Source organism: Drosophila albomicans, chromosome X (assembly GCF_009650485.2).
Source record: "Drosophila albomicans strain 15112-1751.03 chromosome X, ASM965048v2, whole genome shotgun sequence".
Taxonomy (NCBI): Eukaryota; Metazoa; Arthropoda; class Insecta; order Diptera; family Drosophilidae; genus Drosophila; species Drosophila albomicans.
The window spans coordinates 23,889,473-24,108,808 of NC_047627.2; the positions used below are offsets into that span (position 1 = coordinate 23,889,473).

The 219,336-nt window shown below is 37.9% G+C and overlaps 20 protein-coding genes across 36 annotated transcripts; 9 read left to right on the top strand and 11 right to left on the bottom strand.

The window, feature by feature from the left end:
* Nucleotides 1–968: 968 nt before the first annotated feature.
* LOC117578256 (pneumococcal serine-rich repeat protein) lies at nucleotides 969–86,177 on the bottom strand. Of its 3 annotated transcripts, XM_034263675.2 has the most exons (9): nucleotides 85,289–86,177; nucleotides 83,551–83,901; nucleotides 80,976–81,132; nucleotides 21,554–21,688; nucleotides 10,253–10,874; nucleotides 5,073–8,309; nucleotides 4,819–5,008; nucleotides 4,633–4,752; nucleotides 969–3,703 (listed from the first exon to the last, which is right to left on the bottom strand). In XM_034263675.2, exons 1-9 carry the CDS (start codon nucleotides 85,789–85,791, stop codon nucleotides 3,517–3,519), a joined length of 5,502 nt encoding a protein of 1,833 aa, XP_034119566.2. In that variant the 5' UTR covers nucleotides 85,792–86,177; the 3' UTR covers nucleotides 969–3,516. The 3 variants fall into 3 exon arrangements, with proteins under 3 accessions (XP_034119566.2, XP_051860896.1, XP_034119567.2); XM_052004936.1 differs by lacking the exons at nucleotides 80,976–81,132; nucleotides 83,551–83,901; nucleotides 85,289–86,177 and adding an exon at nucleotides 52,001–52,060 and having other exon boundaries at nucleotides 970–3,703; XM_034263676.2 differs by lacking the exons at nucleotides 80,976–81,132; nucleotides 83,551–83,901; nucleotides 85,289–86,177 and adding an exon at nucleotides 26,015–26,314 and having other exon boundaries at nucleotides 970–3,703.
* LOC117564538 (pupal cuticle protein 20) lies at nucleotides 64,022–66,431 on the top strand. Its single transcript, XM_034243364.2, has 3 exons — nucleotides 64,022–64,452; nucleotides 65,883–66,083; nucleotides 66,158–66,431. Exons 1-3 carry the CDS (start codon nucleotides 64,145–64,147, stop codon nucleotides 66,285–66,287), a joined length of 639 nt encoding a protein of 212 aa, XP_034099255.1. The 5' UTR covers nucleotides 64,022–64,144; the 3' UTR covers nucleotides 66,288–66,431.
* Nucleotides 86,178–88,873: 2,696 nt separating the features above from the next.
* Nucleotides 88,874–104,961, bottom strand: LOC117570711 (probable E3 ubiquitin-protein ligase IRF2BPL). 3 transcript variants are annotated; one of them, XM_052004955.1, is made up of 4 exons: nucleotides 102,974–104,961; nucleotides 93,658–93,747; nucleotides 92,863–93,590; nucleotides 88,874–91,826 (listed from the first exon to the last, which is right to left on the bottom strand). In XM_052004955.1, exons 1-4 carry the CDS (start codon nucleotides 103,965–103,967, stop codon nucleotides 91,686–91,688), a joined length of 1,953 nt encoding a protein of 650 aa, XP_051860915.1. In that variant the 5' UTR covers nucleotides 103,968–104,961; the 3' UTR covers nucleotides 88,874–91,685. The 3 variants fall into 3 exon arrangements, with proteins under 3 accessions (XP_051860915.1, XP_051860913.1, XP_051860918.1); XM_052004953.1 differs by having other exon boundaries at nucleotides 93,658–93,771; XM_052004958.1 differs by lacking the exon at nucleotides 102,974–104,961 and adding an exon at nucleotides 95,288–95,359.
* Nucleotides 104,962–108,094: 3,133 nt separating this feature from the next.
* Nucleotides 108,095–117,925, bottom strand: LOC117563623 (LIM domain kinase 1). 3 transcript variants are annotated; one of them, XM_034242065.2, is made up of 6 exons: nucleotides 117,684–117,925; nucleotides 116,050–116,698; nucleotides 114,634–114,720; nucleotides 113,304–114,537; nucleotides 110,939–112,481; nucleotides 108,095–109,709 (listed from the first exon to the last, which is right to left on the bottom strand). In XM_034242065.2, exons 2-6 carry the CDS (start codon nucleotides 116,655–116,657, stop codon nucleotides 109,435–109,437), a joined length of 3,747 nt encoding a protein of 1,248 aa, XP_034097956.1. In that variant the 5' UTR covers nucleotides 116,658–116,698; nucleotides 117,684–117,925; the 3' UTR covers nucleotides 108,095–109,434. The 3 variants fall into 3 exon arrangements, with proteins under 3 accessions (XP_034097956.1, XP_034098125.1, XP_034098215.1); XM_034242234.2 differs by lacking the exon at nucleotides 114,634–114,720 and having other exon boundaries at nucleotides 117,684–117,924; XM_034242324.2 differs by lacking the exons at nucleotides 114,634–114,720; nucleotides 116,050–116,698 and having other exon boundaries at nucleotides 117,684–117,923.
* A 170-nt stretch (nucleotides 117,926–118,095) lies between these two features.
* Nucleotides 118,096–123,771, bottom strand: LOC117563859 (mitochondrial potassium channel ATP-binding subunit). Its single transcript, XM_034242436.2, has 6 exons — nucleotides 123,593–123,771; nucleotides 123,014–123,350; nucleotides 120,999–121,532; nucleotides 120,460–120,942; nucleotides 118,628–119,233; nucleotides 118,096–118,516 (listed from the first exon to the last, which is right to left on the bottom strand). Exons 1-6 carry the CDS (start codon nucleotides 123,637–123,639, stop codon nucleotides 118,295–118,297), a joined length of 2,229 nt encoding a protein of 742 aa, XP_034098327.1. The 5' UTR covers nucleotides 123,640–123,771; the 3' UTR covers nucleotides 118,096–118,294.
* A 253-nt stretch (nucleotides 123,772–124,024) lies between these two features.
* LOC117577982 (kelch domain-containing protein 4) lies at nucleotides 124,025–126,568 on the bottom strand. Its single transcript, XM_034263078.2, has 4 exons — nucleotides 126,358–126,568; nucleotides 125,991–126,296; nucleotides 125,012–125,432; nucleotides 124,025–124,951 (listed from the first exon to the last, which is right to left on the bottom strand). The coding sequence occupies exons 1-4, from the start codon at nucleotides 126,469–126,471 to the stop codon at nucleotides 124,251–124,253; spliced, it is 1,542 nt and encodes a 513-aa protein (XP_034118969.1). The 5' UTR covers nucleotides 126,472–126,568; the 3' UTR covers nucleotides 124,025–124,250.
* Nucleotides 126,569–126,676: 108 nt separating this feature from the next.
* LOC117577981 (uncharacterized) lies at nucleotides 126,677–145,094 on the top strand. 11 transcript variants are annotated; one of them, XM_052007832.1, is made up of 13 exons: nucleotides 127,812–127,912; nucleotides 128,079–131,416; nucleotides 133,413–133,730; nucleotides 135,361–135,799; nucleotides 135,861–136,558; nucleotides 137,839–138,103; nucleotides 138,161–138,319; nucleotides 138,384–138,917; nucleotides 139,371–139,751; nucleotides 141,984–142,171; nucleotides 142,237–142,790; nucleotides 143,520–143,690; nucleotides 143,761–145,094. In XM_052007832.1, exons 1-12 carry the CDS (start codon nucleotides 127,844–127,846, stop codon nucleotides 143,669–143,671), a joined length of 7,095 nt encoding a protein of 2,364 aa, XP_051863792.1. In that variant the 5' UTR covers nucleotides 127,812–127,843; the 3' UTR covers nucleotides 143,672–143,690; nucleotides 143,761–145,094. The 11 variants fall into 11 exon arrangements, with proteins under 11 accessions (XP_034118961.2, XP_034118963.2, XP_034118960.2 ...); XM_034263070.2 differs by lacking the exon at nucleotides 127,812–127,912 and adding an exon at nucleotides 126,677–126,846 and having other exon boundaries at nucleotides 143,520–145,094; XM_034263072.2 differs by lacking the exon at nucleotides 127,812–127,912 and adding an exon at nucleotides 127,451–127,621 and having other exon boundaries at nucleotides 143,520–145,094.
* Nucleotides 145,095–145,424: 330 nt separating this feature from the next.
* On the bottom strand, nucleotides 145,425–146,942 carry LOC117564329 (box C/D snoRNA protein 1). The gene is made up of 3 exons (XM_034243038.2): nucleotides 146,826–146,942; nucleotides 145,963–146,732; nucleotides 145,425–145,903 (listed from the first exon to the last, which is right to left on the bottom strand). Exons 1-3 carry the CDS (start codon nucleotides 146,852–146,854, stop codon nucleotides 145,650–145,652), a joined length of 1,053 nt encoding a protein of 350 aa, XP_034098929.1. The 5' UTR covers nucleotides 146,855–146,942; the 3' UTR covers nucleotides 145,425–145,649.
* LOC117564312 (folylpolyglutamate synthase, mitochondrial) lies at nucleotides 146,882–153,554 on the top strand. The gene is made up of 5 exons (XM_034243014.2): nucleotides 146,882–147,221; nucleotides 147,715–148,387; nucleotides 148,452–148,628; nucleotides 150,706–151,544; nucleotides 152,679–153,554. Exons 2-5 carry the CDS (start codon nucleotides 147,962–147,964, stop codon nucleotides 153,190–153,192), a joined length of 1,956 nt encoding a protein of 651 aa, XP_034098905.1. The 5' UTR covers nucleotides 146,882–147,221; nucleotides 147,715–147,961; the 3' UTR covers nucleotides 153,193–153,554.
* Nucleotides 153,555–155,022: 1,468 nt separating this feature from the next.
* Nucleotides 155,023–168,153, top strand: LOC117564321 (homeobox even-skipped homolog protein 2). The gene is made up of 3 exons (XM_034243025.2): nucleotides 155,023–156,186; nucleotides 165,451–166,003; nucleotides 167,562–168,153. Exons 1-3 carry the CDS (start codon nucleotides 156,114–156,116, stop codon nucleotides 167,818–167,820), a joined length of 885 nt encoding a protein of 294 aa, XP_034098916.1. The 5' UTR covers nucleotides 155,023–156,113; the 3' UTR covers nucleotides 167,821–168,153.
* Nucleotides 168,154–176,404: 8,251 nt separating this feature from the next.
* LOC117570771 (uncharacterized) lies at nucleotides 176,405–182,079 on the top strand. The gene is made up of 3 exons (XM_034252620.2): nucleotides 176,405–176,461; nucleotides 181,028–181,334; nucleotides 181,398–182,079. Exons 1-3 carry the CDS (start codon nucleotides 176,412–176,414, stop codon nucleotides 182,028–182,030), a joined length of 990 nt encoding a protein of 329 aa, XP_034108511.1. The 5' UTR covers nucleotides 176,405–176,411; the 3' UTR covers nucleotides 182,031–182,079.
* A 1,246-nt stretch (nucleotides 182,080–183,325) lies between these two features.
* Nucleotides 183,326–184,930, bottom strand: LOC117574550 (uncharacterized). Its single transcript, XM_034258425.2, has 2 exons — nucleotides 184,718–184,930; nucleotides 183,326–184,664 (listed from the first exon to the last, which is right to left on the bottom strand). The coding sequence occupies exons 1-2, from the start codon at nucleotides 184,744–184,746 to the stop codon at nucleotides 183,806–183,808; spliced, it is 888 nt and encodes a 295-aa protein (XP_034114316.1). The 5' UTR covers nucleotides 184,747–184,930; the 3' UTR covers nucleotides 183,326–183,805.
* LOC117574541 (putative glutathione-specific gamma-glutamylcyclotransferase 2) lies at nucleotides 184,928–186,047 on the top strand. Its single transcript, XM_034258412.2, has one exon. It carries the CDS (start codon nucleotides 185,001–185,003, stop codon nucleotides 185,928–185,930), a length of 930 nt encoding a protein of 309 aa, XP_034114303.1. The 5' UTR covers nucleotides 184,928–185,000; the 3' UTR covers nucleotides 185,931–186,047.
* Nucleotides 186,048–186,348: 301 nt separating this feature from the next.
* Nucleotides 186,349–187,134, top strand: LOC117574561 (NTF2-related export protein-like). The gene is made up of 3 exons (XM_034258436.2): nucleotides 186,349–186,486; nucleotides 186,553–186,639; nucleotides 186,712–187,134. Exons 1-3 carry the CDS (start codon nucleotides 186,478–186,480, stop codon nucleotides 187,018–187,020), a joined length of 405 nt encoding a protein of 134 aa, XP_034114327.1. The 5' UTR covers nucleotides 186,349–186,477; the 3' UTR covers nucleotides 187,021–187,134.
* Nucleotides 187,135–188,023: 889 nt separating this feature from the next.
* Nucleotides 188,024–189,963, top strand: LOC117578306 (uncharacterized). Its single transcript, XM_034263760.2, has one exon. The coding sequence runs from the start codon at nucleotides 188,455–188,457 to the stop codon at nucleotides 189,241–189,243; it is 789 nt and encodes a 262-aa protein (XP_034119651.1). The 5' UTR covers nucleotides 188,024–188,454; the 3' UTR covers nucleotides 189,244–189,963.
* A 527-nt stretch (nucleotides 189,964–190,490) lies between these two features.
* On the bottom strand, nucleotides 190,491–191,447 carry LOC117578321 (protein lin-52 homolog). Its single transcript, XM_034263781.2, has 4 exons — nucleotides 191,293–191,447; nucleotides 191,060–191,230; nucleotides 190,893–190,997; nucleotides 190,491–190,829 (listed from the first exon to the last, which is right to left on the bottom strand). The coding sequence occupies exons 1-4, from the start codon at nucleotides 191,330–191,332 to the stop codon at nucleotides 190,672–190,674; spliced, it is 474 nt and encodes a 157-aa protein (XP_034119672.1). The 5' UTR covers nucleotides 191,333–191,447; the 3' UTR covers nucleotides 190,491–190,671.
* Nucleotides 191,448–192,118: 671 nt separating this feature from the next.
* On the top strand, nucleotides 192,119–197,979 carry LOC117578293 (N-acylneuraminate-9-phosphatase). Its single transcript, XM_034263737.2, has 3 exons — nucleotides 192,119–192,642; nucleotides 195,110–195,595; nucleotides 196,528–197,979. Exons 1-3 carry the CDS (start codon nucleotides 192,472–192,474, stop codon nucleotides 196,981–196,983), a joined length of 1,113 nt encoding a protein of 370 aa, XP_034119628.1. The 5' UTR covers nucleotides 192,119–192,471; the 3' UTR covers nucleotides 196,984–197,979.
* Nucleotides 197,980–199,554: 1,575 nt separating this feature from the next.
* LOC117578301 (MAP kinase-activated protein kinase 2) lies at nucleotides 199,555–207,101 on the bottom strand. Its single transcript, XM_034263750.2, has 5 exons — nucleotides 206,938–207,101; nucleotides 205,198–205,503; nucleotides 201,837–202,108; nucleotides 201,312–201,727; nucleotides 199,555–200,272 (listed from the first exon to the last, which is right to left on the bottom strand). Exons 2-5 carry the CDS (start codon nucleotides 205,482–205,484, stop codon nucleotides 200,171–200,173), a joined length of 1,077 nt encoding a protein of 358 aa, XP_034119641.1. The 5' UTR covers nucleotides 205,485–205,503; nucleotides 206,938–207,101; the 3' UTR covers nucleotides 199,555–200,170.
* Nucleotides 207,102–207,795: 694 nt separating this feature from the next.
* LOC117577573 (ubiquitin-conjugating enzyme E2 G2) lies at nucleotides 207,796–212,121 on the bottom strand. Its single transcript, XM_034262410.2, has 4 exons — nucleotides 211,721–212,121; nucleotides 211,112–211,193; nucleotides 210,714–210,973; nucleotides 207,796–208,563 (listed from the first exon to the last, which is right to left on the bottom strand). Exons 1-4 carry the CDS (start codon nucleotides 211,761–211,763, stop codon nucleotides 208,445–208,447), a joined length of 504 nt encoding a protein of 167 aa, XP_034118301.1. The 5' UTR covers nucleotides 211,764–212,121; the 3' UTR covers nucleotides 207,796–208,444.
* Nucleotides 212,122–213,654: 1,533 nt separating this feature from the next.
* LOC117577857 (venom carboxylesterase-6) lies at nucleotides 213,655–215,746 on the bottom strand. Its single transcript, XM_034262805.2, has 4 exons — nucleotides 214,806–215,746; nucleotides 214,391–214,741; nucleotides 214,021–214,319; nucleotides 213,655–213,965 (listed from the first exon to the last, which is right to left on the bottom strand). Exons 1-4 carry the CDS (start codon nucleotides 215,706–215,708, stop codon nucleotides 213,725–213,727), a joined length of 1,794 nt encoding a protein of 597 aa, XP_034118696.1. The 5' UTR covers nucleotides 215,709–215,746; the 3' UTR covers nucleotides 213,655–213,724.
* Nucleotides 215,747–219,336: the final 3,590 nt, after the last annotated feature.

A 219,336-nucleotide genomic window follows, 5' to 3' on the forward strand; every position in this document is an offset into this window, starting at 1 on the left:
TCTCCGCTCCTGTAAGGACTTTCGTCCTTTTTCCAATTGATTCGCTAATTTCGTGTCAAGAGCTACCCGCATGCCAAGGGACATCATCCTGGTCCTTCAAATGGCTGAGTTATAGCGGATTTTCGGACTCTTAGTCAATTTTTCTATGCCTCCCCCTTGAAAAATTTGAGATGCCTTTTTTGCGAAAATTTCTGTTGCATACTTTTAGGTTCGTCATTTCATATGAGCATAAATATAGAAAAATGCTCATAACTCCGTCGTATCCTGCCGCAGAATGTCGGGACATGTCTCGTTCGCATCGCAAGGACGAACTCTATCGATCGGCATCAACAAAATATGGGGTCATCTAGGAATCCAACACTTGTAAAATTTCGCTGCGAAGGCCGAAGGAAACAAGCGAAAAACACAAAATCCAGGATAACTCGGACACGGTAAGAACGATTCGAATGTCCTTTGGTCAGCTAATAGGTCTACACATTAGCCATCGTTTGACACAGGACTCGCCAGGATACGCAAGGGTACGGCCGAGTTATAGCCAATTTTAGCTGAAGAAAATTTTCACATTATCTCCGCCCCTGTAAGGACATTCGTCCTTTTTGTTTTGCATTTCGACTGATCTCGATTAGCAGTGTCTATGTGCCAAAGGACATCCTTGTCGTCCTTCAAATGACCGAGATAAGATCGATTTTGTGAATTTTAAGCAATTTTTGCATGCCCCCTTAGAAAAATGTTGAAAAATCTGGCGAATAATTTTTGATGGAATCCTGAAAATCCTTGGATGGCATTCGATAGTCCTGTGGCCTGTGAGTACAAAAAAGCATGTCCTTTTAAAATCGGACAGGATATGGCGGAAATATAGCATAAAAAAAGTATATCCTTGTTACAACATGTGTCATATTTTTGTCGTATCCTGGCGTAGGATTATATCGATCGGTATTCATATACATACATAATAAAACACAAAATACAATTTTATTTATATTTTTTTTTGCAAGTTTTTATTTGTTTGTTTTATATTTTTATTAAATACATTTCGTTCATTTGTTGTTGTTTTTTTTTGGTTTCATATTAAATTTGTATGCATTTGTTGCTGTTCATTGTTTTCATCTCTCATTAATATAATTTATAATTATTTTGTCTGGTTTTGTTGGTGTTGTTGTTGTTGTTCTTCGGTTTGTTTAGTTAAGATACGTAGATACACAAACACATGTGATGTTTATCTATGCGTGTGTGTGTGTCTGTGTTTGCATAAAAAAATAAGAATGTCTCAAAGAGTGTTCTCTAAATCGAAGAAATCTCGAATATAGATTGTAAGAATTACGGAAGCGAGCGATTGCCCGACTCTACACACTAATCGACTATATAGTAGATATATAGATACCGAGTAGATAGTATTTCGTGAGTAATGCATGTGTGTGAGTGTTTTTCAACTATTGTTCTCCTTCTTAGGTTCTTTTTCTTTATTGCTACTGATGGAAGCCTCAAAAATTGTTGCTATACTTCTTCTGGTTGGGAGCGGAGGAGGAGGGATGTCAACTTTCAATTTTCGTTCTTTTCTATGTTGCTCCCTTCTTCTTTTCATGACTGTTCTGTTCTGTTCTTTCTGTTATTATGTATTATGGAAATCTTATGCTTAGAATTGTATTGCAAATCGAAATCATATTTGTTATTACATTTTAAATATATATAATATAATTCAAGTATGTACAAAAGCATTCTCTCCTTTAGTTAATTTCTGTCTCATTCTTCTCTGCTCTTTTCTATTGTTATCGTATCATGTGGCTAGACAAATGTTGCACAACTTAAAGCTACAAAATTGTTGGAGAAATCAACTCGCAAAAAAGGTCAACTCATGCTATTGCACAAAGATTAGAAATTAGGCAACAATGTAAATGTGAAATTAGGCAACAATGTATGTACGTAAATGTAAGAATGTAAAAATCATGCAAAAAACTGCTAATTACATCAACTAATCAACTAATAAACATAGTAATCATAATAATACTTAAGTACTTTGGCACAGATAAAACATAACCTCATTTAAATAAGAATGAAAATATATATATGTATAGTAATTGTATATTGCACATAATATCATCCGATCAACTGAACAAAAATACTTTATCTTCTCTTGCAATTCTTTCTTGTTTCTCTTTTGTCTCTCGTTTGTTTTCACTTTTGTTTTTTACTGGAACCAAAAAACCATTGACTGCTCTTTAATATTGTGTCTGTATATATATATATATTTAAATAGTAAGAATATATATATGTGAGTGTATATATCATACTAAATATGTTTAGCTTTACCATATATACTCTGCAATCTCATTCGAATTCGATTTTTTTTTTTTAGATTTTTATGTTTTTTTTTTGTTTTTTTGTAATATTAGAAACTAACACTTAAAACCGAGCTTTCATATGCGTTGCTATATCCTTTGCCGTACGTTATCGTTATCGTTATCGAAAAACTACATATCGATTAACCGAAACTACTCATATCCAATAATCAAAAGCGCTTTGAGCGTTCTACTTTTGCATGCCTGGCCTAAAACTAGGAAAAAAAAAGATATTATTCCACATCTCGCCTGCTCCTACAACTTATGCCTCATATATGTCTATATATATATATATAAATATGTGTGTGTATATGTATATAAGATAGATGTATCTATATATATATATATTCATATATATATATATATGTATTTAGTTTGGAACATAAAATTAATCAACAAATTTGCTTAGAGTTGCATCCGCTAAAAACATTCCGACAAAAGCGCAAATCTAAACATTATTACTATTAATCGTTTTGTAATATCGTGTAAACGTGCCTTAGATGCCCGAAAGTGTAAACGGGGCTTTAAGTGAGTGTGTGTAAGTTTGTGATTGATGTATGAGTATGTGTGTGTGTGTGCTACGTAGTATTCTTAGACTTTGTAAGTACATATTTATGTGATATTGCTAGATTCGAGATGATCGTTAAGTGTTAGTTTTTCGTGTCATTTATCGTGTACTACGTTATCGTTATAGTGTAAACATGTCAAATCATATATCATATCAACTGATTCAAGTGCTCTTCCTATATGTTTATGGATCTCGTATAGCTTAATAACGTGTTATCGTATCGTATGCATGTATATCAATCATTATGTATCATGTATTCTATGTATGCGTTCTTCTCTGTGGTATTGTCTGCAAGTGCTACGTACTTCTTTAACTCTAAACTACATAGTTCGTTTCTCTGTGTCTGTGTGTGTGTGTTTGTGTTTGTTTGATGTCTGTGCTGCAAACAGAAATTAGTTCGAGTTTTGAGTTCGAGTTGAAACAGTTTAGTTAAGACTAAGAGCATATAACTAGTGCATAGACGTACTAAATATATATTGTATTATACGAGTATAATTAGTATAAGTACTCTTCTTCATCCCCACTTCTTCTTTCCTTGACTTTGTTTATATGCTATTCAATATGTATTGTGGAATTCTGTTCTTACTCTTCATCGACTGTTAAAGCCGCTGCCTACAGCAGCTGCGCTATAACCGGCTCTATCAGACACATGTGCTCCGCTCCACGCACCGGCAATCGATTCAGACAAAAGTGTCTTATCATATCGGGAACTGTCTCGAATGGTCGACTGAACTGTCCCAGGATATATTGACCCGATTCGTTGCGCTGGATCCGCATGTGCATAAAACCCTTGGCACCCCTGGAAGAGAGAAAGGTTTATTAGATTGACAGTAAAAATGCTGTCTGTGCGGTATTATTCTTAAAATATACTAAACTTACCTACAAAACTATTCTAAACTATACCAAAAATATTAGTTGGTATTTTGGTATTAAGTTATTAGTATAGCAAAATTAATCAATAACAAATACTTAAATATACTTAAGCTTACATTAGCTTATGGTGTATTTGAGTATTTTTAATATACCAAAATCTTTAGTTAGTATATTAATAAACGATTAGGTTATTAATATAACAAATATACTAAATATACTAAAGCCTATATTTGGTTATCAATATAGGAAATATAGAAGTTGGCATATTTTAGTATATCTAGCATACCGAATATTAATTTGTGTATATTAAGGATAATGCTATTACATTCTAAATATTCTTAACTACCAAACAAATAGATTAGGATCCGACAGCTGCAAAATTGTGGCCCTATCTTTTATAGACTCTAAGATCATACGGACAGCCTGTAAATAACTCTTTAGCCTATAAAGAGTAGAGGATATACAAATTGTAATTCCTTAATTGCTAAAATAAGACATATGATATGTTTTCAGCCAACTTATTGACAGCTTAACCAATTAGAAATTTGGAATTGCAAATTAACAAATTATAAATTTGGAATTGTAAATTAACAAAATAGAAATTGTAAATGAACAAATTATAAATTTGGAAATGCAAATTTGTAAAGGTGTTAATAAGTTCACAGAGATCATATATTGTAGTAACATATGTCTTATTGTTTAGTCACTTAAATTAGATTCAATCTACTCAGTTCTGGTTCAGCTCTAAAGCTTTCTTAAGACTAACTACTTAGGTACAGCTGTGGCTTTTGCTATTGGAATATTCTTAGCTGTTAGCTCATATCAAACTCGATACTCTTGTTGTCGGTGACATACTTGAGTGAAAGGGAATAGTCCTGCTTGGTGGATTCACAGTTGCGCACTAGAAACGATCCCTCTGCCAGCGGACGCAGCGTTGTCTCCGCCTCGATGCGTGTGATGGCGCCATGATACCAGCTAAGAATAAGGAAACAAGTAACAAAGTTTAGTTGTGTACACAATGGTAAAAAATTGAGGACTTACCCCTGACGTTCGAGTGGAATGGTCACATCGATGAGATCGACAGCGGTGACGTAACCCTGGCACAGATTCATGTTCATGTTGAGCTCCTTGTGGCTGCTCAGACCCCGTAGATCGAGGCTGCCAAACTGTTTGCTCGCCTGTCGCGGTTCATTCAGATTCAGTGTGAGATTCTGTCGGAATAGCGCAGTATCTAAACAGAGGGAGAGGGAGACTTAGTATGGAATGGAATAACTTGCAATTTCCTCTCTACTCACCCAGCTTGCTGGCCAACTTCTGTTCGTCGCGCATTGAATGGCTGGAGGAGGCTTGCGAGATGCCACTCGACTCGGTGCTGTGCATCAGCAGATTGTTGATCTCCGCCTGATTGGCGCGCAGTCGTCGTCGCAACTTTGGCATATCGAAGGGTAAATCTCCGAGGTCCACCGAAGTGGCGCTACCCGAGGTGCAGGCCGCCTCCTGTTGCAGCGTCTTGCGGCGTCGCAACTTCGGCATATCGAAAGGCAAATCACGCAACTCCTGCGGCAATGCTGTGGCACCTCCGCCAACCACTGTGCCACCCGTTGCAGCAGCAGCAACGCCAGCACTTGCCTCCGACTGTGGCAGACTGCTGTTGCCTTGTAGCTGCAGCTTGGGGAGCGTCAGACGCTGCAGTCCCTGCAGCTGCGGAGGTTTCCCATCCTCCCGCGAATGCAGCGAGATGCCGCTGTCTGAACCGAGTAGCTCATCTGCCAACTGAAGCAGCGCCTTGTTGGGCGCTGTCGTCGACGTCTGTTTTCCGCTACGCTGCTTACTCAGCAGCGGCACAGCGAGCGAGACTTCGGTGCTTGGCTTAATCCCTGACTCCTCAGCTGATGCTCCAGATGCTGTTGCCGGTGGCGGCTGCTGCGATTGTTCCGAGACACTGGCCGAGGCCGGTTCCTGCGAGGACTTGTCCGAGATGGGGCTGAGAATGTGCAGCTTCGAGTGAAGCAGCACGGGAGGTGCACGCAACGGATAAGCGACACTTGAGCTGGCGCTTCCGCTGCCGCTCTCCGAACTATGCGAGCTAAGGGAGCTAGAGTGTCGGGACTCGGAGCTGGAGGTGCTGCGATTACCCTCGCTGGTGCTGGACCGCAGGGACTCCATGCTCCCGCCGCTGCTCGAGGTGGCGATGCTCTCCGTTGAGCTGTAGTTGTGTCCGCTCGCATGTCGGGACGTTCTTCGTGCCACGCCGTGTGGCAGCTGTTGCTGCTGCGATTGCTGATGTTGCTGCTGGTGATGCGAGTGATGATGCTGATGACGCTGCGGTTGTGCGCTGCGTCGCAGCTCCAAGACACGTCCCGACTCCAGCACAAAGCTGCGCGGACGTCGCGCGGCAGCTGCGACCGCGGAGGCTGAAGCCGAAGCCGAGGCTGAGGCCGAGGCCGAGGCCGAGGCCGAGACGGAGGCGGAGTTCGAGTTGGTTGAGGGCGGATTCACATAGGCGCTGTCGGTGAGACTGTTGTCGTTGCTGCTGGCGCAGTGCAGCTGCAACTGTTGCTGCTGTCGCAGCGATTGCAGCGGCAGCCGGAGGTCCCGCAATCGCGGATGCGCTGGCTGCGCCGCTGGCAAATTGGGCGCACTCTTGATGCTGTTCATGTAGCGTTCGTGTTTTCCGGGGAACTTGATCGGCAGCGGTGCCGTCGAGGGGGGCGACGGCGTGTAGCCACGTGCCGGCAATTGTTGCGTCGACACCGCAGCAACACTAGTCGATTGCTGTTGCTGTTGTTGCTGCTGTTGATTCTGATTCTGCTGATCCACTTGGCTGAGCTGCAGTTGACTGAGTTCCGCTTGAACCTGGAGCACCTGTTGACCTCCGTCGGGAGATTCCTGCGTTTGGGTTTGCTGCTGTTGCTCCTGCAGCGCCTGGTTCTTGCTGTTCTTGGCCCGCTTGCACTCAAGTCGCGACTTTGACTTGCTCAAGCTGCTGCTCGAGAGCTGCTCGTTGTTGCCATTGCTCAGCTGCAGCAGCACCGAGTGATTGGTGATGCGATCCACCTCATCGAGATCGTCATCGGACTTGGCAATCTTGCAATCGAATGCCGTCTCATAGATTTGTCGTCGGCGACTTGCCATATTGTCCGAATCGTGCTCCTCGTCTCCTTCTCCTTCGCCTTCCTCTTCTTCCTCCTCGTTGTCGTCTTCCTCCTCGAGACTCTGCTTCGTCTGCTCCTCCTTCGCTCTCTCCTCCTCTCGTTGTGCGTTTACAACACCTACTTTGGGGTGCTTTGGCTTTGTTTTTGGCTTTGAATGCGATTTAGAATTGGAATTGTGAGTTGATTTCGTTGTCGTTGTTGCTGTTGCTGTTGGCGGCGCACACTCGTCGCACTCGTGCACGCCATGCGGATGCACGTAGAAGATGCTGCGCGGCCGAAAGTACTCCTCGAGCTCGTCGAGCTCATCGCCCAGTCCGCCGCCGCCAACGGAGCTGCTGTTGTTGCCTGGCGTCGGGATGCAGGCTCCGCACACGGCTGCTGGGCCCAGCAGGCGGTGCGGCGGCATCGACCCCGCCTGCTCCCGCTCCCGATCTCTATTCCGATCTCCTCCTACTCCTACTCCTATTCCTATTCCCGGGTCGCTTCCTATGCCCGGTGGTGGACAGCACTTGAGCAATTCGCCCTCTCCGGCGTCGCAATGCTGCAACTGAAGTTGCAACTCTCCGCTGCTAATGGGCAACTGCTGATGTCGCGGTTGAACGTTGCACGTCTTGCGCACTAAGGCCAAGGCACGGGCATGCCACTCGCGTCGCTTGAGGCACTCGCTGCAGTCCGATTCCTCCGAGGTGCTGGTGCTCGGTGTCTCGCAGCGTATGATCCTCACGCCCTCCTCGGTGAAGCTGTAACGCTTCGGTGTCGATTGCTCCTGATCGTGTTCGTGATCGAGATCCTGATCCGGTTGTTGTTCGTGAGGATTTTCGTCCTCTTCGTCGTCGTCGTCGTCTTCGTCCTCCTCCTCGTCGTCGTCGTCGTTGTCGTCGTGCTCCTCTTCGCGCTGCTGTGGCGCATCCAAGCTGCTGCTCTTCCTGTAACCTCCGAGCAGTGTCTGCGTCTGATGCGGCGGCTCACTTGCTGTCGACTGACGGCACTTTTGTTTAGCCTCACGCTCGAGCGTCTGTTGCTGTTGTTGCAACTGCTGTTGTTGCTTTTCCTGCTTGTCTTTGTCCTCGTCCTTGTCACGACTCTTCAACAGATCCGAGTAGTAGTAGGGCGATGGCTGACGCTTGCTGTGCTCCGCCTGGGCAACGGTTAATTTGCGTGGACTGCGCTGTAATTGTGGCGGCAGCGGACGCACCAAATCATCCGAGATGCTGTCCGGCGAATTGAGCAAAGCAGCTGCCCCTGAACCGCTTGCTCCGGCTCCGGTTCCGGCTCCTGTTGCGGTTGCCGGTGGCGGTGGCAGCGGCGGTGGCGGTATGCGCTCGACTTCCTCGTCGATGTCCGCCTCCTCGTCGGAGGATTTGGGTGCCGAGGAATCTGTAAGAGGCCAAAGTAAATTAGCAAGCGAATCAAAGGAAGTCTAACGTTGCGACGTAGTCAAATGAGGCAACCCAAGTGGCATCTTCTCGGAGCTCCCTCTCTCTTCCTCTCCCTATCAGTCTCTTCCTATCTCCCTTTCTCTGTCCGCGTCTTTATGTTGCAGTCTATTAGGCGCTTGGCTGCCCGGCAATGCGTCGCTTTTTCGTCTCAGTCGAATGGGCTGCCAGTTGCTATTTAACGCCTCGCTGATCTTTGCAGCCGCAACAGCGATGGCAACGTCGCCACAGTGACGCCAACATTCAACGTCCCAGAGAATGCGGCGGCAAGTGCGTCTAATTGCCACTAGCTGCTGCTGCTGCTTTCAGCAATGCAGCACGTTGCCACACAGCGTCTGACCCCCCCAAAAAAAGAACCTCGTTAAAATACTTTGTGTAATTTAAGGATTTTCTAAGCAGCAAACCTCGTTACAATGCTTTGTGTAATTTAAGGATTACGCAGAGCGCTTATTTCAAATTGCTTAAGCTTTTTAAGCAAGCTCTTTAAAGTTTACCAACATATTTCTATTAATAATGTAAATGGTAATTTCAGTTCAGTGCTGCTTAATAAAATGATGAGCCGTTGTTAACTCCTTGCTTAACTTTGGCTTGGCTAATTGGTTATGTGGGTGGTTTTTTGTCTTCCACAAGCTGGCTGCTATGATACTCAACTAGCAAAGAGAGACAGTTTTCGTGTGTTACAAAATTATCTTCAATGTTGAGGTTAAGCTGCATAAAGTTGTTGCTACAAAAAACAATTTCATAAACTACAAAATTTAAAAATGATATTCTTATTTAACTTCATTTCTAATTGAATATTATGTGTGGCTTTTTGTCAAGCACAAACTCTTTGCTGTAACACCCAAATTGATTAGCTTTCAGAAGTATCCAAAAAGTATGCAATGTTTTTTTTTATAGGCAGCACATTAAATGACTACGTCTTTGTTATATGAGTATGATGTTGGGTCTAAATGAGTTTCTTTACAAAGTGTTAATATGGTATTATAAATAATTGCTTATACTGTTTCAATTACTTAATAAACATAAACACCTCGATCGACTAATTAATCAAATGTTAGAGCAATAGTTGATATAGATTTGTCTTTTATCTTGCAGTCAATCAACAACTATGCAACATTCTATGTCTAATTGCGTTGCTCTAAAAAAAGAAGGCTTCAAAGAGAGCGAGATAGAGATTGAGAGAGAGAAAGAAATAGAGAGTTCTTCTGTCCTACAATATATTCAATTTATTTTGTCTGCAATAACCATTTTGCTACTACAAAAAGGCATGTTAATAATGACAGATTTGACTGCATTTCTAATTGAATATTTGGGTGGCTCGTTGGCTTGCATTAGCTAACTACTATGGCACTTAAATTAACCAGCAGATAGAGAGAAAGTTTTCATGTGTTATAATATTATCTTCACTTTCCCCGCAATAACAATTTGTTTTGCAAAAAAAAAAAACAATTTTAACAAACTAAACAATTAAAATGAGCAAATTTGGCTACTTTTATAATTGGATAATTTGTGTGACTCGTTGCCTTGCATTAGCTAACTGCTATGACACTCAAATTAACTAGCTTTCAGAAGCACCCCCAAAGTATGCAATGTTTTCTAGACAACTACAACTCTTAGGTGATTGAGGTTTGCCTTTACAACGCTTTAAAGTATCAACGTCTGAGTTTCTCTACAAAAACAAGTTTACAAAGAGCAAGTTTTTGTATCGTACAATATTATCTTCAATGTATATTGCCAGCAATAACCATTTGTACTTGAGCTAAAACTGAATTAAGTTGCTACCACAAGAATAAACTTTAAAATATACTAAAATGTATATATAGTATTTCGCATTTGGACAACATGTTGCCACAGTGTTTGTTGTCTGCTGTCTGCTGAACTTACCTGAATTGTAATGGCTGCTGCGCTTGTCCTTTTTGTGGTTGCCGTTGTTGTTGTTGTACGTTGAATGGCGATGCTGCAGATGTTGCTGTTGTTGCTGCTGCTGCTGTTGCAACTGCTGTTGCTGATGTCCGCGTGGCGTTGGCAACGTTTGCAACTGCTGCTGCTGCTGCTGTTGATGATGTTGCTGTCGCTTGTGGGGCGGCGCTGAGCGACGTTTGGCCTTCTTGTGATAGACTTTCTTGTGCTGTCGCGTATCCTTTGGGTCAGAGTAGCCCTCGATGAGCTTAACGGACGCCTGCTTGATGTTGCTGTTGGGCAGCGGCGGATGCTGCAGCGTTGCACGTTGCTGTTGCTGCTGATGTTGCTGCGGTGCAGCTGGCAACGTGTTGTTGTTGTGCACGTGCTGCAATTGCTGCTGCTGCTGTTGCTGTTGTTGTTGGTTGCTGTTGTTGCAGTTGCTGGGATTGTTGTTGTTGTTGCTGCTGGTGCTAGCCGCTGCTGCACTCGCCGCTTGGCTCGGCAATGTCGACAAAGGGGCAGGCGGCGGTGGCACAGCTGCTGCTGCTGCTGCTGTCGATTGCTGTTGTTGCAATGTCGCTTGTTGGGCTTCGTTAAATGGCAGCTGGAAATGAGGAAACAAGAAAAAACGTTGAGGGAGGAGATAAAAAAAGAACGCGTTAACATTTTCGCGCTGTTTGTTGTGTTGTTTTTTTTGCTGCAATTGCGGTTGCAAACTAATTTGATTTGCGTTTCAATTACAATTCGCTGGCATTTAATTGAAAAATGTGCGTGTTTCATGTCGATGCAACCATCCACCTACAACCACCAACCTACAACCAGCAACCACCAATCATATGCCACCACTCTCGACAGCGGTCTCAACTCGTTAAGCGCTTTTAGGTTTTCAGTTCCTTCCTTCGATTCGCGCTGGCCGCAAAGTCAATTTCAATTAAACGAAAAACAAATGTGCTGCATTCCCCATTCGATTTGTGGTCAATTCGGATATTCAGCTGAGATAAATTTCAGCAGCGTAGCTTCAGCATTTCCAGAGATCTAATGCCGAACCCGTGTGGAAACTCGTGAAATGTTGTGCAGTAATTTGCAATCAAAACTCGGACATTTAGCTGAGATGAAAGTTAAATCGGAGCAAATATGCGAAATTTCAGAAGTGTAGCTTCAACATTTCCAGAGATCTGATACTGAAGCCGCATGTAAGCTTGTTTGTATATACAACTAAACAGCACAAATTCTTATTAAGTGTCTTACAATCCAAACTAGGATATTCAGTTCAAATAATAGCTCAATCTGAGCAAATGAACAAAGTTTCAACAGCGTAGCTTCAACATTTCCAGAGATCTAAAGCCGAACCCGTGTGGAAACTCGTGAAAAGTTGTGCAGAGGATCAACAACAATGTAAAGATTAATTGCTCTCTGGGTTGTTCAAGTTTGAAGTAAAAGTAAAGTTTGTATATATTATATAACTAAAATGCTTAAATTCAGCTTAAAAGTCTTACAAGCTTAAGTCAAATATTCAGTTCACATAAGAAGTAAGGCTGAGTAAACATACAAAGTTTCTGCATTGTAACTTTAATATTTGCAGAGATCTGATGCAGAATCCACATAGAAACATGTGCAAAATAATCTAACAACAACTATTTCCTTACTTGGTTCTCTTGGTTAAAAGCTGCTGGAAATAAACTAATATGCAGCTAGTATTTTTCAACCAAATTTCATAAATTCTGCTTAAAAGTCTAGCAACGGATATTCAGCTCAGATATAAGTTAAATTTGAGCATATAAACAAAGTTTCAGCACTGTGGCTTTAATATTTGCAGAGATCTGCAACCGAACCCACGTAGAAACGTGTAAAAAATAATCTAATGGACCTAACACAGTTTAAACAAGTCCTAGCTTGAAAGCTGCTGGAAATAAACTAATCTGCTGTTCAAATATTCAACTGCAAACTGCACAAACTCTGCTCAAATGTCAGGCAGTGAGGTTGCACGTCTTGCACTGACAGATTATGAGTTCGTGATGTTGCTTTCATCAATTCCTCTATCTGTCTATCCAGCTGTCTATCCATCAATCCGTGTTCAACTATCTATCACACAAACTTGTCTCGCTTCCTTTGCCATTTTCATTTCCCTTTCCCGTTCCCGTTGCTATTTCCATTCCCATTCCCTTTCCCTCTTCCCCTTTTCCCTTTGATGTCGGACGCTCTTAGCACTCAGCCGCTGTCCAGCGTGAGTCCGGCTTGGCATGACAAATAGCTGAACATTACAAAACTGCAACATCAGGTCGCACAACGACATTAACGTGTCCCTAATGTGCACACATTATAAGCAGCAACAGCAGCCACAGACTGTGCCCCTTCCACTCTCTCTCCTCTCTCTCCTCGCTATAGTTCTCTCCCTTCGTTGTGGCCGTAAATATGCGCATTATTGTTAAACATAAATTTCCGTTACATGTAGCAAACCATGTGACGAGAGCCTCGCCTCGCCTCGCCTCGGTTTGGGTTTGGGGTCCATGTTGCAAGCGAAGCAAGGAAATTGATGCCACTCTCTGCGGCTGTTGTTGGCCATGACAACAGCAGGGAAGAAGAGCGAGGAGACGAAGAGGGGGCTAAGCAATGGTCGCTATTGTTGCTCGGACTTTGAAATTGAAAGGAATTTTTAATTGAAACACATAAATTAAGCAGCAACTGCGTCGTCAGCAACCGTTCTCGTTGTTGCTGCTGCTGTTGCTGTTGCTCCTCATCGATGCAAACGAAATACAAAAAACACTTTTAATGACTTTGAACTTGAGGGGGGAAAAAGGAAACCAATGCAATGCAAATCTACACTTTATATAGACTCTGCTTCTGCTTCCCTTCTCCAACTCTCTCTCTCTCTCTTTTAAGTTGCCCCTAACAGCCGCATTGTTTGTGGTTCGGTGGCAGGTTGCCAGGTTGCTGATAATTCGACTCGCAACTCTCAACTCAACTCGACTCGACTCGACACTCATAAATGAGACAGAGACAATGCAGTTGGCATATTGCTGATGGGGTTCACATTCCAAGGGATGTGTTCTAGGTGTTTCTATTCTATGTTGACTGAGAGATGAATTCAACTTTCAGCTTAAGTTTGCCTTAAAGCTAACTGATGCATTTGCTGGTGAAATAGCAGCTAAAGTGTTAGTTCTAATGTTAATTATTATTATGTAAAATTCCTTAATTTTGTGTATTCGAGCTTAAACTATTGTAAATAAGGTATACCGATAGTTAAGCACTCATTCGATAGTTCGTTTGAGTTAGAAACACTGCGCAATAAGAGGTTGGCAGCTCGGTAGTTCGATTGAGTTGGCAGCACTATTGGCAAAATATCGAAAAACAAGGAATAAAAGTTAGTCTAAGCCTACTTCAATAAAATTGTATTTTCGGAATCTATTTTAAGAATCAGAATAAACTGACAATCATCTATAGATATTAAACAGTTTCACATGGAAAGCTCTTAAAATAATTATATACTTTACTTAATTATTTTTCGCTCACTTCTTTTATAATCAAACTATGTTGCATACATTTAAGGAAAGTAGTAACTTCTTTTTCATTAATACATAATCAACATTATTTTCTTTACTAAATTATTTTCCAACAAACTATGTTGCATACATATAAGATAAAAAGCGAATTATTTTTTAATAAGATATATCGATAGTTAACAACCCATTCTGTAGTTGGCATAACTGTTCAAAAAGAGGTTAGCAGCTCGATAGTTCGTTTGAGTTGGCAGCGCTGTTTAAAAACAAGTTGGCAGCTCGTCGTTAGCGAACGAATGATAAGCAATGAATAAAATTGACTTTTCGTTATCCATTTCTATTTGAAGGAGTATTTTAAATTAAATTGTATTAAGAGCTATTAGATAGTTTTAAATAGAAAGCTTTAATCATGATTATTTACTTTACCAAACTATTCTCGCCTGTTCTCTCATAAACAAACTGAGTTGGAGAGACTTAAGATGAGTAGCAAGCTATTTTTTCAATAAGATATATCGAAAGTTAAACCCTCGTTCGATAGTTTGTATGAGTTGGCAGCGCTGTTAAAGAAAAGGTTGGCAGCTCAATAGTTTGTTTGAGTTGGCAGCGATGTTTAATGAGAAGTTAGAAATAACGAACGTTCAAGAAACTAATCTTACTTCATTCTTCCATTCTAAAATGATTCATATTATAAACAATTTACTAAGCTATGGATAGTAAATATTACATAGATCATCATCAATTACTTTACTAAACTATTCTCGACTGTTCTGGCAACTTCTTTTTTAATTGTCAGCTTAAGAATACACTTGTTGTTAGCTATAACAATTAATTTGCGTGTCAATTAAATTGACAGTTAAATAGATATCTAACACATTTAGTGTGCTTGTCAGAGAGATAATGCCATAATCATTAACAACAACAACAACAACAACAACTACGATATGCTTTTCACGCAATCCAATAATCCTCATGAAATGCAAAGTATCCAAAAGTGAAATGCGAGCTCATATTTCATGTTCGCTTTGCTTCGATATTTTCTTTTGGTGGCGTGTGTTGTCATCGCTGCTTAAATATTTCACAAGGGGGGTTGAATGCCAAGTTGAATGGTGAATTGGAAATCTTATTCACATATTGTGCACACACATATTGCTCTTTAAATATTTGCCCTTGATTATCGGGAAACGTGAATTCAGTTCGATTGGCTGCTACCAAATGTGAAATGTGTCTCTCAATCAATGTGAGAGGGCTGAGCAAACTGTGAGTGTGTGTTGCAAGTGGCATGTAGCATGTGGCATGTGGCATGTGGCATGAGAGGAGAATGGCTGTCAGGCTAGACAAACTACAATCAAAATGGTTAGACGGACTCTCTCTCAATGTCTAACGGTCGTTGTTCCCATTGTTATCATCGCAGTCTTTGTTGTTGTTGCTGCAGCAACGTGATTTTTATGCGAACGTTAATGAAAACGTTGCCGAATGATGATAATGATAATGCTGATGTTGATGATGATGATGATGTGGCAGCAGCCGTAAGAAGCGTGCAAACTAACGAGCTGAAAGTTTTCTACCTTCGAAAGGAACTAAAATGCGAAGCAGACAAAAACTCTCTCTCTCTCTCTCTCTCTCTTTCACTCTCTCTATCTCCTTCTCACTTTCTCGCTGTCTAGCTGTCTATCTGTTAATGCTTATGACGAGTGCTTTTAATACGCTCGCTCCGTCGGGTCCCATAACTGTGTGACCAACTAGCAAACGGAATCCCCAAAAGAGTCGTAATAAGTCTCCTACGAAAATAAATAGATATAGAAATAGAAAATGAAGCCAAAAGGGTTGCAGCCAATGGGAGATTATGCAAATTTATGCTAAGGTTATGATTGAAGCTGTCTTTTGGCTGCTTATGAACATAATACGATTTGTTAGCCAACAGCAACATTATGCAGATGTCTATCACAAAGTGTTCAACACACATAACATATATTTTCTTCTTATATTCTTTTTAATGCTCAGCTTAAGAGCTTGACTAACTTTTTTTTGCCATCTCTTTCGGCTGAGGAAGCTGCTCAATAATTGCCAACTTATTGAAATTAGTATCGATTATTTTTTGGTTAAAATTCTAAGAATTCTATTTTAAATTGAGTTGCGAGCAGCGAAGCTTTAGTCAATGGGAAGGGGATTAAAAAGGAAATATAAAAATCGAACAAAAGTATTAAAATCTGTGCACAACAAAGTGAGAAATGTTTTACTTCAGTAAATGATTTATTTGCTAAGTATTTTACATTAAAAAATGTGAAAATTTGTTGTTAAAATACTATATATCTCCTTGAATATACTAAATTTTTTTAAATTTCGTTCAATACTACATTATGTGCATTTTGTGTATCTTATTGCTACATTGTTTGGTATATTAAAATACTATATCTTCTAAAAATATATTATTACATTTTAAGTATTTTGCTTTTAGAGCATAGTCAATTTGTTGTTGCGCTTGCTTGCTATATTATTTAGTATATTAACATACTGAATATCTCCACAAAATAAATTAGAATTTTTGGTATTTTGTTTTTGAGCATACTTAATTCGATACTTGATAGCTACACTATTTGGTATATTAATATACTATATTTCTTCGAAAAATATACCTCATTGTAAGTATTTTTTGTATATTGTTTTTAAAGAATGCTGAATGCATTGTTGAGCCCGCTTGCTACACTATGTGGTATATTAATATACTATATATCTTCTAAAAATATACTAAATTTATAGCATTTTGTGTTTATTGGATTTAGAGCAATTCGTTGTTGCGCTTGCTTTCTGCACTATTTGGTATATTAATATACTAAATATCTCCCTAAATATACGAAATGTGTAATATTTGTATCTTGTGTTAAATAGAAGTTCTGTTTGTTTGCTACAGTATTTGGTATATTAATATACCTCCTCAAAATATACTAAATTTGAACTATTTTGAATCTCTCGTTTTTAGAGCATTCCCAATTCGTTGTTGCGCCTGCTTACTGCGGCGTTATTGTTTGCATTTTTACTGTTTGATTCCGTTTTTTCTAGTTTCTAGCTAGACAAAGCGGCGTATGAGTAATACGGCAAACGCAGGCAGCGAAACACACAAAAGCCGCCGTCGCCAAGTTATTGAAATAAACAAAAAGACCGCAACGCACACACACACACACACACACACACACACACACACACACACACACACCTAGAAATAAAACGTGTTGTGTTGAAGCTGCTGAGTTATCGCTGATATTACTCCATGGAGAGTAATACAAGAGCTCAGAGCTCGGAGCTCCCACCAACTGCACTTCACAATGCAGAGCAGACTTGGCAAACGGAAGCGGAAGAGCGAGGGGGAGGAGAGAGTGGGGGGAGGGGACAGAGGCAGCCTGTTGGAAAAGGTTTTCATATCGAAAAATGTCGCGCGCGTCGCCATTAAAACGTGAGTTGCCGCCGCCAACCAAAAACAACAACTAAAAAAAAGAAAGAGCAACACATGCAGCGCATAAATGTGGCACACACACACGCATACACACACACACACGTACACGCACACATAGCCGAGGGCTTTTTATATATGGACACGCGTCGCGGCTGTTTACGCAAAACAAAAGTCATAAGATAAAATTACATTAATAACTGTGGCAGCGACTGAGCAAGAGGGAGACAACTGAGTGCAGAGATAGAGAAAGAGAGAAGGAGCAAGATATAGAGATAGAGAGAGAGAGGGGGACAGACAATAGAGGCCGCTAAATGCTGTTGCGCTGGAGGCAGGAAGCGCACAAGTGGCAGCTAAGTGAGGCGAGAAGGGAGAAGAAGAGTAAAAAAGAGAAGTAGAGAGGGAAGAGAATTGAGAGTGAGAGGTCAGAGGTCGTGTGCCACACACACATACTGAACAGTTTTTATTGCAAAACACTCAGAAGTGCATTTGAATGTGCACAACGGACGAGCACTCATTGAAGCACTCAAATATTCATGAGTCTCGTAACTCGGTAACTCTCGTAAAACTCTCTCCCTCTCTCTTTCTCTCTTCCTCTCTCTCTCTTTCTTATATTGACAATGACCAATCAATACAATAGTCCAGTTAATGCAACTGCAACTGGCAATCAATTGTTTGCGGAATTATGAATGCATTTGCAAACTGCACAACTCAATTTAGAAAAGGGGCGTAATGCAAACATTGAGGAGAATACAATGGGTGAGGCAACAATCATTCGGATATAATTCGATAATTGAGCTAAGAGGATAATAAACCCGACATCAAGTGAGCGACCAAAAGAATGAGCCACAAAAAGGTTAACCAACAAGAAATTAACTTTGACATCTGAAACTTAGCAAATGCTTAACAAGAAATCGATTTAAAAGTAAGGTTCTAAGGTTGAATTAATGATTAAAATTCTCTAAACAAACTCTAAAGATATTTCTAAAATTTATCTACATTGATTAAATAATTTGAATATGGAAAAGTAAGAGATATACTTATTAATATACTAATTAATTTGAATAACAATTTGAATTTGGTGCACACAAAAATAAACCTACACTAAACTTTTTGATTCCTGGAAATTCGGTTGCGATCAAATAAAAGTCTTAAAAAAATGTTCAGTAGGTAAAAGAGCCAAGTTGCTTTGATTTGACAATTTTTGGTATATTTTGTGTGTAATATGTCAATATATACTAAAAGTATACATTTCAGTATATTTAAATATGGCTTAATATCTGGTATATTTTGTTCTCTATAGTATATTTTTGTATATATTAAGTATATCGATATACTAAATATACATTTCGGTATATTTATGTATATTAATTTCCGCACTCAACTGTTGTTCTGGTATATTTTGTACTCTTTAGTATATTTTTTAACGAATATCGACATACTAAAAATATACATTGCAATATATTTCTGTATTTCAGGGTATATTAATGTCTGCACTCAACTTCAGATTTCTTACTTGGTTAGATGAGATAGCAGACTATGGTATATTTTGAATGTAATATAGTAGAATATCGATATACCAAAACTGTACATTTAAAATAGTTTTTGGTATATTAATTCGTTCACTCGAATGCAGTTTTCTAACTTGTTTAGATAAGGTAGCCTCTAGATGTATTTTGAATGTATTATTTTTAAATTTGAATTTCCTCACTATACTGCAGTTGATTAGATGACAATCACTTATTAGAAATATACAAAAATGTTCAACTAAGAAATCACGTTGCTGATTAAAGAGACACAGCATATAGGAAATGTGAGGGCAGCAAGGCGTTTACGTGTGCAAATAAAAAGCATAAATTATGAGCACGAATCGCAGTCAGTGAAACGTTTACGGCACAGCAAATGGGCAAATGGTGAATGGCAAATGGATGCCAACTACGTGATGTGCTCTCTCTCTCTCTTTCTGTGTTCTGTGCTCTGTGCTGTAACTAACTATTAGTAAATATTGGCAATTGTTCTGCCCCCATCGAGTTGCGCCACAAACTGCGCCACATTCCTCCTCAACACACACACACACACATACGCTTTTGGCTGGCGGCTAAACAAATTTCAATAAAAAGAAATTCAAGTGGCAGGCAGGCAACAACATTTTTTATGCGCCTCATGCGGCGCACACAGCTTTCGCTTTTCGCTTTCTTCTTCTCTCGTGTTGCTTTTGCTTTCACTTTACGACCAATATGCAAAAGGACAAAGCAACAGCAACAACAAAACAATACAACGAAATATATATTTTTCGCATGTGGCCATAAAAAACTGAATTCCGCTTCAGCTTCTTCGCCTCTCTCTCTCTCTCTCGCAGATAACGCGCTGAGATTTTTTTTGGTTGGGTGGGAAGCATAAAATTCACATTCGCCATTTTATTTGTGGGCAGCCCTCTTAATACTTTGCATCTCTCTTCCTTCTGTCTCTCTCTTTCTCTCTGTTTTTATGGCTGACCACCCGTCGAGCAACTCTCTCTCTCTCTCTTTCTGTTTTCCCTTTGCCATTTTTCCGCCTGTTTTCCTATCATTTTTATGCGCCCTGTTTTTTGTATTCTGCTTTCTTTTTTTTTTCGTTTTGCAAATATTTAGCCAATAGACTTTTGCATTGTTGCAGCGACGCTTTGTTCGCCTACGCTTAAATAATCAAAAGGCGAGCTCTGGACTCAAGGTGGGAGGTGGGAGAAGAGGCAGGAAATGCTTTTCATTAGCGCATTCCCGATGCGTCGTCGTCGTCTGTCGACTGCTGTTGTCCTCGTCATCATCCTTCTCTCATCGTTGACGGTGCGTGCAGTTTATCAATTAGCTGCCCGAGGCCAGTTAATTGCTTTTTACCAATAGCAACCCCTCCTCCGCCCTCGAGCTCTTCAATTCTCTTCACTCCACTCTTTAAGTTTGCTGGCAACTTTTGCAAAAGCTTTCAATTTGCAGTTCATTTAATGCAGCTCGCAATTAGCTTTGAACGAACGAAAAGCAAACTTTTCGTACAAAGCGACTTTAATTGCAGTTTGCTGTTAATCTCTATGCTGAATTCTAGCTCAAGTTTAGAAGCGTGTTTAACTGTTAATGCACAGCAAAGTAAAAAGTCTATGCTATATTAAGTATACGCCGCATATTCATATTTGCATTAACAACCATATTAACCATCTAAAGAGTTTCTAACTGTCACTGCATTGCTTCTACTTTGTTCACAAATTGCTAGCTTACTCGCTACTCATCTTGAACAAAAGCAAAATAGTGCGGTATTTAAAATATACCAAATTAATACCGAAGAAATTCTAAAAACTAAGCCAAAATCTATATTTGGTTTATTGATATAGTGCTGTACTAAAAATATACCTCATAGTGAAAAAATACTATGGAATCTTTTGAAAAATACCAAATTAATATGTATACCGAAAAATACTAAAATATACCAATGGTTATTTTAGTTGCAAAATATACCGTATTGCATTTTAAAATATATCAAAAATAATATACCGCAAAAGCAAAATACTGAAAATATACCAAAATCCATTTTGATACTACATTCAAAACATACCTTAGAGTGCAAAATATACCAGATTATCAGTCAAATTAACTAAGACCGGCAGTAAGAAAGCGTTTTTCCCATACAAAATTGTTTCTATAAAACTTTAAAGTTCTAGTATAAAAAAGCTTCGCACAAATTTTACTATTTGTTCCTCACTATAAAAATCTGATATACAATTTATATGTAAATTGCAAAAATTATGTTCATTTAATTTGCGCTTTGACCAATTTCGTTTTATCAATTTTAAATGCAAATTAAATAAACTTGGCAGCAGTTTATGTTTTTTTTACCCTCTTTGTCTACAAAAATATGGTTTGAAATTCGTCTGTACATTTGTGAATTTGAATATTGCAGCTGTATAGAATCAATTACAAATATGTAATTTATTCTAAGTTCAAGTTTTTTCCCTTAATTCAATTTACCTTGATAACATAAAATTGACTGAAAGAAGCAATTTTATGTTATGAATTGTGAATTCAATTTAAAATAACTACCGGTGTTGATACTTTTTTCCTATTCTAGAAGCTTTGTTTATGAACCTAATTTATTTTGACAGCCAACAAACTTTCCACAAAAACAATGCAAATCAGATTTTTGCAATTTGTGTATCAATAAATTACGATCAGATATGAAAAGGCAATTGCAGTGGCATGTTTCATATTCAATTGTGAATGCAGTTGTAAATAATTAAACATGGATGCCAAATAATTGAAGGCGCAACACAATTGAAATAGAAATGGAAATAAAAGAGTTTTGAGTTGTTGTACTTACAAATTCAGTTTGTGGACTCGGTGCTATCCAATGCTCGGGATTCGTTGGTATTGCCTCGGCCAGGCAGGGATCGAAACTGGACGGTCGTTTCTTAACAAAGTCTACAGGCAGGCTGTAATCATCACAGATGGCAATCTGCAACAGAGAGAGAGAGATAGAAAGAGAGAGCATGAGTGAGTGGCAAATCAAAAAAATGAGAGAGATAGAGAGAGAGAGAGAGAGAGAGAGAAGAGCATACAATTTGTAAGCTAAAAATAACATTTTCAACAACGACAAACATACAAAGATACGTAAGCCAAGTGGCCACAGCTGTACACCTTACACACACACACTCACACAGTTGCACACACATACACATTCTGCTTCTTCTTGGTATTTTGGGCGCACATACAAAAAGCGTTGCATACTCTCAGGTGCTCGTTGTTCGTTGCTGCGTCATCAAAAGCGTTCAACACAATGGCTAAATTACAGTTACAATTAAAAATGGCGACGACGACGCCTCGAGATTCTTTTGTCAAGCTTCAAGAAGAGACGTTCATCTCCTGCATATATGCAAAGCAAAAATGTCACGAGTTTTGCAATTAACGTTAAGTGGCGCAGACGACGATGAAAACATAATTTCGATTGAGCACAAACTTGATATGTGCTCGCATTATATTACTATATACAATATACATATAAAATACTATGATTCTTATACTTACTTAAAGTATAGTATAGTATATACCCTATTCTGTACTTATAGTATATTGAATATAATATAGTATATAGTAGTATATTATTGTAAAGAGAGATGACGATGAAAACATAATTTCGATTGAGCACAAACTTGATATGTACTCATATAATATGTACTAAATACTATACTATATTATACAGTCAGCGCCACAAAAAAAGCCGCACTTTTAAGGGTTACGAATTTGTAACTTTCAGGGCCTGTGGTTTCATTATATGATTGCGGATTCGCCCAATTTTTTTTTTTAATAAGTTAATTGACGGTATGTTAATAAAAGTGCATACCAATTTTTATTTTAAATTTATTTTTAATATTAAAAAAAATGTTGTTTTTGGTTTCACCCTAGTTTTAGCGACTTTTCACTATTATGGCAAACTTAATGAAAAAAATCATAAAAGTTATAATAATGAAAAAAATCAACAAAAACTATTTTTTTCCAATTGAACACCTTAGTAACTATAAAAAAATTTAAATCTAGGCAATTTAACATTAGACATATTTTTTTAATTTAACTTAATACTTAGAAATGCCGCCTTTGGCCTTAATTACAGACTTTACCCTATGGAGCATAAAATCGTAAATGGAACACAATTATTTCTTTGTTATATCGTATATCCATATTTTTTCTATACTTTGTTTTAGCTCATCCATAGTTTTGGGCTTTCGCTTTCTTTTTTTGGCCCCCATATAGGCCCCAACATTCTCGTTTGGACTAAGGTCTGGGCTGTTTCCTGGCCAATCTAAGGACTTAATGCCCAATTCTTTCTTCAAATTGGACTGATTCTGATTGGTCAAGAGTGCTATTTTCAGATGAGTCCAAATTTAATCTCATTGGATCTGATGGAATTCTCAAGGTGCGCCGTAGACGTGGGTAACGGTTTTCTGAAAATTGCTGCATAGCCACAGTAAAGCATTCACCGTATGTTATGGTATGGGGATGCATATCCAAATATAAAACGGAATCAATTTTAATGGTTCAGGGTATGATCAATGCAGAAAAATACAAAGAAATAATTTTAAGTGGAGTTGTGCCTAGCATTGAGTCCATAAGTGAAGAAGAAGAAGAACCCATTTTTCAGGATGATTCTGCACCTTGCAATCGAGCGCGATTTGTGAGTTACTCAGTGTCCGATTGTTACCAAAACAACTTATTCAGATAAATCGAACATTTTTCTATCTAAAAATAATAAATTTGAAGAAAGAATTGGGCATTAAGTCCTTAGATTGGCCAGGAAACAGCCCAGACCTTAGTCCAAACGAGAATGTTGGGGCCTATATGGGGGCCAAAAAAAGAAAGCGAAAGCCCAAAACTATGGATGAGCTAAAACAAAGTATAGAAAAAATATGGATATACGATATAACAAAGAAATAATTGTGTTCCATTTACGATTTTATGCTCCATAGGGTAAAGTCTGTAATTAAGGCCAAAGGCGGCATTTCTAAGTATTAAGTTAAATTAAAAAAATATGTCTAATGTTAAATTGCCTAGATTTAAATTTTTTTTATAGTTAGTAAGGTGTTCAATTGGAAAAAAATAGTTTTTGTTGAATTTTTTCATTATTATAACTTTTATGATTTTTTTCATTAAGTTTGCCATAATAGTGAAAAGTCGCTAAAACTAGGGTGAAACCAAAAACAACATTTTTTTTAATATTAAAAACAAATTTAAAATAAAAATTGGTATGCACTTTTATTAACATACCATCAGTTAACTTGTTAAAAAAAAAAATTGAGCGAATCCGCAATCATATAATGAAACCACAGGCCCTGAAAGTTTAAAATTCGTAACCCTTAAAAGTGCGGCTTTTTTTGTGGCGCTGACTGTATACTGTATTATACACAATATACTGTATACTACAGAAATTTGATATGTGCTCGTATAACATTTTTCTTTACTTATAGTATATAATATAGTATAGTATACTATTATACCACAAACAAAATACTGTACTTATACTTGAATAAAATATAGTATATAGTTGTGAAAAGAGACGATGATGTTAACATATGATATGTGCTTGCAAAATATCTCTCTCCTTACAATATACCAAATACTATACTGTAAACAATATACTGCAGTATACAGTACTGTATACTAATACTATATACTATTTATTCACATCTGCATCTATTATATATTTGAGCCTTGTATCTTGCATCTGCAGCTTAGGAAATTTTCAAATTCCACTTGCATATGCAAATTTTGTGGCTGCATCTCACTATCTGAATACTTGTGCTTGCATCTGCATTTTTAGGCTCAGCTCATGCTCATGCCTCTCACACACACGAAGCAGATATACTAAATGTACGTTATAGTATGTATGTGTGTGCATTCCAAATATTATGTGCAACTCAATTTGAAGCTGCAACAATCACATTTGCATAGCTACATTTATTATACCTGCTACCCTGAAAAGTATTTATATAAAGTATATATATTCTTGATCAGCGTCAACAGGGAAGACGAGGTTGACATGTGCGACAGTTCGTATACGAATAGAGAAAATAGAGCCATAAGTTTGTTCAGAGAGAGCTATATACCAAATATAGATTTTAGTATTTTTTTCGGTATATTGATTTAGTATATTTCAAGTTGTACACTACCTCACTGTGGGAGCACAGATATAGAGCCATCAATTTGTTTTAACAGCATTACTCCAAATATACATACCAATACATATCAGTATTTTTTGGTATATTTCAATGATATTACTTTAGGCGGTATCACACAATCGAGCGCACCCGACTGTTTTCTTGTTACATGTTTCGTTTTTGTTGATGTCTAAGTTTATCTGCATAATTCGAGCTTTCACATGTATCTATGTCTATTTTGGGTTTTCATTTGCATTTGTTGTGTTCGCACCTGCAGTTTCTTTTCAATACATATGCATCTGCTTCTACTTCTGTGGACTCTATTTCCTATATTTTATTATTTTGATTACTTAAACCAATTGAAAATTCAATATTTATCACCAATGCAGAATATCGTTCATGCTTTTATTCTATTTGTTCTTCAAATATTTGCAGCGTTTTATTACTTTGATAATCTTTCAATTTCAGTATTTAATTATACTATTTACTATTTTATGCAATATTATATGCAATAATATTTTTTTAACTTCTGTATCTCTATCTTTTTTGCCACTTCAGTATTCAAGTATTCCGTATTTTAAGTATTTAGTATTTTCGACTTCAGTATTTAATTATACTATTTACTATTCCATGCTATACTACATACATATCTATACTTTTTATTTCCTTATCTATATTTCGTTTGTCACTTAAGTTTTTTCAGTATTCAGTATTTTTAATTTCGGTATTTAATTATGCTATTTACTATTCTAGGTATTCAGTATTTTTAATTTCAGTATTTAATTATACTATTTACTATTCTATGCTATACTACATACAATCACATCCTTTTACTTTGCATTTTTGTGTGCCTATTTAACATGTATTCAATCGATTTCTATCTCTAGCTTCGTTCCAAATATTTACTTAGTTTTCTTGTCATAATATTTGCAGCAATCTCTGCTGTGTATCAAACTTTATGTGTTTAGTTTTCCATTTTTCCATTTAGACTGTCTACGTCTATCTTTCAATCACTTGCTCTGCATTACTTTTTAGCTGCTTCTTAATGTATCTCATGGCTACATTAGTATCCATTCCGAGCGCAAACTTTGGCTGAACATCTGTTCAATGGGGAGAGCACAACTTATAGCTACCTCGAAGTACAATTGCAGGCGATAAAGCTGACGACAATTGCGGCAATACCATTCCACACCAGAGGCAGAGGCAGCAGCTGAAGAAGAGCTGGCAAAGTTGCCAGCCAACAGCAACTGAGATGGGATGCTTTCTTTTTCTTCTTGGCTGTGGCATCGTTGTAACTCACGCGCCAGCTCCCGTGGGAGATTGGCGCAGGTGGCGTGATAGGGCCAAGCACAGGGACCAGAGCACACCACGTAATCCTCGCCGGCGGTAAAATCAATCCAGCAGCGACGACAGAACATGTTGCTAATAATTTTTCGTGTCGACGACGACGACGACGACGACGACAAACACTTAAGAAAATTACAAAAATTTGCACAGCCAGCGAAAGGAGTAAAGCAGCAGCAGCCAGCAGCAAACAAAGTTGCGCAAGTGGCAGGTGGCAAGTAGCAAGCAGCGAAAGCGATGCTCAGGTGTTGACAGGCGAACGGGCAGCGCGGCACTGTGGCAGCATCGAGCATAAGAACAAACTTTATATACTACAAGACAGAGAGAGCGAAGGAGAAGTAAAGAAGCATCTCTTCTCTTCTCTTTTCTGTTGCTGTTGCCATTGCCTTGGGGGCATTCGCTTTAGAAATTGAAAGGCCAATCTAAGTGAATGCAAGGCAGTTGGTTAGTGTGCATAATGCACTGCACTACTTGTGGCTGGCATGCTTGCAACGTATCGTCGCAGCAGCTGCCAGTTGCCACTTAAGAGCACACAAGTTGGGAGGATATTTGTGGAAGATTGATTAAAAGATCGATGAACATATTAGATGATATGGAAAAACATTCATTATTGGACTTTAGGTGGACAACAAATAGCAGCAAATCAACAAAAATACAATTCTCAAAATATACCAAAATACTAAGCGAAGAATTATAAGAACAAGAATACTAATAGATAACATTAATATTCAAAATATACTAAAAATATACCGAATGCTACATTTGGACTATTGAAATTATTGCGAAGCATGAAATAGCAGCAAATCAACAAAAATAATGTTCTCAAAATATACCGAAAAATACTCAAATATACCAAAGTATAGTAATAGTAGCAAGCCAAAAAAAAAATGTATTCCTAAAATATACCGAATGCTCCATTTGGTTTGTTGGTATACTATCACATATTAATGCAACGTAATATAACGTCAGGAAAAATATTCGTTAAATATACCAAAATCACATACCAAAAATACTACAAATATACCAATAGTTACATATGGTATATTGATATGTGAAGCAATATAATAGCAGCAAACCAACAAAAATATTAATTTTAAAATATACCGAAGACTATGTGTGGTATATTGCGAAGCAACGAAACAACAAAAATATGCAACAGTAGATCTTAAACAAAGAATTATAAGAATAATAATAATAATAATAGAGAATATTGAATGAGAATTGTGAAAAAGAAACTAAACTAAACTAGCATTGATAAATAGAAGACATTGAATGTGAATTGTGAAAGACAATCCAACAACTAAAAGCAAGAAGATTAAAAGGTAAATAGTTCAATTCAATGAAAAAGTTAACAGACGAATAGAAATTTTAGAAAATTGAATTCATTATTACAATAAAATAAATAAATAAAAAAAGAATGCTGAAAGAACAAAATCATTGTAATGAGAATTTGTATTCGATATGACAATAAAATAAATAAGAAACCCAATGTTGAAAGAACGTACAAAGCCAACAATCTTCAAAAGAGATTACAAGTAAATTCCTTCACAACTAAAGCAAGCAATAAATAATAATTCAGCTCATCTAAAATTGCTTTTTTACGTACTGTAATCTGAATGAGATAAATCAAACTATGCCGCGTTTCAACAGCGAATAAATCAAGAGAAGCAGTTATCTAACAGAATGTAAAGAGTATTTTGTTCGAGTTATTAAGATGAGAGGTGGAGAGAGAATTGCGCAAGCGACGTCGATGAGTCAGAGGCACACACTTAAAAGGCTACTCATTGGCCTGGTCCGAAGAATGGCAGTGATTGCCAAGTTGCAAGTTGTTGGCGTCTCTTTAGTTTGCCTTTGATGTGCAGCCATAAAAAATGCATAACCCAAAGGTGGAAGTGGAGAGTGAAGAGGAGAGAGAGGAGGCGGGCAGCCTTGGTTGGCACGTGTCCATGTCCATTGGCATCACCTGGATGCCTGCCCCCAACGTTGTGGCCTCTGTGCTTGCTGCTGTCTGCTCGAGTAAATATCATAAATTTTAAAGGCGGCGTTAATGCGGCTCGTTTCACTAGCAAGTTGCAAGTTGCAAGCCAGCCTTGGTGGCAGCAAACACTGGCGCATAACCGCAGGCACTTTGGCAACGCGCCCGGTTCGTGCAACTGCCACAAACACGAGCACGAGCACAAACACAAACACACAGAGACAGTTGCAACTCAGCAGCATTTGCCACATGTTGCCACATCGCATTGCCGCCACTTTGACACAGATTGTTGGCCAGGTTTGCCAGGAAATAAAGTTGCCTGATTCTCGCATTTTCTGCTTGGCTTTTTTCCTTTCTTTCTCTTTTCGCACGTTGACAACATTTTGTGCTCCTTCTCTTTACGACGCATTTCACAGATCTAATTACTCGTAATTGAGTAGGGATTGACAGCTGCTGCTGATGCTGCTGTCTAGGCTTCGCTTACTACTGTTTTCATTAACCCAATCTTGACTCGTTAGTCTTAATCAATGGCAAACCCAACTCAGCTATAAAAAGAACAACATGAAGTAGCTAGAAAGCGGAAAAGTTCAATTCCTAAAGTAAATGTATAATAAATTAGTGAGATTTTTAAAGCATGAAGTTCGTTATCAATGCGCTTTTTAAACACAATGAAAATTACAAAATAAAGTGCAAAGATTAAAACACTCTGGTCAATGCGCTTTTGCCTATAAAATTAACAATAAAGTTAAAGAGTTTTTGCAGCGCTTTAATGAGCTTTGAGCTGATTAAAGCTCTTTAAAACTCAATGATATACAAATCACAGTGGAAATTGGTACAACGAGTAAAATCCTTTCACTAATAATCTTAAAAGCTCTATTTTGTTTAACAGCTTTCACAGCGCTTTTCTAAGCTTTAGCTTAAATAGCGTAAATCGATTCGCTTTTTATACGTCACATAATTGAAAAATAGTAAGTAGAAAAGAGTAAAACGCTTTAGCAATGCACTTTCGCGTATAAACTTAAAACCTAAATTTAGTTAAACAGCCTACATGGAGCTTTAATGGAGCTTTGTAAGCATCAATTTGAGCTAAATGTACTTCAATTTAATATTAAGTGACCTTAAAACTGACTCATCCATAGCTACAATCAAGCGTAAATTCATTTAATGAGTTTAAACGCATTTTTAAGCGAGTTTTAATGAGCTTGGGCTAATCAACTAGGCGGCAATTTCAGCAGAGTTTCCCTTATCAGGCAGTTGCCGCTTTAATGGGATTGTCAGCAATGTTTTGCCTGAAGAAATGCCAGCACTCTATTTCGCTGTTGTATCAAATAACCCCTTGACTAGTTAAATAACCCCTTAACCCTGGCGAGCTATCCTCGACCTCGCCCCCGCCCCCTTGACGCTTGACCTCGCTGTGTAGAGTAACTAGCATTGTTGTGGCTCCCATTGTTGTCGCTCGTTGTCGTCCTGCTGTTGCGATTGTTGTTGTTGTTGTTGTTTCTGTCAAAGTCGCGCGCACTAATTGCAATTAGCAGCAATCTCGAACACACCTCCGAAAAGCCCTTTGCGATGTTGATGTTGATGTTGATGTCGCACACCCCGTTGACCTTTTTAGTTAGGCATTTGACTGAATGATTGATTGATTGATTGCTTGATCGATCGACTGTTTAGCTGATTGATTAACTACCGAACGTGCTCCGTCGCACAAGGCAGACGCTTTCAATTACCAATAAAGTGCCGACGCGTTTCACACACACTTCCGCGCTCCAAGCTGTTGTAACAACACTTTCGCTGGATAGGAAAGGGAGATGGGGAGCGGGGCACTGGGCGTGGGGCGTGGGGCGAGGGGAAGGTGCTACTTGCGTGGCCTTTAACGCTCAATTGATTTGTTTGCGCTGCGGTGCGATTACAGGTAAATTTCCGCCCTGCCAGCGTCAATTGCTTTATGAAATGTTTACTCGACTTATCCAGTCGGAAGAGCACCACCAGTGAACACTCCCCCCTTCCCCTTTTCACCACCCACCGCAGTACTCCCTCGCTTACTGCTGCTGGTTGCAACTTTTTAATGGCTCGCATGTGCATTGTGTGCGAGCCCGAAAGCAAGCAGCACTTTTCTGTCCAATGTATTCACATCTCCACATGCCCTGGAACTCAGTGAGAGCAGCGGGTATATTGGCTTATCAGGAGAAGCTTAGACATTATTAAGTTCATCACTATACATTTTAAACTGTAATGTTTAAGGAACTAACTTCTTTGCTTGTAGGGATTCTTCTCTTATCATTTTCTTCCCTTTTTCTCCCGTTCCCTATCAATCTCTATAGGATATATACTCTTAGAATTCATTAGGTTCGTGAGTCCACATTTTAAACTATGATGTTACAGAACTAACTTCTTTGCTTGTAGGGATTCTTCTCTTATCATTTTCTTCCCTTTTTCTGCCGTTCCCTATCATTCACTACAGGGTATCTACTCGTCTTATGCCAAGCTTAGGCCGCACTTTATGTTTGTTTTTGTTTATATTTTGTAATTTTTGTTGTTGTGCCTCAAGTGCAGGCCATTAAAAATGGCCGTCAATGAGACATTTGGGAGCACAAACTTTCAAGTAGGCTGCGCCGATGGGGAGCGAACGAAACAGAACGGAAAAGGGAAAGGGCGGGGAGTGGAACGGATGATGCAAAGCAAAAGTCAACGTTGCCATTTGAAGTGCAGACAAGAGAGAGAGAGACGAAATGAAACGTTTTTGTTGAAGGGTGTCATCGTTTGGCATTTCGCTGACTGAAAATTCCTGATGCGGGCTTTCGTCCTCTCATTCTCTCTCTCTGTTTGGGTCGTCAGGTGGTCCTCCGCTTGGGTGGCTGCACCCTGTGGGGTTGCGCCATAAATTTTAATTAAATATTTTTTGGCATTGTGTTGTTGTTGTTGATTCATTTTTTTAAAGCATTCACTGCAGACGACGCAGGCAGTGAAATGTGGCGTATATCCTGACAGAGTCAGAGATCAAGAGCAGATCCTCCCCATAACACTTGAAATTCTGTGTGCACCACCTGACTCAACCGGAGAGTCTATAAATTTCAATGTCGCAACCACCCGAAAGCGTTATGTGAAGCGACTCCTTCGGGGGTTGCTGCAGACGCATCTCATAGACACATTCGAGAGCGAGTGACAACCCTGTCCCTGTCCCTCTCCTTGTCCCTGTCTCTGTTCCCGCCATATAAATCGTTGGCCGTGTCGTGTTCAGGCAAATGAAAATTGCAAAAATAAAAAGCCGAGCCCGAGTGTGGGAGCGTGAAGGGGGCGTGGCTCTGAGGTGGGTCACAAAACCGTAAAATAAATAAATTCATTTGTGGCCGCTGGCCAAGGACGATTTCAGTTTTAAATACTCGCAATCGTAAATGCTACACATGTTGCCAAATGCTGACTCTGCCTGACTTCCTCGCTCCTTCCCCTTCCCCCTCTCTCTTTCACTCTGTGTGCTGTGTGGCACTTCCTGTTTGGACTACACGACACTCAACGTTATTCAGAGGCAGCTAGCTCTGCTCTGTACAACCCGTTGCTGCCACTACAGTTGAGCGCACATTCGAAATTGTTCTGCTTGTGGGAGCAGAAGTTGTGGCAGCAGGCAGAAGGCAGGAGGCAGGAGGCTGAGGGGAGGTCGAGAACGTGAGTGCAGTTGTAGTTTTGTGAACTTTGCAGAAATGCAGTGACCGGAAAGTTGTAATATCCAATCGCCACTTTATTTGCGGCCTTTCGTTCCCCAGTTGCCGTCACTGATTGGAGCACAGCGAACAGCAGACTGCGGACGGTGGGCGGTGAGCGGTGGGCGGTAAAGCTGGGGAGGTCTTTTGTGTGTAGTCACTTAAATGGGCATTACGTGGCAAACCAAAAACCGAGCCGAGTTCCAAATGTATTGCCAGCTGCCAATGGGCAATAATTGCACAGAACGAGAGAGAGTGGCGGAAAACCGACCCAAAAAACAAGAGCAGATGAACCATAGAAAAGGGGAAAGGGACAGAAGAGGAGTAGGAGGAATCACATAACAGTAAATCGCCATTTGCCATGTTAGTTGTGGCTATTCACATGAATATGATTCACTTGTGTGTTGCTCGCTTATGCATATCGAACGCGCTTCCTAAACCGATTTTATATGTTCACTCCCCCAAAATTTAAGCCTCAATTGTGCAACATAACCTCACTTTATAGTGACGGCATTTTGGCACGTCAATTAACTAAAACTTGAGCAGCATTTCACAGTCATTGTTAATTAAGCAGCTTTTGGCAGTTGAATGCAGTTAAATGATAATCAAATAATACTTTTGACTTTCATAATTGACTGTGAAACATAACCTCAATTTGGCAATCAGTAAATTTAAGACAAAACTTTTCAATTTAACTGTCTTCATATTTAATTTGATTGGAAGTCAAAGTGGCTAGAGCTTAATTTCATTAGTTTTAAGCCTAACCTCACTTTTGTGGGTACCTGAAACTATAACCGCACTTTTGGTTAGAGAGAGAAGGAGAGAGAAAGGGAAACAGGTATTCTCTGTCTTTCTATCTGTTTACGTTTTCTGTTGCAAATTTCCTACATTAGACAGTTGTAAGCCAGACCTAATTCATAACTAACCTCACTTTTTGCTCACACATAACCTCACTTTTTACATTGCATTTTGCTGTTTAGCTCATTTCGAGCAGCTCATGTGGCTAGCTTAACCCAATTGTGGCTCAACGGAACCTAATCTAAACTACACCACGCAACTAAAATATATGTATATATATATGAAGCCACAAGCCACACACAGCAAGCAGCCAAAACTATGCTACACTCCCCTCCACCTACTCCTCCTCCTCCCCCTTAACTCAACTTGTTGGCCACACAGTTTTTCGTACGTCAGTTCGAAGCATATGGGTCCAATTACGCAGCACATCCGGCTTTTCCTTAGCCTTTGCTCCCCACTCCCCACTCTTCGTTCCCCACTTCCCCTCTTAAGACAACCCTCAACCCCCCTCTGTGTGTGTGTGTGTGTCACTCGTTTGTGACCCGTCTTCCGCCTCATCATCGCACGAAGCAAACGCGGCGCATCAACAAACACTTCACGCCTGACATTTGACAAGACGTTCGCTTGCGGGGGGGAAAGGACAACAATGCTAAAGCAGGGGGGAAAGTGTAGAGGAGGGGGAAATGACGCCTACAAAAATCCAAATGCGAAAAAATGGCAATAATATTTTTATGGGCATTAATAATACAGCAGCAGAAGCAGAAGCAGAAGCAAAAGGAGAAGCCGAACCAGCTGAGCTTCCGACGGGGAAAGCGACTTTTCTTTCCAGCTATTTTTCACGCCATTTTCATGCGGGGAGAGTTTTCAATGGGGCAGCGCGAAAGGGGAAAGGGAAGCACAGGCTAACCACACGCATTTAATGTTGGCAAAGTCGATTAAGCGTCGTCCGTCGTTCCGTCTGTCCATGGCGGTTTTCTTGGCTCGCAGACAAAACGCGCAAAGCAGCTGCTAACTAAAGAGTGAGGGAGGAGTAAATGCTCGAAATGGGGAGGTACGAGTCGAAAAACTACGACTACGACCGCAACTTAATGTTGTCCATGACTCAGCCAGATTCACAAGAAGCAAAGGAACGGAGAGGACGACCCTTATTTCTATCCCCCTCGCTTATGCTTATCCTTGTCGACGTTCTCATTATTAGTTGTGAGTGCAAAACAATTTAAGAAATTGCTTGCCAAGAAATTGAGCGGTTTCTCAATGCAACATATTTCCGGCCAACGAAGAAGATCCCAAAATGATGTAAACTATTTTGGGAAGAAATTAAAGAGCTACCGGGAGATAATTAAAAGGCAAAAGTCAAGGATATGCCTAGTCTTTAATCGGGGAAAAATATAAAGCACAACAACTATAAAAATCTATGCCTAGTCTTTAATTCGGAAAGAACAAACGGAAAAGGATAAAAACACAAACTGGACAACATCTGAACCTTTGTGAAAACAAACACGAACAGGAATTTATGGGATTACAAAGGGGGAAACCAAGGACTAGATGAATAGCCAAGGCAAAACAAAACGTGAATAGAAACAAGAGAACAAAAAGTTTGCAGAAGAATGAATATATGTAAATAATATTTATTTATTTACTAAACATATTTCATTACTTCAAATTTAAGGAAATTTCAACGAAGGATTTACTTATTTACAAATTTAGGCAAATTCCCAAAGAAATTGAAATTGCAAAGCTGACTAGACTTTTGGTCAGATTTCGATTGAAACTGCTGTAAGAATCCATTAACTAAAGGCAAAGACAGAGAGAGAGAGAGAGAGAGGGAGAGAGAAGGAGGAAGCAAGCATCATTTGCAGTCTGGAAATCAACCAACGAAAATATTTGCGGAATTTCATTTATGAATTTTCACTCGAGGGGTTAAAACGAGAGCTTGCCTTTGAGGCCAGACACATTTCGGGCGAAGTGAAGAAGTGAAAAGGGGGAAAGGAAAAACCAAACACATAATGCTAAACAAATAAAAAATGTGAGAGGCCCGAGGATAGAAAGCGGCAGCGAAGCATTACATTAAGGCAAATAATCGCGTCGCATGTTGTCGATGTCGATGTCGATGTTGATGGCAATGCTAATAGGGGAAGGGGAAAGGGAAGCGGAGGAAAGCTGACTGACTGACAGGTGGTTTGTGGCAAATGATTTTGATGCCTATTCAAACTGACGAGCAACGACAGAATCGCTGTGATAAACCCCAAAGAGATAGAGAGAGAGAGAGCTGAGCGTTGAGACAGACCCCCAAATCGAAAACCCAACGAGTCGACACTTGAGCAGCCCCAAAGCTCTCAGCTTCCCCAAAAACATCATCGAGTCACAGTCACCCTTAGAAAATGTAAATGTTTTCTTTTCGCCGTGTGTGTGTGCAACGCATATACAGCTCATTAAATACAAATCAGCTTAGCAACAACTTGAGCAACAGCATCAAACGAACAAAAACCATCTTCATCATCGCTCTCAAATGCTGACAAATTTACAGTCAACACGAATAGCGAATAGTCGAAGTAAAATCCAAATAACTTTCTTACAGATGACAGCTCAATATAATGTTTATATTTATAATATTGGGTTGATAGTAAATCATTCAATATAATTGAAATATAAACAGCATAGAAAGCTACAATTAAGTTTGTTTGCTTCCAATTTTCCATAAAACTAAAACAATGCGGTATTATTCTTAAAATTTATATACGGAACAAAATGCTGAATGCTATTTGGTATATTTATATATTACTACTACAAAATACTGGCATATAGTGAAGACAACATTTAGTATATTGATTCGTTCAAAATATACCAAAAAAAAGGAATGCGGTACTATTCTTAAAACATAACAGATTTATATATTAAACAAAATACTGAATGCTATTTAGTATATTTATATACTACTTCATTCAAAATATATGATAGAGTACCAATAAATAGTAAATCGATGTTTAATTGACCCCAAAAAATATACTGAAATGTACTGAAGGCAATATTTGGTATTATTACATACCATTAAATTAAAAAATGGTATATAATGGAGTACCAATAAATAGAAATTTAAAGTTTAATTAAAAATTATTTGGTATTTTTATATGCCGCCGCATTCAAAATATACCATAGAGTACTAATAATCAGTAACTTTAAGTTGTATTGAAAAAATACTGAGCGCTATATTTGGTATATTTACATACTACTATCGATAAATTGTAGCTCAATTGAACCCAACGAATTATTGCTAGCTACTTTTCGAATTACACATATTATTCAATCATTATGGCAGCAAAGCCAATCCCTTCTTTGCTTAATAAGCTCTTTCTCTCTCTCTCTCTCTCTCTCTCTCAATAGTCATCAATTGTCAGGCATGAGTTGCCCATAAAAAAGCAAACTTAGTCAGCACACCCACAGCCACAACAGTCGTAACTATGAATCACTTCTAATAGCATCAATAAATGTGAACACAATCATTTGACAATGTGTTTTATTTCCACTCATTCAAATTTAAGTGTTTTGTATGTCAGTTTTCTACGCTCTTTCTTATAGATTTCCCCTTTAAATTTGGTTTTAAACTATGCGCAATTCCCTTGAAATTTGCGTTGGCTTATCAAACACTTTTAAGTGTAATTTAAGGTCTCTAAATTATAAGCTGTCGAGCACTAATCAAAGCTGTCTTGAGTGCATGTTGTGCTCCCAAAGGAATAGAGTCATAATCTGGCCAACTGATGCTGCAATTAAACGGACACGCCTCCTGCAACGCCCCCCATAACACACATGAGACCGAAACTCACACAGAAAAAGAAGAGAAATAAATGGAGATGGAAAAACATCAACGAAAATTTCACTTAAGCCTCAGGTAAGCAAAGACATGGACGCTTATCAGACAGCTCGACAGACAGACGACGAAATGATGGGTGTGGTGGAGGGGGGCGGGGAGAAGCACTGCAGAGGGGAGGCTGGGGAGGGACGGACAACTCAATTTGTGGGCGGCAAAGTCAATTTAAAAAGCAAATATCTTGCCTCTTGATGCGAATGTGAGTGTCGCCCTCTCCCTTTCTCTTTCCTCTTCTCACCCCCTCTCTCTCTCTCTTCTGTTATCTCGGGCTTAAGTGCACACACACACACACAGCCATAAAAAGCAACAACAACGAGCATGAAGCGTATCATCAGCATCCATTGCGTTTGGTCGTCAACGTCCAGACACTAATTAGTAATCCTTGACACGAGCTTCATTGTCATTAAATATGCTACATGTGGCATCACCCCTCCCCCCTCTGCTGTCACCCGCTCTCCCTCTCACCCTTACTTGGCTGTGTTTGTTGCTGTAATTATTTGTCTACAGGTATTAAGCTTGGCATTACTTTAGCCGCATATCAAATTATGACATTCCCCACTCAGCTTCCCACTCTCTCTTCCTCTCTATCTATTTCTCTCTTTCTCTCTCTCTCTCTTTTATGGCTGTGGCATGCATGAGTCATAACATAAGCCATCGAAGTCTACAACTACAATCACAACTTCAACTGAGGCTTATGTATCACCATCATCATCATCAGTGTCCAGCTATTTGAGTGTATGTGTATGTGTGTGTGTGCGGCTGATCAATAAACTTGCTTGCAACATCCAGCTGTGGCACTGTGGCAATTTCCATAATCTGCCAATTCGTAATTCGGCTCTGAGGATGAAAATTTGATGCGATTTGTTTGCCGCCAAGTCGATATCTAACTTCCAAGTCATGTCGTCTCCCTTCCTCTCTCTTTCTCTTTCTCTCTCACTCTCTCTCTCTCTCTCTATCTATCTTGCATTCTTTGCTTTTGTTTGCCATCTCTTTTGTACTCTCACGTGGCGTCGCGTCGCGCACCAAACACATAAATCAGATTTACAGATTTATTTTTTTACTCTCTGCTTTTCTTCTTTTTTTGCGTTGCATACTTTTGGGCTGCATGCGAAACCGCAGCGAGCTGCGAATCAGTGTTGGGTAACGCGCAAGCACAGTGTGTCGAAATTCAACATCAGGAATCAGCTCTACTCTGAATAGTATTCATTGTTTAAGTATTAATATGTGACAAAAGCAAACAAAATGAGCAATGTTTAAACCAACTAATCAACAGAATGTCAGCCAAAGCATTTAAAACGCTACTGCAATGGGCGTTTTGCCTATTATCTGATCCCAACCAACCAGGAATCATAAAAAACTATAGTTATCACGACTCTAGTTTCTGCGTGCAAACATAACAATTGCGATAGAAAAATAATTATATATATTTTTTTTATAATCTCTGAGATCTAGGTGTTTATACAGATGGACAGACGGACGGACATATGATACATGGCTATATCGTCTCCTCTGTGACGCTGTGAACACAGTAAGTAATTATTTAGAACTTTTATTACAGAATCTATATTATTTGGAAAACCTAGGCATCATAATTTGACCTTCATCTGCAAAGTTATGAATCGATTCAAATAGTTTTTACATAAATAATTTACTGCACACCACAAAAATGAAAATTCTATTGAACGTTGAACACAATGAAGAATTATTTGGAAAACTTGCTCTCACAACTATATATAATATGATGTTTATTATTCGAAAACCTAAGCATCATCTATTTATTTTTAAATGCAAACTTAAGAATTGAAAAAAGTTAATATAAATTCTATTTAACTTTCAAACAGCAATTATTTATTATTTTAAATAAATAGAAATTCTATTCGACGTTCAAAATCAATAACTATTATTTATAGTCTGTATGCAACTGAACTCTTCAAATTTTATAGCAAATTAGCAAATATTTTCTACGTCAATCAAATATGCTTTAGCCCAGTGTGCGCCTGCTTGGATCTACTGGGATTTTTACTGTGTGTGTGTGTGTGTGTGTGTGTGTGTGTGTGTGTAAGAGTGTGTGTTTGAGTGTGTGTGAGTGTTTGTCTGTCTGCGCCTTAGACAGGTTGTGCTCTTATTATTTTGCACGCCTTTGGCTTTTGCGTTTGCTATTTGAAATGCTGTCAACGTTGTTGCTGCTTCCCCCTCCTCTACCCCTCCCTCCTCTTCACACCCTCTCCTCTACCCAACCGCCAAGTGCTTGAGTTCTGCTTGAATGAGAATATCGATGCCGGTGGCAAACGTTGCAACGGAAATGTAACCGCAAAATTCAAAACCGGCAGACGCAATTTGTTGCGCACATGTGACGACATTGCGACGCATTTGTCTGTCTGTCTGTCTGTCTGTCTGTGTGTGTCCCAGACGATGACGCATAGCAAAGCGTATAAGTGTGCGTGTGTGTGAGTGTGTGTGTGCCGTGGGGACTGTCAACTGATGCACCCAACAAATTGTGAAACACAACACGGAGCAAAGCAAAAAGCGGAATGAGTTCTTTCTACTACAAACTACATTTTTAGACATGTCACATATGGGTGCGACAGAGATGGGAAAGAGTGGGAGAGAGTGAGAGTGAGAAATTAACATAATTCACAAATTTAACACGCTGGCGCCGACCAGCGGTCAATTTAGTGGGGAGCTGCCAGCAGCGCCATCTGTTGTCCAAATGGCCTTATTAGTGCGAAACATTTTTAGGCTGCGTACGTGCCAAATCAGCGAAAATGTAACTGTAACCCCGCTCTGCCCCCTCCCCCATCCCCCTTTCACCACCATTGCTGTTCATGCTCTGTGTTTAGGGACAAATGCTGCAAAACCGCAGAGCAGGAAAAAGAGACAGAGAGAGAGAGAGAAAGAGAGACGGGACAACAGCAAAGCGCACTTTACATAACTAATCAAGTTCTTTGGCACTTTTCGGTTGTAATTGTCGCGTGTTTGCGGCATTTGCCAACACTGGCTGCATTCCAGCATAAATAAGCAATTTGCACAAACTGTTGCCAAACACTTTCCTGGCCTTTACATTAATGACCTTTGGATGCAACATGCAAGCAAGCAAAGCTCATAAACCAAATCAAAAAACTTGCAACAACACATGTTACTCTGCTTCAATAACGAAGTAACGAACGAATATTAAAGTTCATAAATCAACTGGGAGACAAGAGAAAATAACTTATAAAATATTACCCACCCTAGGTTTAAATATGTTAATAAGTAAATATATCTTGTACTTTCTGTTTTTCTCTCTCTATAAAAATAGTTGTTATAAGATATTATTTGTTCTGAAGTATAGAAGAGAACTAGAAAAAGGAATCTTAATAGATAAATGAATGCGATTTGAAGAACTGCTAAACTAAGCTCAAATATTAATAACATTACTTCATATCTGCAGACTAAGTTAACGGATTTATTCTGCTACGTTGTAAACGAACTTTTAAGTAGTTAAATGAACACATAAATTTGAAGTAATCAGTAATAATTTCCATTAGTTATAGTATAAAATAATCTGCTAAAAGCTTCAGCTTCAATAGTACGATAAAAAGAGAATATACCAAATTTGTATACCGAAAAAAAAACTTAATTACACCGAAATGTAAGTTTGGTATTATGCCAAAGCTTGAGTTTCAATAGATTACACCAAATTTATATACTGAAATATACCAAAATTTATGTTTGGTATTATACTAAAAGCTTGGTCTTCAATAGCATGATCAAAAAATTGAGAGTATACCGAATTAATATACCGAAAAATACTGGAATATACCGAGATGTATATTTTGCGGCTAAAGAATATATCCCAAATTGATATACAAAAAAATACTGAAATAAAGCTTGTACTTCTATAGTAAGATAAAATATACCAAATTGGTATACCAAACCGTATTTAAATATATTGAAATGTATATTTGGTACCTGTTTTTGGCTGTAGTAATACATTACGAGTACAATAAGCAATAATTAGATTTCTACTACCAAGACTTTTTCTTTCCATATTCAAAGATAGATATTTAAAAGTACCATAGAAAAGTGAATATACACCAAACTAATATAACACAAAAATACTGAAATATACAGAATATACAAGAGATGTAATTACCTATTGCATTTTAATTAGCCTGAAGATCGTAGTCGATCTGGATCATCTCATTGCAATAAGGTTTATATCCGTTATTTTAATAAAATAACTATTCAAATACTTTGCAAATTTGCGTGGTTTTCATATTCCCACTGAAAATACAATTCTACTTTAGCAGTGGAAAACATATTTGAAATATTTACAATAAACTAGCAATTTGTTTTGCAATTGAAAACAAAGTTGACTTCATCGATTCACCTTGAACAATTCGAAGCCCAAAAGAGTTGTAAGCAATTGTTGTCAGCGATTTCTGGAACATGAGTCAATTGAGCAGCCCGAACCTTTGGGGAAATCAAAGTTACGCAATAAACAGAAGCCCAGTTATGAGACATGAGAGAGAGAGAGAGAGAGAGAAGAAGGCGTCTCGCACGTTTGGTTTGCGACGATTTCAAGGGCAGCAAACCACTTGAGCAGATTCTTGTAGATTGTAGATTGTTGTTGTTGTTGTACTTGTTGTTGTTGCTGTTACTGTTTCGGCAGCGTAAACATGTTGTTTACTACTTTGGCACTTGACACATGACAACGAGACGGAACAAAAAAAAAGAGAAGCCAACAACATCTACAAAAATAAAAACAAAAACAAAGGCAACCCGATTGTGTTTTATTCGTAGACAATATACAAGTTTTCTTCCAGTCCCGTCATGTGTAGACACAAGATGCGAAAAGACTTACTCACTTCGTTTTGCCGTATATGCGGAACTGATTATCTACAAGACTCGTCGAGTATAAATTCTTGCCAAAGGGAAATTTAAATTTCCCTCGGCTGCGCTGGCGGAATTTGTACTCGACGTTTCTTGTAGAAAATATGCGGTGCAGCTCTTGCCGAAAATCTGTGCTTAGATTCTAGTGCGTAGTTCGGAATATGCAAAATAAAAATACGCTCAAAAATATATGCAGTAAATAAAATGTTTATTATACTTGAAATTAAATTTATTAAAACTAATACAATGAGTACTTAAATTTATATATAATATTATCTAAACAGTTTTACTTATAACTAAATAATATAATAGCTAAAAGAAAAAATTAATTTATTTCGCCGTTTTCAATATTCTTCGCCCTGAACAATGCCTTGTAGTTTCTATTTTTATCATCCAACGTAGCTCTTTCGTGGTCCTCAAAACTGTAAATATAAATACAAATACAAATATATTTTTTAATTTAAATCAGATTAGAATAGTAGTTTAATAATATTAACAACTTACCTCTGATTGTTTTATAAAAGACGCGTAGGAAAAAATCAACTTTCTCGTACAGCACTCACAAAACAAATGACAAATGATACACAAAATTGCACATGTTCGAGAAAAGTAGGCGTTAGGGAAATTACGCGTTGCGCTAAGAGGGCGCGTACACCAGACTCAATGCAAGAAGCATTCTACAAGACGATTCATCTAACGATCTGCATAAAATTCTTGCACATGTTCGAGAAAAGTAGGCGTTAGGGAAATTACGCGTTGCGCTAAGAGGGCGCGTACACCAGACTCAATGCAAGAAGCATTCTACAAGACGATTCATCTAACGATCTGCATAAAATTCTTGCAGTCTCGGTCTTGGCATGACACGAAACACAATTGGGAAAACATACTCACAACCTTCTTCCCCGGAGATGTTGCACAAACCACACACACAACACATGAGAGAGCGAAAGAGACAGAGAGAGAGGGAAGGCAACTCGAACTTCATTTTTACTGCTGACTTGCGAACGACAACGACAAGCACCGACAACAACAAAAAACTTTTTTCATTTTGGCGTGAAAATTTGTAAACATCAGCGAATAAACGAAACTTGCATGTTCAACTTCTTCCTCTTCTTGCCACAGAGGGCGGTACAAGGGGGCGTTTTGTCAGTGTACTCCCCCCAAAAAAAAGGGTGAATATTTAATAGAACAACAACAGGAAAATGTAACTTCACCTGTCCGAAAACGAAAAATACCCGAAACACATTTTGACTTCACGCTCTCATTTTTCTCCTCACGTTGCTTTCATTTGCCAAATGACAACCCAATTGTGTTTCGTGTCATGCCAAGACGGAGACTGCAAGAATTTTATGCAGATCGTTAGATGAATCGTCTTGTAGAATGCTTCTTGCATTGAGTCTGGTGTACGCGCCCTCTTAGCGCAACGCGTAATTTCCCTAACGCCTACTTTTCTCGAACATGTGCAATTTTGTGTATCATTTGTCATTTGTTTTGTGAGTGCTGTACGAGAAAGTTGATTTTTTCCTACGCGTCTTTTATAAAACAATCAGAGGTAAGTTGTTAATATTATTAAACTACTATTCTAATCTGATTTAAATTAAAAAATATATTTGTATTTGTATTTATATTTACAGTTTTGAGGACCACGAAAGAGCTACGTTGGATGATAAAAATAGAAACTACAAGGCATTGTTCAGGGCGAAGAATATTGAAAACGGCGAAATAAATTAATTTTTTCTTTTAGCTATTATATTATTTAGTTATAAGTAAAACTGTTTAGATAATATTATATATAAATTTAAGTACTCATTGTATTAGTTTTAATAAATTTAATTTCAAGTATAATAAACATTTTATTTACTGCATATATTTTTGAGCGTATTTTTATTTTGCATATTCCGAACTACGCACTAGAATCTAAGCACAGATTTTCGGCAAGAGCTGCACCGCATATTTTCTACAAGAAACGTCGAGTACAAATTCCGCCAGCGCAGCCGAGGGAAATTTAAATTTCCCTTTGGCAAGAATTTATACTCGACGAGTCTTGTAGATAATCAGTTCCGCATATACGGCAAAACGAAGTGAGTAAGTCTTTTCGCATCTTGTGTCTACACATGACGGGACTGGAAGAAAACTTGTATATTGTCTACGAATAAAACACAATCGGGAAATTGTGCTGCTGGCCAGCTGACAGACTAGAGGGGGGAAGGGGGTGTACAACATATGAGGGGTGTGTTTCGCTTTAACACTTGTTGTTACACGTGTTGTAGCCAACTCCAACTTCACATATGAAGAAAGTTCAATGCTTCGACTTCGACTTCGACCTTTCAACGCAATTTACATGCAGATTTCACATGGGAGACATCATCCAATACGGATCGCTTGCTACACAAGTAATATTCAGGTAGAAAGGGAGGGAGAAAAAAAAAGGGGGAGGAACTTTTGCTTGACATTTGAGCGATCTAATTGAAAAAACTTTTATTTATTTTGTTGACTTACAACAGAGCAAGGGAATAATTCAAAGTATAAGCTTAAAAACTCCCTTCTATTATTCGGATCGTATTTCGAAAATTACACAAGTAGAGAAAATACTAAAGAATGCAAATATATTGAATAATATACCAAATATATTATTACAACCGAATAAATTTAGGTTTTGAAGAAATACAATAAATTTCTATTAATTATTCATCATATTTCCAAAAACCTTCATTAGTGAAATGGCTTAATGAAAAACACAAAACTTTATTTATGTTGTTGGTTTACAACAGTAATAAACGAATAGGGAAAAATGACAAGTGAAAGCTTATTAAATTTATAAACTTATTTTGTGTATCAAGCAAGTGGAGAAATAATTGCAAAGTTTGAATAAATAACATTACAAATAATTTAATAATATGGAATAAACTTGATATAGAACTACTATATTAACAAGTAAGAAAGCTCGACTGTGAGATACTCGCTAACCATTTTCAATCAAAGCAAGATATTGCGGCATATACCGCAAAATAATACTGTGGGCAAAAAGTAGTAAGACTTTGTTCATAATTTTAAAATTCTTTATTTTTTCGGCCAAATCTATTTCGTCCCCCTCAAATTAATCTCCCCCGGCCACAAAACACTTTCGCAAACGTTTTTTCCAATCCTCGAAATAGTTTTTGAAGTAGATTTCCGGAATAGCCTTCAATGCGCGTAGCGATTCTCGTTTAATGTCTTCAATTGAATCAAAACGATTTTCCCGGAGCGATCGTTTGAGTTTTCTGAACAGCCAGAAGTCACACGGAGCTAAATCAGGCGAATACGGTGGTTGTGGAACGATATTGGTTGAATTTTTGGCAAAAAAATTACTAAGAATCAATGCAGTATGGGACGGTGCATTATCGTGATGCAAAAACCAACAGTTGTTAATCCATAATTTTGGTCTTTTTAGACGAATTGCCTCACGCAAACGACGCATAACGTTCAAATAATAGTCATTATTAACAGTTTGGCCGGATGGAAGGAATTCATAGAGCGCAACACCACGAAAATCGAAAAAAACTGTCATCATGACCTTGATTTTTGAACGACTTTGACAAGCTCTTTCTTTTCCCTCCTTGAAGTCTTTGTACCACTTATAAACATTTTTTTGTGACATGGTAGAGTCACCGAAGGCCTTTTGCAACATTTTGAAACATTTCGGCACCCGAAATTTGATTCCGCACACAAAATTTAATGGAACTTCTTTATTGAAAAATTTCACTCATTGTAAAAATCGCCAAATGCACTTTTTGTACTTCAGAAAAACAGGCATATATTAAACACTAATGATTATTTTGATATGATATTTGGCATAGAAGTTACTGACAGTCTTGCCAACCTAGAAACAAAATATTTCGACGAATGGATTTCTACACGAAATATAAATTAAAAAGTCTTACTACTTTTTGCCCACAGTAGTATGTAAAAATATACTAACTAATGTACCATTTTGAGTAAAAGCAAAACAATGTGGCAAACCAATTTAAATTACACCAAACTAAAAATATACTAAGTGCTATATTTGGTATATTATGTATTATAAAGTAACATATAGAGTTTGGTATATTTTTAGTATTTTTGTTCATGTTTATACATTCTTCATTAATTCAAACAATAAAGATGCAGTAGGAAATATAGCATCAGAAATTCACGTAATGAATGCAATTTAAATAGAGTGGTAAAAAAGTATATAAACTTTTTGCCAAATTATATTTAAGCCGTTTGCGCAAAGAAGCTTGAAATGCCGCAAAGAATTTAGTTGCAGTTGGCAAGAGCAAGCACACCCGGCGTATGCGTAACGCGTGCAGTGCAAATGCCACAAAAGGCGGCTTAAAAGCCCTGCAAACTTTGCGGACTTTTAAATACTTTTGTAAAAAGGCTTGAAAAGCAAGCCACAACTCTTCAACACTAAGTAGAGAGTGAGCTGCTTTAGCTCTAAACGGCATTTCACTCTCACACTTCTAATCAATCTATTGACTACCGCAAAAAAGAAAAACCTGCTTCGCTTAAATAAAAAATGCAGAATGTAAAGTAAACATTTTAAAATTCCGTAAACGTTTTACGCCAAAGAATTCTCACTTGCTTGCTATTCTGTCTTTCTCTTCCTCTTCCTCTTTCTCTTCCATTCCCATTCCCCCATTCAATTTTTGTTTCGTTTCGTTTCGTTTCGCATTCTCAGGCCACAGAATTTCCCACACCAATTGGATGTTGGCCCGGCCCTGTTTCGGTTCGGTTTCGTGTTGGCCTTTTGCGTTTTGGCTTTTGTCACCGTCGTGTGCCTATTTATAGTGTAGTGTATACTACATATACTATATATGAGACTGTATTATATACGTTACAATTATATATAAGAAGAGGCGTGTGCCACCAAGTTGAGCTTGTCAATTTTAATTTGTACAAGTGGGAAAACTGCAGACGAGTGTACTCGACTGTGAAATACCCGCTATACTTTTTCGATAAAACATATTTTAAAAATATACCGAAAGTATACCACAAAATACTAAAATATACCGGAAATGTATCGAAATATACGAAAAATATACCAAAAATTTACCAAAATATATCAAATGTGCAATTACATATATATTTCAAAATATGCCTAAAATGTGCATATTTATATATATTTATATACCGAAAAATATGTCAAACGTTAAAATATACCAAAATATGTATTTATTTAAGTATATCGTTTTTATCCAACAGTTAGCACCATAGAGGACAAAATATACTAGACCGGACTGAAGTGAGAGTTTATCCACAAAAATACTATTATATAAAAATATAAATATATTAAGGACTGCATTTGGTATATCGAGTTTATACTACAATCAATAGCATAGAGAACAAAATATACCAACCCGGACTGAAAAAGATGTTAAACCACAAAAATACTAAAATATACCGAACACAATATTTCGTATATCGTTAGTATACTGCAGGATACCACGAAGGATAAAATATATCAGAACGGACTGAAGCGCTTTACCACAAGAATAATAAAATATACCAAAGGTTATACCATCAAAATCATAGAGAACAAACTATACCATACCGAACTTATGTTTGCGTTTAACCAGAAAGATACAAAAATATACAGAATGCCATATTTGTTATACCGATATTATGCTGCGATTGAGACCATAGAGAACAAAATATACTAGATTCAACTGAAGTAGTCAAAAATACTAGAATATACCGAAGCCCATATTTGGTATATCGATATTATACTACAGTCAATACCATAGAGAACAAAATATACTAGATCAAACTGAAGTAGTCAAAAATACTAGAATATACCGAAGCCCATATTTGGTATATCGATATTATACTACAGTCAATACCATAAGACTAAATATAATAGATCGGAATGCAGTATTTCTAAATAAATTTCAATCTATGAGTTCGGAGATGCCTCCTTCCGCCTCTTACATACATACATTTCCTGCAGACACAAAATGATAATACCCTTCTACCCTCTGAGTAGCGGGTATAAACATGGCTTTGAGAGCCGTCAGTTGTCAGTTGTCGGTCGTCAGTTAGCAAATCCTTGCCTAATGAATGTAATGAATGAGTGAGCTCTGAGTGCTTTGCATATTGAATCCGTTATTCAATCTTCAGTGTATTAAGTGCATTTATCAACACTGGAGTCTGGAGTCTGAGATTTGCAACAGCTGCAGTGGACAAAGTTGTACAACATTTCTGGCGGCTTTGCGCCCAAGGCGCTTAGAACTTATGGCACACAGGACAAACGGACAAGAGGACAACGGAAGAACGGGACAGGAGCACACAAGGGATACAGGAGGACATCAGGACAACAGGACGAAAGGACGACAGCCATTAATCATTAGCGCAAAAATGCGACTGCGAAGCAACCACCAGATGACGACGACAACGATAAGAGCAAGAAAATAAGTATGTGAGAGGAGTGATGAAGAGAGGAGCCAAGGGGGGAGACAACCAGTGTTGGGCAGCGGGCGCTAAGCGGCTTCTGAGTTGTTGCCTTTTTTTTTGTTGTGTTGTTGTGTTGTTTGTTGCCTTCTTCTCGAGGCATTTCACACACAGCATGACGATGACAATGCCATTGTGAGGCCTAAATGTTTTTTATCTCATTTCGCAGACGTCTGCCGGAAAAGTGGAAGCTTTCCCTGCCCCCTGCCCCTCCCACACTCACGGCATTTCCCAACCCCTCAGCAGCAACCAGTAAACAGTAAAAAGGTACTGAAAAATTGTGGAAAATCACTTCACAACACAGACTTCAGACTCAGACTCGTGCCACGCCCCCATTGCTAACGCCCACTCGCACACGCACGCACACACACGGAGCGCCTCCCATCCGCTTGCTTGCTATTTTACTTTCTTTCTGTTTGGTATTTCTTTTTTTTGCTTTTTTTGACTCTATCATAATTTATTATTCATGCATTTGTATATAGCATGTATATTTTGCCTAGCATTGTGATTATTTAAATACCCTGTAATCAAATAAAGTGCAAAAGTATTGTCTGATTTTAAAATTGAGCTAATTTACGATTTAAGTAAATTAGATTACTTATTTTGCATTTTCAGTCATAAGATTTAAGTAAAAAATTTAATTTTATAACTTGGGAATCATTTTCAATTATTTTCAGTTTGCATTTTCAGTCAGAAAATTTTAGTAAATTAAATTATATAAATTAGTTTGCTTATTCAGTCATAAGATTTTAGTAAATTCAATGAAATAAATTAAGTTTCAGTCATCAAATTTTAATAAATTAAATTATACGAATTCGGACTTATATTGAATTACATTTAGTTAGTTTTTAGTTTGCATTTTCTTTGAATAAAATTAATTGTTATTTTAAAGTGATTTGCTTCTACAGGGTATTTGCAAGTCGGGTTTGCTTGTCAATTGCTTGACAGCTCCCTTTTTGCTGTTGTTGTGTGTTTCTGTGCACGCGTGTCGTGTGTTATTTTTCATTGTTGAAAGGACGCTTTTTGGAAAGTGTCGCTTACTTATGTAATTTGACAGTGCTGGCAAAAAGTAAAGTGACTCCCGACTGCTGTCGACTTCTGCTGCTGCCCCTTGACAATCGTTGCAACATTAAATAAGCTTCAAATTGATGGGCAGTCATTTGTTAATATTACGTCTGCCCTTTGATTACATCTTACTTTCTCACATCTCAGCTCTATTATTGGCTCGAAGTCAAAGTTCGAGTTGAAGTTGGATGGATGGGGACGGGGGAGGGGGGAGAGAACGGACTTTAGATGTAAGTCACTTGATATACGTAGTTATTACGTTGCTCACAACTCGCAACGCGGGTTGTGAAAAGTTTCGCCGGCTTTTCATTTGCATTTTTCATTTGGCCTTTCATTAACTTTTTCCTCGATACTCTCGCCCTCTCTCTCTCTCTCTCTCTCTCTCTCTATGCGGGCAGCCAAAACACTCTCGCCTCTCATTAGAAGCGCTTCATTAAAAGGGCTTAAAAACTTGCGAATAATACGTATTTCTCATGCTAAATGCAATTTCAGCAGCCACAAAAATATCCACCCCACCTCAATTTTTAATTAAAGTTGGCAAAATAAAAATAACGAGGCAAAAAAAAGGCAAGTAAAAAGAAATTGCTTTGTTACGAGAAAAAATACATTTAAATTAGAATTATTATAAAAATAGTATTTAGTATATACTATAACATAAAAATGGTATTTAGTTTAGTAAACGAGCAAAGCGCATTAGGTTTAATCTCTTTTGGACGCAGCAGCAAAAAGAAAATGCTGATTGCAGGCATTTTTCAGGCTTAAACTAGACTGAATGAAGAAGCTCAATAAACTGCCAATGAAAATGCTTGTGCAAAAAAAATGTTCTTTCAACTTGAGCGCAGATTTTACTTCATTCCATTTTATGTTCGCAATTTAGCTTAAAACGTTTAACTGCCACAAAAGTTATATGGCGAATATATTTTTAGATTGCTATTTTCGGACATCGGACATTCGAATCTATTCTTTAAATTTAATAATTTAATTCAACAATAAAAATAACTATAATAATAATATTAATAATTCAGCTTTCTATACTTATCCAAAAATTTGCAATCCTAAAAAAGATTAAGCTTTGGAATAAATCAAATTCTTTTTATAAACATACCATAAAAATTTTCATAAAAACATAGAAATATTTTAAGGCTTAAGGATTGCAAAATATATATAAATGTACTTTAGATTGCTGTTTTCGGACATTTCGAATTTGTACTTTTAAATTTAATAAATAATAGAATTATTATTAGGATTGCAAAATGTTTTTCACATGAATTTTAGTTTTATATTTTTAAAGATTTCGATTTTGTTTATTGAATTTCATAAATTATGCTTATAAAAAATGTATTTATTTCAAAGTTGAATATTTTTTAGGATTGCAAATTTTTTGGTAAATGTAGAGAGTCCAATTATAAACATTATTATTATTAGAGTATTAATGCTTACTCAATTTAATATCTATTAGTTAAAATTTCGAAACTAAACTTTTTCTATAACTGCAATATGTTATGTGTCCTATTTCATATTTTTATTTTCCCAAATATTTAATCTAATTGGAAATTGATTCATTAGCTGAAGCTCAGAGTTGTGCGCTAAAAAGTATGCTATGCAAAACAATATCAGATAATAGTGAAAATTGGATTACGTAGAATCATCTATCGGACTTCTCACGCCACTTGACTTGGAATTGTGGACTTGGCACTCCCAGTTATGCGTGTTTATATGCTAAATAGCTGCGATTAAATTACATTTCAATGTCTGTTTTGCTGCTGGCCAGCTAACCTAACAACTAACCTCAGATAACATGACCAATAGGCGGCGGAAAGCGAACGGAAAAAAAGAAAAACAGGTGCGGTCTGTTTTGTCAAACAATGAGCAAGAAAAACAACACCAACAACAACAACAACTCGAATTAAATGTGACCGAAATTAATGAACAAAATGGCCAACTATAAATTAGACGCGGTCCAATTTATGCAACAACAACAACAACGACACGGAAAAGCACATTAACAATGGCTGCGGCTAAATGTAAGGACAATTTATTTAATTAAATGCGCAGGCGAAAAAAATAAACACAAAGGGCAAAAACAAAAACACCAAACAGAAAACAGAAAAAAACAACGGGAAAGCAAAACCAATGCTGAAGCAATGGCAAAATAGACATAGCCATAGGCATGGGCAGAGAAGAAGGAGGGGGGGAAGGAGTATGCTCAAAAAGGCGGGCCATGCGGCGGCACGTAGTCACCATGCTAAGGAAGAAGCAGCAGCACAGAGGCAGCAGGCTGGCAGTCCTGTCTCTCTCTCTTACTCTTCTCTTCTCCCTTGGCCAGCGCCATGCAAAGGCAAACGATGAGTCATGAAGGTCATGACGAAAGCAAAGCAGCTGGCAGCGACGTCGACGTCGATGTTAACGTCAACGCCGAGCCGAGCCGACAGCAGCAGCAGCAAAAGTCGCTTTGATTAGTTATCGTAACAACAACAACAATGGCGCAAAAGCTACATTTCTGCTTCTTCTCCTTCACCATCACATCTTGCTGTTGTAATTGCTGCTGTTGTGACAGGTTGACGACGCGCCTGGCAGACATTTTGGCAGCGCGCTCTCACAAAAACACAAACACGACAGCGAGAGAGAGAGCTACAACGAAAAAGCGGCAAAGAGAGGCGCGCTTGGAGAGCAGCAGCGGCGGCCGCTATGAAAAATCAATTTCGCAATGTTACGACGTCGATGTTGACGCTGACAGCGACAGCGACGCAGCCACCTGGTACTGCGATGTTGTGTTTGTTTGTTTGTGTTTTTGTTTTTTTTTTTTTTGTGTTTGTTTTCGAATTGCTGCTGCCTGTGTGTTAATGTTGCTCATTAGTCGCAAATGTTGCACTCTTACTTTGCTTACTGCATTCTTGATTAAGCGAACACAAATTGCGCTGCCTATGGTCAGTCTAATTAAAACTAAACGTAACTCGTAATTTGTCATTTACAGTTACGGCAGAGATGAGTCAATGTGCATTTGTTTTGTTCTTCTTCTTCTTCTTTCACTCACCTCTTGTTCTTCGTGTTCTGCTTTAGCCCACTTTTTCTTGTTGATATGTGTATGTGTGTGTTTGTGAAATCACTATGTATGTGTGTGCGTGTTACTTTTTAGCAACGTAAAAAAAAAACATCAACACTTTTCTTGATTTGTCCGCAAATAACAACAAAAAAAATATTTAACAAAATGCACGACGAAACAACAACAACAATTGTCACTTTTCTTCTCGATTTTGTAGCTTCGTTTTCGGCTTTGCACTTTTACGTTTTACTTTTCGCGCGCTGTGCTGTGCTTTCATTCATTTGCAGTTTGCATTTGCAGTTTCTCAATTTCCGTTATCGCTGTCACACTTGCGATGCTGCTATTGTTGTTGTTATTACTATTATACACTGCGTGTTCGTCAGTATGTGAGTGTGTGTTTTGTTCTGTTCTGCCGTCGTTGTCGTTCTTCTGTGTGTTTTTATGTGGCCGGCGACGACGACGACCACGAAACGCGCTCTGCGTTGGCGTTGCGTACACTGCAAAGGCTGCTGCTGAACTGAAAGCAGACCTGACACGCGGTTGCCAAGTTAGCTCAGCTCAGCTGCAGCCTGCTCTCCACACTCTCCCACACTCTTGCACACACTCGCTCTCTCTCCAGAGCTCTCTCACATTTCTACTCTCCTGCTCTAGCTAAAGCTGGCGTTTACAACAACCCCCAAAAGCTACGGCACGTGTGCACGACCACCATACGGCACCCACAACAACAACAACAACGACAACAGCAACAACTACAAAACAGCGACGACAACTTCAACTACAAAACAAGCTACGATGTGTCGGCGAGAATAACAGCGAAAGCAGCAGCACAGCAGCAGCAACAATAACAACAACAGCAGCTCAACCCTGCATTGCTATGCCGGTGTGACGTTGACGCTGACGCATACGTTGGCGTCTGCGCAGTGTGCACAGCTCGACAGCATCGCGGCTTCTCAGCCGCAAAACATGCACTGCTAGCAGTTATGCAACCAAAATTATTATTACACAGAAACAATTATATAAAATGCATTTAAAATGCAGTAAATAAATGAAATTAAAATTTTATACTGGTTTTTCATAATAATTATGTAACTCAATACCAAATGGAAAACAAAAAATTTAAATTATGTTTATAGAAATTGAATAATAGAAATTTTTTCGTAAATTTTCCTAACAGGAATGAAATATGTTATGTATATGAAAACAACATTAATATTTTAAATAACTTCATACACTTTCATAATACGAATAAAATATGTATATCAAAACAAATTGAAAATAAAAGTAATTTGCAAAAATATTTTAAATATTCTTTCTCTATTCAAAAAATGTTTGTTTAAAAAGACAACAGATGTATCGATCTATATAGATCAATGATTCTTCAGTTCGTCCATAAACTTTCCACAACTATGGAAAGTTGTGCGTTTACTTCGCACACGCACTATGCTCAATGAAAACAGAGATGAAGCGAGAATGAGAGAGTAAAAAAGCACAAATAGTGAGAGCATCTTGCACAGAAATAGAGAAGAGAGAGAAGCTGGTGGCTGTTGGAGAGAGCGAAGAGCGGAGAGCGTAGCATGCTTTTATGCGCTTTGGCTTGCCACTTGTGTAATATTGGCAATTAACTAACACAAAATGGGGTTGATTTTTGAATGGATGCGAATGCGAATGCGACTTTCACAACGAATGCGATGATGACGATGTTGACGATGACGCTGATGATTATGACGATGTTGATGCTGATGTTGATGCCGATTTTGATGAGGATGCTGATGTTGGGAATGGGTCGGTAATGTTGTTGAGTGCGTTGAGTCCGTTGCTTATTTGCGAACGCTACGCGAAAATGCTTGATGGCCACAAAAACAGCAGCTTGTTGGCTATTTGGCGAACCGGAAGCGCATTCAACCGGAACATTTTTGGTGAATTTGCAAAGCAATTGGTTTTTCGTCCGCCCCGCAACGGAAAAGTCAGATGCCAGGTAACGGAAAAGTGGACAGAATGGGGAAAGGTGAATTGTCGCAGACATTTGGATAACTCAATTATGTGGCAAAGTCTTAATCATGCCACTCGCAACAACAACACGCACTACGTGTGTCAATTAGCAGCTGGAAAAAGTTGTAAAGAAATTTCATGGCTTAACACCAGGTGAGCTCCCTTTCTCCCTCTCCCTCTCCCTCACCCTCACCCTCACCCACTTCGCTTGTACGTTTCAATTATTTTTAGCATGCTCCAATTTTGTACTGACCAAAGCGAAGAGCGAGCACAATAAATCATTTGATTTGTACACTCTGAACCTGCAACTTGAAGCGTTCCCCCGACGACGACGTTCGGTCTGTCTTTTATCCCGCTGGGGTCGTGGATCTTGGACCCCGCCCCCCAAGTCCAAGCCCGGACACGTGATGTGCGTGCCTTCCGGTGCTAAATCAAGGCAAACGTTTTCAAATTGTCTTACCTGCCTTGCCATAGTCCATAGTTTGTTCTTACCCGGACTTCTCTCGGGTCTTCTCTTCTCTTCTGTTCTCCCCAGTGCCCACTCCAATGTGCAATGTGCGCATACAAACGGAAGCAACTGTAGTTAATATTTATGGCGATTTAATCTTCTCACTTGAGCGCTGCTCAGTTAAGTTTGATAGACACCCTGGCCTCAGACTCCACACAGACTCCTGGCTTCCAGCTACCAGCTGACCCTTTTTTTTGCCCCCCCTGCTTCTCTATCCCTTCTCCTGCCACCAGAACAGAAGCAGTTGCTTCTAAAGCTCCTCAGTTTGTTTGCGTGTCCATTTAATTTCCGCCTGGAATTGCTTAATCAAACAGAGCAGAGCGTTTGCTATTGGGGATCTGAGCAAATCGCCTCGAATTTCGCATCTCTATCCCCCTCTCTGTCTCTCTCTCTCTCTCTCCTCGCTTAATGAGTAGTTGTACTTTTTTTTAAGGGGGGTTTCGACATTGACTTTGGCCGGGTTAAGCCTCCAGGGCGACCAAAAAAGCAAACAGAAAGTGCATTAGCAACAAATTGTTATTGTTGCCCAGGCGGCTGACTTTTGTCAGCCACTGTGTGCAAACACTGAGAGAGAGAGCGCTATGTGTAACTAAGGGGGATTCGGGATTCACCACGCACTGGGAATTTGTCAGATCGCTTATCTGACAGCTTCAACGAAATCACAGGCGTAAAACCCGGTAAAAACTACAAAATCACATTTATTTGTTTTGGATTAATCCAACTGCAAATATCGAGAAAACTAACAAGTTGTAAGCGTATATCAGTGATTTTCACTTTCTGGAGAAATAAAGTTATTAAACAGAATCATAAATTCAATATTTGTTAGAATTCTGGAGTTAAAAAGCTAAGAATCATAATTATAAATGGAATACTTGTTAGAGTTCTGGGTGTTTACAAAAGATAAGCTGATTAAATTTAAGAAAACAATCCAAGGAACAATATCACATTCAATGCATTTTTTATGCAGTTCATTAAAGATTCGCTGCGAAACTACATACATATTTAAATAATCAATGAGATATTTGTTAATACTATACCACAAAAATACTTAAAATATACCAAAAATATACCGTTTTGAATAAAAGCAAAACAGCGGGGTATTCATTAAAAAAAAAAACCAAATAACCACAATAATACTAAAAATATACCATATACATATATGTGGTAGTAATACATTTAAAATATACCATAGAGTGCAAAATATACCAGAATCTCAGCCAAAGCATCTAAGACCCGTATTAATTACGCGTTTTTACGCATACAAAAGTATTTTTTAAATTATTACATTTTTTATTCGCTTTCAACGCAATTTGCGGGAATCATAAAAACTATAGTTATTGTCTGAACCAAAAATAGCTTAAAAACTAGGCTAGTTATTAGAATTTTGTCGATTTAAAACATATAACATATATCTATCTCTAATAGTCTATGAGAACTAGGTTTTCATACAGACGGACGGACAGACAGACCGGCATGGCTATATCGTCTTGCCTGTTGACGTTGATCTTCATGAGGTGATGCTTTCTTCTGCCTATTACATACATTTCATAATACCCTTCTGCCCTATGGGTAGCGGATATAAGAACTGATGAACTTATTATAAATCACAAAAAAAGGATTTTGTGTTTTAGTGCTCAAGAATTGTCAATAAGCTTCGACTATATTGGTGAATTTGCAGTTGATTGAACTAATGAACCTTTCGACTCCACTTTCAAAGCTTCCCCTTCGATTGTGTAGTGGAGATTGAGAGCTTATGAGGGATCATATCAAGAGCTGAAGAGTGTAAGAAGTGCATATGGAACAAATTTGCATAGAGGGCGATTACGAGACAAAGCAACTGAGTGTGAATGGGGAAGAGTGAGTACTTTTATTCGAAGCGAGGTCATATTGGTCTACCTCTCTCTTTCTCTCTCTCCCCCCTCTCTCTTCCTCTCTTTCTCTTATTTAAATTAATGGCACATAACAATTTGATGCGCTTGACACAAGTGGCAGGAAGCAAGAAGACGTTAAACGCTGCGTGCTTTCCTTTCGCTTTCGCTTTTTTACTTCTGCTTTTGCTTTTGCTTTGAATTTTTGCTTTTTTCAATTAAACAAATAGCTGAATTTGACATTTTCTGAGCTCGAAAAGAAAGTTCAAAGGCAAATCGTAGGCTAAAAAGGAAATGACGACGCAACGTGGCGATAACAACGACAACGAAGCAGCTGAACTTCGACCTCACTTTCCATTCCCCTCCCCACTCCTTCTACTTCCTCTGCTTCCTCCCCTTCCTCCTCTTCCCCTTCCTCACCCTCTGCCATCGACAGCGCTTATCGAGTGTTGTAGCAACTTTCAACATTTTCTTTCACTGCTCCCCCTTGTCTGCTTCCTCTGCCCCTCCCTTCTCCTTTCCCCTCACCTCTTCTCCTTTCTTTTTGCTTGCTTCGTGTTTGTTTCTTATCAGTGCATTGCCATCGACAATAACAGCTGCAATCGTCCTGCTGCCTAGGCAAATGTTTGTTTCCCTTCCTTTCCTCCTCCCCCGCGCTCTCACCCGCATTTTCAGCACTCCCCCCTCCCCCGCTTAAGCGATTACACACATTTATGGGTATAAACATTTCTGCAATTTCTTCAGAGCCATCTCATGATTCAATTAGCAACAGCCCAATGCGCTTAGCTGGGCGTGTCTCTTGAGTTTTCAATTGAAAAATAACAACAACAAAGAACACAATATCAAAAAAACCCAACAAAAATTGATCAACAAATCATGAAAGATGAATAGACTAAGAAGATACCCTGTAAACTAAATAAAAATTGATCAACAAATCATGCAAAATGATTGCACTAAGAAACTCAATAAAAATATTGACAAACTTCGTTCAACAATTCAAATTGGAAAATTTAAATAACTATTGAAATTTTAAAATCTGTCTAGGCAACTATTTCGACATCTCATTACATTTTTCATTATTTTAGATATTTTTCTAAGAAACTTTTCATATTTAAATGCTGAGTGTAGAAACTAAGAAGAAAGATTCAGATATAGAAACTATTTCAGCTGCTTAGAAATATTATACTTTTAAGATTCCAAATACACTCTAAACTTTAAAGATATCGCAGAACAACTATTCCCATATCTCATTAAGAGCACACTTAAAACACCCCACTAAGCAAGATCTTGCGATTACAGGGTATGCAAAGCAAGCAAAGCAATTATCTATCATAGCCAGTGCCTTGCCCCCGTTTTTGCCGTTCGTGGCTTGAGTTATAGCCAAGAGGAACAAGTTAAGCAACTGCTTGTTCCCCTCTCTCTTCACCACTCCACTCCCACCTTGCTATCGCTATCTCTTTCGCCCTTTTTGCATCGTCAGTTTGTTAAGCTTTCGACTAATCTGATTTAATACAATTTTAATGGCTAAGAAGCATCTAAAAATAACTTAGTTACCACACAGCGCACACCAAAAACGAAAAAGAAAAAAAACAAAAAATAAAGAAAAAGAAAAGGTGTTGCAATGGAAGATAAACAAAATCCTGGACACTCGCTTCAGTTACCCTATGAATATTGCAACAAGGATTAGGATAACAAAAATGTAGCATATGTCAAGTAGAGAAAAACATTTTTAATCTGTTCAAAGAAATGATGAAAAGGCAACTAAAATAAACGTAGATAACAATGCTTGATGTTCCTAAAAATTCATATAGATGTAATTCATAAAAGTGTATAAAATATAAAGAAATTTCAATAAACTTTTATGAATTTGTATTTCAATTCAAAAAAAACCTAATTGTAGTCAAAATTTCTGAAATTTCAATAAACTTTTGAATATTTGTATTTAAACTAAAAAAAACAAGTGAGACAGCTATAATCGAGTATGATCGACTTTAAGACATCAATTTTCAATAAAACCATATTCTAAAAATATACCGAAAAGGTACTAAAATATACTGAATGTTATATTCGGTAAATATACCATAGAGAAAAAAATATACCAGATTGCCAGCAGAAATCTACAGTCAAGTGTGCCCGACTGTGAGATATCCGCTATACATTTTCAATACAAAAAGTATACTAAAAATATACCGAATTAATATACCGAAAAATAGGAATATGTCATATTTGGTATACTGATATAGAACTACACATTTTTAGTAAAACCATATTCCAAAAATATACTGAAAATACTAAAACATTCCGAAAGCTACATTTGCTACATTGAAAAAAGTGAGTGTAATCGACTGCGAGATACTCGCTACCCATTTTCAATAAAATTATATACCGAATATGTATACCTAAAAAATACTAAAATATACCTAAGGCAATATTTGGTATATCGGTTTAGTACTACATTAAAAATATACTAAAGAGTACAAAATATACCAGATTCCAGAAGGTATTCTTTTTGCCATACTTCAAATATTTTGTATCTATTTGCAAAGCGTAGAAATTTAAGAAAAGAAACTCTCAAGTAAAGTTCAACTAATATACCTTAAGAGCGAAATGGCGATTCTAAAGCAAATGATTATGAGAATAGAATCTATTTGCGGACTGTTGCATAATGAGCAGCTACAAAACTCGGAACCCAAATCGAGGCATAATCCAAAAGTGTTGCTCAAGTGGCTTAAAAAAGAGTTGCACAAGACAACTTTGTACAGTCATTGCCAAAAGTATGCATACACAGACAGTTGCCAGCTGTCAGTGTCAAATTCATTGTAAATTACAAGTTCATTTGCGGCTACTTTGGCAATACAGTCCATCCACATCCGGTCTTAAGGTCTTAAGACTTTGCTTGAGCTGCATAAATTATATATAGAGGAGCAGGTCGAAGAACCGATTTTGGATGCTGCTGCTGGCTGCAGTTCAGTTAGCTCGTAATGAAACTTAATGATGCCCCATTAGCGATGAGACGCTGTCCAGCTAACTGTACAATATGCATTTTGAGGCGCCACCGATGCGCGAAGTTCACAAAAAAAAAAAAACAAAAAACAACAACGGAACAGCGAAACATGAAAGAAGATTGCACTTGTCTTTCTTGTGTGTGAGGGAGTCGCAAAAAAAAAAGAAAAAAAGCGCCATTGTCAGAGTCAAAAAGACAATGAGATGGAAAGATAGCTGATGGATGGATAAAAGACCAAGGTTAAAGCAAGAGCAAAGAATGCAGCGTTAAGCTGATTGAATAGACGGATTTGAGTCAAGTGTTAATACTATTAAAAGAATTTTATGAAAAATATAATACAAAAATATTTAAAATTGATTAATTTAACAAAGTTTGCACATAAAAGAAATTCTTAAATAACTTTTACAATTTCAACAACAAAATGAAAAGGAAGCCTCAAGTTAAGTCAATAAATATAAATATATAAATATTCCATAAAGCTCAAAATAAATGTTGTAAAAAAGTAGAGTATATGAAAATTATAAAAACAAAATGGTACAACTTACATGAAGTACATAAAAAGTATACAAGTAATCTGAAAAATAATATAAAATATTGGATATATTAATTAAGAGTAGAGTAAATAAAAAAATAATATGAATAAACAACAGTATAGTATAAATAAATAATAAGTATTACGAATCATATAAAAACCAACAAAATTAATACAATCCGTTTTAATAAAATATACCAAAATAACGTACCAAAAAAAATTCTAAAATATGCCGATGTCTATATTAGAAGTTCGAATGTGTTCGACCATAAAATAATAAGAGCAAAAATATGTGAATATAACTACATAATATACCAAAAGCTATATTTGGTATATTGACATACATTCCATTTCCATTCCATTCTTGCTTTTTTTTAAATACCATAATTAAATTAAAATATACCAAAATTTACACTTGGTATACTGCATTTGAAGTATTCACGCATGTTATAAATAAAACATAATCATAATTCAAACTGAAATATACTAAAAGTTACATTTGGTATATTGATATACTAGTACATTCTGATAACGCGCGTGTTATGCGTTATTATTAAAATACCAGACATAATTATAGTTCAAACTAAAATATACCAAAAGCTTTGTTTGGTATATCGGTATACTATAACATTTAAAATATACCAAAATATACCTAATTCTCAATCAAATCACTTATCCTATTGAAATATACCAAAAGTAATATTTCGTATATAAATATACTACATTCAAAATATACAAAGCGCTTGCTATTTTTAAAATACCAAACATAGTTATAATATATACTGAAATATACTAAAGGGTATCGTTGGTATACCGATATTTTGAAACATAAAATATGCTAAATATACCAAATTATCAATCGAAATATACTAAATGCGATATTTGGTATATTAATTTAATACTAGTTTTAAAATATATTGCTCGCTTGCTATTCAATTAAAATAAATATTTTAAGACTTCTTCGACCTCAAAATGAATCTCATAAATACATATTTCCCAAAGTGCGTAGAACTCAAAATGCCAATTTGGAAGAGTTCGATGAGGCAAACCTACGATTAATATACTTCGATATGAACTCAAAGCGCAACAGTTGATGATTTGAATATACCAATGCTATAATGGAATGGAAACGTAGCGATAATTGCAAAGAAGAAGACAACGGCACTGAGAATTGTGTGAGTTAATCAAAGAGGGGCGCCAAAAGAACAAAGCGAACAAAGCTGAACTGAGTTGAGTTGAGTTGGGTTGAGTTGGGCACGCGTTCTCAATGTAATTCCCTTTGGGGCGATTGAAATCACCATTCACCATCGAAAAAAAGAACAACAAATAATGATGATCAAACAAATAATGAGAACGACGATCATGAACTCGAATGTATGTTGATGATGAGCATGATTATGATTTATTGTTGAGCTTCACTTTTCACGCTTTTATTTGATTAGTTCATCATCATCATTAATTATTATTAATTAATGAAGTTGCGTTTCGTTTATCGACGGCTATTTTTAATAACTACAACAAACAACAAACAGCAAAACAGCAACATCAAAATCTGTTGTCATTATATTAATAATTGCGGATATAAGCCGAGTTTATACCTAACTACACAACTATTCATTGTTCTTGTACAAGTTTATTTCTTTTTCTTTTTTGCCACCTCGAAAAAGTTAGTTCTCAATCTCGTTTCAGATTCTGTTCTTTTCTCTTTTTTTGGTTCCGTTTCTATTTTTATGCCAGCGGGAAAATCCAAACACTACACTTACAGCAAAGTCATCCTCATTCACATCGTCATGCATTCCATATCAAATGATTTGACAGAAATCTTCTCTTCGGGTATGCGAGACTATTCGATGAGCTTGCCAAAAATGAACTAAAGATTGGATTTCAAAGATACGACGCAAACTTCCAATCGATAAGAGTTCACAAAATCAACCAAAATGAATGTGGATTTAATAGTGTTTTAGCACTAAGCTGAAATCTGTTATATAGAAAATATATTTCTATTGCAATCATGGCATATTCAAGCTGAGAACTTTGAAATAGTAGTGCGGCAGAAAAAAAACCGAACAAAATTTAGTTATAACAGTTGATACATTTTTTTTTTTTTAATTTTAAAAGCGCTGCTATTTCAAAGTTCATAACTGCAAGAATTGAAAGAGGATAACTTTTTAAACTTGAATTAATTTTAAAGAAATGTTCGATCGGAATTATAAAACTTCGACGACGTCTAATTTAAATAGTTTGTACAAATATCTCACGAAGTTTAATTAGAATTTTAATGAATACTTTATACCACAAACTTATTGAAGACCTTTTAAGGAATATAACACAAATTTCTAAATAAATCCAATTGCTAAGCATTCGCCTGTTGACATTGAGCTTAGTTGGCGATTAAGACACTTTAATAAAGATTTATAAATACAAAAATACCATAAAATATCAACAACAAAAATACCAAAAATAAAACAACTCAGTATTAAATAAGATGTTCGAATAAAAGTTGTATATAATACTTTCAACCGAAGAAAAACTTTTATACATTTTATAAGAATTATTTAAGAGCAAACGTAAAAACGAGTAAATGTAAAGCATTCAACCAAAATCCAAGTAAAGTTCATTCAGAATGAAGAAGAAACTCAGTATTAATTACGAAGTAAAGTATTCTATACAAAAAACTTCTAAAAGAGCTTTTTAAGAATACAATAAAATTTCGAAACAAACCCAATTGCAATGCATTTATCAGTTGGCTTTAAGTTTAGCTGCGTCAGTTGGCGATGAAAACATTCCTAATAAAGATTTATAAATAAAGAAAATACCAGCAAAATACCTAAAATGGTGGAACTCAGTATTAAATACAATGTGCTAATAGAAGTTGTATAGAATACTTTCAACCGTAGAAAATATTTATAAAAATTTGAAAGAACTTAGGTATAAACAACTGTAAAGCATTCGACAGTTGGCTTAGAGCTTAGATGAGGTAATTGGAAATAAAATATCGTCATTAAAATACCATAAAATAACAAAGAAATATACCTAAAATGAAGAAACTCAGTATTACGATGTTCGAATACAAATATTCAATTCAACTTTCAAACGAAGGAAAAATTATTTTCAATTTTATAGAGCTATATAGAGCCGAGTTAACTGGCGATAAAATACCGTCCACAAAATACCAACAAATATACCAAAAATTAAGAAACTCAGTATTATATACGAGGATTAAAGTTGTATAGAATACTTTCAAGCGAATAGAAATTATATACATTGTAAAGAACTAAGGTATAAGCAAAGATTTTAGGAAATGTAAAGCATTCACCAGTTGGCTTAAAGCTTAGCCAAGTTAGCTGGCGATGGAAACATTTCTTTGACGCAATCAAAAGCAGAAGTTCTCTAAGACAAAAGGGCAAAGAAAAAAACGAATCTGAAGAGGGAAATGTTATGGCTACCGTTTACGGATTTGCTTCACGCGCAGAACATCGTCAAGTTGTTTGTTGTGGCCAAGCCATGTTTGAAGCGGCACTTTTAAGCCCGATTGTAATGATGGCCCTCAAGTGAGTCAAAAAAAACAGAAACAGAAACGAAACGAAAACAAAAACACTCGAGCTGTGAGAAGCGAGGCGAGCCGGAACTCCAAAGCGCTCTAAAAACATGGCGAGTGTTAATGATGGAATGCGATGCTATAATTAGTTAAAGCCGCTAAAATGTGCTCCCCCTCCCCTTCCCTTCTCACCCCTCCCTCCCATCTTGCCACACACTCCCTTTTGCACACCCTTTGAAGAAGTTGAAGAGTCTTTGCATTAATTACGTACAAAATGAAATTCGAAAAATTTGAAAATTGCAAAAAGCGTTTTGGTGCATGTCAGCATTTGGCTAATTAAACGGCCAAAAATGAACAGCAGCAAAACGAGTTGAAAACACACACACACACACACACACACACACACATAAAAAAGAATAAGAAGCAATGCGAAACTAGCTGAAGAGAAGAAGAGGTAGACAGCAGACAAGACTTGAACAGAAAACAATTAAAATTGAGCATGACTCCCAAACTCTGAGCTCTGAGCTGAGACTATAAAACCAAAGCGTCGCCTTCCAACCACAAACAGTCGAGTCTTGCCTCTTCGTTCTCGTTGTTGTCGCCTTTTTTTGTTGCCTTTTTTTTTTTGGTTGTGAGTTGTCAAGTGAACTAAAGTGAAGTGTTTCTGCCGCAAAAGTGCAAAAGAAGAAGAAGAAGATGTTGCATCAACGTGTTGTCCTTGCCTCCTGCCTGCTGCTTGCCAGCTTTTTGGTCGCCGTCTCCGGCGGACGCCTGCCCCAACGCTATCTGCCCTCCAATCAGTATCTGGCTCCCCAGGCTAGCCACAATCAGCTGCACTATCATGGCGTTAGCGGTGGCCAGGCAGCGCACAGCCGCATCGGTGGCATAGGAGGTGGCGTTGCTGGTGGCGCCTCAGCCTATGCTGGACAACATCGCCAGACGCCGCAGATTCCCATTGTGCGCAGCGACTACCAGAGCGATGCCAGTGGCAACTACAACTTTGGGTGAGAATGACACGCGATAGTTCCAAGGATAGCAGCGATGGTGTTACTATCGCTGCAACTATCGCAATTACTTTCAAGGCAGTTTCGAAAATCTATAGAAATAATATTGCTTAATGGCAAAACGATAGTTCCAAGGATAGCAGCGATGGTGTTACTATCGCTACAACTATCGTCATTATTTTTAAGGCAGTTTCGAAACCCTATTGAAATAATATTGTTTAATAGCAAACGATAGTTCAAAGGATAGTAGCGATGGTGTTACTATCGCAATAGAAATACTACAACAACTCAGACACAATTCCGCAAATTTAATTCTATTTCTAAGCTTTACTATCACTAGTACTAGCTCTTAGTTACTATCGCTACAACTATCGTCATTATTTTCAAGGCAGTTTCGAAACTCTATAGAAATAATATTGTATAACTTTCGTATTTCCACAACTTGAATTCTATTCAAACTCCTTGCGATTGTAAAATGCTTTACTATCGCTAGAACTAGTTCAAAGTTACTATCGCTACAACTATCGCAATTATTTAAAAGGCAGTTTCGAAGCTCTATATAAATAATACAGCGTAATCGAATTATATTTTGTATTGGTAACTTGCGTAATTAAATTCCATTTATTAATGTTTAATTTTGTAATTCCGCAAATTCGATTCTTTTCTTCACTTCCTCGCATTTGTAAAATGCTATCGCTACAACTATCGTACACTTTTAAAACACTTTAGCAAACAAATTTTCAGTCAATAAACTTCGAAGAAATATTGAACGCTTTTTGAAATAATCTGCCAGTTGCTATTAGCATCAATGTATTTTAATTTTATTATAAGGATAGGCTTGCTATTTTACTATGCGATATTATGGCTATCTACGCATAAAATTGTAAGGAGAGAGAGTGAGAGTCAATGGATGTCTTTGAAGGCAACTATATAGCAACCGCTAAACTCTAAAAGCATGCTGCTTATTAACTTCAAATTGTTTTTAAATCTTTATTTACTTTAAAAATGTCTTCCCAATGGTTCACAGAACACATACCAGCTATTTTCCTTGGAAGCATCACACAGATCTTTAAATTTCAAATTAATTCTCTAACACATCTATAAAGGAAGCAAATCCTCTCGAGAAACTGTTATGAAAGCTTTTACTTAAAATATGAATTAATCTTTAATAATTGAAATCTAAATCTGTTGAGCTTTCATAAAGAATTCGTTAGAGAAGTTTCGCTTTGAAAAGTTTCCAATTTAAAAATGATCTCATTTTTTTATAAATCTATTAGGTAAAAAATACTATAAAAATACCATAAGAGTACTATAGCATATTGTAGGGACATTTAAGAATTTTTCTTTTTAACATTTTACATTCTAAATTTTTATAAATATTACCAACGACTTCTCTAATTTAATTTGAACTCTTTGTGCACTTTTTGCAGCTTCGATACTGGCAATGGCATCCATCGCGATGAGACCGGCGAGTTCAAGGGAGGCTGGCCACATGGTTCTCTGGGCGTGCGTGGATCTTACTCCTATACTGGGGACGATGGCCAGCAGTATACCGTTAACTACAAGGCCGATAAGAACGGTTTCCATGCCGAGGGTGCACACTTGCCCACCTCCCCCTCGCTGCCCGCCGAGTAAGTTTGCTCCCCTTCGCTCCCTCTTTTTACTCTTAAATTACTAAATAAATCTCATCCTATGTTCTTTCCAGTCCTCATCAGCATCGCAGTGCTGCAGCTGCTGGCGGTTATCATGGCAATGCCTATCATGGTGCAGCCAGTTCTCCGGCGTCTTCTTCACGTTATCTGCCTCCCGGTTATCGCCAGCGCAGACATTACTAAGCAAAACAAAACAACAACAGATCTCCCCCGCCCTCAATTGCGATCGAATCGACCACAGCGCTCAATTTATACATAGTTCTATTCATTAAGAAATATACATACATATATTTTCTACCGAATGTGAATAAAGTTTAGTTGAATATTCCCCCGAAATATTGCATAAGAGAATTTTTTAAATTACTATTTACAGCTTGTAGTATATTTCGAATGTTGTAGTATATTCATATACCAAATATACGCTTGGTATATTTCAACACATTACTCTCTTTAACAAAATATTCTATTCTATGAAAAATATATATACATTTTAAAAGCATTTGCCGATATTTCTCAAAATATTCCGATTCATATAATAACACATTATTAATATCAAATATTCCAAATATACCTTATATTTTAGTATATTTTGAATGTTATAGTATATCGACATACTTTTCGATAGACTTTGCGGTATATTTTAACACATTACGCAAGCAAAATATTCCAAAACTGATTAGAAAAAATAGTAGATATTTCAAGAAAAGACGAAACAATTAGCAAATTGCATATGAAACTGAGGTAAGAATGCAATTTTCTAAATAAAAGATATAATTCCCCATTTTATTTATTATGAGCCACTTCTAAACATTTCCCATTATTCAAAAGAATAATACTTATAGATCTCAGAATTTAAATTTATATCATATGCCCAATATCTTCCAAAATGTTTCCATATTTGAAATACAATTTTTGCTTTTTCCGACCACATTAATTTAAATTTCGTATTATCCTCGCATTTTATAGCAATTCCCATTTTCTTTCTTCATCTAACTCCCTGCATATTTAGCGTATGCTCGCATTTTTCTGCCACAAAGTTAGCCAAGCATCTGCTGCTTCAAAAAAAAAAAACACTCATACGCCCTGTTGACTGTCGTCGTCATTGCGTCGTCGTCGTCTCCTGGCACGCCTCTTTGCTGTTCGATGTTTAAATGCTGCATGTTCTCGACTTTTTGGCAAAGTTTCATCGTCAGGCAAAAGTAAAACTGATTAATATGCAGTTAAGCAGCAGTTAAAACAACAACAAAAACACCAAAAGCCACAATTGGCCTCCCTTCTTCTTCTTCGAATTTGCCAACTTCTAAAATCAAAACAAGCTAAAAAGTTGTCGCACTCAACTTTTATTCTTTCAGCTGTTTTTTGTTTTGTTTTGTGTGCTTGGCAACTTTTTGGCCATTGTCGAGAACATTAATCATATATACGCATCCATATATAACTGAGAGAGAGAGAGAGCGAAAGAACAAGACCATAAAACCATCTAGATAGCATTTGCCATTTTCCATATACTAAGTGTAGTATGCATTCTTAAGTAGTCTGCATGCAAAAAGTGCAAAAAACGTGAAAAAGAGAAGTCTTAAAGATGCTGTCGACAATTGCTGCAAAATGCGAAATGAGCTAAACAATAATAGCAAACTTTTAGTAAAGTTATAATATTCTGACTAGAAGATACTCTGCAAACGATTAGAGGAAATTTCATTCCGTGAACTACCAAAACGTATCAAAACATTTCCTGGCATTGCATATTTATATATTAATTGACTAAAATATAAAGTAAAATTAGGGTTCTATGCCAAAATGTCACAATGTTATATCTTCTAGATCCAGAGATTGCCACGTAAACAATGTAAATTGATTTAGAATTCGTCAAATTTTAGAATAATCTATATTTTGAATGTATTAGTATATCAATATACCAACTAAACATTTCGGTATATTTCAGTTTTTAATCGGTATATTAATTTGATATAATTTAACTATAATATGAAGTAAAACGATATGCGAAATATAAATTTCAGTATACTTTAGTATGTTCAGTATGCTAATTCAGTATATTTTCAATATAGTATATTGATATATCAAATATGCATTTGGTATATTTTACCTATAGCATATAGTTTAGCGATATACCAAATATAAATTTAAGCATATTTCTGTATTTTTTTGGTGTTTGATTTTTACAGTAGTATATAATATATACCTAATATACATTTATGGTAGATATACTTCAGTATTTTTTGGAATATTAGTTTAGTATATTTTGAATATTGTATATAAATACAGTATATCGATATACCAAATATACATTTCGGTATACTCCAGTATTTTTGTGTTATTTAATTTAGTATATTTCAACTATAGTATTTAATATATAGTATATCTATATACCAAATATACGGCATACTTCAGTATTTGCTTGATGTATTAATTTAGTATATTTCAACTATAGTATGCAGTATATCGATATACCGAATATAAATTTCAGTATACTTCTGTATTTTTTGGTATATTTTAACGACAATACCGCAGTCTATAAACACCCTTTGACAGCATTCGCATTTCTCACAGAGTATTTTCGTTGAATAGAAAGACAAAAAAAAGTGCAAGAAATTGTCAAGTTTTGAGCATTGTCTCACCTAAAAAAAAACTTTTTTGTTCATAGAATTTTCCCTTAGCATCTTTAGCTGTCAGTTTCTCCCTCCATTCCTTACTACGATGATATTCTCCATTCAATTTTTTTTTTTTGGATTTTGTGCATTCTCTGCTCATTTATCGTTTCGTATTCGCATTTCGTTGATGTTAAACGACGGTCGCATTAATTAAAATTACACAGCATCGCATCGCCTGGGGGGCGTCGAATACTTTGTGGGGGGAAGGGGGGGAGAGGGGGGAAATCTTCATAAATTAAAAGGGCGCTTATGAATTTTATGAATTATATTTCCCCATTAGAAGCAGACATTGGCTCAGGCTCGAGGCGACAAAGGGAAGGCGAGAGAAAAAAGAGAGGAGAGGAGAGCCCGAAAGTAGGCAACATTCTTATTGAATTTCATTGGACGTCGCCTTCTGCAATCATTTGCATGCATGTCTGTGCATGTTTAACCACACAAGTTACACATGTACACCCTGCCCTGCCCTTTCCCTCCCCACACCCCACTCCCACATTCCCTTTCCCTTGCTGTCGAGCACTGCACTCACTTAATTTTATGCCAAAACAATGACACGCCATAAATTTAAACGGATTTGCGTTGCGCCTCGAGCAAAGCGTCGCTCACCCTCGCAACGCCTTCGTCGGGGGAAAGGGGAGGGGAGGGGAGGAGGAAGGGTGTGAGTGTTGTGCAACGCGCTTGTTGCCTCCAGGGTTGCCACCCACACACACACACACACACAGACAGCTTTGAACTTATTTTGCCAAACGAATTTAAAGTTCACATTTATTTTAATGTTTACTTCTTTTGGTGTCAAGTGTTGGACAGCCCTTAAAAGCGGTCTGCAAGAGCTTTTCCAACACTACTTTTCGTGACAGACGGCTTTAAACTTATTTTCTCCAACGAATTTAAAGTTCACATTTATTTTAATGTTTACTTGTTTTGGTGTCAAGTGTTGGACAGCCCTCAAAAGCGATCTTCAAGAGGTTTTCCAACACTACTTTTGCGTGTGTGTGGCAAATTAAGCAATTTTTTAAACGAGCGGGGTATTAAAAGTGTAGCGCAAAAAGTGAGAAATTTACCCGAGCACAGAGTTGTAATCACTTTGAATTTACATTTTCCTCCCCTGCAAAAAGTTTTTCTTGTGTTTTTATTAAGTGCTTTTTCTGCATTGGGCTTAAACTGCACTCTAACACTGACAATATACTGCGGAGCTTGCAACTGCCACAGGCTCAATTGCAAGCCCCAAAGACTTAAATAGTTGCAAAATTATGAGTTTCTCTGACATTTATGAACTGCACTTAAAGCCACGACGAGAGAAACAGAAAGAGAAATTTTAAAAGCGCAGACTGTAAACGTTAATTAGCTTATAAAAACCACTGAATTATAATTTAAATGTATTACTTCACTACACCACAAATATACCAAAATCCATATTTGGTATATTTATATAGAATAGCATTCATAATATACCATGAGAGATGCCTGTGTGACATTATTCTTAATATATACTGAATAATATCCAACAAAAATACTAAAATATACCAACATCTATATGTGGTATATTTAAAATATTACATTCAGGGTTATACCATAAAGTGTATCAAATAATAATACCACAAAAATACTTAAAAATATACCAAGTACTGAATTAGGTATTTTTTATAGTAATACATTTAAAATATACCATAGAGTGCAAAATATACTAGATTTATATATGCTTATAACATGTACTATAACGGTATACCAACTAAACATATCTGTTTTTTTTTCGGTACACTAATTTGGTATATATAATTGATAATACTGCAGTCTATAAACACCTTTTGACCACATTCGCATTTCTCACAAAGTATTTCCGTTGAATAGCAAAGTGCAAGAAATTATCAAGTTTTGAGCAAAAAAAAAGGTTTTTTGTTCATAGATTTTTCCCTTAGCACCTTTAGTCGATAGTTTCTTCCTCTTAACTGTGATGATATTCTAAAATCATAATAAATAAATAGTAATTTGTTTATATAAGCTTTGCTTCTTCCATTACTCTTCTCTTCTCTCCCTTCAGCTTATTATTCCTATCGATGCCATATATTTTGGCATTTTATTGCATTAGCTCATTGCTTAAAGCAGCCATCGTGACAGCATCTTTCATCTTTGACCAACTAACTATTCCAATAGGTTTACAAAGTTGCTTTCTTCCCCTCCCTCCCTCAATCAGCGTGACTCCAGCGGAAGAAGGCAAGTAACAAGTAGTAAGTAGTTAACTTGTGAAAGCTATGCGAAAACTTAAAGCCAAAAGACGTGCAAATAATTTGCCAAACTGGAGCAAAACTTGTACTTGGAATTGGCAGGGGGCGGAGAAGGGGTAGAGGGAGAGGGAGAGGGATTGCGTGCCTGTCAGCTAAGGGCGCCATCTAGCGGCGTGTCAGTCAGACTTGAAATTTACACACACACAAACACACATACACTTTATTTTGATATTGATATGGCAGTTGCACGCACAACGCTGCGCTCCACGCACTTGCCTAAAAGCTTCCCCTTCCCCCTTTCCCCTTTCCCCTCCTCCTCCCCACACTCTGCTGCGAGTGTGTGTGTGTCTGAGTCATTGTCCCTCCAGCTCACTTCTCACTTCTCGCTTCTCTCGTTACCCGTTACTCGTTACTCGTTACTTCGTCCCAACGGGCATCATTTTCATTAAAATTTTAATAGCCAGCCAGTCAGTATATATGTGTGTGTGTGTCTCAGTCCTTCCCTCCTCTCCCACTCCTTCTCATTCTCCACCCCTTTGCAACTGCCTGCCAACTAACAACAAGTCAAGTCATATCCATAACTTGTCTAAAACAATGTCCTTCTCAGTCCAATCTCAAGAGTCACTCAACACTGAAACTTCCCTCGTGCCATCGAAATTACTTCACTCTGTTTATTTTGCCACATTTTCAAAGCTAAGCAAATACAATGTCAGCGCAAAACGTTTGCGAAGAGTGCAGTAAAAGGGAAATAAAAAACAAGTGAATGCAAGAAAATAGAAGAGTATTTATCAAGTTCATTTTAACGTTCATATGACACAAGAGTTTGATAATTATCAAAGCTAAGCCACAGTTTAAAGCTAAGTAAGTAATGCAAAGTCAGTTGCGAATAGCACAGCAAAAGGAAAATAAAAAATCAAGTGAATCGAAAAAAATTGGTTATCAATATGGATTATTAAGTTCTCAAGTTGATTTTTAATTTGAGTTTCATAAATGTTAAAGCTAAGCCATATTTTTCAACGCCAAGCAAATGAAACCAGCTCAAAACGTTTACGAATAGCGCAGTAAAAGTCAAATAAAAAATAGATTTGACGAAACTAGCACAGTTTTAAATTATATTAAGTTGATTTTAAATTTGACACAAATGTTTCCTCAATATCAAAGCTAATTCACACTTCACAGCTAAGCAAATGCAAAGTCAATTCAAAACGTTTACGAACAACGCAGCAAAAGAGAAATAAAAAACAAGAGATTGGAAGAAAATAGAAGTCAGAAATAAGTTTATTTTAAATTTGACACAAAAGTTTCAAACGCAACACTTGAAAGCTAAGCAAACACAAAGTCAACTCAAAACGTTTACGAACAACGCAGCAAAAGAGAAATAAAAAACAAGAGATTGGAAGAAAATAGAAGAGTTTGTTTAAAATGAAAGAACATTGAAATTGTATTCTGCAGTTTTAATCAGCTAATGCGATCAACTAAACTTACTTTGAGGAGATCTTCTAAAGCAAGTTTTTGTTGACAAGGAATGTCTATAAATCAAGTTATAGAGACAAAAGCGAGCTTAAAGCTTTAAACGCGAATGAACCCTAAGAGAAACTTGTGGTTGCTGTTGCTGTTGCTGTGGTCGGAAAGAAGTGTCTGTCTGTCCGTCTGTCTGTTTGGTTGAACCGCAGCAATGAGTGGACACATATGTATGCAATAAAACCAAAGTGTAACCAAGTGATGAACGCATCGAAGGCGAATAAGAGCGAAAGGGGGTGAAAGGGGGAAGCGTGAAGAGGGCAAGGGGGGACAGTAAGAGATTGTGTAAAACGCAAACAAGAAATTCCAATAAACTAATTTGCACACGAAAGCGAGTCACAGCGAGAGAAACATGCGAAGGAAATGGAAATAAAACTCAGGGGGAGGGAAGCTGTTTAGAGGAGGGGAAGAGGGAGCCAGAAAGAGAGAGAGAGAGAGAGAGAGCGAAAGGGAGAGCTGTCGGGCAATGTCGGAATATTTGTGTATGAATTTTAAGCAGTTGTAAAAAATGCAAAGCCAATAAAAGGGATAAAATTGAAAAGCGCCACGACACATGGAGCAAGAAGGAAGGGGGAGGAGAAGAGGGGGAAGGGAAGGGGAGCGGGATCGGGGGATAACTGTAATTGTAACTGCTCTCGTGAAATATTTACAAAGTGTGTTCGGCATGGCGATAATAAATTAGCGTCGCGTTTCGTATTATTGACTGGATTTTGAATAATAACACACAAAGGAGCCAAAAGGAGCCGCAACAACCGACGAGGGGACTACCGAAGGAGGTGGTGAAAAAGTCGGGGGTGCAAGGTGCCTGAATCGAAATGCGAAGAAATGCGAGCTGGAAACCCAAGAGTTGCCATAAGGCAAGAAAAGCGTCTCAGCAGACAAGGGAACACACTCTAAGAGAGAGTGTGTGTGTGAGTATATGTGTGAATGTGTGTGTATCAATGTGTGTCTGTGTCTGTATTTCACACAACTCAGCACAATTGCGCACATAAATTTAATGCGCCAAATAATATGCAAGACAAGTGAAACGCATATTTAAGTTGACTACGACAACGACGGCGAATGTGAATGTGAATGCGAATGTATTCACATTCATACACTCACACTCGTATTCATACCATTCACTAGCAACTTCTTTTCGGCAGCAAGCTCAAAAAACTGAAGGGGAAACAGCAGAGCGTGCAAAAGTTTGCACAGTGTCAAAATACAGCACAATAATAACCACAAAAATAAAGCTTTAATGAGCTTTATCTTACGCAAAAGTATCAGTTTATGCTATGAACAAATACGAAATGAACTTGATTGTAAGCTAAACAATAATAGGCACAAAAAGCTTTAATGAGCTTTATCTTACGCAAAAATTTCAATTGAATTTGAGAGGAAGCTAAACATAATTCATATCACACTGTGTGTAGTAAGCTAAAGTTTCAAGATTATACATTTTACAGTGAATTTTTTAATTGTAGCTATTTAAGAGCTTTAGGATTAATAGAGCTTTAAAATTATTGATTTCACACCTAGGTATAAATATATAAACATTAAGATCTTCATTAGCTTTAGAGAGATATGTATTTAATATCTAAGTATTTCAAATGAACTTTCAGATTAGCCATTTTATTTTCAATTTTACAAATGTAGCTTTGCTTTCAGATTAATAGAGCTTAAATAATATTGGTTTCATAGTTATATATATGTAAAAATTATTCAAATATTTTCGGCTTTTTTTTAAGGCTTTTGTCCATATACTAAAATGATTTTAATGAACTTTAACATCGCCAACTTAAAAATATGCTAAAAACATTGCACTTGTCAAGCTCACTTCAAAGAGCTTTTGCAAAATAATAAAATCTAGTCACAAGTGAAGTGTTTTTAAGGTAATGCTCGGCGCTTATGTACCACTGTGGAGCTGCACAGTGCAGCTGGAAAAAAACTTGAAAAACTTTCTACTTTTTGCAACGTTGTTGTATGTACACATTTTTTTTGTGAACAACTTGAGATTTACACAAAATACATCGTCGCACACAAGTAGAGAGGAGGCAAAAGCGAGGGGATGAGGGGGAGAGGGGGTACATACATACAGCTGTGGACTCATTTGAATGTATTACAACAAGTTTTAGACGTACAAAATGCCAGAGCACAAAGGACACACACAGAACGATGTTGCCGACATGAATTATTTAGAACACCCAAGCGAAATGAGCGAGGGGTGTGAATGAGAAACAGCCAAAGAGCAGGCGAATGAGGGGGATGGGTAAGGGGGAGAGAGAAGCCCCTTCCACCTCTTCTACACATACAGTGGATACGTGTGTAATGTTTGATTAAATTTGTTGCCACTTGTTGTAGGTCGCTTTTTTGCGCCTGCAACGCGAGGCGTCGGAAATTAACTCGTTTTATTGCGCATTTCATTTAACGAGCCAAACGAGAACTACGCGAGGGGGTGACACCATGAAAAGCAGAGGGTGGGCCACTAACTAATTTCTCAATTGCAGTTTTGGGTCAAATATCATAACATATCTCTCTCTTGCAAGCTACCACAAATAATTCACAAGCATGGCGAAAATGAACTAGTAAGAAAGCTACAAACGAGTGTGCTCGACTGTGTGATATCCATTGAGAGTAAAAACGAAGCAGTGCGGTATTAATTTGAAAATATACCAAATTAATATACCGCAAAAATACTGAAATGTGACAAAGACTATTTTTTGGTATATTAAAATAGTATTACATTAAAAATATACCATAGAGTGCAAAATATACCGGATATACCAAAAAATATACCGAAAAGGTATTTTCCTAAAATATAAATAATTACTAATTACAACGAACAAATACTTAGAATACAAAATATACCAAAATACACCGTTTTGGATGCAAAATATTGTGGTATTATTTCTAAATTATACCGAATTTGTATACCTAAAAAAATACTGGATATACTAAATATAGTGGAAAATATACCATTTCGAATAAATACAAAACAGTGTGGTATTCTTCCTCAAAAATACTAAATTATTGCACCGCAAGAATACTAAAATATGTCAAAGTCGGCGTTTTTGGTATATAAATACATATACTTATGAATGGTACTCATTCAAAGTATAACATAGAGTGCAAAATGTACCAGATATACCAAATAATATACTAACTAACAAGTAAAAACTGTACCAAAATTTGCAACTATAGCTTTAAATATAACGCTTATTTTTCGATTTTGTCAATTTTGCGGGATCGAAAATGGGTGTGGCACAAAATTAAAACTAACTTGATCTGCCTGCAAACAGAACACAAATATATGTCTATCTCCTATATGTCTGCTTATTCAGACATGGCTAGATCGTGTCGGCTGTTGACGCTGATCAAGAATACTTTATAGGATCGGATATGCCTCCTTCTGTCAGTTACATAGAGGCACAATATTGTAATACCCTTCTACCCTAAGAGTAGCGGGTATAAAAAAGGCGCAAAATATATGGGGGCAGTGGTGGGTTAAGCCACGCAAGGCAATCAACAATTGTTGCATGAATAAACAGGCAGTGGTTGCTGCTGATTGTTTGAGGCTAATGATTGCCAGCACACAGATCACTGCGCAATTTTTCCTCCTCTCCAAAAGATGAGGAGGAGGAGGAGTGCGAGGGCGAAGGCGAAGGGGTGGGGGAGGAGAGGGGAAAGTTGGAGGTGGCTCCAAATTGTGCCATCAAAAGTAATGCGTAGGAGGGAGAAATTATAAGGGACAATGCCTGCCTGCCTGCCTGGATGTTTGTCGACAGTTGGGAGATGAAAATAGATGGACACGCTATGGAAAAGCCTATGGAAAGTGGGTAGGAGGAATTCAGTTACGACTGAAACAAATTGCAGCTCAAGCAAGGAGAATGGGAAGCAGATGGAAAGAGTTTCTTAGATAAGCGGCAAGAATGGACTTCATAACATTTCAAGACTTCAAGTTAAGGGAAGTCACTAAAGTGTAGTTGAATTGTAAAAGATGAATTTGAAATGACAATGAATAAAACAAGAAATAAAATCTTTATGACTTACTACTAATCTTAAATGAATAACTAAATAAATAAATGAATTCTCAACTTGAAAAAATGCCAAAAATAACTATTTTCACTAATAGCAAGATAATAAAAAAAGGTTTCAAAGTTTTGCAGGTGGCAGCCGCAAATGAAATTTGCCATAAATTTGCTTCACACAAATGGAATTTTGTAAATATTTATTGAACAGTTGCATTGACCCCTCTGGCCAAAAATTTCATTTAAAATAATTGCATTTGACCCCAAGGGCGTTGGGCCGCAAAAGAAAAGCACAAAAATAAGAAATCCCCAATCCCCCAAAAACCAAACCGGAAACCGAAGCTCTAACTCGCATATCTAATAATTTTAAGTCCACATAATTCAATAGCATCGGGAGAGAACAAGCCCCAAAGGCAAAAGTTTTGCTCTTCTTTTTTTTTTTGTTTACAATAATAAACAATTTACGAAGGAGCAATAACAAACTATACGATTGTGTAGGCCGCTTTCTCCCCAATTCCCAACTCCAACTCTTTTGCGCATAACTTTTCCTCTTGTTTGTTTGTTTGTTGTGAAACTTTTGGGATAGTTGGTTAAGTGAATGTGTATCTAATTTCCCAATAATTATGCGAGTTATATCATTTCAAATTCAATATATATGTGGTCAGAGTTATAAATCAAAGCGCTATATTACACATATGTAACTTGTTTACGAACTTCAGCACAACAAAGTTGATAAAGCTCTTTATTAGATTAAAGCTATACGAAAAATGATTTACGCATAAAAATATGCTTAGACTTGGCAACTCATTTAATGTAATTATTTTACTGCTTGAAAATAATGTATGGAATATGATTCTAAGATGATTTCAAATTTATGCTGATAGATTTTTTACTACTGAAATTGATTCTGAGATGATTCAAGATTTATAAGGATAGGTTTATCTAGTTCTAAACAACTAAAGCACATTTTCTGCGTATCTTAAAAAGCAAGCACTGTAGCAAATTTCAAGTCGATAGCTCAAAAACTGCGTCTTTAGTTAGCTAAACAACACGCGGACAGACAGAAAGCCGGATATCAAACACATTGGTAATAGTGAGCAGAGCTCATCGCATTTCACACATAATTACAGGATAGATAAGACAATATGTTTGGAATATGGTTTTTACTAAACAGATTGATTCTAATATGATTTATAAGAATATATTTATCTAGACATAAACAATTAAAGCACATCTTCAGCAGAGCATAAAAAGCAAACTCTGTAACAAATTTCATGTTGATAGCTCAAAAACTGCGACTCTAGTTAGCCAAACAATTCATGGACAGACAGACAGCAGGATGTCAAAAACAACACATCAAATTGCTGTGAAATTGGAACACAAAATAGATGTGGATGGAGGGCAGACCTCATCTCATTTCACACATAATTACAGGGTAGATAAGACAATATGTTTGGAATATGGTTTTTACTAATGATATTGATTTTAAGATGATTCCAAATCCATTAGGATATAATTATCTAGTTGTAAACAATTTAAGCACATCTTCACCATTCAGCATTAAAGGCAAGCTGTGTAGCAAATTTCATGTCAATAGCTCCAAAACTGGGACTCTAGTTGGCCAAACAATTCATGGACAGACAGACAGCAGTATGACAGAAACTACACTTAAAATTTCTGTGAAATTTGAACACAAAATGGATGTGGATGGAGGATGGACCTCATCTCATTTCACACATAATTACAGGGTAGAGACAAGAAGAGACAATGGCTGTTTGAGCCAGCACTCAACGAGGGATTCGGTGCTCGGTGCTGACGTAAGCAGCCAGAAACAAATTCAAATAGAATATTTACATAAGTATAAATATTTTGTGGCATACTTTTAGGCAGCTCAAATTTACGGGCGGAGAAGTTTTGCGGTTTTTTTTTTTTTGTTGGGTGGGGGGCTTTGTGGCAACTACTTAAGCTGCCAAAGGGAATTTCGTTGCCATTTGTCTTCGGCGTCGCATTTTTCTCGCTCGGCTGGAAATCAAATTGACAGCGACAGCCACAAGTGGGTGGCAGAAGAAAAACAGCAGACGTGTCTGCTGCAGAGGCACTCCAGCATGATTAGTAAGAGGACATACAGACAGACGGACGGAGAGACAGGTGGAAGATTCACGTGAGCCGTCATGTCACAATGCGGCGTCGAGCACATAAATCTAAGCTGAAATTCGAACTGGACGAAGACGAAATGGAGTCGAGGCGGTTTGATAAAGCCATCAAAATCTGAGAACTTTTAGCCAGACAACGACGACGGTGGCAAGTACAATTTTTTATTTATTTATCACCTTGCAGAACTCCGTTCCCAGGAGTTCTTATGCTGGCGCTTATCGAGTTGGACAGCTGACAGACATGGAGACAGAAGAAGAAGTCTGGCTGAGACGACAACATTTTCAAGTGGCAAACCGCACAGCGCACTTGCAACTTCTCTCTCGCTTCTCTTTCTCTGATAAATGGTCTGCCTGTCAAACAAATTCCCATTCTCCCCCTTTCTCTCCGAGTTTGTAGCAAACACGCAACGACAAGCTAAAGCTTTAAAAATTGAATTACATTAGCGCAGGACATGGCCCACGCTTAATGCTCAACACTTCAGTGTTCACTCTTTATTTTGGTGGAAGGGAAGGAAGCCTAAGGGCGTATACTTAATTGGGGGCTGCCAACTTGTTGTTCTTGTCGATGACTCATTCGAAAATTCAATCCAATTGCTGTCGAACAACTTTATTAGCTGTCCAATGTGATTTGAAAGCCAAATTTTTATTAAGGACTGCCCACTTGTTGTTTGCTCTTAACATTTAAACCAAATTTCAAACGATAATTTACACAAAAAACATATCTTAACTAAATTCTATTACGATTTTAAACCTTTCTTTACCTAAGGGCGAAAACTTAATTGGGGGCTGCCAACTTGTTGTTCTCGTCGATGACTCATTCGAAAATTTAATCAAATTGCAGCTGAACAGCTCTATAGCTGAACATTGTTGTTGGACAATGTTTTTGCGCTGTCACATAAGCCAAGTTTATATTTAAGCTCAATATTTTTACGACTTAAACCCTGATTGCGCTTAGTAAAAAATTGGAACTATCAACTCGTTACCACAAATTTATTTTAGGATTGTTAACTTGCTGCGTACACTACAAGTTACCATTAGAAAACAATTATAGTGGTAATTTCAATTCCTAACTATTATGCAACGTCTAATAAGCAGGGTTTTCTTTGAGACTGCCAACTTGTTGGTCAATTACGCCAACTATATTGCAGGATATATCTTTTCATTTAAAATACGTGTATTTTTGAAACATATAAAATATTTGAACTGCAAAGTTTTTACCTCTAAATGATTATAAGAGCTGCCAACTTGCTAAATTTCATTGCAAACCTGGAAAAGCGTATTCTATTCCCATGACTATACAATAAACTGCCAACTTGTCAGCAAAAATAATGTAGTAATGGAAAAAATGACAAAGTAGCTCTCAAAACTAAATTCTAACGACATATAAGGCCTGAATTAAACTGGAACTGCCAACTCGTTATAGAAAACTATATGAACTTTGCATTCTTGCCGCATTGTTCACAAATTCCACATTTTATTAATTTGTTTTCTCAATAAGTGGAACCTTTTGATAAAGGTTTCAAAAAAAGGACTGCCAACTTGCTAAACAGCAGAAAATTAAAATGCAAAAATGACTTTTGAGTCGCGCTTTGTGCTTAACTTTGCCAACTTTGCTAGCTCTATCAAATTGAATGTGTAATTGAAATTGAAATTGAGAAACGATGCATAATGTGAGTTGCATTAATTTCGCGTCCAGTTGGCAGTCTTTTGATAATTACCAACTCTCCTGCCAAGCCCCCCACAATCAATGGCATCAAATTCAGTTAACTTTGTTAACGCGCGTTGCTCGTCGCTGTTTTCTTGTAGACACCTCACACAAAATGGGATCCCTGGACCACTTCGAAAGAGCCAAATCAAATTCGACGCTCAATTAAAATTCAATTTGTTGCGCGCCATTAATTAGATTCCCTCCTCCCCCTCTCCCCCCAATCCCGGCAAGCTGGCAAATGAACTTTCGACAAACAAGTTTCAGACAGACACCTGTGACCAAAGACCGCAGACCTCGCCTCCATCTCCCTCGTCTCCTTCGCCCTTTGCAGTGCAATTTTTGTGCAGCGGAGAACATTTCTAATTAGGGGGTAGAAAATAGAATTTTATGTTGTCGTTTTTTTCTCTTTTTCGATGCTTCAATTAGATGTAATCTATGCGCATAAATTGCCCGGACTAAGAGTAGATGGATGAGCTGGGTGGGTGGGGCATGCAACATGTGGTGGCACGCATAAATTACGCTCGCTTTAATTGTGTTTTTTGTTTTTTTTTTCTAATTTTTCGACAGCGGTCAATGGACCGAGGTTTCACTCACCTGCTTCTGCAAAGTGTTGGAGAGCTCCTCGAGGCACTCCTTGCGCTCAAAACGCTCGAACTTGAAGCTATTGGAGCGATAGAGCTCATTGTCCTCACGTCGACGATTGCGGCACAGTCGACGGGTGATGATGTTGCCGCTGCCACTCAAGCGAGGACTGTGTTCAGAAAATGATAGAGGAAGAAGAGAAAAACAGGAAAGAGTTCAAGTTGCAGTTCTTATCAATTGTTATTCAAGATAGTAAGCAAAATCAACTTGAGCCACTCGGCAAATCAAATGACGCAGTGCCACTTGATGGTGCAACGACCCAACACTGCACTCTGAAGTGCCAGCCAAAAATTCAATTCAACCCGAGATGTGTTTAGCCTTGCTTAATACACATGCCAATTTTTAAGTCTTTAGCTACGTTTATCGCCAAGATACACAGAGCGAAGTTAACGGACAGACGGACGTCAGGATTTTTTGACTGTATATTTTATGCTACGTTTAGTACAACTTTTTAAAACTTACAGTTGGGATTGTAGTATTTTTTAGCATGTTTCTTCTAACAAGAGTTATTTACAGTCAGTTCAGGATTATTGTAATAAGCTGTAACTAAAATATACTAAGATCCACACTTAGTATCTTTTTTCTAAGAAAATAGCTATTTCGTTACAAAAATATGAACTATTTCATTAGAAAAAAAAAACAATTAAAGTATAAAGAGTCAGTTTAATATTATATTATTGTAGTAAAATGATACTAAAATCCTCGCTTTGAACGATTTGGTAACACTTTTGAATTTTTACTCTTTAATTCCTTCGTCTAGTTAAGTTGCTAGTTGTTAGCTAGTTGAGTGCTAATTACGATTATTAAACTATGAATAATATTTATAAAGGGGCGACTCTTCAACATCCTAATATCTGAAACATTGAGTTGCTTATTAAAATTTGGAATCATTTGAAATAATGTATTCTGAACGCGTTTGAAACAAAGTTGACACCTTGAAACTCTTGAAAGGCGTTCCTAAGGTGTCTTAAGCACTTCGTGACAATCGTTTTCCTGCTCAAATTTCCCTAATATGCCCCAAGCAATAGCTTCGAGTATTGCCTAATTGCATGCGATCTCTAACCTTAGACTAGAAAAACATAATTTCTAGCTTCCCCAACCGTCACACAAAAAGTTTTCTAAGCAGCCCCCCACCCCAAAAAAAAAGAGAAAAAGGTAAAAGGTAAAAGAAGGCGTTGATGAGGTTTTGGTGGCAAATAAAAAACAAGTAAGAAAGTTACAGTCGAGTGTGCTCGACTGTGAGATACCCGCTACCCATTTTTAATAAAGGCAAAATATTGCGGTATCATTTTGAAAATATACCGAAAATACTTAAAAAATACTAAAAATATACCAAATGGTATGTTTGGTATATCAATATAGTACCGCATTCAAAATATACCATAGACGGTTCAATATACCAGATTGTCAGCCAAAGTAACTAAGACCCTTATAAGTAGGCGTTTTTGCCCATACAAAAGTATTTCTTTAATAACTTCGACAATTTTTATCTGATCGCAACCAAATTTTCAGGAATCATAACTACTATAGTTGTTATTATATGTACCAACTCTAGCTTTAAAATTACGCTTGTTATTCGATTTTTTTGATTTGCGGGGGCGGAAGTGGGCGTGGCAAAAATTTGAAACAAACTTGATCTGCGTGCAAACATAACAAATGCTGTCGAAAAAAAATTATAGCTCTATCTCTCGTAGTCTCTGAGATCTAGGTGTTCATACGGACAGACGGACGGACACACAGACACACAGACACACAGACGGACAGACGGACATGGCTAGATCGTCTCGGCTGTTGACGCTGATCAAGAATATATATACTTTATAGGGTCGGAGATGCCTCCTTTTACCTGTTACATACATTTCCTGTCGGCACAAAGTTATAATACCCTTCTACCCTATGGGTAGCGGGTATAATGAGGTGGCTAAATATGTGAGTGTGTGTGTGTTGGCCCCCAAATGGCCTCCCACATCATTAACTTTGGCGCTTGTGGCTTGTGTGTGTGTGTGTTTGTGTGTTTGTCAACAGAGCCGAGTCTCAACCTGGCTCGTTAGCTGCAGCTTCATTAAAATTTGACACATTTGGGACTGAAAGAGTTGAGCTGCTGTTGATGTTGTGATGCTGTGATGTTGTGTTATTAAAGCCGCAAGAATTTAAGAAGGAAAATGGTTGAAAAAAAGTTCGCAGGATGTCGACGACCCACATTTGCATTTTACATTTTTGCATTTGGGTTTTTCCCCCCGTTTTTTTATGCCACTTCTGCCGCACTTGAATGAAGCCAACTAACCGACTCAGTTTGCACCGAAGCCACCGAACCTTGCCACAAAACAAAATAGGGGGCAGCAACAACAAAAAAAAAAATCAGGAAAAGAAGGAACAAAACTCGTTGGGCCAACAAAAGCACAAAACACTCAAGTGGTTGCCACTTGCGACTTGCAACTCCAAAAGTCCTTCCCCCCCACTAACTTGCCACACGGAGCTGCCACAGGTGCAGTTGCAGCTGCAAGTTGGAGTTGGAGTTTCCACTCACCCGCATGGCTTGCAGTGCGTCATATGCAGATCCCAGTTGAGATGGAAGTTGAACATTCGCAGCTTTGCCACCGCTCGTTGCCTCAGCGAAATGTCCGGTGTCGTTGTTGCCGCAGCCCCGCCTCCACCTCCGCCTCCTCCGCCGCCGCCTGCTGCTCCACTAGTTGAAGCTGTTGTGGCACGATGCGAATTTGGATACATCATTACGGTGCCGCTGGGCGCCGATGTGGCAAACAATCGATGAGAACTCGAGCCGCCTCCAACGCCGCCGCCTCCTCCGCCATGATGACCATGATGGCCATGACGATAGTGCTGATGGTGCTCCTTCAGTGTGTAGAAGCCTCCGGAGGAACTGCAAAGCGAGATAAATACAAATTCATTCAGTTATGAATTTACTTTTTGAAGGAATTCAATTTGAAAGCAAGTAAGAAAGCTATAGTCTAGAGTGCTTGTATAAAAGCAAAAGAGTGCGAGATTCATTTCAAAATATATCAAAAAAATACTAAAAATATATCAAATAATACTGTTTCCAATAAAAGTAAAATAAATTCGGTATTAATTTTCATATATGCCGACTTATTATACCACAAAAATACTAAACATATATAATTTTGTATAAAAGCAAAACAGTGCGAGATTAATTTTAAAATATATCAAATTAATATATCGCAAAAATACTGAACATATGCCAGAAATGTACCAATTTGTATAAAAGTAAAACATTGCGGTATTAATTTAATGTCCTACTAAAACTGCAAACATACTGAGAATATACAATTTTCCACAAAAAAAAAGGAAGCAGTAATATATACCAAATTAATAAACCGCAAAAATACTAAAAATATACCACAAAATATACCATTATGTATAAAAGTCAAACAGTCCGATATTAATTTTTATATATGCCGCATTAATATACCTCAAAAATACTTAAAAATATACCAAATACTAGTTTGGGAATATTTATACAGTACTACATTCAAACTATGTCATAGACTAAAAAATACCAGATATACCAATTAATATACCGCATAGGTAAGTAAGCTACAGTCGAGTGTGATCGACTGTGAGATACTCGCTACTCATTTATGAGTGCGCTATTAATTTTAAAATATACCGAATTACTATACCACTATACCACACTAAATATTCATCAAAGGGTATACTTGGTATATTGATATAGTACCACATTCAAAGTACCATTGATATAAATATTCAAAATGTATATGTGGTATATTGATATACAACAATATTGAAAATATACCATTGACATAATTAATCGAAGTGTATATCTGGTATATTGATAATGTTTTGATCATAATGAAAATGGGTAGTGGGTATCTCGTAGTCGAGCATACTAAACTGTAGCTTTCTTTATTGGTTTTTGCAACGTTTGTTTTACAATTATTAAGGTAACAATTTCGTGTATTTTTGGCGTCCTTAAAAAACTTAGCTATTCAGTATACTTAATAAAAAAGTGTGACCATAAAGCGAATGAACTATTAATATTTAAAGCTACCTCAATAACTGTAGTTGGATAGTTTATTCAAATATCACAAAGTAAAAAAATAGCCAACAACTATTATTGTGTAAAAAATGGATAGTAAGCTGTCTCTTATTCGTTGCTTAATTAATCAAAAGCTTGCAAGACAAATGAGACTGCTGACAAGACAAATAACTTAATTGGTAAAAGAAGCACTGAAGAGTTTTGTCTAATTAGAAGAAGAAGAAATACTTACGACATATTATCGCCACCGCCATCGCCCACACAGCTGGTCACACCGACCATGCCGATGCCGCCGCTGCGTCGCGGTCGACTCTTGCGCCGACGTCGACGTCGACGCTCCGAGGAGGCGGTGCGTGTTTGCAGCACATGCTGACTGAGCGATTTGTGGCAGTTGCCAGCGTTGGATTGTTGGATGCTGACACCTCCGCTGCTGGCCAAGCGACGACCGGTCGCATTGCAGCCACCGGCTGCCGCTGCTGAGGCAGAGATGGCGACAGTTGAAACTGTGGAGGTGGCGCCACCTGGCGGCTGTAAGCCTTGCACGGCCACAACAAGCTGAGCATCGCCAAAGCCGCCCGCTGAGCTGATGGTGTCCGTCGATTGTGGCGTTGCAGCGTTCCCCAGTTGTTGTTGTTGTAGTTGCTGTTGTTGTTGTTGTTGTTGCTGGGCGTGGGACTGTGACTGCGATTTGCTGTTGCGCAGGCTGTGATTCACTTTGCGCCACATGCGCTCCATGTTTGCGGATTTTAGTTCTCTTCCTTTTCTGTTTTTCTAGCTTCCAGCGATGCGAGGCGATGTGTAGAGGGGGGAAGGGGAGGGGAGTTTTGTAGTTACAGTTGTTGTTGTCGTTGTCTTATTGTTTCGAGGTGGCAGTGTTTAGTTGTTTTGTTGTCAGCTGGCGGCGTCAGCGACATGGCTACACACACTCACTCACACTCACACACACACGCACTCCCACTCACACACACACACAATAACAAAAACAAAAAAAAAGCTACTCAGCAGGAACTATGCATTGTTGTTTTTTTTGTTGCGATTGCGACGGCGATTGCTTTAGTTGTAGTTGTCTCTTTTACACTCGTTGCTCGTTGTTGTTGTTGTTATCTGTGGATTTGCGGAAGCAGAAAACAAAAAGCAATGAATTGAGTTTAATCAAACACACACCCACACACACACATACACAGATAAGCTGACTCCAACGCATGTGTGTGTGTGTGCAAAACTTTTGTCATGCACTTTTAGGTTAAGCACGCGCTGCTGTTTCTTCTTCTTCACTCATTTCGTTAAGCCGCGCCATTGTTATACTCGGCACCTTTGTTGTTGTTGTTGTTCTTGCTATTTGCCTTTGCACTTGTGAATGAAAATTGTGAATTGTGAGAGCAACTGAGCGAAGCGCACACGACGAAGAAAAAAAAAGAAACTATCGACTACATCTATGTGTGTGTGTAACTTGATTTTGCATATTTTTTAAACTGATTTTCAATATTTGTTTCGTTTTGTTTTTCGTGCACTTATTCACAAATAAATAGCAGCAATCAACAGCAGCAAAAAGCAACAGCGACAACTGAAACTGCGACAACGACGACGACGGCGACACACATTTCACGTTTTGTCTAATTTTTGCCTTAGTAATGAGAGAAGAGCGCAAAAAAAATACACACACACAGACACAGTCGCAAAACAGGAGAGTTTAACAGGCGCGATGGCAACGAAAGCGACGCCGTCGTATTTGTTGTCGTTGTCAAGTTGCTGTTGTTGTTGTTGTTTTTGGCTCTTTTTTGGGTTTCTTCTTCACTTCGCTCACAGTGGGACCGCAGCAACAACAACAGCGCTGCTAAATAGGCAACACTGACAATGATCAGCTGCTGGACATGGGCAGCACTGATCGGCGTAGCCATTTTGTTGTAGTTGTTGTTGTTGGGCATTTTGTATTTTCTCTCCAGCTGGGCTGGGCAATGGATTAGTCATCCCAGTTGACTGACAATTCGCAACCACTGTGCCTGCTCTCTCTCTCTCTCTCTGGCTGCGTGGGCGCCGTCGTCGTTGTCTGTGTATAACACAAACAATTTGCGCTTGACGCTGCAAGGGAATTCCTGCTGCTGCTGCTGCTGCTGCTGCTACGAGAGCGAGAGAGCAAAGGAACCACAAGCAACTACAACAACAACAACAGCTTTGCGATTGCGGAAAATACTCTCGTATCACATCAGTTAAGTCATCCACAAATTTGTTGCCTACTTTTGGGCTTTCACTAAAATTCACACACAGACACACACATGCAAATGTATATAGCAAACAGAAATTACGCTAAAATATTTACTTTTTTTTTTAATTTTTTTTATCACAAACAACAAATTCGCTGCGCCACTTTTTTTTTGGCCAGGAGCAGAAGCCTCTGCCCGTTTATTGGCAACGCGCACGCACAAATAAAGCTGCCAGCGACCGCAGCAAAACTCAAAAGCAGCGACGCCGCGTCAGCGACAATTGAGAGCCGCACACATTCCGTTACGCTAACACTTGCGCTCTCTCACTGTCGCTGTTTCCCACTTGCCGCTCTCTTTGAAAATGTAAACATTGCATTCACAACCGGACGGGAAATTCAGCTTGGTTCGCTCTCTCAAATGGAGAGCAAGGGATTTTATCAATGTAACATTGTCAATTTGAATGCAAACATTTATGCTTTTCATAATGTTGAAAATTATAATTATAATATTTGTTCTTTCTGTTTGCAGGCAAATTTTAAATATTCTAAATTCATTCTGCACAAATTCAAACTTGAGCTTTCCTTAAAAGCTGATTCATTTATCGCTGTGTGACCACAAGCAAATATTTCTAAGCTATGTTTGCATGCCAAAAGAAATCTAAAAAAAAAATACGAGAGCACACCGAAATGTGTTCCTCTGGTAACACTTACACACAGCTTGCACAAAATTCTGCAAATTGCGCCTCATTTTCAAAAACTTGTTTAATACCGTGTTTTAAATACAAATCTGAACGACGCGGGTTTAAAAAAAAAAAACAACTTTACGCATCATTCGCGTAATTTTTAAGCCATTTACACACTTTTTAATTAATTTTCTCTCACTTTTTACGCGCTTGCTTACCGAGCATTGTAACGGCAAGTTCACAAACTGACTGCAGATGGAAGCTTGCAAAATACCATAAAAAAAACGTTTGCCACTTTTCAGTATTTTATACCAATAAGTATGCCTTAAGCTGCATAAGGACTTTTTCGGCTTTGCAGAAAACGCCACCTGTCGACTAAAGGAGAAACATAGTACAAATGTGGTATGATAGATGGCGCTTTCAAAGCGACAATTGTTTGAATAGTTTCTGTAAAAATCCAAATGATGACAAATAAAAACTAATTGAATCCCAAAACAATAATTAAGTAACTAAATTGATAAAAGTCCTCCCGCATTGAAACTGCAGTTTAATTTTGTATTTAAGTTTCATTTTGTTATAGTATTTTTAATTGGGTTGTTGCCAGTTGGCAGTTCCATCATCATTATCATGATCGTTTATCATTATCGTTATCGTTTATCGGTATCATTATCGTTATCATCCCCCAAAAATTTGCCTTAGTTGTTATCATGTGATAATATTACATAAGAAGTATGTAAACGTTTGTTTTTGCTTTTACTTTTTGTTTTGTTTTTGTTTTTTTTTTTTTAATATACTTGGTATATACGCCTTCGACAGTGATTACGATTGCGATTGCATTTATCGATAACTCGATTAGCATACATAAAATGTATTTGACTGTTTTGCATTTATAGTTTAAACATTTAGTTGACATTGAACATACACAAAATGCACACAAAAAATGCTCTTTACGATTTTCTTTTTTTCTTGTATTTATTTTTTTTGTTTTGCTTTGTGTTAGATAACTTTTGTGATAACTGTACCAATAGTACTACGTTGGACACGCACACTCACTCACACACACACACACACACTCCCATTCAAACACAAGCATACACTCAAAACTTTTACAAAGGACAATTTCGTTTAGTTTCTTCTTTGATTTTGCTTTTTTAGTTAATGTTTTTTTTTTTTGCTTTTTTTGGTTTTATCTTTTTGCTTTACTTAGCTTACTTAAACGTTGGTATTATTGGCCTATTGCGCAGTTTTACAATTACAAATTTCGACACTATGAGATCTCAAAATTCATCTTAGTCGATTTTCCCCCATCAAAGTTTTCCTGCCAACTCTTCTTCTTCTTCACCATGAAAATGAAATTTTGAAAAATGTGCGTTAATTCTTTGTTGTTTGTGGTTTTTGCCCGCTGCCAGAGTTGCCACCTGGACAGAAACTTCTTTGAGAGAGCGAGAAAGAGAGCGCGAATGCATCGCAGTAACTTCTGCGAGCAAGAGCGAGACAGGTATAGCAATGGAGAGAGTGGGAGAAAGAGAGCGCGAATGCATCGCTGCTTTTATCACAAAAAGTTTGTTGTTCGTTTTCGAAGAACGTAAAGCGGAAGAAAGTGAGAAATAAGCATAGAAAAAGGAGGAACAGAGAGAGAGAGAAAGAGAGTGGGAGAGAGAGAGAGAGGAAGAGCTGTGGCGTCTGCTTTACACTTCTTTAGAGTAACAATATAAATGTTATATATTGATATATTCATAATGTATATCGACTTGACTTTTTTTTATTCTTTTTTTTGTTTTTGTTTTGATTTGATATTCTTGTATTTGATGTTATAATTCGTAGTTGTTAATCTAGTAAAAACCGTTTTGCTTGTAATCTACTGCAAAAAGTACAGTTCCATCTGCGCCTATCGCCACCAAAACTATCGCACGCACTATCGATAGTATTGTGCGGCAGACAATTCATCGATAACTGGCTGTGTATTTTCTCCTGTATGTAAATTGATGTATTTGCTCTCTATGTGGTGCAGCTATGTGGCAACTATAGATCTGTATAATATTCTCATTCTCATTCTGGTTTTTATTTTTTTTTCGTTTTTTTTTTTTTTTTTTTTTTGGTATGTTACAAATGTGTGTGTTTGTTTTTCTCATACTGTGTTGGTCCAGTTTTTTTTCTCATTTATTTAGTTCAATTGTTTTTTTTTTAGTTTTCTGCAAAATTTGCTGGCAAAATTCGCTGCACAAGCACAAAAGACGTGTGTTTTTATCGTAATCGTTACGTTATCGATACAAATACAAAAAAATGTTCTTGTTGCGTTGTTGCCGCTCTTCACAATGTGCGTGCAACGTTGCATGTTTCAATTTTCTTTTTGTTTTCCGTTTTTTTTTCTGCGTATTTAGTTTTAAAAACTACCGACAACAAAATATATAAAACTACGCTGCAAAAATGTCCCCCAAAAAATGTTCATTTCCCATCATTTTGCTGCTTGTGGCGGCGGCTTAGTTAAAAATCGTTTTAAAAATGTTTGTTACGTATTACGCCAAAATCTTTTTCCATTTTGCTGTTACTTTAATTTTACGTCATCTTCGAGCTGTTGCTGCTTCTTCTCCTTCTTCTTCTTCATCATCTGCTTTTGCTGCTGTATCAACATCAAATATATAATTGCTATTTTATTTATAATATACACATATATATTTTTGTATATGTATATGTATATATATATATATATGTAGATATATATTTTTAATCCGATTATGTGGTATGCATATGTACAGATCTTTAGCATAAAAACTGGGTTTTAAATTAAGTAAAGTTACGAAAAAAAAAAATTATATCTTGTTTTACATACATGCATTTGTAGTTATGTGTGTGTGTGGGTGTTGGTGTGTGTATCGAATAAAATATATATAGATATATAGTATATGTTTAAAGACTGAATACAAATAAATTAATTCATTAGTACAAACTAAATAAGCTTAAGTTGATAAATTGTTTAAATCATCAATCGTGAAGATGATTCTCATGCGTTAACAACAAAAATTCTCTTATACAAATATAGTTGGTAAAAAAAAAATAGTTAGAATCATATTTATATATATATATCTAAATATATATATATTAAGTATACGTTAAGTGTACATTTTCTCTTTCACGCTAGTTTCTGTGTTTTTCTTCTGGTATTACGTTAAAGTTACATTACGTTACGTTACGTTTTTACTGTTACGTTTTCTGCGCACTTTTGCAGATGATCGTTCCACACAAAAAAAAAAAACAAAAAACCGAATCAAAAATATAATTAGATTTTGTTTTTCTTGCTGCGACGCTGATAAATATGCTACACAACTTTTGTTGCTTTCATTTCGTTCATTATCCATCAATTTTCTCTTTCTTTAAAAGTTACAAATTTGTTGTGTTTGCTTATGACTACAAATGTTTTGTTGTTGTTGTTGTTGGTCGTCATGGACAAAGAGCGCCCTCTGCTGCTGCTGCTGTTGCTGCTGACTGCGACGCCGGCGTCGCGGCTGTCACAAAGAAAAAAAGTGTCAAAGTTGTCGCTCTCCATTTTCGAACTCGTGTCAGAGCGAGACAGAGCGTCGTCTGTGTGAGTGCAGCGCAAGCAAAGCAGAGACACACAGAGAGAGCGAAAAAGCTTCGATCGCTGCTCTCTCTCTCTCTCACAGTTGAATTATCAGTTACAGCGTCGCTGCTGCTGGCTCTCAAAAGTGCTCCAAAGCTCGGCGCAGCTTCTTACAATAAAATGGACATTAAGACTCGCGCTCCTTCTTCACCTTGACCTCCTCGCCCAATATGGTGGTGATTTCGCCCTGCATAAATGCCCACGGTATGGTCGAATTAGCCAGCGGGCATCGTTCACCACTCGGGCAGTAAACTTCGTTGCCCAGTCCCTAAAAACAACCACCGAAAAATAAAAAGAGAGAGAAACGTATTAGTGTGAGTGAGTAAAACAAAGAGCATGATGCAATTATACAAAGTAGTCTCGTTGGCAAAAGCTGGTATCCTAGTAGTCAAAAGCAGTGTAGCCATATTAGCTATTTTATTGCTAGATCTAGCTATTTTGAAAATGCAAAAGCTATAAAATTTTGTGCAATGCTATTAGCTAGAATTATAGAATTTTTGTAATAAATTTGGCAAATTTTGACACTTTTTAAATAGTTCTGATAGCTCTTTCAATTTTTTTTATCAGTTTTATATATATATACATATATATTTTAAGCTATTTCTAGCATATTTTTTCTATCAATTTAGCTATTTCCGCCCTTGAAATCCTGGCAACACTGGCCATGACACTGAGCGAAAAGCGAGTGAAAGAGGCTTAGCGTAGTAGACAATGAATTTGTGCATTAACTCTTAGGCGATGCAATGAATTGTTTACATATTTAGAAGCTAGTGTTAATGTCTACTTGAGATTTTGTTAACCCTTCCGGGACGGCAAGCTATCTATAGAAAATTTAAAAAACTAAAATACTTTTTACCCTTTATTGCATTTGGATATTTCGTCATCAACGAAGATCCTTAATTTAAGCACTGCATTTAAAAAGATTTGACCAACTTGCATAGAGCTGAAAAATTATATTTTGAGTGTGACGTTCCAAATAAGTTCCTTACACAGATTGGTATAATGGGAAAGTACTTAAGTTTCGATGAGGTTGGTCAAATTTAAAGCAAAGAAATACTGTTCAATTGATGAAGAAAAATATAATAATTTGTTATTAAAAACTAACTCCTATTTTAAATTCCTATTTTTTAAGAAATATAGCTATATTGGGCTATTTTTCTTGGCCTTTTCTGCTATAAATGACCACCAAGAGTTTGCAACACTAACGAATACACACTGACGAAAGCTTTTGCCAACGAGACTACCTTCTACATATGTTGAAATTCTACCATGAACGAAAGAGAGCGAGAGAGAGCTGAACTTACGTTTTGACGCTTGATGCTCTCGCGACTGCAGGGAAAGCAGAACTTGTGAATGTTCACCGAGGGACATTGCACGAAATGCGTGTCCTCCAAACGCTCTTGGCACAACGTGCACTTTAGTGTCGCATTCTGCGCTGCTGCCGCGGCCGCCGCTGCTGCTGCGTTGGGCGCCGAACCGCTGCCGCTGCCGACGCCGCCGCTGCTGCTACTGCCAGCTGCGCCGCCGCCGCCGCTCATGCCGGCTGCACTGCCAACGCTGCTAGCGCCGCTGTTGCTGCCGCCGCCGCTGCCCAAGCCTTGAGGTGCGCCGCTGCCGCTGCCGACGCCGCCGCTGCTGCTGCTGCCGGGACCGATGTTGACTGCGCTGCCATTGCTGCCGACGCCGCCGCCGCCGGGTACACCGACAGCGTTGCCAGAGTTGCCACCTCCGCCGATCACATCGCCACTGACCGCATTCGGATTCGGTGGCAACGACGACGGACCAACGCCAACCACTGAGGCGCCTCCGCTGGCGCTGCTGCAACTGCTCAGCGAATTGCTTCCACCTGCTCCGCCTCCTCCTCCTCCACCACCACCCAAGGAGCCTCCTCCGGCTGCGCTGCCTCCGCCGCCTGCACCTCCGGCGGCCACAGCAGCCGCTTGCACCGAATTCGAGCCTCCCACCTCGCTGCTTGTGACGGTTGTGCTGGAAACATGGCGCGATCCCGACGATCGGCGACCAGATGACGATCCTATCGAGATATAAATATATATATATTACATTTCTTATTTGATCACATATCGCAACTCGTTACTTACCCGAACTATTCGGCGAGTGGACGCTACGCGGGGGCAATGGACCCGAGGGGGGACTGGAGCCATTGCGTCGACTGACTGGCGACAAGTGCTCTGCAAGGTAGAAAGACGTGGACACTGTATTTAGTTTAGTTCCCGAGCGCATTAACCATGAATAAATGCCATTAAAACTAGCTTTTAATACTACGATTAATCCTAAGTAACAAGAGCTTAAATGTAAGTAAAGCTTTTCACGTAGCTTAAGAGCTTTAATGCCATTAAAGCTTCATAAATAGGTACTTAAATTTAAGTAATTATTAAGTATTGAATGCTTTTGCTTAGATGCAATATGCTTAAAGCTTTTTACAAAACTTAAGAGCTTTAATGTGATTAAAGATCAATGAAAAACATTTGCAGATTCAGTTAAATTGCAATGTAAGTTTTGGAAATAACTTAAGTTCCAATATGTGCACAGCTTTTCACATAGGTCAAGACCTTTAATGTGATTGAAACTCGTTAAAAAAGTACATCAAATTAAGTTCGACAATAATTAAATTAATGGAATAATTTTAGTTTCAATACGCATAAAACTTTCCACGTAACTAACGAGCTTAATGTGAATAATGTACTTTAAATGAATTACTTAATAATGAAGTTCAAAGAATACCTTTAGTGGTAATATTCTTTTACATTGCGCAAAGAGCTTTAATGTGCTTTAAACTTAATAAAAAAGTACCTTAGCATTTCTTTAGTTTAAGAAATAACTTGTTGTAATATGCTTCATGTTATGCACCTATGTATGTATATTAAAAGCCTTCAAGTTGATGAAAGTTGTTCATGGGCTAACAAAAAGAGCTTTACCATTAAGATATAATAAATACCTAAAGCTCAAAACCTTAAGTGGAAGAGTTAAGTTTACGAGTGTATTAAGCTCGCTTAAGCACAGGAAATAAGTCGATTAAGAAATGGTGGCTACAATCACAGTTATTCAGAATTAGAAATAATTATTATGTAAGTATTATTAATGAAGTCAGTATGGAATATTAAATTTTTATCTCAAATACATTAGCATTGTTGCTTAAAGAAATCGATTCATTTTATGAAATGAGACAGAATACAAATCAATTAATCGAATTAAATGATTGCACATAAAATTGTGTTAATAGCTAATCTTAAAAAAAAAAAACCCTGGTAAAACCCTAGATATCATAGAAATTCCCAGCGAAAATATTCCCAGTTAAATAGCAGGAAATTTGATTGGTTAATTATTAGCATAATTCTCGACTTGAACAAAAACAAAAATAGGAGAACAGATCGAGAAATTTATGAAATGAAAACAAATGCCAATTGCGATGTTTCATACATAAACAATAAGCAGAATAAACAAAAAAAGATAGAGAAGAGGAGAGAACAACTATTTTTGGAAATTGTTTACCACAGAAAACAAAAGTTGTTGCTATTCAACCATATCGAAAGAGCACTGTATGTGAAAATCAAGAAGAAGAATGAACTTAGTTTATATGTATATACATATGCATGTGTGTGTGCTTGTAGTTGTATTTATGTTTACAGTATTCCAATTGAATGGGAGGCCTGCTTTCAATTTTTTCGTTGGGAATGAAAAAAAAATAAAGAGAAATAAATAAATACATACTAAGTATAAATGAAATCATTTTCATTGCAATCGTTGTTTTTGTCTTCATTTTGCTTGGCGCAATTTCTGTAATTTTAGAACTTGGCACGAACACGCTTCACACACACACACACACACACACACATACATACTACTAGTGTTGTGTGGTTGGCAAGCAACGCCAACATTTTCATTCACCAACAGCAACGAATGTGACGTCACAGACAAAAACACAACACAGTGCAGGTTGCTGGCCCCACTGTGCCGACGCCGCAACAACAACAACGACAAGAGGAGCAACAACAACAACGACGCCGACAATAGAATCCTCAACCAGCTGGTTTTTTGCACAAGCGACGTCAAAAAACAACGTCAGTTGGCAAAGTGCCCGAAAAGCAAAGGCGGCGGCGGCGGCGGCGACGACACGAAACGAGACGAGACGAAACAAGTTTTTGTTGCTGCTGCGCATACGTCACAAGGCAGCGACGCATGCAGAGCGGGCGCAAGAGTGAGACGAGACGACGACGACAAAAGCAGAAGTAGTCAAAGTAGAAGAAGAAGCAGACGAAGCAAACAGCAAAACGTGCAGAATGCAGTTGGCAGGGCCGGTTTTTTTTTTTTTACTTTTTATTTCTTCCTTTTCATTTTCTGTAAGCATGCAAGTCGGTTTGTGTATGTATACCAGACACGCACTCACACACACATGCGCACCAAGCATACCAAGTTTTGTTTTGACTATTTGCTTTTGGTTTTATTCGTCACGCAGCCGGCACGGTCGCCGCGTGACTTGCCGACGACGAGCGGCGGTCACGCCAATTAACATACATACATACAAATATACTTATGCATGTATGTATGTATGCATGCTTTTCGTTATGTACTGTACATGAACATGCGCAAAGCACTGCGACACACACACACACACACATGCATGCAAATGTATGTACTGTTGCGTCGCTGCTTCGTGCGCTGTTAACTTTGCTGTTAAGGTTGCCAAAAAGAAAAAGAAAAAAAAACTGTATGTATGCGAAGCACGCGCACGCGTAGCCACAATTTACTTGCTGTTGCTGCTTCTTACCGCTGATGATATTGAAAAAACAAAAACAGATAAAAAAAAAAGAGAGAAAAAAACTGTGAGCTGGGCTTTCATTTGTATGCCTGGCGGCGTCGAGCACATTGCTCAAATGTCGACGACGCTGTCAGCGAACAGCGCACAGTGGGCTGCATACGAAATGACCGCTGCTGCTGCGTCTAGAGTGCTGTTATGTTTATTTATTGCGACTGCGACTGTGACTGTTGCTGCCCGCCAAGCATACAGCTATCCCCCCTCCACTCCAACCCCTTTCCCCAACCACTGATGCTGCTTCTTCTAAATTGGCAAGTCAAAAAACGCGCATAGGCATCGCAGTGTGTGTGTGGCCTCCGTCGCAGTAACAAAACGTGGATATTTATAGCATTTGTTTATATTTTGCACGCAAATGTGTAAAAATAATAACAAAAGGCACAACCAAAATAAATAAATATCATAATAATAATGACAACAGAGCAGAGGAGAGACAGAGACAGAGAAGCGAAAACAAAGTTGTAGACGATGAAAAAGAAGAAGAAGCAGTCGCAGCATCAAGCGAGAACGAGAGAGCAACAAAATATGCAAGCAACGTTGCGAGCACAGTGGTTGCATTGCAATTTGTTGCGTATTCTCAATTTTCGGCACTGACTAATACAACTCTTCCCAAAAGTATTAATAGCAGAAAATAAACAATTTTACACATTTTTCGCACTCGTTCATTTTTGTGTATATATTTTCATTCATATAAAAAAGAATCATAAATACATCTCTCTCTCCCCAATGTGAGAAATGCAGGCACACGCAATCTTGTTGTGTGTGTTGTTGTGGGGCGAAATCTATTTTTGGTTTGATTTCTTTTTAGAATTTTTCCGTCTGCTTTTGGAATCGTTTTGTTTTATTTATTGTTTTTTGCACAAGCAAAAGCGTGAATCATTTGGTTTGTCAATTCTATTACAAAAAGACTGTCTAATTTTTGCCTGAGCTCAGGAATTCGCTCTCTTCAAATGAATGAAAACGGAACCACACCCTAAGAAAACAAAGATCCATTACACACACACATGTGTGCATATCTAAGTTTAAAACTGTTGTGCGTAATTGGAAATTATTATATTATGATTCTTTTTTTTTTTTTTTTTTGACTGTGCAGCAATTAATAGCCGTCTGATTATTTCAAGTGGCCCACTCATAATTCGGATCTCTCAATTGATTTCCGTTGATAAAACCTCTCCATAAATCATAAAAAAGGGGAACACTTTCGAAAATAGATGGTACTGAGAGCAGATGAAAGAAAGAACAAAAAAAATCCCAATTCACATGGCATAATCAAAAATAAACAAACCATATAGACAACGAACGGACGAAGCGTGTGATCTGCCTCCAATGCAACCATATATAGTAGCATTCTAAGTACAACCACATATATACACACACACACACATACCTTGCACTATCAGTCATAGTTGGCCATGGCGATAAGATAGAGGGAGCGAGAGACTCAATGAGGCACCTCACGATAAGATAAACAAAACAGCTGTGTGTATAAAACGCTGCCAAAGCAAACGAAAGTGGAGTCTACATACGTACATCATGTGTATACTGACTGTATCAAGAAAAAGAAAAATAATAATAATAATACTACACACACATATAGTATATACTCTCCATATCGCTGCCTTGCATTGTTTATGGACCAATGTCGGGGGAATGCGGCGAATATAAAACACATGACGTCGTTCTAAATGGGGCGACCGACCAAACAATCGCCCTGGAATATATGGATGAAAAATACTTATCGCAAAGTCAGTTTTAGAGCTTGAGTGTATTGCGCACGCATAACTTATCAACTTGGGTGGTTAAAAAGTTTTTTTTTGTTTCTTGGAGCTGCGCATGAGAATCATATTGAAATAAAGCTACAAAACATCGAAAGATTCCTTTTTGGAAATTTACTCATTATATAGGGATATAAATTTATGCGGAATAGAAAAGAAATATCTAAAAATAAAAAGCTCATCTGTTGGCTAGAGTTCATGAGTTCATTGGCCGGTTTTTCCCAACAAGAAACTAAATACAAACTGGTTTTAGGTTATTTCCTACCTATTTATGTATTGGAATCGATATATCACTGATAATATACATATATATATGTTTATTATAATCGGTATTATCGAAAGCGAACACCACACTTACTGATAACATTCAATTCAACATTATCGCATCAAAAACAAAAAAAAAGAAGAAAAAACTGTTTCACAACCCACTGTCCTTTGTCGTATAGTTGTCTTATCGAGCAGTTACCTGCTTATCAACCCACAACTGATAACTCTGATAACGAACCAAAAATATTGTGATAAGATAGTGTCAAGCACATGATACGCATTTAATAGTCGCTGCTCCAACCGCTTATCATTCAGGCCACAAACGACAAAAAAAAAAACACTGATTTGTGCACCGAAAACGAAGCATTGTCGCTTTCATTCATATTCATATTGCTTGCTTGCGTGTATTTGTCACACTGTGCTTGCCTGATGCATCTAATCAGCAAAGTACACACACACTCATGTAGAGAGGCGTCGCTCTCTTTCTGCATGCCGCTGTTCACGTGTTAACGGTACTGCATGCTGCTGTTGCTGCTGCTGTTGCTGCTGCTGATTGACGAGAGAGCGTGCCTAATTATCGCCTAGGACAATGTCTGCGAGAGAGCGAGAGCGAAAATTCTTTGCAAACGCAAATCTAGAAAAACTGCACTGCAGCAGCAACAACAAGAACGACAACAACAACTCTTCGTGTCGTGTCTTCGTGCATGGACGAAGTGCGCTCAATGAAGTCGAAGATAACGAGACAAGCAGGCGTTTTACACAAGGGGGCGGCACACGTCCTATACTAACTTACATGCATATATACATATGTATGTATATTATATACGCATGCATTATGTACTTGTAAACGACGCTAGCGTATCACCGTACTCACATAGTAAGTATGTATGTATGTGTGTATGTATGTTGTTGTGTATGTATACCAAAAAAGCGTTTGTTATATTTTTAGTATACACATGAACAGTCGCGCGGTTTTTGATTTTGGTAATGAAATACACACATATGTATGTATGTATGTATGTACACACACTTGCATAGAGGGCAACGTAACGTAAATACACGTAATAAGCAATAAGCGGTCGCCGCAGGCAGAGCAGCGTAAAACGTAAAAGCACACATACACACACACACATACAAACAAACAAGCACCGTGATGCCAGCTTGATTTGCAAATGCCAAACGTGATAAAAGAAACAGCAATGAGAAACACAATACTATACTATAAAGTCGATTTTATCGCATTATATCAATGAATGATTTAATTGCCATTATCAGCAATTAAAAAAGGTAAATTGCAGCCATCGGTCGAATCATCAATGAAAATCAAGTTGGCCCCACAGTGCACAACACAACAGCACAAACAAGATGACGGCATCGGCATGCGCGAAAAATGTTCATTACTATTTGCTTATGTTGCTGTTGTTTTCTATTCGTTTTTTTTTTTTTTATTGTACTTTTGTGAGTATTCAACTGAAATACATACACATACACACACACTTAGAAATGTGCAAGTTTTGTGTGAGCTGCAGTTCGTTCCGTATACTAAAATTTTATCTACACTTTTTGCTCTTCTGCGTATGCGCGCATATTTGTGTGTGTGTGTGTATGTGTGCAACTTGTTATCGCATAGCGTAAAACAGCCAAAGAAGAAGCAGAAATAAAAACCAAAACAAGTTTAATGACGTTTTGCGCGCGCACACAAAAAAATACAACAGCAACAGCAACGTCGTAAGCAACAAGAATAAGAAAAAACATACAAAAAACAACAAAACAACACAGTCAAAACTCGTTTAGCCCAGGCAAAAGTAGCAATAACAACGACAGCCTGTTGTGTGGAGAATGGGAGAGCCACAGTTACAGCATAGCTTCAAAGCGAGACAGAGAGAGCGCATCAACCAAATTGGAGACTCCAAATGCCGAAGTCGATTTTTGCACGTCTGTTTTTATTACATTTGCAGTCCTTTCGTTGCAAAGGGGAGAGGGGTTGAGTTACGTGCTTTGCTTATGTCCGAGTGTGTGTGTGTGGCTTGTTATGTATTTCGAGCTTTTTAGTTGTGCGCATGACAGGCAAAATGCCTTTTTATAGCAAGGGTTGGCGACAGAAGAAACGAGGGTTGCAGCGGCTTGCAAAATGCGTTGACTTTTCTAGCTGCTGTGTGTATGGTAGGTGTGTGTGTTATGAAAAACAAATGCAACTGCAGAAGACGCGGCGACGTCGACGTCAGTGTTCCATACTCATCCTCCCTCTTTCACTCTTGTTCCCTTTGCTGTCACTTGCAGGTGAAATTTTTGCATGGCTGCCCTCGCATACGTTTTGTGCTACACACACACACGCACAACGGATACACATTTGCTGGGACCTAGAGTCGAGAGCCTGGAAGCAGCGCTGCTTGCGTTCTCTTTCCATAGAAAAAGCTGCATCAAGGGAAACGCATCAACTGCAGCAAAACACAGAGACAGAGAGAGAGAGAGGGAGCGTGAGAGCAAGCACTGCAGCTGCTACTCTGTGTGTGTGTTGTGTTAATGCGTGTGCCCGATAAGCAATACTAGGCACTGTCGCTGCTGCTGATAAGAAAACGTTCGTTCGTTCGTTCGTCTGTCGTATTATCTAATCGCTGTGTTGCGCTTTGCTCGCGTTCGCTTATCACCCAAAATAGTCGAGTCTTTTCTTCTTCTTCTGTGGAGAGTGATAAGAGCGCGTACACAACTCATGTCTTCCTTATCTGCCATCTCTTCCTGTGCCTCTCCCCCATCCCCTCTCCTAGCCGTCCTCTCTCTCTCTGTCTCGCTTGCACTGCTGATAGATAAGCTGCAATCACGCTCACTCACTCTGCTTGGGATTTGTGCCAGTTTGCAGTGTTCGCTTATCTGCCCAACACACACACACATACACACACACACATACACACACACACTGGCTGTGTATGTGAGCTTTGCGGAACTTGAGCTTTGCCGCTTGGAACTAGTTCACAGTCCCCTGAACTGAATTGCTTAGCACTGAATTAATCTTTATTTCATGAGTTTCGTATTTATTAGCGAATTATGATAGAATATTTGTGATTTTGTAAATTTTATCAAAACAACCTTCCTTTGCTTTTATAACATGTTCAGATTGATTCATTGAACTAGTTCATACATATCTTGGATCATTTTTGCCTAACTTAAAGTCAAAGTAAAATATATTTCACAATTCCCTCTGGCTCTCTCTATTTTTTTTTCGTCAAATTGACTTTTTTAATTGAACAGCATTCATATAAAGGTAATATAGTCCCTCTATAATATAGTATAGGGAGTACATCAGTATATAGAGTCGGCTAGGGAATTCTTACTTCATAAGATTTTCGCATTGAAACTAGTTCTTCATTTAATATTTCCTTTCCCCTAATATATATTCAAGAAGCTTGTTTTTTTTTTGTTTTTTTAACTAGTTCATTGACTAATCTCTAATATAGTTTTTTTCCTTTAGTTCATATTTTACTTGAAACTTGTTTTTGCTTTCTGTCTTCTTACTTTTTTTTGTCTAGTTCAGTAATATTGTCACACTTTGGAAATTTTCGCTTTTGGTACTTTTTAGTTTATCCATTATCTAAATATTGTTCACAAGTTTTGTGTAACTCTCTTTGTGAAGTTTCGTTAAGTTATCTGAACTATTTATTTTACATATATTTTCCTTTTCCTTCTTCTTGCTAACTGTATGATCTATCTCTCTATGTTTCTATAACTTCTCATTTCTTGAAGGATCTTTGTCTCAATAAAGTATTTTTAACCAGTTCTTTGATTGTTGATTTTGTTTGTCTCTGTAAAGTATTTTCTACTAGTTATAACAGCTTTTCGAAATCTTGTTGTATTTTACTAGCTTATCTTATTCACTTTTGGAGTTTCGTTAAGTTCTAATTCCTCATTTTCGCAACAGTAAGTTGTTAAGTTCTAATCCCTGATTTTCGTTTAACTTTCACTAAGTTCTAGTTCCTTATTTGAGCTTATTCACTTTTAAAGTTGCATCATGTTATAATACCTGATTTTCTAAGCCCTCACTTAGGTTTACTCACAATTGCAGTTTCATTAAGTTCTTATTCCTGATATTTAAGTTCGAATCCCTCATTTTGGCTTATTCACTTTGCAATTTCGTTAAGTTCTAATCCCTAATTTTTTCTTAACATTCGTTAAGTTATAGTCCCTCACTTTAGCAGTTTCGTTAAGTTCCAGCTCCCTCATTTACGCATATTCACTCTCGATTTTCGCTTAAGTTTCATTAAGTTATAATCCCTCTTGTATGCATATTTACTGATAAAGTTTGGTTAAGTTTTAATCTCTTATTTTCGCTTATTCATTTTTGCAGTTTCGTTAAGTTCTAGTTCATGATTTTCGCTTAAGTTTCGTTAAGTTTCAGCTCCCTCACTTATACTCATTCACTTTTGAAGTTTCATTAAGTTATAATCCCTGATTTTTCACTTCAGTTTCGTTAGGTTTTAATCCCTCACTCTTGCAGTTTCGTTAAGTTGCAAACAAAAATAAAGAAAGAAAAGGGTTTGCCACACTTACCGCCCGCCTTGAAGGTGGATGCATCGAAGCTGGGCGCTCTCACGGGCTGCTGCTTGTCGCGCAAGTTGAGCTGCCGCTCTGTGGGAACATAGCTAACGGGAGCCGGCAGCGATTCGCCTCGGGTCAACGGCGGTCGGACTCCGGTTGGATCGTCGAGGACGCTCCGCTTGGCGCTCGTGGGACCGACCCCGACGCCAACACCGCTGCTGCTGCCAGCGGTGAGTTCGGCGACGCTGACGCCAACGCCGACGCCAAGATGAGCAGCGGGACCGTGTTGTGATTGTTGTTGTTGCTGTTGGGGATCGACATCGACATCATCGCTGGGCGGACGCTTCAAGTTCACCGACAGAGCTGGCAACAAAGTGGAGCCACCTCCCCCTCCACCCCCGCTGCCCGGCGGCTGTTGTGTGACGCTTCGTTGGCCGCCCGTCGGTGGCATGTGATGGGGTTGCATGTGGGAAATGCGAACGGGACGCACATCGGGTGCTGCCTCAAGTTTAACGGGGAAATCCAATTGCTGTGGCTGCTGCTGTTGTTGTTGCTGCTGCTGTTGAGGCGGCGGTGGCGGGGGGCCGATGCGTGGCATTTGATAAGCGGCTGCCACAGCGGCAACATGTTGATGATGGGCCAACGAAAGGGGTGCAACACCCCCTCCACCCCCGCTCGCTGAGGAAGGTGCACCGCCGCTTGTGCTTGGTGCACCGCGATGCTGTGGCGCCGCCAATTGTTGCAAAGACGTTTGTTGCTGTTGCTGTGGCGGCTGCTGCTGCTGGAGGACGACAACTTCACCATTCTCATGGGCTCGTTTGCTGCATACGGATGGATGCAGGCGTTTCATCTGCCGTGTGGCATACAAAATATCCTCGATGTGATCGGCGCCCTCGTAATTGACGCAACCGCGACACACTGCCTCCGAAAAGTCATTGATCATCGCCCATGGCATGCGAGGCAGATCGCATAGATAACAGTGCTGTCGTTTCGTTTGCAGCGACATTTTCAAATGTTGAACAATTTAACAGTTTAACAGTCGACTGGAATGCACTCTACACACGCTCTGTTAACAGTTGAAACAGTTTAACAGAGTTCAAGCTGCGAGGTGCGCTGCTGCGGCGACCCAAATTTACGCGCGCAAGTCGACCCACTTTTTGGCGTCGACTGCGCTTCGCTCTGCTGCTGCGGATGCTTGCAGAAAATACTACTGCACACACGTACGTACGTACGTACACACAAAATACACACACACACGGCAAAAAAATGTAAAATACACACGCACTCACGCACGACGGAGTTAAGCGATATTTATCGCTGCTTGTTTAATTAGCGCCGATAACAAGTATCGATACAATTGTTTAATAATGGCGCCGTCAATTGCTGATGTTGTTGTTGTTGGTACCGGCAGCTGCTTGTTGTTGTTGTGGTTGCTTTTATCATTGCTCTTTGGCTGCTGCTGCTGCGGCGGCTTGTTGTACATTTTTTTTTGTGTTGCCTTTTGCGCTTTGTTATTGATTTTCGCTGCTGCTGCTGCTGCTATTGCGGCACACGCACACACACATGGCCAGGCTTACAAATTTTTGTATTTGTTTTTTTGCTTTACGAAAATTATGCTTGTTTTTACTGCCCAACAAAAAAAAATGTAGTTGTAATTTATATTGTTTTTTTTTTCTTTCGTATTATTATATTTGCGCACAAACACTAATACAATTGCAATTGCGTGCACACTTATGTACATACGCGGCGTTACGTTTTTCGTCGTACGTCTTTGTCGCGCACACACAAATACAAATGCACTCTCGCGCGCACACACGAAGAGCGGGAAAGAGCGAGAAACACGTACACGACGAGCGACGCTAAAAATGTGTGGACTACACACAAACACACAAATACACACAACAAAACCGAAGAATGCTGTGTGCAGTGCTGTGTTGTGCTGTATGCTGTGTGTTTAGCGTAAGCGTAACTTGACGCGGCAACGTTCGGCTACAGAATGATGAAAATGAGCGGTGCGCAAAGCAAAAGCAGCGACACAAAACGAAAAACAAAAAAGCAGCAGCAAAAAAAAAAGAAGAAAAAAAAATATATATAGGCAGGCACGTCAACGAACAAACGACCCAGTGGTGAATACACTACATACATACTTCACATGTATATGAATGTATGCATGTGTGTGTGTGCATAGGTCATGTAATGTATGGGGGATGTTGATAATCAAATTACAAATGCAAACACTAGCAGATAACAAATGCTGATTACTTACAACCACTTCGTATATAGAATATATGTACATATGTTGTACTATAATTAAATTGGATTTTATGTGATTAATATTATTATCACATTTAATAATATTTATCAAATAAAATCCAATTTAATTATAGTACAATATATGGTATAATATAATGTTTGATGTGTAAGCCAGATTGGAAATCATTGACAATCAGCAAATTACGTGTTTCTCATATGTTGAAAAAATGCGCACTCAATTGGCAATTGGCCTCAATGCCGTTGTCATGTTGTACACACATTTTTCGGTTCATGCGCGCACGCTCTCTTCACACACACACACGCACGTACAGTGCATGCTCTGCAATGGAGAGCACACGCCAATTGGATGAACGTGCTTGTTACAGCGAATGCTCACTGTACACAAGCATACCTATGTGTATGTATGTATATACATATGTATGTCGCTCTGTGTGTGCGCGCATGTATGACGACGCGATACACACACACACACATACACGCACACGGGCAGAACAGTTGTGAGTGTCGTGTACGTGCGAGCACGTCATAAGCAAAAGCAAAACGCAAGGCAAGGCTGTGACGACGACGACGTCGACGACGATGGGATGTCGTGCAAAAGGGGCGCGTTTTGTGTGTTGGGGGTTGAAACGGAGCACAACAACAGCGACCATTGCTCCAGTACAAGCATTTTGTGTATGTATACCCATGTGCATACATATGCAAATCTATATGTAAGCACGTGTGCATGTGTATGTGTGTGTATGTACGACTTGCTGGCAGGCAGGCAGGCGTATACATACCGAAACGGTTCGTGTATCGATACACAAATGTAGACCTTGAATACGTAACGGCGCTGCAGCCGGCGTCACTGCTACGTCACTGCAGCGCAGCGCAGCAGAAGCAGAAGCAGCGACTGCAACAGAACAAAAAATGTTTGCAGTTTTTGCATTTGTGCTTTGCAGCTGCTTTAATGACGTTTTGTTTTTTTTTTTTTTGTTTATTATTTTTTGGGTATTACGCATTACAGTTATTTCATATACATAAGTACGTATGTATGTACATATATGAAATATGTGCAAGCGGGAAAATGAAACTAATTAGCGGCAAACAGCTGATTGCAAGCGCACAACCATTGAGTAAAATCAGCTGTGCTAACAGCTGTTAAAACGTCGCTGGCAGCGCTGTTAGCGCGCTGTTATTGTTATACTATGTATGTGTACATAGTTTGTACGTGTGTGTGCTATATACTTTGCATTCCAGGAAACGTTTGAACTGCGCATGTTGCCAAAAGTTGTATGTACCATCATGCATTTGCCACGCCTCCACCTATTGTGTAGGTATAACAATTGTCCTGGGCTGTTGGCCTGCCTATATACACACTATATGTACATATGTATATACTATATCGATCGATTTGGCCCGACCATGGTCTGGGACAAATTCCACGTCGTGTCGTGCTTGCCCTTTATTTTGTGTGTATTCATCGGCCAGAATTGTTGAGAGCTTCCTGGAAGCAACAATGCGGAAAAACCAGATACAGAAACTACGGACCCCGATTTTCCTCGAACTCCACTCCAAATGGGCGGCTGGGCTGGAGGGGTAGGAGAGGGGGGCGTGGGGACGTCAATCTATTACCGATTGCTGATAACGAGTCTCGACTGTACATTATTATTATTATAATTACTCACTGCGGGGTTTATCAACACAATTTATATGTATACTATATATATGCTATATACCTATGTATGTATGTATGTACAATCGGGGACCGTAATCATTACAAGTGTATTATACAAATTGCATGCTAATGATTACTTTTTAATTTCTTAAAGTAATTTGCTCAATATTAGTTTAATCATAATGAATTTCTATAATACACAAAGTTGCCTTATAAGGATATAATAATGCAGTATAAAACTTATATCAGTTTTGTATTGAGTAAACTCATATTAATCACATTAATCGCTTTAACTTTGTCACTCTGAAATAATCTTTTTTTGTCTGTAGTATTAAAACTGTTTTAAGCAAGTAAGAAAGCTAAAGTCAAGTGTGCTCAACTGTGAGATACCTCTGATAAGTTTAAAATATACCGCAATAATACTAATAATATACCAATCTGAATAAAAGCAAAATAGTATTGATTATATACCAAACTAATATTACCATTATTATCAAATTGCTTAAACTTCATCATTATCATAAAAAAAAAAAATTTTTTGGATAGATTATTATGATATTCATTAACTTCTCCCGACGCCTATAAATTATTTTGAATCCCGACATCTATTATAGTTTCAAGATTGTTTTTCTATTTTGATGGAATCTTTTTTTCACTTTAGTATTGAAACCATATTAAAATATAGAAATTCTATTAATTATAAAAAATTAAATACTGCTAAAATAAAAAACTTATGTCGATGATTTGGATATTCATTAATTTCTCCTGAAGTCATTTCGGTTCCTAGCATCTATTATTTTGCTATATAGTTTGAAGATTTCACTTTAGTATTGAAATATACAAAATTGTATTATTTATAAAACAAAAAATGATATTATAATGCTAAAATTGATCAAATTCTGTGAAAGTAAAGTTTTGACATTGTTTTTGTTTGTTTTTTTTTTTATGGAATCAAATGTATTTTTAAACATCGTAATAATAATCATCGTAATTATCAACTGCATACAAAAATATACGCATTGTATATATATATATATGGTACATGTATATATAGTATTACTAAATCTATAATATATATATATGTGTGTGTGGGTGTGTAAAGTTAGTTTAAAGTTTAAACATTGAGAGGCGCGCATATTGACGATAGTATGACAACTGCTGTTATACAGTATAACAGTCAAGCTAAGCAAGTGTCATTTCAGTTTTTTTCTTAATAATTTCTTTACTACGTGTAAATCAGTTGATTAGTCGAGTGGGCGTGGCGGGGGCGGTGTAAGCGTTTACAGTTAAGTATAACAGATTTTTAACATAAGTGTGCTAGTGTATAACAGGTAGCATTTGCCAGCTGTATAACACTTTTTCATTTAATTGCATCGTTTTTTTTTTTATGCGTAGTACAGTTATAAGCTGTTATACGCATTGAAGTTAGACTTGCGTTTCTCAATACCATTTGAGCTATATATAAACACATATATATATATATACATATAATTATATCTATATCGAAGTAGATTGCGCAACATTTTTGTTTTTTTGTTATACATTATTAGGAGGGCGTGTTATACTGTTATACATTGTTTTTTTTGTTTTGTTCTTCGTATAATAAATTAGATTTAAGCACTAACATGGAATATAGAATGTATATAAAAAAATAATTGTTATATTTTGTTGCTGTTCGTCGTCGTCGTCTCGTTTTTCTTCCTCTTCTTCTTCTTTCCCCCACCTAACACAGACAGTTCGCATACTGTCTCTTTCGCTCGCATTGGTGGGCATGGCACAAGGTTTAACTATATTCTTCTTTTCCTTTCTCCTGTTTCGTATTCGCATTTATTTTGTTTCTTTTTTGTCAGTTTCTTAAGTGTTAGTTGAGCTGTGGCTTTTGTTCGGCAAACTGTTATACCCTGTAAACTTACGATGCTATCGAATCTATCGTTCTTTATACAATCTTTTCTTCTTTTTTTTTGTAAATATTGCAACTTCATATTACAGGCACTTAACCTTCGTGTATCTCGACTACAAGTAATATTAATTAAGAGTGTGTTTGTGTGTATAAAAAAAGTGTGTGTGTGCTGTATAACAGTGGATAAAATTGAGCATTACTGTTATATGGACGCTGCGCTGTGACCAACTTTTCTTCTCTTTGTTATTAAAGCTTCGATTTCGGTTTTGTTTTGTGTAATTTATATTATTATTATATTTTTTTTAGTTTAGGGCAAGTTTCGTAACAACTTTTGCTGCGCTGGCCACAGCGTCGCTTCCCTCTCTGTCTCCTCTCTCTCTATCTCTTTCTCTTCTACTTCTACTTTCGAACAGTTATTGTCTACAACTGTCGTCGCTTTTCGCTTCGTTTTCTGTTCGTTGAGTTTTGTTTTTCTTTTTTCGTTTGGCTTTTTTTTGTTGTTCGCGGAATGTATTGGAATGCGGTTGGTGTGTGTGTGTGTGTGTATGTGTGTGTGTATAACAGTGGTGGAATATGAGTTTCTACTCGGGTTTTTTATTGCTGCCGTTTCAAACGTTTCTCTCTCTATCTCGCGTATAACAGTTAACAACGCGTATTAAAATGCGTTCGCACTGGCGGCGGCGGTGGCGCTCTTCTTCTTCTCTCTCCACCTCCCGTACTCCCCGCCGTCGTCGTCGCTGATGCGCCTCCGGCCCTTCCATTGAGCGCTGCTGCCGCAGCCGCTGCCTGCTGCTTCTGGTCGCTGAGACGCGCGCCCAGTCGATGCACCTTCTCCGGACTGAGGATGCTCAGTCTGCTGCTCTTGCCGCCTTGCGACGCTGCCTGTTGATGTTGCTGTTGCTGGTATGCAGCGGACACTGTGGAAGACCAGAAAGAGAGTGTTATAACTGTTATACAGTAGTATGTTTAAGGAGGTCCGAATATTTGAACAATTTTACTAGTGATATAGTAGGGAAACATTGTGGAAGCGCAGTGCTATAACTGTTATACTGTGGTATCTTCAAGATCGGTTAAATATGAGACGAATTGGATTGTTGTTACTTTTATATAGTGTTATTAATGTTAAGATCCTATAATTATCAAATGCATTTTTGATACACTGGAAGCATTATAACTGTTATACACATGTTTAAGGAGGTCGGAGAAACATGAGACGAATTTGTTATAACTGTTATACAGTTTATAGAGGCTATGAACAGTTATACACAGCATATTAGTTAGCTTGTGAAATAAATTTGGGTTACATAAATTGAAAAAAAAGCTACAAATTGCTGGTAAACTGTTACACAATTTGTTCAACAACGAATTCTGCAAGTTCTTCTAACGACAAAGATTGTTATACATATTATATTGTAATTTGGTACAACTGTTATACAGTTTGAATTGCATAGAGAACAAATTGCGCTGGCCAACTGTTATACAGTTTGCTCAACAATGAATACTGTTAGCTCTAACGACAAAAGAAACTTTTGTATACATACTATAATTTTGAATGGTTTTTGCAGATTGAGTTGTATAAATAGGTAGTAAATTGAAGAAAGCAATAAAACAGTTTGATTAACAACGAATTCTGTAACTTGTTTAAGCTGTACACTAACACAACAGTATAACAGTTGCCGAGTAATTGATTTTGTTCAATGTTACACTAAGTTGTCCGATATTCTTAGAAATGAAATGCTCTTCCTAATATCAAGCATGAAAACTAAAAACTAAATTGAAATTGAGGGAATCAGTCGCTCATCACTCTCTTCAGTTAAGCTACCTTACATATAGTTCATTAAATCTATTCTCCGATTTTACAGAGATAGAGATAAATAGGGATAAAATTGAAGAAAGCAACATACATTCAGTTTGTTAAGCAATAAATTCTGCAACTTGTTTAAGCTGTAAAATTACAGAACAGTATAACCGTTGCCTATAAGTTGATTTTGTTAAATGTTATACAAAGTTCCCTTTAAAATATTCTTAATTAAAATAATCTTGCTTATATCAAGCATAAAAACTAAAAAACTAAATTTAAATTGAGGGAATCCTTCAATCATTACTAAGCTAGCTTAAATATAGTTCTATAAATCTATTCTTTTACCATTGTTGTGCTGACGCTGCGCTGTGGCGGCCGTGTGCCTTTGAGCCAGATGCTTGCTGGGCGATCCAGGTCTGGCGCGTGTTGGCGAGAGGCCAACGACGTTGTGGCTGTGATTGTTGCTGCCGGAGTTGTTGCTGTTGCCCATTGGTGGCTTCAGAGGCTTCGCTTTGCCAGCCCCCGATTGCAGTCGACTGTTGGCTGTGGATCGCTGGACGCCGCTGCTGCTGCAGTTGGACAAAGGCAGCGTTAGCTTGTGCTTTTTGGGCAGGTACTCGGAGCAGGTGGAAGGAGCAGCAGCTGGAGTTGGAGCAACTGACGCTGGGGCATGCAACTCGGCGGTGCAAGTGACAAGCGTTGCTTTGCTGCGTTTCGGAGCCGTCGTCGACGTCGACGTTGTTGTTGTCGTTGTTGATTGCTTTGCGGTTGCCGCCAGATGTTCGAGGGATTCGGACTGAGGCAGCTGTGGCAAAGCAGCCGGCAACTGGCGACGTCCAAAGATGGGCGTCTGATTGATGCGACGCAGCGGAGGCGGCGTTGAAGTGTTGTTGTTGTTGCCGTTGCCATTTAGGGACGCTTCGTGCTCGAGACGTTGAAACATTTTGAGGGCCACCGGCGGCGTTTTGAAAAAGTTGCGCATCGAGTGCTGCGCTTGACTGAAATTCCGACGATTCGCCTCCTCGAGATGCTCGAATTTGCTGCGACACTGATGTAACCTCGTGCGCATATCCTCAAAGGCCAAACGATGCTCGAGGGGAGGCGGCGGCGGCGTTGGAGGAGGAGGAGGCGTCTCCATCGTCGTCGTCGTGGCGTTCACTTCGTGATAGTTTAAGCTCGTATCACAACTCGAGTCCACATCCGAATAGTTGTTCAAATCACGCACATCGTTCAGCTGCAACTCACCACCGGGTCGCAAATCAACCAGATAACCCTTCTCCCCAAAGGGTCGACATTTCTTTAGCGCCTGCTTCAGCGCCCGCTCCGTTGACGTTGTCTCCGGGGTCAAGCCTCGCAGTTGCTGCTGGGCGCCCAGAAATCGCTGACGACGACGCGCTCTCATGCTGTCTCTCAGTCGCTCGCCGCTCGGCGAGAAATCCTTGCCCAAATGCGGCGACTTTGGAATGTCCTGGGCCCGCATCACAACCTGTTGCTCCGCTGGTTGCTGCTCCACGTTCTCTTTTTCTTCAGCTGCCGCCTCCGTTGTCGTTGTCGCCTCTGCGGTTAGATTGTCAAGACTCCTTTGGGAGGTGGGCGACAATGCGTCCTCCGAACTGATGTAACTATCCTGAAAGTTCTCAATCTCGTGCAGAAGTCGCGCTGGCGGCGTTTGCTGTGCATCCAACAGACTGCGCAGCTGCTCCAGCCATATGTAGAGCGTCTCGAAGCAGGGTCGCATATCCGGATTCAGATCGCAGCACACGAACGCCACCTTGACGAACGCCTCGGGGCAATGGGCGCAGAACTTCTCCCGAAACTCCTGCTGATTGAGACTGAAGTCCGAGTTGCGCGGCATGTAATCCGGATCCGCTTCGACGCGACCAATGATCTAAAATGGGGAAAGCAAATTGATTAGTAAGAGATTTATAAGCCCTTTAAAGGAAGAAGGAAGTATTTGCTGGCAGGGAAATGTTTGCGAAAGAGGAAGTAAAAGAACAAGTAAAGAATTAGCCAGTGAAACGCTTGCGAAAGAGAGAGCAAAAGAATAAGATAAGAATTAACAGTGAAACAACAAAGCGAAAGAAGGAACAAAAAAATTATGAATATCGAAGAAGAACCAAGTAAAGATTTAGACAGTGAAACAATTGCGAAAGAGGCAGTAAAAGAGATTGTAAATATTGAAGGAGTAAGTGAAGAACTAGACAGTGGAACGTTGCGAAAGAGGGAGCAAAAGAGAGTAAAGAATTCTACAGTGAAACTTTTGCAAATGTGGCACTAACAAAAAGAGGAAGCAAAAGAAAGAAAGCGCAAAAGAGATTGCGAATATTGAAACAGCAATTGAAGAAAAATACAGTGAAAAGTTTGCGAAAGACGAAGCAAAAGAAAATGTGAATATCGAAGGAGTAAGTCAAGAAATAGACAGTAAAACATTTGCATAATGGCAAAAACAAAAAGAGGGAGTAAATCAGTCAATCGGAACTTAATGCCAGTAAAACGTTTATAAAAGCGTCACAAATCGAAACCTTCGTATGATTTCGCTGCTTTCATTGAATTATGAAGAAATAGGTCAACCAGTAAAACGTTTACGAAAGTGGCAATGTGAAGTAAGGAATTCGAGAAATTGATACAATAGAATATGATGGGCAATGTTGAAGTGAAGTATAAAGAAAATAGGCCAGCAAGTGAAACGTTCACGAAAGTGATAACTCACCTCGCAGAGCATGATGCCGAAGGAGAATACGTCCACCTTCTCGTCGTACTTGAGGCCCTTCATCATCTCGGGCGCCATCCAATAGGGATTCCCTACAACCGTGTATCTCTGCCTGCGCTGTCGACTCTTGCTGCGTCTCATCGTGCCGCTGGGCGACAAAGCGGCACTCGAATCGAATCCCGAACTGGCGGCTGGACTGTTACTGTTACTGGCATTGGCATTTGCCGTGGAAAGACGTGGCGCATCAACACTTCTCGCAAGACCAAAATCGGCGACGATTACCGAACGATCCTCGCGCACAAGACAATTCATCGAATTGAGATCACGATGGATGATGTTCATGGAATGCAAATAGCTCATGCCACAGGCGATGTCCCGAGCCAAACAGACGCGCTGTGGCCAACTCAACGACTGGGCGGGATCATGAATTAATTCCTTAAGGCAACCGCCAGCGACGTATTCGGTGACCATGTGAAGTTTCTTATCCTTGTAGAGGACCCCAATAAATTTGAGCACATGCCGATGATCGAGCAACCGCAACACGGCGACCTCTTTGATGAAATTCTTCTGCGCCTCTTCGTCGGCGCGATGCAGCTCCTTGAGGACCATCAGCTCGCCGGTCAAGCGATGCGTCACCTTGTACACTTTGCCAAAGAATCCTTCGCCCAGTTTCTCGCCCATCACGAGATCCGAGGCGCGAAAAATGCGCTGCGGCTTCTGGACAACGCGACAGCTTTGCGTCCGCGATAAATCATAAAGTTGCGGATGCGCCGAATGCTGTTGTGCCGTATGCTGTTCATCCAACAGCTTCGACAAACTCGAGCAGCGTTCTTTCTCTTTGAGGAGTTGTGGTTGCTGCTGCTGATGTTGTTGATGTTGTGATTGCTGCTGCTGCTGTTGTTGCAACGTTTGTTGCCGCATCTTGCGTGCCTTTGTGCCATTCGATTCAGCTGCCTTGTAAAGTCTCTCCCTACCACGTCCACCGACCTCAACACTTGATGCCGATGTGCTCAGCGGGAGAATCAAAGTGGAGGCGGAACTCGCGCGTTGAATGTCCGCCTGGCTGCAACTGCGACAAACTTGAACCGGATCGTGTTCGACAGTCAACTGGAGCATCTTCTCATTGCTCCGTATCAGTTTATCGATTTGTTCCACCGACGAGTTGCTCACCGGAGTTCCGTTCACCTCGAGTATCCGATCCCCAATGTGTAAATTTGTCAGATTCACATCGATCCTGTAAGCAAAAAAGAAGTGATTAATTCAACTGTTTACTTGGGAAATGGGGAGTTGAATTATTAACAGGATCGACTTGATGAGGATTAGTTTTTACCTATATGAAGCACAACAACGATCCGCCACCGAGGTTAGCAAGGAGAACGCGTATTTGCCCATGCGACCGTAAAATTTACATATTAAACTTCGATTTCGACAAAGAGAGCGAGACAGCGCGATTGCGTTTGCGAGTGAGTGAATGGGAGAAGCAGATAAAGAAAGAGAGAGAGAAAGAGGGTGAAGACACATGAAACCAGCACCAAAGTTAAATTGAATGCTTAAAACAAACTTAATACAATTATTAAGCAAAACTTATAAGCAAAAATATAAATTCTTCTTATATTTTATGTACACAAAGTTTAATAAGAATTATTCGTTGTTATTTTTATTCAAGAAAATTGCGAGAAAATATGATATCTATCATATATTTGAATTTCGCAATTTTGTTAAAGTAAATATAAATTACTTATAATTACTATGAATATTTCTTATTTAACTTTACATACATATTACAACAAATTAGTTAGTTTATAAATACTGTCAATTGGTTCAACTTCAGCAGATAAATACTGAATTTGTGAGGTGTTTGTATTTAGTGATAGTTATATATACCTATTAGTTAGTATATAGTATATATAGTTAGTATATAATTAATAAAATACTAAAGCAAATTAGTCAATCGTTTAAACTTCAGCCTCAGAATAATGAATTTTTATGGTGTTAGTATTTAGTGATAGTCGTATATGTATACTTATTTGATAGTATATATATTAAGTATATACCTATTAGTTAGTATATAAATACTGAATCAAACAAATTAGTCAATCGTTTAAGCTTTAACATTTGAATACAGAATTTGTATAGGTGTTGGTATTTAGTGGAAAGTCTAAGTAAATGAAAATGTTGATAAATACGATCCACTGTTGAACTCAAGATATCAATTATATACTTCTTAGTTAGTATATATAGTTGACATGTACCATTCAGTTAGTATATAAATGGTAAATCAGAATCAAATTAGTCAATTTGATAAACTTTATGATGCGAGCTATTTAGTATTAGATAGGAAAGGTTTTTGTACACGAAAATACTGATAAGTTTAAGGTAATTAATACCACTTAGTATTTAGTTTTAGTACACGAAAATACTGACAAGTTCGGAAATACGATCCACAGTGGAATTTAAGATACCTCTTAGTATTAAACAATAAGTTATTATATAAATACTGAATCAGAATCAAATAAGTCAATTGTTTAAACTGAATTTGTATGGTAATTAGTACCACTTAGTATTTAGTTTTAGTACACGATAATACTGACAAGGAAATACGATCCACAGTGGAGGCGTAAAATACCAATTAAGTTTTAGTAGTGAATCAGTGGGACAAATTAATTGCAATTAGTCAATTAGTGGGTCGCATTCTTGAAGCGTGGAGTGAGCAAAGAACAAGAGGGGATCTATGTGGAAGACTTACTCGGTTATCCGGACCGTGGGACAACCGTCATCGAGGGCGCCGCCATCCACACGCAGACCGGGCGTGGCATCCTTGGGAATCTCGACGAGCCGAATGGAATGCATCGGCTTGCCGGCTTTTGTGATCCGTGGCCTCGCATCGATGGGGAGACGACTCTTTTTGCCATAGCATTGGCCGCAATACAATTTGGAGCGTTCGACCAGCGCATAGGATTCGCCCTCGCCGATGAATGAACCGCAGGCGGCGCAACAGAAGCATTCCGGATGGAATTTATGCTCGCCGGCAACCATCACGGGTCCCGTTATGACGGCCATGCACTGCTGACAGGCATCGCCGAAGCGTGCATAATAATCGTCACGGCAATAGAGCAAATTCTCACGCTCAAAATACCAATTGTGGAGATGGGAATCGCAGACGGAGCAGCGAAAACAATCGCAATGCCATTGTTGGCCAAGTGCCATCACTATCGGTTCATCGTTGTGTTTTTTCGACGACGTCGACGGCGACGTCAGCAGCGGGCAGAGGCAGCTGGCGCAGGTTGGCAGCACGCTGCCACTGACGACGCTGCCGCCTCGCTGCTGCTGTTTCAATTCTTTTTGTTGCTGCATCTATATGTGTGTGTGTTTGTGTTTCTGTCGCTTTCGGTTGGCTAAGAGAGCAGATCGAAAAGAGAGCGAGAGAGAGAACGCTTAGTCGTTGTTGTTGCTGCTGCATCTGAGAGAGTTGCTGACGATCTGGCAAGCCTTTGTTTGGTGAACCGGTTTTCAAATCGAAATGGAACTACTACAAAATACAACAAAAAAAAAATACAACAAATCGCAAGTCAAACTACTTTATTGCCAATGTCTAATTGAAGAATGATGTCAGAGCCGGCATTACATGCACTTTAAATATATACAAGTATGTATATATATTTTTTTTAGTAATTTGCATTCTTCGATCATTTTGCGAACTAGTTCGGCTTGTTGAACTGCACTGCTCAGCACTGCGGGAATTTGTGAAGATGATGGTGTTGGAGCGAAAGAGAGAAGGATGGTTGGATGGATGGAGGGGGTAGTGGAGACTATTGTTATTGGCAGCATTGACCCTGAGAAATGGAGTGACGACAACTTGACTTAACTCCTGCTGCATAAAAACAAATGACTCGCCAATGCTGTCGTTGTTGTTGTTGTTATTACTGTTGTTAATAACGTTTAATATTAACCAGCTGACGCAGCGCCGTTCATTTTCCTTACGTCGTACCTACTATGTGCACATTGTCACCTTAACACTAGTTACAGCAATAACAAAAAAATGTACACACACACACACACAGACACGCGCGCGTGAAATGACGAATGCACACACAGACAGACAAACAAACAGACACAAGCACATAACACAAAAAAAAAAAAAGTTGCTGTTGATTAAAATTCGTGTGTGGGGGAACGGGAACAACAACGAAACGGCAAAACGGCAACGACATCAGCATTAACAAATAGCAAGCTTGTGCTATTATTATTATTATTGTTGTTTTTATTGGTGTTGTTGTTGCATTCTTACTAATAGTTGTTGCTGTCCAAAACCGTACTCACACACACACACACGCAGGTACACGAACGCGCTCAAACTCAAACTTACACACACACACTTACATAATTTATCTCGTATTTTGATGCTGTTTTCGTTGTTGTTGTTGTTGCTGTTGCTGGTGTTGATGATGTTTAACGCACATTGCGAATTTTCGTCGCGTTTACGTTTTCGTTTTCGTCCTCAAACCATTTTACCACAGCCGGTCGCACGTTTGCTGGTCACTTCAATTACACTACTGCACACACAAGTCGAACACAAAAAAAAAACAAATGCATTTGTTTAAAAAAAAAACCAAAATGAGACTAGCGTTGTAGCGAACAGTGTGACCGTTGCGCCTAAAACGTTAAAATGCTCCAAGCGCCACACAGCTCCAAATATCGGCATATCGATAAACACCAAGTGCAAAGGGAAGACCAAAGTTATCGCTGCAAAGTGAGCGCGCGAATTTTGAATTACAAAAGAAACGCAAACAAATTGTGTACATAAATCAACACAAGTATTCTCATTTATTAAACATCAACTAATTCGCTTCCATTTGCCTAATTTGCATTACAATTTCCACTTAGCAATCAAAAAAATAAAATAAAAATAGTTTGTAAAAATAAATAAAAAATTATGTACAGGGAATTCATATGTATTTTCGTCACATTGCTCTAAACTCTGTTGTTTTTTTTTAACCTTGCGGCAGCGTAGTTGTTGTTGTTGTTGTCGTCGTCGTTGCTGGCGGCGTTGTTGTTGTTTTTGTCGACGGCGTTGCAGTCGCAGTCACCGTCGTGGCAGTTGACAACACCTCTTCGGCCGCCTGCACTTGATCCTGGATCTCGCGTCGCTCCTGCTGACGCACTAGCTCAAAGTACAGGCCACGCTTGGCCATAAGCTCGTCATGCTTGCCGGTCTAAGAGGGAAAGAAATCAGAAATTAGTTAAGGGAGTCATATGAGACAGAAATTTGATAGCTATAGATTTCATTGTCTCGGATATCGAGGCGGATAAATTTGAATCCTTACCTCGACGACGCGTCCTTGATCGAGGACGACAATCAGATCGGCATTGCGGATGGTGGACAGTCGATGGGCAATCACCAATGTGGTGCGATTCTGCACGGCAGTGTCGAGGGCCTTTTGCACCTCCGCCTCGCTGGTGGCGTCCAACGCACTCGTCGCCTCATCGAGGATCAGCACACGCGGATTCTTCACCAGCGCCCGAGCGATCGCAATGCGCTGTCGCTGCCCCCCGCTCAGCTGTGTGCCCCGCTCACCCACATTGGTGTCATAGCCATCGGGCAGGGCGGTCACAAAGTCATGCGATTGCGCCAACTTCGAGGCGGCGTAAACATCGTCGGGACTCGCCGTCGGTTTGCCATAGCGCACATTCTCCAGTATGCTGGTGCCAAACAGCACCGGCTGCTGTTCAATGAAACCGAGCACGTTGGCGCGCAGCCAATACGGCGAGATGTCGGCGAGCTTGTAGCCATCGATCTTGATGTTGCCCGCGGTGGGTTCGTAAAAGCGTTCCAGCAGCGCAGCTATCGTTGATTTCCCTGATCCGCTGGCGCCGACCAAAGCCACCGTTTGTCCCGGTCGCAGCGTCAAGCTGAAGTCCTTCAGCACGAGCTAAAAGAAATAGGGGAGAGGGAATCAGTATTAATGATTAATATTCAAGAAGGCAGAAGGGTATTATAATTTAGCGCATCGAGTAGCTTTAACTGACAATTTGGTATATTTTCCGCTATCAATAGGATAGATAGTATAGTATATATAGTACTATATCATTATACCAAATATAGCCATTGGTATATTTCTTAAAATTTTGTTTGGTATGTTAATGAAGTATATTTTAAAACTAATACATCATTCAGTATTTTGGTGGTATAATAATTCAGTATATTTTAAAAATTATTATCTCACTGTTTTTCTATGATTCAAAATGGATAGCGGGTATCTTACAGTCGAGCATAGCTTTCTTACTTGTTAATAGGTGATAAAAGAAACTTTTAGAAGAAATATCCGCTACCCATTTCCAATGAAAGCAAAATAGTGCGGTATTATTCTTAAAATATAGTAGATTGCTATATATACCAAATAAATACCAAAATATACAAAAGGCTTTGAAAGTCATTGAAGACATATAAAATGAGAATTCGAATTGAAATTTAAGCAGAATACATCTTTAAAGCCAAAATCTATGTGCGAATTCCCTAATTCACTTTTGTTGGGAAGTTTACTTTATATGAAAGGTTTACAAACTTATCCATGTCGTTGAAAAGAGAATTCGAATTTACATTTTAGATGAATACTTCTTTAAAAAACTCCTTTCTGATAATTTTTTCCTTCCCTTTTTTTAAGGGAGTTTACTTTCAATGAAAGGTTTACAAATTTATCCCTGTCCTATAAAGCTATTCAATACATAAAAAGAGAATTCAAATTTAAAGCAATTCAACATAAAAAAATAATTCGAATTTACATTTTAGAAGAATACTTCTTTAAAACAAAAATCTACGTAAGAATTTCTTTCCCTTCCATTTTTAGGGGGTTTACTTTATATGAAAGGTTTACAAACTTATCCATGTCGTTGAAAAGAGAATTCGAATTTACATTTTAGATGAATACTTCTTTAAAAAACTCCTTTGTGATAATTCCTTTCCCTTCCCTTATTTTAAGGGGGTTTATTTTCAATGAAAGGTTTACAAACTTATCCCTGTCGCTGTTACTTCAAGTGGGCTTATATGGAGCCGCAACCCAACTGATTAGATAAACGCAATCGCGATCAAACTACGCAGACTTGTCGATAGTGAAGGACACAGAGAATCGTTAATCAGAGTGGAAGAAGGAAAACTCACCTGCTCTGGTCGCATCGGGTAGGCAAACGAGACGTTCTCGAAGCGTATTTCGCCATGGAGTCGCTCCGGGGGTATGACATAGCCACGGAGTAGCTCCACCTTCGGTTGCATGGCGAGGAACTCAAAGACGCGACTCCCGGCGCTCATGCCACGAATCATGGTGCCCAACAACACCGATCCCTGGGCCAAGGAGCGTTGAACGCCCTGCGAGGCGACGAGGAATGCCATTAGGGCGCCCGGCGTGAGGCTCTCGGTGGACATGAGGTGGCCGCCCATGAAGAGCGTGGAGAGCACCAGTGTGTTGAGGAAAAAGTTGGTCAGACCCTGAAAGATGGCAATGCCATGGCCCAGCTCCTGGGCCAATCGTGCCGCCTCGTTCGTCTCCTGCTCGAACAGCTGCAGCTCCCGATATTCGCAGGCGCTGCTGCGCACGGTGCGAATGTTGGACAGCGCCTCCTCGCAAACTCCCGTGGCGCGTTCCGCCTAGAAGTGAAGAAGTTTAGCGGACAGTTGGTATCCATATCTAAGGCTTGACTCACCTGCGCTTGGGAGTTTTTGCTTAGGGTTCGCAGCTTTTTGCCCAGGTACGTCATGAACATGACGACGCAAGGAACGCCGGCCAACGCAATCGCCGCCATGTGGGGCGAGATCATGAAGAGCGAGATGCTGCCACCGATCAGTTGTGCTGCGCTGCGCAATCCGTGCGCCACGAATTGCTTGAATGAGGTCTTGAAGTCCTGCACATCCGCTGTGAGGCGATTCACGAGTTCACCGGTGCGATTCTCGTCGAAGAACGAAATGTCCTGGAGCACGATCTGCTTGAAGAGATCCTGTCGCATCTTCGCCGCCATCTGTTCGCCAATGCGACTCAGCAGATAGATGTACACAAAGGTGAAGCCCGATTGCAGCATGTATAAACTGAGCAGATTGCTTGCCGGCTTGCTCACGTCCTTCACAAACGAGTTGTGAATGGGGTCCATCACATAGGTGTTGGCATACCGGGCCAGCGTGTTGACCAGATCCCCCAGCAGATTGGGTATGCGTATGTTGATGAACGCCACGATCAGCGCCGCCTGCAAGTGGAAAAACGCAAATTAGAAAAGCTGTGCAGTATATAGAACGATTTTAGTTTGAGGTGGATAACTATCGATAACATTATCAGTACTATCACTGAGACGCAATCGATAGTTACTCGATGACAGAGTATGAAAGTGCTTAGCTTTCTTTCTATGGATAACATTTGAGGTGGAGAACTATCGATGGCGAGTCAAAGAAGTACCGATAGTGCAATCGATAGTACGTACTATCGACGTGCGAAGTAGCTTGCTTCTTATACAATCTATGGCTAACATTTAATTCTTGCCACTAACTGAGAGTACCCTGAAAGTTATATTTTAGCTTTCCCAATAAATAAGGTTACCCCACTTCAGCCCAAAAAGTGTTGGGTATCAAAGTGAACTAACTGCCTAAACTAACTCATGTCTTTCGCATACATTTCCTCTTTTGACACTAACACAGTCAACCCCATTCTACCTTGAAATGTACCGGGTAGATTAGTTATTCCCTTCTTTTTTTTATTATTGAAAACTGAGAAAAGACCACTGGTTGGAGGGTATCAAATTAGGCTAACTATTCATTGAAATACTTGAATATAGTTCTCCTTTTCCACTAACCAATAATACTCCCAACTACCCCAAAAAGTACCGGGTATTTAGTACAATAACTACTTCGATCTTTGACGCTTTATCTTACTCCACCTTAATGCATCTCTTTTCAAAGAGAACCTCATACTTTTCCCTTCTTCTGCTGCCTACTAAACTTTTCCTTTATTACTAGCCGTGTATACCCTACTCGCAAGTCCTCAGATCACCCAGGTATACACTCCAAAAGAGTATCCAGTATTTAGTACACTAACTACTCCGATCTTCTTATACCTTAAGATCTACTTCTTTTCAAAGAGAACCTCACACTCTTTCTTTATTGTGCTTCCTGCTGCACTTCTCTTTTCCCACTAGTCTGGTATACCCCACTCGCATCTCCTTAAACCTCCCGGGTATACACTTCCAAAGAGTGCCGGGTATCTAACACACAAACTTCGCCTAACTTCGATCCTATTGTATTCTACCTTAAGATCTATCTCTTATCAAAGATAACCTCATGCCCTTCCTCTTTTCTGCTGCCTACTAAACTTCTCCTCTATCACTAGACGTGTATACCCCACTCGCATCTCTTTAAACCACCCGGGTATCCACTTCCAAAGAGTGCCGGGTATCTAATAATCACTAACAACTTCCATCTTCCTGCTACACTTCTCTTTTCTTACTAGCTGGAATAGCCCACACGTATATTCTCAAGCCTCCCGGGTATCCACTTCCAAAGAGTGTACACTAACAACTTCCATCTCCGTCCCTTTCACATTCTACCTTAAGATCTATCTCTTATCAAAGAGGACCTCACGCTCTTCCTTTCTTCTGCTGCCTACTAAACTTCTCCTTTCCGACAAGCCTGGTATACCCCTCTAGCATCTCCTCAAACCTCCCGGGTATCCACTCACACAGATGGCACCAATCAGCTCCCAGGTGTGTGGCTCCAAATAGGACCAGAAGCGTCGCCAGTCGAAGTGCTGTTCCTCCTGCTGCAGCGTATGCTGAATGACGCCCGCGAGGCGATTTCCCCCCGAGCCCGCTGCTGCCTCGCAGTGTGCTGTCGCCCACCAGCTGCGCACGGCCACGCCCCCGGCGAGAGTGGCGCCTCCTAGGAGCAGGGCGCGCGTCGTTTGCAATGCGCGCGCTGCACTCGACGGCGGCGTCGCAGTCGACGGCGCTGCCTTGGGTCGCAGCAGCGTGTGTTGATGCTGTCGCAAGAGGCGATTGGCGTTCTGCAGGCGGCGGCTAAAAACAAAGAGAAATAAAAACAATTCAATGAAAACCTTAAGTGAAAACCGTTTGATGACATAATCGTTTACTACAATTTAAAAGTTTAGAAGTGCGATGGACGGATTGAGGGGGCGAGGGGAAAACCTTTATCGCTTTGGTCGGCGACGCCGACGCGACGCTCTTCGAGGCCATGTGTAGATTTGGGAGAGATTGCTAATGGTAAGAAGGTGGATGGAGGGAGGGGGTCTGCTAGTTACCTGAGCAAGTCGCTGCGACTGCAGTTGGCGAGTAGTAGGCGCAGCATCTTCTGGCTTCCGTTATGTGTGTGTCGCTGTGTCGCACACACTTGACTTACAACAAAAAATATTAACAAAAAAAAGATACGCGAGCGCTAAAGCATTAAACTAAGTTGTTGGGTTAACCTTAACAATAATAATAACACACACTAACTTACACACTAACGCACACACACGCGCGCTCTCGCGCTCACACACACACACGCACGCACACACAACACACGTACGTTCACACACGTTCAGCCGCCTGGCGATGCGCACGTGCCGATAGTTTCACTGCCAAACAAATATACCAACTAATAGTGTGCAGTGTGGCCAGCACACAGGTGTTATGTGTTGTTGTTTGTGTGTTTGTAGGCAAGTGTATTTTTTTTTGTTTTTTTTTTTGGAAAATGTTTAACGTTGTTTTGTGCTGACATTTTTGAATAGTAATAAAATTTTACTAATATTAGCTGTTACACAAAATGTTTACAACTTGTGTGAATTGCTCTCATCGTTCTTAGTTGTTATCGATAAATTGTTCGTTATCGACGTTTCAGCATTCAAAATAAATATGTATGCAATAAAATGTTTACGCACAATTTCGTATTTATTGAAATAAAAAATAGCAAATTCAACTTTAATCAGTGTCCATGCCCGAGCTGTCATCATCGTCATCGTCATCATCATCATCGGAGCAGTCTTCATCGGAGCTGCTGCTTTCGCTGTCATCGATCCAATCGTGCGCCTTCTGCTTGCTGCTGATGATCACCTTCCATTGCTCCAATTTGTGCAGATCCAGCGAGTAGAAATCATTAAGCGTATGCTGCTTCTCATCCTCCTCGTACAGACCGCCAAACAAATACAAATTGCCCTTGCACACACAGAGTCCAGGATTCATACGAGGTGCTGGAGCATCTGTGCGTCTCGCATTGGGAAACAGACTCGGTATGCTTGAGACATAGGGCGTCGATGCTTGACTGGCTCCAGGTCCGCCAACTGTCACCGTAAATATGCCATCTGTTGTGGTCGTAACGCTCTTTGCCGGCTCCGCCGCATTGTCATTGTCCATTTCCACATCATTCAACTGCTTCTTGGAACTTGGTTTTGCCTTCGGAGTGACGTCGAGCAGTCGCCAGGACTGTGAGCTTAAATCGAAGGCCAGCAGCTCCTCGCCAAACTGGCCCAGCACATTCTCATCGTCCTCGTTGACGTCCATGACACCGCCAAAGCAATAAGCTTTGCCATTGGGCGCCACAGTGCATCCGACGCTATTTCTGGGCTTGGGTCGATATCCGCCAGCCTTCACCGTGTTCCACTTGTACTTATCCCCGCCAGATTCTGCAAAAGTAACATAAATTAAAGTTATTAACTAAACAAGCATACAACTATCTGTCTTACTGTCCAGCTCCAGGGAGAACATATCGGTATGTGTTATGCCACGATCCAGATCCTTTTTCATCGATGTGCGCGCATATCCGCCCCACACATAGATCTTCCCATCAGAGGATGCTGCCATGCAGCAGCCGGAACGCACAGCTGGAGCCACAGCGCCAACAATTTGTATTGGGAGCCATTGATACGTCTCCAGGGAGAAGCAATGCACATCGTTGTAGTAGTGATATGATTGATTGTTGTCATGAAAGCCACCAAAGATGAACAGACGCTTCTTGGCAGCCACCATGCGATGTCCACTTCGGGCACTTGGTCCATTTGGTGCTGCGATTTTGGTCCATTGACGCGACTTCAGGCTGAGTGTCCACAGATCCTTGTAGTGATAGAACTGCAACTGTGAGGGACTCGCGTGTTCACCGCCAAACAACTGCAAAAATAAACATTGATTTGTTTTATTTATCGATATTATCGATAATTTGAAGTCCTGGGCACTAAACAAACTATCGAAAGACTGCAAATCTATCGCACAATATTCTAATTGGACAATCCAAGCAACGCAACAAACAATAGAGTGCTTTAATGTTTAATATTTGTTATTATTCAACCTACTAGTTATAACAGATGAAGAAGCATCGCTGAATTAAAATGTGTGAAGCTGTTTAAAGTGAAGCGTATTATTTATACGCGTTTTAAAACTATGCAAAATACCAAAATACCGTATGAAGTGTAACCATGTGGCATAGAAATTTCTGTAATTTGGTATATTTTGAAAATGGTCGCAATGGTCGCGACACAGGTGTTAAAACAGCTTTCATCATTTTTGTTAAAATAAAAAGTAGGAAGTCATATAAACATTAATTCATTAGTGGAAATGGGTGCAAAAAGCATCAATACTTTCATTGTGTTATTAAAGTTTCTCAGCACTGTCACTACCTAGAAACTATATAAATCGCAAATTGTTCTTAAGAGCAATTATCTTTCTTACCCACAATTGACCGCCATCGGTGGCAACAGCAACCATTTGATGGCCACTGCGTGGCGTAGGTCCTGATGGTGATTTCAGCTGTTTCCACTCGTTACGTGCTATATTATAGATGTAGAGATCGTTGAACACGCTGACTTTAGCGCCATTGTAAAGTTCGCCACCAAACATAATCAGTTCCTCTTTTTCGGGATGCGCCACAAGTGAGAAATTGGCACGTGGCGTTGGGGGAGCGCATATTTCCTCGGTTATAGCCTTAATGCGTCCCTCTTCAGCCTCCAGAGTCTTTACAATATCCGCTATATCAGACTGTAATTTGTCAAAAACCATATTGTTTACATTTCCATGCATTACAATTTCATTGTCTTACTTCACCAAGCTTTTCCAGCATTTTCTTTTGTTTGGCCGCCAGTTTTTTGTCGGTTTTCATTGCTGTCTTCTCGGCGCCTTTGCCTTTTTTCTTATTTTTATCCTTTTTGCCCATTTTCAATTAGGTAAATACAAAGCAAGTTGAGTTTATTTACAATTGTTTTCAAAGGCCGAAAGCACGTTTTAGTGTGACCATTAACTTTGTGGTATACCGATAACAGTTGAGAGCGCTGTTAATTTTAACAGCTGTTGTCAGTGCTGTTAACTTAGCAGCTGTTGGTTGGCAGGCTGTCGTTTTGGGCATTTTTTAGTACGTTTGGAGACACAACTTGCGGTCACGCTCTTGCAAAAAGTCGAGTTGGCATTTATTTTGCACTCGAAAAATTCCATTTAATTAAAGTAATAAATCCCAATTGTATTCAAATTATTGAACAAGTAAATGGTTTACGAACGTCTTTGCAAGTACGCGTAATTGAACAACAGTTTGTGTGTAAGTCCTCCTCCCTATAATAAATTCATAATTAGGCCAAATCAAATTGAAATAAAAAAGAAAAATGAAAGGCACAAACAGGAGGAACAGTGACACCTTGTGTTTTGTGTTGATGTGCGTGAGCGAGAGAGAGAGCGAAAGACTTAATACGACACGGAGTATGTGAAAATGTAAATGTATGCGTAAAGCTGCGGCTGCTGTTGATGTGTTTTCTTCATCACACATTTGATCGGCTAATCAGCTGCTTGCCTACTAATTATGCGAAAATAGTTGTCTGCAAGTGCCTCTCCTCCCTCCCTACCCGGGCACTTGCAGCAATTACATTTCAGCGGTTACAACCCTATGTGTTCGTGTGCGTGCTAGCGTATGTGTAGGTGTGTGCGTGTGTGTGTACTATTTGTATTTGCTCTCTGACAACCCGCACACAGTGTTGCTCTCTCGCTCTTTCTCTCGCCAGCTCGTTGCTCCAATTTGGCTGTTTTCACTTTTGACTTTACGTCCAAATGTCGAAAAAATATTCAGCATATAAACAAGTATTTTAGTTTGTGCATTAATCCAAGCCAAAGGCAAACAAAAATAAGCAAACGCTGCAAGTGCAACACAAAAACAAGAAAAAAAAACGCCGCAACGTAGCTATTAAAATAAAAAACCTGCTGTGTCAAACATCGCAATAACAACAACAACATTCAGAGCGAAACGGTGGTAGAAAAAAGCGACGAATGAGTGGGAAGTGAAGTGAAGAGCAAGAGGGGGGAAACACACAGCAAACGTCCACGTAAACTTTTAGCTCAGCGTGATTATTGTCGTTATAGTTGTTGTTGTTGTTGTTGGATTATACAAAAAGCGAACACAACAAATAAAAAAGAAAAGAGAATCGGCAAGTATAATACAGCGATACTTGTGTATTTTTTTTGGTTTACTTTTTTAGTGTTATTCATTCGTTTGTTGTCAAAAAAAATACTCGGAAACTAACTTTGTAAAACTGACCACTAAAAACATGTTTTGGCTGGATGTAACATCATCAAAATCCAACAATTGCCAACAATGTAATTTAGACAGTGTGCAGGTAGCGACAACAACAACAGCAACAACAAGCGTTAACAGTTATTTATTTTGCACAGCAGCTGGCTGCAAACTGTCCGGCAACGCTGCATGTCAATCGATAAGCAGCTTGCCGATAAATTTGCGATAATTCATAATTAATTTGATTTTCTTTTTATGTTACTTTGCAGTTTGCCCACTGTGACAACATGTTGCACAATAATGCCAACTGGCTGCCACCGCAGCAGCAACAGCCGCAGCAGCAGCCAACACCGCAGCAACTACAACAACAACAATTACAGCAGCAGCAGGCAACTTTACATCACTCTTTACCCGCTAATCAACAGCAATTGCCGCCGCCGTTGCAACAACAACAACAACAACAACAACAGCAGCAGCAGCCACAGCAGCAGCAACTTTATGCGAGTCAAATGTTTCAGCAACCTCAGCAACCACCGCCACAGACAACTCAGCGATATTGGCCGCCAGAGGATTATCAGCAGGTCGACTACAATGACTATTACATACAGCAACAACAGCAGCAGCAGCAACCACAACAGCAGCCACTGCAACAACCTTTGCTGTATGCATCGCCTGAGCAGCAATATTATCAACCTGTGCAGCAAGTGGAGCAGCAGCAGCCACAGCAATTGCCGCCGGATGTGTTTGATAACAACAACAGCAGCAACGTGAAGAACGATGGCTGGGATGATTGGGGCGATTGGAATGACAACGCCAACAACAACAACAGCAACATTAGCAACAATATCAGCAGCAGCAACATTAACACTACCAACAACAACATCAACAACAACAGCGCTGTGGAGGATGCATTTAGTGTGCAGGCTGCGCCAAGCAGTTGGCATGCTTTTGGTCAAAATCAGCAAACGACAAACACCAACAACAACAACAGTGCCAACACTGAAGCACTAGAGTTGCCGCCGTTGCTGTCGCCAGCCACAGAAGCAGAGCCGGAGCTGTTAAATGCCATTGTGCCGCCGCGCGCCTTTCAAAATCAACCGCCAGCAGCAGCAGTGGCAACTGTGACGCCACCAACAGTGCCAATTGCTGCAGCAACACCTGCTCCATATGCTGTACCACCAGCTGCATCGACTGCTTTACCTCCAGCTGCATTGGACAACTCAGCAGCTGGCAATCCCTTCAAGCGTGCTGGCGGATTGAGCAAACGTGTGAACATACTCGAAGCCGCACCACCAGCAACAGTTGCAGCTGTTCCTCCACTGCCAGCTCCAGCAGCAACACCAGTGGCAGCGCCTGCTCCAATCGCAGCATCAGCTTCAATTCTGGCACCAGCTTCAGTTGCAGCTCCAGCCTCAATTCTAGCGCCAGCTCCAATCGCAGTTGCAGCTCCAGCTTCAGCTCCATTTGCAGCTCCAGCTTCAATTGCAGCTCCAACGCCACTTGCAGCTCCGGTTCCAGCTCCAATCGCAGCTCCAGTCTCAGCTGCTCCACTTGCAACACCTGCTGCCTTTGCTGCACCACTTGCAGCCACAAGTCAAGCAGCTCCACTTTCAGCAGCTGCTGCGTTTGCAGCCCCACTTCAAGCACCAATTCCTGCTCCAATTGCAGCTCCACTTCAAGCACCAATTCCTGCTCCAATTCCTGTTTCAATTCCTGCTCCAATTGCAGCTGCAATTCCTGCTCCAACTCCTCTGCCGGATCACAATCAGGAGCTGCCGCCGTATGAGAACCAGGAAGTGCTTTTATCGGCACCCAACGATGAGCGTGCTCAGTACTTGCAAACAAGTCATTTGTCCGAGCAGCCCGAGGATCTCAACGAGGCCAACTGGGAGGCAGATGGTTTGTTGCCACCGCCGGGATTATCGCGTTTGGTGCTTGGCCAGCCGGAGCTGGTGGAGCGACAACGGTTGGTCACTGGCACCGAGCAGCCAAATGCATTGCAACTGATGCGTCAAGCGGATGGCGAAGATACCTCCGAGGGCGAGCAGCAGCCAACGACGCAGCAACAGTTGCAACAGCAGCAGCAGCAACAGTTGCCGCCAGCTCGACGTGTTGTTACCGGCGTGGAGACAACACTAAACAGCAGCAGCAGCAACAACAACAGTGTTGTTCCAGAACAGCGTGAAGTGGTGCTCGATGGCGAGAATCTGGAGGATCAGCCAGTGTTGCTGCCAGTTGCAGTGCAGCCAACAGCAGCCGATGCTGTTGTGGAACAGCAAACGGAGCTGCAACATGAGCAGCCAGAAATAACGTTGCAGCAACAACATCAGCAGCAGCAGCAACATCAGCAGCAGCAACAACAGTTGTCCACGTCGATGACGCAACAATTGGGGCGTGGCAAACCACGTCCAGGCGCCTCGCTTGATCTGGAGTCGGAGGATGAGTCCGATGATTGGATGTTCAACGATCGCATTGAGCAATCGCTGCCGTCGCGTCGTCAACCAGATGAACGCAGCTTGCGCAACATGCGCAGCGGACGACGTCACAACAACAGCAACAATGGAGGTGGCAACAACTATGAGGGGGAAACGGAGGATTCGGTGCGTGCGGCCAATGCAAATGTTCACAACGATGGCGGTAATAAATCGCTGCGTGATTCAAAGCGTCGCAGTCGCGATGCTGAGCAACAACAACGTCAACAGCAACGTCACGAGCCCAGCGAACGAAGCGCACGCAGCGAGAGGGAAAGGGAGCGTGAAAGAGAGAGGGAACGTGAAAGGGAGCGTGAAAGGGAGAGGGAACGCAATCTGTGGCGTCGCGAGGAGAAACACGAGCGACGTCCACGCTACAGCAACAACAGCAACAGCAACTATGACGGCGACTCGGATGCAGCCGATGTTCAAGCTCAGTCCGCAGCAGCTGCGGCCAGTGATGGAGGAGGCGGTGGCGGTGGCGGTGATCGTGGCGGACGCAACAGCAAAGCGAGTCGCCCCAGACGCAGTGCAGCCCCCGATGATGACTACGATGATTATGCAGAGCAACAACCACGAGGTGGAAGCCATTATCAATCATTATCGCGTCGCGAAAAGTCGTCGCAGCATGAAAAGCTGCGCAGTCGACGCAGCCACGAAGGCGGCAGCGATGCGGGGCGTGGTCGCGAAGGCGGACGACGTCATCATCACGGACACGGAGCGTGGGATGCTCGAGATTACGAAGAATATCGTGGCAAGAGTTCACGCAACAGCGACTTGGAGAAAGAGCGCATCAATGGCGGAGGAGGAGGAGGAAGCAGCAGTGGAAAGCGGGGGCAGCGGGGCAACTACAACGATCAGTATGGGAATGCGGCGTCTGCTTATGATCCCTACATGATGTACGATCAATTGTCACGCAATCCTCAAGTCTATGTCGATATGTATGCCAAGATCTACGGTCAGATGATCAACTCCATGGCTGCTCTCTCGAATGCAGCTGTCACAAAAACCTCGCCACATCAGTTGGTCGCAGCTCCAGGCGCAGCTCCTGCCTCCTCGCTGCCTCTTGGCGTTGATGCTGTGCTGGCTCAAGGCAACGCTGGCAATGAGGCCGCCTTGCTCAGGGAGCGTGAACGGTGAGTGCAAACTGAAATCCGTATATTCAAAGCTATCTGAATTGCCTCGAGTCCTTGCAGACGGAAGAGTTACTTTGTAGTAGAGTATTATGTCCGTCATGAAATCAACTCCAACTAGGCCATTAGAAAAGTATTTCATTTCAAAAAGTATTCTATACAACTTAGTTATCTTATAAAATGAATTTTATTGAAAGCATTTTGAAGTAGGAAAAGAATTTTTAAATCCATGACAGCTTCTTAAGAATTATCTTGTTTTATAGAAGCATTCAAAATTGGAATTGGCATCAGACAATATCTTAAAAATTTGCATCAATAAAATTATTTTAAAATGCATGATACCTTCTAAAGTCTCTTGTTTTATAAAAAATAATCATATTTACTTTCTACAGAACTTTGTTGTATAATAAAATGAATTTTATTGAAAGCTTTTGAAGTAGGAAAAGGATTTTTAAATCCATGACAGCTTCTTAAGAATTATCTTGTTTTATAAAAGCATTTAAATTTGTATTCCACAGAACTTTGTTGCATTAAGCTTTTTGAAGTAGGAAAATGATTTTGAAATCTTAAGATTTCTTATGTTTTATAAAAGTATTCAAATTTGGAATTGTCATCAGACAATATCTTGAAATTTGCATCAAGAAAATTATTTTAAAATTCATGAAACCTTCTAAAGATGTCTCTTCTTTTATAAAAAATAATCACATTTGATTTTTACAGAACTTTGTTGTATAATAAAATGAATGTTATTGAAAGCTTTTTAAGTAGGAAAAGAATTTTTAAATCCATGACAGCTTCTTAAGAATTATCTTGTTTTATAGAAGCATTCAAAATTGGAATTGGCATCAGACAATATCTTAAATATTTTCATCAAGAAAATTATTTTAAAATGCATGAAACCTTCTAAAGAAGTCTCTTGTTTTATAAAAAATAATCATATTTGCTTTCTATAGAACTTTGTTGTATAATAAAATGAATGTTATTGAAAGCTTTTTAAGTAGGAAAAGGATTTTTAAGTCTTAAGAACTAGATTTTTCAAAAACAGTTTTGAATTTTGCGAAATTTTAGATATAATTGAAGTATTTAGAAAAATGTGTTGAATTTTCAACTGTTTGCAAAGCTCTTAAATAGAAATGAAATACTCCAAAAAATAGAAAGTGGAGGGAGTGGTAGTATTAACTATACTTTATAGATATTTAGAAAAGTGTGTTGAATTTTGCAAGTTTTAAGATACAATAGATGTATTTAGAAAAGTGTGTTGAATTTTCGTACTTTCAACCGTCTGCAAAGTCTCGAACTGAAATTGTTGAACTTCGGCTGAGATCGAAGTTATTATTACTATTATTATTGCTCTCTCTGTTATTTGTTACTAGTTTTTTGTTTTAGTTATTTCTTTTACTGTTTTTTTTGTTTTTGTTATTGCTAAATCGAACACTCTGAATTTTGTTGTGGGGCATGTTGTAGTCACACTTACTCACCACACCTTAACTCACCACGTTTGCTGCTGAACGCGGTGCTGTAGAGTTGTCTCTTTCACTCCTGCGTTAACATTCGAGCTAACCGAGATCGATCGATCGATGCGATGCGATCGAATGCGCTAACTTTGACGATAACAATTTATCCCACTGGGCTGTTAATCCCTTTTTAATTACATGTTGCATTACCCTTCTTCTTTTCACCATATTCCAAACCCAACTCAATCTTAATCCTTACTCCTTTCTTTGTCTTAATCACCACAAACCCAACTCTAAACTTTTCTCCCACTCGCTATGACTGTATATCGCTCTCTCTCACACACAGTCACTCTCTCATTCGCTCGCTGCGCTTTTTGTGTAATTCCCCCAATTTGATCGAGATCAAGTACAATTGTGTTTTGTGCGTGTCTTCTTCTACTACTAACAGCAATAACACTGCAAATAAATAATATTTCGTTTCTAACAAACAACAAACATTCGACACCCGAAAAACAAAACATATGTGCCATGTGCTTACTCTTTAGGTACACACACGCATACATAACACAAGCCAATGAGTTCCATCGTCGTCGCCAAGAGCAGCTCAAGCTCTATCAGCAACAACAACAGCAACATCAAGGGAACAATAACTACACGGATCTCTTGAACGCAACTTTGGGCGAAGACTCGGCCAGTCTTTATGATGGCAGCGATACGCACAGCAATCGTCGCTTGTTGTTGGGCATCGCAAGTGCTCGCTCCCTCAGCAATTTGAACAGCGAGGCAGATGCTGCTGGAGGTTCAGGAGCTCCTGCTGGATACACACGATACTATGCTGGCTCGGAATGCGGCGTTGATATCAGGTGGTCACTCCCAACAAAAAAACAAAACCAAAACCCAAACAAAAAACCACAAATTACTCTTCATACTCTTCTCCAACCTCAATCTCTCAAATTTAAATACTAAAAGCTCTTCGCTTCGATATTCGAAATTCATTCCTCCAAGTAGGTTCATCTTGTTCTATACTCTATACTCTATACATATTTATCTACTCTGTCTGTTCTCCACACACTCTCTTTGGTCATTTGTGTTCCATTGTTTTTGGCTTACACACATCACACTTTACACTCATTTGCATCCACATACAAATTGAACATATTCCATTTCTGCCCCTTAAATTTCCCTATCGCTGCGCTTCTTCTCTTTGGCTGGCTTTTTGGCTGCAACTTTCGCTTTCGCTTCGTCACTATCGGAAAAGGGAAGTGGTAGGGAAGGGAGGGATTTAGCGGTCGCTCATTACTCTCGCTGTTAAGAGAAGTGATAATTTAACTGTCATATTCAGGAATTCTAAAATTTTTAGCTTAGTTTATTTGACTTAAAATTTAAATTTTGTTGGCGGCAACTTTTACTTTTGCTTCAGTACTAGAAATAGGAAGTAATACGGAAAGGAAAGATTCAGCGGTTGCTCATTACTCTTGTTAAGAGAAGTGATAGTTTAACAGATATATTCAACATTTCTATAGCTTTAAAATTTAAACTTTTTTGGCTGCAACTTTTCCTTCGTCACTGGAAAATGGAAGTGATAGGGAAAGGAAAGGTTCAGTAGTAGTTCACTTTTAAGTGAGGTATTAATTTAATGGATATATTCAGCACTTTTAAAGCTTTTAGTTCAGTTTATTTGATTTTATTTTCGAAATTTAAACTTTTTTGTCTGCAACTTTGGCTTTCACATCGTCACTGGAAAAGGGAAGTGGTAGGGAAGGGAAAGATTCAGCAGTTGTTCACCACTCTTGCTGTTAAGGCTTACTCTTTTAACAGAAGTGACAATTTAATAGCTATTTTACAGATTATTTTACTTTTATTTTCAATTAAAATTTGTATGGAAGTGTATTCAATTTATTAGCAAAACTTATTGAACAGTATTCCAAGAATTTGCAATATTAAGCTTCTAATTAATATTGACTTTTATTAAATTTATTAGGAAATCTTATTAAGCAACTAATGTGCTTAAGACTTGCGCATTGCATTCAGTTTTTCAAGAATTTTCATTAATTCTTCTTCTTCTAATTAATATTGACTTGAAGAAGCAGTTTTACAATTAAAGAAATGCAAATTTTTGTTGATTATATAATTTAGTGAATTAAGCTAAGGGAGATAATAATAAGCTAAGGAGATAAGCATAAATTTATTGTTATCTTCTGTTTTCATTACTCTTCTGGAAGATTTTTGGACTTGTTTTTAGCTATATCTTATCGAAAGACTGAATTTTTATGGTGTGGCTGCTTATGATTTACAAAGAGGAAAAAAAAAGCCCCCTTTCTCCTCTCCTATATTCAATTTGCATGCAAAATTTGGCTGTTTATTTATACTATTATTATTTTTTTTATGATTTTGATTTATTGATGAATTGATATTTGGGAATGCCTGCTGTTGAGTTATGCTGAAATAGTAAAGAATAGAAAGAGATTAATTCAAATTTTGTACAACTCGCAGAGCTGCTGTTGGCGCCACCGGCGGAGAGACGACAACAACGATACAAACGACGGCTGTGGCACGTCCGCCACGACGACGCACGCCTTTGCTGTACAATCGACCGCATCTGGTGGCCTCCTATTCGATGAGTCTGCTGCTCCGAGTGCGTCCCAAGTACGCGGGACGTGGTCGCTTGCGAAACGACGTCGAGGTGTCGGCGCCGAGGATTAAGGATGCCACGAGCAGTTTGTTGCGTGCGTATCCGGGTCCGTTGCAGGGTCGCAAGCTGCACAAGGACAAGATCATTAGCTTCTGCAAGGAGCAGATACGTTTGGGACCGGCGCGTGCTTGCACCGTGTTGTATGCCACACAGAAGAAACCGCTCGGCAGCGTGGAAAAGTATCGTGCCTCGCATGCGCTCATGTGGCATTTGCTTATACTTTTGCTGCGACAGAATGGCGTAAGTTTCTCTTGAATTTAAAGACTCTTTCAATTACTAATTTATGCTGCTTCCTTTCCAGGTAATTGCGGACACCGATGTGGGTGACTTGTTGTTGGAGAATCAACGGGAATATCCTTATGCTCCCGACGCGGAAACCGAAACGGATTCAAACGAAACACGCGCCGATGCCAATGAGCTGCTCAACGATTCCGATGGCGAGCCAACGGCTGCGAATTTGCCTGCAGCAACTCCGGCTGCTGTTGATGCCGAACCGGATGCCGAAGATGCTGCTGGGAATAGCATCTCAGAGCAGGCGGCAACGGAACAATTTCGCAGCTATGTTCTCCGCGGCAATGTGGAGGAAGCATTGCAGTGGGCCACCGATCACAATCTGTGGACGCATGCCTTCTTCTTGGCGTTGTACGAGGATCGCTATGCGTTGACCGATGTGGCGCAAAAGTTCCTCAATCGCGCCATCAAGGCAAATGATCCGCTGCAAACGCTTTATCAAATGAAGAGCTGTCACACTCCTGCCTGTGTCACTCAGTTGCGTGACGAGCATTGGGGCGATTGGCGTTCGCATCTCTCCATCCTGGTGACGAACAAGTCCAGACAGCCGGAATACGATCGCAGTTCCGTGATTGCCCTCGGTGATACGCTCTTCCAGCGTGGCGACATCTATGCCGCACACTTTTGCTATCTCGTCGCCCAGGAGGAGTTCGGACGCTACGACAGCGCTGCCACCGAGCTGACCACGCTCACCGGCAATGTGCCAAGGTAAGCTATGGTATTCCTGGCTTACCGGCTATGGAAAACAGAGGCAACATTTTTAAACAACTAACTATAAGAGAGCTAGACAGATACAGATTGTATATATTTTAAATTAATTTAAGCAATATGTTTGTGAGGTTTATAATTTCACATTTTGATTAGCTCAGCATACGTATTTCTTTGTTTGATTACCAAGCATATCTCTATACCAAAGTAATCACTGAATTTCCTGGCTTACCGGCTATGGAAATTTACAGAGGCAACAAGCTTGTTATAAAAACAACTTCTTATTTTATATAACTAGAGGAATTAGTTTATGCATTTGCCACATTATTATAAGCTTTTTGATTTCCTATTTTGATTAGCTTGGCATAGTTATTTCTTTTTTTGTTTACCAAGCATATCTATACCAAGCTAAGCAATGGAATTAATGGCTTACCGGCTGTAGAAATTTGCTGAGGCAACAATTAATTGTATTATAAAGCAATTTTAATTATTTTATATAATTAGAGTAATTAGTTTATACATTTCCAAACTATTATCAGCTTTACAATCTCCCATTTTGACTAGCTCAAAATATCCATATCAAGGTAAGCACTGAATTCATTGCTTACCGGCTATGGAATTTTGCAGAGGCAATACCTAACTCATTATATTAAGTAACTATAAGATAGCGAGACAGATGCGATTGCTTATATTTTAAATAAGTTTACACACGATTAGAAGCTTTATGATACAATAGGAATGATATATTAATAGGTATTTATTTGTTTAAAGATTTAGAACAAATTCTCTAAAATTCTAAAGTAGGTTAATGTAAATAATATACATGAAATTGATAAATTCATAAAACTAGCTAGTTTTAGTCAAGCTGAAAGCCTTTGCAGTTAGAGCTTTAGAAATATGTACGTTAGTGTTTATTTCAATGATAACTAATCTTTTTAAATAAATTGCTAGTTTAGTATATCATATTTAATGCACATGCTAATGTAATAGAAGTGGCGATGGCCAAAATAAATGATAATATATATATATATATATCATAATATTTCTTTTTTGTATAGCCATGAATTATTTCAGTGAATTTCATGTGAATAGTAAAGAATAATATTAAGATTAGAATGAATAATAATTCATAATTTCTTTTAAGAGCAGAATGAATAATAATTTAAGAGTAGAATGATAGATAACTATTTATTTATTTTGAAGAGTAGAATGAATAATTAATATGTACTTTTTAGAGTAAAATGAATAACAATTAATAATTCTTTTAATACTTGTTTCAGGCTCATTTTGCTTGGCGCCTCGCACTACAAGCCCTTCAATGAGTTTGCCAGCAACGAGGCGATCATCATGACGGAGATCTACGAGTATGCGCGTTCGCTGTACGATCAGAAGTTCAGCATTGCCAACTTCCAGCACTACAAGTTCCTGCTGGCCACACGCATTCTCGATTATGGTCAGCACTTCCGATGCACCAACTACTTGGAGCAGATAGCCAAGCACATTGAGCTGAAGCCGGAGAGCTACGATAGCGATTTCATACAGAGAGTAAGTGATGATTGATTCATATCATTCTGTATTATTATATTTATGTTTTCTTTGTAGGTTTGTGGCTTGGCGGAACGTTTGCGTTATCATGATCCGATATTGATCAATCGCGTTTCTTTTGCCAGTCCGCCAAATGCAACAGGACAAGCGACGCCGCAAACAACGGCGCCCGAGGAGAAGGAATGGCTGCGTCAACTGCGCTCGTTGGCCGATCAGGTGAGTGAAGTGACAAGTAACAAGTGACAACATCAAACTAGAAACTCACAACTCCCAATTGCAGCAGCAGCCACAACAAGTGCAACATCACGAGACGCTGCATGAGCAGCAGCAACAGCAGCAAAATGATATTGATCAGCAGTTTGTGGATTTGAATAAGCAAATGCGTGAGCTGAACATGCAATACGAGGAGCAACAGCAACAGTTGCAGCCATCGTATGAGCAGCAGCAACCACCACAACAGCAACAACAATTGCCGCCGCAACCAGATTATTATGAGACGCAAAGTCAAGAGCCAACAGCGCTGCACAACGATGCTTATGCGCCGCCACCAACCATGTACTACAATGCCGATGCAGCAGCAGCACCACCACCACAACAGCAACCACAACCAATACAGCCAGCAACACAACAGCAACAACCACAGCAACCACTGTACGATCCCACACAGCAACCAGCGGCTGTTTATGGTCACGTTGAGCCAGCGAGCGAAGCTTATGGCGAGCAGCAAGCAAGCTCAGCTTATGGCGGAGCTGGCTACGATTATTGGCCCAGCAATGTGCAGCAGCAGCAACAGCAGCCATATGGCGGCGACGAGGTAAGAGCAACCACAACTACATAAAAGTGCAGCAGCTTCAACATAAACACACACACACATTATTCTCGATGGCCTCTTTTTGATTATCCCCCCAAAAGAAATATTGTAAAACTTTGTTAATTATTTGCTAGTGTTTTTTTTGTATTTTTTTTTGTTTTTTGGTTTTGTTGGTTACTTAATTTACTTAGTTGTAGTTGTAGTTTTTAGTTGTCATGATTTGTTTTTGTTCATTTTGTTGTTTTTTTTGTTGTTTTTGGCTAAAGAGAAAAAAGGCAACACGACACACACAAATTGATTGCAAAGTGCTGCATGCAAAACAAAACAAAAAAGAAAAAAACAAAACAAAAACAAAAAATGATGTTGCTAACGTTTCTAATCAAACACACACACACATTGTCACACACACACACACACATACACACGCACACACTCGTAAACAACATTGGAATGCAGCAGCTGGCGGAGAGCAATGAGCTGATTAGCGACAACATTAACAACAGCAGCAACAATCATGATAGCAACGATGCTGAGAACAATGCTGAAATTGAACAGCAGCAGCAGCACACGAACTTGAGCAACCACAACAGCAACCACAACAACAGCAACAACAACAACATTGACAACAATCGCTTTAAACACAATGCGTTGACGCTGCCCGCTGCTGGCAACAAGGAGAAAAGCAAATTAGTGGCACGTAAATTGCAATTTGCGGCAACAAACGAAAGCACAACAGCAACAACAACCACAACAACAGCAGTAGCAGCAGCAGCAGTAGCAGCAGCAACACCACCAACAACAACAACAACTCCACAAAAGGCATTCAATTTGAATGATGTAAGTAGCATTATAGCCATAAATAAACGTCATAATGCTACCAGCAACAGCAGCAGCAGCAACAGCTACAATAACAGCGGCAACACCAACAGCAGCAGCAGCAGCAACAACAATGCACTGACAGCTGTTGCTGCTGGTCGCGTGAATAGTTTTAATAATAAAAAGTGCAACAATGCAACGTCAAATGCTGTGCCCAAAACCTTAACCACGCCCACACGCTTCATACCAGCCAAGCCGGTGTTAGCCAAGTCCATTGCCACAACAACAGTAACAGCTGCAACCACAACAACAACTGTTGCAACTCCAACACCGACAACAACGGCAGCAGCAGCAGCGGGCGGTGTAAAGCGCGTCAATTTTGATTTGCCCTCGACAATCGATGAGGCGGCTGAGCAGGAGCCAGATATCGATAACGATAACGATAACAACTACAGCTTAGCACTGGCCAGACCAGCTCACAGTAACAGCAACCACAGCAACTACAGTCTGTTCAAGCAGCAGCAACCGCACCACAGCAATCACAGCAACCATAAACCTCACATTGTCTTTAACGGCACTTTTCCCATCGATATGCCATTGAATACAAACAACAACTACGATGCCGAGGCGAATGCCGATCGCAGCGAACTGCAGCGTTATCGATACATGATGCAAGAGTATGTTATCGATGAGGATGCCGAAGGCGAAGAACTGGCCGAGGACGATGACGAACTGTACGACGATGAGGACGAAGACGATGTGGATGACGATGATGATGAAAATGCTGCCTATGTCGATGATTACTATATGCTGCAACGCAATAACGATTTTCTCAGCAAACTGGGCATCATCAAGCAGCAGCAGCAGCGTCCAACGACATCACAGAAGCATCAGCAGCAGCAACAACAGCAGCAGCAGCGACTGCTTTCCTCAACAACTGTCGATGCAGAGGCAGCAACACCGCAAAATGTCTGGTCGATGGAGGAGTTGATCGCCAATCCTGCAATACCGCTCAACTATAAGAAAATGTGCAGCGAGGTCGAGCAGAGTTTGAGCAAATTCGAGGCGTATTTGGATGCCAAAAAGCAACAGCCTTCCACGCCCACACGAATGGCTGGCAAATCGGTGGTGCGCACCTTTGACATTGATGCGCCCATGACGAGCAGCGAGAGAAAAGGGAATGGAAACGGAAACGGAAGTGGAAACAACAGAAATGGCAGTAACAGTGGCAATGGCAACGGCGCTGCCGGCTTGGCTCTTAGATCTAAGAAGCAGCTTTAGATACTACCATATGATAAAAAAAAAAACAAAACAACAACAACTTTACTATTTGCAATATACAATTTTTGTTTCCTTTAGTTTTGTGCGTAATGTGAAAAAGTGCAAAGTGCGCAGCGTTGCCAAACTTCTTGGCGAGTTTAAGTAGCATGTGCAGCGTTGCCAAACTTCAGTGCAATATAATGAGTTTTAACAGCATGTTAAGAGTTTGCGCATTGCCAAACTTCAGTGCAATGTAATGAATGTAAACGGCAGCGCTCCGCACAGCGCTTTGTAGCAATGTAAAAGTGCAACGTTGCCAAACTTCAGTGCAATGTAATGAATGTTAACAACAGCGCTGTGCATTTGCATTTTCTTTGATAGCTTCAAATTTGTACCTGTGCACTTACACACCAACAAAAAACACGCAATGCTCACTGTAAACAAGATAAAACGCAGTAAATGTAAATGTAAAAGTAAAAGAAATCTGGCATACACAAAAAGAACAAAAATTATACTAATAATATAAGCTAAAGCTATGTACATACAAAATACATATATAATATATATATAACTATAGAGCGCCTGCAGCAATATTTTTGACTGCGCCAGTTAAATTTAATATCGTTCGTTTACGTTTTTTTTTTTTTGGTTCAACTAACAACTAACTACATCAACTTGAATATATTATACTCTTCTCTTATGTGTGTCTCTCTTTCTATATATATATATATTTATAAATCTATATATATTATGCACTATAACAATTTCTTTATGTGTTTCGTTTTGCCAATAACCAACAACTAATCAACTGCCATTTCTCAAATCCCCTTCCCCCCACCGTCCAACAACAACAACTACAACAACAATCATCATCAACAACTTGCAACTCTCTCATGCCACACACAAAAACAAACAAACAAAAAAATGCACCAACAACTATTACGAAACAACAACAACAACAAACGACATCATCGACAACAACATGATCAACAGCAGCAACAAATGCGACCCACAATTTCGATGCCAAAATCAAAGAGTTACGATGACGACGATGGTGCTGGTGCATCGAACCAAGGTGCAACTGGCCCTGGTGGCGCCACCAAAGGTGCCTCAGCTGCTGGCAATGCAACCAACAAGCAGCAGCAACAACAAGAACAGTCCGGCGCCGCAGGTTTGCCTGGGTAAGCGAGCAACATCCTTGAATAGTCTTTAACAAATAATTCTTATTCATCTCTCTCTCGCTTAGGGGTCAGGGCAATCAGAATGCCGGGTGGTTTGGTGGCTTGTGGAACAAGTTCTCGCTGAAGCCGAAGAACCAAATGATCTTGCCGGACGACAAGAACCCGACGATTGTTTGGGACAAGGAACGCAAGTGCTGGACGAACACCGCCGAGGGCAATACCGAGGAGGCTGAATCGTTTAAGCCGCCACCAAAGATGAGCGACATGGGCATGGGAATGGGAATGGGAATGCCGAATACATTGGGCACGATCCCGACGCCATTGGCGACGCCTCAACTGCTGCCACAGCAATCACAACCACAACAGCAGCAGCCACAAGAGATGCCCAATGCCAATCTCTATGACAACAGCCAGGTCGACTACGATTACAACAACTATACGGAGCAAGTGTATGCCACATCAACGCCAGCACCAACTTCAGCTCCAGTTTCAGCTCCAGCTCCAGTTCCAACTGTGCCCATGTCAGCTCCAACGCCAGCAGCCGCTGCTGCTGCTGCTGCAGCTGGCGGACCGCAGCCAAAACTGCAATCAAACATGTTCAAAATCCAACGCAATCGCAGTAAGTTTTGCCAGTTGAGCGCATAAGCTTCTAAAGTCATTGGATTCAAATTGAAAACAATTCCTTTTTTTATAAACTTTGTATTCAACCCGCGTTGATGAAAATGATTCTTCATTTCCATTCCATAATGAAAGCTAATGCTTTCAAAATTATTACAAATCTAACTTGCAAAACTTAAGCTAAAGTTATGAAGAAACTTTGTCTGAATATATTTAGAATTGTTAGTGAAATGTGAATTTTGTGTTCATTCAACTTATCGGGCATTGAGTTCGATACTTTAAAGTGCACTTCAAATTTTAAAGCATAATTATAAATTATATAATTTGCTAACTAAAGCTATAATTGTGATACAAATTCTTCTTCAATTCCTATGGAATGGAACGCATAATTGTTATAAATATAATTTGCAAACTAAAGCTAGAGTTGTGATCAAGAAACTTTGTCAGAATATATTTAGAATTGTTACTTAGATGTGAATTTTGTATCCAATTAACTTATCGGGCATTGAGTTCGTTACTTTAAAGTGCACTTCAAATTTTAAAGAATAATTATTATTATTAAAATGTCACTAAGACTAGAACTGTGATGGAACTTTGTTAACAAAGTTTTTTTATTTAGAATTGTTAATAAAATGTTAATTTTTGTATGCAATCGACTTATGAGGCAATGTGTTCATTAATTTAAAAGTGTACTTCAAATTTTAATCTCTTTCTACCTGTCTCTTTGCAGCGTTGAAGAACTCGTATGTGGACGTGTTCAATCCATCGGGTGCTCCGATGACAGCGGCGCCGCAGACGGTGTTGGCGCCTTTGATGGCCCCGGTTGCTGTGCCCCAAGGCGGTTTCTTTGTGCCCGGCGCTGTGCCCCAGCAGCCGCAATAAAACGGGGAGAGTAGCGAATGTAGGTGACGAAAGAGCTGATGAAAGGTGTAGGAAAATTCCCCAAAAAACCAAACTATACATATTTGCAGCGATTCGGAGCAATACGTAAAAATAGCAAGCGCGCAACCAACACAAACAACAACAACAACACGAAAAACATTACAAAATTGACAACATAAAAAACAAAACATCACTTGGAACAACAACAACGATGACAAACAACAATAAGCAAAGAAGAAGTCGATGTGTTTAAGTGTTGTTTAACCATATTATTATTATATAATTCTATATGCATATGCGTTGTTCGTTTTCTCTTTTTGTGCGCGTTTAGCGATGAATTAGTGTTTAACAAATTTATGTACGATTAGCAAAAAGAAATACACACATTTATGTACATTTTCATAATATCCCGATCCGAAAACCGCCCCGCCCCGCCCCCCAAAATTCTTCCGTTATTCGATATTGTTTTTTGTTCCTCCCCACACACACGAGTATAATTATTATAATCATAATTATTTTTTCTTCTGTATGTTGCATCGTTTTTTAGTTTGTAAATTGAAGTGAAGTGAAGACAGGCAAAATTTGCATATACTTATATTTTTTTTGTCATTATATAAATATAAATTAAATAAATCTTAGAGCTGTTTCGGGAGTCGAGAGAAAGCGAGAGAAGATATTGAGAATTGGTCGCAAGAAACAAAAAATTGACCTTTAAAATATATTTATACGAGAAACTAGTTTAATTTATATGAAAAAAATATGAAAAATGTTTGTTCGCTTCGATGTATTTTCTCTATGTATCTTGTTGTGCACACACACACACCGACACACACATATATATACATCTATATAACTATTCCAATTAATTTATAGCGCAAATATTTCAATGTTCGTTTTCTTTTTCTTCGCTATCTCTCTCTCAGTCTTTGTAATGCATTTGAAAAATGTTAATTTGTTAAAGCGTTGTGTTTAATTCTTATGTATACATATATAATTTTTTTTAAATTAATTTTTATTTAGTTTAATGCAAAAAAAAGAAACAACAACTGGTGCAGGCAAAAATAAAAAACAAAATTATATATATAGATATAGATATATATCGAGATGTATTACAGATAAAGTAACCTTCAATTGGTATTTCAAAAATTGATCTAACTACACTCAACAAGAAATGCATTAATGAATTGAATTGTACACAAAAATTTAGTAACTACACCAATTATCAATTACCAATTACCATTTAAAAACAATGCCTATATATACAGGAACAGGAACAGGATGCATATGCGGGCTGTAAACTGACGTGTGTGTGTTTCATTTTTTTTTCAAACTATATACGATCGAAAGCGTGGTATAATACTTATCATTTAATTAGCCTAAACAAAAAAAACTTAAATAAATAAATCAATGGTAAACAATTTAATGCTTCTCCCAGTGCTGTTTAATTTGCGAGAAACGCGCAAACGAGCGAGAGAGTGATATGTGTGAAAAAGAGATAAAAAAAAAGTGTGCATGGTGGCATTTTCCAAGGAAGTCATCGCTGAATTCCACAGTAATCGATGCTACAAAAGTGTGTGGTGCCATTTTTCCTATTGAAATCATTCCACATTAATAGATGGTTGGTAAGGCAGCATTTTTCAATGTAATATGTGTGAAAGGGAATTTTCTATGTGAAATCATCGCTGAATTGGCTGCAAGTCTTTCCACAACGATGCTAGGTAAGACAGCATTTTTAATACAAAGCAAATGCACACATTCTTTTGCTTAAATTAGTTATTTATTACAAGGTGAATGGGCTTTAGTGTGCTGTTAAATCCGTTTCACAGTTTTTAGCACTTTTAATTACAACTCTAAACTTAAGACTACGCAATGCTTATTTACTATTTGAAGGGTCGTCGCGTGCCTGTCTGTTCAGCATCTTCTTCAGGACACTTTGGACTATATAACTACAGCTTGTTAAAACTAATTTAAAGCAAGTCTAGAATGCACTAGTGTATTCAATGGGCAGCTCATCGCTGCTCGCTGCCGATTCCGCAGATTCATTCTCGCTCTCCTCATGCCGTTCCTGATCCTGATCCTCCTCATCATCATCGTCATCGGTGTGCTGCTCGTCTGCAGCTAAGCCGTAAACGTTGTTTGACACTTTGCACTTCTTGGCAGCTGATGCTTCGTCTTGGGGGCGCTTCGAGGCGGCTACTGGCGGTGCTGCTACAGACTCCTCCTCCTCCTCATCTGTAAAAGGGAAAAGCAATTAATTTCAAGCGAACAATAAGCTTGAAGTTAAGGCCTACCACTGTCTACAATTTCGTAGCCGTTGGGCGGACGCTGCTCGTAGCTGACATAGATGCTGGGAAACTCGACAATCGTCTTGCCCACCAGATTCTCGGCCAACGTTTTGTGGGCTGCCAACGCATAGCAACGGGAGCTACTTCGTCGCACGCCCTCGGCTCGCAGCCAAAGCGTTAGCTGGCCAATGCCAGCGATCTGATGTTGTTGCAAATGTTTGCGCTGCTCTCGTGCCACTTCCTGATCCTCGAGATTCAGATACTTGTCCAGCAGTTGGCTCAGTGTTTGCTGCTCGTCGCAACGTGCGTCCGAAAAGCACGTGACGCCCGCTTCGGTGCCGCAAAACATCCATTCAATGTGCCAATAGAAACGCTGCTGCTTCCAGTTGAGGAACGTCGTGTTCTGTTTGCGACGTGTGAAGTGCGGTAAAAGGAACTGAAGACGGATGCGACGCTTGGCCGCCTCGGAGCGCATGCGATGCAAGGGAACCGGGAGCTGGCACTGTTGATGCGTATAGCGTTTGCTCTTGTCCTGCTTCCTGGTGTCCGCATAGCGTGTGCACTCCTCCAGGAAGCAATAGTCGCTCATGAAGTCGCGTTCCGTCATCGCGCTGAGCGGCAAATATTTGGTGCGATCCCTGATGCCATCGCAGTCGAGTTCACGCTTGTGGATTTGCACGCAGGTTAGTGAACACGTTTTTACCTCACATTTGGGGCAAGCATAACGTGCCGCATTCTTAGCACAAACTTCACAATTGCCCAAACGCGATGTCAAGCTGTAAACAAAAAAAAAACATGTGCGTGTTAAACATTCTGGCAACACTCTGTTGAAATGTGAAAAATGAGAAAAACAAAAAAAATTTAATCACCTCTCAGTTTCAGTTTTGATTTCGGACATGGTTGTAAAATTATAAAATTGTATTCAGTTGGAACTCATATTTTGAATAGCACACAGCAGCAGCTGTCTCAAAATTGTAACATTTTTTTCTTCTTTTATTTTCACCTCTTCCTCTTGCTTGTTTTGTGGTGCACTTTGCCATTCGCACTGACCAACCGACACCGACACATTCGCGTACCGTGTCAACAACAACCATTCACCCACCGCGCACACACATCGTGCAGTGCCCCCCAAAAGCACAATTGGCGCATACGGCCAACAAATCTATTAATACCATCTTAATTCAAAGTTTCTACGGTTTATTCATGCGTTGAGCATACATTGAGCTGTCCAGCAGACGGTGTTACGTCGTGTATTACAGGCCCAAGTGAGTATCATTAATTTGTTCTTATTGTTTCATCAATTGCGCTATTTGTGTTGTGTTATGCATTCGCTGTGAATTCGGTTGTGTGTGGACAACAATAATAACATTGAGCGCGCGCGTGCGTGAGTTTTTTTTTTGTTTTTCAAGCATACACACGTGTGCGCAGCGTTGCCACCTTTTCGTCAGCGGCTTAGTTTATCGTAATCGCGAGAGAGCGATTAACCGGCCAATCGACGGGCAAAACAATGTTATCTAATGACCGTTAGTTATCTTTTCGACTATTATCGAAATGGCACAGAATTGTTTGGGACAACATTTCCGCAATATCATCGTGATACGTACGCGTTTCATTAAAACTCTTATCAAGCACAGCTATGCTCATTACCTGCGGGCCAAGGGGGAGGTGCGCTACGCATACAATGTTGTGTTGATATTATAAATATTGTTGTCGATTAACTTTATCTATATATTTGTTGTGATTTTCGTATATTTTCAGCAACGGTTTCCGCTCTTCCCCACTTCCCCCGTTCCCCCTCCGCTGAACGAAAACAATTCACTCACCGCTGCTTCAATCGAACAAGTTTAAAAGAGCGAGAGAGAGAGAGAGAGGAACGCAGAAAGAGAAAAGACAGAGAGAGAGAGAGAGAGCGAGAGCGATAGAACGCGCGTTCGTTAAACCAGAATCTAGAGCCGATCGACTGCGGTTGAAATTCGTATATATAGGAAAGCAAAAACAAAACAAAATGCTATGCCGCAAGGTATTGCGTTCAGTGATTAAACCTAGCCAGCTGCGTCTAGGTGTGCGTATCGTAACCCAATTCGGAGCCATGGACGATCTACAGACTCGCACAGCCCACAACAGCAACACCAACAGCAGCAGCAGTGGTGTTGGTGTTGGTTCGCCGGTATTGCCAAGGACACAGAATCTAGGAACAGCAGCCACATCCATGGTCGAGCTGCAGCATTCAAATGGTGCCCCATTAGAAGCACCAAGAACACCAACAGCACCATCAACAACAGCGACAGCAACAGCAGCAGCTCCGGCAGCAACGTCTGTCACAGTGAACGATGGCGTGCTCTTCGAGGATCTCGTCTTCTATCCCAAAGGACGCGAGCGTTCCGACAGTCGGGATAAAGAGACTCTGGCCCGTGAGTTGGCCGAATTTCATGTGAGTATTTGTGCGTTTGCTGCTGTGAACAGCGGTCTTCAGTGTCCGTCTTGGCCTCCATTAGGAAGCCGTCGAGATGTTCACACAAATCAAGCCAAACGCGCAAAGCATACGGGATTCCATATCGAATCTGAAGCTCAATTCGTTAAGGGATACGATCAAGTATCTAGAACGCAGCGGTCTCACACTGTCCGCCGTGGAGAAGTTGTCCGTTATTCATGTGGCCGGCACCAAGGGCAAGGTGAGTACCAGTTTTTTAGTTTTTTAGTTCTCTGTTTTCCATTGTTTACACACACGCACAAACATTTCAATATACAACAATAACAACAAGAATCCAAACAACACCGAATTAATCAACAACGAAAATTAATGCTAACAACTGGAGCAACAACAAAAAAAAAAAAAAACACAAATTCAAATCGCAGCAGCCCATCTGTCGTGATTGAAACGCGTGTTAGGCCTGAGAAGAGAGCCGAGCTCAGCTCTCGACACACTCAGCAAAAAAATCTATTTGAAAATTTTAATCAACTTTGATGAAGATGCTATTTCAATGTGTGCTTAGTTTGCCTATCAAATATCTTATTATATTTTTAGCTATATAGAGTATATTTTGTATCTGATTATATATTTAACTATATGCTAGTATATTTGGTATATTGGTATACTAACACATTCATAATATACCATAGACTAGTACTATAAATATTCAATACTATGTAATATATACTACACTATACACTACATACTATAAATATACTATATACTATGTATAGTATAATTATTCTATAAATTTAACCAATTTCTTCATCAATCAATTACGTAAAAGTAAAGTTCACTTTTGCATTATGCAATGCATTATCAATTGATAAAGAAAATATTGGAAATAACTAAAGAAATGCCTCAGTAGATTAGCTAAGCGTTAACATAGGTATTTCACTGGACGTTATTCATAATCTCATATTTATTTTTAATCCATTTACCATAGATATGGACATAAAGCGCAATCCAAATTTTAAGTTTTGCACTGACATTTTTATTGCTTTGTGAATCTGATTTAGCATTGCAATTTCAGTATATTAATATAGTTGTAGTATATTAATAGTAGTCAAAACTGTGTGCTCAAAACTGTTTGATTGCAATTTTAATAACATTTTCATTATCATTAGCATTACGATTGTCATTATTTGCATTTTTTATGCTAATGAAATTTTAGAGTTTGTATTATATTTACTCAAGCAATCTTATTATCATCTTAATCATTACCATTTTCATTAGCCTTTAAGGTGTATAATTAATCTGCATTATATTTAATGTAATTATTTCATCTTAATCATTAGGATTTTCATTAGTTATAATAAGTGACTCGGTTTAGTCGTAATTCCGCATAATTTTTTGCGGTGTAGCGCTAACGTTCGTATATAAGCATTGTCATTATAATAATCATTACATTAATAATCATAACATGTGTCGCGCTTCCCCCGAATTGTGTCTGGCAAACCTAAAAAAAACTACTGTGGTAATATTAGTTGAGGCCTCTAATCGAGGCGCAGATCGAAAAGAGAAACTAAAGCTTTAATTTCGTTGGATATGTCACAACAATTACTCAGAAAATTGTCGCTAGTGAAACTTTAAGCAAGTTCTAATGAAAATTGTAATTGTTAAGTCTGAAAAGTATTTAAAATTTCTAATTATCATGATCATTAGAATTTGTATTATATTTGATCATGTAGTCGAATTATCATTAGCTTAATCATTACGAATTTCATTAGAATTTGCAAATTTGAGTCAAAAAAGGTTCTATTATATTAACTCAAGTAATTAAGTTATTATGATCATTAGAATTTGTATTATATTTGCTCAAGTAATCTAATTATCATTATCTTAATCATTAGAATTAGAATTTGCATAATATATACTAAAGTCAAAAAACCCTTTGTGTTATATTTACTCAAATAATCAAATTACCATTAATCATTACACTTTTCATTAGAATTAGCATTAGTTGGAAGTAACTCGTTTAAGTTGTATTTCCGCTTAAATTTCTTGCTGTGCATTGCTATCGATTGTGACGTTGATGTCGCTCATCACGCCTGATAAGCGTATTTTTTTTTTGCGTGTTGCATTAGAGTTGTTATTGTTGGGAAATTGATATGTGCTTGTGTGTGTTGGTCAATGACCAACAATCATGTTGTGTCTCGCCTCCGATCGAGAACCATTTGTGTTTACTTTGACACACTTTGTAACATATCTTTGGATCATGATTTTGTTTTATTTTTTTATTTAACATATTTTTCAAATTTGATTTTGATTTTATTCAGGGTTCCACCTGTGCTTTGACTGAATCGATCTTGCGGCAATATGGAGTACGCACCGGATTCTTCAGTTCGCCGCATTTGGTGTCGATCACCGAACGCTTTCGCATCAACGGCGTTCCGCTGGCGAGGAACAAGTTCACGCGTCACTTTTGGCATGTGTACAACAACCTGATGTCGAAGCGTGAATACGATAAGGATATGCCACCATTTTTCATGTTCCTAACCATACTCGGCTTTCACGCCTTCCTCGAGGAGCGCGTCGATGTTGTGGTCCTCGAAGTGGGCATCGGAGGAGAATGCGATTGCACAAACGTGTTGCGCAATGTGAAGACTGTGGGCATCACATCGCTGGCATTGGAGCACACCGATCTCTTGGGCACAACCATCAAGCAGATTGCGTGGCAAAAGGGCGGTATCATCAAGCCCGGATCGAATGTCTATACCCATGTGACGGATCCCGTTTGTCTTGAGGTGATCCGCGAACGCGTCGCCGAGAAGAAGGCAACGCTGCATCAGGTCCTCGAGACTGAGGCCTACTTCAAATACAATCTCTATGCGCACTATTTCGATACGTTCAACGATTATGTCCGGCTCAATGGAGCCTTGGCCATTCAGTTGGCCTACGATTGGCTGCGACAGGCCAAGGGACGATTCCACGAGGACAATCCCATCAATGACCTGCACATGACCACCGAGGTGCTGCGCGGCCTCGTCACTGCCCACTGGCCCGGTCGCTGTCAGCTGGTCGAGTATAATCACATGCGGGTCCATCTCGATGGCGCCCACACCATTGAGAGCATGCGCATCTGCTTGGATTGGTACATCAAGAGCACCAAGCGAACGTAAGTACTTAGACATCCACGTTTAGACGGTGATAATCCGACTGTCTGTCTGTTTGTACAACTCAGTCTTACAGAGTATAAGAGTTGGCGTAGTCATAAATATTGTATCAAATCTGTCTGTCTGACTATTTGCACAGCTAAATCTTACAGAGTATAAGAGACTTGATCTCATCGGGTATAAGATTTAGTCACATTTAAGCAACTGGGAAAGTTCTTATATTAAATTACTAATAGTATAGCTAATCCGTTTTCCTTATTATTTAAATGTCTAGATCTCATAGAGTATTAGAGTTGACTGAGAACGTATTGATTCTGTCTGTCCGTCTGTTTGAACAACTAAATCTCATCTCGGGTATAAGATTTAGTTACATTTAAACGATTGACAAAGTTCTTTATTATTGTCAAGTCAGTAATATTGTCGTTAATTCATCCGTATGCTTTTTTAAATGTCTACATCTACATCGAGTTGACTCAGAAAGTAGTATTCAATCTGTCTGTCCGTCTGTTTGCACAACTAAATTTCATCAAGTATAAGACTAAGAAAGTTCACAATAATAAACTTATTAATATTTAGCGAATCCGTTGGAATTTTTGTTTAAGCGTATAGATCTCATAAAGTTAAATAGTTGACTGACAAAGTAGTATATTCTAAATATCGAATCGAATCCGTCTGTCCATCTGTTTGCACAACTAGATCTCAACTTTAAACTACTGACACAGTTCTTTATTATTATTGCTTAGTCAGTATTAGTGTAGCTGTCTGTTACTATCCCCTGCTTTTTCAGTTATCCGTCTGTCCGTCTGTTTGAACACACAAATCTCAGCTAATATAAGAGTTATAAATATCAAAGTTAGTCACGACATTGTAGGCTTGTTTAGCAAAGACACGCTACCTAAATTAGATCAAGTTTTTGTGTCCTGCTTTCTGTCTGTCCGTCTGTTTAAGCAGCTAGATCTCAGTGACTGGCAGAGCTAGAGGCTCGAAATTTGGTGAACACATTAGTCTAGTTTATAGGTAGCTTAGACCTGTTTTTAGTATACGACCACGCCCCTTTACGCCCACTTTTGGAGCGTAAGCTTCTTTCGATAACACTTGACATATTTTTAATATACGTTTTCTTCTTTTTTTTGCAGTCCTTCAAACCCCAAAATATTGATATTTAATCGCACCGGCGGCTCGGATCCCTCCGGCATAGTTAACTTGGTCCACAACACGATCAACTTTGACATGGTGTGCTTTACGCCCAACATTGCGCATCCGCAGAAGCGTGATCCCAGCCAGTCGACAAAATATACGAGTGCGCGACAACAGCGTCATCGTGCCCAGATCATTGCCAAAGTGTGGGAGTCGATGTCCGAGGCGAAGCAACAGATCAACAAGGGGCAATTGTACAACACATGCTGGGAGGCTCTCACTGCGGTCCGAGCCCGTTATCCCGCTCCCATTGAGCTCGACTTGCTCGTAACGGGTTCGATTCATCTGCTCGGTGCCGTCATCACGGCGATCGATCAGTTTCAATCGCCAGTTCAGGCAACAGCAACATCAACAGCAGCATCTCCATCATCATCCATACAATCCGCAACAATTCCGGTTGTTGATCGGTCGCCGGTCAGTGAATTTAAGTGTGAAAACCTCTCAAAATTTTAACGTAATCACAAAAAAACAGTAACAAAATTGTTTGTTGATAAGTTTTTCCTAGTTTATTATCACCCCATCATCATCAATAACTTTCATGTGTTTTGTCTCAACAAAAACAAAAATAACAAAAAACATGTGTCGCGCTTCCCCCGAATTGTGTCTGGCAAACCTAAAAAAAAACTACTGTGGTAATATGAGTTGAGGTCTCTAATCGAGGCGCAGCTCGAAAAGAGAAACAAAAGCTTTAATTTCGTTGGATGTGTCACAACAACTACTCAGAAAATTGTCGCTAGTGAAACTTAACGGGAAAATAAAAAGCAAATGCTGAAAGTTTTGAGCTAAGATGGAACAAAAATCACCTGTGTTTTTATTTATTTTCTTTTCTTTTTTTTCTGTGTGTGTTTTTCTGCAGCTATGCAAATAGTTTAAAGTGCGTAAAACTTGTAAACTTTGGATTGCATTTCATGCTTTTGGATCGGTTAAGCTGAATTTAGTGAAAGAGAGAGAAGGTAAGACAATAGCAAATAGAGAGATAAAAAAAAACAGATCAATGTAGTTCATCCTATAACATCCTAGAATGACTGATATAATAATACTAATAATGAAATATACTTGTATTATCTAATAAGAGAGGCTTTTGTTCTCAGTTGGTAATAATCAAATACTAAGTAAGATTGAAATAATCTTGATTTGAGATCGAAAAAAATCAATCTTAAATTACAATTTTTAGGTTAAAACAATTTTACATCAAAATTTGCATGCTAAATTTAAATTTTAAATTGAAAAACATCTTATTTTAAGATTAAAAAAAAAATCAATCTTGAAATAAAGTTTTTAGGTTAAAACAATTTTAAATCAAAATTTGCATGCTAAATTTAAATTTTAAAATGAAAAACATCTTATTTTAAGATTAAAATATTGATTCATTTGATTTTTATTTCTGAGTATTAAAATACTCTGATCATTTTATATTTATTTTGCTTGCCATCGCTTAACTTAGGAAATTTTATTAAAAAATTGCTGAAATTCTCAGCTAAAGCATTAATTTCAATTTTTTCAGAAATTGAAATTTTAAATTTCAGAATGCACAAAACTAACAACTAAAATTAAGTGCTGTTAGTAAAATCTTAATTGAACAATTCTAGTATATTTATATTTTAATATTAATATTACTTATTTTAAAATCATGGTATTAATATTCTAGAATATTAAAAACGAATGATTTTAAAATTCCAGAATATTAATACTGCGTTAAATCAACTATAAATCAATTATAAATTCAAAACAATAAAATCTATTTTATTAAAATCATTTAAAAGGATTTTAAAATAAGGAATTTTATGGATTTAAAAATTCTGCAATGTAAATATTGGTTTAAGTCAACTACAAATACATTTTAAATTAAAAATAATAGCATTTCTTATTTTAAAATCATTTAAAAGAATTTTAATATTAATCAACTATAAATCAATTATAAATTGAAAATAATAAAAATTGCTTATTTAAAAATTGTATGAAAGAATTTCACAATTTTATAATATTCGTTTTAATCAAAAAGGATTTTAAAATTGTATAATATTAATATTGAGTTAAATCAACTATAAATTAAAAATAATTAAATCAATTTTAAATTTTAGAACTTTAATATTGAGTTAAATCACAAAGGATTTTAAAATTTTATAATATTAATATTGAGTTAAATCAACAATAAGCTTTATAAATCAAATGTTTGTTTAATACTATCATTTGATTGCAAACTGTAAAAAGAAGTTATGATAGGAATTACAAATATAATTTAAGAACGCAAAGCACACACAAATTTTTTGAAGTATTACCTATTGTTATTTCTTACAGAAGCTGCTGCACTTGAAAGGAAAAGAAGTCGAATGCATGTACAGTGAATGTTTGTTCTATTAAATGTGCATAAACATTGTTCAAGCTCAACTTTAATTATGCGTTAAACAGTTTGCAAAGCAAAGCCGTATCTAACCTCACAAAAACCGTCGGCAAAAAAAAAGAGAAACACAAGCGTAAAACGCGACGGCAAAAAAACGTAACAAAATACGTATGTAGAGATGCTCGACTAGCGATTGCGATGACTGCGAACTGCGCTGGCGACTGGCGACAACACTGGCAGCAATAAGTAATAAGCAACAAGCTAAACTTGACAGCAGCAGCTGATGAGGGATGTTTTCTTCGCACACACTCACACACAAAGGGTGGCTGCTGCATTGGACCAATCAGCGAGTAGCTGGCGAGTGAGATAGCTAGTTGAGAGAGAAGAAACAAAATGGCTAACGCCAAACGGAAGTTGCACTTGTCGATGTGTGCGAGCGAGACGGCAGCTGAGTGACTGATTTAATCACAGTTAAATGAGATGTTAGCGGAGCGGGAGTGAGAGAGAGCGAGAAAGAGAGAGAGAGAGAGAGTGGGAGGCAAGGTGGAAGAGGTGGAAGAAGTGGAAGCTGTGTGGACTGCCGGCTGTGCACGCTAAACTCTAACGTTTACAGCAACAAATCGCGTAATTCACTTGTGCAGCCACGAGTGTGTGCGTGTGTGTGTGTGCATGTGTGTGTGCGTTATCCTGACGCTGTCGCAGTCAGCGCTGCGCTAAAAGGATTAATAAACGTTCGCATTTCAGTTGTTCATTTGACTTTGCGCTTAACGGTTCAGCTGCCAGCGTCATCAGCGACAAATTCAATTAACAATAAATTCCAACAAAATTCAACAACATTTTTTTTCGTTGCCTTCGCGTTCGTTCTACATTTATTTTTTTTTCATAGTGTTTTGTGCTTTATTAAATAGCATATAAATCATAATTAATAAACTCAAGTGCAATATGTTCACGATCCTGTTTTAAATCTACCTTCAAAGTTTAAAAGTTTTCGACGTTCAACACAAAAAACGACAAATTCAATTTGGACGATAAAATGCAAAGCTCGAAATCGTTTTTAATACGTGATCTACTGGGAGACCTCATCAACCGACGACAAACGGACTCGGGTGAGTTTTCAAAAGTCATGTAAAAGTATTTTTAACAATTTTCAAGATTGCATTCATTTTATTATTATTTTATTATTATCTAATTAGTAAAGCGCAGTAAAATCACACAATTTATTATTTATTGTGCTTTTGTTCCGATAGAATTTCATATCAAAACTTGTTTAGCATTAATTAAGTATATATTTGCCATATATTTGGTATATATTTATTACATATTAAGTATTCATTTGGTATATATTCAGTACACATATGGTATATCTCTTTTTTGGCATATATTTGGTATATATTCAGTACATACACGGTATAAATTTAGAATATTTTTGGTGGACATCAAGTATATATTTGGTATATATTTAATATATATTCAGTATATACGTGGTATATGTTAAGTACATATTCGGTATATAAGGTTGGTCAAAAAGTCTTGCGGTATTTCCGATAGGTGTCTTTGCAAGCGCGTAGTTCTAGTTCTATTTATCGAATCGGTTCATGCGATACCTTTTTGGAAAGCTCTTTTTCCGCGCTAACACGTGTTTGATTTATTGTTGTTTGTCTTGAGTCGTTCGTGAGTTATAGCGTCACAAACATGGAGCAAAATAAAGAGAAAATACGGCATATTTTACAGTTCTACTACGATAAAGGCAAAAATGCAACTCATGCTGCCAATAAAATTTGTGCAGTTTATGGACCCGATACAGTTTCCATTTCCACCGCACAACGATGGTTTCAACGTTTTCGTTCTGGAGCGGAGGTGGTCGAAGATGCGCCACGGTCCGGAAGGCCTGTCGTCGAAAATTGCGATAAAATCGCCGAATTGATCGAAAGAGATCGGCATAGTAGCACCCGTAGCATCGGCCAAGAGCTGGGCATGAGTCATCAAACCGTTTTAAACCATTTGAAGAAGCTTGGATTAAAAAAAAGCTAGATGTATGGGTGCCACACGACTTGACGCAAAAAAACATTTTTGGCCGTATGGATGCATGCGAATCGCTTCTGAATCGCAACAAAATCGACCCGTTTTTGAAGCGGATGGTGACTGGTGATGAAAAGTGGATCACTTACGACAACGTGAAGCGCAAACGGTCGTGGTCGAAAAGCGGTGAAGCTGCCCAGACGGTGGCCAAGCTTGGATTGACGGCCAGGAAGGTTCTTCTGTGTGTTTGGTGGGATTGGCAGGGAATCATCCACTATGAGCTGCTCTCCTATGGCCAAACGCTCAATTCGGACCTGTACTGCCAACAACTGGACCGCTTGAATGCAGCACTCAAGCAGAAGAGGCCATCTTTGATCAACAGAGGCCGAATTGACTTCCATCAGGACAACGCCAGGCCACACACATCTTTGGTGACGCGCCAGAAGCTCCGGGAGCTCGGATGGGAGGTTCTTTTGCATCCGTCGTATAGTCCGGATCTCGCACCAAGTGATTACCACCTATTTCTGTCCATGGCGAACGAGCTTGGTAGTCGGAAATTGGCCACAAGAGTCCTGTGAAAATTGGCTCTCCGAGTTTTTTGCCAATAGAAAAGCGAGCTTCTATAAGAGGGGCATTATGAAGTTGGCATCTCGTTGGGAACTCGTCATCGAACAAAACGGCGCATATTTGACTTAAATCGCATTATTATAACCAATTTTATGAACAATTGAAAATTCAATAAAAATACCGCAAGACTTTTTGGCCAACCTTATATATTAAGTATATGCTTGGTATATATTTAGTATATATTTGGTGTATATCTGGAATATACTTGGTATATACATATTTTTATTATGAAATCTAATGGATCAAGCTTTAACAAAACAATTGCAATTTTTGTACTTATTTTTGTACATCTTTAAGAATCGTGTTACTGCCATATTATTAGGCAATCGAATGTTCATATCAAAATCAGTTTTTATTTAGTATATTTTTAGTATATGTTCAGTATAAGATCTGCAGATCATTAATACACAAACTTTGATATTTTTTTAGCTTATCGAAATCTACTTAATTACAATTTTGTTATATGAAGTGCAACATTATTTAGAACATTAATTTTCAGTAGGAGTTCTTATAATAGACAGAAATGTCTATTCGACTTATCAATCAAGTAACAATATAACAATAAAGCTTATTTATCTCTATCATAGAAATTTAATTATATTTTACTTGAACTTTTCAAGACACAATCGATGCCCAAAATGGAAAGATTTAACTTAATTAACTAACCTTAATCTCAAAATATAAATGATATAAATATTAGAATTCATTTTCTATATATTTTGAAGAATCCCCAAACATTTGACCCATATGTCAAATACTTGTCGAAAAAACTGTTTAAAGGATAAGGGCAAGATAAAAGAGAAATTCGCAGTGCACAAACAATTAGCTACTAAATAGTTGTAATTGTTGAACTAAACTTTATTTAATCTCATGCATAATTAGAAGACACACACAGAATACAGAGCACACAAGATGTGCAAATGAGCGAGCTCCTTAGGCTATTCGAATACCCTGTAGTGAGTCTTCAAGTGCGGCATGATGTTACTTTTCAATTTATTTTGACAAATGTTGAAAACTAATGTTTGCTAACATTATTATAAATATAAAATTCTAATCGGTTTCTTCTATGATAATTCAAACATAAAATCAAACTTAAAAATAATAGTTAACGTTTTTTCTGCAGATAAAATTCTTTTTATAATTTATTTGATATATAGTATAAAAAAGACTGATATTTTGAGTAGCTAGCATTTTTCGAATTATTGCAATTATTATTAGGAAATCGAATGTTCATATCGACATTTCTTTTTTTTTTTAGCATATATGTATTTAGTATAAATTTGAAATAGATTTGGTTTATATTTAGTTTATATCTAGTATATATTTGGTATGTACATAAATCGTTAGAATTTAGTATATATTTGGTATATATTTAGTGTATATTTGGTATATATTCGGTATATATATTTTGGGTTATATTTTGCATATATTTAGTATATACATCGTATTAATTTAGTATATATTCATGGTATATTTGGTATATACTTGGTTTATATTTAGTATAAATCCAGAATATATTTGGTATATAGTTCGAGTATATTTGGCATATATTTGGTGTATACATCTTATAAAATTAGTATATATTTGGTATATATTTAGTGTATATGTGGTATATATTCGGTATATATTTTTTGGGTTATATTTTGTATATATTTAGTATATACATCGTATAAATTTAGTATATATTCATGGTGTATTTGGTATATACTTGGTTTATATTTAGTATACATCTAGTATATATTTGGTATATAGTTCGAGTATATTTGGCATATATTTGGTGTATACATCTTATAAAATTAGTATATATTTGGTATATATTTAGTGTATATTTGGTATATATTTGGTTTACATTTCGTAAAGTATATATTTGGCAGACACACCGTATAAATTAAGTATTTATTTATTCAACATTTAGTATATTTTTAGTATATACATATAAATATATATTTATGGTATACATGGTATATATTTCGTATATGTTTAGTTTATATCTAGTATATATTCGGTATATACAAAAAATACAATTTTAGTATATATTTGATATATGATTAATTTGTATTTAGTATTTGGAATATGTTTAGTATGCATTTTATATATTGATATTTAAGCAACATTTTTCGTAGCCTATTTTTTAGGGTATTTTACGTTCAGCTGCTTGAGGAATTATGCAAAATTGGCTTGTCATTGTTTTGCATGCGCATTGTTCAAGCTTAGCATTGTTCTGTATATTGTTGTTGTGGCTGTTGTTGTTGTTGTGGTTGATTCGAGGCTAAACAATCAAAGTTGTTGTACGTGACAAATTGCTCGAGCGCAAGTTACGAGCGCAAACAACAACAACAACAACGAATTAAATTATTGCCTCAAGCGCTTCTTTGACTCAACTGCACAACAACCACACCCCCTTCCCCTCCCTTCCCTTCCGCCCACCCTCTCTTCCCCACCCTTCGTGCCCTTGTTCACCCACAAATTTGTTGGCTAAAAGTTTTGTTGTCGTTTCTAATTGTGGCAAAGTGTGAGATTTAAATGCCCGCGGCCAATTGTCAGCGGTTACACACACACACACACATGTGCAGCACACTGCTCTCTCTCTCTCTCTCTCTCTCACTCTTCTTCTTGCATCACAATCCGGCAGATCAAAAGTGTTGGGTGGTGCATGTAAAGTGGCGGCTAATTGGCCGCTGCGCAGCAAAGTAATGCGAGACAATTAAGATGCTTGCAAGACACACACACACTCACACACATGCAAGTCTCTGACAGTGAAAGTGAGGTTATGTCGAGTGACTGACAAGTTTACAGTTCGTTGCATACTTTCCTGCGCAGCGTATTCAACAAATTGCTTAAATTGTGATTAAGAATGCAGTAAATGGGAAAGGGATTAAAAAACATAGAAGAAACTTAGTTTAAAGTAAATTAACTACACAGAAAGAAAAAACGTCAACAATAAAATTTTTTTTCCCCTTCTTTTATTTACAAAAAAAGAAAAAACGTCAAGAATAAAATCTTTTTTTCCCTTCTTTTACTTACAATCTGTCTGCCTAAACAATAAGTAAATTTTAACATATAATTAATATTACATTTACAGAAATAGCAGTTTTCAAATGACAAATAACTTCTTTTCAGTTGGTTGAATTTATCCATTTAAAATCTTGAATCCAGATTGTTTCAACATGAATATCTTATTTCAAGATTGTTGTTTTTGAGATCGAGAAAATCTTAAATCAAGAGTTTTTTAATCTAGCCTTTTTTCTCTCTTTGTAGTTATAAATTTTTATTCAATTCAATCTCTTAAGAATTATGTGTGTTAAAATGGATCCTTATACAATTCAATCTTTTAATGAGTCACTGCCATTAACAACATATTTAAATAGCATATTTTAATAGCATGTAAGTTTTGACTTCGTTAGACCCTTTACTTTTTCTTACGCAACTTCGAATATTCCGCGCTTAACTATATTTTGGTTTAATAAATTTGAATAAGACTGACAATCGACTGCTGCTGAAGTGAGAACGTTTACTTTCTACCTTTGACTTAATAGACCCTTTTTCACTTTAGTTTATTATGATGTAAAGGGTCTATAAGATTAGAAATAAACTAAATACATTTTACAAGCTCTCTTATATTGTCTAATAAATAATTTGAAGTTTTTAAACAGCATCAAATCAATCAATCAATAAAATGCTAAGATATTCTCAATTTGAATATTGTTAATAAGCAATACGATATACTATTTCGTTAGACCCTTTACTTTTTATATCGCAACTTTAAATTTTGTCAGCGTAAATACATGTTGGTTGAATAAACTTCAATAAGATAAACAATCGATTTAACTATTGTTACTGATTAAGAACAACATTTGGAAGTATCGAATATCTGCTTGACTTAATAGACTTAAGTTTTTTAAGTGAAGGGTCTAAAAGTTCAGAAATAAACTAATTAATTTATTCAAGTTTCTCTTAGATTGATTAATAATTAATCTGATGTTTATTAATAGCATCAAATCAAGCAATATATAACTCTAAGATGTCTCTGACTTAAAAGATCCTTTTTTAGTTTTTCTATAAGTCAATCAAGTCAATCAAAATGCAACTGCTTCGATATTGGGCTAAATTTGAGTATTGTTGATAAGTAAAGCTCTAATTAAACAGCGATCAGTTTAGATATTTGATTGCTGTCTTATTCTTTATATAGATAATCGAGTAAATCTGTTTATTCAGAGCTCTTTTATTATGTTTTGTAGTTCAATTGGCGGCATGTGCGACTTATTTCTTGTATCTCCGCAATTCAAGTGCCTATTAAATGGCAATTGTGCCGCAAATTGATACGACGTGACTTTTCATCAAAAAATGAAAGCAACTCACTTGAGACGCCCCACAGCTACACACACACACACACACACACAAACACATCGACACACACACACACACATGGGCAAACACACGTGAATAATTGAATCGTCATTCATATGTTTTTCCTTCAGCCTTTCGTCCTCGGCTGTGTGTGAGTGCAACGTCCATATAAATATAGAAGTCAAAACCATTTCGGGGTTAAAATGTAAAAATAATTTCCGCAGCAAAGTTATAAAAATACAATTGAGCAGGCGCCTCTTCAGAAGATGCTCGACTGCTAACTACCCTGTAATTGTTGTAGTTTTACATTCTTTAATGAAAGTCTATATTTTTAGGTTAAGGATTTATAGTATATTTTTCCGTATACTTGGTATAATTATTGAAAAGTAGTATGCTTAAACAGTATGTTTTTCATACTTAGTATAATTGTTGTAGTATGCACGAAAAGTATATTTCGAATTCTTAGTATTATTGTAGTAGTAGTATATTTTTCTGTATGATTATTATATAGTAATACTAACATACATAGTATATTTTGGTGTATATTTAGTATAATTATAGTAGTAGTATATATGCAAAGTATTTTTTGGTATAATAGTATTAATAGTAAATAGTATATTTTTGTGTATACTTAGAATACTTAGTATTATAGTGTAATAGTATGCATGAATTGTATATTTTTGAGTTTATTTAGTATAATTATATTATAGTAGCATACATTCATAGTATATTTTTTATTTATTTAGTATTATTGCAGTAGTAGTATGTATGAATGGTGTATTTGTGCAAAAATTTAGTATAATTATAGTATAGTAGTATGTATTTTTATACTTAGTATAATTGTAATAGAAGTATATTTTTGTGCATATTCAGTATAATTATTGTACTATTTATACGTACTACTACTATTACATATAATTATACTAAATATAAGAAGTATACACAAATTATACCAAATATACACATATATAGTATTTAAATAGCATATTTTAGTACAATTTAGTAGATTTATAGTATACTTTATGAATTTAGTATAATTATCTATAACAGTAGTAGTATGTATAAATAGTATATTTATGTGCATATTCAGTATAATTATAGTAAATATACAAATTATACTATTTAGTATATTTTTAGTAGATTTTCATAAAGTTGACGTATGTGCATATGTATATTCTTGAAATAACTAAATACTTTAGAACTTCACATAGTTTCCACTAATTTGTATACGCTGCAAATTGTGAATTGTTTGATGTATATGAGATTTAAGATGCTGATTGTTCAGATATCCCTCAACCAAAATTGAACAGTGGCAAACTGCAAATTGCTCGTTCATCGAACCTTTTTTAAGACTGACTGCAGCTACCCCATTTTTGATGCACAGCAAGTGGAATCCTTGCTGAGCGTCCTTCGGGGTGGTTCCTATCCTTATGTATCCTCATATGCTCGTATGTTTGGCCGCGCCTTGGGCGCTATGGGAAATGAGTGCAAATTCCAATAGGAAAAAGAGAAGAAGAGAAAAAGAAAAAAACAATTGAGGCGTTCGACGAGTCGTCGAGAAGACACGTGAATTTAATCAGGCAACGATGCCCCGTTGCGTCCAGGATATTTCTGTAACGATGATATAAATAGTGATTCCAAGAGAGTGCGAGAGAGAGAGTAAAATCAACATGATGCTTCTTTTGTCTCGTTAATGGACTTCAACCAACGCCCACTTGAGGAGATGCTTAGCATCGTTGTCTCGCCGCAGCAGGATGATAATGATGAGAGTCCTGTCCATCGCAGATTTAGCGATGCCCCAGAGTGACTTGATCCAAAAGTGCTTGCACGCGCTCGCTCATCTCTCTCGCTCCCTCTCTCTCTCTCTCTCTCCCTCTTTCTCTCTGTGGAATGCATTAACGCCACGCTGCGCTTAAAAGCAGGCTACACTTTATTTTTAACCTCACTTAACGATCTCAACTTGAGTGCAATTGATACGCAAAAAAATAGAAATTAACAACGTGAAACAATAAATTTTACGTTCTCCCTCACTTCGAACTGCAATTCGCATTAAAAAAAAAAACAAACTGCATCTTGAGACTGGCTGAAGGCTTAATTGCAATGACTTTTTCTGTTGGTATTAAATGTACTATTTAGTATATGAAATATAATAAATGGACTTAATGTGCTTTTTAGTGAAGTGTACGAAATATACTTAGTATATGAAATAGACTAAATATACTAAGAGAACTATTTCGAATGTTAAATTTATAAAATGTGCTATTAAATATATAACATTTACTATTTAGTATATGAAATGTACTCAATATACTAAATGTACTATTTAGTATATGAAATGTAGGAAATATACTAAATTAACTATTTGGTATATTATATACTAAATGTATTAAACACACTGAATATACTAAATATACTAAACTAATATTTAATATATGAAATTTACTAAATATACACAATGCACTCAAAATATATTTAAAATACTATTTAGTATATAAAATGTATGAAATGTAAGTTTACTATTTATTTATTTATGAAATACACTAAAAATACCAAATGTAGTAGTCTAATATTTAGTATATTTATTGCATCATTTAAATGTAGTAAATATACTAAATGAACTAAGTATGTCAAATGTACGAAATTAGTATATTATATACTACAATATATGAAATCTACTAAATATAGGAAATGAAATATTTCGTATGTTAAATCTACTATTTATTCTAAATGTATACTAAGTTTATTATTTAGTATGTTAAATGTACTAAATATACTAAATGAAATATTTAGTATATTAAATGTACTATTTAGTATATAATTTATATATAGATAATATACTAATTATATTTAATTATATATGAATAGTTTCTTCTGGCACTTGATTTATTTTATGCGTATTTCTATTTTATTTATTTTTATTCGTATAAGATAAAGTGTGATACAGTAAAGGATATTTAATATTAAATACGGTCACATTTGTTATGCTTATTATGATATAATATGGGCAAACTTACAACAGACTATTTTATTAGTTTATACCAGTATTTTATATATATTATTCGTATTCTAAGTCGCTTACAAAATATTGAATATTTTATTGGTTTCTTCTCGCTCTTAATTTTATTTTATTCGTATTCGTATAAGATAATGTGTGACCATACTACCTTGTTGTATATGTATGTAAGATATTTTAAACTAAATACGATTTCTTTTGTTATTCTAATTATGACACAACACATATTTAATATAGAATATTTGATTAGTATATACATATTAGTATTTTATTATGTATTTTAGGGTCACTTATAAAAATGTATTATCTTATACAAATAATCTATAATCATAATCCTTATTCCCTGTTCCCTTTCTCGCCCCAGAAATCGAACTATCGAACGATGAGTCGGACATTGACATCGAGGATCGCTCGTCGCCAGACTCGACAGCGAACGGATGCCGAGAACGTGATCGGGATCGGGATCAGGAGCTGTTGCTGCATCACTCGCACTCGCACTCGCATCACTACAACCACAACGACGAGTCGAGCGTAGAGTCCTGCGGCACGGCGACGCCAGGACCTCCAGGAGCAGGATCGAACGCTGGTCTCAGTGCAGCGGCTGCTGCAGCGGGAATGGCAGCTGGACTTTTGGCAGCAGCTGCAGCCGGAGACAATGGCGGCGGACCGGGCGGAGGCGGTGGCAACTTAGGGGGCGCCGGTGGTGGGAGTGGCAGCTATGCGGAGCACAAGCTGCAGCTGAGCAAGAGCGGAAGGAAGCCGCGACGACGACGCACAGCGTTCACGCACGCTCAGCTCGCGTATCTGGAGCGCAAGTTTCGATGCCAAAAGTATCTCAGCGTCGCCGATCGCAGCGATGTCGCTGAAACCCTCAATCTATCGGAGACACAGGTCAAGACCTGGTACCAGAATCGACGGTGAGCTCAAGGCATATTTACTTTTATGTATTTATTAATATTTGTGCTAATCTTTATTTCATTTTTTTATTATTCATCGATTCGTTGGTGAGCTCAAGGCATATAATATTTATTGATTTACTTATTATTTTTATTGATTTCTAACTTTTTATTTGGTTGATTATTCTATCTTATTGATATTTTTGCAAATTTAGTTCATTACTTTTATCATTTAACATTTTTTTCATTTTATCATTTATCAAATTATTGATTTTTGCTTTTTCGAATATTTTTATTTATTGGTTAAACTTATTTTTTCTTTCTTTTTTATACATACATATGTATACTTATTTTTAACTTTTTTACTTAGTTGCTTAGTCTATGATTAATCAATTTTATTTATATTTGCGCAAATTTAATTATATGTAAATACATACATATTTTTTATTTGATCATAGAATCAAAATATTGCTTTTCATAATGTTCTTATTTATAAATTTACTTATTATATTCACATTTTATAAATTTAGATGATTATAATTTTAATGTCTTACTATGCGAAAATTGTATTCGATTCTTAAATTGAATTTGCTTTCAACATTTTCTTAACTTTATCCTTACCTGAAACGTTTTCCGTACTCTCTCAATTTCTTATTTATTATTTATTTAAGTTGAATTCATAGTGAAATTTTCGTTAACGTTTGCCTTCGTTTTTCTAACTCTTATTTATTACTATCATTTATCGAATAACGTATCAATTTATTAAATATAATTTGCTAACTTAAATTTGTAATCGAAATTTCCTTAAAGTTTTCCTAAGTTGAATTCGTAATGGTATTTTCGTTAATTTTCCTTGTTATCTTATTTATATTATTAATCAACTTGAATTTGTTGTGCAAACATCTTTCACTTTTTTTGAATTTGTGAATTTCGTTAACGTTTTCCTTACTTAGCTTCTGTTTCTTTTATTTATTATAATTATTTATGGAATGATGTATTAATGTAGCTAAATTTTTTCGTTAGCGTTTTCCTTACTAAAACTTTGCTTTTCTTTATTTCTTATTTATTACTATTCTTGAAATTTCCTTAAACATTTTTCTTAGCTGAATTTGTTTCGGATTTTTCGTTAACGTTTTCCTTAGTACAACTCTTCTTCTTTATCTCATATTTATTGTTATTATTTATCAAATGATGTGTTAATGTATTAATTCTTATTGTAATTTCCTTAACCTATTTTCTTAGCTATGTATATTTGTAACTTAATTTTCTTTAACGTTTTCCATACTACAACTTTTCGCGACTTTTATTTATTTGTATAATTTATAAACTTTTATTTATTATGCAAAAATTGTTCACGTTTTTCTAAATTTGTTGTAGAATTTTCGTTAAGGTTTTCCATACTAAAACTTCGATTCTCTCTCTTTATCTTATTTATTACTATTATTTATCGAATGATATTTGAATGGTTTAAGTTGAATTTAGTTACGTTATCCTTAACTGAATTTGTAGTAGAATTTTCGTTAACGTTTTCCACACTAAAACTTCACATTTATCTTTCTTTCTTTCTCTCTCGATGCAGCACCAAATGGAAGCGACAGAATCAACTGCGTTTGGAGCAGCTTCGTCATCAGGCCACGCTTGAGAAGGACTTTGTGGTGCAGGAGAATGGCGGGGGCGGAGGCGGGGGGCTCGGTTGCTGCCCCAGCGGCTTGTCCAGTTCGTTCAGCGCCGCTGCAGCTGCGGCAGCTGCGGCAAGCAATCCGTGCAACTTCTTGACCTCGGCTGCTGCGGCGGCAATATTCCGCAACGTTGGCTACGTTCACGGCTGTCCCATGTAGACAGCCGCATCCCTCCCCCTCCACCTCCCTCTCCACCTCTCACCTGGCCAATGCTTGCCACATGCCACATGCTGCATGCCACATTGAGTCGACGCCTCTCCACAAACGCTTGCCTATGTAAATAATCGATTTAATTGTTTATCTTCTTTTTTTTTGGACTTTCATCGTGCAATCAAAGCTGATCTGCCCCCCGCCTCTTCCCTCTCTCTCCCTCCCTTCTATCCCATTAACAGCGAACTTAGGTTTAGTCAAATTAACTGTAATATACACACACACACACACACACACACTCAATGAGAATTGTAAACACCACGCACTATGTAAAAGGTTTTTTTTTTTGGTGAAAAATAAAAATTGGATTGCATATTTGATAAAGTTCGTTATGAAAATGAAGACGAGTGAAAATTATTTGGAAATTGTAAAGGGAATATTTATTTTCTTATATAAAATACTTGCAAAGTCTTCAAGTATATACTTCATTATAATAAGCTGAAGAAGCTACTTCGATTGGCATTAAAAAAATTGATTAAATCATTTTTTTGTTTTTCCAAAATTTTTGTTAAGGGGGAAGCATGAAAAATTGGCCAAAAATTGAAAATGTCCTTGTAACTCGGCCATTTGAAGGACTATCGCAATGTCCTTTGTCATACAGTTAGCGCCTGTAGCATAAATCATGAATACATTTTCAAAAGCACGAATATCCTTTTGGCAACAAAGTTATAAGGACTTTTTTGTACAAAGAAATTTGGCTATAATTCGGCTATATCCTTGCTGATCCTGACCGGTTCTTTGTCAATCAACTACTATTAACAAGGACTACAAACTGGCCAAAGGACATCCGAATCGTCCTTGTAGTTTCCGAGTTATCAAGGATTTTCCAATTTTATAACGCTTTCTTACCTATTTTTGCTCACCTGTAAAAACAAATTTACAAGTGTTTTTTTGCAAAAATTGTAGTATACTTTTCAGCGCTTTTTATGGAAAATTCATGCAAAAAATTTGTCAAGGGGAATGCATGAAAAACTGGCCAAAAATTCGAAAATCCTGCGTAACTCGGTCATTTGAAGGACGATTGCGATGTCCTTTGACATGCAGTTAGCTTTTGTTGCATAAATCATGAATACATTTTCAAAAGGATGAATATCCTTTTGGCAACAAAGTCATAAGGACTTTTTTGTTTAGAGAAAATAGGCTATAACTCCGCCATATCCTTTTCGATCCTGACCGGTCCTGTGCCAATCAACTTCTATTGACAAGGACTATTAGTTGACCAAAGGACATGTGGATCGTCCTTACGGTTCTCGAGTTATCTAGGATTCTTAAACTTTCAGGTGATTTTTGAGCCCAGCGCAAAATACAAAAAATGTTGCCTACTTTTAGGGGTTCGCTTTTTAATTGGAATAAATTCAATTGAATTGTGATTGCATTTAATTTGCGCAGCTTACCTTGACATTTTAAAGTATTAAGGCATACTTTTAGATACTTACCTTATTTTTATAATGTTTCTTATAACTGATTTTGTGTTACCCTAAGGCAAATTTATCAAGTTACATTGGAAAAACAGCTTTTGAAAAACTGTTTCAATTTATAAAGTCTTTTATTTGCGTTTATTTCTTTTTATTTATACATTTTTACAGTACATTTTGTTCGTTTGCTTAAGTATGAAGTTAGATTTAGTTGCCACAGTTGCAAATTTAAAGTTAGTTTAATAAAGTATTGTTTTAAAATCTATGATAAATATGTTGTTATGGTATAATTATGAGTTTTCCCTGAAAATTGTTGTTATGGTATTTTATTGCTGGACTGATTTAACTACTTAATAAATCGAAAATCTAAAAAACTGAAATTGTTTTTAAATAAATGCAATCCTTGTTTCTTTGTGAAACGCACGAATTATTTTGTTGGCAGTCATCTCGATGAAATCCCTTGGAAACTGTGGCTTAAAGAGGACAAAAAGATGATCACAGGAATGAAGCAACTGAGAACACTCTGATTCCCTCAGTATCGCAGGCTCTCATTAAGTATTTCTCTCTCTCTCCATTTCCCTCTCTCTCTCCCGCTCTCTCTTTACTGCTGCCAGCATGTGGGCCAGATAACTTTCTTCCCATTTCTGATGTCCTGATAGAATATTTCAAATTTTCATCTTACCTAAAATAAATAAAGTATAAATTTAAAATACTACAATTAAAAAAATGAGCATTATATTATTTATACTTACTATTAAGTAAAAAAAAACTTTTATAATGTGTAATAAATTGAATCCTTGTTTCTTTATGAAACACTCGATTTATTTTGATGGTTATCATCTCAACGAGCTTCCTTAGAAAGCGGATGAAATAGCAGGCGGACATAATCAAGTAGGTAGATGATCACAAGAATGAAGCAGCTGAGAACGCTCTAATTCACTCAATGTGTTAGACTCTCATTGATATTGCGTCTTTATCTCTCTCTCTCTCTCTGTCTCCCTCTATCTTTCTTTCATTGTTTCTCTCTCTCTCTTTCCGTTAACTGCTGCAAGTAGTAGATTTCAAGCAGCCTTCTTCCCATTTGTGGTCTCCTGGTAGTATATTTCAAATTTACATCTCACATGGAATAAAGTAAAATAAATTATAAAATTAAAATCAAATTATTAAAGTTTGCTTTTATTATTTATACTTAGTAGATGAAGAAATCCTTGTTCCTTTTTCTCGACTAAGTCCCTTGAAAACTGTGGCTTAATGCAGGCGAAATACCAGGCGCTCATAATAAAGTATCTCTGAGCTCTCTTTCGCTCTCTCTTTCTTTTTCTCTCTATCTCATTCTCTCGGTTAACTGCTGAGCTTTTAAGTAACTTTCTTGCCATTTCTGGTCTCCTGGTAAAATATTTCAAATTTGTATCTCACCTGAAATAAAGTAAAAAAAATTGATAAAACTAAAATACAAATTATTAAAATGTTCCTATATTATTTATACTTGGTTGATAAGCAAATTAAAAAAAAAAAACTTTTTATTTATTTTAAATATCATTTAAAAATACAAATATATTATGATAAGCAGGAAAATATTTAATGCTCTAAAAGATAAAATGATGAAACTTAAAAGGAAACAGTATTTACTATTTAACGTAATTGCGGAATTAAATAGCAACAAAGCAGTTATTAAGTTTGAACATAATAAAACATTCAAATTTTTCAAAATCAGATTATCGAAAAACTAAAAAGAAAATTTAAGATAAAAAACAGAGTTTTTTCTTAAAGTGCACAAAACCAATCCTTTCTGGTTTTTGGTTAAATTTTCTTATATAAAACGTCACATCTCAAAAGAAAGCAACTTCTCTGGCCTTAAAGACTCTGTTTGCTAAAGACTCACAGGATCTAGCATATTACACAATTGAAGGAGACAATTTTGTAGGTTAAAGGAAAGCACAAGCTTAATTTGGAGCTCACAGTTCAGAGACATTGGTTGAGCTACAAGTTGTGACATGCACGCACATGTTGCGACATGTTGTTTACAGCTGGCACAAAAGCTTACGCTCCGATTGCGACTGCAATTCTGATATTTTGTACTACTGCGATTGCCAACGAAGCGGATTCCACATTCATTGAGTCATGCTTAAAAATCAACTTGAGCGAATCACACAAAACGATATCAATTTGTCGCTATATAGTAGTAAATGGCATCTATCTATATATATGTACATGCATGTGTGTGTATGTGTGGAAGTATTAGTGTGTCTGACATGCTGTGTCAGCCAACCGGAAAACAAGCAAAAACAAACTCTGTGCACGCAATTATTGCAAGAAGCGTTTCTCGCTTATGGGCAGCGCGTGTGCGCAAGCGAGACAGCAACAGTAACGAAAAGCAGCGACGTCGACGTCGCAGTCGACTGCGGTTTGATTTTTCATGCACATTTAGCTCGCGACGATGGAAGCCAAGGCACAAAAAGGAAGAGAAAAATGTTTAGCCACAAATTGAATCTGCGCGTTTAACGAGCAGCCAAAGCAGCCAAAGCTTTCATAGCAGTCAGCTAGTGAGAGCGAGCAACTGCATGAGCGAGCGACAGAGAGAGATAGCGAGTGCATGGCTGTGTGATAGGTGAGTGAGTGCTGTTTGGGGGTGGGAAGTGAGAGGAGGTTGGTTGGGGAGGGGAGGGAGGTAGCGGGGGAAAGCAGACGTAGTTCGAGTGGACGCCAAACGGAAGCAGCACAGAACGCTAATTAAAAAGACACTTGAAAAAAAAGAAGAGGAAGAAGAGGAAAAGGGACGAAAAGCTTGGCAAATAAAAATAGTACAGTAGTTATCCATGAAATTGTCTATGAAATGTGAATGTAATTTAATGAATAAAATGCAGCATAGACGCAACTTGAAGCGTCACGCCCCCTCTCTGCCCCCCTCCACGACCCCTTTGTGGATAGATTTATTTGATTGCGCTTCATTTGCGCATCTATTGAAAAGTCAATTGCATTTTTAATTGGTACATTTTACGTCTGCCATCCTTTTGAAAGCTTGCCCAAAAAGGATTCACTCTCTCTCCCTCTCTCTTTCTCTCTCTCTCTCTTTCTCGCAGTTCTCTGCTTTGCCTTTTGAGGCTACAAAACTTGTTCGTTTTTGTTGTTTCGCTTTGTGCACGCTCGGTCCACTTTGATTTGTATTTATTTAATGAGTTATTAATTGCATTAAGCTTTCAGCTTTGTAATTAACACAACTCGCGATTCAAAACGCGTGAAACATAACCTCAAAAGGCTTAAAGGCGGTCAAAGTCAGTGGCTGTCTGTCTGATTGATTGACTGACTCCTGATTGACTGCCAAGTGGCCGCCATTGATCAATTTGCCATACACAAAACTTTTGCTTTGATAGTCGCTCTGCAATTTTTAATTAACTTTTTCCAGCACTCGCAGCACATTTAGTTAGTGGATAAAGTAATTTCAAATTTGTGTATTTCTATCAAAAACGGTGAAAATAGTTGCGTAACTAACTTTCGCTTCTCTTACATTGCGTATACTTAATGAACTAAAGCTCTGATTTGAAATATATTGTAAAGAAGAAATGCTCTGAATTATATTTATAGATTTTTCATCAATTAATGACGAAAGAGTTTTGCATAATTCACTAAATAGAAAATTATATGATTTTAAACAAATAATAAAGCAAAGCAGTACGGTATTATTCTTAAAATATACCAAAATTATTCGCTGAAAATTACTATAAAAATATACTGAATGTCATACTCGGTATATCAATATACCGCAGTATTCAAAAGGTGACGTTTAATATACAGCAAAAAAATTAATATAAAAAACAGAAAGCTATATTTGGTATTAAATACTACCATTAAAAATAAAATACCATTTAATGGGGATTACTATATATGGTATATTGATATACTGTTTTATTCAAAATATACCATTTAATATATTTAGCTATATTTGGTATATTGACATACTACGTACTATACAATATTACATTAAAAATATACCATTTAATATTAAATGCCATACTTGGTATATTGATTTATTACTATATTCAAAATATACGATTTAATATACCGAAAATATATAAAAATATACTTAAGACTATAATTGGTATATTTCACTCTCAAAACAGTTTTTCAAAAGCTGTTTTTCCAATGTAACTTGATAAATTTACCTTAGCGTAACACAAAATCAGTTATAAGAAACATTATAAAAATAAGGTAAGTATCTAAAAGTATGCCTTAATACTTTAAAATGTCAAGGTAAGCTGCGCAAATTAAATGCAATTACAATTCGATTAAATTTATTCCAATTAAAAAGTGAGCCCCTAAAAGTAGGCAACATTTTTTGTCATTTGCGCAGGGCTCAAAAATCGCCAAAAAGTTGAAGAATCCTGGATAACTCTAGAACCGTAAGGACGATCGGCATGTCCTTTGACCAACTAATAATAGTAGATAATAGTAGTTAATTTACACAAAATCGGTTAGGATCGGTAAGGATACGGGTAAGCTATAGCCTATTTTCTCTAAACGAAAAAGTCCTTATAACTTTGTTGCCAAAAGGATATTCATCCTTTTGAAAATGTATTCATGATTTATGCTATAAGCGCTAACTGTATGCCAAAAGACATCACGATAGTCCTTCAAATGGCCGCGTTACGTAGGATTTTCAATTTTTCATGCATTTCCCTTGACAAATTTTTTGCATCACTTTTCCATAGAAAGCGCTGAAAAGTATGCTACAATTTTTGTCAAAAACACTTGTAATATATTCTATATAATTCATTTTTTAGTATATTGATACATTGTGTTAAAAAAATACCAATCAAATATACCGACTCTATTCTATGAGTAGTGGGATAAACAAATGCAAAATGTGAAACATCCTGAAAAAGGTTTTCAAATTATTCCACATTGCTATAAAAAATAATGTACTCACATATACTAAATAATATTAAAACTCTGTAGAAAGTATAGTATTTTAAAATATCAATTCTTAAAACGTTAGTTTGAAATTTTTAAAGAAAAAAAATCCCAATCACATTTTTAGAGTTTTTATTTTGAAAATTGAAATAAAACTTTGCACTCAAAATTCAAATTAAATTACAATTTGTTAAATCACTAAAAAAATTGCAATTTTTATAAGTAAATTATAAGACCAAAAAAATAAAATTCTCAACAACGAATTGTAAAATGTCGAAAATAATATTCAAATCTTTCCTTTAAAAAACTGTTATTTAATTCAAATATCAAACGCAAAGTAAAACAACAAAAATGAGAAATCCTAAAGTAAATGAAATGTAGCTGGCAAACAAAGAAAACATTTGAAATGTGGGATACTTTTTGAGATAGCAAACTGATGATAAAGTGTGATACATTTTAATTTGCATTAAAAGGCGAAAGCGAAGCTTTTGTTGGCTTTTTGTGAGGCTAAACAATTTAACAGTAAATGCAAAACACACACAACGAGGCGACACACAGAAGAACAATTAACGAGAACATTGTGCAGCTAACGATGATGATGATGATGATGGTGATGATGTGACATCAGCAACAACAACAACAAAGGGGCAACAACCACCCAGACAAGTATCAGCACGCCCTGCGGCACAAACACAATTTGCAACATTTTTCCAAACGGATAATGACAAACATTTTAATCACAAAATGAAACCGAAACCGAAACCGCAACCGAAACACAAAACACAAAACTCGAAACTGAAAAAGCAACCACCAAACACAAGGCTTCTTCTTTGTTGCTGCATGAGCAGGACAACAACAGCATCACACACTCCTCCCTCCCTCCCTCTTCCTCTCCCTCTTCACTGGCATTAGGAATCAGAGTCGGGCAAGTCAAGTGGCTTTTGTCATCATTGTTGTGGACCGGAGTTTGACGCATCTGTTAGTCGACATAATCTGTTGTGCCTTCTCAGCCGAAAAAAGCGAACCAAAGAGCTCTAGAAGCCGATAGTAAGCAAGCGATTAATTCACATACTATCGGCTATAAAATTAATAAATAAATAAATTATAATACAAAATAATTGAAATAAGCATTGACTACATTCACTCTCACTTTAATTGCAAGCCAACGAGCTCAACAAGCCGATAGTACTATTATTAGTAATAGTGTCCCCATGCAAGCGATTAATTCACATACTATCGGCTATAATAATAACAATAAATAAATCAGAATAAAAAATAATTCAGATAAGCATTGACTACAAATGCGTGTATTATCTCCCACTTTTACTTTAATTGATGTATTATATAAATAGAATACTAATTAATTTAAAGCTTTGCGATGAATACTTATACTATCGGTTGTAGCTAGAACAATCTAATGACCACTTTTCATTATATACTTTCATTTGGGATTTTCCACTTTTATTTAAAAAAGAATATTAATCAATGCATACATTTTACTCTATATATACTCTGTAAAAATTAAGCAATCGTACTTGGTACACAATTAAGCCGCTTACTATCGGATATATAAATAACTCTCAATCAATGAAAATAGCCGTTTCTCTTAATATACATAGTTTCATAAGGAATTTTTCCAAACAACTTACTTCAGCTCTTCTGATCTTACTATCGATAGTTCAGAATTAATCTGTATACTATCGGTTAAGGCAAGAACTCTTTAATACAATAGAGATAAACGCTGCTCTTTACATATTTTCTACAATAATTTTTCCTATTTATTAAAGAATAATAGTATAGAATAAATACTTAACCGATCTTACTATCGTTAGTATAGGATTAATCCGCTTACTATCGGTTATATAAGGAACTCTCTTACTTAATTAAAATAATCGCTTCTCTTTTTATACATACTTTCATTAAGAACTTTTTTCAAGCAAAGATCAAATTTCTTATAAAATTTATTTAAATTGAAAATATTAAAAAAAGAAAGTTCACTCTAATTTAGCATTAAAAAGTTATCAATAACTGTATGGAAAACCCTCGTAAAGAGAGAACTTACTCAGCGTTTGATTGAAGCTCTTCAAACCCCGCATAGAAATTTCGAGTCACAAAATCAGTTCGAACTTGGGGAATTCGATCAAATGAGAGCCAACTTGTTTGTCATGCCAAAGAATCGATCATCAGATTGGAGCGCAGTTATTTCTCGAGAGTTGCATGGCAAGCAACAAAAAGTTAAGTAAGAAACGTGAGCAGGAAATGGAGCCGTAAGTGAAGTGCACACATATTTCTTTAGGGAGAGTTTGAAGACTCCATTCTCAGTTCGATTTGAACTAAACTTGTAGAAATTTAAAGAGTGTTGTTCCTGCTCCTTTGACTTGGCTTCAATCATTCACAGTTTAACGAAGGTCAAGTGACAATTCCCAGCATCGAGATGACAAACAATCTAGCAAACAAAAAGTAAATAATCTGATATATAGTTGGGTTATTTAAGTAGTATTACCATCTGGGTGCAGTCTCTGCATATGGAATCGATATTGTTGGATAGCTTGGCAAATAAATGATTCGCATAATCAAATAGCTTAAGCTTCTCGTTTGTTGTGCATCATAATCAGGTTTAAGCGAAGTCTGAATGCACTGCTATTTTAATGTGTGATCCAAGGCATTAAAGTTGACCACCGATCACAAAGCAACGATCACTTAGATGAGATGCATGATCTCCAGGATCAAAGCTTGCAAACATTCATGGGCAGATCAAGTATCGTTATCTTTATGAGTTATAGTATATAAAGATATAATCTGCATAATGAATTGAATTGAAGCCGTTAATTTACTTTCTATTTATGCTTTGAGTTCATATACTTACATTGATCTAATGCAGCTACTCCAGAAATGAACCTGAAATAAATAGAATTGAATTCGTTAATTTGCTTTAAACGCTCTACTCCACTTAACTTACATTCATAGAATCCTCGAGGCAGGACTTTCGATGAGCACCACAAATGATGTTGTTCATTTGCTCTCATCATTTCATCGAGTCGCAAGAAGTCACCTAAGAAGTACTTTAGTTAAAGTTTCGCTTTTAAAATATTCCTTAAGTGAAAATATTACATACCACTTTCGGAAAATTCAGTTGCGAGTCTTATTTGTTTACTGTTGATCCAATCCAGTTACAGCTGTACAATGCTGAAGATTATCTTTGATATTTCAACAAATTTTCCCACACTGAAAGATGTAAAAAATAATTTATAGAAATGTAGCTCAAGTTTGGCTTTACATTTTGTACTCAGCTGAAAAACTTATTTAGTTAAATATTTGTAAGTATTTTTTTCAAGATCTTATCGTAAAAATAACAAACTTAAATATTATTTCTAAAGTTCAAATTATACTTTAATAACCATAAAAATGTAATGAAGCTTTTTACTGCTTACTTAACTTTTACTTAACTTTTGATAATATTTTCCTTAACTCACATTTTTAGTAAGATTATTACAATATGAATGTGAAGAAATAAATAATATTATAATAATTTTGAAGTTATGTATTATATTTATTTAATCTCAATTTCAATCAATCTCAAAACTTGATTAAATTCAATTTTGTTAATATGCGATTTTTTAAGAGAAATCGATTCGAAGGCGATATTAGCTATAACAAAAAATAAATCTACAATAGAGAGAGCTTGATTATTCTTGTGCGGTATTATTCTTAAAATATACCAAATTAATATATCGCAAAAATACAAACATATACCAAAGACTGTGTTTGGTATATCGATGTAGTATAGTAATACATACAAAAATAATTTTAATATTTCTTAACTTTGAACTTTTAAATTTAAGATACTTTTTTGTTTTGCCCAGATTACATGGAATCATATTATATCATATCATAAACGAAACCGAATTTATTTGCTTAAACCATGGAAATTTGTCATATTATAAATATGAGATTTGTTTATATGAGGAAATCAGAGGGAATCGATCTTAGGCAGACATTCGATGTAAACAAAACAAAAGTGTTTGAAGAAAGCTGTCTTTGTTTATGGGGAAATATGAGACCAGAAAGTAATGTGGTCTATGGTGAAGAAGGGAAGAGTGGAGATAGGGAGAGAAGAAGAGAAGGAGAAAGAGAAACAGAGATTGAGCTCGCCAAAATAATTGTCAATTTAGTGAGTTGAAATAATATTGAAATTGAACATATTTGCTTTGAAGCGGCTTCCAACTGTCTTCCCACAGACCACCTTCCCTTCCCCTTACCCACCCCTTTCCCAACATCTTCGTTAACAACTAGAAAATAGAAAACAACAAAAAAAAAAAACCGCCTTCAGGCTTCTATCGCTGGCAACAACAAATCAGCTCATAATGACATGAAAATCTGTTGGCTTTTGTGGCACGCCTACCCCTTGCTCCCCCCTCTTCCTCACTTTACCACGCCCCTCGCCGCCTTCCGAACAGTGGCCAAAAAAAAGTGCCAACTGTATGTCAACAATTTGTCTTAAATTAGGCGTAAAATTTACAGATTGGCCGCCTCGTAAAATAAACAACGAACTCACCCCTAAAAAAGCGAACACTACAAAACGCAGCATAGACGACTAGTAGATACCCTGTAAATTAAGATTGCATTGCAAATGATTTCATTTAACTCTTTAAAGTTTATTTTCACAGCTAAATGAGATGTTTAAATGTGCTGTATTAAAATTTGCTGCTACTGTTATAGATTGACTGACTAACAGATACTCTGTAAATTAGTTCAAAGTCACCTATAGTTGCTAAAGTGGAAGGTAGCACTGCAATTCACAGCCAAACTTAAAAATACAGCTTTAATATTACATAGAAGCGAAAGCCTGACTAGCAGATACCCTGTAAACACTTCAAATGGGCTTTGCCACTGATTATTTACATAATAAATGTGTTTTATTATGCAATACGTATCGATCTGATGCTGTTTAGTAAATTGATCAACTCATAGATACCCTCTAATGTGAAAACGACTGTTAAATACCCTATAAAGTAGAAGAAGTTACACTTTTGACTCGAAAATGAAGAATTTCCATCCATCAAGTCGTATATACCTTCTTTAGCTGGCATACAGGGTATAAATAGCCACTCAATATGTATGCTAATAAAAGGGTAGTTGCTATTAATCGTCATTCTGATGATGATTATCGTTATCGTTATGATTGTTATGCCACTCTTTATCCACTCTACTCGTTTCTTCATTTGTTTTTTTTTTTTGGCCACACTTGTGACACTTTTCAATTGCACTACATGAGAATGAGGATGAGGAAGGGGAAGGGGTACAAGAAGAGGGGTGGGAACAACCCTGCCCAGCTAATTTGTTGCTTTTATGCGCTCGTAATTGAAGTGAAGCTTACTGTGAGAACATTGATTGCGACTTTTTGGACAGGACAATAATAGATAGATTAGCAGCGATATAAGAAGATACAACCATAAGCTGATTTGCATAATTGGCTGATAAATCTGGCACAATGCCAATGCACCTTGCGCTGAACAATTTACTACTTTGTCAGATACTATCTAAAAAGGGAATTTTAATTTGGTTTGCTTGTTGAAGGAGAGCATAAAGTGAGGTTAAGTTGAATGCACAGCACTTATGTATGTACATACATATGTATGTGTGTGTTGGTTGTAATGACATCACACTAAGGTGATGACTGTCTCCTGAGCTGAGCTGAGCTTTTGTGCAAAATATGCATAATTAAAATACATATCAAAATGCACAATGCCGCGCGTCGTCTTGTGCAAAAGTTGTTAATCTTTTCATGCGGCTGCATAATTAAAATCTGAATATGCAAATTCTATACACAAATGGGCCAAATGGCAAATAACAAAAATGCAAAATGAACACACGAACACATGGCCAGAGAAAGGAAGAAGAAACACACACACACACACACACACACACATACATATATACGTAAGCTAGCAACAACAACTTAACAGTCGCCGCTTGCTCGTTAACAGTTAGGCAGCATGCTTTGGCCTCGCAACTGTGTTGTTGTCTCTTTCTGGCCGTCGCACATTTGCGCTTTTAGCTGTCGCGACTTCGTCGTTGTTGTTGTTGTTGTTCTTGTGCGCTAGCAAAGTAATTGCAAAATATGAATGCATAATGAGCAGATATTTCCAAGTGTGCAAAGAAACTTCAAGCAGCCAACTGCATGGGTGGGTGGGTGAGAGGGGAGGGGCAGGCGTAGATGGGCGTGGAGCGGCAACTTTTATGCTAAAATGCGCGAGTCGCGCGTGCACTTGCATTTTGCCCAGCATCGACAAGGACACACACAAACACACACACACACACACACATATATACAGCGAAGACGCTGCTGCTGTTGTTGTTGTGGTTGTGGCTGTTGTTGTAGCACACATTCCACAGCTTGTGCACAAAGAGAGCAAAACAAAATGGCGCACTTTCGAGTGCTTTGCAGCTCATTAAAATAGTGTTAAGTTGTCTGAGCCAGCCCAGCAGCACAATATAATTATATTATTAATTTCTCAACATGATAAATTGCAATTTGCACACTAAATATCTGTCATTATCAATATGCTAAATTAATTGCAAGATTTCGTCATAGCAAGCAGCTAGTCAAAAGTCACAACTAAATTGGCGTAGCAGTGAGCTTTATGCCAGTTAAGCAGGCCACGATTAACATGACATAGCAATCAGCTTTATGCCAGTTAACAAAGCTGCTCGCGCCTGCGAAAACAAACATGGCTGACACCTGTTAAACAATACTGACATCTCATTCACACCCATGTCCCACACTACGCAGACTTATAACTCTTCTCATTCTCGCGCACTTCTCTTTGCAGCACAGTTGCCATTCGCCCGCAAGGCTTTGCCATTGAGCAACTACGTCAAACACTTGATCACTCGAGTCTGAAGGACAAAACGCTGTTTGTGCACATCACGGACAATGTGCTGGAGCTTATCGATGGCATTGGTCAGCTGATGTCACGCGAGGAGATCGAATTTGGTGCCGAACCGTTGGCAACGTTGCACGTGACTGGCATGATGGTGTACATGATGCATCACGATGATTTGGCCAGCACCCAAGTGCAGCGCACGATGTTCATGCAGCGCTGCTTCGATTACATGGCCTGCACCGAGGAGACGCATGTAAAGCATGTGAATCACACTTATTGATGATGATATGATATTTGATTCGTGTCCTTTGAGCAGGTGCATGAGTTGTGTGGCCAAATCCTTTGCATGCTGGACATCAATGACTCGGACATTATGCTGAATCTGATCATTTGTTGTCGCAGTGCCAGCCCCTTGAATACTATGGCTCAAATTGTCTGCAATTGCCTGCTGTGGGCCATGCTCGATAAACTCACGGATTTGGGCTTCGATTCGTATCGGTTGCGTGCCTATCCCGAAATGATGATGGCCATTGCCATGGTGAATCCCTTGGACTATCTGCAAAACTATTTGCACTCACTCAATCTGATTGTGCGCGTCATTGCCGCACTTTTGATGGCTGGGCCGTATGGCTCCATTGAGAAACTGCGCAATGAAGTGGGGCTGCCACTCGATATGCTGGTGCTGCCCACCGATGATGCTGCCGTACTCTTTCGCTGGCTCAACACCATTGTGAAGGAGCTGCGCAGCGAGCTCCAAGTGCGCGATAGTCGTGTCCAGGAGCGCATGGTTGTGTTGGAGACAACGTGTGAGCTCATGAAATTGGTGCACGCCAATCTCACCGAGTTCTATCAACAACTCTACAGCTGCACGGACTTTGACAACGACGATGGCTTCGTTTCGGATCAACCATGTGATGAGCATGGCGAAGATTTCGAGTGGTTGTTGTAAAACTTATTTCTATGTATTATATTAAATCTATTATTTAATAGTACACTTAATAAAAGGGAAAACTGTTGGGGTCTTCGACTCTATTGTAAAACTAAAATATCATTAATTCATGCAATAAAATATGATACCTTTTCAACTTTTTTCATTAATTGAATTCGTTTTAGATTAAAGCTTTAAAGTCGCGTCAAAGATTTATAAAGAATTGAAAAAATTATAATATTACCCAAAATTATCATAAATTAGTATATTAACTAGCTATTGATCTTTAAAATTTGCAACACTAACGATATTTCCCTTTTCCTCATTCTCTCAAAAATTCCAAGATTACCTAACTCCCATAAAAACTAGTTTAGCTTTGAATGCTTAACCACAAAAGAAAATTTTTCTTAAAACAATAATAGAATATTAAAAAAAAAAGCATTATAAAAAATAATTATATTATTATAAAAATAATTAAACTTTAAATTGCAAGTCACAACAAGTTGCAGTGCTTTCACAACTTTTAAATGCTACCAACACAATCGCTGACTTATTCAGCAGCTGGGAAGCAAGGAAGTCAGCAGTTGACTAAGCAGCAGAAGAAGAGACACCTAAAGTTAATCAAGTTTCGAAATAATAAAGACTAAGACCCACATTAAGTAGACGTTTTTACCCATACAAAATTAAATACAATTAAAATTAATAAATCAAATAATTTATTACCTTAGTGTAATCTCACATTATAACCTCCGATCCATTGCCTCGGGCTCTTCCTTAGATTTTTTAATCAGTTTAACTTTTTTATTTTATTTTCAATCCTTTCGATTAAACGTTTCGTCGTGAAGCATTGAACAAAATGATGATATGATATGATATGATATTTGATGAAGTCATATATAAGTATATTAGATATCTCTCACTTTAAAAATTAACCACGCGAAAATTTAAAAGTGATTTACAATGATAAAAACGAATGGTGTTTTAAGTATTCCGTTTGATTTGTATAATTTTGAATATTCTTTTATTTTTGCAAGCCGGCATTTTTATAATAACTTGGTTTTATGATTGTTATGAGCGAACATTTATGTGCAAAAGTGTTTAGAATTAAAATAATCTTATAACCATCACAATCTGGAATCCAGTGAGGTAAATTACTCTTCCTTATATGTATGTGATTTTTGAAACTCAACTGAATGTTTTGGATTAAGTTTAAATTTGAATTTCTTTCTAAATTTGAAAAATATAGTTTCAAATTGTATTTCTTATTAATTTGTTGCAAATTTGAAGAATTTTAAATTTCGAATCACTTATTTAACAAAAAAAAAATTAATAGATCACTAAAAAAATACATCCCTTACTAACGGTTCAATATACAGTTTGAGCCGAATAAGTTATGAGCACTGTAGAGGATCACTAAAAAGAATTCCTTTACTAACGGTCCAATCTGGACTGCAGCAGTGTTGGTTAACGTAACGTTTAACACGTCACATATATGGTTAAGTTGAAATTTGTATTCCTTATTAATTTGTTTGTAGATTTAAAGAATTCAAACATCAAATCACTTTAAATTTGGATTACCAAAAAAAAAAAGAACAGATCACTAAAAAGAATTCCTTTACTAACGGTTCAATCTGCACTGCAGCAGTGTTGGTTAACGTCACTTTTAAGTTGTTACGCTCTCGATAATATTCAAATTCAAAGGTGCCATAAAGCAAGGCACTTTCTAGCTTGTGGTTAAGCAACTACTTAAAATGTGTGGGAATAGTTAGGAAGTTCTCTCGATTGCCAGCCCAAATTTACTCATCCAGCACGCTGTCCAGCCACTGCTCCACATCGTTTTTGCTGGCATTTGCAGCTGCAGTCGGAGTCGTTGCTTGGGGCAACGGCGTGGCAGGAACTGTTGTTGGCGTTGTCACCGCCAGTTGAGTGTTTGTCATGGCCAGCAACTCATCCAGTTCATCTGGCGGCTCAACAGCCACTGGCGTTGGCTCTTTGACCACCGACTTGGCGGCGGAAGGAACCCGCGACTTGGCGCTCGCAGTGCGTTGATTGTCATTGCCATTTAGCTCGCGCAGCACGCGCTCCTGATACGTGCGCTCAGCGCGCTCGGCTGCCTCGGTTTGTGCAACAATTTGCTGGCGTGTAAACATGCTGCTTGAGTAGTCCATGCGCTTGTAGAACGGTATCGTCAGCAGTCCCGCATTGAGCAGTCCCAGATTCAGCGTGAAATAGCTGCTGGCTGCCTTTGTGTGCAGCTGTGTTTGTCCCTCGGCAATGTTGTTCCATTCCTTTTCAGCACCGAAGCTAAAATGACCGCCACCCATGCTGGGAAACTGGGCCATCTGCTTGTAGTCCCCGGCACGCAGCTGAGCGCGTGCATTCTCATCCAATGGAGCACCGCCAGCTTGCTCCATATCGTCATCATCCTCGCCATCGGGTGGCGGCATCTCGCGACTCTGTTGCGGGGCTAAAGAGCGAGTGCCGCTCGACCAGTTCTTGCGAGCAAAGCGTGGCTCATCGCTGGAGTCGGCCACATCCACCAGGCTGCGCACAGCGTTCGTTTGCGGTGAGCTCGATGAGGTGTTGTTGCTGCCACGCTGTTGCTGTTGTTGCTGCTTGTGGTAGTATTTATGCTGCTTCATATTGCGGCGATTGCTGTTGATTAATCAGTGAGTAATTTGCAGCTCAGGTGATTACGTCGTACTTACTCCTTCGATCGATCGTCCTTGCCACTCATTTTGGTCCTCGGGTGCAATTATAAATTCAAAAACCGATTTGTTTACGTTTTTCGCTCTGCTGTTGCTGTGGCAGCAATCGTGAGTGCGAATGTGACGGCGCTATGCGAACAGCTGTTTACGCAGTGTTGCCAGATGTGTTATCGGTCTTCGATGAGCTTTGCTGTCAAATGTATCGATAAATCGTCGCAGCTGAAGCTAGTTTAATTGTAGTAGCGAATTAATTGTTGCAGTTGCGTTTGAGAAGCGGCGCCAAATGTTGCGTTTTGTGCAAGGATTGCGGCTGAGCAACAACAATCAATCAGCGCTGGTCGCTGACATTTACCGCCACTGTTTCCCCCATCTTCGAACGCAGGAGCAGCAACGAAATGGCCAATTACTGCAAAGCTTTGACAGCGAGCGCAGCAATCAAACGGAATGCATAGCGCCCACAGCGGACGATGTGTGGATCTTTGGCTATGGGTCGCTGGTGTGGAAGGCCGATTTTCCCTATATCGATCGCAGGCGTGGCTTTATTTGTGGCTATAAGCGACGTTTCTATCAGCACAGCATCGATCATCGCGGCATACCAGAGAAGCCCGGCAGAGTCGTAACGTTACTGCCCGGCGACTTAGAAGCGGATCGAGTCTATGGCGTTGCCTATCGCATTGCATCCTCGCAAAAGTCACAGGTGCTGGATCACTTGGATTATCGCGAGAAGAATGGCTACGAACGCTTCAATTTGCACTTCCATGAGTATCCAGTTGACACAGAAGGCACGGCAATAGAAGTCATAATGTATATGGCAACACAGGCCAACGATTCCTATGCAGGCGATGTGTGGCAAGTGCCGTGCATTGCGAAGCAAATATTTACATCAGCTGGTCCCAGCGGGCCAAATCGCGAGTATTTGTTCAATCTATCGATTGCCATGCGTGAACTCTTTCCCGATGTTATCGATGCACATCTCACGGAGCTCGTGAGCTGCGTGCAGCGTCACATTGAGCACGACGAACCGTTGTTGTTGGAGCGTGCTCTATGCGCCGAAATTGAAAACATATTAAACGTTTGCTTAGCACTTGAAACGCCACAGCAACAGCATGAGGAGCTCGCACAGGGTTTGCAGGAGTTGCTGTTGCGCTTCCAGCGTCCTGGTTGGCGGGAAACCTATCTGCATCGACAGTTGCAGCAACTCGAAAGCTCTTGACGACGACGTCGGCGGCGCGCGTCTGATTTTCATAATTTATATGATGACTAGCATATGTATGTTGCTTTATGTTCATTCCTTTAGTATGAAATATATGGTATTGTGTTTGTTAAGCCATTTCCGCTGTGTTTTTTTTATTTATTATCGCTTGTTGGAGGGAAGAGATTTATAAATCTGCGTAGATTGCACATAATTTATGATGACCGGCGCCATTTTTATAGGTGACAATAAATAAATCGATTGCTGTCGATATTAGTGAACTACGATAACTACACGAATGGTCGACGAGCAAGTTTTAAAAAAATTAATTAAAAAAGTTAATGTAATTACGTAAACATAATTTTAATAAAATTTATAATAAAAATTAAGCATTGCTAACGAGTATTAATAATTTACGGTTGCGTAGTATTCACTGTCAAGCCTCTCGATAAACATAAAAGGCAACAATTGTCAGTGTGACCAGCAGAACATTGTTACCACGATGTTGGCATAATTTGAAATTGAAATAGTGGTCACACTTCACTGCGGCATTTCCAACAACAGAAATATGAACAGCGTGAGTAAATAATTATTTATATTGTTGAGGCATTAAAATAACAGAAACTATGTGTGCATCTTTAAGGAACTGCGTACCAAAGTAGAAGCGGCGTGTCGCACAGCCGAAGACTTCACACGTCTGTACTATGCCTCCCTGGACAATCGGCGACATGTAAGCGGTCAACAACAAAGTTGCCGGCAATGATGAAATAAATAACAAATGCAATTTTAAACACAATTTTAGCAAATGGGACGACTGTACATCGATAGCGCGACGTTCAGTTGGAATGGCAATGGCGCCACTGGACGTGAAACAATTGAACGCTACTTTGAAGAGTTGCCCTCATCGCGCCATCAACTGACCACGCTGGATGCGCAACCGATTTTGGATGCTGCCGTGGGCAATCAGACCACATACATTATCCTGGCCAGCGGCACAGTGAAATATTCGGATCAGGCTGCGCGCAATTTTCAGCAATCGTTTGTGATAACGGCCGAGAATGATAAATGGAAAATTGCCTCTGATTGCTATCGCCTGCAGGAGCCGTTATAAAGCGCTTACAAATCTAGCTTAAAATTAGTTTTAATTAGATTTAAACGCATTAAGCTTAAGAGAGCGAGAAAGAGAGAGAAAAAAACTAGAAATAAATGTTTTTCGACTAAATAACATAAATTGTGTTTGCATTTGACGCTGATGTAAAGCTATTTAAATTAACAGAGAAAGCTCTGTACAAAACGTGCAATAATTAGTCATATGTAAATTGTGTGTGCTTTAGGCTCAGCTGATGTTCCCATTCACGCATTGCACTTGCTAGTTTAAGAGCGAGCTTTAAGCGATATGTAAATGTTTAAAAGAGTAGCGAACATAAATTTACGCCATCAGCTGTGTCCACGCATTGCACTTGGCGCTTAAGAGAGCAACATGTTAAAAGTGTGCGCTTAAAGCCAGCCGAGATATTGCACTTGGCACCAGAATTTAGTTTAAGAGAACGAAGCCTAAGCATAGTGCAAGAGCAGAAAACATGAGATGCGTGTTATCGCTAGTTTTACATCTGTTTGTTATGGTTGCACTGGCTTTGACTTTAAGAGCGAACTTTACGCGATTTGTAAGTGTTAGAAAGAGAAGCGAAGTCGCCATCAGCTGTGCCCATGCATTGCACTTGGCGACAAGAGAGCGACAAGTGTGCGCTTAAAGAGAACGATGTCTATGCATAATGCAAGAGCAGAAAACATGAGCTGCGTGTCATCGCTAAGCTGAACCGAAGTCGGCTCACTTTACATCTGTTGTTGCGGCTGCACTGGCTTTGACTTTAAGAGAGAGCTTTATGCCAGGTGTAATCGCACAGAGCATAACTTGCTAGCGCTTAAGGGCCTATGTAACTGTCGGCTTAAGAGAGAGCTTTACATTGCGGGCGCTTAAGGGCGACTGCACTGGCTTTGACATTAAGAGAGAGCAAGCACAAAGCATAAGGGCATATGTAATGCACTTGTCGCTAAGCTCAAGAGCGCGCAGTTTGTTTATGCCAATAGTGAGAGAATAGGCATAGTTTTGAAGCCGAGTGTAAGTCGACGTCGACGTCGACGTCACGTTGCAACGCGTCGTCTGTTGCACGCACTTGACACTTGCCACTCGCGTGACAACAATCGGTGCAGTCAGCAGTTGCAACGTCCGCAGCTGGTGGAACATTCTTAAAATAGCAATCAAATTAAAAACTGTAATTGTTATAAAAGGTTGAAAGGGAAAATTGCAGTGGTCAACACGTGTGTGTGAAAGAGAGAGAGAGAGAGAGAGAGAAGTGAGGGAGGTGTAAGAGAGAGCTTGTGAGTGCGTTTGTGTGTGTGTGCGTGCATCTGTGTGTGTGTGTGTGTGTCAAGGGAACTCAACCCAAAAACCACCCAAGTTTGGCAAGTTGACCTTGGCCCAGTTGTTGGCCGCCCAGCAACAGCGAATAAGAAGAAGCAGAAGGAGAAGGAGAAGCAGCAGCTGATGGTCGAGGAGATTGGCTGCCTGAGACAAACTGGCGGCATCGGCATTCTCCTGGCCATGCCCAGTCCAAGTGTGACGAGTGCAGCGCCCATTGCTGCCACAACAGCCCAGCAACAACAACAACAACAACAACAGCAGCAGCAACATTCGCAGCAACAACATTCACAACAGCAACCACAACAGCAGCAACATCTTCAACAGCATCCACAGGGACATCCTCAGCAGCATCCACAACAACATCCACAACAACAGCATCCACAGCAACAACAACATCATCAATTAGCCAACGCAATGAGCATGTTAACCGTTAAATCGAACGCTGTTGGCGGCGGCGCCTCACGTTATCTTTGGACCGACCGCGAGCTTTTGATGCATCTCCAGAATTACACGCCTCTCATTCTGCTCATCGATTTTGTGGAGAAGACGCGCACCAAGCGATTCTACGAGAGCTCCGAACGCTACGAAATTCTGATGCTCGTCTTCATCATGCGCAAAGGTGCGCCATTTTGTGAGAATAAACGCTTTCCGGCGGAGTATTGGGTGAATCTCTCTGTGGGTCCCATTGCGGAGGCCTTTGATCGCCTCCAGGCGGCCATCGATATTCCCGATCCCCAGATGCCCATCCACATGAGTGTTACGGATTTGACCAGCTGGAAGCAGATGTTCGATGTCGCCATGTTGGATATCAGACGCTATGCTTACTACACCGATCCGCTGCAATTGGCCGATGTCGGTGTCTATAATCGCATCACGTTCGAGCAGCGATTCAGCATGCAGTGGCTGGAATAGAAGTGAGGAGTGAAGAAGAAAGAGAAGAAATAGAAGAGAAGTTAAGAGAATTGATAGCGTGACCTTGACCCCAAGTAGTCTGCTTACAATATTGCGTATACGTATTCTAACTCACCACACACAGTATTCACCACGCACAGTATTCACCACATACGAAGTATTCACCTCACACAGTATTCACCACGCACAGTATTCACCACATACGAAGTATTCACCACTAACAGTATTCACCTCACCTCACACACTGTGTTCACCACTTACAGTATTCACCTCACTACAGTATTCACCACACTCATAGTATTCACCACACTCACAGTATTCACCACTCACACTCAAACACTCAATGAGTTCAATGTTGGTCTAAGCATGTGCCTTCTCCCTCACACTCACACACTATTCTAACAACAAACTCTTATTCGTTATGCCAAATTGGTAGAAAAGAGCTTGGCAAAAAAAAGCTGAATGAAAAACGAAAAATTGCTAGTTTCGACACTTTTGTCAACTAACTGTGCTGCTAACTTGGTAGACAAACGGCTACAAATAGCTGATTCTCAAAAAAAGCTAGTTTCGACACTTAGTGCTGTCAACTTAACAGCCAAACCGCCAAAAAAAAAGCTGAATGGAAAACGTTTAGAAAGAAATCGAGAAAATTGCTAGTTTCAACACTTCTAGCAAATATAAACGTCATAACAAACTCTCATTAGTGCTGCCAACTTGGTAGCCAAAAACAGCTGAATAAGAAAAACAGCTAAATTCAACACTTTTATCAAACATGATCTACAACAATTTTGATAGTTAAATGTAAAAGTTAAATGCTGGCAAAAAATTAATGAAACACCCAAAAATTTGCAAAAATATCTACTCTCCACACTTCAGCCATAAAATGTATTAATAACTATTTAATTAAATGCGAGCAACACAAAACCAAATGTAAGACCAAAAAGTTGTAAATGAATTATGTGAAAAATAGCTATTTATGATATATATGTAGTTGACAAAGTGTGTAATTTAATTTGAAAAGCAGCTAGTTACGACCTTTCAAAAACAATTAACGTGAAAGCTCAGCATTTGCACCTCCCCCACCACCCGCACTTCGATCACTGCTTAACAACTCAACTCACTCACTCCCTCGCTCCAACTCCAGCTGTCTGGCAGCACTGCCAACGCACTCCAAAATCCAATCAGCGGCCATCTGGCAACTCTCTACAATATGTAAAATGTATTAGAAGAAATTGCTTAATGGAAATAAATGTTATTTATTGTTGACTAGCGTAAAAAATTATAGACACGCATTTGAATCAAAATCAGGAGGGGTATAAAAAGCGTAAATATACGAAGAGATACAAGTTATGCTTTGTTTGAACTAAGACGAATTGTTAAAGAAGTCAGAAGATCTCACGAGACAAATATTTTGTTTGCCGATTCTCTTCAATTGCCTTTCGTTTTGGTCAAACGATCGCGATCAAAGATGCCCAACAGCTTGCCGCGTGTCATCTCCTTGGACTCCAATATGCCTAATTTATAGATTTCGTCGTGCATCGCTTTAATCTTATCAATTAATTGATCTGGCGGCATGCGTGCGAATTCTGCAAAGCAAAATGCGAGATTTAACAGCACTGAACTTAAGCTTAATGTTGTGCAACACTTACTATTGAGCGCCGTCTTGTTGGTGCTGGTCAGCAATTGTGCCGGATCAATGCTTGGTGTGTGTATTGGTGTCTCGCTCAGGCTTAGAAACTCTTCCATGCCCGGAACTAGGTGTGAAAATAGAGCATTTTTAATTTCCGACTGCTTTTAATAATCTTCTCTCACTTACATCTTTCTGGCCATTGCACTGGCGATTCACGCAGCGTTTCCGTCGATGTCAAATCGTCTTCCTCTTTGGCGGTCAAATTTTTGGTTTCACTTGCAGCAGCATCACCCGCGTTGTTATTGTTGTTCTTGTTGCTGCCTTCCTCAGTCTTCTTCTTCGTCTTCGGAGTGGTCTCTGTGCATGTGTAGATTATTTTTATATTTAAATGCACAATAACTGCACACAGACAAACGCACCTGCCGACGACAATTCCAGTTCTGCTTCTGAATTACTCATTGCTTCAGCCTCTGTCTCAATTAAAAATAAATATTGTATATTTTGGCGCCGCTCAATTACATGAATGAGTTGATTGTAAACAACGATTTGTACGCGATATCAAATTAAGCGTGACCTAAAGGTGGAGAAATATCGATAGCAACATCGATGCAACAATGTTTTAAAACATCGATGTCATATCGTTGAGAGTCATCGATGTTTTTTGCAGCCAAATAACAACGTAAAAAATGCATTAGTTATTGCTCATATATTTTATAGCTAACATTAATTATGCTATCACTATACTCTAATATTTAAAATTAATAATTGTATTCAGAACTATCGATAACAACGCAGAAGCACTGCTGCAGTGTTGAACAATGGCATTACGAAGTGCTGAAAATTTAAATTTGTTGAATTCAGGGCTCATTTTATTAATATTGTCGTCTTATATAGCGTTTATTTCTGTTTGCATTATTATTCAATTTGAATAATATAGATATTACGTTAATTTGCGTCTCGTTATGCAAACCATATTTGTTCTTGTGCGCTCTCTCGTCGCAGTATTGCGTGCTCGCTCTGACACATGCACAGAGCGCGCCCAGACCTCTCTTTATACTCTCAACCTACAGTGAGTGCTGCAAAACATCGCTCACAAATTACTTGAAAATGTGTGTGACAGCACTTAAGTAAAAGGCAGAAATTTTGCGAGTTGTGGCCCAGAACTTATGCTACTCAATGTGAAATCGTGTGCGTGCGTAGACTTTCTTTCAGTCATTGCTTCGCTCTTACTTTGGTTACATTTACCTGTTCCCTTATACACATACATACATATACATATATGTATATTTAACTTTAGTAGCACATTTTTTTGTTGTTTGCATTTAGTTGCTGTTGAACAAACGAAACGCGTGCAACTTACCGCGGTGCACAGGGTCAAACAAAATCATTCATATTTCTATTTTTTCCGTTCAAGTGTGTGTGTGTGTGCAAGTGTGGCGCCAAATTCGAAATAAACAAATAAAAAATAAATATTGGCGAGAAATACGCGCTACTCTTATGATAGTTGTGCTGCCGCCCCAATTTCCCATAGAACCCCCTTGAGAATCGCATCCCGAACAGTAGTGTAGAGTGCTTCTACAGTGCGTGGCAAATAACTCATGGCCGCTAGCAAATTGTCAGCAACAACAACAACAACAGCAGCAGTAGCAGCAACGTTGAAGCATCAAACACCATTCGATGGCATTTGTGCAAAAATCTCAGCGTTCTACTTCGACTTGGATAATACACTAATCCCCACGCGGGCCGGTGACTCAAAAGCAATACGTAAGGTACGTCATAAACAAAAAATAAAAAAATACGTAACTAGTTGTATTTAGTATACTTTATAGAATTGTTTTGATTGGGTGAAAGTGCGCGCTGTGTGTCACGGTGCTTCACACACACGCACACACGCGCGCACACATTTTTGTAAAATTTTCCACTGCATTTGGACGCTTGTTACGTAGCACGTACATACGTAGAGTGTGTAGTGTGTTTATCAGTAGTCGGCACGCGCGCATTCTTCATAGTGTATGTGTGTGTGTGTGTGAGTGTGAGTCAGTGAGATGCGTGTGTGTGTGTGTTGAGCGCATGCAAGTTTGATCAATGCACGTCGTCTTTCGTCTAACGTCGTCTGCCTATCGCTAGAGGTCAAAGTCATAACGGAACGCAAAATGAAAATAAACGCATGCACATCTCTCTCTTTCTAATGCGCTCTCTAATGACACTTGTTCGTTTTGTGTTTTTGCTCTAATGACACTTGTTTGCTTTGTTTTGTCTCTTGCTATAAAAAGCATTTCAAGATCGCGATAACAGTTTAGGTAAATGAACTGAAAAATATATAAATAAATTTCCAAAAAACACACAAAAACAAAATTTCGCCATTTCCTTCTTCGTATTGTTGACGCACTTTGTTAAATGCGGAAGTTAAGACGTAAAAACATCACTTGCGAACGTGTTATAAATATAATATAAAGCATGTAAGCATTTTTTTTTATCAGTCAAACTAGTTTGATTGCATTGCCTTACTTTACTTTTATTTATTTATTTATTTTTTGTTTTTATTTTTTTTTGCACAAATGCGAAACAACTGTTTATTAACTTGGCGAAAATGAGAAAAACCTGTTAAAGCTCAACGAAAAAAAAACCCGCTAATAACAGACTAGTTTAATAATTTATGTTTTTACAATAATCAGTTGTTGGCACTTTGTGGAATTACTAAAATTTATGATGTTTTGCTTTTTTGATTTGCATTTATTAACTATGCAAATTTAACAGATTGCCAAATGAATTTGATTTATATGCGATTTATAAATTTTATAGTATGATAATAAAAATCGCTATTAATAAGCAATTATTTTGAAAATCTTTCTAGGAAGGAAAAAATAAAGATAAATCATTTTTTTGTTTACAATTTAAAATGAAAACAAATGTTATATCTTTTTACATACAGATTATTAAAATCTTTCAATATAACATTTTTTTTTTGTTCTTCAAAGTATTCAAACTATTTAACGCATTAGCATAACTTTCTCCAACCAGATTATAATCAGATATTCAAATCTTTCTGATAACTATCCGATATCCAAAATTTCTCTAGAGAATTATATTAAGGTATTCAAATCTTCCGGATAACTTTTAAATCCAACATTTCTCTATATATATTCCTTTCCATCTACTTACTATATTCCAACGTGACACATCCAACACACATACGTCTTTTAGCGTATCAAATAAACACAAATTAATGTTATATTCAAACATTTCCGAGGTCCTTCGAGTGTTATGCTAATTGGAACCTATCCCAACTTGGGGGCCTTTTTATACCCGCTACTTATAGGGTAGAAGGGTATATTAACATACATGAAATGTATGTAATTTTAGGCACGCCTACTTTCGCCCCCGAAAATTGACATGAATCGAATAACAGGCGTAATTTAAAAGCTAGATTACCGATTTTTGGTACATAATAACTATAGTATTTTTGATTTTTGAAAATTTGGTTGCGATCAGACAAAAATTGTAAAAGTTATTTAAGAAAGCCTTTTGCTTTGGCTGACATTCTGGTATATTCTTAACTCGATTGTATATTTTGGTATATTTTCAATAATTTTAACTGTTTTCAGTGCTGTTTTTAATCAAATAGGTATTTTTTATAGTATTTTGTGGTATATTCAGTCGGTATATTTTAAAATTAATACTGCACTCTTGCTTTTATTCAAAATTGAATATTATTTGCAATATATTTATTTGCGGTATATTCATTTGATATATTTTTAAATTAATACCTCACTGTTTTGCTTTTATTGAAAATTATATAATTGTAGTATTTTATAGTATATTATGTTTGGTATATCCTAAACATAAATACCACATTGTATTGATTTTATTAAAATAGTATATTTTCGGTATTTTTGTGGTTATTATTATTTATTATTATTTATTATTATTTTGCTGTATTTTAAGCACTGTTCTGCTTTTATTTAAAATATGTAGCGGGTATCTCACAGTCGAGCTCACTCGACTGTAGCTTTCCTACTTGTTTTTTTTTATTGGCATTTGACACGTTACACTTAATTTATGTGCTGGGGGAAATATGGAATTCTGAGCTCAGCAGACATCCGACTGTGCGTGCCAAGTTGAATTGGCAGCGATGTCAAGTGTCATGACCGCTTAACTGCCAAAATATCCGATTGAATGTATTATGTAATGTTGGCTTATCATTAATATTTCTCTTTCTGTTTTTGTTTATGGCAGCTTGCCGACGTGCTGGAAACGCAGTATAGCTTTACCAAAGATGATGCCAACTTGGCCACACAGAACTTCCTAAAGTCCTTCCGTCGCTGTCCGGACAACTCGCAGACCTCGCTGGACTCGTGGCGCACGCATTTGTGGCGCGAATCGTTGCAACAGAAGCACAAACATCTCGCCGATGACATCTATCCGCAGTGGCTAAAGCTACGATATCGCTATCTAGCTGTTCCCCCCGATTATGTTCAACTCTTGCAGCGCATGCGACGAGCCGGCTACGCTTTGGCACTCATCACAAATGGACCATCGAATGCCCAGTGGGAGAAGGTCGCCAAGTTGCATGTGCGGGGATATTTCGATTGTGTGCTCGTCTCCTCGGATCTGCCGTGGGAGAAACCGCATCCGGAGATATTTTATGCCGCCTGCAATTTCCTCAATGTGAAACCGCACGAATGCGCCATGATTGGCGACAAACTTGAGACGGATATCAAGGTGCGTATCGCTCTCTCTCACTCTCTGTGGCTCTGTCTCGCTCTTAACTATGTGGCGTGTTCAATTTTGAAGTAACAATCCGTCTATCTGTCTGTCCGTCTGTTTTAAACACTATTCCAGAGACTAGGCTAGTTAAGGGTACAAACTTTAGCCTGGCAACGAGTATAGTCGAAGTAAGAATCCGTCTGTCTGTCTGTCCGTCCGTCTCTTTTAGTCAATCTATTTCAGAAACTAGGCTAGTAAGGGGTACAAAATGTGAACAGACTACTTGTATAGTTATTACGCATTTGAAATAGATTTTGGAAACTAGGAAATCATTTAACTGAAAGTCTGCATGTACTTTTAATTCATTTATTTTCCAGTTCGGGAAAGTCGTAAAATAAAAGAACTTCTTTTAGTAAATACTCTTTGTATTGTCAAGCTCATTACTAACTGCTTACTTTGAACTATTTTTGAACCATCAAGTAGTTAAAGTTTATTCTTAAATAAAAAAATAAAATAAACAAATTGAAAGCCCGAAATCTAGTTGTATTGTCAATTAAATATCTCATTATTACCAACACATTACTTTGTCCACTCTTTTTGAACCAGATCAACTTAACATAAAAGCTAAAATTAAGCGACAGTAATTAAATTTTAGTTTCTGGTACCGAAATGTTGGTACACATAGATAAATAAAGTTTTTATGTCTCATTTGCTAACTAACTGATTCTTTTTTACTCTTTTCAAACATATAAATTTGAAATAAAGTCTTGAATAAAGCGCAAGTAATTGAAGTTTACGTTAGAAATGAAAGATTAAGATTGAACCAGATCAATTAAATCTTAAATGATGTTTGTGAATCTCACTTTCTTACTGACCGATTACTTTGTCCACACACAATTGCGCATCTTACTCACTTACTGATTACTTTGTCCACATACATTTTGCAGGGCGGTCACCTGGCACAGTTGGGTCTGACATTCTGGACGCCGTTGAACAGCAGCAGCGCAGCGCAGTGTCTCGACGATGTGGAGTATAAGCCGCACATCAAGCTGAACAATCTGCTCGAGATGTACAAATATTTCCCCCGACTGAGCGCAGTTGGCTCGCTGTCATCATCGTCAGCGACATCATCGAGTGGAGGTGCGACTGGGGCATCGACAACCTCAGCGAATCATCGTCGTGGCAGCCACATGAGCTCAAGTCCCAGCGGAAGTTGTGATCATGGAACCACACGACAGCAGCAGCAACATCAACTGCAACAGCAGCAACATCATCAACATCAACTGCAACATCATCATCATGGAACATATCCACGTCAATGGGCTTATAGACGAGGCGGTTCACTGCCAGCGATGGATTGTTCCAATAGCGAGACAGAAAATAGCTGCGATAGTTTTATCTAAACAGAGAAATAGCAGTCGAAGAAATCTAAATGATGTACCTACAGTTTACAAAAATATACTAAAACAGCAGATGAAACACAGAGAGCGCAAAAAGCCAGAAACAGATTGCAAAAATAATGACAAAGCTATATCTCTCTATATAAATATATATATATATGCATACATATATATGTATTGAAAACGTAATGCAGGAATTTTAAAGTTCAACTACAAGCAAAAGAATGGAGGAAACGGAAGAGGAGGAGAAAAGGAGTTTTAGAAGTTGGAGCAACAAGCATGTTGAATCTCGATATCTGCCATAAAACAAAACAAAAAATACTGAAACATAGTTTATAAGAGCAACTTTCCTAGCCAGCAGAAGAAAACAGAAAAACAAGACACACAAGCACAACCCGAGCAAAAAAAAACCTTCCCCCCCCCCACACAACAATTACCTTAAAATATACACACACTATATGGTATATTTGTATACATTTAGTATATATCGATATTTTTGTATAAGCTGAGATCATTAATATACTAAACAGCAGAACTCAACACAACTTGAATGAAACTTGTTAACTATTGTCGTAGGATCGTCTATATAGAGAAAAAAACACACACATAGCTACCACATAAAACTATATATATAGTATATATTATATATATTTACGTATATATTTATACATATATACACATTGTTGTTGTTGTTAAAGAAAACGCTTTTGTTTCTTATTTTTGTTTTGCTTTTGATTTTTGCGTATGAATGTGAACTGAGAACTTTTCAACTGTCCTCCTCCTAACTATAGTAGATATATGTATATCCCCTCCCTCTCCACTCCACTTCCCCTCTACTTAATAGCAAACTGTTATTTGCAATGCACAATCGATTGTGTGTGTGTGTGTGAGAGAGTTGTGTGTGTAGAAATTGCACTGTTATATATTATATACAAAACATACAAAAAGCGTCAATAAATGAATGAACTAAAAGCTAAAAACAATTGCATTGCAAATCAATCTTCGTTTTTTTTCCTTGTTTATTCTGCGGGGGGTTTCCCAATCAAATTGAATTGCATAGCGAGTGAATGTTGAAACGGAATTGGGAAATAACTTAAGGGAAATATTACCAGAGTGACTCACAGTTATCTCCGAGAAAGAAACTTTCCCAACAATCAAGTTTGAAATGATAGGTTCTAACTGAGTGACTTTTTATAGAATATTCTATATTCTCAATAGATGTTTTAAGATTGTTTAAAAGGGTATTAATAGAATCTCAGCAAAAGAAACTTTCCCAAATTTTAAATTAAAAAAAGTACATTATTTATTTAAAGATTGTTTAAATAATGAGTATCTCTCGGTTCGTTTATGTCTTCAGACTTTACTTTGGTAAAATTTTTTAAGTCGCTTCAATAAAACGATATTTTCCAAATTTACCTTAAAAATACTAAAATATACCACAGCTATATTTAGTATTTCAATATACTAAATACATTTAAAATATAATATAGTACAGAATATACTAGATTGTCACTCAGTTATACTAAAATATACACAAGACTATGTTTGGTACATTTCTGTGGTAGAATGCAGAATATACTAGATTGTCACCAAGTTATACTAAAATGTACCGAAGACTATATTTGGTATATTTAAAATATACTATGGAATACAAAATATACTAGATTGTTAACTAAAGCTCCTAAGAATCGACTACGACAGACTTTTTTGCCCTTTAAATTTAATTTTTAAATAACTTCTACAATTTTTACTCTCAATTACTACTCTAAATTATTCATACTTCAAAATAATTATTAAAAAAGAAAGAAATTTGACCAAAATGAATTCGAATTCTACATTCATTTAAAAATGGTTTAAATAACTTTCCTTTAAGCTTACCTTTTCAATCGCTTTGAATGGTTCAAATTTATGACGCTAGTTGAACGGTTCTGTCATTATCTTTATCAACTCTTTATCAACACACAGCCAGCTGATTGCACTCAAATCGTACTTCCTTTTCAGCTTATGCAACGCATTTCGCATTTCGCGAGGGGTCAAAGATACTATTTGGTATTCGTTATGATGATAATGGATATGTTCAATTGAGCGAGAAACTATTTTTAAATAGAAACTTGGCACAGCCAATCGATATAGTAAGTAAGTACGCTGTAAATTGGGTCGACGACAATTCCGATGAGATCATGAAAAGTATTATTTGACTGTGAGATACGAGAATGAAAGAGAGAAAGAGAAAAAATTTTGCAAAGCGATCGATTGAACTCATTGATCGATAAAGATAAAAACGCACGATTTGAATAGATTTTATAAACTACAAATACTTTATTTATATGATAAATTGTATAGCTTGCGTATAGAGTCTGCAAAGGCAAACAGAAATTGTAATCAACACACACACTTTGTGAAACTGCAGCAAGGCTAAAGATTAAATTTAATGTTAACTGGCATCCATCATCGTCGTCTTCTTCTTTAAATTATAAACATATTTTTCAATCTGTTGTTTTGTTTTTTATCATCATCATTGTAAATACACTTATATCATTTTTTATGCACGTCACAAAAACAATTTTTGCTAAATTGCTGCACACAAATTAAAATTCTGAATAGTTGTTTTTTTTTTTGTTTTTTGCTTATTTTGGAGGACTGGCTTTAGCCGGATCTTGTCTAGTTAATTGTTTGTCGTTTGTTTTTGTTTATCGTCGTTACAATATACACATACATTATACATTAGATATATATAGTTGCGTAGGTTTAGTTTCATTATGAAAGAGCACTTTATCAGACTAAAAGAAATACCCTTAATACCTTCTAACTCAAATTATGTGGAAAGACATTACAAAAAAAAATATATATATGTATGGTAAAACGAAAACAAACACAATTGAAAACATTATGTAACATAGGTGGTAGGCGGGGCAGGGGCGGTGCAGAAGGTAGAAGGGAAGTCGTCTGGTATAAGTTGTAGAACAATATTTTATCGTAGTTTTCTTGTTGTTTTTTCTCATTTAAAGCGTCGTAATCTTTTTTTTTTTGTTTGATATAAGTAAATTCAACGCATTTTGCGGTTTCTTTTTCTTTTTTTGTTGTAGGTGCTGGGAGAGAGGGGAGAAAGAGGGGTTTGGCGTTGTTGGTTTTGTCCTTTTTAATTCCTTGAATTCTTGTCGTTGCTTTTCCTTTTGCTGCTTTGCTCTCCTCACTTATTTTGCGTCCCATAGCAAGCCGCAAGCTCCTCAATCTTTTTCCTGCGCTTCGTCAACAGCGGATTGTTTGACTTGTCCAGCGCCTTGATTTGCATCTGAAAGAAAAAAGGAAATTTAATTTCTCAATTCAGATAATATATATGAGGGTAATTCTTTGTGCGAAAATATCCTGAAATGTCCCAAAACATATTTTAATTTTTAATAAAGATGAATCTTATTAGCTCTTGATTGGCACTTTAATTGGAGCTAAGAAAGATTTTGGAATTAGGTTTTTAAAGAAATACTTTTGTATGGCAAATAACGCCTACTTTATAGTATATTTTGAATAGAATATACCATAGATATACCAAATACAGCCTTAGTATGTTTGCGGTTTATTAATTTGGTATATTTTTACACTATATGTGATTATAATTTGGAATTATTTAAGAAACACTTTTGTATGGCAAAAACGCCTACTGCTTTGACTGATAATATTTACGGTATATTTTGAATGTAGTAGTATATTAATATACCAAATATAGCCTTTGGTATATTTTAACATGCGTGCGATGTCAATATATTGTATATGTACTATTATATTCAAATATGTTTACACTATATGGTTATATTACAAATTATACTATTAATTTGGTATATTTTTACAATATTTGGTATATTGCTATTAATTTGGTGTATTCTCACAATATATGCCTTTATTGAAAATAAGTAACGGGTGTAAAAATATACCATATATTGTAAACAAAAAATACTGTTCATTTGGTATATTTTTACAATACCTATTATTAATTTGGTATGTTTCCATAATATATGGTTATACTAAAAATATGAAGCAGATATAAAAATAAACCGTATATTATAAAAATATACCGTTTAATGTAAAAATGTACCGTATAATGTAAAAATATACTATAATTTGGCATATTCTCACAATATATGATTATAGTGAAAATAAGGTGTAAAACATACCAAATTAATAGAGTATTTTTACAATATAAAGTAATAATAATAGAGTAGAGTTACCGGACATCTCACAGTCGAGCACATTAGCTCGTTAAAATGGTTTCTGTTTAGGTTTTTTCACTATACTTTTTTTCGCCAGAGAATTAAACATGCATTAATGAACTCTCTTACCTGATCGTAGTCCACACGCATGGTGGCCAGGGAGCGTGTCATCTCCTCCTGGACTTCGGGCCAGATTTCCTCGCCCTCCTTGAGCATGCGATTGGTGCAGAGCGGCGTCTGAGGCACCTGATGGAACTGTGCGATCCATTTGTTGCTCAAGACATCGCCGATTTGCAACCGCTTGCTGGGATCCACGTTGAGCATGCCCTTGATCAGATCCTTTGCCCCTTGACTGACGTTCGTCCACTCCGGATCGGGGAAATCGTATTGTCCGGTGCGAATGCGTTTCTTCATGCCCGGCGATATGGCCAGACCGTGGTTGCTATAGAACGGCGGAAAGCCGCACATTATTATGTACATGACCACGCCCAGCGACCAAATGTCACAGCTTTTGTCATACTTCACTGGACCGAGCACCTCGGGTGCTAAACAGCAAAAAAAAAAAAAAAAAACAACAAAACGGAATCGATCGAGAATTAATTAGTCATGCATAGGAAAAGGGGAGAAAACAAAAGTCAAAGCTTGGTGACTAACCGACATAGTAGGGCGTATAGCAGGGCGTCTGTAGCGTATCGTTGCTGAATGTCTCCTTGGCGAAACCGAAATCGGTCAGTTTCAGTATCGCATTTGGCTGCTTTGTCGTATAGAGCAAGTTCTCTGGCTTCAGATCCCGATGCGCTATATCCCGAGTGTGCAGATAATGTACGGCCGCACATATCTCGTGCATGATCTGTGCCGCCTCCCGTTCCGTAAATGCTCCATCTGCCTTGTCCTGTATGCGCTGGAACAGCTCGCCGCCCTCCATGCTGTCGGATGGAGATCGAAAAGAAGTTTTCGGTTAATAATCTATACATTAATTATTGGTCAATCTCTACTCTATACATATATATAGATATAAGTATCGATGTACCAAATAGAGCATTCGGTATATTTTAAGTATTTCTTTGGTCCATCTAATTTGGTACCAAATATAGCCTCAGGTATATTTTTAAGTAGTTTCTCGGTATAATAATTTGCTACCAAATATAACTACTTGGTATATTTTTTCAATTCGGTTAATAATCTATACATTAATTATTGGTCTACCTCTATTCTATATATATCTCTACTATTTATCGATGTACCAAATATAGCATTCGGTATATTTTAGTATTTCATTCACATTGTCTGTCTACTTGCACCCTATATATATATTTTGAATGTAGCATTCGGTATATTTTTAGTAATTGTTGGGTACACTAATTTGGTACTGAATACATATTATAATCTATACATTAATTATCTGTTTGTGTTTACTTTATGGTATATTTTAAGTGTAGTATTAATTTGATGTATCAAAAATAGTATTCGGTATATTTAAAGTATTTGTTTGGTCCATCAAATTTGATACCAAATATTGCCTCAGGTATATTTTTAAGTAGTTTGTCGGTATAATAAAATGCTACCAAATATAACTACTTGGTATATTTTTTCAATTCGGTTAATAATCTATACATTAATTATTGATCTCTCTTTACTCTATATATATCTCTACTAATTATCTATGAACCAATTATAGCATTCGGTATATTTTAAGTATTTGTTTGGTCCATTTAATTTGGTACTGAATATATATTATAATCTATACATTAATTATCTGTCTGTGTCTACTTTATGGTATATTTTGATGTACCAAATATAATATTCGATATATTTTAGTATGTGTTTGTATAATAATTTGCTACCAAATATAGTTTTAGTATTTTTTGGTATATTAATTTGGTGCCAAAACTAGCCGTCGGTATATTTTTTGGTATATTAATGTTGTAACAAATATAGCCTTCGATATATTCTTAAGAATTTTTGGTATATTAATTTAGTATATATGTACATATATCGATTGTAATTTTATTGAAAATTGGTGTTAGTAGTATTATTTTACTTGTGGTATTATTTTTGGTATATTCATTCGGAATATTTTTATAATGTGGTGTTATTAAATACAGCCCATTTTCGTTAGCAGCACATTATAAAAATATACCGAAAATAACACTAGAATATACCATCCATTATTTTTATTTGTAGTATTATTCTCGGTATATTAATTTGCTATATTTGTATAATATGAATTTATTGAAAATGGGTAGCGGGTATCTCATAGTCGAGCACACCCAGCTGTATCTTTCCCTTCATTTTAAATTTGTAATTTATAATCGTTACAGTCTTTAATTATTGTTTGAGTTTCTGCATTGCATGCACTTCAAAGGTTGCCCGTATTTTTAGTCGCAAGATAACGAAAGCAAAGCCACAAAACGATAAGTTGGCAGCACTCTAACGTAAAGTGGACAGCATTTGCGTGTTTAGATATTGCTACTTTACCACATTTGTTACCACATTTAACTATTTGAAGAGCTTAAAAGTAAATTTTAGAAATTCTAATCTTAAAAACCATTTTGAATAGGAATTTACATTTGAAAACGTATCAGTAATGATGTTAAAAAGCCTAATGATATCTTTTGTTTAACATTTTCTATAATTAGTAACAAATACTGAGACGTTAAAATGTAAATATAATTCAATTGAAGATTCCCCTACTTAAGATCTTTAGTGTATACAATTTCCTATTATTGATTATACTTTTTCGGTTGAGATTTAAAAAACATAAAACAAAATCTCCAAATACAATTGCTGTACTGAAGATGATTGTTTACACTAAGTTCGAAGTAAACAATTATCGAAAATTAGCAACATATTCTAATGATATTCCACTACCGAAAGATCTTTCAATGAGAACTTCTGTTTTAGACCAATTGCAGATGGGAAACTAAATAGAAAAAGCCGAATTATTGATACTACAATAAATTCAATTAATTTATTATTAGCAAGCGTTTTTGCCTTAAATTAAAATGAGAATAAAGAGAGTATAACTTATTCAGCCATTGTCAACATATTCGGATGAGTTTTCATTAGAAAATGATCTACTATAACTATGTCTATGCTTATATTAACCTTTGATTTATGTGCTCTACTAAAAAGGCTATTTTTAAATGGAAGTTTTAATGTTCTGTTCTCTCATTTCAAACGTTCTACTATAAAGACTAGTTTCTAATGACGACTTTGTCAACTAGCTTTTAGCTTCATTTTAATTGAGTTAATTAATTGATCGTTGACTTTTCTTAATTAGTTTAAGTGTTCTATTTTATAGACTACTTTTAAATTGGAGTTGGAATAGGCGACATGCTCTATGAATGCGTTTTAATTTGTTCCATTATCAATTGATTAGATAGTCTAAAGTTCTGCTAATCGAGATAATTAATCAAATTATAACTAATTATTACAACAAATCTAAGTGTTTAACTTTAAACTTCAATATACATTGGATTCTAATAAGAAATTCGTCGGGTTACTCTGTCCAACAGATTCTAAAGTTATCGATAAATTTAACGGATCATTCAATACTAGTTTATAATAAGAAATTTATTAAATATTACAACAAATCTGTGTTTAACCTTACCTTGAATTTAAATTTGATTGTAATAAGATTTTTATTGGGCGACTCTGCCAGTTAGCTTCTAAAGTTATCGATACATTTAACGTACTATTTAATTGTTGTTAATTGTTCCACTATCAATACTGGTTTCTAATATCAAATTGATTGTGCAAAGTTCTTTTAATCGAGCTAATTATTACAATTGGATTCTAACACGAATTCCATTGGGTTAGCTAGCTTCTAAAGTTATCGATATATTTAACGTACCATTCCATTTGATTAAATATCAATGGTAGTTTCTAGTGCAAAGCTCTTCTAATCGAGCTAACTATTACAACAAATCAAAGTGTTGAACTTTAATAATAGGAATTCGATTGTGCAACTCAGTCAGCTACCTTCTAAAATTTATCGATATATTTAACGTACCATTCCATGACGACCAGAAGACACTTGCGACCGCTGTAGGTGTTCTCGTAGACATCGATAATGTTGACAATGTGCCGACAGGCGCTGACCCGCCAATGCAAATCGACTTCACGTCGCGCCTTCTCGTTATCGAGCAGCACTTTGAGGGCGTAATTCTGTTTGGTGCGTCGATTGGTGCACTGCACCACTTTGCCATTGATGCCCAGTCCCAGCACGGTGTCCGATATTTCATAGTCATCGACGAGGGGCGTCGTCTTGGGTTGCCGTTGGTTCTGCAGCGAAAGCATTGTTTTTCTCTCTCTTAATCTGCAAGAGAAACAAGAACAGCAAACGATATACGATAAGCTTTGAATTAATTTGGTGACTATCCGCATTGCCGGATCTTGCAAATCTGAGCTTAGCATAAAACAAAACACAGCTAAACTTGTCGCTAGCGGCGTTGCCAGATCGCGCGATCTTATTGCCCAGCTTAGCATAAATAAATACATATAAAAAAAATGTACTATTTGACAAATTGCTCTAGACGGGGGAATTTTTTGTTGTTGTTGCTGTTCAATGGTCACAATGACGTCACGTGCGGCATGTTTAATAATTCATACAACACTTTAACAATTCACGCGGCTTTTGTTGTTTTTATTATTTAGTGTGGGCGCAACAACAAAAAACAAGCAAAACTTCACACTGCGATCATCGCAATGAGTGGAAGGAGACAAGCTGTTAAAAGGAGGCGGCGGCAGCGACGGAGGCAAGAGAGAGAGAGGCCACAACGTAACCAACGAACTTTTAAATAACTGAATATATTGTAGTGCAAATGTGATTTACAATGGCATAAATTATCTTCTAAATGTCCTAAATGCAGCTTGGTTTGTATTTTTTTTTTGTTTCGTATATCGAGAGTATGTAAATTGGCTTACAGAGATTTCCGTTTTGTTTATGAAATTTTATGCAAGCCAAACGGAGCTTTGCTGTGTTTGCCTGCTTGTGTATGTGTGTGAGGTGGGTGTGTGTTTGTGAGTTTGCAAAAAAAAAAAAAAAAACGAAAAGTGAGCCGTATGGTCAGCTGGTTTTTGGCATGCGACTCGCTTTGTGTACAGTTAGTAACAATGAGAAATCATTGTACTAATTAGTTGAGAAAAATACAAAAACAAACATTACACAATGTTTAAAAAAGAGCGAGAGAGAAAAAAACACATCAAGCAATGCACTTTTGCAGCCTGGCAACTCTAAACTGGACATTGAGCTGCGTTGGCATGCCCACTTTAGCCGCTGTCTGTGTGTGTGTGTGTGTTCGTATGTGTGTTTATCCGCTGATGAAATTCGTGTGTTGTGTTATTTATTTATTTAAATTACATTCGTTTTGAAGACATCAAATCGTCGCATATGGTAAATTCTTTAAATGTCATTGCACGCACTCTCTCATTAACACTTACTTGCCCATAAGCACACTCGCACACACACAAACGCACGTACACCGACATCACTCACACCCGCATACTCACGTACACACACACACACACAGCGACACCTGGCGTGTCAATGCGGTAGCGCAACATGCGTCATGTTTCCCCAGTAAAATACTGTTTGCTATTTATTTAGTACCATTTTCACTTTGCGCTTAATTTTATCAGTCGCGTTTTTTTTTTCTTGCTTTCGATTAAACGCTGCTCAATGTCGTCGTCCCACAATTGGAATTAACACTTAACTAACTTTGGCGTTCTTGTCGCTTTGGATTTAACATACCTTAAACGTATTTGTTTTTCGGCGTACGATGTAACAACAATACAAAACAACAACAAAAAAATTTATATGAACGAAACAACAACAATCCGAATTTAGATGTTATTCACGATCGAAACGCAGCACGCTGCGTGTTCAAGCAAAAGCAAAAACAACGACTGAGCGATATCCCATAGAGGTGGTGAGACATCGATGGAGAGCGCTATCGATATATCGATTGTAGATGGTTGCCACAAGTATCGATACGGCATTCCAATATGATTGCAGTGGATTGTTTTTTTGTAAATTGTTTGAGCTGCTTTTTTATGTATGGCTGTTATTTTTTTAACTGTTATTATTATTATTAATTATTGTTATTGTTAATTGTTTTTATTATTATTATTATTAGCAATAGTTGTGTTGAGGTGGGACCAGTTACTGGCAGCACGGCCAGCCGCTGACAGTCTGGCAACGCGGCGCGTCGGCGCCAACGCTTGAATTGTAGATGTAGGTCATTATCAATCACAACACATTGAGGCATTAAGCATAATAAGCCTCTTTGTTGGGGGCTCAAGGTCGGTTTATCTATCTATTATTCAAACATGTAAATTAGCTAATCTCAAAATGACCTTAACAGATTTAAATAAGAGAACACGCAACTTTATCATTGTCAGAAGGGGAATTTGAGATTATAAACATATACATATATAGTATATAAAAATCCAGCAATATGAAATTGTAAAGCTTGAACTGGTTTGTGTCTTCGCTAAGCACTGGTAGATGTAAATTCTTTGGCTTGTGTCTAATTCTTTGCTTATAAATCCGTTCTGATATAATAAAATTTCCTCGTTTAAAACGATCAAATTAAAAATTCTCAAATTTGAGTATTGCACTGATGACGCGCTTAGCTGTATTTCAACTTATAGTTTATTTTTGTTTTGCTAGGCACAAGCAGCAACTCGGGGGACTTTGTTTTCATAATAAATTTTTGCATTTTTCATCTTATTTGTGTTGGTTTTTTGTATAGCTTAAAAATAATAGATCGACATTCACATACGCCAGAAACAAAATAAACTAAATGAAATTTCATAATCTTTGTTGCGGTAATGAAAAACAAAAAATAAAGCAACAAATTAAAGCGAAAGAAAGAACAATAAACTAGGATATGGAACAATTACAATTAGAAATGTGTCAACAAAAAGAAAGCTGTGGGAATCCAAATTTGATCGTTTCGAATTTCTCCTAAATTTTGAATGCACATACACACACACATACGCATCCACACTAGCACACGCACACACACGGTCCGTTTCCGCTTCCGTTTCCGTTCCAACTTCCGATCCGTTTCCGTTTCCATTTTGATTTTGATATCTTCTCTTCTGCTGCTGCTGATCGTTTTGTTTTTCCTGATTTTTGTTTGTTTGTTTGTTGTTGTCAGTTGTTTGCTATTTTGTATTTACGAGGGAGGGACGGGAGGGAATGCAGGGGTGGAGGGGGAGGGGGCATCGGTTGGAGGTCGCTTCAGTCGTGTTTATGTTGGCAATCCGAGAGTTTTGCGCACCAAACGCTGTGCGATCCGATTGAACTCTTCCCTTCGCTCCCGCCACATGATCGCTGCATCGACATTAGCACCGCTCTCATCGTTCGGCTCTAAAAGAATTCAGATATTAGTTGAGTTCTACATATATCAACAAAATATATCGGCTATATACAGATTAAATCACTTTTTGCTAATGAAAATAATTCTATGCTCATTTAAACTTGAAATTGAGTTCTATTTAACTGAACTCTATGATCGATTTTAATTGATATACATATAATTGCAGATGCTTGCCTCAAATATCGATACAGCATTCCAATATAATTGCAATGGATTATTAATTTACAAAACAATTGTCGTGATATTCAAACTTGGTTAAAATTGAGAACTATTAACTATTATTATTTTTTTTTTTTAAGATTTGCTAATTTAAAAAAGAAAACTAACAAAGTCATTTTATTTAGCTGATTTGCAAAATTGGATGATTATTTTCTTCCATTTTAAGATTTTTAGATTTGATAATCTAAAATAAAAAAAACGAAACACTTTTTTAACTGATTTGCTAAATTGTTTAGCGACAATAATTGAGTGATTATTTTCTATTCGTCATGGTGACAAAAACTTCTCAAATTTGAAATGTATTTCAGGGTTTTTTATCGCTTAACACATTAAGTTATATTAAACTGATTAAACTGTGATAATAATAAGGCGACTACTTTAAAATTCTCTTGACAACAAGTTGATGCAATAAAGATTTTTAAGTGCTAAAAATCGGTAAACAAAATAATAATTTTTAAAACTCAATTTTATAAAAGTGTTAAAAATCGGTAAACATTAAAATAAAAGCTTTTAATCAGTATTAAGCTGTAATTAAGCTACTTAAAAGTCTTCTTGAAAAAGATAAAAAATAAATGTTTAATATGAATTTTTTTGCTTATTTAAAATTTATGCTCTTGTTATTGAATAGTTCTCCTTATTCTTTCGTTTTAATTTAACTATAAATTAAATTAAATATAAAATTTGGCAACGTTTTGCTAAATACTTTTGAAAACAGCGTTTTGTTTAAAGAAACAATGTCTGTCTATTAATTATTCTATATTATATTAAAAAGCATTACAAAATGCTCTTCATATAACGCTGAACAATTTCGTTCTAAATATAGATTAATAATAGAATTAGCAACTAAGGAAAAGTGCAATTAAATTGCTTTGAATTCGTTGAGTCATTTTTGAAGGCAATTATTTTGTAATTGCTAAACATTTTAGATTTAAATAAAGATTGGAACATGAATTGACTAATTTTTAAATAATAGATTTCAAGTTAATTGAATCTCCATTGAGATTTAAATTAAGATTCGAACAGTAATTAGAATTAAGAACAACTGAAATTAAATTGTCGACTAAATTTTAAATAAGAGATTTCTAATTAATCAAATCATTAATCATACAGTTGTTAAATATTTAAATTGTTGAGATTTGATCAATTTTTAAACAATAGATTTCTAGTTGAAACATTTTAGATTTAACCTAAGATTCGAACATTAATTAGAATTAACAAAAAGTGAAACGAAATTCTTGAATTTTGACTATCTTTTAAATAAAAGATTTCAAATCTATCGAATCTATATAGAATTTATATAGAATGGCTGAATATTTTAGATTTTAGTTAAGATTTGATCATTTTTTAAAAAAACCAAGTGAAATTAAATTGTTGACATAGAAATAATATAGAATGCATTTTAGATTCAAATAAAGATTCAAATTAAATGAAGTTTTTGAGAATTGATTAATTTAATCCTTATATAGAAACAAACCTTTTCGATTAAAATAAAGACTCGAATATTAAGAATTGACTAATTTTTAAATAATTGATTTATAGTTAAAACATTTTCGATTTAAATTAAGATTTGAATATTAATTAGAATTTAAAAAAATGCCATTCAATTGTTAAGAATTGATTAATGTAAAAAAGCAGATTTCTTCCGACTTTTAAATAAAAGATTTCTAGTTAAAGCATTTTAGATTTAAATTAAGATTCGAACACGAATGCTTATCGATTGACAAATTTTTAAGTACAAGATTTTAAGTTTATCTAATCCTTAGATAGATTTTAAATTTGAAGTAAGATTCAAGCATTAACTAGAATTTACAAGGAGTGAACTTCAATTTTTGAGGATTAACAAATTATTAAATAAAAGATTTCTAGTTAATCCGTACTGTATATAGCCGATATACTCTACTTAAGTCGAGTCTAGACTCACCCGCCAACATGCTGACCACACTCAATAGGATCTTCTCGACACTCTGCACGGGACTCCAGCGTTCGGCGGAGAGTTCGTAGCCCATGGGATCATCGCCTGGTGCGTGTAATATTGATATGCAGACGCGGCCATCGGCAAAGATGTTGGGATGAAACATATCACAAGTGAATTTCATTTTTGGTGGACTCAGTGGATAATCGGGTGGAAAAACCAAACGAGCCGGAAACACGCCTCCCTCAAAGCAAGTTCCCTCCGGTCCACTAAGGAAATCGAGAAATTTGTAAAAGGTTTAAAGTTTCAACAAGTTTTTGCTTTATCATCTTATCACACTCTAAATATACTACAAAGTAATCTAAAGTGTAATGATGATTAGGCATTCGATCGGGTTCAAAACTCACGCAATTAACGCTTCCCATTCAAAGAAGTTGTCCTCACTAATGGGTCCAGCTGCAATGCCCTCGGGTGGATCCATGGTGAGCTCTGTAAATCGATAAATATCAATAAATGAATCATTTTTACATATTACAATTCTAAATACTATGGACTTTATCACCTGGCGTGCATTTCATCATTCTCACGCCTCATTATACCAAGTACTAGACATATATATTATTAAAAACACACGCTGTTCAAAGGGTACAACAAACAGAAATAGACAGCATAACGTAAATAATTTAGAAAGTATATCAAATGCGGTTAACTGTCTGTTTAAAGCGTTATAACGCAATGACCATGAAAGCAAATGCCACGAAATTTGGGCAGAATAATTGAGCAACTATTATCCAAATAAAACATACTTAAAAATTTCAAAACAAATCATTTTAAATCAATAATTAAATAAAAATCCTTGATAAACACAATTTGCATAATATCGATAACTTGCATTACGATCTTAAGCACAAGCGGTACGTTATCGATAACCTGCCAAGTGCAGCTGCACCGGTTGCGTTTACTTCTTTGTACTTTTTAGCGGGTATCTCGCTCTCGCGCATACCCTTTGCACTTACGTTTGTATTCCGCCATCAGGCGACGCAGCGCCGAGCCAGCCATTGTTATTGTTGCTGTCTTTGCTGTATTCTGTTGTTTTTGTTTGTATTCGTCGTTGTTGGGAGTCAAATTTTGGATTTGCGAAGCGACGCGCAACGCAACACAATTGCAGCTGGGGAGGTCAAAAAACACAAAAAAAAACACACGCACACACAAACACAAAAAAAAATACACCACGTTGGTACTACGGGGCGAAGGAGCGTATGCGAGAGCCGCCGTATGTGTATGCCTTTGGATATACGGATCGAAAATACAGAAAAAGCCGTTGCAACTATTAATATACGATATTACTACGCTGTGTTTTTATTTTGCCAGAAATATATGTTGATGCGTATGCCGATGTCGATGCCAGCTTGAAAAAAAAAATGAAACTACGATTTGTGTGTGTTGTTAGAGTTGCCAGACAGTCTGCCTGCTGTTTACAATATATGTATGTACACATATGTGGCATATGTATGCATGTATGTAGTAGATCATTTAGCTATGCGGCATTGTTGTTGTCACTTTCTAACCAGCTGAGCGAACTTTGTATTCGCCGCATATGGCAGCACTACCAGCTGCCTGACCGTTTATGGTTTAGTATATACTGCATCCGTTCAATTTGCGGTCACACACAGTTGGTTAGCTCTTTTGCAAGATGTGGCAACTTTCAGCACTGTGCTTTCAACAAGTTTCGCGAACATTTAAATATATTTTATCAATGTTTTTAAAAAAAATAAAGATTTTTTTTATTTTGCTTTTATTGAATTCGTTGCGTAGGTAATTCACGCGCGATCCAGCACATGCTGCCTGAGCAGCCACACTGCAGATCAACTGTTTTGCGATATCTGGCAGCACATTCAGTTTGTGTTCGCGCTTTTAAAACGTAGGAGTGAAAATTCGTAATTTTTGAAAAAAATAAGTTTAAATGTGCTGAAAAATGTGCCAAAAATCAATTTACATGTTTAGATGCTGTAATTAAAACACTTTGTGTCGATGCAAAGCTTATTTGCACATAAATTGCATTTTTTCTTTGCCGAAAATTTCAGACGCTGCTGCAGAAATATGGTGGCACCTATCCACCGTTATCCGCAGCTGCAGTTTTTGTTTATATTCGGTTCGGGCTCGCGCTTTCAAAACATAGTGAAGTGTTTCGTAATTCGTTAAAAAATAAGAGTATCTATGCAAAACTGATGTGCACATAAGTGGGCCTTTTTTTACTGCAAAAAATCCTTATGCTGCTGCAAAAATAATGGCGCCGCCAATTCACCGTTATCCGCAGCTGCCTTTTTTTTCATACATTCGGTTCGGGTACGCGTTTTTAAAACGTAGTGAAGTGTTTCGTAGTTCGTTAAAAAATAAGTTTCAATGTACTGAAAAATCAAGTTGCGGTTAGCAACTTCTGTTAGCTTCCTGTATATATGCGGAACTGATGTGCACATAAGTGGACCTTTTTCTAGCATCGAAAGTCCATACGCTGCTGCAAAAATAATGGCGGCGCCAATTCTCGGTTCGGGTTCGCGATTTAAAAACGTAGTGAAGTGTTTCGTAATTCGTTTAAAAATTATAGTCAAGATGCTGTAATAAAGGCTTGCTGTACCTATGCGAAGCTAAGGTTCACATAAATTGAACTCTAAGGCCAAAAGTGCAAACGCTGTTGCAGAAATAATTGCGGCTCTGTTATCTGAAGCAAAATTGTTCTTACATTCGGTTCGTGCTCGCGCGTTTAAAAACGTAGTGAAGTGTAGTGTAATTCGGTTCGGGTTCGCGCTTGAACACCGTCGTAGTGAAGTGTAGTGTAATGCGCTAAAAACAAACACGGTTAAATGTAGCTATGTGAAGGCAATTTGCACATAAAAGCTGCAGAAATAAAGCGGCACCAATACAAAGTCATCCGCTATTTAAAGCTCGGTCTGCGAACTCGGTAATTTGTAAAAAAAGGTGTATTTAAAAATTATATGTACATGAATATTTGTATGCAGCAATTATAGCTCGTTGTGCTGATGCGACGATCGTCGATGGGCAGGTAAATGGGCCTTGAGCTGCCGCCAGAAGTCCACTCGATGCTGCAGCAGCGCCGCCTCCATGCGCAATAAAGGCGGCACCAATTCATCATTATTCGCATCGAGATCGAGTTTGGTGCCAAGTCGGGCATAGGTAACGGGATACGAGGAGGCAGGCAGCCAGCTGGGTAAGTTGCTAGTGCCTATCACAGGATTCGGATCGCTAAAGTGAAAAATGCATTATTGTACAGTTACTATGGCGGAATTTCAATGCTTACCCGCTGCTGGCAAAATTCACCCAAAGTCGCAACATCAATTCACGCAACTGGAGATCCTGACGCGTTGGCACAGCGCTAACAAAAAGCTCTTGGCCAATGGGAAAGAGATACTGCAGCTCCTCGGCATGACAAGCGCCATAGAATTCATTGTGGCCGCCCTTGAAGAGCTCGGAAAAACTGGCGGCACCTTTGTGATCGAAGAGATACACATAAGTGGGTGCCACAGATTGCTGCTTATCCTGGAGACGCATCTGCAGATACTCATCGACACCGGCCACAAACCAGCCATCCGAAATGAGCTGCAAACCAAACAAACAACAAATGTATGGAATTCTGTATTCTGCAAAAAGGCAATCGATGTGTCACTTACATCGGTTAAATTCTGATGATTGGACTTGTTGTAATTGTGTCCGGCCTTGAAATAGAATGTCTCAATGTGCTGAGTGATCTGCTGTTGAGTCTCGTTAGCATGATGATCATAGTTCAACACGACGGGCAGCAGTTGCTCGAAACGCGTCTTAAACTCCGACAGCAACTGTGGCAAATTGAGCAACGCTGCCGTCTTGAGCAATCCCTCCTCCGAGGTGACACCCAGCATCAGTGGCAGCTGTTGGCCATGCGGTGGCGCTGATGTCTCACGTGGCAACTCGGTCAAGAAGGCGTCATCGTGTTGCGGCTCAATGACAGGCGGAAACGGGATCATGGGATCAAAGTCCCAAAGCTACAAATCAAACACAACACATTTAAACACATCAATTAAACTGTTGCTCCGTCAACACACTTACAAACATGTCGTAGAGCGTGGCTACAATTTGCTCAGCTGGTTTGCTACGCAAACACTTTAATTTGGCTGCCCAATCCTCGCCAGCTGCATCACAATCCACCAGCTGCGTCAGTTTCGCAGCACGTTTAGCTGCCACGCCTTTGTGCGCTGGCTGCGCCCACGGATTGTAGTACGTGCCCGATTGGGCAATTCCACGATGCAGAAGACCACGCGATTGGGGCGACAACATGTGATATGTGACACTGGCACCGCCGGCGCTTTCACCAAACACAGTCACCTGCTGCGGATCACCTCCGAAGGCGGCCACATTGTCGCGTATCCAGCGCAGTACTTGCAACTGATCCTTGAGTCCATTGTTGCCGGGACAATCGAGCGTCTCGGTGCTGAGGAAGCCCAAAGGACCCAGCCGGAAGTTCGCCGAGACAAGCACAATGTTGTGATCGAGTAGAAAGTCGGGACCATAGAAGCTGCTAATACCGGAGCCGCATTGCCAGCCACCGCCATGGAACCAAACCATGACGGGCAACAGTTTGTCTCCGGCGATCTCGACGGGATCCGGCGTATACACATTGAGATAGAGGCAATCCTCGGAGCCCTCGATGAGCATGTCGCGTCTGAAGGGATCGCGTTGCATGCAGATCGGCGCATCCTTCAGCGCCAAACGTTCGCCCTCCCAGCCAGGCTGTGGAATCGGTGGACGAAAGCGCAACTCTCCAAGCGGTGGCAGCGCATACGGAATGCCCATAAAGGCGCGCATGTGGCGTCCACTGTGCGTGGTGCGATGGCGTCCAAGCAGCCAGCCGCCATGCGGCAGCTGCACTTGGAGGCCCTGTGAGGCGCGTGCCTCCGTTTGGCTGGCGAAGATCGCGAGGAGCAACAGCAAGCGCGGAATGATTATTGTCATATTGTGTCAGGTCTTGAAATGATACTGATTTGGCTAACGCGGTGCGATGCAGGTTTTAAGATTACAACATCTCTTCAACATTATCATCAAGCACACTGGTTTCGACTCTCTTATATTTTTGGAGAACGGAGAACGAGCTGCGCAACTAATTCGACATTTATGCTAACTGGTTTTGATTGATGATTGACAATTGTAAGCAAAAGATTTCGGCTTGCCAATGCCCAATGAAAGAAAGATTTCAATGTGCTTTTTAAAATCAACTTGATCGAAAGCTTTAATGCGCTTTTTGAAATCGACTTAATGTAAAGCTTAAATGCGCTTTTTAAATTCGACTTGGCCGAAAACTTCGATGTGCTTTTAAAACGCGACTTGAAAGCTAAATTGGAAGCTTTAATGAGCTTTCAACAATTCCAACTGTGCTTGGAATTTACTAAAAGCACAAGCTTTAATGTACTTACGGAGTCCGAACCCTTTTAAGCGAAAATTGTAAAAAGAGGATTAAATGGATTCCAAAAATGGCAATATTTTCAAGTTATTGGTAAGCTATGATCTTAATACGATATTCTACTAACATAGAAGTTATATTTAAGATCTGGTGAAGGGTATAATATTATTTAAACATTTAAGAGATACAAAATTGAATTATTTCAATATTTTTCGGAAATCATACTTTTTCTGATTTAATCCTTTGCTTCAATCGTTTTTGTCAGAGTTTGTGTCACTGTGCTCAGCAGCGAACTTGTTTACATACATATTGCCGCTTAAAGATATTTATATCACTTGTCCATTAATTTAAAATTCGTTTTTGTTTTCATTTTAATAATGTATCTTTTTTTTCTTTTTGGTTCTACACCATTAACATCGGTATCTATTTAAGTATGTTTTTAGTTGTTGTTGTTGTTGTCGCGTTCGCATTTGGCACAATGGCTTAAAAACTAACGATAATTGATGAGAACGAAGAAATGAAATGTTTAGCGGCGATTTGTGAATCGTTATTGTTGTTATGCAAAATGCGATGATAAAATTCAATTTGCTATAACATGATTATGGAATTTAATGAAGATAAGAATGTAAGAATTGGATTTTCGGGCTGAAAGCTCATTCCTGAGATTCTCGAATTGAATAATGGCAAATTAATGCAGCAATCCGGTTTTATTACTTTAATTTCCGTAATATTCATATGTAAAAGCAAAAGTTTTCGATTGCTTGCTCTTATTTATTTAAATGATAAAATGCTGCAATTATAAGGCATTTTGTACATTTTAATAATATATGCGTAATCGCAAATTTGTGAACTGAAACTTCAAGTTGGAGAAAGGTCGAAATTCTCGTATTTTTAACGTAATTTTTGAGCTGAGAGTTCGAATTTATTGAAACCCGTTGTACATTTTGAATTTTATCAAGCCGATTCGAAAAAACAGGTTTTATTTGTATAAACAATTAAGTTCTTAAGTTCTGCTCATAAAATTACGATCTTAGGCAGATTGTTTCTAAGGAGTTGTCGATTTTTATTGTTTCTTTTAAGATATGGGAGTTTATAGTTTGCAAAATTTTGTTTTGGGAACAGCTTGTTTTTATATGTAAACCAAGGGCTATTTTGGGGTTATCTTCTTTTAATAGATTACGGTTAGGTTTTTAATCAGATCTGATTGTGGAACATTTTATGACGATATTTTTTTTATCAGATCTGATCTGCATACATTTTGGCACATTTCAAAAGGAAGTTTTTGAAAGCATTGTTTAAATAATGTTTTTATATGCTATGAGTCTGCTTTGGATGACAATCTGATAAGTTTTTGACTAAGAAATACTAAAATATACCTTCATTCAAAATATAGTATCTGAATGTATAACTATTTATGGAAAATGTTCAGTGGGTATTTCACAGTCGAACACACTCGATTGTAACTTTCTTGCTTGTTATTTTAGTTATTTAATTCAATTCATTATCGATTTTGTTTATTTGAATTTGTATAAGGCTTACAAATTAATTTCAACTTGCGTATAATATTTAAAATTGTCGTTATACTTAAAGGTCTTTTTATTGATTATTTCGATCTATTCTTTATTCTTTATTAATTATTTATTCTTATTTAGTTTTCATCTTCATTTAGATTTTTCTGCAATTTTATCGTGTTAGCATGCTGTTTGATTCCACTGTGCGTCTTGACAGCAAGTTGTGCTGAATCTGTGCCGAATGACTGGCGAATTATTTTGGCGATTAGTCGCCCCTATCGATGTATCGCGAATTTTGCTTAATTAGCGGTAAATGCCCCGAAGCCTGATGTGGCGTTTTTTTTTTCTGGGTTGCGAGCAAACGCAAAACGCAAACGCACTTCAAATGCTTTGGCCAAAATGCTGTGCACTTAACGTGTTTACTGTCTGAATGGTTAAAACATTTGAACACATAATCATCAACATCGTCATCGTCAGCTTGTTTTGGCCTTCACTTCGGTTCGATTTGGTTTGAGTTTTGAGTTTTGTTTTTTAGCTTGAATTTTTGGCCGGTTCTGTTGGTCCAGTTTTAATTTTTTTGTTTGCGCAAATTATATTTGTCTCATTTCAATTTCATTTGAACTCAGATCGTTTTTAATATGAATTTATTTCATTAGCACGCCAAATATGCGCGCTTGAATGTTGCATGCAACAAATATTCCATTGAAGCAGCGTCGAAGAACCGAGAAAAAATTAAATGAAAATAACAAATTCACTTTGTTTGGCTTCCAAACTTGAAAGTTATCACAACCGGGAGGTAAAAAATTATTACACAAAATTATGCACTGAGACTGCACAGAAAAAAAACTGTAAGTTGCTTGTTCAGCTTAAGTAAGCACGACTGAAAAAATACCCTGTAAGAACAGACTTCTAAATTAGCATTTAGAGTTTCCATTTACTTTTAATTGCTGCCAAACTTAAGTATTTTTTGTTAATAGTAGTATTTTTTAAAACTATTATGATTTAAATCTGTTCAAATGGCTTTTGTAACCTATATGACTGAGTAAAAACCGTGGAAGAATAGACTTTTAATTATTTAGCTTTTAAAGTTTCCATGCACTTTTATATGCTGCAAAATTTTAGTAGTATATTTTTATACTAAAATGATGATTTAAATCTGTAGCAAACGCTAATGCAACACTGTTAGTTGCTTCAGAATTTAGATAATTTTTATTAGCTGTAATATTTTTTAGAAATAGTATTATTTTATACTAAAATTATGATATAAATCTGTATTGAAAGCTCTTGTAACCCATTTACCCTTTGTGCTGTAGTATGCTATATAGTATTTTTTATTGGCAGTAGTATCTTTTAATACTAAAATGATTTAAATCTGTACAAATGGATTTGGTAGCTTATATGCCCTTTGTGCACTAGTAGGCTACACAGTATCCAAAGGCTGAAGCGCTCTTAAAAAATGCCTTTGCATGCCAAAAAATGCCGACGAGCTAATAAGCGCAGCGTCTGCGGCCTTTGAAGTTGACTTCACTTCAGAGAGAGAAAAAGCCAGATTGCGAGAGAATGAGCGAGTGATTACTTTCATTTAGACTTTTTTTTTGCTTACTTATATATGTAACTCACCTTCTCGGCATATTTACCTTTGGCAAGTTGAACTAATATGTGACAAAAAACA

What these genes read in the sequence shown, in the direction of transcription:
- LOC117577857 (XM_034262805.2), bottom strand. Translation starts at nt 215,708, where the DNA reads ATGACAATAATCATTCCGCGCTTGCTGTTGCTCCTCGCGATCTTCGCC. An exon ending in CCACGCTCTACGACATGTTT is followed by an intron (nt 214,742 to 214,805) that starts GTAAGTGTGTTG and finishes TTTGATTTGTAG; the next exon opens with CTTTGGGACTTTGATCCCAT. An exon ending in GTGAATTTTGCCAGCAGCGG is followed by an intron (nt 213,966 to 214,020) that starts GTAAGCATTGAA and finishes TTTTCACTTTAG; the next exon opens with CGATCCGAATCCTGTGATAG.
- LOC117564329 (XM_034243038.2), bottom strand. Translation starts at nt 146,854, where the DNA reads ATGTCCGAAATCAAAACTGAAACTGAGAG. An exon ending in ATCAAAACTGAAACTGAGAG is followed by an intron (nt 146,733 to 146,825) that starts GTGATTAAATTT and finishes TTTTGTTTACAG; the next exon opens with CTTGACATCGCGTTTGGGCA. An exon ending in CTACGAAATTGTAGACAGTG is followed by an intron (nt 145,904 to 145,962) that starts GTAGGCCTTAAC and finishes TCCCTTTTACAG; the next exon opens with ATGAGGAGGAGGAGGAGTCT.
- LOC117574550 (XM_034258425.2), bottom strand. Translation starts at nt 184,746, where the DNA reads ATGAGTGGCAAGGACGATCGATCGAAGGA. An exon ending in AAGGACGATCGATCGAAGGA is followed by an intron (nt 184,665 to 184,717) that starts GTAAGTACGACG and finishes ATTAATCAACAG; the next exon opens with CAATCGCCGCAATATGAAGC.
- LOC117578306 (XM_034263760.2), top strand. Translation starts at nt 188,455, where the DNA reads ATGGTCGAGGAGATTGGCTGCCTGAGACAAACTGGCGGCATCGGCATT.
- LOC117564312 (XM_034243014.2), top strand. Translation starts at nt 147,962, where the DNA reads ATGCTATGCCGCAAGGTATTGCGTTCAGTGATTAAACCTAGCCAGCTG. An exon ending in GTGAGTTGGCCGAATTTCAT is followed by an intron (nt 148,388 to 148,451) that starts GTGAGTATTTGT and finishes GGCCTCCATTAG; the next exon opens with GAAGCCGTCGAGATGTTCAC. An exon ending in TGGCCGGCACCAAGGGCAAG is followed by an intron (nt 148,629 to 150,705) that starts GTGAGTACCAGT and finishes GATTTTATTCAG; the next exon opens with GGTTCCACCTGTGCTTTGAC.
- LOC117577982 (XM_034263078.2), bottom strand. Translation starts at nt 126,471, where the DNA reads ATGGGCAAAAAGGATAAAAATAAGAAAAAAGGCAAAGGCGCCGAGAAG. An exon ending in TGCTGGAAAAGCTTGGTGAA is followed by an intron (nt 126,297 to 126,357) that starts GTAAGACAATGA and finishes GACAAATTACAG; the next exon opens with TCTGATATAGCGGATATTGT. An exon ending in CCGATGGCGGTCAATTGTGG is followed by an intron (nt 125,433 to 125,990) that starts GTAAGAAAGATA and finishes TTATTTTTGCAG; the next exon opens with TTGTTTGGCGGTGAACACGC.
- LOC117577981 (XM_052007830.1), top strand. Translation starts at nt 127,844, where the DNA reads ATGTTTTGGCTGGATGTAACATCATCAAAATCCAACAATTGCCAACAA. An exon ending in ATAGCGATTTCATACAGAGA is followed by an intron (nt 138,104 to 138,160) that starts GTAAGTGATGAT and finishes TTTTCTTTGTAG; the next exon opens with GTTTGTGGCTTGGCGGAACG. An exon ending in CAAAATCCAACGCAATCGCA is followed by an intron (nt 142,791 to 143,519) that starts GTAAGTTTTGCC and finishes GTCTCTTTGCAG; the next exon opens with CGTTGAAGAACTCGTATGTG.
- LOC117564538 (XM_034243364.2), top strand. Translation starts at nt 64,145, where the DNA reads ATGTTGCATCAACGTGTTGTCCTTGCCTCCTGCCTGCTGCTTGCCAGC. An exon ending in AGTGGCAACTACAACTTTGG is followed by an intron (nt 64,453 to 65,882) that starts GTGAGAATGACA and finishes CACTTTTTGCAG; the next exon opens with CTTCGATACTGGCAATGGCA. An exon ending in TCCCCCTCGCTGCCCGCCGA is followed by an intron (nt 66,084 to 66,157) that starts GTAAGTTTGCTC and finishes TGTTCTTTCCAG; the next exon opens with TCCTCATCAGCATCGCAGTG.
- LOC117563859 (XM_034242436.2), bottom strand. Translation starts at nt 123,639, where the DNA reads ATGCTGCGCCTACTACTCGCCAACTGCAGTCGCAGCGACTTGCTCAG. An exon ending in AGCTGATTGGTGCCATCTGT is followed by an intron (nt 121,533 to 123,013) that starts GTGAGTGGATAC and finishes TTCCACTTGCAG; the next exon opens with GCGGCGCTGATCGTGGCGTT. An exon ending in ATCAAGGACGCGTCGTCGAG is followed by an intron (nt 118,517 to 118,627) that starts GTAAGGATTCAA and finishes TTTCCCTCTTAG; the next exon opens with ACCGGCAAGCATGACGAGCT.
- LOC117570771 (XM_034252620.2), top strand. Translation starts at nt 176,412, where the DNA reads ATGGCAAGCAACAAAAAGTTAAGTAAGAAACGTGAGCAGGAAATGGAG. An exon ending in CGTGAGCAGGAAATGGAGCC is followed by an intron (nt 176,462 to 181,027) that starts GTAAGTGAAGTG and finishes TTCTCTTTGCAG; the next exon opens with CACAGTTGCCATTCGCCCGC. An exon ending in CCTGCACCGAGGAGACGCAT is followed by an intron (nt 181,335 to 181,397) that starts GTAAAGCATGTG and finishes TCCTTTGAGCAG; the next exon opens with GTGCATGAGTTGTGTGGCCA.
- LOC117578321 (XM_034263781.2), bottom strand. Translation starts at nt 191,332, where the DNA reads ATGAGTAATTCAGAAGCAGAACTGGAATTGTCGTCGGCAG. An exon ending in ACTGGAATTGTCGTCGGCAG is followed by an intron (nt 191,231 to 191,292) that starts GTGCGTTTGTCT and finishes ACACATGCACAG; the next exon opens with AGACCACTCCGAAGACGAAG. An exon ending in AGTGCAATGGCCAGAAAGAT is followed by an intron (nt 190,998 to 191,059) that starts GTAAGTGAGAGA and finishes TTTCACACCTAG; the next exon opens with TTCCGGGCATGGAAGAGTTT.
- LOC117570711 (XM_052004953.1), bottom strand. Translation starts at nt 103,967, where the DNA reads ATGTCGCTGCAAACGAAACGACAGCACTGTTATCTATGCGATCTGCCT. An exon ending in ATCCACCTTCAAGGCGGGCG is followed by an intron (nt 93,772 to 102,973) that starts GTAAGTGTGGCA and finishes AACTAAATACAG; the next exon opens with TGTCCACGTCTTTCTACCTT. An exon ending in CCACTCGCCGAATAGTTCGG is followed by an intron (nt 93,591 to 93,657) that starts GTAAGTAACGAG and finishes ATATCTCGATAG; the next exon opens with GATCGTCATCTGGTCGCCGA.
- LOC117574541 (XM_034258412.2), top strand. Translation starts at nt 185,001, where the DNA reads ATGTTGCGTTTTGTGCAAGGATTGCGGCTGAGCAACAACAATCAATCA.
- LOC117564321 (XM_034243025.2), top strand. Translation starts at nt 156,114, where the DNA reads ATGCAAAGCTCGAAATCGTTTTTAATACGTGATCTACTGGGAGACCTC. An exon ending in CCGACGACAAACGGACTCGG is followed by an intron (nt 156,187 to 165,450) that starts GTGAGTTTTCAA and finishes TTCTCGCCCCAG; the next exon opens with AAATCGAACTATCGAACGAT. An exon ending in ACCTGGTACCAGAATCGACG is followed by an intron (nt 166,004 to 167,561) that starts GTGAGCTCAAGG and finishes CTCTCGATGCAG; the next exon opens with CACCAAATGGAAGCGACAGA.
- LOC117578293 (XM_034263737.2), top strand. Translation starts at nt 192,472, where the DNA reads ATGGCCGCTAGCAAATTGTCAGCAACAACAACAACAACAGCAGCAGTA. An exon ending in ACTCAAAAGCAATACGTAAG is followed by an intron (nt 192,643 to 195,109) that starts GTACGTCATAAA and finishes TGTTTATGGCAG; the next exon opens with CTTGCCGACGTGCTGGAAAC. An exon ending in AACTTGAGACGGATATCAAG is followed by an intron (nt 195,596 to 196,527) that starts GTGCGTATCGCT and finishes TACATTTTGCAG; the next exon opens with GGCGGTCACCTGGCACAGTT.
- LOC117578301 (XM_034263750.2), bottom strand. Translation starts at nt 205,484, where the DNA reads ATGCTTTCGCTGCAGAACCAACGGCAACCCAAGACGACGCCCCTCGTC. An exon ending in CTATACGCCCTACTATGTCG is followed by an intron (nt 201,728 to 201,836) that starts GTTAGTCACCAA and finishes TTTGCTGTTTAG; the next exon opens with CACCCGAGGTGCTCGGTCCA. An exon ending in TGCGTGTGGACTACGATCAG is followed by an intron (nt 200,273 to 201,311) that starts GTAAGAGAGTTC and finishes TTTTTCTTTCAG; the next exon opens with ATGCAAATCAAGGCGCTGGA.
- LOC117577573 (XM_034262410.2), bottom strand. Translation starts at nt 211,763, where the DNA reads ATGGCTGGCTCGGCGCTGCGTCGCCTGATGGCGGAATACAAAC. An exon ending in GAATGGGAAGCGTTAATTGC is followed by an intron (nt 210,974 to 211,111) that starts GTGAGTTTTGAA and finishes CGATTTCCTTAG; the next exon opens with TGGACCGGAGGGAACTTGCT. An exon ending in TGTGGTCAGCATGTTGGCGG is followed by an intron (nt 208,564 to 210,713) that starts GTGAGTCTAGAC and finishes GAATTCTTTTAG; the next exon opens with AGCCGAACGATGAGAGCGGT.
- LOC117578256 (XM_034263675.2), bottom strand. Translation starts at nt 85,791, where the DNA reads ATGGAGCGCATGTGGCGCAAAGTGAATCACAGCCTGCGCAACAGCAAA. An exon ending in GGCGGTGGCGATAATATGTC is followed by an intron (nt 83,902 to 85,288) that starts GTAAGTATTTCT and finishes CTCGCTTTGCAG; the next exon opens with TTCCTCCGGAGGCTTCTACA. An exon ending in CCAACACTTTGCAGAAGCAG is followed by an intron (nt 21,689 to 80,975) that starts GTGAGTGAAACC and finishes TCTCTGTTGCAG; the next exon opens with ATTGCCATCTGTGATGATTA.
- LOC117563623 (XM_034242065.2), bottom strand. Translation starts at nt 116,657, where the DNA reads ATGCAGCAACAAAAAGAATTGAAACAGCAGCAGCGAGGCGGCAGCGTC. An exon ending in CGTTGTTGTGCTTCATATAG is followed by an intron (nt 114,538 to 114,633) that starts GTAAAAACTAAT and finishes TTTTGCTTACAG; the next exon opens with GATCGATGTGAATCTGACAA. An exon ending in GCAGCGTCAGCACAACAATG is followed by an intron (nt 109,710 to 110,938) that starts GTAAAAGAATAG and finishes GGTCTTCCACAG; the next exon opens with TGTCCGCTGCATACCAGCAA.
- LOC117574561 (XM_034258436.2), top strand. An exon ending in CCCTGGACAATCGGCGACAT is followed by an intron (nt 186,640 to 186,711) that starts GTAAGCGGTCAA and finishes ACACAATTTTAG; the next exon opens with CAAATGGGACGACTGTACAT.